The sequence below is a fragment of the Peromyscus eremicus genome, chromosome 1, assembly GCF_949786415.1.
Source record: "Peromyscus eremicus chromosome 1, PerEre_H2_v1, whole genome shotgun sequence".
Classification (NCBI taxonomy): domain Eukaryota; kingdom Metazoa; phylum Chordata; class Mammalia; order Rodentia; family Cricetidae; genus Peromyscus; species Peromyscus eremicus.
In genome coordinates, this window is record NC_081416.1 from 51,995,040 (window position 1) to 52,248,386 (window position 253,347).

General features: G+C 46.0%; 16 protein-coding genes, 1 long non-coding RNA gene and 7 other non-coding genes across 38 annotated transcripts; 6 read left to right on the forward strand and 18 right to left on the reverse strand.

Annotated features, from left to right (window-relative positions):
- Positions 1 to 24,849: 24,849 nt before the first annotated feature.
- Lrrn4cl (LRRN4 C-terminal like) lies at positions 24,850 to 26,737 on the reverse strand. Its single transcript, XM_059248521.1, has one exon. It carries the CDS (start codon positions 26,515 to 26,517, stop codon positions 25,804 to 25,806), a length of 714 nt encoding a protein of 237 aa, XP_059104504.1. The 5' UTR covers positions 26,518 to 26,737; the 3' UTR covers positions 24,850 to 25,803.
- Positions 26,738 to 29,842: 3,105 nt separating this feature from the next.
- Positions 29,843 to 42,625, reverse strand: Bscl2 (BSCL2 lipid droplet biogenesis associated, seipin). 3 transcript variants are annotated; one of them, XM_059261324.1, is made up of 12 exons: positions 42,572 to 42,625; positions 40,123 to 40,341; positions 38,428 to 38,744; positions 36,911 to 36,992; positions 33,199 to 33,342; positions 32,355 to 32,489; positions 32,081 to 32,178; positions 30,744 to 30,885; positions 30,546 to 30,612; positions 30,287 to 30,358; positions 30,107 to 30,187; positions 29,843 to 30,006 (listed from the first exon to the last, which is right to left on the reverse strand). In XM_059261324.1, exons 2-12 carry the CDS (start codon positions 40,198 to 40,200, stop codon positions 29,858 to 29,860), a joined length of 1,365 nt encoding a protein of 454 aa, XP_059117307.1. In that variant the 5' UTR covers positions 40,201 to 40,341; positions 42,572 to 42,625; the 3' UTR covers positions 29,843 to 29,857. The 3 variants fall into 3 exon arrangements, with proteins under 3 accessions (XP_059117307.1, XP_059117298.1, XP_059117316.1); XM_059261315.1 differs by lacking the exon at positions 42,572 to 42,625 and adding an exon at positions 42,062 to 42,563; XM_059261333.1 differs by lacking the exons at positions 40,123 to 40,341; positions 42,572 to 42,625 and adding an exon at positions 39,261 to 39,366.
- Gng3 (G protein subunit gamma 3) lies at positions 40,708 to 42,245 on the forward strand. Its single transcript, XM_059261343.1, has 3 exons — positions 40,708 to 40,939; positions 41,287 to 41,386; positions 41,650 to 42,245. The coding sequence occupies exons 2-3, from the start codon at positions 41,288 to 41,290 to the stop codon at positions 41,776 to 41,778; spliced, it is 228 nt and encodes a 75-aa protein (XP_059117326.1). The 5' UTR covers positions 40,708 to 40,939; position 41,287; the 3' UTR covers positions 41,779 to 42,245.
- Positions 42,626 to 48,646: 6,021 nt separating the features above from the next.
- Hnrnpul2 (heterogeneous nuclear ribonucleoprotein U like 2) lies at positions 48,647 to 62,776 on the reverse strand. Of its 2 annotated transcripts, XM_059261356.1 has the most exons (14): positions 61,797 to 62,771; positions 59,628 to 59,763; positions 59,257 to 59,333; positions 58,852 to 58,991; positions 58,355 to 58,445; positions 58,146 to 58,258; positions 57,461 to 57,724; positions 57,154 to 57,276; positions 56,679 to 56,807; positions 55,764 to 55,932; positions 50,341 to 50,541; positions 49,347 to 49,420; positions 48,974 to 49,081; positions 48,647 to 48,854 (listed from the first exon to the last, which is right to left on the reverse strand). In XM_059261356.1, exons 1-14 carry the CDS (start codon positions 62,335 to 62,337, stop codon positions 48,774 to 48,776), a joined length of 2,247 nt encoding a protein of 748 aa, XP_059117339.1. In that variant the 5' UTR covers positions 62,338 to 62,771; the 3' UTR covers positions 48,647 to 48,773. The 2 variants fall into 2 exon arrangements, 1 of the variants encoding a protein (XP_059117339.1); XR_009378890.1 differs by lacking the exon at positions 49,347 to 49,420 and having other exon boundaries at positions 48,839 to 48,854; positions 61,797 to 62,776.
- A 979-nt stretch (positions 62,777 to 63,755) lies between these two features.
- Ttc9c (tetratricopeptide repeat domain 9C) lies at positions 63,756 to 77,158 on the forward strand. The gene is made up of 3 exons (XM_059261373.1): positions 63,756 to 64,180; positions 70,904 to 71,086; positions 76,233 to 77,158. The coding sequence occupies exons 1-3, from the start codon at positions 63,943 to 63,945 to the stop codon at positions 76,325 to 76,327; spliced, it is 516 nt and encodes a 171-aa protein (XP_059117356.1). The 5' UTR covers positions 63,756 to 63,942; the 3' UTR covers positions 76,328 to 77,158.
- Positions 77,159 to 82,418: 5,260 nt separating this feature from the next.
- Zbtb3 (zinc finger and BTB domain containing 3) lies at positions 82,419 to 84,786 on the reverse strand. Its single transcript, XM_059248531.1, has 2 exons — positions 84,547 to 84,786; positions 82,419 to 84,298 (listed from the first exon to the last, which is right to left on the reverse strand). The coding sequence occupies exon 2, from the start codon at positions 84,244 to 84,246 to the stop codon at positions 82,693 to 82,695; it is 1,554 nt and encodes a 517-aa protein (XP_059104514.1). The 5' UTR covers positions 84,247 to 84,298; positions 84,547 to 84,786; the 3' UTR covers positions 82,419 to 82,692.
- Positions 84,787 to 92,243: 7,457 nt separating this feature from the next.
- Polr2g (RNA polymerase II subunit G) lies at positions 92,244 to 96,879 on the forward strand. 2 transcript variants are annotated; one of them, XM_059248545.1, is made up of 8 exons: positions 92,244 to 92,349; positions 92,563 to 92,672; positions 93,517 to 93,676; positions 95,336 to 95,386; positions 95,496 to 95,561; positions 95,647 to 95,718; positions 96,412 to 96,445; positions 96,662 to 96,879. In XM_059248545.1, the coding sequence occupies exons 1-8, from the start codon at positions 92,302 to 92,304 to the stop codon at positions 96,673 to 96,675; spliced, it is 555 nt and encodes a 184-aa protein (XP_059104528.1). In that variant the 5' UTR covers positions 92,244 to 92,301; the 3' UTR covers positions 96,676 to 96,879. The 2 variants fall into 2 exon arrangements, with proteins under 2 accessions (XP_059104528.1, XP_059104533.1); XM_059248550.1 differs by having other exon boundaries at positions 92,332 to 92,439.
- A 6,849-nt stretch (positions 96,880 to 103,728) lies between these two features.
- Positions 103,729 to 115,531, forward strand: Taf6l (TATA-box binding protein associated factor 6 like). 3 transcript variants are annotated; one of them, XM_059261386.1, is made up of 12 exons: positions 103,729 to 103,888; positions 104,942 to 104,998; positions 106,452 to 106,611; positions 107,214 to 107,300; positions 108,310 to 108,460; positions 108,591 to 108,641; positions 109,142 to 109,236; positions 111,450 to 111,524; positions 111,642 to 111,862; positions 112,157 to 112,289; positions 114,503 to 114,631; positions 114,730 to 115,531. In XM_059261386.1, the coding sequence occupies exons 2-12, from the start codon at positions 104,991 to 104,993 to the stop codon at positions 115,492 to 115,494; spliced, it is 1,875 nt and encodes a 624-aa protein (XP_059117369.1). In that variant the 5' UTR covers positions 103,729 to 103,888; positions 104,942 to 104,990; the 3' UTR covers positions 115,495 to 115,531. The 3 variants fall into 3 exon arrangements, with proteins under 3 accessions (XP_059117369.1, XP_059117377.1, XP_059117384.1); XM_059261394.1 differs by lacking the exon at positions 103,729 to 103,888 and adding an exon at positions 104,013 to 104,053; XM_059261401.1 differs by lacking the exon at positions 103,729 to 103,888 and adding an exon at positions 104,332 to 104,459.
- A 1-nt stretch (position 115,532) lies between these two features.
- Positions 115,533 to 117,627, forward strand: Tmem179b (transmembrane protein 179B). The gene is made up of 5 exons (XM_059261497.1): positions 115,533 to 115,688; positions 116,486 to 116,673; positions 116,757 to 116,891; positions 117,001 to 117,079; positions 117,278 to 117,627. Exons 1-5 carry the CDS (start codon positions 115,593 to 115,595, stop codon positions 117,437 to 117,439), a joined length of 660 nt encoding a protein of 219 aa, XP_059117480.1. The 5' UTR covers positions 115,533 to 115,592; the 3' UTR covers positions 117,440 to 117,627.
- Tmem223 (transmembrane protein 223) lies at positions 115,998 to 119,143 on the reverse strand. Its single transcript, XM_059261459.1, has 2 exons — positions 118,834 to 119,143; positions 115,998 to 118,109 (listed from the first exon to the last, which is right to left on the reverse strand). The coding sequence occupies exons 1-2, from the start codon at positions 119,135 to 119,137 to the stop codon at positions 117,817 to 117,819; spliced, it is 597 nt and encodes a 198-aa protein (XP_059117442.1). The 5' UTR covers positions 119,138 to 119,143; the 3' UTR covers positions 115,998 to 117,816.
- Positions 119,144 to 119,234: 91 nt separating this feature from the next.
- Nxf1 (nuclear RNA export factor 1) lies at positions 119,235 to 134,569 on the reverse strand. Of its 2 annotated transcripts, none has more exons than XM_059261412.1 (21): positions 134,007 to 134,569; positions 127,781 to 127,961; positions 127,437 to 127,590; positions 126,491 to 126,574; positions 126,306 to 126,410; positions 126,098 to 126,178; positions 125,951 to 126,020; positions 125,752 to 125,840; positions 125,528 to 125,635; positions 125,078 to 125,187; positions 123,258 to 123,294; positions 122,929 to 122,997; positions 122,791 to 122,846; positions 122,565 to 122,672; positions 122,405 to 122,463; positions 122,197 to 122,312; positions 122,039 to 122,081; positions 121,435 to 121,507; positions 120,927 to 121,109; positions 119,809 to 119,869; positions 119,235 to 119,570 (listed from the first exon to the last, which is right to left on the reverse strand). In XM_059261412.1, the coding sequence occupies exons 1-21, from the start codon at positions 134,032 to 134,034 to the stop codon at positions 119,532 to 119,534; spliced, it is 1,854 nt and encodes a 617-aa protein (XP_059117395.1). In that variant the 5' UTR covers positions 134,035 to 134,569; the 3' UTR covers positions 119,235 to 119,531. The 2 variants fall into 2 exon arrangements, with proteins under 2 accessions (XP_059117395.1, XP_059117404.1); XM_059261421.1 differs by lacking the exon at positions 134,007 to 134,569 and adding an exon at positions 133,718 to 133,843.
- Positions 134,570 to 135,666: 1,097 nt separating this feature from the next.
- On the reverse strand, positions 135,667 to 152,822 carry Stx5 (syntaxin 5). The gene is made up of 11 exons (XM_059261447.1): positions 152,675 to 152,822; positions 151,779 to 152,025; positions 151,349 to 151,419; positions 151,136 to 151,191; positions 150,854 to 150,924; positions 146,646 to 146,762; positions 146,505 to 146,561; positions 146,282 to 146,363; positions 144,875 to 144,981; positions 144,623 to 144,744; positions 135,667 to 136,397 (listed from the first exon to the last, which is right to left on the reverse strand). The coding sequence occupies exons 2-11, from the start codon at positions 152,001 to 152,003 to the stop codon at positions 136,238 to 136,240; spliced, it is 1,068 nt and encodes a 355-aa protein (XP_059117430.1). The 5' UTR covers positions 152,004 to 152,025; positions 152,675 to 152,822; the 3' UTR covers positions 135,667 to 136,237.
- A 221-nt stretch (positions 152,823 to 153,043) lies between these two features.
- Tex54 (testis expressed 54) lies at positions 153,044 to 153,614 on the reverse strand. Its single transcript, XM_059261485.1, has 2 exons — positions 153,462 to 153,614; positions 153,044 to 153,324 (listed from the first exon to the last, which is right to left on the reverse strand). The coding sequence occupies exons 1-2, from the start codon at positions 153,529 to 153,531 to the stop codon at positions 153,113 to 153,115; spliced, it is 282 nt and encodes a 93-aa protein (XP_059117468.1). The 5' UTR covers positions 153,532 to 153,614; the 3' UTR covers positions 153,044 to 153,112.
- A 71-nt stretch (positions 153,615 to 153,685) lies between these two features.
- Wdr74 (WD repeat domain 74) lies at positions 153,686 to 158,636 on the reverse strand. The gene is made up of 11 exons (XM_059261435.1): positions 158,525 to 158,636; positions 158,341 to 158,447; positions 158,135 to 158,256; positions 156,745 to 156,820; positions 156,472 to 156,618; positions 156,214 to 156,315; positions 154,944 to 155,044; positions 154,811 to 154,866; positions 154,374 to 154,519; positions 154,187 to 154,243; positions 153,686 to 153,900 (listed from the first exon to the last, which is right to left on the reverse strand). Exons 1-11 carry the CDS (start codon positions 158,586 to 158,588, stop codon positions 153,721 to 153,723), a joined length of 1,158 nt encoding a protein of 385 aa, XP_059117418.1. The 5' UTR covers positions 158,589 to 158,636; the 3' UTR covers positions 153,686 to 153,720.
- Positions 158,637 to 166,581: 7,945 nt separating this feature from the next.
- On the reverse strand, positions 166,582 to 170,059 carry LOC131909720 (uncharacterized). Of its 7 annotated transcripts, XR_009378923.1 has the most exons (9): positions 169,952 to 170,059; positions 169,410 to 169,462; positions 169,109 to 169,190; positions 168,556 to 168,912; positions 167,902 to 167,958; positions 167,685 to 167,719; positions 167,447 to 167,483; positions 167,141 to 167,182; positions 166,582 to 166,899 (listed from the first exon to the last, which is right to left on the reverse strand). It is a non-coding gene; the product is annotated as an uncharacterized LOC131909720 (long non-coding RNA). The 7 variants fall into 7 exon arrangements; XR_009378920.1 differs by having other exon boundaries at positions 166,582 to 167,182; XR_009378921.1 differs by having other exon boundaries at positions 167,447 to 167,719.
- Positions 166,976 to 167,101, reverse strand: LOC131902907 (small nucleolar RNA SNORD22). Its single transcript, XR_009377177.1, has one exon. It is a non-coding gene; the product is annotated as a small nucleolar RNA SNORD22 (small nucleolar RNA).
- On the reverse strand, positions 167,304 to 167,371 carry LOC131902906 (small nucleolar RNA SNORD31). The gene has a single exon (XR_009377176.1). It is a non-coding gene; the product is annotated as a small nucleolar RNA SNORD31 (small nucleolar RNA).
- Positions 167,550 to 167,618, reverse strand: LOC131902905 (small nucleolar RNA SNORD30). The gene has a single exon (XR_009377175.1). It is a non-coding gene; the product is annotated as a small nucleolar RNA SNORD30 (small nucleolar RNA).
- On the reverse strand, positions 167,787 to 167,851 carry LOC131902901 (small nucleolar RNA SNORD29). Its single transcript, XR_009377171.1, has one exon. It is a non-coding gene; the product is annotated as a small nucleolar RNA SNORD29 (small nucleolar RNA).
- LOC131902902 (small nucleolar RNA SNORD28) lies at positions 168,650 to 168,723 on the reverse strand. The gene has a single exon (XR_009377172.1). It is a non-coding gene; the product is annotated as a small nucleolar RNA SNORD28 (small nucleolar RNA).
- LOC131902903 (small nucleolar RNA SNORD27) lies at positions 168,989 to 169,057 on the reverse strand. Its single transcript, XR_009377173.1, has one exon. It is a non-coding gene; the product is annotated as a small nucleolar RNA SNORD27 (small nucleolar RNA).
- On the reverse strand, positions 169,271 to 169,347 carry LOC131902904 (small nucleolar RNA SNORD26). Its single transcript, XR_009377174.1, has one exon. It is a non-coding gene; the product is annotated as a small nucleolar RNA SNORD26 (small nucleolar RNA).
- On the forward strand, positions 169,815 to 188,082 carry Slc3a2 (solute carrier family 3 member 2). 2 transcript variants are annotated; one of them, XM_059261515.1, is made up of 10 exons: positions 169,815 to 169,906; positions 181,678 to 182,088; positions 182,484 to 182,657; positions 183,498 to 183,592; positions 185,695 to 185,763; positions 185,901 to 185,959; positions 186,113 to 186,293; positions 186,376 to 186,519; positions 187,438 to 187,521; positions 187,617 to 188,082. In XM_059261515.1, the coding sequence occupies exons 1-10, from the start codon at positions 169,834 to 169,836 to the stop codon at positions 187,986 to 187,988; spliced, it is 1,662 nt and encodes a 553-aa protein (XP_059117498.1). In that variant the 5' UTR covers positions 169,815 to 169,833; the 3' UTR covers positions 187,989 to 188,082. The 2 variants fall into 2 exon arrangements, with proteins under 2 accessions (XP_059117498.1, XP_059117490.1); XM_059261507.1 differs by lacking the exon at positions 169,815 to 169,906 and adding an exon at positions 170,102 to 170,457.
- Positions 188,083 to 204,661: 16,579 nt separating this feature from the next.
- Chrm1 (cholinergic receptor muscarinic 1) lies at positions 204,662 to 206,063 on the reverse strand. The gene has a single exon (XM_059248560.1). It carries the CDS (start codon positions 206,061 to 206,063, stop codon positions 204,681 to 204,683), a length of 1,383 nt encoding a protein of 460 aa, XP_059104543.1. The 3' UTR covers positions 204,662 to 204,680.
- Between the last annotated feature and the right edge of the window lie 47,284 nt (positions 206,064 to 253,347).

Sequence of the window (253,347 nt, forward strand, 5' to 3'; positions counted from 1 at the left end):
TAAATAAAAATAAAAACCCAGAGCCAGATATTGGGGTAAATGCTGAAAGATCATAGAAGCAGAGCAGCCAGCCACTAGAAATACTTCTGACCTCTAGGAATCCTCAGCCTGGAAGGGCTTGAGCTCCTGTCTCCTCCCGCCTTATATTCTTCTCTCCACCCACCCATATCACTTCCTTTTATACTGGATCAATCTTGTGTAGCCTAAAGTGACCTTGAACTCTCAGAGATCTGTCTGCTTCTGCCTTCCAGTGCTGGGATTAAAGGTGTGTGCCCCTGCCTGGCCTCTATGGCTAACTACTGACTTAAGTCTGCATTCTTTTTTTTCTTTTCTTTTCTTTTTTTTTTTTTTGTAAAAGGTCTATCAAAAAGATTTATTTGTTTCAAAATGCATTCATTTCCAGAGGCATTGTTAATAAAACATTAAGTCTGCATTCTGATCTTCAGGCAAGCTTTATTTGTTAGATGACAAAATATCACCACATCACCTAATTAACATACCCAATTAAAATTAGACAGCACCTCCTAATACAGGGTTTTCCATTTTACCTTTATAAACTGCCTTTTTCCTATTGTGACATCTCTTTTCTATCCAGAGGCAGTCCTTTGTCCTCCCCTCTGGGGACAAATACCTCTATCCTCTTTCCCTTGTTCTCTTCTCCTTCTCCCTCATCCTCTATCTCCAGTGTTTGTCCCTATCTCTCCCTGCCCCTGTCTCTCTGGGGTAAATAAATCTCCTTTGTGCTGAGAACTTGGTCTTGGAGTATCCTGAGCTGGTCATAGATCAAGCTGGCCTTGAACTCAGAGGTCTGCCTGCTTCTGCCTCCCAAGAGCTGGGACTAAAAGAATGTGCCAATATTTTGTACAACAGCTGTTGGAAATGATACACAAGCAATTTCATCAATCTATAGTTTACCATTATATGAATGACACTTTACTAGCTGATTCAAATGTAGATACTTTAGAGACAATGTTTGAAGAAGTAAAGAAAATTTTGCCTTGCAGAGGATTACAAATTACTCCTGAAAAAAATACAAAAAGGAGATTTTATTAATTACTTAGGATATAAAATAGGTCTACAAAAAATTCGACCCCAAAAGATGCAAATTAGGAGAGATGAATTGCAGACTCTTAATGACTTTCAAAGATTGCTGGGAGACATTGCCCATCTACGGCCCACTATTGTAGTAAAAAATACAGAACTGATTAATTTGTTTCAAACCTTAAGAGGTGACAAGGATTTAAATAGTCCAAGAGAATTATCACCTGAATAATAATCAGGTGAGAGAGAATTGGCTTTGGTGGAAAAGAAATTACAGGATGCACATGTGGATCATTTGGGTCCAGAGCTTGATTGCACTACTGATTATTTTACCCTCTACACATTCTCCTACAGGAATATTAATACAGGGGAAGATATTATCTTAGAATGGATCTTTTTTTTTACCACATAAACAGAATAAAAAATTAAACATTTGTGTAGAAAAGATTTCTGAGTTGATTCTAAAAAGAAAATTGAGATTTCATCAATTAGCAGGAATAGACCCAGCAGAAATTGTGGTACCTTTTACTAATGCTGAAATTGACTCATTATGGGCACAAAATGAATAATAGCAAAGAGCTTGCAGTAATTTTTTGGGAGAAATAAACAACAAATATCCCAAAAGCAAGAGAATTCAATTTATAAAGAGAACTAACTGGATCCTTCCTCACATTGTATGGGGAACACCAATTTCTGGAACCCCTACATTTTAAACTGGTGCAAATAAATCAGGAAAGGCAGGTTATAAATCAAAAAATTTAAGTAAAGTGGCTCAAAGCCCTTATGATTCTGTCCAAAAGTCAGAATTATATGCTATTCTGATGGTATTAATGGATTTGACAGAACCTCTTAACATAGTTACTGACTCTCAGTATGCAGAAAGACTTGTTTTACACATTGAAACTGCTGAATTTATTCCTGGTGAGTAAGAATTAACTTTGCTATTTATTCAGTTATAAGAAATAATCAGGAATAGGAATCATCCCTTATATATAACACACACCAATCCCATATGGGTCTGCCAGGCCCTCTAGCACAAGATAATGATGAAATTGATCAGCTATTTATAGGAAATGTGCTGGAGGCCTCAAAATTTCATAAAAAATATCATGTCAATAGCAAAGGTTTGAAAAAAGATTTTTCCATCACTTGGCAACAAACCAAGGAAATTATAAGGAAATGTCCTACTTGTTCTTTATACAATCAAACGCCACTACCTGCAGGAAGAAACCCAAAAGGGTAATCAAAGAAATGATATCTGGCAGACGGATGTGTTTCATTTTGTAGAATTTGGAAAATTGAAATATGTACACCACACCATTGATACTTATTCAGGATTTCAGTGGACAACTGCTTTTAGTTCTGAAAAGGCTGATTCTGTAATCACACATTTGTTAGAAATTATGACCATTATGGAAGTACCTGTACAAATGAAGACTGACAATGCTCCAGCATATCTCTAGGAAAATGAAACAGTTTTTTGCTTATTACAATATAAAGCATATTACAGGTATACCACAAATCCTACAGGGCAAGCAGTTATAGTAAGATCAAATTGAACTCTAAAGGATATGCTAAATAAACAGAAAGGGGTATAAAGACCCCCAGAAATATTGTGTAATGCTTTATTAACTTTGAATTTTCTAAATGCTAATGAGAAAGCAATAACAGCTGTAGAGAGACATTGGATAATAGAAAAGACTACAAAATTAAATCAGCCTGTATACTTTAAAGATGTTCTGACCTCAGAATGGAAACCAGGATATGTATTACATTGGGGATGAGGTTTTGCTTTTGTTTCCTCAGAAGAAGAAAAGCTATGTAATACCATCAAAATTGATAAAGGTTCGATTTGAACAAGAGAGACTCTTAATTAGAAGAGGTAATAATTCATCAATCAGCATGATCATTCAATTTAAACTAACTTATATGACTAACAAATGGTTTTCATTTGATCAGATATAACTTGCCATAAGGGAACCTCCCCAAAATTAGGGTTGGGGAAGGGTTTTTTTTTTTGTTGTTTTTTTTTTTGTTTGTTTGTTTTTTGTTGTTGTTGTTTTTTGTCTTTCCAGGAGAATGAAGGCATGCAGCTAAGGAATCTGAAGACCACTGGACAAATGAGACATGTGAAGAAAAAGGACAAACTATCCAGAAAAAAAAATGTCCCAAGAAAAAGGGTAAATGGCCTATTGATATATCACATCTCCAACAGGATAAAAGATTTTTATAAATCTTCCCAAATGTTTATTTCTGCTGTTCTCTAAAGACACATAATGCAAATTGTATTTTTATAGTCTCAGTTCATTATCTTTATTTTTTGAGACAGGATCTCACTATGTAGCATTGGCTGTCCTGGAACTTGCTAAGTAGACCAGACTTTGAGACTGATACTGAACTGAGACATCATTCTGCCTCTACCTCTGCATCCAGAGTGTTGGGATTAAAGGCATGGAACACCTTGCCCAGCTATCCTAAATTAAATGTTGATTCCAGGATAGCCTGGGTTCTATGAGACCTCAACACCAAACCTTAGGCCCATGAGATGGCTCAGTTGGTAACAGAGCTTACTCAGGATACCAGAGTTGGATCTCAATGACCCACATGGTAGGGAAGAACCAACTCCTCCAGGTTGTCCTTTTATCTCCTGACCTTCACAGATAAGGATGGCATGCAGCTCCACTTCCATAGTACATCAATAAATATGATAATAATAAAAGGAAAAGGCTGCATATGGGGGTGTACGCCTTTAATCGCATCACTTGGGAGGCAGAGGCAGGTGAATCTCTGTGAGTTCAAGGCCAGCCTGGTCTACAGAGTGAGTTCCAGGACAGCCAGGGCTGTTACAAAGTAAGAACCTGTTTCCCTTCCATTCCCTTTCTCAAAACAAATTCTGAAATCTGGGCATGCAGCTCAGTGGTGAATTTGCCTAGCAGTGTTTGTTAGGAGCCATGGATTATACATACTCTTAGACTTACACTGTTGGAGGGGTTCTAGCCACCCTCCATCCTATTGCCAAAGTGATCTTGACACACAGTTTTCATTCAAGAACTAGATCTATAAAGCTCTTGGCGAGACCGTGTGGAAATGCCAGTGTTGCTGTGCATTTCTTATTTGACCACCCTAGGGTAACCTGTACATGGAATCAAACGGGCCCTGATCCTTTGGGTTTGCAGTACCTGTTCTCTGCATGAGATGGCCTGCCTTTTCCCTCACCTTAGGTAACTCTACAGCATTTCTTTCTCATTTCTTTAGATATATCTTCTCTTTCATTTTCTTTTTTGAGACGTGGTCTCACTGTGTAGCCCTAATTGGTCTGTAACTCATAATATAGACCAGGCTAGTCTGGAACCCGTGTATCTGCCTCTGTCTGCCTCCCAGGTGTTAAGATTTAAAAACAAAGACCACCACACTTGGTTTCACTTTTCACTTTTAAATTGTACCTATTTATTGACGGGTGCTTTTTTTTTTTCTTTTTTCAGTGTTTCAAGACAAGGTTTCTCTGTGTATCCCTGACTCTCCTAGAGCTCTCTGTGTAGACCACACTGGCCTCAAACTGGCAAAGAGAGATCGCCTGCCTCTGCCTCCCAAGTACTGGGATTAATGGTGTACACCACCCCTGCCTTGCTTGACAGGTGCGTTAAAAAATTTTTTTAGATTTATTTTATGTGTATGAGTGTTTGCCTGCATGTATGTATGCACTCCACATGTGTGTCTGGTGCCTAGGCACACAGTAGGGCAACAGATCTTCTCAAACGGGTTTTTTTTTCCTTTTTTTTTTTTTTTTTTTTTTTTTTTTTTTGAGACAGGGTTTCTCTGTATAGTTTTGGTGCCTGTCCTGGATCTCACTCTGTAGACCAGGCTGGCCTCGAACTCACAGAGATCCTGGCTCTGCCTCTCGAGTGCTGGGGTTAAAGGTGTGCGCCACCACCGCCTGGCTTGGAGTTTTTATTTTTTAAATAATTTATTTTTATGTGCATTGGTGTTTTGCCTGCATGTATTTCTGTGTGAAGGTGTCAGATCTTGGAGTTACAGACAGCTGTGAACGGCCATGTGGGTGCTGAGAATCGAACCCGGGTCCTCTGGAAGAGCAACCATTGCTCTTAACCTCTGAGCCATCTCTCCAGCCCCAAACTGGAGTTTTTGACAGTTGTGAACTGAACTAGCGTCCTCTGCACTGCTAAGCCCTCTCTCCAGCCCCTACAGGCAGATCTTTGCTGTGTATACCAGACAATAAAGCTCATCTATTCTATGGTTGCAACATTCCTCCACTGATAATAGTACCAACTGCTGGGCATGCCAGTCTAGACTGAAGACCAGCTCTCCAGGAATCCTCTAGCTCCTCCTAATTGCCAGATTGGCATTGTCATGACATTAGCTTCGTGGGCTGAGCAACTACTGATTCCCATTGCTGCATTACCTGACTGCCTCCAGTAAGCCAATCTAACAACTACCCCAACTTAGAATATATATATATATATATATATATATATATATATATATTCATTCCTCTAGAGAACCTTGTCTAGCACAGGCTCTAATCTGTCCATTTTTAAAAAAATATAATGTGTCTTTATCTTAATTAGATGTACACATTTTATTTTGTGTGTTTTGCCTGCATGTACTTACGTGCAGTATGTGTGTGCTTGGTGCCTTCAGCAGTCAGAAAAGGGCATCAGATCCCATGGAACTAGAGTTTCAGGTGGTTGTGAACCCCCACGTGGGTGCTTGGAATTGAACCCAGGTCCTCTGGAAGAGCCGCATATGCTCTTATCCACTGAGTTATCTCTTCAGGCCTTACTCTTCTCATCTTTATAGCCGAAGGTCTTCACTCTACCAGAAGAAAGGCAACAGAACAGGTGCCATAGTGAACACACATGCCCTAATTCCGCTCCTTCCTACCTTCGTGACCTTCGATAAGTTATCTCTCTGCATCTGTTTCTGATGACTAACAATAACTGTATCACAGATTCTGATGCGTAAGTATGAATTAATATTATCAGTATCAACAATAACTTATCATTATACTTCCTCCTAATAATCACTTGTGTCTAGGGCTGTAACTGAGCCAAGCAGATGTCCAAGAGTTGGAGGCCAACTTGGTCTATATAACAAGTTCCAGGCCAGTTAGGGCTACACAGTGAGAAGGAAGGAAGGAACTTACTCATGACAAAAGAAAGAAATTCCTATTGGCCAGGCATGATGGCCAACACCCATAATCCCAGCACGTTGGGAGCGGACACAGGCAGGAGTATATCAGAGTGCTGTGCTTAAAGGCTTGCACCACCTTATCATGCTGAGTTCCTTAAAGCTATTGTCCCCACTACTAGAGCTGAAGTTCCAGCTGCCGTGAAGTCCATGATACCTACCCCTACCAACAGAGGGCGTGGAATAGGGATGACTGGCCACTAGCCTGGGAAGCTCAGAATCTAGATTTAAATAGGTTCTGTCCTCGTCTCCATTTCAGACAAACCCCTGGGGTATGACAAACATAAGGATGTAAAAAAGTGTGGACTCCTTCAGTGCAAACAGTTCAGAAGAAGCAAGCCAGCCAGGCAGCCTCAGGGGCCTGGAAATGCATTTGGCCACCATTTCTGGGGTTAATCTGCTGTGTGTCTCTACAGAAATCTGCACAGGGGGAACTGTGTTGGGGACATTAAGCAAGCACCCTCTCCTTGTAGGTCTCTTGGAGGGTGAGCTTAGGTTGGTCCCACTTACATCTGTTAATGTTGGAAGTGGGACCTGTTTGTTTAGTTCCAATCCCAACATAATTTGGGGTCTTGGGATCTAGGCACAGCCAGCAGTTCTGACTTATGTCCAGTTTAGAATGGTTAAGGAATCGATACATTCTTTCTAGCATCCCAAAGGAACACTGAGGGGCTGGCTTCCACTGCCTCCTGGACCTTTATCTTTGAGGTTACCAAAGGAAATCCTGGTGAAATTGGAGTTTGGGGGACTTGACACTCTAGGGGGCTTGCATTCCAGGGGTAATAAGATGGGTTGGTTTGGGCCAATGGGCCAGATGACTCCTGGCACAGGTTTCTTTTGAATAGTAAATTTGCTGCCTGGGTCTGGACCATTCAGGTATATATAACCTGACTTCCAAGGTCCAAGGTTCTACAAATATCTATGGAATATTTGTACACTGTATGAAGATATATTGCTGTGACTGGTATAATAAAGTGTTCAATGGCCAATAGCTAGGCAGTGAGAATAGGCAGGATTTTCTGGGGGGGGGGGGGAGAGAGAGAGAGAGAGAGAAAGAGAGAGGAGGGAGATGGGCACATAGGATTATACCATTGGATTTCACCAGAGTCTCTGAAGAAGCTGGATATACAGTACAGAACAGAGGTGACTGAGCCATGTGGCAGAATGAAGATAAAAAGAGATAGGTTAACTGAAGTTGTAAGACCTAGTGGGGAAAAGGCTAAGCTAAGGCCAAGCTTTTGTAATTAATAATTAGTCTCCAGGTCATTACTGGAGAGCTGGAGGTCCCATGAAACATAGTCCAACAAGAAAGTTTGATATATTGCTGGGCGGTGGTAGTGCACGACTCTAATCCCAGCACTCGGGAGGCAGAGCCAGGCAGATCTCTGTGAGTTCGAGGCCAGCCTGGTCTCCAAAGCGAGTTCCAGGAAAGGCGCAAAGCTACACAGAGAAACCCTGTCTCGAAAAACCAAAAAAAAAAAAAAAAAAAAAAAAAGAAAGTTTGATATATTAGGCTCTAACTTTTATGGGACTATGAAGGGATCAGTGTGTCCCCAGGAAAACATGCTTTCACAACCTTTGAAGCACAGCAAATGCTATTTGCCTGTCTTCTGGAAGCTCAGGAGGCCATCAGCCAAACAGGCATAATACTGGATAGATCAGAGCCCCTTCTCTTCAGTATTGGACCCACAGCCCCAGAGTCATGCTCCTCCCCAGGAGCAAGGGAACCATCCCCCAGTAGCCTCTGGATGCAATATTTTACAGAACTCTACCTGGAAGGTGGGTTAGATGTCATTGAATAGATTGCCTGTGAGCTCCTCAGTTCTGGTCTTTCTTTATACACAAAGTTGTTGTGGAGTAATCTTTTTGTACACTGTGAAGATGTGTCACTCCGATTGATTAATAAAAAGCTGAATTCCAATAGCAAGGCACGATCTTCAGGGCAGAGAAGACACTGGGAAGAAGAAAGGGAGACACCAGAAGATGCAGAGCAAGCAGGATGGGCAATGCAGAGAAGAGGTAATAAAGCCGCGAGGCAGAAAGTAAATTAATAAAAATGGGTTAAGTTATAAGAGCTAGTTAGAAACAAGCCTAAGATCTCAGCCAAACTTTCATAGTTAATAATAAGTCTCTGTGTTGTGATTTGTGAGCTGGCTGATTTTGAGAGTGGTTACACAAGGTCCTGGCTTATAAGGGTTTTGAACCTTTCCCTTGGTGAGACAAAATAGGGCAAGCATAATTATAGGGCTTGTGTCAGAGGACCTGGTGGTAACCTAATATGGGACAGAAGAAAAACAAAAATTAAGGGATTATTTTATTGTCATTAATTTCATAATCATTTGGTTTTATTTTAACTCTTTAGAGCTTTTCTTAAAGTATAATATTATCCCAAAACTTATCAGATTAATATATATACATATATTTTAAACTTTTTGTCATGATATTAATGGTCATATAGATTACTAACTAATTCTAGAAAAAGGCTTCATCTAACTCCCTGTACATGATTTCAGGTTTGAGTCTCTATCAGGTAACTAGGAACTAAGTTTTTGTACTCTGGATGTACATAACAAATATCAATCCTTCAACATCTTTGAGATCATCTGCTGAATATGACATTTAAAATGTTTAAGTTTTTGACAGTGAACCATGACCATGCCTAACAGCAATCTTTGAAGTCTCCAAAAGGATGATGGGGCTCCACAAGGACAATTCCACATGGACTATGATAACACCACTAAGTTGACAAACACCACCTAAAGATCAGCTTTGGACTACAAACTGCTCAGGATAATATTGAGGTGGCTAGCTGAGGTGATCCAGTTTCACAGAGGACGTTAGACAAGCCCTGCACTTTCCCATTACACAGAGACTGGACAACAAATGATATAGCTACCTCTCCCAGGACTTGAAAATTAACCCAAAATTTTCTTTTCAGGATCCCCTAAAGATGCCAACGCTCCCAGACAGCAGGATGTAAACTTAAGAACAGGACACTCACAATCCCAAGAGGTGGGGTGGGTGGTTTTCAGCCTTTCAGTGGGTTATGGATATTTGTCATTGTTGAGAGTGGTTGGTTACAAGTTGTGATTGGTAATAGTCAGGAAAAAAGCTGAACAAAGGAGATTAGATTCAGGGTTCTTTTTTTTTTTTTTTGGTTTTTCGAGACAGGGTTTTTCTGTGTAGCTTTGCGCCTTTCCTGGAACTCACTTGGTAGCCCAGGCTGGCCTCGAACTCACAGAGATCCGCCTGGCTCTGCCTCCCGTGTGCTGGGATTAAAGGCGTGCGCCACCACCGCCCGGCTTCAGGGTTCTTTTTTGAAAAGAAAAAAAAAGGATATAAATATGATAGGATATAAGTGTAGATTATTGAATCTACTCTGAAAAGAAATGGGGGGATATTGAAATAGGATAAAAAGGTAGATTATTGAATCTACTTTTAAACCAAAAAAAGCAACTAGTAGTTTAAATATTTTACACTGATGTGGATCTTTGTATATTGATACAAAGTTGAGATTTTTTTTTTTCAAGACAGCGTTTTTTGTAGTTTTGTAGTTCTGTGTAGTTTTGGTGCCTGTCCTGGATCTCACTCTATAGACCAGGCTGGCCTTGAACTCACAGAGATCCACCTGGCTCTGCCTCCCGAGTGCTGGGATTAAAGGTGTGAACCACCGTTGCAGGTTGAGATTATTTTTTAGAACATACTGTACATACATTACTAATCTTGTTCAAGGTATTGTACCTATACAACTCATTTAACAATGTAATGCAAATTTCTATTCCTTGAAAATTACTATTACCAACTAATTAGGATATAAAGAAATGAAAGTTAGTAATTAATCATTACAATCATACTTGTAGTTATATTAGGTATGTTTTCAAGGTCAAACAGAGATATATTTTAGATAGGTCTTTTTCAAACACTTCAGAGATCTACAGGATATGGCATTTTAGATGTTTTAATAACATAGGGTTTTTTTTTTATGACAATGAGACATGCTTGCTCCTGGCAGCACCAATCTACTTGAGAGATGATGATGGGCACTGAAGAAAATTCATACGGAGTTTACTTTCTTTATGGCAAAAGTTAACCACTGGGCAAGAAAATGCCCTTACCTCAACTGCTGAAAATATACTGTCCAAATGGACAAGCAGAACACAAAAGAAAGGACTGCCAAACCTTGCCAAGACAAGACAGTCCTTCAGAAAACCCTGCTTCACAGATAAGTCTGTCAGATATGCTAAGCCTGTTGGCTGAAGATGGATGCCCCAGTGTTACAGAGGAACTTGGGTGACTGTCCAGGCAACCAGCTGTTTCTGTCATTTCTCACATTTTTTGGAAGTCGCTTGCTTGCAATTTCTACTTACTCACGTTAATGCTGTTTTCTTCTTGGGTCTCTGAGGGAGTTGAAGACTAGATAGTTACATAGTTATAGTTTTCCTTGTTTACCAGACTCAGAAAACAAACTCACTAAAGAGGTGTAAAATGTATAAGGTTGAGAGACATCAAAAGATAGTTTTAGAAGGTAATGCAAGCCGGGCGGTGGTGGCGCACGCCTCTAATCCCAGCACTTGGGAGGCAGAGCCAGGTGGATCTCTGTGAGTTCGAGGCCAGCCTGGGCTACCAAGTGAGTTCCAGGAAAGGCGCAAAGCTACACAGAGAAACCCTGTCTCGGGAAAAAAAAAAAAAAAAAAAAGAAGGTAATGCAAGCTAGGATAGAAAGTAAATTATGTACAAGATTTTGGACTCACCAAGATAGGATAAATAATATTTTCTCTAAATTTAATGTTAGTTGTCTAGACATTTGATTTATTTATTGCCTGTATATATCATTTATAGTTACTATACTTATTGTATATATTTTTTCTTATATTAGTTGTAACCTTTTTTTATTATAGACAAAAAAGGGGAAATGTGGTGATATTTTGCTTGTGATCTAACTTATAAAGCTTGCCTGAAGATCAGAGTGTGGAGCTAAGCCCCTAGTCAACCATAGAGTCCAGGCAGTGGTGGGCATACACCTTTAACCTGAGCACTGGATCTCTGTGAGTTCAAGGCCACACTGGGCTATACAAAACTGATCCAGTCTAAAAGAGAAACAGAGCTAGGCAGTGGTGGCCCACACCTTTGATCCCAGCACTTGGGATCTCAAGCCTTAATCCCAGCATTAGGGAGGTGGAGACAAGAAGTGATATTGCTTGGTTGCAGAGAGGAATATAAGGCGGGAGGAGACAGGAGCTCAAGCCCTTTCAGGCTGAGGATTCCTAGAGGTAAGAAGTCTTTCTATGGGCTGGAGAGATGGCTCAGAGGTTAAGAGCACTAGCTGCTCTTCCAGAGGTCCTGAGTTCAATTCCCAGCAACCACATGGTGGCCTACAACCATCTGTAATGAAATCTGGTGCCCTCTTCTGGCTTGCAGGCATACATGCACGCAGAACATTGTATAAATAAAAAATAAAAATCTTTAAAAAAAAAAGGTCTTTCTAGTGGCTGGCTGCTCTGCTTCTATGATCTTTCAGCATTTACCCCAATATCTGGCTCTGGGTTTTTATTATTAAGACCAATTAGGATCCATGCAATAGTAACTCATCTATCTTCTTCATCTCCCTCCTCCTCCTCTTCCTCTGTCTCCTCCTCCAGCATCATCATCTTCTTCCAAGACAAGGTTTCTCTGTGTAGCCCTGGCCATCTGGAACTCAGAGGTCCGCCTGCCTCTGCCTCCAGAGTGCTGAGATTAAAGGGATGTGCCACTACTGTCAGGCTAATTCTTCTCCGTTCTTTTTTTTTTCTTTCTCTTTCTGTCTTTCCCTGTGTACCTTTGGCTGTCCTGCAACTCAAAAGGAAGACCAGGCTGGCCTCAAACTCACAGAGATCTGCCTGCTTCTGCTTCCTGAGTGCTGAGATTAAAGGTGTGCGCCACTAATGCTGGGCTAGTGTTATCTTCTGTAGCCTCCTTTATCTGGGTGTGGTGGGTCCCTGGGCTGGCATCAGTGAGCTTCTTCTGTAGGGGTGTTAAGGACCATAGGGTAGTGGTTTTTCCAACTTGGATCCAGGGTCTGAGTCAGGATCCTCTTTACCCATACAAGGTTATGAGGTTGGAACTTGTGATTGGGCTCAGAGATGGGTTTGGCCACAGCCTCTCAATCATCTGATGAATAGTCCTCTGGGCTTGCTGCAGGATGTGTAAGGACTTGAGGAGGGAATGGTTAGCAATTTGTCTCATGAACTTCTCAAAATTGGGTGCACCTGACCCTTAGAAGAGTAAAAGGTAGGAGGTTGACCCAATTTTCACCAGTTTCAAGGACATTTTAATAGGTTTTCATGCCCCCTACCCTGCATAATAATTTTTCACTGACACAGTAATCCAAATCAAGCTGAATTGAAAATGTATAACAACAGGTTTATTGGGAGCAACTCCCAGGCAGGTTCTCTAGTCCCTGAGGATTAAGGCCAGAGAAGTCACAAGCCTGAACTCAAGCAGGGATATTTTATAGGTTGTAGATGAGGGGTGATGACGTGTCCACCACAAGCTGGGTTTGTGCCCAAGTGTGGTTAAAAGCTGAGAGCTTAGGTGAGGACTTGGGCAGCTGGCATCTCAAGGGGAGGAACCTGTAGTCGCTGCTAAGAAGGCAGAACTAGGCTTTTTGGTGCCTTTCCTTTGTTTGGAGACTGTCTAAGAAGGTGGGTTCTGGAGAGAGACAGAGAGAGAGACAGAGAGAGAGAGAGAGAGAGAGAGAGAGAGAGAGAGAGAGAGAGAGAGAGAGAGAGGAATAGGGCTTTCTGGACCATGCAGGGGTGAGCTGGAGGCTCCAACTGAGGAGAAAGATGGAGTCTAGGTCTTGAGCCCACCTTCACTGTACTGTGTACTGCAGAGGGGATTTCACAGTCTGAGAATGAGTGTGTGTGAGTGGGATGGTACCACATTGTCCACTTCAAGTCATTGAAGTTTCTTTTTTCCAAAAATCAGAAGGGTTTGATGTTGCCTCCCCCTTCTTTTTCCTTTTAAGACCGAGTTTCTCTGTATAACAAGCCTTGGCTGTCCTAGAACTTACTTTGTAGACCAGGCTGGCCTCAAACTCAGAGAGATCTGCTTGTTTCTGCCTACCAAATGCTGGGATTAAAGGCATGTGCCACCACCACCCAGCAATGATGTTGCATTTCTTAAACCAACTGAAGTTCTGGATACTGATGCAGCATAAGAGACATGTCTTAAAAAAGAAAGAAAGAAAAAACAAAGATGCTTTTTAGGTTTGGTCAGTTTCATTTTTACTTATTCTAGGGAAAACACTGACTAAAAACTGACTGGAGCTGGTCAGAGCTCCAATCCTGAGTGCTGTGGGATGTTCTGTATGGCAAATGTGTTGCTAATTAGTCAATAAATAAAACACTGATTGGCCATTGGCTAGGCAGGAAGTGTAGGCGGGACAAGGAGGAGAATAAAGCTGGGAAGTGGAAGGCTGAGTCAGAGAGACACTGCCAGTCACCACGATGAGAAACAGCATGTGAAGATGCCGGTAAGCCACGAGCCATGTGGCAAGGTATAGATTAATAGAAATGGATTAATTGAAGCTGTAAGAACAGTTAGCAAGAAGCCTGCCACGGCCATACAGTTTGTAACCAATATAAGTCTCTGTGTTTACTTGGTCGGGTCTGAGCGGTTATGGGACTGGCAGGTGAGAGAGATTTGCCCTGACCGTGTGTCAGGCAGGAAAACTCTAGCTACACCTGATCTTTTCATCAAGGCACCTTTCCTGATAATAAGGTTCGACTATGAGTGTAGCTGTGGGGGTGGAAGGGGGAAAAGAAAACTCCAGAGTTAGAGGATACAGAATAATAACGTCACAATTGTTACAAATGAAAAATGAAGACTTCTAAGACAGAAAAAAATCACAATCTAAATGAAAATGCTTGAAAATTGGCATCTCAAATAAAAGTTCTCTCCTGACTTGCGTAGTAGCAGTCTGGATGCCCCAGAAGATTGAGCCAAAGAATTTAGAAAACAAATGTGAAATAGAAATTCCTGGCTGTGGTGGCACACACCTTTAATCCCAGCACTTAGGGGGAAGAGGCAGAGAATCTCTGTGAGTTTGAGGCCAGCCTGGTCTGCAAAGAGAGTTCCTGTTGCATTTATCTAATTATTCTTTATTGGTAAAAAATTGGGAGTCAGATACTGGGGTAAGAACCTGAATGATCAGAGAATTGGTGGAGAAACAGCCAGTGACCTCCTATCTCTTCCTTTCCTCCATCCAAAAGGACCAAGATCCTCTATAAGCTAAGCCTCACCCTGCTACTTCCTGTCTCTCTGTCCTCAGTCCTCCAAAACCTCTGTGATCAATTTTGGTCAGCTAGTAGCTAGCTCCACCCTCTGATTTAAAGCAAACTTTATTGTCAGAATGAGATTGATCAAAATATCACACAACATTTCCTCCTTTTTGTCTAAATAAAAAGGGGAGATTTTAACTCTAACATAGTAAAACTATATACAATAAGAACAATTATTAGGTAAGAATTACATTCACAATGTCCAGTCCATTTGCATTTGGTAAATTCAGAGAAAATACTCCATTAACTATCCTACCTTGGTGAGTCCAAAGTGTTGTAATTAATTCACTTTCTATCCTAACTTGCATTACCAACCCAAAACTATTTTTCATGCCTCTCAACCTTATACACTTTATACCTCTTTTGTGAGTTTCTTTTCTGAATTTGGTAACAAGGAAAACTATAATTATCTAGTCTTCAACTTGATCAGAGACCTGCAAAGGATATAATATTACCTGAGTAGCCAGGTGGTGGTGGTGCACACCTTTAATCCCAGCACTCATGAGGCAGAGGCAGGCGGATCTCTGTGAGTTCAAGGCCAGCCTGGGCTACAGAGTGAGATCCAGGAAAGGTGCAAAGCTACACAGAGAAACCCTGTCTGGAAAAAAACAAAAACAAAAAAAAATATATTACCTGAGTAAACAGGAAGTGTAGCACATACAACTTCCAAAACTAAGAACTGACAGAAACAGCTGGCTGCCTGGACAGCCACCCAAGGTTCTTCTATAACATTGGGGCATCCATCTTTGGACTATAGGCCTAGAATATCTGACAGACATTTATTTCTATGAAGCAGGAATTTTGAAGGACTGTCCTACCTTGTCTTGGCAAAGTTCAGAGGTTGCTTTCTTTTGTGTCCTGCTTGTCCAATTTGGACAGCATAACTATCAGCAGTTGAGGCAAGGGAATTTTCTTGCCTAGTAGCTAACTATGCCACAATAAAAGCAAGCTCCATATGAAGGTTCTTCAATGCCCATCATCTCATCAGATGTAGATTGGTTGGCCAGGAGCAGATGTGTCTCATCATCATAAAAATCCTTATGTTATTAAAACATCTTAAATGCCATATTCTGTAGATCTCTAAAGTGTTTGAAGACCACCTGTCCATCTAAAATATATCTCTGACCTTGAAAAAATACCTAACATGACTACAAGTTTGATTTTAATAGGTGACTAACTACTAACCTGCATTTCTTTATTAGCCTACATAGTTTGAAATAATAACTTTCAAGTCCTAGAAATTTATATTACATTGTTAAATGAGTTGCATAGGTACAATACCTTAAATAAGAGTAGAAACATATATACAGTATAAAAACCCTCAAATTTGTATCAATATACAAAAATCCATGACAGTGTAAAATATTTAAGACTAGTAGTTGCTTTTTTAGTATAAAAGTAGATTCAGTAATCTACCCTTTTACCCTATATTTATATATCCCCCCTTTTTCTCTTCAGAATGAGATCTCTGAATCTAATCTCCTTTGTTCAGATTTTTTCCTGACCATGACCAATAACAACTTGTAACCAACCCCCTTAATGACAGATACCTATAACCCACTGAATGACCAAAAACCACCCACCCCACCTCTTGGGAATGTGTGCGTTGTGTTATCTAGATTGCTTTCTGACAATGATATCTCTAGGGGACCCTGAGAAAATTGAAATAATGGTCGAGTCCTGGGAGATGTGTGATGGAGTAGTGCATGAGGCTGGACCATCTCAGCTAGTCACTTTGAAATTGTTCTGAGCAGTTTGCAGTCCAAAGCTGATCTTGGGGTAGTGTTTGTCAGCTTTAGTGGCATTACCACAATCCAGGTGGAATCATTGTTTTAGAGCCCCATTATCTTTTGGAGACTTCTAAGGTTGATGTTGGTGTAAGCCCCTCAAGCCACACAAGTGGCCAGGCCCCTCCCTCCAGGATCTCTGACTGCCAGGTTCCACTCAAAGAGTACTCTAACTGCCCTAACTGCTGGACCCTGCCCCCACCCTACAAAGCAAAAAGCCCAATCTCTGGACATGAAATCCTACCAATCTCCACCTTGGAAAACTCCAACCTGAAAAGTCCCAGCCCCTTCCCAAGAAGCTCTGTATAAGCCCTCTATCCTGTTCAGTTTGCTGCTGTTTCTCAATAGAACAGAAGCAGCCATCCTCCTGGGTTTTTTTCCTCCCAGTAAATTTCTTGTGTGAAGTTTGTTGTGTGGTATGACTTTGTGGTATTCCTTGGCTTCCGGCTGCCAGGATACCTTTCCATCTGAGCTATAATGCTTAGAGTGGGAAGAAGGCATCAATGTTCATAGAGATGGCTGCTATCTCAAGATACTATCATCTGGGGCTCAGTGGCGAATAATCTGGTCTTGCTGAAAGACGAGATTGAAATCTCCAAACAGCACAATGATAAGCTGTTGAAGTTTCTAGGGTGTATTTTGGAATATTCCTTTACACTGTGTGAAACTGTGATTGGCTTAATAAAGGGCTGAATGACCATTAGCTAGGCAGAAAGAGTTTAGGCGGGACTTTTTTTTTGTTTGTTTGTTTTTTTTGTTTTTCGAGACAGGGTTTCTCTGTGTAGCTTTGGTGCCTGTCCTGGAACTTGCTCTGTAGACCAGGCTGGCCTCGAACTCACAGAGATCCACCTGCCTCTGCCTCTCGAGTGCTGGGGTTAAAGGTGTGCACCACCACCGCCCGGCTAGGTGGACATCTGGGCAAAGAAGGATCTGAGAAGAAGAGAGAGTACCCAGCCAGATGCTGAGGAAGCAGGATGGGAAGTACAGAGTGAAAGTAACCGAGTCATGTAAAAGAACGTAGAGTAAAAGATATGGGTTAATTTAAGTTATAAGAGCTAATGGGACAAGCCTAAGCTAAGGCCCAGCTTTCCTAATTAATAATAAGTCTCTGTCATTTTGTGTGTGTGTGTGTGTGTGTGTGTGTGTGTGTGTGTGTGTGTGTGTGTGAGCTGGCGGCCCAAAGAAAAATCCATCTACAAAGGTAGAACAATATTAACTCTGGACAGGTGACACCATGGTGACATGCCAGTGTCCAGCCTATTTTGTGTAGCAAGTTTTTCTCTGTACCACCAGTTCCCAAATAATGTCATGGAGACTTCTTACTAATTTTGAAAGCTCAGCCTTAGCTTAGGCTTGTCCCGTTAGTTCTTATAACTTATATTAACCTATTTCTATTAATCTATGTTTTGCCTCATGGCTTTTTACCTTTCTTTTATCTTGCACCTCTTATTTCCTCTCTGTCTGGTTGTCGATTCTGTTTTTCTTCCTCCCCAAGACCTCTCTGTCCCCAGAAGTCCCGCCTAGCCTCTTCCTGGCTAGTTACTGCCATTCAGCTCTTTATTAGACCAATCACAGTGACACATCTTCACACAGTGTAAAGAAATATTCCATAACAATTGTTTGTGTGTGTTGTGGGGAGCACTTGTTTTGTTTTTGTTTATGTTTTGAGACAGGGCCTCTCTATGTAGCCCTGGCTGTCCTGGAATTTCCTATATAGATCAGGCTGGCCTTGAACTCACAGAGATCTGCTTTTCTCTGCCTCCTGAGTGCTCAGATTAAAGGTGTGCACCACCACACCTGGCTCTTTGGGAGAGTTTTAAGACAGAACCAAACCCTTCTTGTTAATGGGAGACGGTGATTCTGAAAAGGCACAGTCAGGTTTAGGGCTGTGTTTTTCCTGGCACTCAGTGATGGACTTGATGTAGTCTGTCCCAGTGACAGGTGAATCTTTGGCTCTAACTGCAGAGAAAGCTAGTGTAAAAGTCTTTAAAAGGCCTGAGGTGGAGGTTTATAGCCCAAGGACTCTATTTGGTGTTTTAAATGTGAAACTAGAAGCCTGGTGGTGGCACACACCTTTAATCCCAGCACTCAGGAGCCAGAGCCAGGTAGATCTCTGAGTTTGAGGCCAGCCTGGTCTACAAAGTGAGATCCAGGACTGGCAGGACTGTTACACAGTGAAACCCTTTCTTGAAAAACAAAAAGTGGCCGGGCGGTGGTAGCGCACGCCTTTAATCCCAGCACTTGGGAGGCAGAGCCAGGCGGATCTCTGTGAGTTCGAGGCCAGCCTGGACTACCAAGTGAGTTCCAGGAAAGGCGCAAAGCTACACAGAGAAACTCTGTCTCAAAAAACCAAAAAAAAAAAAAAAAAAAAAAAAAGAGAAAAAAAGAAAAACCAAAAGTGAAATTAGGGGTGGGCAATGCTGTTGAGTCTTAAGAGGAGTTTTATGGGAGATTTTTTTTGATGTTTGTGTGTACATCCACGTGGATGTATGTGTTCATATTTGTGTGGATGTGTGAGGGGTATATATAAAAAGCCTTGGGTGTTATCTCAGGAAACAGGGTATTTTATTGGCCTGGACCCTATTAATCAGGCCTGTCTTGTCTTTGAGCTCCAGGGATCCACCTGTCTGCCACTTCAGTGCTGAAATTATAAACATGCTCAGCATTGTATTATGTCTTTTTTTCAAGACAGGCTGTCTATATGTAACAGCCCTGGCTGTCCTGGAACTAGCTCTGTAGATCAGGCTGAACCCAAACTCAGAGATCCACCTGCCTTTACCTCCTGAGTGCTGAGATTAAGGGCGTGCACCAACACTTCCTGACTTAATTTTTTTCTTTCTTTCCTGTGGGAGGCCAGCTCCCACCTTTCCAAGGGTTCTTATGAGGAGGAGAGAGGGAAAGAATATGTTAGAAAGATAACAAAGAGGAGAAAGACAGATACACAGGATAGCTTTGGGAGAACCTGGGTCATTACTCAATGGCCTTTTTATAACAATGTCAAGGCAAAAGACTTCCCCCTTGCTAGATCAAAGCACACTGTACAGCCAAGTGTAGACCCTTCCAAACACCTGGTAATCATGCCCGTGGTCAAATCATCCCCTTATGCAGTTCTGCTGAGTAAAGTAAGCTCAGGCTCTCGGACCCTTAGTAAGTTCTCATTAGGAAACCACTGTGGGTCTCTACACTTTTTTTTCAGGGGGTGGGGGAGGGTTCAGCATTGTAGTTTCTAATGTTTTTTTTTTAAAGACGTATTTGTTTTATTGTTTATTTTAATGTTTAGACTTACTTGTTTTGATTTTATGTATCTGGGTGTTTTGCCGGCATGTCCATCTGTGTACCACTTTGTGCCTCATTCCCATGGGGGCAAGAAGAGGGCCTCCTATCCCTAGAACTGGAGCACAGATGGCTGTGAGTGAACACGTAGTTGTTAGGAATCTAACCCATGCTCTTAACTATGGAGCCATTGCTCCAGCCCCCCTATTTTTATTTTTCAAGGTAGCTGGAGAGATAGCTGTGGGGACTTGGGAACCAGACTCTGGTCTTTTTGGTGTGAGCCTAGCCTTTAGCTGAAGATGGACTTTCCTTTGGGCCTCCAGCTCACAAAAAGAGACAACAGATACTTATTGTTAATCGTGAAAGCTCAACCTTAGCTTGGGCTTGTTTCTATCTAGCTCTTATAACTTAATTTAACCCATTTCTATTAATTTATGTGTTGCTACCTCTCCTCCTACATGTCTGTTCCCTCTACGTCCACCGGCAATTCTGCCTTTCTTCTTCCGAAAGCTCTCTCTGTACAGAAATTCCTGCTATACCTCCTGCCTAGCTATTGGCCATTTAGCTTTTTATTAAACCAATCATTGATACATCTTCACACATTGTAAAGCAATAATCTACAACATTTAGCAAGTGAGCCATCTCTGCAGACTTTATTCATTTATTTTTACAGCAGGTGGGAGGAGGTTCTAGAAAGTTTCTTTGTGTAGCCTTGCCTGTCCTGGAATTCACTATGTAGACCAGGCTGGCCTCAGACTCACAGAGATCAGCCTGCCTCTGGCTCCCAAGTGCTGGGATTAAAGGCATGGGCCACTACTGCCCGGCCTGACTTATTTTTATATTTTATGTGTATGGGTGTTTTTGTTGTTGTTGCTTGTTTTGAGACAGGGTTTCTTTTTACATAGTCCTAGCTGTCCTGGATCTCATTATGTTGATCAGACTGGGCTTGAACTCATGAACTCACAGAAATCTCCCCACCTCTGCCCCCTGGGCGCTGAGATTGAAGGCGTATACCACACACACCCTTGGCTGTGTGTCTGTGCACCGTGTGTGCATCGCCAGGAAGGCCTGAAGAGGGTGATGGAGCCCCTGGAACTGGAGTTACAGAAGGCACTTGACTGCCTTGTTGGTGCTGAGAATTGAACTCTTGTCCTCCACAAGAACAAGATCTCTTGGCTGCTGAGCCATTTCTCCAGCCCCATTTTATTTTATTTATTTATTTTCAGAATTTGCTGAAACCTTTATTACATTTACTGAGAATATCACAAAGTATCTCTCCAAATTACAAAACATTGTTCATTAAAAGGGTTTTGGTCATCTATATATTAAACTTCGCATTATTTAAAAATCACTTACACTGGGCCAGGCATGGTGGCACAGGACTTTAATCTCAGCACTTGAGAGGCAGAGGCAGGCAGATCTCTGAGTTTGAGGCCAGGCTCATGTTCCAGGACAGACAGGGCTGTGTAGAGAGACCCTATCTCAAATAACCAAAAATAAAATAAACTAATAATAATACAAATCAATTATAAATTATGCTCTTTTAAGCACTGGCTGCTCTTCCAGAGGTCCTGAGTTCAATTCCCAGCAACCACATGGTGGCTCACAACCATCTGTAATGAGATCTGGTGCCCTCTTCTGGCCTGCAGTCATACATGCTGTATACATAATAAATAAATACATCTTTAAAAAAATAAATAAATTATGCTCTTTAAAAAGAAACAGAATTTCTCAAAACTAGGAAAATACCATATGCTGGTCAAATCCAGCGTGAGCCTTATACAACCACGTATAGTTGTACAACTATGGAGTAAGCTGGCACTGCTTTATTTTAAAAACAGTGGGAGGGGGCTGGAGAGATGGCTCAGCGGTTAAGAGCACTGGCTGCTCTTCCAGAGGTCCTGAGTTCGATTCCCAGCAACCACATGGTGGCTCACAACCATCTACAATGAGATCTAGTGCCCTCTTCTGGCCTGCAAGCATGCAGGCAGAACACTGTATCCATAATAAATAAATAAATCTTTAAAAAAAAAAAAACAGTGGGAGGAAGGAATCATACCATACTACAGGGCTCACATGGGAGGTTTTTTGAGGGGAGGGGAGAGAATGGGCAGAGAAGGGGGGCAGAGCTCGGTCCCTCGGACGAGAGCAAAAGAAGAGAAAGAGATGGGAGGTGGGCAAGCCCGGCCTTTTATAAGAAAACCTAGCAAATGCACACAGTGGGTGCGCTTAGTGGCTGCAGCTGAGGTATATCCTGTCAGGACCCTAAGGGCAGGCCAGTACAGATGCCTGAATGTTAACAGGCACCCTCTAAGAGAGAGCATGAGCTCATGTGGAACACAGTACACTTGCTGACTAAGAGAATTTGAAGCTTCAAAATACATAAAATAATTGTTTTCACCCAGATAAGCATTAAGATAAGATGGGCTGGAGAAGCTGGGTGGTGGTGGCACACAACTTTAATCCCAGCACTTGGGAGGCAGAGGCAGGAGGATCTCTGTGAGTTCAAGGCCAGCCCTTGTCTACGGAACAAGTTCCAGGACAGCCAGGGCTACACAGAGAAACTCTGGAAAAAAACAAAACAGAAAAGAAGGGTTGGAAAAATGGCTCAATGGTTAAGGACACTGGCTGCTGTTCCAGAGGACCAGGGTTCAATTCCCAGCACCCCCACGGCAGCTCCTGACTACCTGTAACTGTAGTCCTAGGGTATCCAATGTCTTCTTCTGGCCTCTTCTGGATCTAAGAACCCACATGACTCACAGACATACATGCAGTCAAAATATCCATTCATATTAAATGAATAATTTAAAAAGCAAAAACGATGTGATTGCCATATTTAAGCACTAACTAGAAGCTGTTGTTGAAGGATTTTGTGATTTAAACAATTAGCCCCCAGCCTTCCTTCCATATATAACTCATAACAGTGAAAGTTTTTCTTAATTAACTGTGAATCCAGCATACTCAGCTGGGAATGCATACTCTTTCTAATTAAAGATGATAGAGTTATTTTCTCTCTCTCCTTGGGTTTTTTTTTTTTTTTAATTTTCCTTTGAGACAGGGTTTCTTTGTGTAGCTCTGGCTGTCCTGGAACTCACTCTGTAGACCAGGCTGGTCTCGAACTCACAGAGATCCGCCTGCCTCTGCCTCCCGATCTGATCTGGGATTAAAGGTGTGAGCCACAACCGCCCAGCTTGAACAATGATAGTTTTAATGAGAATTACTTAAAAAGAAGTAATAACCAAAAAACCGAGCAAGAATAAGTAACACATTCTTGTGACAGAGCCTCACTGTGCCCCCCGTGCCTGGCCTGGAACTCCTTGTGCTGCCCAAATTGGTCTGGAACTCACAGAGATCCTATTGCCTCTGCCTGTAGAGTGCTGAGATTAAAAATTCATACCACCACATCTGGTTTGGGGGGGGCCTTTTAATACAACTTTTTTTTTCTTTTTAAAGGTTTATTTATTATGATGTATAGTGTTCTGCCTGCATATATCCATGCAGACCCGTAGAGGGCACCAGAACTCATTACAGATGGTTGTGAGCCACCATGTGGTTGCTGGGAATTGAACTGAGGACCTCTGGAAGAGCACCCAGTGTTCTTAACCTCTGAGCCATCTCTCCAGCCCAGGTAATATCAACTTTGTTCTGAGGCTAGAATAATTCAGTTCAGCATAGCTACTGTCCTGACACTAAGTCCATGACCTTGCTGGGAATATAGCTAGATAGCTCAGAGGTAGAATGCATGCCTACCATTTCCAGGGCTCTCGATGCAATTCCAGCACCTCCAAAAGTTATCATATTAGTAAAAATGAGGTTTATGCTGTGTAGCAATTTGTTTTTTTTTAAAAAAAATATTTATTTATTTATTTATTTTGTGTATAGTACTCTGTCTGCGTGTATACCTGCAGGCCAGAAGAGGGCACCAGAAGGTTGTGAGCTACCACGTGGGTGCATGTAGGTGCTGGGAATTGAACTCAGGACTTCTGGAAGAACAGCCAAAACTCTTAATTGCCGAGCCATCTCTCCAGCTCACTTTGTAACAAACTTTTCTACATCCATATAATTTCAAAAATAAATGGGGTGGGGGAGACAAAAAAAAAAAATTCAGGGACTGGCGAGATGGTTCATCAGGTAAAGGAGCTTGCTGCCAAGCTTCACAACCTGCGCTTGAGCCCTGGAACCCACATTCCAGGGAGGAATGTGACAGTACAGAAACAAGTCCTGAAAGTTGTCCTCTGACCTCCACATGTATGCCATGGCATGCATACCTGCATACAAAAAAATTAAAAAAGCTTAGAAAATTGGAAATAGTAAATACGTTTTGAAGCTGGATATGCATGCGTACTCAGAAGGTTGAGGGAGGAGGATTACCACAATTCAAAGCCATGGTGGACTGTGTGGAGAGTAGCAGACTGGTCAAGGTCTGACTCAAACATCCAAACAGCCCGTATAGTGGTGCATGTCTTTAATCTCACCACTCAGGAGGCAGAGGCAGGAAGATCTCTGTGAGTTTCAAGCCCACTGGGTCGATATAGGGAGTTCTAGGCCAGCAAGAGCTACACAGTGAGACCTTGTCTCAAACAAACACAAATTGAAAGTATACATATTACTTTGAGAAATAGTCATACACTTGATCTTAGTCAAAAGGCTAAGAAGTGATGAAAATAGGCATATATATACATACATATATGTATATACATATATATATGGAATTAAAGAGGATCATGAAAACAAAATACAATGCTTTTAATTTGCCTTTAATGTTATTACAGTGGATAAACAATTACACAAACCTGGGGGGAGTCATTGGTATAAACTGTTAATAACTAACAAAAACACTAACTTGAAGCCGGGCAGTGGTGGCACACACCTTTAATTCCAGCGCACGGGAGGCAGAGCCAGGTGGATCTCTGTGAGTCTGAGGCCAGCCTGGGCTACAGAGCGAGATCCAGGACAGGTACCAAAACTACACAGAGAAACCCTGTCTCAAAGGGAAAAAAAAAAAAAAAAAAAAAAAAATCCCAGCCGGGCGGTGGTGGCGCACGCCTTTAATCCCAGCACTCGGGAGGCAGAGCCAGGCGGATCTCTGTGAGTTCGAGGCCAGCCTGGTCTCCAAAGCGAGTTCCAGGAAAGGCGCAAAACTACACAGAGAAACCCTGTCTCGAAAAACCAAAAAAAAAAAAAAAAAAAAAAAAAAAAAAAAAAAAAAAACCCACTAACTTGTGTAGACTGCAGCTTGGGCCCTCTGTCTCCTCCAGCTCATGGTGATCCTTAATCCTCAGTTTCCCCAGACACAGTTGGACTCTGAGCAGGCTTATCCTTAGTAACAAAACAAAAGTAGGTAGGAGAAGGGCATAGCTCCAACTTCAACTCCTACCCTCCAGAAGCTTATTCTCAGAATCTATGTGGAATCCACACACGGTTGCAGAGCACTTGTGAGATTGTATAGCCTGTGTTGGCAAACCCCACCCCATAGGCTGAACCTGGCCTGCCCCTTGCCATTGAAGACCTATGAGCTATGGACAGTTTACATTATTAAATTTATTCTTATTTTATGTGTATGAGTGTTTTGCCTGCATGTATATATATGCATGTATGCGAGTGCGGACTGCTGGCAGAGGTCAGAAGTAGACATTGGATCCCCTGGAAACGGAGTTATAGATAGTTGTGAGCTGCCATGTGAGTGCTGGGAATAGAACTCTGGTCCTCTGGAAAAGTAGCCAGTGCTCTTAACTACTGAACCATCTTTCTCCCTCACCGCGCCCCCCCCCCACTTTTGTTAGTTTTTGCTTTTGTTTTATTTTAGGGTCAGTGCTGGAGATTAGAATTGTAGACCCCACCATGCAGGGCTTTAAACAGCTCGATTTTAACTGGCTATATATAAGTACCTATGTAATGTCTGCAATTTTACCCCCTCAAGCCCATAAAGCTTAAATCATTTACATCTGACCCCCAAGGAATAATTGCTACTCCTCCTAGAGCCCAGAGAACATAGTGACGGTTATTTTGGGACTAAACAAGCTCAGTCCGAGGCCAATTGCCTGGGCTTCTGCTCTGACTTGGCCGTGCTGCTGGTGCCAGGTGGCAGCAGGCCCCACACTCCTGGGAGTGGGTTGGGCTCTCCAGATGTGGCTGGAATGCACCAGACTTGTTTCCAGTTGGTAGGACTCCTATCAGAGAGCTTCTGAAGCTTGGGCGGTACCTTGCCGTCGGGGGCAACCCCACTGCTCACGAAGGCAGAAATGCCAAACCAGGGCGGCACAGCTCAGCAGAGCCAGAGCCGTGCCCACTCCCACAGCTGCATGGACCAGGATGACAGGTCTGGGCGGCATGATAAGCTTTCGACAAGGCCCAAAGGAAGAGCCAGCCCAGTTCTCAGGACCCTCAACATCTGCTTCAGGAACATGGCTCTCACCAGCGTCATTAGCAGCCACCACACAAAGGATGTAAACACCCCCAGACTTCAGTCCCTTCAGCTCTGCTCTTCGAACTGTTGCATTGAAGGGGCCACTCCTTTGTGGAGCCCCGTTGCTTTCCCAAAACAGAAGCCAGTAGTGATTGACCGGAGAGAAGGGAGCACACCAGTGGACCACCGCGCAGCCTTCCTCAGCCACAGTTTGCACTTCTCCCAGCCGCGGAGGGTCTGGCTGCTGATCTTCCCTGGAGAGCCCTGGGCACATGCAGGCTACTGGCCCAACCTTCTGCAGCTCCTTGCAGGACACCTGCAGGTGGCGGCAACGGTCATAGTCGCAAGGGACAGCCAGAGAAGGTATGGTCATCGCCTCATCATCCTCTTCCTCATAGTCTTGGGGGGTCAAGATCTGAGCTTTAGAAACCAAGGAGGCGGTCATGGCCACAAGCCACAGAAGGGAAAGAGAGCCCAGCATGGAGTCTGGAAGGGAAGGAGTGATTGGGTAAATGCTGTCAGCTGTGCCTTCCAGGACAAGACCTTTAGGAAAAGCATGAAAAGCACAACATAGGCCCAAGATGAGCAAAGGAAAGAGGTGGGACCGAGACACGCAGTTATTTGTCAACTGGCTTCTGAACACGATTTTTTGTTTTGTTTTGTTTTGGAGGCAGCTCCTGGTCCTCCTGTCTACACCTCCAAATCACTAGAATCAATAGTGTGTGTCACTAGGCCTGATTGTGCTTGGTTTGGGATAAAAATAATAAAATACAGTCCCACATATGAGAGACAGATGTTTGGACAGCACCATGCAATGCGCTAGAAGCAAGCAGCTAATGGATAATAAAGTGCTGGGGAAAGAGGAGGAGGAAACGGATTTCTTCAGTTTAGGGAAGAAAGGTGGAATGAATTGGCTGCCACCCAGAAAACTGACCTATGTAAAACAACGCTTAGTACGATGCACAAAAATCCAGAAGACAGGAGAGGGGAGAAAGAAAAGGAGTGGGGACATCTTGGGAGTCCTCACTCCCTACCTGCATTTGTGCAAATGCTGCCCAAGCAATCCAGGCTCCTCCTCCCTGTCCACCCTCTTCCCAGCCACAGCAGCCTCTCACCAGTGGGTAGGCCTTGACACAGTGAGAATCTGCCTCCAGACATCCGTGGGTATCAGGCGGAGAGGTCCCTGTCACAGGCCACTCTCAGGTTGTGTCTTCAATTCTATTTTGGCTGAGGACTTTTATACCCCTCAACTCTGATGTCACCACCTAGCCCCCGAGTGCCAAGAAGAGGGCTGGTTCCCTCAGAGGGACTGAGTCACGGGGCCAGGGATAGGGGAAGCCACACGCAGTGTTTTCAGCTGAAGGCCAGGATGCCTGGGTTCTGACAGGAATGAAATGTGGAAAGCAGCCAGGAATGGAGAATCCAAAGGCTGCAGTCATGTGAAGGGATGGGAAGAGGAGAATTATCAGAGGGAGGGAGGGCACCTGGCTGGTATCAGACAGGAAAACATCTGTGGATGGTGTGGGGCCTGAATTAGAAAATCCTGTTTTAGTGAAAATCCTACCACATTCATGGCAGTCATTTCCTGTCTTCTGCCTCCCAATAGACAGAGAAGGGAGGGGTGTAAAGGCCAGAATGATGTATCCTAACTCACCAGACCCGCCCTACCCTGTCCCCCTCCCCTCAGGGAGATGAGAATCACATGACTAGAGCAGGAAGCCTACATCTGGCCAGGATAGGGTTCTTCCCTAGATTATGGGATAGAAACAGCTGCATTGAGTGTGGTGGTACATGCCTGAATTTCTCAGCCTAGGGATGCTGAGGCAGAATCATCAGAAAACAGCCTGTGCTACATAGTGAGACCTTCTCTCAGAAAACAAAGCCATAAAATATCTGGATAGGTGGTACAAGCGTGTAATTCAGTGCTTGGGATGATGCAGCAGGAGAGTGGCTAAAAGTTTGAGGCCAGTCTCTAAGAATCTGTTTATAAATATATAAAAAGGAAAGAAAAAAGGCTGGGTGGTGGCGGCAGTGGTGCACGCCTTTAGTCCCAGCACTTGAGAGGCAGAGACAGACGATGTGAGTTACAGGCCAGCCTGGTCTTCAGAGCTAGGTCCAGGACAGCCAAGGTTACACAGAGAAACCCTGTTTCAAAAAAACAAAATAAAACAAAAAAAGCAAAGAGAGAGAGAGAGAGAGAGAGAGAGAGAGAGAGAGAGAGAGAGAGAGAGAGAAATTGTCTAGGTCGACCTTGAACCTCTGGTCACAATTCTGTCTCAGTTAAGTAACTGGAATATAGGTGTTCATCAATTCCTGACTTAGTACTTTGAGTATAATTGGGGACATTAGATCATAGACTAAATAAATCTCCTTGGAGTGTGTAATGCTCTTAGACTATCCTTTTAAAGAATAGCAATACAGAAGCTAGAGAGACGATCCAGTGGTTAAGAGTACTGGCTGCTCTTCCCGGAAGACCTGGGTTCAGTTCCTAGCACCTACGTGGTGGCTGTGCTGGCTGGTCTTATGGCAACTGGACACACAAGCTGGAGTTATCTGAAAGGAGGGAGCCTCAACTGAGCAAATGTCCCCATAAGGTCTAGCTGTAAGGCATTTTCTTCATTAGTGATTGATGGGGGAGGGCCCAGTCTTTTGTGAGTAGGCTCATTACCAGGCTAGTGGTCCCGGATTCTATAAGAAATCAGGCTGAACATGCTATGTGGAGCAGGCCAGTAAACAGCTCCCCTCCATGGCCTCTGCATCAGCTCCTGCCCTGTTTAGTTTCCTGTCCTGACTTTCTTTGATAAACAGCAATATTGAAGTGTAAGCTAAATAAACCTTTTCCTCCCCAACTTGCTTTTTGGTCATGGTGTTTCATCACAGCAACAGAAACTCTAGGTAGTGGCTCACAGCGATGAAACTCCAGCCCCCGGGGGATTCAGTGTCCTCCTCTGGCCTCCAAGGGTATCTGAACTCACATGCACATATTCATGCAGATAATTAAAAATAAAATATTTACAAAGGGAACAAACTGAGGGCTGAAGAGCTGTCTTAGCAGTTAAGAGTGCTTGCTGCTCTTGCAGACTGAAGTTCAGTTCCCAGCATTCATGGGAGGCTCACAGCTACCTGTGACTCCAGTGCTAGGGGATCTTACACCCTTTTCTGTCTCTGTGAGAATTAGCAACATACGTGTCCATACACATAGAGAAGCACACATATACACATGTAAACAAATAATAAGGCTGGACAGTGGTAGCATATGTCCTTAATCCCAGCACTCAGGAGGCAGAGGCAGGTGAATCTCTGTGAGTTTGAGGGCAACCTGGTCTACAGAGTAAATTCTAGAACAGCTAGGGCTACACAGAGAGGCCCTGCTTTGAAAAACCAAAAACAAATAATAAAAAAATGGATGCCCAGGTCTGGAATGATGGCTCAGTGGTTAAGAGAGCATCCTGCTCTTGCAGAAGACCTGGGTTTGGTTCCCAGTATCAACATAGTAGCTCACAGCTGTCTGTATCTCCAGTAACTCCAGTTACAGGGAATCCAACACCCTTTCTGACCTCATGGGCTCCTGCACACATGTGGTGCACACACAGTTATGTAGGTTCATTTACATACATACACACAAATGAAACAAAATCTTCCATGACCCAAGTTTGATTCCCCAGAACCCTTATGGTGGAAGGAGAGAAGTGACCCCTGGAATCTGTCCTCTGACCTTCACACAAGCACCTGGCACAAAATAGTTTATTAAGGGAACAACAAGGGGAGAAGGATCAGATGGGAAAGTGCTGGAATGTGAAGAATGTGAAGAATCTTTCTGTTCAGGAACTGGAGCATGTTGGACGCTGCCTGATGATGCCCACAGAAGGCTCACGGCTACCCAGAGTCTCAGGGGCAAGGGCAGAGGTAGAGGTGGAAGTAGGCAGGTTGGCCTCTGTCAGCAAAGCTGCATCTTCCCAGGAGCCTGAACCTGAGCCAGGAAGGGGTCAAACAAAACTGCAGATAAGACAGGCTACCAGGGATGGAGTGGCATCCCCACCACACTTCACTCCATTATACAGTGCCCTCACCATCACTAGCCTCCGGCTCTTGTTCCTCCTCTCCATTCCGGGGCTGCTTCTGTGGTTTCTCTTCCTCAGACAGCTGGCCCTCTTCAGTCAAAAAGAGAACAGAGGTGTGACAGAGGTGAGACCCAGGCACTGAAGGGGGTGCTTCGGAGGAGCCGGGAGGAGGAACTGACTGCATCTTACCTGTTCCTGAGGGGTCTTCAGGGTTTTCACCTTCCTCCGTCATGTCTGACTGCGGGGTAGACTCCTCCTGGCCTTCAGGTCCGGCAAAGAGAGGACAGCTAGGCTCCGTGGACAGCTTGGCTTACAGTGCCAACTGCACCTCCTTCAGCCTTTCCTCACACCCTCAGTTTCCGAGTCGGTATCCTCTCTACTAGAGGCAGGCAGTCCCTCTAACCCAACTAATCTACCTCTCAACGATACTGTCAACCAACCCCTTTACCTGGCTGATGGCGAGAGATCCGACGCTGGGCACCCTGTCGTGAGCTATCCCTTTGTCGGATATTAACCTGTGGAGGAGTCACCACTGAGCAGTGAAGCCTGACTTCCCTCTGCAGCAATCATGCCCTATCCCCAACACGCCCCTGATCACCAACGAGGGTCACCAAGGAAGAAAAACAGGGTCTCTGCCCCTTGAGACCTGCAAAGAGAGGCGGTGCTGGGGCCAGATGCCCCCCCACACCCACTGCATGTAGCTGAAGAGCACGATGACGCTGAGGAATGTGAAGTTGCTGGCGACACCCACGAAGGCGCAGGTCATAGGGAAGTTGTACAGCAGGTACCTGAGGGAGGAGACAGGGCCGAGGAAGGGGGCAGCAGTTACCAGACAGCACTAGCCTCTATCACTCCAGAAATAGTTGCAGGACAACTTGAGCGTGGCTGGAGTTGCTCTCTGCCACTATGGCACCCACTTCCTCAGCCCAATTACCAGACCACACCACACCAGGTTCTAACAAAGGCCAAGGACTTCAGGCAGCCTCAGTATCACAGGGCCACAGCATTATACTGGTTTCAACTGTGACCTCTCTTGTCACTCCAACTCTTGCTGAGCCAAAGGAACAAGGCAGTGGGATTACGCGGGGATTTTATCAGGGTGGGTGGATGGCGATGCATGTGGATCTCACTATGTTGCCCGAGTAGCAGGGACTAGACAGAGAGCACTGCACCAGCTCACGTGCTCCCTTTCCTGTCTTTTCATATTTATGTTGATAGTCTTGCTTTGTAGCTCAAGATTTCTTGCCTTAGGCCCCCCAGCGCTGTAATGATGCGGTGTGTCACCTGGTATGAGATTTTAAAAAAATGGGGCTGGAGAGTTGGCTCAGTGGTTAAGAGGACTTGTTGTTCTTGGAAAGGATCCAGGTTCAATTCCTAGCATCCACATGGAGGCTCCCACCTCCTTAGGCACAAGGCATGCATGTGGTACACATGCAGGCAAAACATTCATACACACAACATAATAAATTAAAAAAAAAATTTTTTTTTCAAGACAGGGTTTCTCTGTGTAGCCTTGGCTGTCCCAACTGACTTTGTAGACCAGGCTGGCCTTGAACTCACAGAGATATACCTGCCTCTGCCTCCTGAGTGCTAGGATTAATGTATATGAGTGTTTGCCTGAATATATGTACATGCACCACATGGATGCCTGGTCTCCCTAGAGACCAGAAGAATGTATCAGATCCCCTGGAATTGGAGTTACAGACAGTTGTGAGCTGCCATGTGGGTGCTGGGAATTGAACCGAGGTCCTCTGGAGGAGCAAGCAGTCAGTGCTCTTAATTGCTGAGCCATCTCTCCAACCCCTCACATGGGATTCTTAAGAAGCTCTTTTGAAATCCAATACACATAGTGAAACTAGAGAAGAGAGCCTCTGGCCTTTGTAAACTATGATGTGATGTTACTAGTCACTTCTGCCTGGAACTCTCCTCATTTTGGGGCAGGCCACAAGAAAGCTGCCAGGGTTTTCTTCTGTGGCTTCTTACCGGAGCCCAGTGAAGTGGGCGTGGATTCGGAGGTAAGCTCCATACATCTGGATGCGCTTGCTGTGGATCTCAATAATGGCTCCAGTTGTTGGCACATACTGCAAGGGAGGGGTGAGGGCAGAGTCAGGCTGGGCTCCTGCTGCTCTCACTCCTAGTAGCCCAGTCTGAGGTCCACTTCCAGCCTTGTGGCTACTGTAGTTGCCTACCCATGGGCTCCTCAGGTGCAGTCTTGGGCTAACTGGAGGGGTGTCTCCTACTCCATCACCCCACTTACCGAATTCTCCCTGTAGTCCGAGTAGAGTTCTACCTCCAGGAGCTGCTTCTGTTCAGCAAAGCCAAACAGCAGGAGGCTGGAGAACACTAGCGTGTCAAGCATCTGGAGCAGGTGGGAGCGGTAATGCAGCATCACCTGACAGGGCCATAAGGGAAGGTTGGGGACAGGTGTTCTTTCCAGTCTGCCCCACGCTTGAGCAGTCCATGTATGCTGCTCATTCCAAGCCCCCTGTTCCTTCCCCTTCCCCTCCTAACTTTCAGTCCCCACCCAACCGTTCCATCTGTTTCAGAAACGTCTCCCTGCTACCCGATTTCACTTCTCCATTCTAATACGGCAGAGTGCCCGTCTCTAAAACCCCAGTCTCAGGTAAGCAGTCTGCTCTCATGGACCTTCCCCTGTAGTCTGTTTTCCGGCTTGGGACCCTGTCCCAGTGCACCTCCTGAAGCTTCCCTTGAACACAGATATTCATAATGTGGTTTTAAATGGGGTCCAGTGCTGAATGTGTGTCCGATACGTGTTAATAAGAACCCTGCGTTTCTCCCTGGTCTGGTTAGGAGGAAACTACTATAAAACTCTAGCAATTAAGTCACTTGTCTCAAAGCTGGTATGTTTCTGGTGTCTGCTTATTCTGAGAGCAGTTGTACTCTTTAGACTACTCCAAAGATGGGCATGCCCATCAGATACTAGGTGTTTGGCAAATGTTTGGCTTGTTAATCGGATTCTTCACTTATCCTGGTTTGGGCCTGATCCCAAAGTCAAGGAGATCTTCTCTTGAAGTACTAGCCATATATACTGATTCTCCCATCATTGTCCACAACTTCCCAGGTTGTCCTTAAACACTTACTGAGCGTGAAGAAGTGGAGATGATTCGGCCACCTCTTGTATAGCATGAAACAGTGACTAAGAACATGCCCAAGTCTTGATTCACGGGGGATTCTGGCAGTTCAAGCTCTAAGGTGACTCGATATGGCTGTCCATACATCAGCACCTGCCCAATGTAACAACATACATCTTGTTTTAAAAAAATGTTGTGGTGTTTTTAGACAAGGTCTCACTATATAGCTCTGACTGGCCTGGAACTCACTCTGTAGACAAGGCTGGCCTCCAATTCAGAGATTCACCTGCCTCTGCCTCACCAGTGGTGGGATTAAAGGTGTGAACCACCATGCCTGGCTTGTTTTAATCATTCAAAAAAAAAAAAGTACATCCTGATTCAATGCTGCCCCCTCCTGGTCACTGGGCAACCTGGCTTTCCAGAATTCTATCTTGTTTACTGGTTTCCTTTTATTGGGGATGGGGGTTGTCAGGTAGGGAACCCTGTGTTTTAAGACAGAGTCATGTTCCGGGCAGTGGTGGCACACACCTTTAATCCCAGCACTTGGGAGGCAGAGGCAGGTAGATCTCAGTGAGTTTGAGGCTAGCCTGATCTACAAACTGAGTTCCAAGACAGCCAAAACTGTTATACAGGGAAACCCTGTCTGGGGGTGGTGGTGGTGGGGGGGTGACACATGACATGACAAGGTTCTGCTATGTATCTCTGGCTGGCCTAGCGCTCACTATATAGCCTCAAATTCATAGAACTTCTGCCTCAGCCTCTGGTGCTGAAATTTTGGGCACTCACCACACTCACCCAGTCAGCTCTTAGGTCTGAGTTCTGAAAGGGCCCTGTTGCATTTCTTCTCTAAAAGTGAACAGTCACATTGCCAACTGGGCCATCTGTGATTCAGCCTGTGTGCGGCTGGAGCTGTCCCCCTGGGCCCAGCCTCCGTCACTTACTAATTAAGCAAGCGCTGCTCTACCTCCCAGGCCGGCTCTTGCACAATCACTGTAGTGGAGATCATCTTGTTATCCAGCGTAATTTCGTTCTTTCTTTCTTTCTTTTTTAAAAATAATTTATTTAATTTTACTTTATAGACATTAGTGTGAGGGTGTCAAATCCCCTGGAACTAGAGTTACAGAGAGGTGTGAGCTGCCATGTGGGTGCTGGGAATTGAACTCAGGTCCTCTGGAAGAGCAACCCGTGCTCTTAACTGCTGAGCCAACTCTCCAGCCTCCAGCGTAATTTCTTAATTTAAGAAAAATTCAATTTATCTATTTGTGCCTGTGTGCAACACTGAATTTACTGAAAACGATACAACTGCCGGCATGGCAGTGCCGGTTTTTAATCCCAGACAGAACTCAGGAGGCCAGAGACAGGTGGATCTTTATGAATTCAAAGCCAGCCTGATCTACATAGCAAGTTAGGCCAGCCAAGGCTACCTCGTGAAACTCGATAGCAAATAAAAAAAACTCAAAGCAAATAAATAAACAAATAAGAGTGACAGAACTATATACCTTAAGAGGTAAACTATATTATAAATTTTATCTCAATAAACTTATTAAGAAAAAAAAACTAGAAAAGTGATGGTTGAAAAATATATCCAGCCGGGCGGTGGTGGCGCATGCCTTTAATCCCAGCACTCGGGAGGCAGAGCCAGGTGGATCTCTGTGAGTTCGAGGCCAGCCTGGGCTACCAAGTGAGTTCCAGGAAAGGCGCAAAGCTACATAGAGAAACCTTGTTTCGAGAAAAAAAAAAAAAAAAAAAAAAGAAAAGAAAAAAGAAAAATATATCCATGTCTGGCATTGTGGTGTATACTCACTTATAATCCCAGCACATAGGAGGCAGAGGCAACTTTGAGGTCGCCTGTTTCCAGACTGGATTGGTACTGCAGGCCTTTAATTCCAGCACATAGGAGGCTGAGACAGGGTGATCAGAACTTCAAGGCTAACCATTTTTTGTTTATTTTTCATGTAGTCCAGGCTACCTTCTTGCCTCTGCCTCTCAAGCATGGGCTCCTTTCTTTCTTTTCTTTCTTTTTTTGTTTTTGTTTTTGTGACAGGCTATCAATATGGGCTGGCCTGGAACTAACTTGCCCAGGATGCTTTTAAACTCCTAAATTCAAGACATCCTCCATAGGCAGTTGTGGTGCACGCCTTTAATCTCAGAACTCTGAAGGCAGAGGCAGGTGGATCTCTGAGTTTGAGGCAAGCCTGGTCTACAGGATGAGTTCCTGGACAGCCAGGGCTACATGTAGAAACTCTGTCTGGAAAGACAAACAAACAAACAAATACAGAAATAAACAAAAAAACACTGTGCAAGAGCTGGCACACTATCACAAAGTAAGTTTCTTCTTAAATGTTATTCCTAAAAAGTAACTTTCAAGTTATGATTGACAACTAAAATAATTCCTGTAATAAAAAGTGACACTGGGGAGCTGGAGAGATGGCTCAGAGGTTAAGAGCACTGGCTGCTCTTCCAGAGGTCCTGAGTTCAATTCCCAGCAACTACATGGTGGCTCAAAACCATCTGTAATGAGATCTGGTGCCCTCTTCTGACCTGCAAGCATACATTCTGTATACATAATAAATAAATAAATCTTTAAAAAAAAAAAAAAAAAAAAGAAGGAAATTTAAACTTTAAAAACTGACACTGATCCTCAAGGTCCTTTTAAAGTTTGGAATCCTATCTTTTATCAGAACATTCACAGCCTGCCAAGTAGAGAAGACTGTCTCCATGTACACTTGTCACTGCTTCCAGGTTTCTTTTAGGCACATTGGCATCTGGCCAGTCCTCTGGCATGGTACCCTTTGTGATAACAGGTAACACATACTTGTTAATCATTTCATAATTTTTATATACCAGCTTTTTGTCTGTTTTTGTTTTCTGAGACTGGGTTTCTCTGTATAGCCCTGCCTGTCCTGGAACTCACTATGTAGACCAGGCCTCAAAATCAGAGATCTGTCTGCCTCTGCCTCCCTAGTGCTGGGATTAAAGGTGAAAGCCACCACTGCCTGGCTCAGCTTTTTTTTTTTTTTTTGGTTTTTTTGGTTTTTTGAGACACAGATTCTTTGTATAGCCTTGCAGCTTTCCTTTTCTTTCTTTCTTTAAAAAAACAAAAACAGGGTCTCACTACGTATGTAGCACTGACTAGGATGGGACTCACAGTGTATATCAGGCCGGCCTCTGCTTCAGAAGTACCAGAATTAAAGCCATGGACCACCACACTTGGCCTTACATACTAGCTTCTAATACCTGAGTGGATGCCATGCTGTTCCAACTAGCTGATTTGTTCAATTGGACCTAAAACACAAACTTGAACAAGGAACTATGACTCAAGTGACAAGTGCAAGATGGATCATTCCTAACGCTTGCTGCATACATGTCATTTGGATTTTAACTTGACACTGGAGATTGAATCCAGGGCCTCATACATATGAGGCAAGTACTCTACCAACTGGGACTTACCCCTAACCCTCCTTTTCCTTTTTTGGGAGGATATAGGGTCTGGCTATGCAGCTGGTCTCAACCTTGGAATTAATCTTCCTGCCTTTTCCTCCTAGTGCTGGGATTACAGGTACGTGTCACAGTGACTGGGACCAACAGGCTAGACTTTCTTTTCAACTTCCGTTTGCTTCAGAGCCTTTCTCTTAAATCTCTGTTGCTCAATCCCTGCTCTCCACATCTTTCTCAAGCCATCAAAGATTTCCTGGTTCTTCTCTCTGGCTCTCATACTTACCCGATCACGTCCACTCTTAGCCAGCGAGACATTGGCAACAGGAAAGGAGCAGAGTGAGGTGGTGGAGGAGTCACAGTCTGTCCTAAGTGAGAAGGGATGAATGATACTTTGTGAAGTGACAGAGCCTCCTCTGCCTGCCTGCCCACACACCTGGTCTCTCGGCTCCCTCCTGTCTTCCATCCCTTTTCTCCATTAGGGAAACCCAGAACAAATGTGGCCAAGAGAGTCAAGATTTCAAAACAAGGCTGTCATTCTCCTCCTACTATTTCAGTTTATTTCCTTATTAGAACAGAACCTAAAAGCAGGAACCAAAGCACACTCAAGTGTTTCTAAGGCTCCCTTAAAGAGCTCAGGGCATGCAGATTCCAGGGTCCCACCCCTAGAGATTCCAATTCAGTTCTGGTCTGGGGCCTAGTTTGAAAAAAGAAAACATTCCTCCAAAAGGGTCTATGGATACATCTTTTAAGATAAATTATAGGCAAAATTACACATGACATATAGATACACAGCTCATGCCTGATATCTCCTATATGAATAAGATTCACGTTCCCTAAATGTTTAAGATCTACTTTGAAAAGGACAGCACATGATTAGGGATTAGGGACAGGGGAAAAAAAAAAGATTTAAAATTGATAATAATAAAACTGTTTTCTGGCCGGGCATTGGTGGCACATGCCTTTAATCTCTGCACTTGGGAGGCAGAGGCAGGCGGATCTCTGTGAGTTTGAGGCCAGCCTGGTCTACAAAGTGAGTTCCAGGACAGCCAAGACTGTTTCACAGAGAAACCCTGTCTCGAAAAACCAGAAACCAAACCAAACCAAAAAAGACCGTTTTCCGCGCTTGTTGACTGACTAGTCCGACAGCCACTGCTGGGACAGACAGACAGACAGTTTGGCAGCATGAGTAAAACGGAATGAACTAGAAGGTAGTTATCTGGTGTTGCTGTGCAGATTAACTGGGGGGTAAGTGGTAGTAAACGAAAAGGCAAAGGACACATTTCCTAATACCTCCTGTGCAAAAAGCCAGGCTAATTCTTAGATGCCCAAGGGGTTGAATTGGCTCAAAATTCTACAGCGGCTTAAAAGGTTTTATGCAACCTATACAGAGCAGACTTTAATTATTTGAGTCTAAAAGTAAAATTTCTTTTTCTAGTCTTTTTTTTTTTAAAAAAAAAAAAAAACTCCTTAGAGACAAGGTCTCAATCTGTAGCTGAGGCTGGCCCAGAACTCAAGATAATCCTTCCAATTCAGCCTCCCAAGTGCTGGAATTACAGATGTGACCAGGCTCTTTTTCAGGTTTTTAATCAGAATTCAGCAGCACAGGTGGATCTAGAATCCTAGAGCCCTACCAGCCCAGACCTGCTCCAGCCTTGGCTTATGAGGTGAAAAGTCCTGTTAGCACACTGGGCTAACATTTCATCCTCTGTCAATAACGGGATTTGACAGAGGATGATCCAGGAGACCTTGGAGTAATTTTCAACGTAAGATTCTTCTACTTTAAGGGAGCAATCTTCTCACCTGTAGTAGAAATGCACAGGGCTGAGGTGGCTGACAGTCGGCATGTAGGAGTAGTAGAAAGAGCCATAGAGGAACACAGACACCCAAAGCAAGAGAAGGATGGTGCAGAAGAGCACCCCAAACTGCAGCAACAGCCTGCGGGCACGGCCCGCCAAGACATGGCCTACTTCCTGGGCCCACAGTAAGGCAGGTACTGGTGGGTCATTGACCATGATGGGGACAGCAGAGGATCTGGCCCCAGCTTCAGGCTTTGAGTTCCTGGCTGGCCTTCCACAGGGACGATACCCTTGGCCATGGGATAGGGCAGCTGGAGGTTCCTGGAGAAAGAGGAGGGAAAAAATGGTTTTTTCCCCAGGGAGCTGGGGACAAAGAAGACAAGCTTATTAAACTGGCTTTGAGGAACTAGAGATAGCAGGACAAAGCAAAGCCATTGTTTCACATGCGTTTCTCTTCCAATTACTCCTTCACCTCCTCCACTGGGTTTCCTTCCAGCCCCTGCCAGTGGATCCCTTCCTTCAGTCACCGGAGCCCGAGAAAAACCTCCTTGACACATTCACAGCATTATTCCATACACAGCACGAGGACCTTAAAACTCTCTCACAGCACAGATGACATGGATACACAATGCCAGGGGTTGCAAGGCGAAGATGAGTGACTTGCCTATGGTTGCACAGCCTCCCGAGTTTCTCCCCTCCGCCTGGACCTCGCTTACCGAGGGGGCGATCCCTACCCCGCACAGCGCCCCGCCGCCCACTCGCGGAGCGACGCTGAAGCGCCCACCCCTGAAGTAACGCTGTGGACACCAGCCCGCCACCGCACTGAGGCCGACTCACCAGCCTCGGGCTGCCCAAGCAACCTGGGGAAGCGTGTTCCGGCGGCCGAGGAAGCCCCGCCCCCTCTGTCAGACGCCAGTTAAGCGCAGGGGAAGGGCTCGCGCAGGGGCGGGGCCCTTGCGCAGGGGCGGGGCCTGTGAGATGCCTTGCTCCTATTTTGTGCTCCCCCACTGTCCCTGCCAGAAGGGCATTACACTCCACTTGGGCGACCGAAGGGGCAATGCACTCCCCATCCAGACCCCACTATGATCCTGGAGGCAGGCTGAGACTCAACAGTGTCCCTTTGGTCCTCCTTTCAAGGCCGCAATCACGGCCCTCCGCTGAGACCTTCACCACCGGCCTTTTCACCCAAGAAGACAGAATCCGGGTGCAGGCGGGGTGGGTGGAGTGGAGGTGGTAAAATGGGTGCTGGTTTTATTCAGTAGAAGTCCTTGGGCCTGTAGGCGTCCAAGGGGAGTTGGGGAGGGGGGGACTCATTCGCCCTGAAAACCTTGCACGCTGCTAGAACCCAAATCTTGTGTTTTTGCGCAGATGGCTTGCTGTCTGCTAGTCAAGCGTAGCAGCATTTCAGCCCCTTTCAGTCTCCAGTTTTTACTGCATGATCGACCTTCTGTGACCCACTTGCTGCAGTGAACCTCAGAATCCCTACAAAACATCAGACTAGGTCTTTGAAGGTGGCATCTTCTAGACAATGTCCTCCAGGAGGCACATCTTTTTGAATAGTAGCAATCTACTCCGATTACATGAAAAATTTCAAATCAATTCTCTATCTCCCCAATTCCACCGCTTGCCACCCTACTCCCCACTCCAAGAAACCCACCTGTGTTCATAATATTCACACTAGCTCCCAAACCTCCCTTACCTCCTCTTTATCTGATCCTTTTTTGATCTGGTCTCTGCATGTCTCTTTTCCCCCAGCTTCTCTTCTTTGCTGTATCATTTCTTTAGATATCTTCCTGATGGTTACCTCTGCTGCCCCTGGATATCCCCACACAAGTCACTTGTAGCTAGAAAATGGTGATCTAGAAGCTGATCACCTGTAGAGCGTCACATTTTCCTGGATATGCAGAATGGAGGGTCACTGTGAAAGAAACGAAGATTCAGGTGCTGAGTGCTGTGTCAGGGTTCGGGGGAGGGGGGGCAGGAGCCCAGCTGATGTCAGATTTTCAAATGAGCAGGGTCTCCCGCAACGGATACAGACTCTACTGCAGGGGCTGTCATAGGCCCAGACCACCCCACTTAAGAGGGGAGCCTGCTTCCACCTCAGGTCCTTTGGGGAGGGCTCTAGTTCAGACTAAGGACTTCTACCATGGATAGGGGCAGGTAATGAGATAGTAACAGTGGGGGTGTGCACAGGGGATACAAATAGCAGCCAGACCCCCCCCCCCCACTGGCCAGGCAGTTGGTATGCTCCAGAATCTGAGCAGCTCCTTCTAGCATCCTTCATCCTTCAGGTACCAGGCATCTGGAGAGTGCTTGAGCTGCAGAAACTGAGACCACCCCTCCAAGGACCTCCAGTCTGAGCATCTCTAGTGACCTTCTCTGCATTAGCTGTCATTGCTACAGACATTTTTAGCTGCAAGTCCCTGCAGGGTGGGGCACCTATCTGAGGCAGGGTTTGGTCCCCCCTCCCCACTGACCCTACATCCCAGGCTGTTGCCGCCGGCCTGTCATTTCAGGTGAGTAGAGAGCAGCCTGTTTCTCCCTCATTAGGGTTTAAGGGGACAGGTGGCTGATGTGATTTCATCAGGGTGGGGCTCATTCTGACTGAGGCTTTCATTGCTGGGAACATAGTTGGCTCAAAGACTGGAAATCCTTAAAGCATTTGTATAGTTTGGGGACCAGGATCCAGGGATTTGGAGAGCATTTCACTCTTCTCCATTCTCCCCACTGGGAAAAAGAGAAAGAATGGCCACTGGAGAGTGGCGATAACATGGGGACAAAATATTGGGCACAATCCCAGACGTGTGGTTATTGAAGAGCTGAGTGCTTCAGCCGAGAGTACTGGGTCGTGTCTTTCCTCCAGGATGAAAGGAGAGACCCCTGTGAACAGCACCATGAGTATCGGCCAAGCACGCAAGATGGTGGAACAGCTTAAGATTGAGGCCAGCCTGTGCCGGATAAAGGTGCGTGCGACCCTGGCTCCCACTAGTTCTCCAGGCCTCAGCTGTAGGTTTTCAAACCCCGGGGAAAAGATGCTTCTTTTCTTGACACCCTGAGGTCAGAGGCAGAAATTGGACATTGTCAGCAAAGCTGTTCCCAAGGACTGTGGGGATGGGGGAATGGACTGTCTCAAAGGGCACTAGAAACTAAAAGAGCCTGTTTGGCGAAGGGAGCTGCTCCCTTTCAGATATTCTGGCTAACGTTTCCCCTCCTGGCTGTGCCCCAGGTGTCCAAAGCAGCAGCCGACCTGATGACTTACTGTGATGCCCATGCTTGTGAGGATCCCCTCATCACTCCTGTGCCCACTTCGGAAAACCCCTTCCGGGAGAAGAAGTTCTTCTGTGCCCTCCTCTGAAGAGTTCTGTCCTTCCTCTGAACTCATCTCCCCCTCCGAGACCCGCCCTTAGGTCGGAAATTGTAGCAGCCCCTTTCTACCCATACCTATCATGAGATTAGCTGAAGCACAAGCCCTCCTTACCCATGTCTACCCCATCTCCTCACCCTTTGAGGCCAACTGCAAGCATCTTTTACTCCATCCAGAGGGACCCCGCTAAACTGCCAGAATCCTGCCTGATTCCCTCTGTGATCCGTTCAGGCAATGGAGAGGGGGATGCCCGGGTGCTTGTTCTCAGTCTCACCTGGAGCTATTGGAAAGGTAAAGGCATTTGAAGAATAAAGTCATCCAGAGCCTCAGAGGACAGCGCCTGTGTTAGCGTTCTTGGGAAAGAGGATCCTTAGCCGATACACTTGCCATATCCAGGGAACAGGGCCAGCCGAGCCAGTTAGACATTGTAAGGGGTGGAGATCTCAGGGTGTGAGGCGCGCGAGCGCCCCCAGTCGGGGTTGTTAAGACGAGCGTTCACAAGTTGCGGACCATTTACACTGGCACGCAACGAAAGCAGAGAACTACGCAGACCGAGTAGCGTGGGTCTCCGCGGGCACAGAGACAGCAGCCCCAGGTGGAGGTGCGCTGAGGAGCGGAGGGGCGACACAGGGCGACTCAGCGCCCGGGACGGCAGTGCCCACCGCCGCTGTCCAAGATGGCGGCTGCCTGTGCGTACAGGCACGGCGGGGCGCGTCAAGGTGCCGTACAGCACTGCTCTTAAAATGGCGGCCCCCAGCGTTCCCAGTATGGAACGATCCCTTACGTGATCCTCTGGTCTTAAAATGGCTGCCCCTGTCCTCCCGAAGTCAGAGTCGGGCTCGGTGTTCCATAGAATCTGGAACTCGACATTCTTCGGAGAGCCCAAGCATAGAGGGCCCTAAAGAATAAGTCATGGGTACCCTAGTTCACTAGGATTTGAGCCCAAAAAGCACACTTGCAAAAAAGTGGACTTTGCAAGAGAATCTCATGTAGAAGTTCCCTTTGAGGGATTATTTGTAATACAAATGTAGTAATACAGCTCATCTTGGAGCGCGGTCCCTCGGCCTCTCTGGAAGCTAAATAAGCAATAAATTTCAGTTTGTGGGTTTTTTGTTTTGTTTTGTTTTTCAAGACAGGGTTTCTCTGTGTAGCCCCGGCTTTCCCGGGACTTGCTCTGTAGACCAGGCTGGCTTCGAACTCAGAAATCCGCCTACCTCTCCCTCCCAAGTGCTGGGATTAAACCCAGCCCAGTTTGTGTTTTCTTGTTGAATTGGGGCTTTTTATTTTCTCCTCAAAATGACTAAATATCTATTAAGAAAGTGTACAAGCCAGGTGGTGGTGGTGGTGCACACCTTCAATCCCAGCACTTGGGGTGGGGGGGGGGCAGAGGCAGGTGAATTTCTGTGAGTTCTAGGCCAAGCCTGGACTATAAAGTGAGTTGCAGGACAGCCAGAGCTGTTATACAGAGAAACCCTGCCTCAAAGAACCAAAGAAGTCCAAAATAACAAAACCAACAACAACAAAAAAAAGAGTACAGCCTAGCCTGGTGGTGCATGCCTTTATGCAGGCTAGAGATCACACATATCTCATGAGTGCCCAAGCAGGTTTAGGAGACCCAGAATACCTTCCAGAAGCTTTCCTGAAGGGTGAACATAGATGATATTGGATCCTGGACTACCATTAACAGTCCCGGTTGTTTTTATTCACGGATCAAGATCTAACTTGAGGGACATATCTTTAGGGGTAGGAAGGTCTAATTAGGCCAGTTAAATTTTGTTCATGTATATAACTGGGCTGCCCAGGATGACCTGCATGTTCTCAGGATAACCCATCACTCCCAAATCTTGTCCTTTCTTAAGATGACAGGGGAGAGGAATAATGAACCCAAAGTGGGGTGGGGGTAATGGCAGGCAGATTCCCTAGTGTCATGACCAAACGTCTGAACAGAGGTGACTGACTGCAGGCCTGATGACCTGAGTTCCATCCCTGGATCCAACAAGGTGGTGAGAACTCAAGAGTTGTCCTCTGACCTCCACAAGAGTATGCCTGTACACGTACATCCACCACCACCACCACCACCCCCTTCAGTGCTGAAGTTTGATTTCAGTTATTTTAGAATCTTATTTCTTGTTACTTGTGGTAATTTCAGGAAGGATCCTTGTTATAATCCTTGCTTGCTCACAATGCCTAGTATGCAATAGGTGCTTAATACAACTAATAAATAGGTTTTCTATTTGTATATGCTTAAATTGTACACAGGGAAGAGCAGAGACTAAAAACCCATTTCCTACTGTATCAGTGTTGGGCAAATACCAGGACAGCAAGAAAATCTTATCAGCTCAGATGTGGTAAAAAGCCAAAAGTAGTCAAGATGTTAATACTGATATGAGGATAACAGTCATCTCACCTTACCCTCTAAAAAACCCAGCTTACTTTCCTCAAATTGATACCTGTTCAAATTACGGGTGAGTATCTGGTTGAGTAGAAAACAGGGCTATCGGCCCTACAGACAAGGTGTGAGCTATATCCATTAAAAATAATTGGGGTGGGGCTAGAAGAGATGGTTCAGTGGTTATGAGCAGCTGTTGTTCTTGGAGAGAACCTAGGTTCAGTTCTTAGCACCTACATGGTGGCTTAGAACTGACCTTAATTCCAGTTTAAGAGAATCCAACACTGTCTTCTTGCTCTGCATGCACCAGGCACACACACAGTACATATACAAATGTACAGGCAAAACATGCATAAACATAAATCTTTTTTTTTTTTTTAAGTAGGCTGAGAGGTGGACCATTAGTGATTTTTTGAGACAAGATCTTTACTGTGACCCTCCTGCCTCCAACTCCCAAGTGCCAGGATTATACACATACACCACTATACTCAGCTGTTCTTATTTGTTTTTTTTTTGAAAGAGTATCGCTGTGTAGCCCAGGCTAATCTGGTATATACTGGCTTTGAATTCATAACAATCCTCCTGCCTTAGCCTATCTATAGTGTTAGGACAAAAGGCAAGGGCTATCATGCCCAGCTGTGCACTAATTATAATTAGCTCTAACACTAAGTTTACAATGCCCCAATAATGAGTGCCAGAAAGATGATTCAGTGGGTAGAAGTGCCTGCCACTAAGCTTGATGACCTGAGTTCAATCCTTGGGACATACATGGTGGAATAGAGAAATCCTCAAAATCACCCTGATCTTCACAGGTGTACTATGGCACATGTGTGCCCCCCCCCCCCAAATTAACAGGTAAAAACACAAAAATCCTAGTGAGCTGGGTGTGGTAGCAGCCTAGGCTACAATAGGCAATACCGTTTTAAAAGACGGAAACGAAATGAAGTTCCAGTGACACACGTGAGGCGATGAGTTTGATTGCTGCCAGCAGCAGCACATCTGTTCAGCACTAACACTGTAATGTTTTTGTAACTTTCATTCTTCCAATTCATTAGGAAAACGAAGATTTTTCTGCTTAGGTAATAATTATTTGTGCATAAACTTTAATGGCTTTCATAAATAGAACCTCTCATTTAACCTCAAACAGCCAACTGATCTTAGCAGAGCCCAAGAGTTAAATTCTCCACTCTAATGGCTCCAGATCTTAGTATGAGGGATAGAGATGGCTCAGTGGTTAGGAGTACTTGCTCACTTGCTGCTCTTGCAGAGGACTAGGATTCAGTTCCTAGCACCCCCATAGCAGCTCAGAACCATGGGTCACTCCAGTTCTAGAGGCTCCAATGCCCTCTAATAGCCTCCAAAGGCACTGCACACATGGAGTGGGTGGACTTAGATGCAGGCAAAACACTCATACTCAAAAAATGAAATTTAAAATAATAATAAAAAAAAGACGTTTCTCTTAGCACACTAGGTAGACAGACCCCTGCATAAATGGTTCCCAAGTGAAGGAATTACAGAAAAGGGCACAGCAGTCATACAACACAGAAACTATCCTTGGGTGCATCTAGTACATCTTGATAACTAAGCATTAAAAAATAGATGAAGGGGCTGCTGAGACAGCTCGGCACTTCACGTAAGTTTGGCAGTCTGCGTTTGCTCCTTGGAACCTGCATAAAGGTAGGATAAAGACTTCACAAAGTTGTCCTCTGACCTCCACGCTTGACACCCGCCCCCATCATCTACATGTACACTTGACTCCCTGTGCACTATTGTGCACACACCAAAATTTAAAATAGGTGAATAAGCTGGGTGTGGTGATGAACATGTACAAATGAAGAATTTTGGGGTTTAAGGCAGGATGATTAAGAGTTCCAGTCCAGCCTAGGCTAAAATGAGATTCTGTCTCAAAATAAACATTAAAGAGAAATGTATTACTAAACCCCCATGATCACTCCAGTCAGTGCAGCCACAGGAGATAGGAAAATTCAATCCAAATGGTTATTTATTCTAAAACTGGAACTACTGTGCCTACATTTGTTGCCAGAATGGTGTAATGAAAACAGGGTAAGTTACAGATGTAAACAATGACACAGTTACATTTTTTTTAAAATGGTAAAACCCTTTTTTTCTTTTTTTACTGGCCACTTCCAAAAATGCTTTACAGGTTGTGCAAAAACATTTACAGGCTCCATGTGTTGTTTGTTTTTCTCACAAGCTTTTCCATCTACAACTACAACAGAGGTCCATAAAAATACTAAACAAGTCTTTTAAGAAAAACAAAGCCGAGGATCCCTCCTGTTACCATAATCCACCCCCCACCCACTATAACATTTCTTTTCATAATAAAAACACAAGACAGAAACAAAATGCAGACATTCACTTTGATGCAAGAGACCTCCTGGACAGACCCAACAAGGATGTGGCAGTTTTATTCACCATTCAACTAGAAAAACAGCTTAAAAAAAAAAAAAAAAAAAAGACTTTTCTATTGTCAAATCAATAGCAAGTATACTCTCTAACCCATTGCCCCAAACTTCAGTGTTAAGTTTATGTCCCTGTCTGTGGGCCCTACTGTCCATAATCCATGTCACATACTACTATAAAAGTGTTATTTGTTGGAGGACTGAACATTTGAAGGGGCAGCTTCTGCCTCTGGAAATTAAGTTTTCTATTATAACATAATCTTGTCCTAATGGGATTTCTTTGGGCTCCAGTTTTTACCTTTTTGTCCTGACATTATAAACAAAGCTTTCTCAATTTCCCTTAATAATGCCAGTGAGTTACAAAAGATACATGCAATCATTCTACCCACTGCCACACATAGATCCATTTGTGGCACCATAAGGGACAGGTGCAATAGAAAAGACACAACATGAGCAAGCTATCTCCTTCCAGGCCCTGCTACAGCCTTTAAAGAGGTCCTTGAACAGAAGGGTGAATCCTAACAGACCAGAAAGTCAGAATGAGGGTCTGAACACCCAGAGAAGCACTGCCCAGCAAGGACATCAGGACAGGGAAGATCCAAATCTCAGCACAAGATTAAACAAAAGAACTAACTGCTCAGGTGAAGAAGTGGAAGTGAAATATGTTCTAGTAACACAATCCAGATGTTTTCTCACCAGGAAGTGCTGTAGGATGCTGTTGCTGAGTAAGCTTTTAGCTAAGCAAGATGATGATTTAAATTGAAGCTCAATATTGAAAGAGCATTGCCAATCCTGCCCACATTCTTGAACCCAGCAACCTGTAGCTGTTCTGTCAAGAACGGGGAGGGTGTTGGTAGGTAAAGTTACAAACTAAATGATCCCAAATGAAGTCTCTTGATGAGAGACCTCTCTGGGGCTCACAAGGAAGCACCCCAGAAGGAATCCTGTTTCAACAAGTTTGGAAAAGGTGCTCCCCCTGCATGCACCCACACACATTCACACAGTCTTCCCAAGTTTCTGCAGCCCCAATGAGCTGCCCCCCCCACCCCCTTCTACTCACTTTCTACCTGTGTATCAAAACAAAAACAAAAACAAAAACAGCAGCAGGGCAGAGTCCCCACACTGTAGAAAATAGTTGCTATTCTCAGCACCTGGGCCTGACAGCCCACACCACAGGATTTACCTATATACATATCCTGACGCAGTGAACATCGTCTTGCTGCGTTTCTGTGAGCTGAAACCCTGAGAATCATTCCTTCCCTCACACTGTAAGAGGCAGGCAATCTTAGCAAATGATTCTAGAGATCTCTTGCCTCTATCAACTCAGAAGACAGAGACAAGGACCTGGCAAATCACCATCTTCAGACTGAGGGCTGTGTTCCCACTCTCCTCCAGATTTTATGGGAATTCATTGAGTATAACATGGATGGGGACAAACTATTCTGATCTGCAGTCCCCAATCCCATGGCCTGGGAATCCTATATAATAGAACCACCCAACTAGCAGTCTCTGTGCCTTAGGCAGACAGCACAAAGGCACAACAAAGTGGACAATGGGACATTGTCCCATTGGACTAATAGACCAGATATCCCAAGAGGAAAAGGTTGGTAAAGAAAATACAAATGGTTAGTTGGTGCAAGTGATTGATAACAGCCAATCGTTTATTTTCACTGCCCTTGTCACAGCGCTCCTCCCTCTGACCCCACTCCTGCCTGCTATGCAGAGCCCCCTCATGGTGTCTCCTTCTCCCCACACCACTCTCCCTTACTGGGCTACCATTCCAGTTGTCTTAGAATGCTGGAGGGTGTCATTTTCAATTCTTTTCCTTTCCAGCTGCAGGGTACAGAACAGGCAGCCCTAAGTGCTGCTTTCTGTGCAAATGTTTTTTGATTACAAATAACCTAACTAGGTTTGAAATGTTTTATAGAATAAGACAATATTCTTTTCAACAAACTTTAAAAAAAAATGTACAGTTTTGTTTTGTTTCCACTTCCCCCCTCCCCCACCCCTGCTTGCAGACCCTCCCCCCAACCACCCCTCCCCGGCAGCTCAGCCCCACCCCGGCAGCTCAGCCCCACCCCGACAGCCCCTGTTTTCCTTGGTTGTGTTTTGGGGGGTGCCTGGCACCCCCAGAGACTCAGCTTCATGGCTGACAGGTGAAAACAGCAGGGGCTTCACCGATACCCTTGGTAACCGTAGTAGTTCCTGTAGTATCGGTCTCTGTCCTGTTGGTGGTGGTAGTAGTAATTCTGCCACTAGAAGAGAGGGAAACCCCATCACTTAGCACCAGAGCTGGCTGAGGATGAAGAGGCATGACACTCACCCAGCTGGTCCTGTCCCCTTCACCCTCAATCTACCCCAAGGTAATACTCACATCCCGGTTGTATTGTCTGTAATAGTCTCTGTATCTGTTGTACTCATAATCTCGTCCGTAGAATCGATCATAGTCACCCCTGTATCGATCATAGAAATTACGGTAGCCCTGAGGAAGGAGAGAGAGGAGTGGTGGTGATATATGGGTCTCCAGAAGCACAGCCCACAGTTCCCCGTTACTGAACAAGACATATTTCATCTTGATGCTATAAGCAGGGTAAATTTTTTTCCCAGGTTAAATTCTTCCAGATGAACATATTAAGTGGGCAAAACCCTAAATCCCTAAGAAAACAGCCCAAACCCCTCTGCTCCCCCAAGTCAATAGGAATGGCTTCACAGCCCAGAGGGAGGAGCAGAAGGAGAGCTGCACTCACCCCTCTGTTTCCAGACTGCCCCCAGTACTGCTGCCCGTAGGCCCGGTTGTCGTAGCCTCGGCGCTGCCCGCCCACTGGAAGAGAAATGGAGAGGGCGCTCAGACAGCTGGCATGGGGTCCTGGCTCCACATCTGAGTGGAAATCAAAAAGTTGGAGCCAAAGGCAATTCTATGGGAGGAGGAGGCTTGCTCTGGCCAGGCTCACACAATGTTAAGTAAAGCACCAGCCAGGATCTTTTATTAAAAGAGTCTGAGAGGGGAGGGCAGAAGAATAGACATAAGATAACAAAGCCACCCTGCTTTCGAAGCTCCCTTATCCTGCAAAACATCTTAGATGACAAAAGGATACATGGCAGAGTTAGAAACATGACTAAAAACTGCCATTCACAGGATCAGATTCTCAGCCCAGAAAGGGATCTGAGGTGTCAGGTAGCCTATACCCTTCACTTACTGTACACAAAGAAAACAAAATCGACACAATACTCAAGGCTAGGAACTGTTGTTCTTCCCAGTGTCTAAACACTAACCACCTATTGATTTACAGTTGCACACACATAAACATACACTTTTTAAAAGAGCAAAAATACACACTGGGGATTTAGCTGGCAAACTAGACATTCAGAGGGAAAATTAATTCCACTAATAACTAACTTGCTTTGTAATGCTCTAAAATGATGGAAGAATGCATTCACTTTTGTCTGTGCAATTGGATTGATTTGATAAAGCACCAAGAAATCTTAAAGGAACAATCAGTTTTCACTGCACACATCCTAAGACTGCAGTGAATGGGGAACCCACTTGCTCGCATGGAAGCCACGCAGATGATGAGGCACAGGACTGTGTTTGAAGGAAACATTTTTACCCCACAGTAACTCTCTTCTGACTACAGGATTATGGGGAAAGCATAGGAAGCAGGGGTAAATAAAGGACACAACAAGAAATAAGCTTCATTAGGAAAGCTGCTCACTGTGGGCAGCCAGGTCTCCAGGACTCACCATAGCCTTGGCCTCGGCTTCGGTTCTGCCGGTTTCTCTTGTTACGGTTGTTCCTGCGGTTTGTCCGCTTCTCAGAGGGGGGCAGCAGCTTCCTTGCTTCCTCCTTGTATTTAGTAACAATGGGTTGGGCTTCCTCTTTTTCCAGCTCCCCATATGTCACCTCATCCATATAGTCGCATTTCTCAGGCAGAGAGAAGTTGGCTATAAGAATAAGAGAGAAGCTTGTGGGCCTGGAAAGTGTAGATAAGGTAAGAATGCATGAAAGTCTACTACAGGAAGTATACTTTAGTTTTTGGTGGCTTTGGGGATCAAATCCAGGGCTTTGCACGTGTTAATCAAGCATTCTCTCACTGAGCTATAGCCAAGGGTTTTTGTTGGTTTGCTTTTTTGTTTTTCTCATTTTGAGACTTAGTTCTACGTAGTGAGTCTTTCTTTGTCCTGCCAGCCAGCTCCCCAAATCACGACATGGAGACATTATTAATAATGAAAACTCGGCTGACAGCTTGGGCTTGTTTTTAGCTAGCTCTTATAACTTAAATTAGCCCATTTCTATTAATCTATATGTGCTGTCCCAAGGCTTGTTATCTCCTCTACATACTGTCCATACTGCTTCCCTGCTTCTTCTGTGTCTCCTCAAATCTAATATTTCCACAGGATTCAACATTTTTCTTTTCTTTTTGTTTTTTTGAGATAGTGTTTCTCTGTGTAGTTTTGGTGCCTGTCCTGGATCTCGCTCTGTATCCCAGGCTGGCCTTGAACTCACAGAGATCTGCCTGGCTCTGCCTCCCAAGTGCTGGGATTAAAGGTGTGTGCCACTGGCCGCCTGGCAGGATCCAACATTTCTACAGGATCCAAATTAACTTCTGCATAGCCTTGATGGTGTCTATCAGATATCTGGTGGTTGTTCTTATATGGTAATTTATCCTTAAAGTTAAACTAAGGTTAGTTTTTTAATAACCTTAGGCCACTCCTCTTCAGTTGCATAATGCAATAGTGTGGTAGGTTCTGCTCTAGCTCTATATCCCAGGCTAGCCTCAAGTACCTTTGCCTCCTGCCTCAAGTGCTGGAATTATAGTTATGAGTCAACACTTGGTTTGTTGTTATTATTATTGAGACAGGAGCTCTCTACATAGCCCTAGCTGTCCTGGAACTCACTATGTAGGCCAGCTGGCTTCAAACTCAGAGATCCATCTGTCTCTGATGGGATAAAAGCTGAGCATCACCAGGCCCAATTTTGTTGTTATAGTGTATGTGTTAGTGTAAGAAGGCTAGTGCAGGATGTCAGGTGTTCTCTTGTTGTCCTTTAACTTAATTGTCACTGCCTTTTAAGTCTGAAACAGCAACTGCAACTCTGCAGCTACCAGCAGGGGTTAGGCCACAAGGGCTGTAGCTGGAGGGACTTCTGTTCCCTCCGACCTGACTCTTTCAAAGCTATGATCAGAACTTAACTAAATTTCTATCCCTCAAAAGAACTCAAGATTTAAAGGTTAAGGTGGAATTCTGCTCTTCAGAGAGGTACCAAGTAGCTGCCTCCTCTCCTTGCTAGCGTCCTCCAAAAAGTCCTCATGCTTCTCCTTGCCCCTCCTTAAAAACATTCTCCACCTGGCTCTTCCCTACCACTTCCAGTCAGCTAGTAGCTGACTCAGCCTCCTCACGGCGGGTGAATTTTATTTAATCAGACACATCTTTGCTCATTATACAAATGTTCCAGAGCATAAACAAAAGTAACACACCTTAAAATAGTATTTTACAACATTCTCTATCACACTTTATTCCTTTGGAGACATGGTCCCTCTCAGAATCTAGAGCTCACCATCCTCCTGTTGCCACCCTGCTCAGTGGTGGGACTCAGGAGTACAAAGGGTACTTGGCCTGTTATGTGGATGTGTGGATGCTGGGGTCAAAACTTCAGGCTTCATGCTTACAAACTATGCATGCCAACTATTTAAGGGCTCAGCCACCTAGCTCTTGTTGTTTTGTTTTTTTGTTTCTTTTTACGCATAAGGCCTCAATATCCCAGTCTGAGTCTTCCTGCCTCTTGCCTTCTGAAAACTGGGATTACAATTATAGTTGTTGCTACTGCCCATAGCTTCTCTTTTTATTTTACTTTTCTCTCCTTTGAGATAGTTTTGTTATGAAGCTCAGGCTGGACTTTAGCTTACTATGCAGTCTGTGCCAGCTTCAAACTCAAGATCCTGCCTTACCATCCCAAGTGAGCCAAGCCTAACACTTTCAAAGCTTAAATTAGTAATGCACTAAAATGTGCTAGGCTCATACCAATTCACCCTTAGATAATTAAACTAACTTCTTTTTTGAGTCATGGTCTCATGTAGCTCAGGCAGGCCTAGAACTCCCTTATATAGTTAAGGATGACCCTGATCCTCCCGCTTCCAATCTCATAAGTGCTGAAATTACAAGCAAGTGCTACTATGGCTTTTTTCTTTTTAAAGGCAGGGTCTGTCTATATAGCCCAGGATGGCCTATAAACTCACAGCACTCTTCTTGCCTTAGCCTTCTGAGTACTAGACATGTGTTACCATGCCAGAGGCAAATCTTCTTTTCCCTAAATTGTAACAGAACAAGAGAAAGGGCTATACGCAAACCAGGTTTACAAGTTCTCAAATAAATCAGCAGTGAGGTATCAAGACAGAAGGAACACAGGCTAAATGTAACTGAGCAAGTTTTGGTGTTGCTAAGACAAAAACTTGGTCTTAGGAGCTGGAAAGATGACTCAGTAGTTAAAAGCATCTCATTGCCCATGCACAGGACCTGGATTCAGTTCCCAGCACCCACATGGTGGCTCACAACTGTTTTTAACTGTAGTTCAGGGGCTCTGATGCCCCCTTCTGACCTCCCAAGGGCACCATGCACACATTTGATACACATTCATATGTATGCAAAACATTCATAGAAATAAAATAAACTTGAAAGGAAAAGAGAACTTGGTCTCATTATGTAACCTGCTTGGTCTGTAACTTGTTGTCTAGACCAGTCTGGTCTCAAATTCAGAGACCCACCTGTCTCTGATCTGCTGGGATTAAAGGCATGCACCACCAGGCTGGGCCAGGAAGTAATTTTCAGAGCTTCAAGCTGAGACTGAGGGTAAGGTGAGGTGCACCCCACCTGCCTGGCATGTACAAGGCCCTGGATTTCCTGAGGGTATAGTTGAGGGGTACTGCACCTACCTGCCTAGCATGTACAAGGCTCTGGGTTTTAATTCCCAGCATACCACATACATGCATGTGCACTAAAAGGATCTACTCATCTCTACTACAAGGCCTAACATTTAACAGTTATACATGATAGTCAAGTGTATTCTCTGGACATCAAGTTCATAGATTGTCCCAGTGAGTTTTATTTCAATTATGATTCTCAGATGAATCCAGTTATCCCTACTTTATAAAACTGCATTAAATTCCTCCAAGGGCCTGAATATTTGCTATGGGCTGGCATAATTCATTCTGTATAAATTCAGACACCCCAACTCACAGATGTAGGAAGTAATTCCCATAGCCAGGGATTATGAGTTTCCAGAATGTAGTGGTATTTGCTTTGCCCATGACCCTGGGCTCTAGAGTCTGAAGGAGGTGGTTACTTCCTGCAGTTGTATGTGACCTCTTATAAGGAAAGGGAGAAGAGTCACGTGTTTCCTTCTTCCTTATTTTTTTTTTTGGTCCTGGTGTGATCAGACACCTGATGGCCTGGGAATTAAACCCTGTTCCTCTGGAACATCAGTCAGTGCTCTTAACCACTGAGCCACCCAGTTATAATTATAGTCTTCCTTAGTTATGATCAAAGATAAATTAGATATGAATCTTTAGACTCACAAAAATAAAAGTATTTAATTTTTAATTTTTGTATTAATAATTTAATTTTGCTAAATAAAGAGACTAGATATTGTAACTATAATTCTTGCTGATAACTGTTTTATGTAATTTTAATATGTTAAAGTTAAAACCTTCCTTTTGATTAGACAGAAAGGGGGAAGTGCTGTGGAATGTCTTTTTGTACACTGCGAATATGTGTTGCTCTGATTGGTTGATAAATAAAGCTGTTTGGCCAATGGTGAGGCTGAATAAGGTTAGGCAGTACATTCCAGCTGGGAAGACAGGCAAGAGAAAGGTGGGATGGGAGAGATAGGAGCCCATCACCAAAGAAGCAACAAGATGCCAGCTGACTGGTAACACCACAGCCATGTGGCAACATATAGATTAATAGGAATGGGTTAGTTTAAGATGAAAGAGTTGGCTAGCAAGATGCCTGAGCCATTAGGCCATACAGTTTGTAAGTAATATAAGTCTTTGTGTGTTTACTCGGGTCCGAGTGGCTGCAGGACCGGGAGGGACACAGGAAAACTTCTGACTACACCAGAGCCAACAGGTGAGAGGTTAAATGGGATGCATAAGTGAAAGGAAACATGATGAAAATTATGATTCAAGAGAATAGTATGAAGCAAGGCCAATCAATATAGTTAACACTGCTTTGAGAGGACAGTACACTTAGGCAAATACCAAATCAAGAAAAGCAAAAAGGAAAACAAAACATAAAAACGACTATCATACCAGAAATCAAAACATAGTAAAGAGACAATTTTCTACAACTACTGTATTTTAATTTGAACCCTAACAATCATCTTTGCCATTTTTTTTCCCTTCCGAGACAGGGTTTCTCTGTGTAGCTTTGCGCCTTTCCTGGAACTCACTCTGTCGCCCAGGCTGGCCTCGAACTCACAGAGATTTGCCTGCCTCTGCCTCCCGAGTGCTGTGCCACCTCCGCCTGACTCGCCATTTTTAATGGACTATAAATATTAATTTTAAAATTTTATTTATGACTGTGAAGTTTCATTTCATATACTGATATTTTCCTATGACTAGGGAAATGATGTATAAACAGTAAACACTGTAAATACTTAATAGATAACTGACTCAATCCCCTTTCTTCACGTCTAAGTATCTTGTTTGGATTTAAACATCTTATTTCTCATTCTTCCATTTCTTGAGAGTATCATTAGCTCAGACTAGCCTCCAACTCCTTATGCTCCCTGCCTTCAACTTCCAAGCGCTGAGATTATAGGCATGCACCACCCTGCTTTTTTTCCCCACCCAAGACATGGTCCTATTTTATAATCCAGGCTGTCTCCTAATTCCTGATCTTCCTTCCTGAGCTTTTCAAGTGCTGAGATTACAGGCATGTGCTACCTACCATGCCCAGATATTTACCCTTTTTGTATTTTATCCATGAGTCAGGGGTTTACTGTTTCTCTACTCACTCTACTCATTAGTTTATCCAAAAGTACTTGCTTCCATTAAATTGTTCTTAAATTTATACTTTAGATGTGGTGAGTCACTCTTGGTTCTAAGAGATTCCAGTAGGGTTGTACTAACCAGGGACAAGATTCTCTAATCCATGTAATTTTAGCCCACCTTTCATCTCCAGCATTATAGACTCAGGCACATCATCTCCCTCCACTTCTTTCCTCAATTCCAGCCTCTTCTTCCAATCTTCTTCATTAGGGACAACTACCACCACTTTTCTGGAGAAGGTCTTGAACAGCAGTAACTTCCTTCGTTGGCCAGAATTGTAGACATTACACTAGCAATAGGAGTAATAACATGTTTAAGAACAAAAGTCACCACTCAACTTACAAAAGAAAACTTAATCTTCTACAGCTGAAGCATCAGATTAGAAGTCAATACACAATTTCCTCTAATAATCACTATTATTATTATTGTTTTGTAATAACGAGGATCAAACCTAGGGCTTTGCACATGTTAGAAAACTGCTCTGCCACTGTGCTATAACCCCAGTCTCCTTTGATTTGTCTTTTTCCAAGACAGGGTTTCTCTGTGTAGCCTTGGTTGTCCTAGAACTAGCTCCATAGATCAGGCTGGTCTTGAACTCATAGAGATGCACCTGCCTCTGCCTCCTGAGTGCTGGGATTAAAGGCATTCACTGCCACCGCTTGGCTTCTCCCTTGATTTTTTGAGACCCTACTTGATAAATATTATTTTACACATCAGGAAAACTGAAGTTAGAAAGGGAAAAGACTTGTCCAAGATTGCAAATGTAGGCAGGTCATGATAGATTCAGGAATTCAAGTGAAATAAATGAATGTCTAAATCTTCTTCTATCCCTCTATCATCTGAGCTCATACTCTTAGGTAAGAAGTATGGTAAGTTCAAGAACATTATATAACTCAGAGCAGATGGTCATTAGGTGACCTGAGTCTATTTCTTAATTCAGTCCTACATGTGTACCCCAGTCTGACTCTAAGAAATAAGCAAAATTTCATCTCTGGATCTCCTTTAAAACCAGGTTCCTCTTGAATGTTTAAATACCTGATCAAGAATGAAGTTCCTCTTTGATCGGGAAGCAATCTGGACCAGCTTACTAAGGCACTGGGAGGCTTGCTGAACTAAGAGGTCTCGGCTCTTGGGGTCCATCTCTGGTTCCTCCAGCCCCTTCATCTGATGAGTTCAAGAAGACAGGAGGAATACAAGGAGTTACACTGCAAGTTCAAGAGCCCTAAAGTCACCTGCTTTAACTACTACAAGGATAAGACCAACTCATCACACCACTGATTTCCTGTAGTAGTCACTTCCATTCTTAACCCGTATATACTCCAGATTGCACATTTTTAGAAATTTGACAATCCAGCAGGTGTGGAGCATATCTTAACACACAACAAAAAGTCACATTTCTATATGCAGGGTCCTTGGTCTCATGCACTGCAAAGACACCCTCCATGCCTGACTCAGGACAGGTTATCAAAGATTCTGAGTCTCCATCCCTCCCCTCCTCTCAGCAACTGACCCTCATTTGACTGAGCACAGTTTCAGCTCCCAGGACATTGTATCTTTTCTCAGGGTTTTCTTTTGCATATTTTAGTGCCCACTGGGTCTTTCCAGATCCAGGAAGTCCTACCATCAGAATCACCTGCAAGTAAAAAGAAAGAAGAATGCAATAAAAATGAATCATTTTTATAAAATCCAGCTTTTTTTTAGAAAATATTCTTATATTTTCCCTATTCAAGTTTGACAGTAATTTCAGAACACACGTGAAAGGACACATCCTCCACTATTCTAAAGCACTAGGCCTATACTTCTGTAATTGGGCATACCTCACACTCCTCTATGGTCTTGGGAGGAACTGCAGTCCGCACACGCTCCTCAACAGGCACAGCATGGATGAACACAAACTCTTCTGGTGGTGGGAAAAAGGGCTCCTCCTTCTGACCAAAGTTTAATTCTACGACACAATTCTTACAGAGGACATGGGGTAGAAGGGCTCGATCTGCCAGAGATTCCTTGCTGATCCGGAATGCCACACCCAGGTCTTCTCCATTCTTGGAGAAGGAAAGCTCTACTTCTTCAGTCTCAAAATTCTACAAGGATAAAAGTACAAGAGCACTTACAGGCTGACAGGTTTTAAGGACAATCATGTCTTACAGCTTACTTTTTTTTTGTAAGTTGGGAGGATGGAGAGATGGATCAGTGGATAAAGGTACTTGTCACACATATGATATGACTTTGGTCCCTAGAACCCACATGGTAGAAGAAGAAAACTGTCCTCTGACTTTCATATATACACTTTGATATGCTCCCCCCCAAATAAATGTAGAAAAAACAAATAAATGAGGCTTTAAGTAAATAAATAAATAACTGGGGCTACTGCACAGTTCAAATAACCAAGCAGTGCATCAAATGTATAATATAAAAGCATGTAGTTGTTAGGAAGCACAGCTGAATCCTCTCAGCCTTTTATATACCCTTTGCTATAAATCTACAATTTTCAGGAACACTTACAGCAAAACAGCCAATGACATCATTCTCCCCAAAAGTCTGGCCAAATTCCTCAAACTGCCCATTCTCTGCCTTGAGTCCTCTTCCATCAAAACCATAAGAAAATTCATCTTCACCTAGGATAGTTAACAATCAATTACCTATCTGCAAAGTTTCCACAGAGTAAGCAATATGGTAACAGACACAAGCAAGAAGTTAAAAAATAACCTTACCAAGCTGTGGACAGGAAAAATCAACAGACCACCCAACTCTAAGGAGAGAAACTTCTGTGCAGCCTTCTTTCATTGGGAGATTCTGTGTTACCTGGTCAAGTCAGAAAAGGAATTCTTAGGTACTTTGACCAATGCAGGTACAAAGTCTGAGTTACAAAGATAAGATTTGTATACAAACTGAAAAAAAGAAAAAAGAAAAAAAAAAAAAAAAAAAGATCACAGCTCAATATGAGAAAAACAACTTTCACTAAACTTAAACCAAAGACCAAAGTTGTAGGCCTCGGGATGTAGCTCAGAAATAAAGCACCTAATATGTACAAGGCCCCAAGTTCAGTTACCATCATATAAAACAAACAACAAAACAATGTCATACGGGTCAATTTGTTGCTCAAAGTTAAGGGTATGTTAAGTAGGGTGCCTTTTCTGAACTAATAAAATACTAGCTAGGAGTCTAACACACAGTTTAAATTAATAAACGATTTTGAAGAGTCCCTTACCTTGGCCTCAAAGCATACTTTTCCCTTTGTTACTCCATAAGTACTTCTTGCCCCAGACCAAAGGGTAGGAAATTTTTCTGAGAAAAGTGGCTGCCCTCCATATCGGTCTTTGCTTATTTGAAAATGGAGATCCGAGGTATCTGTTAAGAAAGAAAGATGTGACTGGTTTACTGCACTGCGCAACACTTGAAAAGTGCTAAGAGTACCATTATGCTGAGTTATCATGAATGGATACAAAAACTGTCCAAATACTCGAGTCATTAAGTTTTACTCTCAAAAAGTCATTTTTAGATTTCTCCAGAGACTAAGGCAGAAGGATCGCAAGTTGGAAGCTGGCCTGGGATAAACAGTTAAGGCCCCTATTCTTAAAAAAAAAAAAAAAAAAAAAAAATTGTTTATACATACACGTGTCCAGGTTCACAAGCGTCTGATCCTCCTCTTCATCTTTTGCTTCTTCTTCTGGAGGTGGTGGGGACTTCGAGCTACAGGTAGGAGAGGAGAGCAAATGCAATATAACCAAAGCTATTTTCTTTGAGGTATTTGTGCGGCACTGTCCATTTTAAAGTATCAGTGAATTATCAAATTCCAGCAGACAGCTTCTTTCAGTCAATGAGAAAAGGAAATAGGAGTTTCCATCATAGATTTATTTACTCTAAAACTTATGCCTATAAAGACCTATTCCATTTTTCAATCCACCCTCCTTCCAGACTGTCCAATCAACACCAGGAACACCAAAAGCAGAGCAGACATTCCCATCAAGGGAATGTTTCCCTCACCGGCTGTGGTAAGCCTCCTCTCGGAATTCATAGTAAGCTCGGCCATGTTCATCCTTCTCATCCCGCTGTCTCTTTACCCCCCGCCGCTCACCATCTGAGCCTGCTGGTTTTGACTTTTCACTATCCTGGTCATCTCCTACAAAAGGGAGGGAAAGAAAATCAGCAGTTTTTTATACTGGAGTATAGAATAAGCCCAGAACTAAGAGAATCTGAGTTAACCAATATGGGAAACTGAGGGTATCGGATTGAAAGTGTTCCTATTATATTCATACACTGTTTTATTTCTAATCTTTTCATTGGTTAAGACAGGGGGGACACTGAGAGCTAAATACAGTAAAAAAAAAAAAAAAAATGGAAAAGTTGGGCAATTTTTCCATTCTAAATTTATCTACTTCATTCAAGCCAACCTGGCAGATCTCCCCACTAACAGGATAGGAAAATATCCCTGAAGTCATTTAAAAACCTTCACAGATAAATTTCCATTCTCATCAGATTTGGATTTATGGCAAGTACTTAATGACTATTTCCTAACACTTTTCAGCAGCTACATGGCACAGAATCCTTACATTTTCTTTAAGAGACTACCTTTTTTGCACTAAAATACACAGCCACACAATGGCAGCTGTATTTTTAACAGGAATTTGAATTGAAAGTTACCAGAGCAAATCATTAAGTCACAAGCGAACCATAAATAACACAGCACGGAATTTGGGGCAGGAAGGTGGTAGTGTATATTTAGCAATGTTCTTTTTTTGTTTTTTTCTAGACAGGGTCTCACTATGTAGCTCTGGTTGTCCTAGAACTCACAATGTAGACCACGCTGGTCTCAAACTCATGAGATCCTCCTGCCTCTGTCTCCCAAGTACTGGGATTGAAGGCTTGTGACACTAAGCCTGGCAGCAACATTCTTTACAAGGAACATGGAGTTTTTTTCCTTAGGCTTTTATGTTTTGAAGGCTTAAAAGTCTTTGACAATTCCTCTAACGTACTCTCTTATCTGTCAATGCTTTCTATCTGCTATTTGGAATACACACAAGTTAAGGGTTATGTAATAGGAATTTTGTTCCAGGACATCAAACACAACAATCCACCCCCAAACACTATACTTCGTATACAATCATTGTAAAATAGATTCCAACTATATGACATTCACTAACATCCTTAAAAAAAAAAAAAAAAAAAAAAAAAACACTACAAAAAACAAACAAAAAACCCAAGGCAAGCTACTTGAAAGTAAGACTCTGAAGCAGCTCTCCCTCCTGACAGACACTATGGATTAGCTCTAACAAGCATTTCAAAAGAAAGGAGAAAGGTCATTGGCTCCTGGGGGAAGTCTCTACACATTTTCTACCAGGTTACTTAACTGACCCACTAGAACCCCTCAATCATTTTAGCTCAGGAAATTGGGAGCCTTAAAGGCCAGTGTAAAAAAGTCTATAAATCCGCTCATTTATTGACTTGGAAGGAGAATTATTAAAGACAATAGGGACAAGCAAAAAGCCCCATTCAAGCAACTAACATGCTACTAAAAGTTACCAGCCTAAGACTTTCTCTTTGATAGTTAATGATTAAACCCAACAGGCTCACTCTAGACACTGTCTCCTACAGCTGAAGCAGGAAGGAGCAAGGTTAGCTATCCAGAGGCTCTGTGAGGCTTAATCTCTAACGTGGGTTTGACAGAGCAACACTTCACAGACTGTTTATTGCTTAACAATTTTACGGTAAGAAATTAACTATCAGGTAGGCAGAAGGCCTAAGCTTCTAACTGATACTTGTAGTTCGCCAATTTCTCGGCATATTTTCCGCTAAAGTTATTCAGCTAAAGGGGAAGCAACAGAAGACTGATCCACAGGTAGCTTGAAAGCAGTACACAACACACACGCACGCACGCGCACACACCATACCATACACTTCCATCCACTAACACCAAGGAACCACGTTAGGCAGGAACATCCCTCCTGCAAACAGTAGAGCCACAAGGCACCCAAACACTAAAAAAGATGGGCAATGGATGAAAACCACGTTCCCTGGGGGATCCCAAACAGCCACGGGAACCGTGCCCTTTCGGGCAAGTGGAAATAAGGAATCAGATCGCACAGTGCAGGGTGGGGTGCTGGATCAGAAACGCACCCAGCAGGTTGGAGCCTGGCTCTGCTGCGAGTTCCTCACCTTGTTCCTCTGTGGCCTTGTCACCCGGTGCCTCGGATCCCGGCGTCTCATCCCCGCTCCGTTCCTCCGGCCCGTCTTCCTCCCCCTTGCCGGTGTCATGCTCTTCACCACCGTTTACCCCACCTGACCCGGCCGTGGCCTCCGCCGGTGTGTCGGAAGATTCGGGTTCGGCCTCCATGGCTGACGCCTCCGGGGGCTCCGGAGGCGGCTGCGCGGCCTGGCCCAAAGCTTGAGCGGGAGGTGGCTCCTCGTCTTCGTCCTCAAGCAGCGCCTCCTCGTCCTCCTCCTCCTCCTCCTCGTCGTCGTCCTCGTCGTCGTCGTCCCCGCCCGGGCCTCCGCCCGACGCGGCCACAGGCCGAGGCTCCGCCTTGCAGGCCCCGCCGGGCCCGGCCCCGCCAACGCCGGCCTCGTCCTCCAGCATCTCGGCATCTAGCGCCTCCTGAAGCCGCTGCGCCAGATCCATCTTGAGGCCGCGCGAATCAAGGCCCCGCCGCTGCAGCTCCGACCGCAGCTCGGTCACTTTCAGCCGCTTCACCTCCATCGCCGCCGCCGCCTCCTCCGCCTCCCGCCGCCTCCTCCCCTGCGAACTGTCGACCGAGCCCGACCGCGCAGGCGCCGCCGCCGCCCGCCTCCGCCTCCCGCGCCAGCACTGAGCCCGCGCTCGTGAGCGCACGCAGGAAGCGGCAGAGTCCGCGCTGTCCCCGCGGCGTGTCTGGGTCGCCTTGCTTCTGCCCTGCCCCTTTCGGCTCACCGAGCCCAAAGCAAGACCGTCAGGAGTAGCCGCCTAGATACTCGGTTCTCGACCGCGGGCGAGTGCGCGCCGAGGACGACGGAGTTCCCTCACTTCTCCTCCCTCCCCTCAGAGATCCGGGCCAATCACCGGAGGCGTCTTAACTGCGCAGCCGCAGGGACGCCTGAGCCGGCGAGGCTGGCTGCGACTCAAGTGCCTCGTAGCACGGAAGCGTGTGTGCGCCCGTCTTTCAGTACTTCAGTTGTAGGATCTGCGCAGTCGCACCAGAGCCCCGCCCACCTGTCAATACACTTACTTCCTGCTCGCTCTCAGTTGCCGTAGATCTTACTTGCTTATTCTCCCACTGCATCTTCTTAGAGGAATAAACGAAGACAAGCCGGAGGGTTGGATGGTGCAAAGCAGCTGTCTTCGTAGCTCGTAGGCAAAGGTCTTTTCGGTACCGAGGAAGAGCGAGCAATGCCCGGCCTCTTTTACTGTGCTTAAACTTCTACCCAGCAACTGAAGCGCCAACCCCGCCCCTCGCCTCCCTTATTGGTCATCTTGAATCGTAGTCTGTTGGTCTGATTGGTCATCCGATATCGTGCGGCTTTTTTTCCTATTGGAGAAGTGGCCGGGAATTTTTTTTTTCCGGGGTTGGTCCGCTGGGGAGGCGGGGTCGTTTCTGCGGGATTACTTTTCTGGACTTGTTTCTGATTGGGTGGTGTGACGCAATGCGCGCGCCCCATTAGATGCTAAACTGCTAGCAGGCCGGGTCTTTTCCTGTCTGTGCTCCGTCCCTTAAACTAACAACCTGGAGGAGACTTCCGGGCTTGGGCCACTGCAGTGGTGCAGTTGTTGGGCTTGCCAGTGCATACAGCCTCTTCTGCCTCCCCTGCGGACTGGAGGCTCGGGCTTCATTCACTTCGGTCCCCCGGTTAACAGCAGAGACATCGACAAATGCTTGTTGAATAAGGACAAATAAAAAGCTTGGGAAGGAAGCCTTTCTGACTTGTTTCAGTTGTTCCCGCCTACTCCATCTTCTTCCAGGTCAGGGGGTGTGTGCGCCTCAGAGAAAGAAGGAAACGAATTTTGCGGGCAGTCACACACGTCGGATGTTTGTTTAGTTGGGCCTTTGAATCTTCCTAGAGTCTATACTGGACGCCAGGATCTCTTCTTTTGGAAGTCATTTGGTCTGTGACTTCACTACCTCCACATTATTCCTTTTTTTTTTTTTTTTTGGCGGAACTTTGGGAAACTGAAAACAGGAGGATCGATAAGGCTGTAGTAAAAACATCAGAGCTCAAAGCCTCTTGAAGGAGAGTAATTTTTTGCTTACAAACTAGATTTCCCAAACCAACAATTTTGATCCCAACTCCACAGCCTCAGTTGATCTTTCATTTAACAATTCTAACAGTCATGGAGAAGCGTCTGCAGGAGGCTCAGCTATTCAAGGAGGAAGGGAACCAGCGCTACCGGGAAGGGAAGTACCGAGATGCTGTGAGTAGGTATCACCGAGCTCTTCTTCAGCTGCGGGGTCTGGATCCAAGTCTGCCTTCCCCGATACCCAATCTAGGCCCTGAGGGCCCAGCTCTCACGCCGGAGCAAGAAAACATACTGCACACCACTCAGACAGACTGCTACAACAACCTAGCTGGTAAGAGCGGGGCTGGAGGGTGGGTAGAGCAGGTAGACTTGACCCTCGAGCAAGGCAGAGGTGGCGCATGCCTTTAATCTCGGCACTCAGAGGCAGAGGCAGGTGGATCGCTGAGTTCGAGGACAACCAGGGCTACACAGAGAATCCCTCAAAAACCAAAATGAAACATACTAAGAAGACAGGACCACCGAACCCTGTGAACAGTATCTTCTTCGCTCTCATCTGGTTATTCGGCAATGAATTGAAACCTGTTTCCAATATGTAGAGAACTCTTAAGCGGGCAGGATTTTTCAAACCTCACCTGGAGAATTTGTGAAAATACAACTTCCTAGGCCCTGACTCCAGAAACTTTGATCTAGTGGATCTAGGGTGGGACTGCCATTGGACTTATCTGGAGGAGTGTTGCTAACTTTAGAACATTTTGCCTTCTGTAGAGGAAAAGCGCCTTTGTCTGAAGGGAATTTAACATTTGGGAAACAAGTTACTGGCTCTAGGTAGTGTGGATCGCTTGTGCTTGACTGTGTAACTTTTTGTAGAAATCAGGGACATTGGATAACTGTCTCCCATTTCCAGATGGCTTTTTATGAAGATAGAACAGTTCTGCTAGGATTGACCCAACTGATAGGAGACCTTTTAATCTTTTCAATGATAGACAAATCAAGCTCAGAACTAATTAAACTTAATTGACAGTATGGTAAAGACATTCTAACAGTGCAAACTGAGGCTGTATATATTGTCAGGAGCTTTTATGTCTCCTACTGGTTGCTTCTTAAAATTGTTTTTCTTTTTCTTGAGGCTCAGTACGTAGCCCATCCTGGCTTGAAACTCACTGTGTAGACCAAGCTGGTTCCAAACTCCTGGCAGTCTTTCTGCCCATGGCTCCCAAGTGCTGAGGTTACAGGTGTCAGCCACCACATCTGGCAGCGTGTTTTAAAAATATTTTTGTGAGCCGGTGGCGCACGCCTTTAATCCCAGCACTCGGGAGTGAGTTTGAGGCCAGCCTGGTGTACATAGCAAGTACCAGAACAGCCAAAGCTTCTCAGAGAGACCCTGTCTCAAATAAGCAGCAAACAAGCAAATACACACACACACACACACACACACACACACACACACACATTATAGAGCACTCTTTAAGTTTTTAATGTACAAACTTAAATATGTATATACATATATACACACACACACACATATTGCATGCACATATACATATGGTGTTGGAGTGGAGCTGTGGAACTCCGGGCCTGGCACATGCTAACCAAAAGCTGTGCCACTAACCTACAATATCAGCACTAAAAATTTTTGAAATTACAATACTCATTAGTTATGGTGAAAGTTAAAAGTATTTTTTCCAGTGTGTCCAGCAATACTTTTGGACTCAAATAATAGTAATTATGGTAGTGTTTTTGCAACAAGGTCTGTGTCGCCCTAGCTAGCTTAGCTGGCCTTGAACCTGCCTGCCTCTGCCTCCGGAGTGCTGGGACTAAATGCGTGCATAGCCCATCCCCTAACAGTAGCTGTTTTAACTTAACTCTGATCAACAGTTAAGTGCTGAGGATTAGCAGTGTAACACTACGTGATAACATGATAACAATCCCTATATTCATGAAACAAAGGAAATAACATGGTATATCAGACAGTAAGTACTGCAGAGGAGAATAAGTGAGATGGCCTGGTTCTTTACACCGATAGTCAATCCCAGCACTGGGAAGGTCCAAGTAGCAGAGTGGCTTCAAGTCTGAGGTCCAGGCTAGCCTGGGATGTATGGTAAGACCCTGTCTTAAACAAGTGAGACTACACTGGAAAATTGGTACAGTCCTGGGATGTTCCATTTAAGAAAGAAGGGCTACATAGGATTCGTATATGTTTCACTGATGACATGACGTATGTTAAGTGTCACAACAATTCTTCCAAATGAGTCTAAGGAAACTAGAACTAATCTAGCAACGAGTGGCTTTAAAATTATACCTAGTCTTAATTCCCAGAACTTAAATTCTTATTGCAAGATACTGTGCCCTATTAAAAAGTAGAAAATGTACTAAGGAATTGACCAAACTCAAAGAAACAGGAGTTTCAGAGATGGGCACTTAAATGTCTTGACTTCCCAGGTGACCAAAGGAGGCACTGTTTATTAGCACTCTCTAGAAGCTCTGGGAATGCTTCACAGGTGCCTCATAAAGACTCTGTGAAAGACTGTGTGGTCACACGTCTGTGCTCTCTGCCATTCCTCAGGAAGGAGAATCACAAATCTGAGGCCAGCATGGGGCCTTATTGTAAGACCTTATTTCAAAAAAAAAAAAAAAAGTTTTTACTGATTTAACAGTGTTCATTTATTGAATACCCATGATATATTTGGCAGTAATTTACAACTTTTCTCATCTTTACCAAAATTTTGATAGCTACTTCATAATAATCCTCATTTTTACAGATAAAGAAGTCAAAGTCCTGCCTAAAACTCTCAGTGTCTTCTTGGCACATTTAAGAGAAAAATCCACTCTGACCTTTGCCTGAAGGGCCTCACATGTTCTGACTCCTCCGTATCCGCAAATCTCACAGCACATTTCCACCTTTAAAGACTTTGAAGCTCTCTTCTCAGGAGTTAGAATGTTCTGTTCTACTGGCAAGCAGGCTGCAAGCACTCTGTTGCTTAGGTAGACCCCCAGCTTTTAAATTTTACTTTCTGAGAGCTAGGTGTAGTAGCACACACCTTTAATCCCAGCACCCGGGAGGCAGAGGCAGGCTGATCTGTGAGTTTAAGGCCAACTTGGTCTACAGAGTGATTTCCAGGACAGCCAGAGCTACACAGAGAAACCCTGTCTCAAAAAAACAAAAATTAATCAATGAAATTTACTTTCTTAGAGAAGCCCTCAGTAACCAAGCAACAGTTTAACTCCGTTCACTCTCCAGAATGTTTGGTTTTCTTCAAAGTATCTTTAAAGTTTCATTTGTTTGTGTAAACCTTCCACTTAGGGACACCCAGGCATTATTTAATCACTGCTTGATCTCAGTTGCTGTCCCGTGGAGATCCGTCAAGCCTTATATCCTAGAGTACTTTCCTTAAGCTGCTAAAGCCCTACCTCGTAGCTGGGGCCCAAAGGTAGAGTGGGACTGTAGGATTTGGTGCTTTATATCTTACCTTGTATTATTTACTAAGCTGTTAAACTCGGATCCCTCTCTAAGCTCAAAGATCTCTGCCTTCTAAAATCTATAAAAAATCCTCTGTTTTGTGGGTTGTTGCTAGGGCTCCTACCTCAACCAAACCCCCACCCCGTAATGGCCAACATTACTGAAAGGTATTTCTCTTGAAATCTGTTTCAGCACATCTCCCATCAAACTGGGGGGGTGTGTGTTATTATTTAGAATAAACAAGGCTAGAGAGATGGCCTAAGAGTTAGGAACACTGGCTACTCTAGCAGAGAATTAGAGTTTAATTCCCAGTACCCACATGGTGATTTATAGCCATCTGTAACTCCAGTCCCAAAGGATACAAAACCCCTTCTCACCTCCTCAGGCACCAGGCACATACATGGTTCACATACATAAACAGAGACAAAACACTCGTACACGTAAGAATATATATAGATATAGATATAGATAATTTTAAAACTGTCATCAAGATGCCTTCCTTTTCTTGTTACTCCTTAGTTTAATGTTTGGTCATAGTTAGTGCTAGGTAAATAGTTATCAGTTGAAGTACTGAAGTGAAAATGCTGGATTAATTGATCTGTGGTGAATACCTCATGTAAAGCCTGCTTGGTGTAGGGGTGTTATAGCAGGGATGCAAGTCTAGTCCAAGCTTGTTATTGGCTTCATTATACCTGAATCTCAGCTATCTGAGCATGATTTAACTTTAATATAATTCCAATAGCTGTGAAATAGGATATATCTTTACCTTTTTTTACTTAAAAAATCATTTATTTATTTTGGGGGGCAGGGTTTTAAGACAGGATTTCTCTGTGTAGCCCTGGCTGTCCTGGAACTCACTCTGTAGACCAGGCTGGCCTCAGACTCAGAGATCTGCCTGCCTTTGCCTCTTGAGTGCTGGGGTTAAAGGTGTGCACCACCACACCCAGCTATTTATTGATTTTATTTTTAATTGTGTGTCTCTGTGTATGTGTTTTTATGGGTATGTGTACATGTCAAGGTAGATGTCTTTGATGTCCAGAAAAAAGCATCGAATTCCCTGGAGCTGTAGTTACAGGTGGTTGTTAGCCATCCAGTGTGGGTGCTTGAAACCAAACGTGGATCCTCTGCAAGAGCAATATGTGCTCTTCTTAACCACTGAGCATCACTCCACCTACTTTACTTTTGTTTTTGGTGAACTCAAGAGACTCAAATATGCCAGGCAATCCATCAGTCTGCTGAGCTACAACCCTTCTTTAAGGCAGAACAGTGTCTTGAACATTGCTTCCTAACCAAGATTTATTCTGGGTTCCATTAATCAGCCAAGAGAATAGTGAATTAATATCATGTTGTTGGAATGAGGTTGGTATGGTGGCACAGCACTGTGATCCCACTACTTGGAAGCTTGAGGCAGGAGGAACAACAGAAGTTTGAGGCCATCCTGGGTTACAGACTGAGTTTCAGGACTGCCTGAGCTACACAGTAAGAACCTGACTGTCTTAGTCAGTGTTCTATTACTGTGAAGAGACACCATGACCACACCCACTCTCATAAAGGAAAACATTTAATTGGGGCTTGCTTAAAGTTTCAGAGGTTTAAGTTCATTGTCATCATGCTGGGGAGCATGGTGAAATGCAGGCAGACATGGTGCTGGGAAGTAGTTGAGAGTTCTATTTCTGGATTCAAAGGCAGCAGAGAGAGAGCCACTGGGCCTGGTTTGGGCTTTTGAAACCTCACACCCCACCCCCAGTGACACACTTCCTCCAACAAGGCCACACCCACTCCTTTCAAATAGTGCCCCTCCCTAAGCATTTAAATCCGTGAGCCTGTGGGAGCCAGTCTTATTCAGCCACCGTCTGACTCAACCAAACCAAACCTGGGTGTGTTGATGCGTGCCTGTAATTCTATTGGTTGGGTATGTGGAAACAAGAAGATCATCATCCTCCAGTATATCGTGAATTCAGATGAGATCCCCACCCCCATCTCAGAACATGGAGAGATAAAAAAAACAAAAATTGACAAGACTTGGTTCAGATTACATGCTCATTTCACTTAGAAGCTCTGAGATCTTGGGCAAGTTGCTTATCTGAGCCTGGATTCTTTTTATCCATTAAATGGAGACTAGCACTGATTCTGTATGTGTGTGAAAAGATGGAACATATTCAACATAGCTTGTTCTTCCCTCACATAGTGGCAGGCATTAACAGTGCTGCAGTGTAAGAACTGTGATGAGGGGGCTGGAGAGATGGCTCAGAGGTTAAGAGCACTGGCTGCTCTTGCAGAGGTCCTGAGTTCAATTCCCAGCAACCACATGGTGGTTCACAACCATCTGTAATGAGATCTGGTGCCCTCTTCTGGCCTGCGGTCATACATGCTGTATACACAATAAATAAATAAATCTTTAAAAAAAAAAAAAAAAAAAAAAAAAAAAAAAAAGAACTGTGATGAGACCAAGAAGTGAGGACACAGCACTGGGTAGAAGACACACAGTGAAGAGTTTCATTTGATCCCCAATACCAAAGAGAGGGGAGGAAGAGAGTAGGGGAGACTGTGAGAGAGTGTCTCGTATAGTAGCCTAGACTGGCCTTGAATTCCTTGTGTAGCCAAGTGTTAGTCACTGTTCTATTGCTGTGAAAAGACATCGTGCCCAAGGTAATTCTTAAAATGGGAAGCATTTGATTGGAGGCTTGCTTACAGTTTCAGAGGCTTAGTCCATTATCCTGATGGCAGCGAGCATGGTGGCCTACATGGCATTGGAGCAGTAGCTGAGAGCTACATCCTGATTGGCAGGCTGCACGGAAAGTGAGAACTGGGCCTGGCATGGGCTTTTGAAACCTCAAAGTCCACCCCCAGTGACACATTTCCTCCAACAAGGATACACCCTCCTAATCCTTCTCAAATAGTGCTACTCCCTGATGACTAAGCATTCAAATATATAGGCCTATGAAAGCCCTTTGTAGTCAAACCACCACACTGAGGGTGACCTTGGATTCCTAATCCTCCTGCCTCTACCTCCCAAGTGTTAGGATTACAGATGTGTACCACCATGCCATGCTTGAGAGAGTTTAGAATAAAAAATTTAAAGTATGGAACCTGGAGAGATAGCTTACCACTTAAAAGTGCTTACTGCTCTTGCAGAGGATTTGGATTTGGTTCAGCACCTATACAGCAGCTCACAGTCATCTGTAACTCCAGTTCCAGGGCATCTGACGCCTCTAATGACCACCTTGGGCTCCTGCATGCATATGATACAAATATATATACACACATAAAATGAAATAAACTTTATGTATTGTGTGTGCACGTGTGCTCAAGCATGACGTTGTACACATGTTGGGAATGTCAGAAGAAAACTTGTGGAAGTCAGTTCTCTCCTTCCCAGGAATCAAACACAAGTCATCAAACTTGGTGGCAAGAGCCTTTACCTACTGAGCCAGCTTGTCAGTCAAAACTTTCATAGCTCCAGTTCCCAGATGAGGCTATGGATATGGGAGACACTTCGGCATTAGTTGAATAACTAAATGTTGGGGAATGCCTGGAGCTGGCTAGTGGAATCTCCTATAAGCCCTCCTTCTCTCTCCCTTTAACTTGATCCTTTAGCCTGTCTCCTCCAGATGGAGCCAGTGAACTACGAACGAGTGAGGGAATACAGTCAGAAAGTCCTAGAACGACAACCTGAAAACGCCAAGGCCTTATATCGGGCTGGAGTAGCCTTCTTCCATCTGCAGGACTATGACCAGGCTCGGCACTACCTGCTGGCTGCTGTCAACAGGCAACCTAAAGGTGAGTGAGAGGGACATCAAGGTGGTTCTGTTGTTAATTAGTATAAAGAAATGATCAGGGGGCTGGAGAGATGGCTCAGAGATTAAGAGCACCGAGTGCTCTTCCGGAGGTCCTGAGTTCAATTCCCAGCACCCACATGGTGGCTCACAACCATCTGTAATGAGATCTGGCACCCTCTTTCGTATACATAATAAATAAATAAATCTTAAAAAGAAAAAAAAAAAGAAATGATCAGTGTTTAAGGAGATGAGAGCGCTAATTGCTGTGGTCTGACATTACACACTCTATACATCATGTATTGAATTATATGCACTATACCTGTTAATATGTACAGCTATTACAAATCAACAGAAAAATACTTCTTAAAGGAAAAGAAGAGGTGGGATGTATATAGCTTAGTTGGTAAGGCATGCACAAAGCTCTGGGTTCAATCCCCAGCATTGCATAAAAGCATCCATAGTGGTGCACATTCCTATAATCCCAGCACTTGGGGAGTAGAAGCAAGAGGATCAGAGTTCAAGGTTATCTTTAGTTACATAGCGAGTCTGAAGATGATCTGGGCTCCATGAGACTCTGTCTCAAAACAAAACTGTTTTATGCTGGGTGGTGGTAGCACACACTGTTAATCTCAGCACTCAGGTGGCAGAGGCAGGCGGATCTCTGAGTTCAAGGCCAGGCTGATCTACAGAGCAAGTTTCAGGACAACTAGGGCTACACAAAGAAACCCTGTCTTGAAAAACAAACAAAACTACCTGTCCCATTGATGTAGTACCCATAGAAAGGAAGTTATAGTTTACTTAACATTTTCAGTTTACTTTTTTAAAGACCTTTTTGTTTTTAAGTATATCAGTGTTTTACTAGATGTATATGGTTTACCTCTTTGTTGGTGATGTGAACCTGGTAAAATGGGACCTAAAAAGGAGGTGGACTAAAATCTCATGCAATAACTAACTTTATTCAGAGTATCAGACAATTTATACTCTGAGGGTTAAGAAGAATCACATGAGCAAAGTGTTCAATCACAAGGACCAGCAGAAACATGTTTTTCCATATAAAGAGGCATATAAAGAAATAACAGCAGCCAGCTGTGATGAATAATCTGAAGGAAACTCATACCTGGGAAGGGCACAAAAGCACATTCGAAACACAATTCCATGTGTTTGAAGAAACTGAGGTCACAAGACTCTTGTCTTGTTTTCTTGGAGTTTTCTCACAAGCACTGAGAATTCCCTTCACACGATTCTGTTCTTGGACTGTATTCTGATAGTGTATCTGTGCACCACACATCTGCCTGGTGCCTGTGGGCCTAAAAAAGGCAGTCATTTGATCTTCGGAAACTAGAATTACAGCCTGTAGCAAGACCCCATGTGGGTGCCAGAACTGAACGCAGGTCCTCTGCAAGAGCAACAAGTATTCTTAACAGCTGAGATGTCTCTTTAGCCCCAGTTTTTAACTTTTTTAAAAATAGATACTGCAAGCCAGATAAAAATTTCAAGAGGAAGCAGGGAAGGTGGTCATGAAATTCCTAGCTGAGGCACATGCCTTTGATCCAAGCACTTGGGAGGCAGAGGCAGGAGGATCTCTCAAAGTTCAAGGCCAGCCTGGTCTACAGAAAGAGTTCTAGGACAGCCAGGGCTACACAGAGAAACCTTGTCTTGGAAAACAAACAAAAAGAAAAGAAAAGAACTTGCTACCTGAGGAGCTGTTGGCATTTGATAGCTGTTGGGGAGAGAGAGTTAGTTTTCTTGAATGATGTGACCCCCTTGTAGGTCATCCACACTCCAGAGCAGGCCCCATTCCCAAGAGCAACCCAAACTAGACTAGATGGGGTTAAACTTGGGTGGGGAGGGAGTTGGAGAGTGGAGGGTGCAGGGTGAGTAGAAGGGTAGGTGAATATGATTAAATGCATTGTGAAACTCTCAAAGATTTAATAAAATATTATTTAAAAAAAGAGAGAACATTCATATATTGAAGAAAGTGAGCTGCGTGGTGGTGGCTCACATCTTTAATCCCAGCACTAGGGAGACAGAGGCAGGTGGATCTCTGTGAGTTCGAGGCCAGCCTGGTCTACAAGGTGAGTTCCAGGACAACACAGCCAGTACTGTTAGAAAAACCTTGTCTCAACAACAACAACAACAACAACAACAACAACAACAAAACAAACAAAAAGAATGTGTACAAAAAATGTGCACACGAACAAGTGTTCTACTTCTGTGGCATTTTTAAGGGTTTTTGTTTTTTACTTATTTTGTGTGTGGTGGGGGTGGAGGACAGCTTGTAGAAGCTGCTTCCTGCCACTGTGTGGATTCTGGGAATAGACACCCTCTGTTTGTCAGCCTGGCTGGGCAGCAAGTGCCTTTACCTACTGGGAAACTTTGCTAGTCTGTAGTTTTGATTTTTTGAGACAGGGTTCTCCTTTGTATCCCAGTGTGGCCTGCAACTGCATCCCTAGTGCCAGCCTCCCTGAGGAATGCTAGGATCATAGGAGCTTACCACCTCATCCACAGGAAAGCAACTATCAGTTCTGTCTGTATCCTTAGGACCATTTACGTTTAAACAGGCATATATGTATTCATATTCCCTGTACCAGCTCTATAAGTCAGTAGTTCATGTATATATAAGCCTGTTTCTGTTTATATTGCTGTGCTGTACAGCACACTCGGGGCCTGTGTCTGCCCTGCAGATGCTCTACCCCTGTGACATCCCAGCTTGTTTATTCTATGTATATAAAAAACCACCCTTGCTAGGCACTCGGGAGACAGAGCCAGGTGGATCTCTGTCAATTCGAGGCCAGCCTGGTCTACAGAGCCAGATCCAGGACAGGCACCAATAAAAACTACACAGAGAAACCCTGTCTTGAAAAACCAAAAAAAAAAAAAAAAAACCACTTTCCCTACTTTTGTGTTTTACTGCTGGGAACCATACTCAAGATATTGTACCTACTAGGTGCTATACCCATGTAGTTGGAATTTTCTTTGGTCTGCCAACCAGCTCTGAAATAAAGACATAGAGACTTATTATTAATTATGAATGCTCTGCCTTAGTTTAGGCTTGTTCCACTAGCTCTTTTAACTTAATTTAACCTGTTTCTATTAATTGCCGTTTTGCCTTGGGGCTTTCTTTCACTATGTCCTACTTTCCTGCTTCCTCCATTTCTGGCTGGCTGGCCCCTGGCATCTCTTTTCTTTCTTCAGAGACTAAATTCCTCCTCCTACTCTCCCTGCCCGAAGTTTCACCTATACCTTCTCCCTTGCTATTGGCCATTCAGCTTTTTATTAGACCAGTAAGGTGCCTTAGGCAGGCAAGGTAAAACAGCAACACATCTTTACATAATTAAACAAATGCAACACATCTTTGCATAGTTTAACAAATATTCCACAACATAAACAAATATAGCACGCCTTTACCACATTAAACAAATACAGCACATCTTTACATAGTTAAACAAATGCAACACATCTTTGCATAGATAAACAAATATTCTGCAACATACCCATGTCCTTGTTAACTTAATTTATTTATTTGGGGGTTTTGTGGGACAGAATTTCACTATATAGCCCTGGCCAGCCTGGAGTCTACTCCCCAGCTGGCATTGAACTTATGATTCACCTGCCTTGGCCTTCTGAGTACTGAAGTTATAGGTGTGTGTCACCATAATGGAAATTTTAGGAACTTCTTTTTCTTTTTTCTTTTTTTTTTTTTTCCCAATTTTTGGAGACAGGGTCTCATGTAGCTCATTTCAAGCTCAATTTGTAGCACAGGCTGGCCTTGAAATTCTGATTCCCTCCCCTCTATTTCCCAAGTACTGATGTTACAGATATGTGCCACAGTACCCAGTTTAGGAACTTTGTTTTAAACTCCCTACCTTTTAAAAAGTGTGTTAGTGGATCCCAGTGAATGAACGTGATCATCATCATTCAGCTGCTCTCCCGACAGGAGCTGGCCCTCGATTTAGCTATTACCTTATCTTTTAGCTCAGCTAACTGCAGGTGTGACCTAGAAAAAGAAGCCACTGACTGGGGAATTTCGGATTTGGCACTTGGTTTTCAGGACAGAAAGGAAACTGAAGCAGGTAGCAGGTTCGTTTCTGTGTTGGTTGGTTTAACATTGAATATTGTGTCTCCTTTTTATTTTTTTTCTTTTCTTTCTTTGTTTATTTATTGTTTTTTGTTTGTTTTCCAAGACAGGGTTTATCTATGTAAACCTGGCTGTCCTAGAACTTGCTCTGTAGACCAATCTGGCCTCAAACTCATTGCCTCTGCCTCCTGAGTGCCGGGATTAAAGGACTACACTACCACTGCCTGGCTTTTTTTATTTTTCTTTTTTTCATTTTTGACAGGGTCTTACTACATGGTCCTGGCTGTCCTGGAACTCACTATGTAGACCAGGATCACCTCAAACACAGATCTACCTGCTTCTCTTTTTTTTTTTTTTTGGTTTTGGTTTTTCAAGACAGGGTTTCTCAAAAAAAAAAAACCACAAAAAACAAAAAACAAAAAAACAGGGTTTCTCTGTGTAGCTTTGTGCCTTTCCTGGAACTCACTTTGTAGTCCAGGCTGGCCTCGAGCTCACAGAGATCTGTCCGCCTCTGCCTCCTGAGTGCTGGGATTAAAGGCGTGCACCACCACCGCCCGGCTTTGTTTTTGTTTCTTGACTTCAGGTATACAGATGAAATGCTACTTAAGTGGGCAGGCACAATGGCACACATCTATAGTCCCAACTATTATGAGAGGCTGAGGCAAGAGGGTCACTTACCCTGTAAGTTCAAGACCAACCTGGGCAACACAGCAGACTACATCTTTAAAAATTAAAAAATAGCCAGGTGCAGTTGGCACAAGCCTTTAGTCCCAGCATTCAGGAGGCAGAGGCTGGCAGATTTTTATGAGTTTCAGGTCAGCCTGGCCTACAGAATGAGTTTCATGACAGCCAGGGCTACACAGAGAAACCCTGTCTTGAAAACCCAGAAAAAAAAAAAAAAAAAGGAGTTCACAGTGACATATTAAGTAATAGAACTTATTATTGCATGGAGTAATTGTTATACATTCAGATTTTGGAGAATTAAAGTAACTGGGAGTGTTAACAGTGCTCTCTGGTCCATTGGATCATTATGGTCTATCTGTAATTGCCTTTTTCATTGTCTTTGAAGATGCCAATGTCCGGCGGTACCTGCAGTTGACACAGTCAGAACTCAGCAGCTACCATAGGAAAGAGAAGCAGCTGTATCTGGGCATGTTTGGTTAATGAAGTAAAAAGATGCTTCTCAACTTGAAATCACGTGGATCACTAAAGACCCATCAAGAGAAACCTGAGCCTCAGCAAGAGAAATTCACCCTTTACCTCTGACCCAGGTGGATTTCTATTGTTCCTGTTCTGCACAAGCCCTTTGCGACTTAGACTATCTGCATCCTTTATTGTCTATCCCCCAGTATGTTTGTATGGCCTGCAATCCATATTATTTGCCTTTAGAAACAGACCAGAAAGCAATCGTCCTCTGTGGGTGGCATCAACTGTATTTGTGGCGTAGATTTAATGAGATGTTATTGGAGGTGTTGAGACACAGAGGAGAGGGCCAGTGAAGGGTCCAGTAGGAAGGACAGGCAGAAAGGAATCTTTTGCTGTTTCCTCAGATGCCTTTGTTTTCCCCTCGTGGGAAATATTGTGTGTGTGTGTGTGTATGAGTGTGTATGAAACTAGATGAATATAAATTGAGCCCAAGTATATTTAAGGATTTGAAATGAATTGTTTTGGGGCTGAGGATGTAGCTCAGTGGTAGACTGCTTACCTACCATGTACAAGGCCCTGGGTTTGATTCCCCAGTGCTGCAGAAATAATGAACTAAACAACAACAAAATCAAACTGTTATTTAAATTAATCTCCGTTTTGCTTGGTTGTTTGGTTGGTTGGTTTTGGTTTTCTTCAAGACAGGGTTTCTCTGCCTAGCCTTGGCTGTCCTGGAACTGTCTCTGTAGAATAGACTGAACTCAAACTCAGGGAAATCTGTCTTCTGAGTGCTGGGATTAAAGGTGTGCACCACCACTGCCCAGCTCTTTCCTTTTTTTTTTTTTTTTTTTTTCTCTCTCTCCTGGCAATCTAGTCTTTGATATTGCTTATACTCAGATCATTAACATAGTATAACTTATTTGTCTTTAATCTATTCTGTTTTAAAACTTCTGAAGTAAATGCTTAGAATACTTGAAACCCTGTTTTTTTTTTTTTTTTTTTTTAAATCTAGAGTCAAGCACTTAAGTAGTTAAAAGTATTTAAAAACTCTCTGTCCTCATGCCAAAAAAGAACCCATGTGCTAGTGAGCTTTTTATGGTGTGTATGTATGTGTGGTACAGGATTTGAACCTGTCTTATACATGCTAGGCAAGCACCCTATCATTGAGCTACATAGTCAGCCCCAAAGTGGTTTTTTTTGTTTTGTTTTTGTATTTTGGACAAGGTTTGTGTAGCCCTGGCTGTCCATGTTTTAATTTTTAATAGATGCATTTCTAAAGTGTGTTCATTTTTCTGAAAGACATTACAATGTCTTCTTGAAAGAGTATCATAATAAAGCATGACAGAACGCAAGCCTCCTTGTCATCTGTCACTCTATTTTTGAGCTCAGGCCCTCACAGAGGAAGGAAACTACAAGCAAAGACAGTTATTGCTTAGTCTTGGAATCACCTGATAGGACCCTGGGGAAGCTGTGTTGCTCCTGGGTTCAGGGTGCAGATCTAGTGCAGTCCTGCCTCTCTGGGGTTCATCAGCCAATGGCTGCTTTGTCATTCTGTTTACTCTGTGGATTGTGTCTATGTCATGGGTGCCAATTAGTTTCTAAGACCATGTAGCAGGCCTCTACCATTATAAGTGGAGATAATAAGCATGTGTCACTCATTCGCTATCATGTAATCATAATACAACTATGTTTCTAGGGGTGGCATCGGTCTACTTTATTAATAACATCCCAAACTCTGCCAATATACTACTCTTCTTTGTTCCTCCCTATAATTTAAATAATACATTCATCAAGGTACAACAAAAGGCTTACTACCAAATAATCTAAAAAATCCAAAGACAGAACTAAGTAAAGTAGAATATTTTCTTTATCATCCAAGCTTCTTAATTTGCTAAACTTAGCTTATGCCTGTAATCTCAGCACTCAGGGTGAGGTGAGGCAGGAGGATTGCTATGAGACTATATACTGAATTTCTGACTAGATGGGCTTCCCTAACAAGATCATGTCTTAAAAACTCAAAATAGATGGAAAAAAAATTCCTATACTGGTTTGGCAAAATCTTGTCATGGTGAATGAATCCTGTCACAATTGGTTAGTCAGAGACCCCTTCTCTTTGGAGTTTCTTCTTAGTAAATTTCCATGTACAAATCTCAACACTACCTCTCAATTATAAATATCCACTTGTCTTTTTGGAATCAGGTCCAATCTGTGTCTACAAGTTAATTTAAAATCTTTGTCATCATGCATGTTTCACTTTTTGTTTTGTTTTTCAAGACAGGGTTTCTCTACACAGCCCTGGCTGTCCTGGAACTCACTCTGTAGATCAGGCTGCCCTTGAACTCACAGATTCTCCCACCTCTGCCTCCCAAATGCTCTAATCCTGGCACATGTTTCACTCCTTTGGAGCTGGTTTTGCTTTCTGGTTGTTGTGAACAAATTTGATATTCAATTAAGCTGTCTACTACATCAGTGAGGGAAAAATAAAACTGGTATTCGCAATCCATCTTAGAAATTTATTTTGCTGATCATTTTCTTAGCCTTCCTAAGAGATAACATTAACCTGGTGGTCAGACATATATGGCAACTTTTATTTTGAAGTTCAGTTCCCCACAGAGACTTTAAGGAACAAAAAAGTAGACAAAGGAAGGTAACTTGACTCAGGTCTTGAAGAGATCTGACAAGCCTACATCTTGAGTCAGCCACAGAGGATCCCTAAACATCTGTGTTCAGAAGTTTGTGGAGGGAAGATTTGAAGATTTTGAATGGAGAGAAAGCCTTTGTGATGTGTGTGAAGGATCACACATAAATGGCAGTTTGAGACTGTATCCCCCAAATTGAGACCCACCACCTTCATAGTTTTGCCTCAAATTCTATTTACATATTACCTATATTAGTGTTTAGTCAATATGTTAAGGGTGTAGCTTTGTGACAGAGCTCTTGCCTAATACTGCCCCAAAATGATTTTAATATATTTTTAAGTTTTTAATGTCTCTGTAGCCTTTGCTGCCCTTGACATCATGGGAATCCTCCTGTGTCAGTCTCCCAGGTGCTAGGATTATAGGCATGAGCCAGCACATCAGCTATATTCTTTACACACTGGTTCTTCTTCTTTTTTTTTTTTTTTTTTTTTTTGGTTTTTCGAGACAGGGTTTCTCTGTGTAGCTTTGCGCCTTTCCTGGAACTTACTCTGTAGCCCAGACTGGCCTCGAACTCACAGAGATCCGCCTGCCTCTGCCTCCCGAGTGCTGGGATTAAAGGCGTGCGCCACCACCGCCCGGCTTGGTTCTTAAGTTGCCCAGGCTAGCCCAATCTACTGAGCTCAAGTGAGCCTTCTGCCTAAGCCTTTGAGGTAGCTAGAACTATTGGCAAGTGCCAGTCATCTTTAAAATTGGAGGTGTATTTACTTATTCATGGGTTTTTTTCTTTCTCCTTCTGTTCTAAGAATGGAATCCAGGGCTTCCTACATGCTAGGCACATATTCTCCCACTGACTCTTCAGGTAAGTATTGGCCAAAGGCTGCGACCTGACTAGCCCAGTAGTGCCTGTTACTCAGGCTGTTTTAGAGAATCCACATCAGTTCCGTAAGGACAATGTTCCTTACTTTGAGGAACTTATATTCTAAGGCAACATAGTTTTGTTGTTCTTTTTTTTTTTTTTTTTTTTTTTTTTTTTTTTTTGAGACAGCGTTTCTCTGTGTAGTTTTGGAGCCCTGGCTGTCCTGGATCTTGCTCTGTAGACCAGGCTGGCCTCGAACTCACAGTGATACGCCTGCCTCTGCCTCCCAAGTACTGGGAGGCAACATACTTTTTTCAACACAGTCCCCCTTCCCCCCCACTTCTTTAAATGAGAAATCAAAAACTATAAAACTCACCCTCTTGAAGGGAACTAGTTCTTACAGGCTTTTTGCTATTTACTGTAGGAAAACTGGAAAAGGTGCTCCACTCACCTAGAATACATTTTATTATTTTTATTTTGCCCTTTCTTGGAGGAATTAAGGCAAGAATACATTTGCATAAATACAATTGGTAGACAGTTACTCTAAGGAATGTGAGCTGGACCTGGTTGGACATACAGTACTGTAAGACTAAGGCAGAAGATCTAATTTCAGGCTAGCCTGTTGTACATAGCAAGACCCTGTCTCAAAAGACCAAGGAGGTAGGCATAGTAGTACATGCCTATAACATCAGAACTTGGGGCTAAAGGCAAGTGGATCAGGAAGGAGGGCAAGTTCAGGGCCAGACTGGGCTACAAGAGACCCTGTCTCCAAAAAGGGAAGGGAGGAAGGATCCAAAGAGGAGGAAGAGGAGTGTGACAAGTATACAATTTATTCTTCATTACGGGGAAGATGGGTCTTCCTTTTCCCCTCAGATTAGCTTCCTTCACCTGCCAAGTGGCTAGGATTATCAGTAGCTGCCATTGTACTTGTACCCAGCTTTAGAATTTTCTCAACAGCAAAACAAAACAAAAAACCATCAACTCTTGCTTCCCATAATGCCTCATCAAGGGAGCTTTCTCTGGCCAGATCTTCACTGTTAAGTCTCCTTCTATCTCAAAAACAGCAGTGGCACAGCTGGAAGAGCTTAGTCCCCAGTGTGACACAGACCCCAGAGGAGGGCAAAGAAGTCAAGAAAGCCTGCTTTTATTTTGACCTTTTTCAGTTTTCCTTCCTGCTTGATTTGCATTTAGGGCTTTGTGTGCCAAGAGAGGATGTTTGTAGGGCACCTGGCTAATCCGCTCTACAGCTCCACTCTTCACAGCCTGGGAAGTTGCTTCATTTACATTGAGCTCTTTCCCATATCCTAACTCAACACTTCAAACTCTCCTTTTTTACTATCTCTATTGCCAGAAACTACCTATATAACTTTGTGAGTGCTTCAAGCTTTTTAGGCTGCTGTTATCACAACTCTACTTTCTTTTTGGAGTGCTAGGGATCAAACCCCTAGGGTCCCAGGCTAGGTGAGCAATCAGTCTCCAGTCCCACACTTTGGAAGTAAGGGTCTTAGATGACTATAAAATTCTCATGGGGTTTCCTGCCTTAGCTTTCCCAAGCAGCTGTCATTTCAGTTCCTCCTCAGGTATTGAAAATCCCATAAAAGTCCCTCTCACAGTAGAGCATACTGTTTTCTCTCACCAGTTTCTCATCTTCAGAGACCTCAATTCAAATTCACAAAAAGGCAAAAATTTCCAAGTTATCAGTACAGTGTCTGTTGTCAAAACACCCAACCAAAGATACTTCTAGGTCCAATGCAGAAGAGACAAGGTAAGGGAACAAAGCCGAGCGCTCAAAAGAATAAGAAAACAACTTCTGGGGCTGGAGAGATGGCTCAGTAGTTATGATCACCTGCTGTTCTTTAAGAGGACCCAGGTTCAATCCCCAGCACCCACATGGTGACTCATAACCATCCATAACTCCAGTTCCAGAGGATCCAATGCCCTCTTGTAGCCTCAGCAGATAACAGGCATGCATGTGCCACACAGACATACATGGAGCCAAAAACCCATACATATAAAAGAATAAATTTTGGTTTGTTTTTCAAAACAGGGTTTCTCTGTGTAGCCCTGGCCATCCTGGAACTCAGAGATCTGCCTCTGCTTCCCAGTGTTGGGATTAAAGGTATGCGCCACCACCTCATGGCAAATAAATGAATCTTTAAAAGAAAGAAGGAAAACAACTGGTTGTTGGCTAACTACCTGCTTTGAACATTATTATGAACCAGTTCGGTTCCATCACGATTATTATCTGGAGTCACTAGCCAAGTTCAAATCCTAGCTTTCTCCTTAACCAGCTCTATGACCCTAAACAAATGAATGAGTCCTCCTGAGTCTCAAGTTTCTTTGTATCTGAAAGGGGGTGGAGCTAATACTCCCCAGAAGTTGTCAAGAATTAAATGAGTACATGAAGTGCCCAGTATAGCCCAGAACACGCAAGTTCAACTACAGTAAACCATGTGTAAGATTCCCTATTTGCACTCTCTTCCTATTTCACTTTTTGCCTCATAAGCAACCAGACCCACATGCTTACCCAATGCAGGTGTCAAATAAAAGACCTAGAGGGCAGACATGAACACATGCAGACTTGTGGAAGAAACCAGCCAACACCAGTTCAAAGGGATAATTTCACTGCTAGTTTTATGTTCCAGAATGTGAAATGAGAAGCAGTTACACCTCAGGAAAAATTCCCAGTGCCCTTGGAGAATCCTGGCTGACCTGCTCTGCCCCATAATGTCCTGCTTATCTGGCTGGACAAAGAAAAGGGTAAACACCTTCAGCTTGGGAAGAACCTTCATTCTGCCACCCCGTAGGAATGATGAGATGCCTCCAACCTTCTCTGTGGCCATCTTAACAAAGTAAGAGCAGGCCTGGCATCGGTTCATGCTCCCCAGATGTTAATTTTTAGGACCAAGTACAAAATCTTTGGGTGGTCCTCCACCACCACTGCTTTGTCTCTCTGTTGTTTGGGAGCCAGAGAGGGGCTGCACCCCTAGAATGGAGCTAGCCTCTGGGTCTGGTTTGCTGCGTTTGGCCAGGTCCTCATTGTGAGCCTTTCGGATGTGGCGGTAGAGGTCCCCTGACTGTGTGTAGCTGCGTAGGCAATAGCGGCATTCATAGGGTCGTTCTCGTGTGTGCACGGTGGCGTGTCGTCGCAGTGTATAAGAACACGAGAAGGTCTTTCCACATGTCTTGCAGGTGGGAACATCCTCTGTAAAACCCCCAAAGCTCCCTGGAGCTGCTTCATACTCAGGAGGGTAAAGTGGCTCATGCAGGGCCGGTGGTGCAGGCAGGGGTGAGGTCACCAGTCCTCGATGATATTGCCCTGGACCTGGCAGCAGATGGTACGGTAGATGAGATTCTGGAGGCAGGAAGTGGTCGCTCGGCCCCATCTCCTCTAGTCCTGTTGCCCCCGGCTCCTCAAAAGTGTCTGGCTGTGAAGGCTGTCCCCCGTACATTGCACCTCCAGATGGGAACAGCCCTTCAGGTCCCTGAGGCTGTTCCTCTGACAAGTCAGTTTCCTCATCAGAGATCACAATAGCTTCTACTTTCACCTGGACCAGTTCAGCTTCAACTGGGGCTGGAGGCTGGGATAGAACTGGGGCTGGAGCTGGGGGCGGGGCCGGAGCTGGAGGATAGAAGCCTTGCAATGATCCTCCAGTATCCCTTGGTTCCACCACCCTCAGACTCTCCGGAACCACATCAAGAGGAGTCAAGGGCTCCACTGAAACTGCTGGAAGGCCAGAAGAGAAGTAGTTTACAGGAATGGTCTCTGTAGAGCTACTGGGGCTGGCAAGAGAGACAGAGACGTCAGCCACTGGTGGGGGAGGTGCTCGCAGATGTGGTGAGTCAACTTCCATGCTAGGTTGTGTAGTGTCAGCTCCACCAGACACTGGTGGCTCATCTGCCGAATGAGCAATAGGTAAGGGAGTGGCTGGACCCTTCCATTCCTCTTTGCTCCAGCGGGCTGACTGCTCAACAGATGCCAGTAAAGGCTGGGGGCCACGAGAACTGCCTGACAAAAACTCCATACTGGCAGGATTGCTTTCCTCTTCCTTCTTGGTACTGTCTGCCTCTGCCAGAGCCCGGGCTTGCAACCGTTGTTTACACACCTTAACGATGTCATTCATGTGCAAGTAGCTGGCAGCTGCCAGCACATCTTCTAGAGGGGTATCCCCCCTAAGCGCCAGCTGGCCAGCATACATGAAGTCCAGAAGCAACCCAAAGGCTGGGGCTGTGACAATCTCATTGTGAATACACACCAGATCCCTCTTGTCCAATTCCCGCTCCTTGTAGAAAAGCTGAAAGAATGGGCTGCAGGAAGCCAGCACAGCCCGATGGGCCAAGAACTGCGTGCTACCAACCATCACAGTGCAGTCACAAAGGAAACCCTGGGACCGTTGCTCCCGCAGGCTCTGAAGCAGCTGCTGACTGTGTTCTGGGAACTCCATAGCACCCCAAGAAGGGAAGGGTGCCCAAGAAAAGTTCCCCACCAAGAGCTCCCTGGTAAGAAAAGACAGTGAGTTAGGGCAGGTAACTTCCACAGCAACCTCCACGTCAGCCCTTAACTAGGGCTTGCCACCCAAGGCCTCTGGCAACACATGCCCCCCAAACCATGTTTCAGTTAACTGCCCTTCTTTCTCCCAGGTCACACCCAAAGATCTGTTGGCTCCGCCCCCCAGACCTAACCTTAGGAATCGTCCCCGCCCCTATTCGAAAAAGCCCTGCCCCCGGAAGTCCCGCCTCCTAACCAGCCTCTGCTTCCTCGGTCCCAGCCGGTGCCTTCCAGTGACTCATCCAACTAGGACTGTCTTTCGCGCCCAAGCTTTCCCGGGCGATGCCTTCACGCCCCGGTCCCGGAACTTCCTGCGCCTCTCCCTCTCGCATTCCAGGGATAAGGACTCCCAGCGTAGGAACTAGAAGAGAAAGCTGAGCCCTCACCCACGACCTAGCAGCCACCAGGAAAGCTCCGCCCCTTCCCACCTTCGCTGTCCTAATTGGCTCAAGCTTGCCCTCTCCCGTCGTGGATTGGCTCACTGTGCACTGCCCCGCCCCTCGATAACCGGCTTCTCCAAATGGGCAGTCTCTGCCATCGTTCAGGCGTCGAGGCTCACGATTGGTTGTTGCTCCTGTCCTAAACTTTTCCTCCTCGTCCCGCCTTCTTTGCCCCAGAGCCCTCAGGATTGGCTGAATTTCTTCACTTACCTGTTTCCCGTGGAAAGATTACGCGCCTGGATGGGGCGCGAGGTTAGCACCTGCGCAGTGTATGCGAGAGTAAATAACGCGTTCTTGCGGCAGAGTTCTTAGAAGGAGAGACACAATAAACTGGTGTGTAACATGTAGGCCCAGGTCTACACCAGACTGCCGAAAACAGTGGGCGGTAACTTTGTGAACTTCCTCAAAAATTCCAGCATCCCCCACTATTTCCAGGCTCAGTAGTGGTGTCAGGGAACTACCACTTCAATTTACACCGTAGGACTTATGGTGAAGATGATGGACTGTCCTCTAGGCAAGTGCCAGTAAAAAGGACAGGAGTTGGACAGAATCTAAGAATGTCTTGGTTGTTATAAATCTCTTCCCTAAGATCTCAATGATAAACCAAGGTGCTATGCCATCAAAGCTCACCCTTGGGCTCCAGTGAATTTATTGGACTTACTCATAGAGCATAGGTGAGGAATTACTTACAGGAGTGTGGATAAATCACCCCAGAAGCCCCACTGGAAAGTGTTTAGCCAGCATAGTATTAGCTTTCCGATAGCCTCATAGATGGAGCCCCCTACCCAAGTCACCCTCCACCTACATATTTTAGTGCCTCCTGGAGATCCCAGGCCAAGCGCTATTAGGGAAGAATTGTATACAACTGGTTGAGGGGAGTAGCTGGATACTCAGGTGAGGGTCCCTTGACAGTCCACAACCTCTCCTCCTATAAGGTTAAGTCAATAGTCAGCAAGCCCAGCTGAGGTGATGTTCTACCTGCAGACCCAGCCAGAGTCCTGAAAATGACGTCAGTTTGGCTCTGAGGACAGTCTTGTGCGGTCTCCTTATCCGCATGTGGTGGTGGTATTTACAATACCAGTAATTCAGAACACAGAGCATCAGAATTTCAAGGCCAGCCTGAACTACCTAGTTCCAGGACAGCCTGGACGACATAAAACCCAGATGTAGGTGGTATGCACTTCTAATCCCAGCACCTGGAAAGCAGAGGCAGGCAGAACTCTGTGAGTTAAAAGCCAGCCTAGTCAATACAGTGAGTTCCAGGCTGGCCTGAGCTGCACAGTGAGCCCTTCAAAATGAATAGTCCCAAGAATGGAGGGCTTTTTTTCTTTCTTTCTCTTTTCTTTTCTTTTTTCTTTCTTCCTTCCTTCCTTCTTTCCTTTTTTTCTTTTTCTTTCCAGTGTAGCTACTTCTTTTGTGCTTGAAATAGAATGCCCCCATATAGCCCAGTCTGACCTGGAACTTGGTATGCTCCTGCCTGTACCTCACCTTCTGGAACTGTAGGCAGGTACCATCACAGCTGTCAAAGATGGTTACTGCTGGACAATTCTCCCCCAAACCTTTTTCCTTTTTTTTTTTTTTAAGACAGGGCCTCACTTAGCACAGGCTGTCCTCACATGTGCTATTGTAGCCAAGAATGACTTTGCACTCCTGATCTTCTTTCTACTTTCCAAATCCTGGGATTACAGGTGTTCACCACCCCAAATAACTTGAAAATTTTTTGAGAGCCCCTCGATTCCCAGAGGAAAGGGTTGTAGAGCAGGGTAATCCCTGTCTCTTGTCTGCCCCTGGCAAATGTGTATTTCACAAAGTTTTCAGGAGAGTGTCAGTACCTGTCATTCCACACCAAGCATCGCTTTGTGGCATGTAGTCCCAGGACTTCAGAAGCAAAGACAGGAGATTGTCAAAAGCTCATGGCAAGCCTAGTTTATAAAGCAAATCTCAGGCCATCCATGGCTACATAATAAGACCCTGTCCCCCAAAGAGGAATGACAGTAAGCCCAATGCATGCTTACTGGCCTGGAACTTGTACTGTACACCAGGCTGGCCTTGAACTCAGAGATACATCTGCATTTGCTTCCTGAGTACTGGGATTAAGGTGTGGACCACCAACACCCCAAGAGTAATCTTAATCTCTCACTTTTGCTTTCTCTCTTGCTGGGAATTGAACACAGGGTCCTACTTGCCTTGCTCATACAAAAAATGCCCTCTATAACTATTGTGTAGTAGTTTCCTCCAAGATAAAACATACTATCTTGCCGGGCGGTGGTGGCGCACGCCTTTAATCCCAGCACTCGGGAGGCAGAGCCAGGCGGATCTCTGTGAGTTCGAGGCCAGCCTGGGCTACCAAGTGAGTTCCAGGAAAGGCGCAAAGCTACACAGAGAAACCCTGTCTCGAAAAACCAAAAAAAAAAAAACAAAACAAAACATACTATCTTGGAGAGAGGTTCGTTGAGACTTAGGATGTGCTAAAGCAGTGCTTCTCAACCTGTGGGTCGAGAGCCCTGTTGTTCAAATCTTAGATGGTCTTTTAATAAAAAACCCAGTACCACATATAGGAGTAAAAGCTGAAAGATCAGAGAAGCAGAAAAAGCCACAGCCACCACCTAGTTCCTTACCAACTCCACAAATCCTCTGACTGAAATCCTCTGAGTCTTCACCCAAAATCATCTCAGCTGAACTGCTTTAGTTCCTGTTTCCTCATGACTTACATACCTTTCTTTGCCCAGCCATGTCATTTCCTGGGATTAAAGGTGGTGTGTGCTTCCCAGTACTGGGATTAAAGGTGTGTGCCACCACTGCCTGGCTCTGTTTCCAGTGTGGCCTGCTGTGGGATGGTCTGTATGTCAAATGTGTTGCTGATTGGTCAGTAACTCACAGAGATCCAAATAGATCTCTGCCTCCTGAGTGCAAGTATTAAAGGTATGTGCCATCACTGTTTGGCCTTTATGTCTAATCTAGTGGCTGGCTCTGTCCTCTGAAACCCAGATAAGTTGTATTGGGGTGCACAATATATCACCAGACATATCAGGTATTTTCATTACAATTCTTAACAGTAGCAAATTTTTTTGTTTGTTTGTTTGTTTTGAGACGGTTTCTCTGTGTAGCTTTGCACCTTTCCTGGAACTCACTTGGTAGTCCAGGCTGGCCTTGAACTCACAGAGATCCTCCTGGCTCTGCCTCCCGAGTGCTGGGATTAAAGGCGTGTGCCACCACTAACAGTAGCAAATTTACAGTTGTAAAGTAGCAACAAAAATAACTTTATGGTTGGAGGTCACCATAACATGAGGAACTTAAAGGGTCAAAGGATTAGGGAGGTTGAGAACCACTGTCAACTAAAGGGAAATGAAGCATTCTATCCTGCAGGTAAGCTCCTAAAATTAGGAAGGAAGCAACCTGAAACTGTTTAAATGTATTCGCCCTCTCCTTCCTCAACCTTATGTAAGTAGTAAGGACTGCTGATCCACACTCTCAGGTAAGTTGAGAGGCCTAGAAGAGGCTAGCAGAGATGCTTGGAAGAGTCTCAGACCAGCTAAGGTCCCTGGAATAGATACTCTTCAAATGTTTCAAATGTGGAAAGCCATCACTGATTCTGGGGCAGGCTTTTAGCGATATAGCTGTGAGTCATTTCTGCTTCTGTAAATAGCCCAAATAAAATGTGTTTGTCTACGAAGTTGGAATTTTGATTTGTACTTGATTCCTTATCTGGGAGAAAGTAGATGTTTGTTTAGATCTCCCCCGAAATAATGTCTCACAACAGTCACTGAGCTACAGTTGCTGTAGCCACAACATCATTTGTTTATTTGTTTATTTATTTTGGATTTTTGAGACAGGGTTTCTCTTTGTAGCCCTGGATGTCCTGGAACTTAGTATGTAGGCCAGGCTGACCTCAACTCACAAAGATCACCCTAGGGCATGGCTAGGCATGGCTAACATCTTTTATTTTTTTTTATAGAAAGTAAATATATTTGTCCAAACCAAGAAATGTGTAGTGCAAATAGAACAACAAAATGGTAGACAGATTCTTGCATTTGTTTCTGAGTTATTATGGTTTATTGTTTCGACTGAAGCATATAAAGAAAACCTGATCTCGGGGCTGGAGAGATGGCTCAGAGGTTAAGAGCACTGACTGCTCTTCCAGAGGTCCTGAGTTCAATTCCCAGCAACCACATGGTGGCTCACAACCATCTGTAATGAGATCTGGCACCCTCTTCTGTATACATAATAAATAAATAAACTTCCTTAAAAAAAAAAAAAGAAAGAAAACCTTATCTCACAGATAGGCAGTTTGAAGAGGATTTCCCAATCTCATGAATATTTCTTCTCCACACCACACTTTGAGAGCTCTTCTAAGCTCTGAGGTTCCATCTACATACTTTTCAGGCAAAAATGATAGTCTCTGGCAATGCTCTGGCTTTTTTTGGTCCAGATTAAACCTGAAACAGAAGAATATATATTAGTCAAAACACAGCTTTGGAACAGGTCAGTTGTTCATAACCTGAAAACTCAACCTTTTTTTTTCTAGGCAGAGCCCCTCTATGTCTATTTCTCCCTGGCTGTCCTGTAACTAGCTCTGTAGATCATGCTGGCCTTCCACTCACAGAGATCTGCCTGCATCTGCCTCCTAAGTAGTGGGATTATACTCATGTGCCACCACAATGGCTTGGCCTCCTATACTCCTTCTTTATACAGCCCTGATGAGAAGCCAAAGTACATCCTGAAAAACCAATGAGTTGATCTGGCTTGCTCACAGAGCATGGATGGGGCTCATTACAGGAGTGTGGGACTGAACTGGAAAGTCTTCATCAGGCATTTATTATTTCACCCAATATTGACTCTGTGTGTATTAAAATTTTTTAACGTTTAGAAAAGTTTTTTAACCGTCTCTGTGTAGCCCTGGCTGTCATGGAACTTGTTCTCTTCTCTAGACTGAAGTTATAGGGGTTGGGCTGCCATGTTTGTATTGGGACTCAAACCTGGATCCTTTGAAAGAATAACCAGCCGGGCGTTGGTGGCGCACGCCTTTAATCTCAGCACTCGGGAGGCAGAGCCAGGCGGATCTCTGTGAGTTCGAGGCCAGCCTGGGCTACCAAGTGAGTTCCAGGAAAGGCACAAAGCTACACAGAGAAACCCTGTCTCGAAAAACCAAAAAAAAAAAAAAAAAAAAAAGAATAACCAGCGCTCCAGCTGTTGAGCAATCTCTCCTGCTAACTTACCTTTATTTTTACTTTATGTGCATGGGTGTTCTGCCTGCATGTATGCCTGTGCACCACTTGCATGCAGTACTGAAGGAAGCTGGAAGAGGGTATCAGATGTTCTGGAACAGGTGTTACAGAAGGTTGTGAGCCACCCTGTGGATGCTGGGAATTGAACCCTGGACCTCTACAAGAGCAGTAAGTGTTCTTAACTACTGAACCATTTCTTCAGCCACTAAAATAAAATTTAAAAGTTTAAGTTCTTTTAAATGTGTGTAAATATTTCACATGTATGTATATATATGTGCAGCATGTGGGTGCCCAAGGAACTCAAAGAAGGCATCTGATCACTTGGAATTGAACTTGCAAATGGTTGTGAGCTGGGAATCAAACCTGGGTCCTCTATAAGAGCAACAAATGGCCGGGCGGTGGTGGCACACGCCTTTAATCCCAGCACTCGGGAGGCAGAGCCAGGCGGATCTCTGTGAGTTCGAGGCCAGCCTGGGCTACCAAGTGAGTTCTAGGACAGGCACAAAGCTACACAGAGAAACCCTGTCTCAAAAAACCAAAAGAGCAACAAATGATGATAATGAGTATTCAGAGACCGGTAATGTCTGGGGGGCACTCACCTACCTAAGACAGAGTGCCTGTGTGGCCTGGGCAGGCGTCTCCATGACGGGTAAGGTGACCTGGTGACGTCCCATGCAACCTAAGTCAGAAACTCATTTATTAGTAAAAGGGGCCCTGGCCCCTATTTTGGATAACTGTTGCCTTGCTTGCTGACCTTGACCTTGATATCCTCCCTATGCTAATTCCCTCCCCGGTTTCACCCTCCTGAATGCTTAAGGGAAGTTCCTTGTCTATGTATCCTGCATAATGGGCATTAACAGCTTAGATGCTAGATTGTAAAACATCGGTAGTGAACTTCTGCCCTCCGGGGTTCTCCCATTGTGCTGTAAGCCTGTATTTAAGACCTCCTCCCTCCTTCAATAAACAACATTCAGCATTAAAAAAAAAGAGTGATTGTAAAGTATCTCTACAATATTTGTGCTGATTGTATGTCTAAATGGTAATATTTAACACACACTTTGTTGAATAAAATACATAATTGAAATTAAAAAAAAAAAGAGCAACAAATGTTCTTTTTGTTTTTGATTTTCAAGACAGGGTTTCTCTGGCTGCCCTGGAACTCACTTTGTAGACCAGGCTGTCTTTGAACTGACAGAGATCTGCCTGCCTCTGTTTCCTAAGTGCTGGGATTAAAGGCGTGCGCCACCACTGCCTAGCACAACAAATGTTCTTTCCACTGAGCTATCTCTCCAGCTCTGCAAAATCAATTTTTAAAAAAGATATTACATTTTATTAATTATTTTTGGTGGAGGGGGGGTGTGCCTGTGAAGGTCAGAGGACTTGTGGGAGTCTGTTTACCTTTTCTACCAAGTAGGTTTCAGGGATTCAACTTTTGTTGTCTCACTTGACAGGACCTTTACCCTCAGAGACATTTCCCAGATCTGCACAATTAAAATAAAATTTAAAGCCAGGTGGTAGTGGCGGCTTTAATTCCAGCACTTGGGAGCAGAGACAGGGATCTCTGGTGTTCAAGGCCAGCCTGGTCTACAAAGCAGGTTCCAGGACAGCCAGAGCTGTTACACAGAGAAACCCCTGTCTCATAAAACCAAAAATAAGCTGGGCAGTGATGGCGCATGCTTTTAGCACTTGGAGGCAGAGACAGGCAGATCTCAGTGAGTTGAAGGCCAGCCTGGTCTACAAAGAGAGTTCCAGGACAGCCAGGACTGTTATACAGAGAAACCCTGCCTGGAAAAACCAAAAATAAACAAACAAATAATAAAACAAAAACCAATAAATAACTAAGTAAATCAGTCTTCAAATATTTGCTGAATGAATATACTTTGTTTTTGCTTTTTTGAGACAGGGTTTTTCTGTGTAGCCCTGGCTGTCCTGGAACTTTTGCTTTTTTTAGCACTTTGTTTCATCTTTCTTTAATAATGAACTCTTTTTGTTGTTGTTTTATGAGACAGGGTTTACCTACACAGCCCTGGTTGTCCTGGAATTCCGTGTACAGCAGGCTAGCCTCCAATTCACAGAGAAATGTCTGCCTCTGCTGGGTTTAAGGGGGTGGGGCACCAGCCACGCCTATAATAAACTATCTTTTTGTTTGTTTGGTTGGTTGGTTTGGTTTTTCGGGACAGTGTTTCTCTGTGTAGTTCGAGCTGTCCTGGAACTTGCTCTTGGTTGGTGGGAAGTGTGAGCGCTGATGGGCAGGCTTGAGGGGCGGGGCTTCATGGATCTCCGCCCATGACGCTAAGACTCAGTAAGATCCGCGGAAGCGACTGGGAAGCAGAGGTGAGACATCTGCAAGTGCTTCCGGTGAGGTTCTTGAGCGCGGAGTGCGGGGCTCTGAGGTCCACACTTCTGCGGAAGATGTTTTACCACGTGAGCTGGACGCGGGTGGCGGCGAGGGCAGGGGCAGGAGGAGCCAGGAGACCGGGAAGGACCGACTAGTCGCCTCTTGATCTCAATGCGTTTGGCCGAGTCTCCATCCCCCTTTCTCTGCAGATTTCCCTGGAGCACGAGATCCTGCTGCATCCACGCTACTTCGGTCCCAATTTACTCAACACCGTGAAGCAGAAGCTCTTCACCGAGGTGGAGGGGACCTGCACCGGGAAGTGAGTGTCGCGCTCACCGTGTTGTCTGCTGAATACACGGACAATGACCCTAGCCGTAACCCCTACCCAACTCCTCCTCCTCTCAGGGCTTGACACTCATTCTGAGGAACCTTTTCACCCTTCCAGGCACCTGTGGCAGCCTTTGGGCCCTCTGCAAAGTTGGATAACAAAATTCCATCCCTAATGTGAGCTCAGACAGTTATTATGCAGATGTTTTTGGTTTTTGTGATATCCTCACTGTGTAGACCAGGCTGGCCTCTAACTCAGAGATCTGCCTGCCTCTCAGTGCTGGAATTATAGGCTTCTGTCGTCACCACAGCCTTGTTTGTATTTTTTTTTTTTAAAAGATTTGTTATGTAGAGTTTACATATATGCCTGCATGCCTGAAGATGGCACCAGATCTCATTGTAGATGGTTGTGAGCCACCATATGGTTGCTGAGAATTGAACTGAGGATCTCTGGGAGAGCAGCCAATGCTCTTAGCCGCTGAGCTATCTCTCCAGCCCATTGCCATTTGTAGTTTTTTGAAAGACCTGTTTCACTGTGTTGTCTCAGGCTAGCCTGCGACTCTGAACAATTCTCCTAATAGGTGTATGTCAGCACATCTGGCCCTTCTTGGACATTTCTTGTACAATTATGAGAGCATCATTTGCTTTACAGGTACTGATCTGTGTTCTGTCTTTCTCTTGGCCATTGAGCTCTTTGAACAGAGGTTCCATCACACACACACACACACACACACACAAACACACACACACAAACACACACACTCAGACTGATGTTGCTGGTGGCTTTTTAGAGGATCTTCACATACAGTAGCTGTGTTATTTCATTCTTCTTGCAGGTATGGCTTTGTAATTGCTGTCACCACCATTGACAATATTGGTGCTGGTGTGATCCAGCCAGGCCGAGGTTTTGTTCTTTATCCAGTTAAGTACAAGGCTATTGTTTTCCGGCCATTTAAAGGTGAAGTGGTGGATGCTGTGGTCACTCAGGTCAACAAGGTAAAAACATTCATTGAAAGGTTATGGGGTGGTTCCTAAGGTCATGGTACAGTCCCCAGTCCACTTACTAATTGTCTTAAGTCTTTTATTGTTGTTGTTGTTGTTGTTAAGATTTATTTATTTATAGAGACAGAGTTTCTCTATAACCCTGGCTGTCCTGGAACTCGCTCTGTAGACCAGGCTGGCCTCAAAGTCACAGAGATCCACCTGCCTCTGCCTCCCATGTGCTAGAATTAAAGGTGTAAGCCACTACGCCTGGCTGGTTGGTTTTATTTTTAATTATCTGTACTGGTGTCTTATCTGTGTGTGAATATATGCCCATGGATGCTGGCACATTCAGAGGCTGCTAGGGTTTCAGGCTCCCTTAGAGCTGGATTGTGAGTCCCTAGATATGGGTACGAGGAACTGAACTCAGGTCCTTTGCAAAAGCTTTATGCATTCTTATATTTTTTTGAGACAGGGTTTTTCCGTGTAGCTTTGTGCCTTTCCTGGAACTCACTCTGAAGCCCAGGCGGGCCTTGAACTCACAGAGATCCACCACCTCTGCCTCCCAAGTGCTGGCATTAAAGGCGTGTGCCACCACTGCCCCGGCAGTTATGAGCTTAGCCTTTAACGGTTGAGCATCTCTTCAGTCCCTCTGGTCATTGTTTGGCCCTTCAGTTTCCTTACCTATCAAGTAATATTCCTCATCTAACTTGGGGGTCTTGTGAATTAACATCAGTAATCACCCTATGATAGAAGTCTTTATTGAGTAGTTACTGTGGACTGGTAATGTGCAAACTCCACCTTGACTTTTTCTTTCTCCACTCTCCTTGTCCCCAGAACTGAGGATCAAACCCAGGGCCTTAACACTTGTTAGGCAAGCACTCTACCATTCTGCTAAGTCCTCAACCCTAAGACTTTATTATTAGCAAGCAGGCAAATACTTAAACACAAAAAATAATGAAAAATAAAATAAAAATCTAAAGATGTTATGAAATATTTGTACACTGTGAAGATGTATTGCTGTGATTGGTATAATAAAAAGCTGAATGGCCAATAGCTAGGCAGGTAGGACAGGTGGGATTTCTGGGGAAAGAGAAGGTGAGGATGATGTAGGCACATGAATTATGCCAGCAAGACACCAACAAGACAGGGAGGGAGTCAGACATATAGAATGAAAGAAAGGTAAAAAGCCACATGGTAAAACATAGATTAATAGAAATGGGTTAAGTTATAAGAGCTAGTTAAAAACAAGCCAAAGCAGCTGGGTAGTCGTGGTGCACGCCTTTAATCCCACCACTTGGGAGGCAGAGGCAGGCAGATTTCTGAGTTCAAGGCCAGCCTGGTCTATAAAGTGAGTTCCAGGGCAGCCAGGACTGTTACACAGAGAAATTCTGTCTCGAAAAACAAAAAAAACAAAACAAAAAAAAAAAGCCTAGCTAAGGCCAAGCTTTCCTAAGTTATAATAAGCCTCTGTGTCGGTATTTGGGAGCTGGCTGGTGGGACAGAAAAAGACTTCTTACATAAAGAAATGAAAGGTTACAGTGAGAAAGAAATGAAAACGAATGCTACAATTCAGACTGTTATGAAACATGAATAAAAAGATTAGAAATCAGATAAAGGTGGAAAATTAGTCCCTGAAAGCCTTTGTAGTGTGATCACTCATTTTTCTCCTAGGTTGGACTTTTCACAGAAATTGGGCCCATGTCTTGCTTCATCTCTAGACATGTAAGTCTGTACCTACTCGGTGGGGCCCAGGAGGAGACACTATTCATGGCTATCTTCTGTTGACAAAGTCTTTTGAAGTGAAGTGCTAATCCTGGCCATTTCCTTCTAGTCCATCCCATCAGAGATGGAGTTCGATCCAAATTCCAACCCACCTTGTTACAAGACAATGGATGAGGTGAGTGAGAGGGAAGAGAGGATAAGACCTACTGAGACTTGTGGGCCTGAGTATGCTTGAGTACATGCTTCTGTCCATTCCACAGGACATTGTGATTCAGCAGGATGATGAGATCCGCTTGAAGATTGTGGGGACACGTGTGGACAAGAATGACATTGTGAGTCTCTTGCCTCACTTCTTGCCTGTACTGGCCAGGTCTGAAGCTATTATATGTTTGGTTGCTTGCTTGGTTGATTTTGAGACAGGGTCTTGATGATATAGCCCAAACTGGCCTGGAACTCATGATCCTCCTACCTCAGTTTTCCAAGTGGTAAGATTATTTTTTTTTTTTCCCAAGTGGTAGGCCAGTACCATCATTCCGAGCTGAGAGCTGTTGATTTCTTCTTTTCTTTTTTTCTGTCCACCATCCCCCCCTCCCACCCCCCAAGTTGAGGACCGAACCCAGGGCCTTGCGCTTGCTAGGCAAGCGCTCTACCACTGAACTAAATCCCCAAACCCATTCTTTTTAAAAAATTTACTATTTTAGTATTTTTTTAAAGTTGTATTATTTATGTGGATGTGTGTGAACACACACACTCACCACAGTGTGACAGTCAGCTTTCAGGTTCTCTCCTGCTGCTGTAGGTTTTGGGGATGAGACTCAGGTCATCAGGCTCGTGCAGCTTTTACTATCTGAGCCATTTCACTGGCCCAAGAGTTGTTGATTTCTTGCCATCCACAGTTGTTTGGAGTTTCTGTGCTATTTTTCCATGAAAAGGGAATGGATGACAGAAGGCTTGGACCGGGGTGGGGTGGGTAGAGGATATCCTTGCTTGCCTTGACCTCACCTCCCTTCTTTCCATTCTTACAGTTTGCTATTGGCTCTCTGATGGACGATTACTTGGGTGAGTGTCTGACATGGGTGCTGGGACTCTTCTGAAGAAGGGGTGTGCAGGAGAGGGGGGTGACTGTAGGATTTAATGTTATGTTAGAGACATAAAAAGTTCTCATCCTATTCTCTTGAAAGTCCAAAACATATGTCCTTAGGGTGGGAAATCTATAGTTTTGCTGCTGCTGGAGAGCTCGGTATCTAATTGATAATGTTTTTCCTGGTTTTATAGGACTTGTGAGCTGAGTAAGGGAGCCTCCAGCCTTGTTTGGTCCTGATTAGAGAACGTGACTTTCCTACTTGGTACACTGTCTAAAAGTTCAGTCTGGCTGCTGTTAGGGAGGCAAGGAAGGTCCCTTGTCCCCAGAAGACTGCGTGTGCTTCTTCCAGCTGAGCTGTGCTCTCAGACTTTTAATCTGTGTTCTAACCATAAAAGGTTTTTGGCTCTCATGGAAATGTCGTCTTCTCTTGGTAGGAATAAGAGCTTTATTATTATCGTTGTTATTTATTTGCTTTTGAGATGGGTTCTCATATAACCCGTGCTAGCACTTGTACTACTGTGTACCCTAGGCTGGCTTTGAATTCCAAGTGTAAAGATTGTGGTTGTACAAGGTCATTCCTGGTTTATTTTAAGGGCTGTGGGGCCAGTTGCTCAAGGATTGCATCTTACATAATATGGCCCCAATGTTAATTGTGTTGAGGTTCAGAAACTAAAGAGCTGATGCTGCTGGGTGTGGTGACTCATGCCTTTAATATCAGCTCTAGGGATCTAGAGACAATCAGATCTACAAAGAGTTCCAGGTCAGCCAGGACTACACAGTGAGACCCTATCTTAATAATCACAATCATAACAACAACAATAAAAAAGCAAATAAATTAAAATGCTGAAGCGTCCAGAATGATGTCAGAACATGGTAAAGAAAGGCACTATGGGGGCTGGAGAGATGGCCCAGCGGATAAGAGCACTGGTTGCCCTTCAGAGGACCCGGGTTCAATTCCCAGCTCACAACTGTCTGTAATTGAGTCTTTTACAAAAGTTATACAGGGCCCAAAAAAGAAACCTTCACTGATTTCTTACAAAGATTGACTTCAGCAGTAAATAGAACAATAACACATTCAGAAGCTAGACAAATAATAGTTGAATCTCTGGTTTTTGAAAATGCTAATGCATAATGCAAAAGGATAATTAGGCTGTTAAAGGCAAAAGATCAGCACCCTTGGAGGAATGGATCCGAGATACAATCAATATTGACTCTCATAATCATGATCCTTGGATAGGAGAAGTGATTTCTAGAAGTTTGAAGAAAAACAGTAATGTCAAATGTTTCAATTGCTGTAAACAAGGTCATCTAAAAAGGGATTATAAACAGGGCGTGCTTAGAAACAATGTTTTCAGGGCAGGGGTGGCGCACACCTTTAATCCCAGCACTTGGGAGGCAGAGGAGGTAGATCTCAGTGAGTTTGAGGCCAGCCTGGTCTACCAAAGAGAGTTCACCAGGACAGTCAGGGCTATACAGAGAAACCCTGTCTGGAAAAACAAAACAAACAAAAAACAACAATAACAAAAAAACAAACAAAAAAACAGAAACAATGTTTTCTCAAGGTATAATCCCAAAAGAATGCCCCTCCCTTCTGGATTATGCAGGTGTGGCAAAGACAGACGTTGGACTAATGAATGTAGCTCAACAAGTGACAGACAAGGTAATCCTTTGCCTTTGCCACTGGGTAAGGCCCTGAGGGGGTCTCTGGAAGCCTTATGTCAAATTCTGTTCAGTCCAGTTGTGAGCTGCCATGTGGGTGCTGGAAATTGAACCTAGGTCTTCTGGAAGAACAGTCAGTGCTCTTAACTGCTGAGCCATCTCTCCAGCCCATTTTAAATATTTTATAATCATTATATTTATGCATGTGTGTCTGCAAGACTGCAGATGTCTGCAGAGAGGCCAAGGTGTAGGATTCCCTTGGAGCTGAAGTTGAAGGTGGTTGTGAACCACTGACATGCATGTTTGGGTAGAGTAGTAAGTGCTTTTAACTGCTCAGCCCCATGGAAGTTAGCACCTCTTGAATTGGCCCCAGGATAGTCATTAAGTGCTTTGTGCCCAAAACATACAAATTCCTTTAACACATTATGTCACAATTCCATGAAATAGACTTACAGTGCTTTACAACCTTGTGAAACTGATCAGAGAAGTGAACTACTGTGTCTAAGGGCATACAGGTAATGATATAATGGAACTGGATTTTTGGTTTTGAGATAGGACCTCACACTGTACCCCAGGCTGGCCTTGAACAGATTCTCTTGCCCCATGCTCCCAAGGTTGTAATGACATGAATGCACCAACATGCCTGTCTAGTGTCTGAAATAAAGCAATTTCTTTTTCCTTTCGTTTTTTTGAGACTGTCCTGGAATTTACTCTGTAGACCAGGCTGGCCTTAAACTCAGAGATCTGCCTGCCTCTGCCTCCCAAGTGCTGGGATTGAAGGGGTGTGCTGTCACCACCACCTGATTAAAATAAAGCATTTATTTGTTCCAGGCATTAGGTATCAGGGGAGTGAGAGGATGCTTCTGTGCTGGGGACCATGTTGGTTGCCCAGTAATGTACTGGCTGAATGAATTCACCGAAGACCAGACTGATACAAATGGAAGATTTAATGAGAGATATCACCAAAGTGGGGGTTGGGGTGATTCAAGGGTTGCACCTGACATAATGTGTCCCCAGTGTTAACTGGGGAGAGAGGGAGAGATGAAAAGCTCTTTATAGGGTTTAATGGAAATTTCTTAGGTCTCATCCAGTGGGATACCTGTGGGGGCTCTTACTTGGTTAGTTGACTTGACATATAGCCGAGGACTAACTTTTACAGTGTCGGATGCCTACTCTTGGGACTGGCCATCTGTCCAAACAGGCGTGTGTTATGAGGAGCCAAACTTGTGAAAATGTAAATCTGATCATTAAAGGGTAGAATTCTCTGTATAGTATTAAGATGCCTTAAGGTAAAGGATAACCAGGGCTTGTTAAGGTTAACTGGCTCGAGGCAACAGGGCCCTTATCCTGAGCTCAGGTCCCCTTTAGTGCCGAAGTAGCTTTGTTCTGAGGACAGAATGTCTCAGCAGTGATCCATCCCAGATGGCATCCACAGTAACCACCTTTTGTCTGTGGTAAATGTGGATCTCATTACCGCCTTCCTGAGCCCTTACCTCTATTCCAGATGGGAGCAAATAAACTCCAGGCAGATTATATACAGCCTCACTAGATCTGATATTGCCCTGACAGCCTTGGGCCTTCCTCCATCCTCTCTTGCCTTCTTCAAGTGGCCGATAGTTATCTAGACATATAAATGTGAGCAGTATCAGCCAGCATCCAGTGCCTTCGGGAATGGCTCCACTTCCAAAGATGGACGGACACGTTGGTGTTCAAGCATGGAAACCACACTGAATGTCAACATAACGGAGAGACTCAGCAGGGTCAGGATCCTCAGGTGGAGTTGCCATGGCAACCCCAGTTCCATCCATCTGGCTTTTACAGCTTAGTCCCAAAGGATTTTCTTTTCCAAGCAGCAGCAGCAGTATTGAACCCTGAAAGGAAGAGGTGTGGATGTGTACATCCCTGTTCTCATGCAGTAATCTCCCTTCTGGAATTAAAAAATAAGGGATAGAGAGATGGCTCAGTGGTTAAGAGCCTTTGCTGACCTTGCACAGGACCATGTTGGCTGGGCGGCGGTAGCACGTGCCTTTAATCCCAGCACTTGGGAGGCAGAACCAGGTGGATCTCTGAGTTCAAGGCCAGCCTGGTCTACAGAGCAAGATCCAGGACAGGCACCAAAACTACAAGGAGAAACCCTGTCTCAAAAACCAAAAAAAAAACAAAACAACAACAAAAACCCCCACCATGTTCGCTGCTTACGACCACCTGTTGTTATTCCATCTCCAGGGGATCTGACTTCTCTGGCTTCCTTAAGCACAGCCTGCACTCAAGTGCACACACATAAATAAAAACAACAGTAAATAAATCCTGGGCTTAGAGAGATGGCTTAGCTGTTAAGAGTACTTGCTCTTCCAGAGTTGTCCATTCTCAGCACCCACTGATGACACATAGCTCTAGTCCCAGGGGATCTGATGCCCTCTTCTGACTTCCTCAAGCACCAGGCACACACATGCTGCACAGTCATACATGCAGGCAAAACATATAAAACATTTAAAATTTTTTTAATTAAAGTGATTCTTTAATAGAGTGCTGAGGATGTAGTTTAGTGGTAGAACATTCGCCTAGCAGTTGCAAAGCTGTACATTTGATCACCTGAACTTCAGGCAATAAATAAAAATGTATTTTGCTTTCTTAGGGGCTCCTCTACTTCAGGTTAACTTGATATGTAGCTGAGGATAATACTGAACTTGGGATTCTCCCACTCTTACCTCACATTACAGGTGTGTATCACTTCACCCAGTTTGTGTCCTGCAAGTACTAGACAAGTACTCTACCAAGTGAAGTGTACCCAGCTTCCCACAGGACTGCTAAGATGGTGAGAACAAGGAAAAAGAGCTTGTTGCATAAGCCTGACAACCTGAGTTCAACTGCTGGTCCCTACGTGGTGGACCAACTCCTGCCAGTTGTCCCTGATTGGCAAGTGTATGCACACATACAGAATTTTTTTCTAAAACTTTTTTTGTTTGTTTGTATTTCAAGACAAGGTTTCTCTATGTAGCCTTGGCTGTCCTGGAACTAGCTTTGTAGATCAGGCTGGCCTCAAACTTACCGAGATCCACCCGCCTTTGCCATTGGAGTGCTGGGATTAAAGGCGTGCTCCACCACCACCTGGCAATTTTTTTTTTTTGTTTTTAAGAGATCGGAAACTAGAATGAGGTGTGGTGGCACACATCTCTGATCCCTGCACTCTGGAAGCAGAAACAGGCCTATGAGTTTAAGGCCAGCCTGGTTTACACAGTGAATTCTAGAGCAGACAAGTACATAGTAACACCCTGTTTTAAAAAAAAAAACAAACCTCCCCCCAATAAAAACAAAATAATAATAAAGCTGGCTGTAGGGGCTCACAGCTGAAATCCCAGCACCCTTACAGTGAGATGGGAGGTGAGACTGGACATCCAGAAGCTTGGGACCAGTTAGCTTGGACTACATTGCCCAGAAACAACAAGGTAGAAGAGAACCAACTCTGGAAAGTCAACTGACCTCCACATGCATGAAATGGCATGCATGTGCCCTCCACCTTCCATTCATATACATGATTCTTTTTTTTTTTTTTTTTTTTTTTTTTTTTTTTTTTTTGGTTTTTCGAGACAGGGTTTCTCTGTGTAGCTTTGCGCCTTTCCTGGAACTCACTTGGTAGTCCAGGCTGGCCTCGAACTCACAGAGATCCGCCTGGCTCTGCCTCCCGAGTGCTGGGATTAAAGGCGTGCGCCACCACCGCCCGGCCATATACATGATTCTTAAAAAATTCTACTGTTCGAAGATTAAAGAAAGTTTAACCTCCAACTTTGCTGGATGCTTTCTTTCATTAAAGTTTTGAGAGGAAAACACCAGGGCAGACACACTAAATCTCTGCAGCTGCTGGGAGATGATGTACAGGAGGGAAAAAGACAGCCATACCCTTTTTGGAAAAAAGCTGGCTGGCCGAGAGAGGTGGCACACCTTTAATCCCAGCAATAGGGTGGGATAGAGGCAGGTAGATTTCTGTGAGTTCAAGGCCAGCCTGGTATACAAATGGAGTTCCAGGAAAGCTAGGGCTATTACGCAGAGAATCCCTGTCTCGAAAAACCAAAAACCAAGCCCCCCCCAAAACCCCAAAACTGGCTGGTTTAGCAACAGAGGTTGGCAAGCTGCTGCAAATTTGGGGGTGGGAACATCTTCAGAAAAAGTGAGAATGTCCAGAGTGCCAGGGCAAGCATGTTTAGGATTTTGACTGTATTCAAAAAAGAGATTGGCCAGCCTGGTCTACATAGCTAATTCCAGGATAGCCAAGGCTGCTTGAAAAATGAGAGAGAGAGGAAGGGAGAGAGAGAGAGAGAGAGAGAGAGAGAGAGAGAGAGAGAGAGAGAGAGAGAGAGAGAGATTGATTGATTGGGTGTGGGGGACATTTTTGTTACTGGGCTGGCTTAGCAGTGAAGATCTGGAAGCACCTGCCAGCTGTTGAGAATGGTCTCACTATGTAGTTCAGGTTAACCACCAATTCCTCCTTTAGCTTAGTCAGGCTTGAAATTTGTAATCCTCCTGCCTCAGCACCTCCATTTCCCCTTTTACTTGGAGTGGGGTGGTATGCTGGATGAAGTTCACTTTTTATCAACTGAGACTTGCCAACAAACCAGGAATGCTGAAACAGACCCATACTTCCTGCATTTGGAGAGGCTTGTGAGGATTGCTGGAGGACAGCTTGGTCTATATAATGAGTTCCTGGCCAGGCAGAAATGTAAGATCTTTTCCCAAAAGGAAGAGGGTAAAGGGTGGGGGAATTGAAAGAACACACAGGAACTGTCCTAACAGGAGTTTAGGAAAGAGCTGTTAGTGCAGTGCATGAGTTGCAGCCTATAAGCCTGTAGTATGGACTGTAAGTCTATAGTGTAGGACACGAGTCAGGAGAATGGGGGACGTGGGCCTAAAGAGCAGAGTTCAGAGCTTATCTGAAGTGTTTGGCTTAGCCAGAAATACCTCTTCCTCCTCCTCTTCCTCGGTTTTTTTTTTTTTTTCCTTTTTTCTGTCCTGGAACTCATTCTGTAGACCAGGCTGGCCTTGAACTCACAGAGATCCGCTTGCATCTATCTTCCTAATGCTGGGATTAAGGGCAAGCACGACCATTGCCTGTCTGTACCTTCTTTGGATTTCTTTAGAGTCACTGCATACCGGGCTGGCCTCGAACTCACAAAAGTCCTTTGTGAAATGGACAAAATGTATATTTTGCATCTGCCGTCCTAGTGCTGAGATTGAAGGTGTGCACACCACACCTGGCCAGAAGTCCCTTCTGTCCAAGGGGAACAGCTCCTGGGAACCCCATCTATTCTTCTGGGAAGGGGAAGTAGCAGCTGCTGTTGGGGGCCTTATTGGAGAGAGAGGTTGAAGAGGAAAGGGAAGTCAGGCACTAAAAACTTCACTATGATCCAAAAAACGTGTTAGCTCTGCAATAGCAAGCTCAAGGGAACGAGGACTGTCTCTCTGAACAATATGTTAATTCAGTGCAGCCAGGGCCCACCACCTGCTAGCCAACCAACAAGAGCTGTTGCTTTAAGAAGCGCCACTCACGTGACCAACGACACCTCGGTGCCTTCACCGCTCTTTCACACTGACCAATCCTGACGTGGGATGCCTACTGGTGGGCGGGAAACTCAGGAGACGGCCACCGATTGGCTCCGCGCATTGAGGGCGGAGCCTGGGCTCCGAGAGAGGGAATTAGCAGAGCCGGTGAGTGGAAGCAGCCGCCGCCTCCCCGGCGGGCGCCCTCGCAACGCCGGAGTCCGCAGGTGAGCAGGCCCTACCGGGGCCCAGGCCTTCGCGTCCCGCGGTGAGCTGCTCGCCAGCCTCGGAGCCCGCGGGAACCCGCCCCCTTCACCGAGCACGTGACACAAGTTCCGTAACCCTTGACCTCCCCACTCCACCCACGCCCTCTGGATCTGGGATGAAGGAAGGTGGGTCGGAGGATGCGCAACCCGGAGGCCCTTGGAGGTCGGTTCCCACGCCTCCTGGTCAGAGAGACTTGGACCTGAGAATGTGCAGGACAGGAGACTGAGGAGTGGTAGACCCTGGTCGCAGACCTGACTTTGTGAGGTCTCAATAGGAGGACAAAAATAGAGAAACTCCCTCCTGGCTTTCCACAAGAATGGGTGCTCCCATTTCACAGATGGGAAAACTGAAGCGTACTCATCCAGTGGTAGTCTAGTGGTGGGACTCCAAATCCTTGGCTATGAAGCCAGGCCTAGTTCAAACCCAAGCCGGCTGCTCGTAAATGTAGTATCCCGAGTTAATTTACGACAAGGGTTCGAGTCCCTGCCATCTAATTACTCAGTGATTACTGGTTGGTCATGGACAATCTAGGTAACCTCTCTGAGCTATGACTTTCGTGGCTTTGTGAAATGGACAAAATGTATATTATATATCTTGTTAATGAGGGTAGGATGAGGTGATAGAGTGTTGCTAACTGGAAGCCACAGACATTTATATACTTAGAAAAATAGCTGTGCTGGAGAGATGAGTGGTTAAGAGCACTGGCTGCTCTTCTGGAGGACCCCAGGTTCAATTCCCAGCACCCACATGGCAGCTCACAACTGTCTAACTCCAGCTCAAGGAGATCTGGCACCCTCACCTAGACATACATGCAGGCAAAACACCAATGCACATAAAAATAAGTCTTTAAAGAAAAAGAAAAATAGCAGTTCTAGGCCAGGAGTTCTAGCGCACACTTTTAATCCCAGCACTCGGGAGGCAGAGGCAGGTAGATCTCTGAGTTTGAGGCCAGCCTGGTCTACAGAGTTCCAGGACTAAACAGAGGCTTTTATAACTGTTCCTTCTCTTTTCAGCAAGTGTTAATGAGGGTGTGGTATGTGCTGACGCTGCTGGACACTTGGGATGCAAAGGTGAGCGTAGAGGTTATCTTGCGCAGCTTATGGTCTTCTGGGGACCACATGCTGATTCTCAGCACCCCTTTAAAATGAGTGGGAATGATGGTAAAAAGCTGGGGGTAGTGAGCTTGTACCCAGCCCTGGGCATACCAAGAGAGGGGGTCCCTGGAGCTTGCTGAGCAGCCAGCCTAACCTAATCTGTGGACCTCAGGTTCCAGTGAGAGACCCTGTCTCAAAAAGCAAAGTAGATGCCGGGCGGTGGTGGCACACGCCTTTAATCCCAGCACTCGGGAGGCATAGCCAGGCGGATCTCTGTGAGTTAAAGGCCAGCCTGGACTACAGAGTGAGTTCCAGGAAAGGCACAAAGCTACACAGAGAAACCCTGTCTCGAAAAACAAAAAACAACAACAACAAAAAAAAAGTAGACAGCTCCTCAGGAGGAATGATACCCAAGGTTGTCTTCTGGTATGAACTCTGCAAACACATACACACAAAAGGTTTGCAGTTGTGTAGTTACAGACTGTTTGAACCTAAGGCTCACACGTGTTAGGAAAACTCTCTTTACGACTGAGCTATATATCTTCAGCTTTTTTTTTTTTTAATTTCATTTATTTAATTATTTTTATTTTTTTAATTTTATTTATTTATTTTTTTTTCTTGAGACAGGGTTTCTATGTGAACTTGGCCGTCCTAGAATTTGTTCTGTAGACCAGGCTGGCCTCAAACTCAGATCCACCTGCCTCTGCCTCCTGAATGCTGGAATTAAAGTGTGCACCATCACTTCAGCTCCGGCCTTCTTTTTACATTTTAGTTTGAGATAGTCTGAGTTGTTAGGGTAGCCTTGAATTCACTTCATAGTCCAGATGGGCTTTGAACCATCCATGCTCCTGCCTCAGAACTGCTTTAAAGACAAATGACAGGGACATTTACAAGATCTGGGAAGAGCTCCCTGAGCAGGTGACATTTGAACAGTGATCTGAAGGGGAGTAGATGATTGGTCACTGAGTCAAAGAGATTTGGGGAGGAGAGCAAGGAAGGGGGAGTGTCAAACAGAAGAAACAGTGGACTGAGGTCCTGAAATACGGAAATGGAAGGTGGCCATGGGTAGACACGCAGAACACAAGGGGAGAAGCAGACACACGGCATGTGCATAGCCTTTCCAGCTTGGGCCAGTTTTGTTCCCTTTTCCAAAAGCAACAGGGGACCACTGGGAGGAGGGTGGTGGGGGTTATATGGGTTGCCCATTGGTTTTAGAGATAAAGAATCGTGAATCCTTGCTGGAATCCTGGGAGCATGCCTGGGTGGGTCACCTTGGCATGGGCTTTGTTGAGCCTCTAAGCTCCCTGTTCGTGGATTGCAGAGCAAGAGGAGCAGGTGCGATTGGAAGGGTCTCGCTTGACCTGTGCTTGGGGGAATCTTAGAGATACTGGACAGCTTTTTCAACCCTTCCTTTTGTTTCCACTCTTAGCTCCACTGGGGCCATGTCAGAGAGAGAAGAGCGGAGGTTTGTGGAGATCCCTCGGGAGTCAGTTCGGCTCATGGCAGAGAGCACAGGGCTGGAGCTGAGTGATGAGGTGGCTGCTCTGCTCGCCGAAGATGTATGCTACCGTCTCAGAGAGGCCACACAGGTATGCTGCTCTCGGTTCTCTTCCCCTTCTCCCTCTGTTCTTCCTGTTACCTCCGTGCACGCTGACTCGTTCAACAAACGTATGTTGGGTACCTTGTGCTTTGAGGTTAGGAGACAGTCTAGGCCTTTTAAGGAGGCCTTTTCTAAGCCGGGTGGTGGCACACGCCTTTAATCTCAGCACTTGGGAGGCAGAGGCAGGTGGCTGTCTGAGTTCAAGGCCAGATCTACAGCTAGTTCCTGGACAGCTATGGCTACACAAGAGAAACCTTGTCTTGAAAAACAAAAGAAACCAAAACAAAAACAGAGTCCCTTTCTAGTCAGACATCTGGAAAAGAAAACACTAGCTGAGCACTTTCTTATGGCACTTCTTTACAGTGTCCTGCTGCCTAGGCAGCATGGATGGTGATACTCCGCACAAGAGACACTGAGGCACACAGCTGGGGCATGACATTCAGAAGTTTTACCGAGGCTGAGCGGCAAATGCAGGCTTTCTGATTGCTGGCATGGGGTCCTCTTTGTCTACTCAGTCTAACCCGTTTCCTTTGGGGGTTCCCACACCTGCTCCCTGCTTCCTCACTCCGGCTTCTGTTCCTCCCCTCCCAGAATAGCTCTCAGTTCATGAAACACACCAAACGGAGGAAGCTGACGGTAGAGGACTTCAACAGGGCTCTCCGGTGGAGCAGTGTGGAGGTAAGTGGAGTGTGGCCACCTCACCTGTTCCGATCTGGGCTGGCAGTGTGCTGCGGCATGAGACACATACACAGTGCAGCAGGTCAGGCGCTGGGCCCAGACCAAAGGAATATGAGTGTTTTTTGAGGCAGAATCTCACTATGTATAGTGGGCTGACACCCAGTTCCAATTAAGAACATTTTCAGTGGCTGGAGAGATGGCTCAGAGGTTAAGAGTACTGACTGGTCTTCCAGAGGTCCTGAGTTCAATTCCCAGCAACCACATGGTGGCTCACAACCATCTGTAATGAGATCTGGTGCCCTCTTCTGGCCTGCAGGGATATGTGCAGACAGAACACTGTATACATAATAAATAAATAAATCATTAAAAAAAAAAAAAAAAAAAGAACATTTTAAATATAAAATACGACGGGCGGTGGTGGCGCACGCCTTTAATCCCAGCACTCGGGAGGCAGAGCCAGGCAGATCTCTGTGAGTTTGAGGCCAGCCTGGACTACCAAGTGAGTCCCAGGAAAAGCGCAAAGCTACACAGAGAAACCCTGTCTCGAAAAAAGAAAAAAAAATAAATAAATAAAATAAAATAAAATAAAATACAACATGAAGCCGGGCAGTGATGGCGCACGCCTTTAATCCCAGCACTCGGGAGGCAGAGGCAGGCGGATCTTTGTGAGTTCGAGGCCAGCCTGGTCTACAGAGTGAGTTCCAGGAAAGGCACAAAGCTACACAGAGAAACTCTGTCTTGAAAACACACACACACACACACACACACACACACACACACACACACACACACAAAAAAAAAAAAAACCCAACATGAAGGATGGTAAGAAACTACAGAACCTTTGTTCAGGAGCTGTGATAGACAAAAATAAGGGAACCATATTATAGTGCCTTTCTTTACCATGTTCTGACGTCATTCTGTATGCTTCAGCTTTTTATTAATTTATTTGCTTTTTTATTGTTGTTATTATTATGTCCAGTCACCTTGCTTGCTAATCCTTTCTCCTCAGGCTGTGTGTGGCTACGGATCCCAAGAGGCACTGCCCTTGCGCCCCGCAAGGGAGGGCGAGCTCTACTTTCCGGAGGACCGAGAAGTGAACCTGGTGGAGCTGGCACTGGCCACCAACATCCCCAAGGGCTGTGCCGAGACAGCTGTCAGAGGTGGCTGCTAGGGTCCTTCTCGGTGCTGGGACAGGAACTGGGTGGTCTGAGTGGTGCCGATGGGCCAACTTTTAGGAAATTTGAAGGGGCGAAATCCCAACTGACATCCATCTCTTTCCCTTGATTTTAGTTCATGTCTCCTATCTGGATGGCAAAGGAAACCTGGCACCTCAAGGATCAGGTAAATAAATGGCAGTGTGGAAAATGGCTGTCTGGAAGAGTGAGGGCCTCTGTGCCTTTGGGTCTTCATCTGCCAAGCATTTACAGATGCCTGCTGTGTTCTAAAGGAACACATGCCTTTGTCCAGAGGCTTATGGTCAGAGGCGGAACCCAGACCCGTTACCGTTCATAATGTATGTTGGAGGCCAAGACAGAAGTATGTGCTGTAATCTGAGGTCCCCAAGAAGTACTTCCGGGGTATGCTGGGCAGAGTTTCAGAGAGCCTGAGAACTGGGAGCTTGAGAACTGAGCAGGAGTCTGTGGCAGGGGTGGGTGGGAGTAGAGGGAGCAGAGACGTGTGGAGCCTGCCTGATGAGAGTGCAGTTGGAGCAGCTTGGCCGGCATGTCCTGCTCGATCCGGTTCCGTGTGGGTGGGGGTGGTGGGTGGAGGGTGGCAGGCTGAGGGAGCCTTGAGAAGGCTATGCCTCCATCTGTGACCACTTCCTTCCTGTCTTCTCACAGTGCCCAGTGCGGTGTCTTCACTGACGGATGACCTTCTCAAATATTACCAGCAAGTGACACGGGCTGTCCTGGGGGATGATCCACAGCTGATGAAGGTGAAACAGAGCTGACTGGACACCAAGTCCAAGTTTTAAATCGTGTGGAATATTTCCAGTTGTCTAGTTCTTGCCCTCTGTAGATGAACTAGTTACTGTGGTGGAACCCATTCTCTAGTGGGGTGTGTGTGTGTTTGTGTGTGTGTGTGTTTGTGTACGCATGCACGCTCTCTGAGTAGCCCCCTACTGTACCAGTCCTGACTCCTTTATGCTCTAGTAGAAATCCTTGTTAAATGGGCAATGGGCAACACAGAAGGAACTTCTGATGATGGTGTTCTCATACCTTCATTCTGGAGACCCATTTTTTGAGGTGTCTATTGATCTGGAGCCAAATGAGGCATTTATTTTATTTATTTATTTATTTATTTATTTATTTATTTTTGTGTATGTGTTTTGTTTTTTGTTTTTGTTTTGTGGTTTTTTTTTTGTTTTTTTTTTGAGACAGGGTTTCTCTGGGTGGCTTTGGAGCCTGTCCTGGAACTCACTCTGTAGACCAGGCTGGCCTCAAACTCACAGAGATCTACCTGCCTCTGCCTCCTGAGTGCTTGGGATTAAAGGTATGAGCCCCCATGCCCATCGAGGCATTTGTTTGTCTGGACTTGGTAAGGAAAGGAGAAGTAGATGTCCAGGTCGGGTGCCCCCAGGTGCCCAGCCAGGCCCGCTCTGCAGACGTAGTTCCTGGGCTGGTTCCCGCTACTATTGCTTTAGCCTCTGGACACCACCTGAAAGACCTGAAGTCTTTCCTCTCCTGTCCACAATCAGACGAGGCTGTGGTTTGCCCAACCATGTGACTTTTCTGTATGACAATTGAGATTCCCCCACTTTCACATATCTGGCTGCTATTTCACTTAAAAACTAGGAACATTGCCAGCATATGACATTGTTCTCAAAACTTGACTGCTAGGCTGGTCATGCATTGATTAGCATGTTCAAAGGCCTGGATTGAAAGTCCCAACACTGTAAAACAAATAACACAGAAGCAGTTGTGGTGGTGTGGGCCTGTAATCTCAGCCCTGGTAGGAAGATTGCAAGTTGAGGCCGGGCTGTGGGCTACTTTATAAGACCCCCTCTCACTCAGCAGAGAACAAAAGGAAATAAAAACTTAGCTCTTGCTTTGCTTCTTAGTCACCTATGGGTGGCAGTTGTGTGCCTGGGAGCTAAGCCTCTTTGCAATTTCAGATCTTTATCTAGAGGGTTTGGCAGGTCCAGGTCATAGCAGTTTATGGATGAGGTGGTTTTCTTTGTTTGTTTGGCTTATATATTTTTGAGACAGGGTCTCTCCATGTAGCCCTGGTTGGTCTGGAATTCTCTATATAGACTCAGCTGACCATGGACTCAAATATCTGCCTTCCTACTTACCCAGAGCTCTAGGATTAAAAGTGTGAACCGCCATGCCAAGCTATTTGCTTTTTGTTTGATTGTCTGTTTTGAGACAGGGTTTCTTTGTGTAGCCTTGGTTGTCCTAGAACTAGCTCTAGAGACCAGACTGGCCTAGAACTCAGACATCCTCCTGCCTCTGCCTCTAGTGCTATGTTTAAAGGTGTGCTCCACTACTCAGTTGCTTTTTAATATTTTAAAGAATTATTTTATTTTAATTTCTATATTTATTTTGGGTTTTTCAAGACAGGGTTTCTCTGTGTAGTCTTGGCTGTTCTGGAACTCTCTCTGTAGACCAGACTGGCTTCGAACTCACAGAGATCCGCCTGCCTCTGCCTTCTGAGTGCTGGGACTAAAGGCATGCGCCACCACTGCCTGGCTAAATTACTTATTTCTTATTTTATGTGTCTAGTATTTTGCCTGCATGCACTTAAGTAAGTGGGTCATTTTTGTTTAGTGCCCATGGAGATCGGAAAAGGGCGTGTATCCCTTAGAACTGGACAGTTGTAAGCTGTTATGTGGTGCTGGGAACTGAACTCTGGTCCTCTGCAAGAACAGCAAGTGCTCTTAACTACTTAGCCATCTCTCCACCCTGACTTAAGGTTTTTAGTGTAATGTCTTCTGCTGGCTGGGTGGTGGTGGCACACACCTTTAATCCCAGCACTCAGGAGGCAGAGGCAGGCGGATCTCTGTGATTTAGAGGCTAGTGGGTTTCTATAGGTTGAAACTGATGGGATTTCTGCATCGGGGCATGGACCTTTAACATCATAACACATGGGTGCAGTGCTAACCCCCCTCCAGGATGGTGACTCTTTTCATAAAGACGTTCCTTTCAGGTCGCCCTCCAGGACCTGCAGACAAACTCCAAGATCGCGGCACTCCTGCCTTACTTTGTTTATGTGGTCAGTGGGGTAAGTGACCAACTTTGAGTGAGGGTGACCCCACAGTGTTTAGGGCTCCTAGCAGATGCTGTCAGAGTGGCAGGCCCTGTCTCTCTGTCTCCCTAAGCAGCCCACGTTTACCAACAGGTAAAATCTGTAAGCCACGACCTGGAGCAGCTGCACCGACTGCTGCAGGTGGCACGGAGCTTGATGCGGAACCCACACCTCTGCTTGGGGCCCTATGTCCGATCCCTGGTGGGCAGCGTGCTCTACTGTGTCTTGGAGCCGCTGGCCGCTTCCATCAACCCTTTGAATGACCACTGGACTCTTCGGGATGGGGCTGCTCTTCTACTCAGCCACATCTTCTGGTAGCCACTGGGCTCGAGGTGCACAGAGGGTGGCATAGCTTACACAGTCAGCCGGGCTGTGGTAGGGAACTGTCTGAAGCCTCTGGCTTTGAGATTGAATGTTGAGTGTGGAACCTTTCCTTAGCACTCCCTAGCTGGCGTGCCGTGGTACAATTGCAAATATACCAAGATACTAGTCTTTTTGTCTCTTGGATTCTGGGCCAGTCAAAACTGGCAGCCTGTCCCAGAGTGCCTTACAAATGCTCGACTCTGTGTGCAGTACCTTATTCCCTTTCCTGCCGGTTGCTTCCACAGGACTCACGGGGACCTTGTAAGTGGCCTCTATCAACAGATTCTGCTCTCCCTGCAGAAGGTCCTGACAGACCCTGTTCGGCCTCTCTGTTCTCACTATGGGGCTGTGGTAGGGCTGCATGCTGTAGGCTGGAAGGTGAGGACCCTGGCTTTTCTCACAGATCTTTTGAGAGTTGCCATGTGTGTTGGAAAAATAGCATTCATGTATATTTTATTATAAAAGTGTGTGTGTTTGATGCGGCCAGGTTTATTGTATGCCATGTCGGTCTGTATGTAAATGTGTCATCCCTTTAGAACTCCTACTTGGAGGTCTTTATAGTATGAATTCTTGCCCATTCCTTAACACCGTGTTAGGAGCTACCTCAATTTCTTTGTTCCTCCCCTTTTCTCTTTGGGTTGTTTGTTTGACATGGTGCTTGTTTTGTAGTCCATACTGGCCTTCAATTTGTGATCCTCCTGCCTCAGGCACCATGCTCGGCTTCAGTTTTTGTGTTTTTTTTTTTTTAATTGCATGTTTTATAGTGAGCAGAAGTTTAGCATCCATAGAAATCACCAGACGATTATGTGCCTAAGTTCTGTTAATATGACTGTTCACTGAACCACTCTTTGATACTTGGAATAATTCTCTGTTTCATTTTGAATTTGTATTATTTTTTAAGTTCTAGAGAAATATCAAGTAATATCTCCTTTTTTTAACGTCCTCACAATCTTTTAGGGTGCTTTCCCAACTGCCCTAAGGAACCAACACACTTTAATCTGCAGTGCTGGCTGTCAGACCCTGGGTCTCGTTCAGACTTGGTCGGTGCTGCCCCACCTCCCACCCCACCCCTTTTGTTATATTTCTTCCCAGATTCTTGCTGTGATGCTGCTGTAGTGTCTTCCGGGGGGATTGTTCCTTGTTGGTATGTGTGTGTTTTAAGCTCAAGGACAATTTTATTAGAGTTTAAAAGGAAAATATCCCAGAGCAGGCAGGCTGTAAGTATCAGAGGCTGCCCAGTTCTCTCTCTTAACTCTACCTGGGTTCAGGGTCACCAGGCTTGTACAGCAAGTGCCCTTACACAATGAACCATCATTATTATTATTATTATTATTGGCTGTGAACCCAGGTCCTCTGAAAGAGCAACCAGTTCTCTTAATTGTTGAACTATCTCTCTGGCCCCTTCTTACTGGTTTTTCTAAACAGGGTTTCCCTGGCTGCCCTGGAACTTGCTCTGTGGACCAGGCTAGCCTCATGGACTCAGAGATCCAACTGCTTTTTCTGCCCTCCCCCACTCCAACCGCCTAGGCATGAGCTGTTTTTGTTTAAAACTGGGACTTAAAGTGAAGCCCAGGCTGGCATCAAACTTGGAATTAGACTTGTGAATGCTAGGGTTACAGACCTGCACCTCAAAATCTTGCTGATTTATATGTTTGAGATCACTTTTGAGTGTATATTGATTTCTGTAAATTTTAGCAGTATGTTTTAGTGTCTTTTGTAATTACAGTTATTTAAAATGTAATCCCTATTTCTTTGTGTCAGTAACATTTTCCCTAGGAATTTGACAGGTGGTCAGCATTTTCAAATGTTCATGGTCTGTGGATGAGTGATCCAAGTCTAACTTACATGTCAGAGCCCACTGAAATATCATAGTTTTTGTTTAGTCTTTAATTGCTTCCCCGATAACTACTCAATTTAAAACTGCACAATCAAGTCGGGCAGTGGTGGCGCACGCCTTTAATCTCAGCACTGGGGAGGCAGAGCCAGGTGGATCTCTGAGTTCAAGGTCAGCTTGGTCTACAGAGTGAGATCCAGGACAGGCACCAAAACTACACAGTGAAACCCTGTCTGGAAAAAAAAAAAAAAACAAAACCAAAACTGCACAATTAAAGCCATGTGTGGTAGTACACTGCCTATAATCCCAGAACTTGGGAAGCTAAAGAAAGGGAATTCTCAGGAATTCAAGACCCAGTCTGGGCTCCCAGCAAAGTCATTTCAACAAGGTTTCTTGATTGTTTTTGTGTGTGTGGTCTGAACTCAGCTCCTGTTTCTCATTAAGAACAATACTTCCCTGCTGATTGTATTCACAAACAGTCTACAAGCAGTTTTTATGTCGTACTGATTTAATTATGTCTTATTAGCCCACTGTTTAAGTGCCAGAAATGGGTCTTTTTATATTGCCTGTGTTTGTTTTTATGCCTCATGCCTACCAAAAGCTTGCACATACAGTAGATCTCAGAGAAACGTTGGACACCTCAAGGAGGAAATTGAGGACTGGCCCCGACGACAATCCGAGTGGGTCTTTTGTGGGAAGGGTACTCAAGAGGGCATATGAACCGAGGTTGCTTACTACGTTCCTTTTTTCCTTCTAGGCAGTAGAACTAGTCCTGTACCCACATCTGCCCACTTACTGGACAAACTTGCAGGCGGTGCTGGATGACTATTCGGTATCTAATGCCCAGGTGAAAGCGGATGGGCACAAAGTCTATGGAGCTATTCTGGTGAGTGGACAGCCCCAGCTTCCCCTTATTACAGGAGCTCAGCAGGTTTACTTTGAGGTGCCTGCTGGCCCAGGTTCCTTCTAGCTCTTTGTGTACAGGTGGCCGTAGAGCGACTACTGAAGATGAAAGCCCAGGCAGCAGAGCCCAACCGCTGTGGTCTCGGCGGGAGAGGGTGCCATCGTGCCGAGGACCTGCCTTGGGACAGCCTTCTCCTGCAAGAGTCTCCTCCGGGGGGCGGTGCCGAAGCCGGCTTTGGGTCTGGTCTCTCCCTGCCGCCAGGAGGCGCCAGGCCAGAGGACCCTTCTTCCTTGACCCTGGCCGACATCTACCGAGAGTTGTACGCCTTCTTCGGTGACAGCCTGGCCACTCGCTTCGGCACTGGCCAGCCCGCGCCCACGACCCCGCGACCACCCGGAGACAAGAAGGAGCCAGTGGCCGCCCCAGACTCGGTGCGGAAAATGCCGCAGCTGACTGCTAGCGCCGTGGTGAGCCCGCAGGGGGACGAGAGCCCTCTCGGCGGGGGCCCCGCGGCCGCCGCCGCCGCCGCCTCGGAGAGCAGGCCGCTGCCGCGCGTGCACCGGGCGCGGGGCGCTCCTCGTCAGCAGGGTCCTGGCGCGGGAATGCGAGACGTCTTCCAGAAGAGCCGCTTTGCGCCCCGCGGTGCCCCTCACTTCCGTTTTATCATCGCCGGGCGTCAGGCCGGGCGGCGCTGCCGCGGGCGCCTCTTCCAGACTGCTTTTCCCGCGCCCTATGGACCCAGCCCAGCGTCCCGCTACGTGCAGAAGTTGCCCATGATCGGCCGCACCGGCCGCCCGGCTCGCCGCTGGGCGCTCTCGGACTATTCCCTGTACTTGCCACTGTGAGGCCGCCGGCCCTCCAAGAATAAAGCCGCACCAGGAAGTGACGTGTCTGTGCTCGTGGGCGGGGCTTGGGCGGTTGGCTTCCTGGTGGCCTGGGCGCCATGGCGCTGCGCTGGTTGCAGCGAGTTGAGCTCGCGCTGTTTGCTGCCGCCTTCCTGTGCGGGGCCGTGGCGGCCGCGGCACTGACTAGGACCCAGGTGCGGCTGCGGGGCGGGCTAGTCCTGGGGTCGAGCGTCAGGGACTGGCCGCGGTAGCTCCATCGGGCCTAGGGGCTGAGAAGTCGGTCCCAAAGTTGTTTCCTTTCTAAAGGAGCTGGACACGCAGAGTATCATCCAGCCGGTGTTAAGCTTACTTGGGTGCTGAGACACACAGGCCCAGTCTTTGGATCCATCTAATAGGAACATTTGTGCCCCCCAAACCCCCAAAACGTAGTGTGGTGGTGGTGATCAAGGTCCCGCATGATTGTAATGCGGTGTGTGTGAAATAAGGAAACGCATACATCTACGTACGTTTAAGGTTTACTACTGCTGGGCAGTCTTGGTAAGAGCACTTTGAGTCACTATAGGAGTGTACGACGCTCTTTTACTGACTAGGAGAGCTGCTTGTTAAAGGGCACACAAGGTCAGGGTTTACTCTGCTCACAGGGAAATGTGAAGCTAGTTATTTTTCTTGGGGTCCGTCTCCCCCTCCCACCCCCCAGGGTTTCTGTGTAGTCTTGGCACTCCCTCTGTAGGCCAGGCTACAGGACTAACAGGTCCACCTGCCTCTGCCTCCTGGGTGCTGAAGTCAAAGGAGTGCACCACCACTGCTGTGCTTCTCTTGAGTTCTTTATATTATAACCCACTGAATTTTCTGACCCCTCTGGGCCCTGCAGACTTGGCTCCCAGCAGATCCACATCAGTCTCTCCTAATTTGGGAACTAGCCCTAACATTTGGCAGTAACCTGCATCTCAGGGCACTGAACCACCAAGGATTTAACAGCTTCTCTCCACAGGGCTCCTTCGGTGGTAGCTGTCCCTTGTATGGTGTGGCTGCCCTCAATGGCTCCTCTCTGGTCTTGTCAAGTCCCTCAGCCTCTTCCCTCTGCTACTTTGTAGCTGGGGCTTCAGGCCTCTTGGCCCTCTACTGCCTTCTGCTTCTCCTCTTCTGGGTCTACAGCAGCTGCATCGAGGACTCTCACAGGTGATTGATTGCCCTACTGAGGACAAGGGACCAAGGTGAGATGAGTCCCATCTAAGCCACAAAGCGTGTTTTCTCTCCCTCAGAGGTTCTATAGGGCTCCGAATTGCTTTGGCCATCTCAGCTGTAGCCATCTTCCTGGTCTTAGTGTCTGCCTGTATACTTCGATTTGGCACCAATTCTCTCTGCAATTCCATCATCTCCTTGAACCATACAATTAGGTAATGGGAGAGGGAGGGAAGCCTGGCAGGGATTATAAGTCCCCATTGTTATCCCCATAAATGTGCTTAGAGCATGTCCCCTTTCTCACAACTCTCTTCAATCTCACAGCTGCTCTGAAGCCCAGAAAATCTCATGGACACCCCCTGGAACTGCTGTGCAGTTTTACTCCAATCTACAAAACGCCGAAGTGAGACAAAGGGATATACTAAGATTAAATATCTGTAGCTTAAGAGTGTTCACCATGTAATCCATGCTTGCCTGTAATTCAGTCAAAAGCTCAAAGTAGCCATGGGCTTGTCACCTGATTCTGAATAGAGAGGATATTGTGTGGGTAGGACTGGATTGGAGATGGCTTCCTTCCTCACACTCCTGTTTTCTCTCACAGACCTCCTCTTGGGTGAATCTGGTATTGTGGTGTCTGGTCTTGATGCTCCAGGTCATGCAGTGCAAGTCTGAAGCCGCCCCATACCGGCCTCAGGAGAGGGGTGACCCAGAGTGGAGCTCTGAGACCGATGCTCTTGTTGGGCAACGCCTGTCTCACACCTGAAGAATACTTGAGTGCTTTCTGAAGCCAGACCCTCCATGCCCAAGTGCTTTTAATTTTGCCTCACTCAATGCAGCCCTGTTTATGCTGAGAATCGGTTTTCCCTCCAGGAGGGAAACATTAGAATAGGCCCCCTCTGCCTTTTCACCTTAACATTTTTTTGTACCAAAATAATATATTACTTTTCTTCATCATGGTATAGAGTTCTTGATGTTAAAGCAAATAGATGGGAGAGGAGACAGAATGATGGCTGAAGTGCATCCGGCCCTTTAGAACACAGATTTATTGGCTATTAGTGAATCCTGGGGGCCTTTTCATTGCTCTAGGTTGTCTCTTCATCCCTAGGGTTTGCATCCTCATCTGAGAGGGCAAGTCACATTTCACAGGCTCCGGTAGGCACCCACAGTGCTGTCAAAGAGTTGAGTGTTGGGGAAATGTCCAGCTTTGTCCAAAAGGAAGTAAAAGCGTCGGCCTTTGATCTTCAGAGGCAACATGGCAGGAACTTCAGCTCTGTGGGCCATGCAGGAAACCTGGTTCAAAGGAACTGTGAAATGGGTTCCCAAGCCAAAGGGGGCATAAGTGGTAAGCGTCACCTGCTGCCCTCCTGCAAGGAGCATGACTGAACGCACAGATCGGAGAGAGTAGAGGAGACCAGCACCAAGGACCAAGGCTCCTGCAGAAGCAAAGTGGGGTAAAGGGTTATGCAGACAGACTTCCTTTAGAGCTGAGTCACATTACTGTAATGGCAGTAACAGTTTTGAGCACTTACAGAATTTTGTGTTCCTAACTGTAAACCCATCACTTTAAAAAAAAAAGGGGGTGGTGGTGGTAATTGGTGGTGGTGCACACCTTTAATCTGAGCACTACGAAGGCAGAGACAGGAGGATCTATAAGTTCCAAGGCAGCCAGAGCTACACAGAGAAACCCTGTCTTGAAAAAAGAAAAAAAAAAAAAAGGGTCTTTTAATCCATGCTGGCCACAGCTTGCTATAGGTTCAGTAACCTTGAACTTGTGAATCTGTGATCTTCCTGCCTCCACTGTATAAATGCTAATATTACATCTGGGTGCCACCATGTACCGTTTATGCAGTGTTAGGGGCTGAACCCAACGCTGCATGCTACTTAGGCAAGCACTCTACAAACTGAGCCATACCGACATTTTTATAGATGGCCAGCTCCGTGGCTTCAGTAGCCTGCTCACGGCCAGAGTGAGGGGCAGATCTTGGCCTACGGTGTGTGAGGAGGGAGTTGGGGAGCAAGGCATTCAGTGACTTAGTTGCCATCACACCTATACCGGGTATCCCACTTACATTTCTGCTCATCCAAGAGGATTGGGAACCCTTCTTCATTGAGTTTTGTGCTCACAGCCCCACGGCAACCTGGAGCCCATGCCCTTACCCATCGTGCCGCAACCAACAGCTAGCCCGTAGCGCCAGAGTGCCGAGCGCAGGTCCGTGTAGCCCCGGTTTGGAGCCTCCGCAGGAACCCGGATCAGAGGTCGGGACAAGGCTGCAACAGCCAGGGAAGTCCAGAATATGCCCTGGCCGGCGCAAAACAGTCCAAGGATGGCAAAGAAGCGGCCCCGTTCATGCTGGAAAAGCAGCACATCCCGTGGGACCCCATTTTGCAAAGGCCGGTACACAGGGTGGGACCGCAGTACAGACAACAGCCCGCTGACCCACCGCCTGCAGGGCGCCGCCATGGCCGAACACTTCCGTCTGCGGGGCGGGACTTCCTGTCACGACGCAATCTCCCACCCCTCCCGCATTGAGGAAACAAGCCAGTAATGGGACACAAACTACAATATCACTCTTTATCTTAAAAAGTAAAGGGAATCAGGGGTTAAGTACACAGAGCACCTAAGTCCTTCGGGTAGTTTAGTGTCAGCTCTACAAAGTAAGCTTTGGCTTCCTGGCACCATGAGGCTCAATCTTCCGGAAGTCTTCTGTAAGTCTTCCAGAAGGCGGGTGAGGAGGATGAGGCAGCCCTCCCTCCTCAGTCACAGTTACAGGCTGGCCTCGGGCTGGACAGGAGATGGCAGATGACAGCCAGACAATATTATCCCAGGGCTATTTACAAGGGGGCTTTTCCTGTGATCATTTCATAAATGCTACTTCTGGAATCTCTCCCTTGGCCTGCAGAAAGAGAAAAGGTGACTCAAATGACCGCTTTCCCACCTGCCCTGCCCAGCTCATGTGACCCCTCCTGGCTGTCCTGGAACTCTGTATAGACCAGGCTGGCATCAAACTCAATCGGGCTGCCTCTGCCTCCCAAGTGCTGAGATTGAAGGCACACACCACCACACCTAGCCTTCATTGGACCCTTTGAAAAGCTCAGATCCTGTTTTTTAGCCACAAAATTCCCATACCCTACCTTGAGATGAGTGAAGGCCTGAGCAGATCTAGTGTAGTCCCAGTTATTGTCTTGAAGGCACCTGGAGTGGGATTAAAATAGGAAGCCATATGAGAACCAAAATGCAGTCCTTCTGACCACACACACAACAAAAAGGCACTCTAGAATCCATCCCATGGAGAAAGTCAAAGTTTTCCAATAAGCTTATATACATTGTTGCACCACTTACAAAAATTAAACATTAAAATGTCAAAATGTACTTTTACACTGGAAGGGAAGGATTTACATGGTTTAAAAACTAAGTTGCAAGTGGATAAAATGGTGCAGGCTTTTAATCCCCAGCACTCAGGAATTGCCAAGTCTGACACAAAGTTGAGCTACAGAATGACTTCTAAGCAGCCAAGGTACACAGCGAGACCCTGTCTCAAAACAAAACTATGTTGCAGAACCACATAGAAAAGAGCTCTGGAACAAGGCATGCACCTATAGTCCCAGATCCCTTGGAATGAGGAGGATCACTAGAGTCCAGCTTTGTTAACTTAGTGAGACCTTGTCTCAAAATGACAAGTAAAAAGAGGGCTGGGGCCGGGCGGTGGTGGCGCACTTCTTTAATCCCAGCACTCAGGAGGCAGAACCAGGCGGATCTCTGTGAGTTCGAGGCCAGCCTCGTCTACAAAGTGAGTTCCAGGAAAGGCACAAACTATACTGAGAAACCCTGTCTTGAAAAACCAAAAAAAAAAAAAAAAAAAAAAAAAAAAAAGGACTGGGTAGCCAGGTGCAATGGCTCGTGCCTTTAATCACACTGGAGGAAGAGGCAGAAGGTTATCCGTGAGTTCAAGGCCAGACAAGTACATAGTGTGACCCTTTCTCAAAAGTACAACAAAAAGAGGCCCAGGAAAATTAGTTCAGTGGCAGAGTGCTTGCCTAGCATACATGAAGTCTAGGTTTAATCCCTAATTCTGCTGGGGGAGGGGGGAGCAATAGGTAGGTGGGAGGGAAACAATTCATTCTTAATTTGTGTTTTGGAATTTTATAAATAATTTATGCAGAAGTCTTAGTAGGAATCTTTTTTTTAAAGCACTATTATTCACTGTCAGGCCATCTGTTTCCTCTTGGTCCTATCCATGCTCAGCACTCACTTCTGAGACCACTCGAGGTTCATGCCAGACTGGGTAGAGAATGCTTGCAACATTTCCTGTTGTTCTGGGGAGAGCGTGGGTACTGGGCTGGAAGAAGGTGTGGGTGCAGGCATGGCGAAGGCTCTTTGGATTTCTTCAGGGCTGGCATTCCGCACAAACAATTCATCATTTACAATACATAGCCTTGGGGACAAAGAACACCTTAAATAAATGGACAAATAACTTCACCCTACTACACTGTCTGTTCTCAGATCTGGTTAACATCCACATGGTGCTCATCCCATGTTACCTTTCATCATTTATTCTCAACTACAGACTAGGTGTTTAGGAGGATTACTCCCAAACACACTACAATTACATGTTCACTCCCCAACCTACTGATAGTAGTTATTCAAGCTTCATGAACTTCCTATTGCTTTTATACAATTCTGATAACTCCCTGAGGAATAATTCTTTCCAATTATCACACTGCTAGCCTGAGACTGAACCTGATAAGCTGATCACTTACCCTGAATTGCTGGCAGGAACAGCAATGAACGTTCTCGTGAAAGCACGTAACGAATCTCGAGACTTCCCATCCACTGCAATGGGAACAGCAGCAATGGCTCCTTAGTCACTCAAGCTTGATCCTTACAAAAGGTTCTCACCCACGGTATTTGATCAAAGAACCCTAGCTTGGTCAGGTCAGGATGGTTATTTGGACATGGGAACAGAGGTGGGATGAAGGGACAGATCAGAGAGAAGAGTAACAGGAACTAAGTGAAACAACTTAGAAAGTGCTTAGCCTGTGGCTTGGCAAAGTTTCTGAAGTCACTTCACTTCCTAAAGCACCTCTGTGTAAGGCTATTATGAACCTCATCTAACAAAACAGAAAAAAGGAATGTGAGGTTCAGAGGTACTGTAACTTTCCCAAACCCACAGAATAAACACAGGGATGGAAATGGAGACCTGTCTGACTCTTCCATCTACACTGTTCGGGTCCCCAGGTTTTGGTCACACTGCATCTAAGACAGGTAGGATCTAAGATTAAACCAAGATGGTCTGGGCAGATAGAAAGGGACGAGAAGATGGCTGGGAAGCTAAAGATAAGGAGAGAGGTTCAGGATTCTTACCTTCCTTGAAGACTCCATTGACAGAAAAACACAGCAACGTGCTCTGAAAGAGGAAAAGCAATGGGGTTCCCAACCAGAGCCTGAGCCTCCTCTCCCTATGAGTGCTGGGTCCTTACCCACCCCAGGTCTGGGCTTCTGTAAGGAGAACGTGTGCTTACTGTTTGCGCACTTATGTCTACCACAAAGGAATTGATGTCATGTTGAGTTTTAGGTAACTCATTGAGGAAGGCAACAACGTTGAGACGTGTATGCTTTAATAGCCGGAATCGCAGGGCTAAAAGCACAAGGAAGAGAAACCAAGGTTAGAGCACACTGGCTAGCTCTACTGACTGTTTCCCATTTTGACTGCTCACAGGAAATACTTACTGGGATCTTTAAGCTTCTTCACGTTTCTGCTGTCTTTGAAGTATTCACCTAAGTTGCCTCTGGAAAATAGTAGGGGAAGATGGTGGTGGTCAGAACAGTGGCCTGTATCTCCCAAATAACCCTGTGTGGTTCTGGGTAGGTTCTGACATATGACACTCACCGGACAGAGTTCTGGGGGGTGGAAGGAATGCTTAGCGAACAACAGGCGCCATCATGGTAGGCATCCAGGAGACCCTGGCGGTCTCCTGAGTCATAAATTGCGTAGTACCTGTAAGGAAAGTAAAAGGTAGAATCTAAGTTCTGTGTCTGAAAGCAAGGGGACACAGTAGTGAGCTATGTACAGGCCAGTCACTATCCCCAGCCCTAAGGGCTCCTGAGATACTTACTGCTGCAAGAAGTGCAGGACCAAACTCTTTAGGTTCTCTGTTCCAAAATAGCTTCCCTGAAATCAAACAAGATATTAGGAACACAGGACCAATATGCTTCACCCTCATGAGTTTCTAACTCTATCCTCAAAGTCTGACCTTGCAGGGTGGTAGCATTGTGGGGGCTTCAACATCAAAGGCAATTGGAGGGGGTAGCTCATGGCCATCCTGTGGAAAACAGTGAATGTAACATGTGAAACAGAAGAAAGACTCCATTTGTGAGCACAAAGAAAACCTAAGTGTGAAGGGTCAGAGGTCAATCATAAAAAGGCATAGAGTGTGCAGGAATCTCATGAGAACTTTTCTAGGATGATGGCTACCACTGTTAGCAAATTCTCAAAGGGATCTACACATCCGCACTGGTGGTCATAAAACAGAAGGAAGACTTTGGCTGTGCTTGTTAGAAGAGAATGAAGTGTTAAACTTACCAGGCGTAATAACTTGGGAAATCGTTCGCGAATGGCGCTGTCAAGAACGGGACAGAAGTAAGTGACGCTTCAGAGCCATCATGCCTCCTGGGCTGCTCTAGGAGCAAATACACCAAAAACCCGAGGAACAGCCCATCCCATCCTGCTCATTGCCCACTCCTTCCCAGCCTGCACTCGGGGACAAGAACCCCCATTCCCCTCCTCACCAGGGGCACCCCTTCTGGACTGCCTTGAAGGCTGTTTCTTCTCTGATCCCGAGTGCCATAGGAAGAACACTCTCAGCCCAGGCTTTAAGCCTAGGGCGCCTTCCCCACCTTGCCCCCCTTACCTTCCACCTACTCACCTGTGCAGCCCCGGGAGGAGGGAATGGGGTGGGAGCCCAGGGGCTCCGCTGCCTCAACAGGTATCCACCAGTTCTGCCAGGTCTGGCCTTGGCCAAGACCAGAACACACCACAAGTATGGCACAGGATGTTGGGGCAGGGAGATGAGCAAGACAGGGCTCAAGAGGAAAGAAGGCAAGAACAGAGACGAAGGGAAAGGAGGAAAGAAGAGAAAGGTAGACAGGGCAGGGACAAGAGAGAGATGAGGAGATAAGGAGAGGAAGCAAATCAACAAGAGACAGAACTGAAGGCAAAGGCACTTAGAGAAGAACGGGAGAAAGAAAGACCTCCTGATACAGTCCTTTCCTTCACCTGCCCCTTTTCTGTGGTTCCAAGGTAGAAATGGAGAACAAATCCTATTATAGTGGTCTGTAGTCGCTGTTGGCCAGGTCTCTGTCTGCTCCCTGGGTCCCGGTCTGAACTGGGCGTGGGAGGTAAAGCAGCCATGGGGCCAGGAGACCTCCCTCAGAAGACATGAGGGTTCAGGCCCCTGCCGAGTTGGGGGGGTGAGGGTCTGTGCCCCACCTCAGTTGGCCCCCAAGTTTTCTCCTGATGGCCCCTCTGCGACTGTGCCTGTCTTAGGTTGTTCCTTCCCTGAGGAATCTTACCCGTCTCTGGCTAACCAGCCATCCTCCGGGGCCAAGCAGGGTGATGTGAGGAGGTGTGCAAGTGAGGGAGGGGCAGTGCCCCTGACAGAGTCACTTCTCTGTCTCCTTGGTAGCAGATGCCCCTGTGGCCTCCACGCCCAGCACCTGCCTTGGGATCCCCTCGCCTGCTGGCGGGGCCCCGGCTTTGGTCACATCTTAGGGAACCCAGGTTTCTTCTCCAGGTAGGGCCCAGCTCACAGCACTGGGCAAGAGAGACCAATAGCATGTACCAGCCTCCAAGAGGCGTCAACCTCAGCATGGGCAGGAAAGACCAGGCCACAGCCTTGGGAAAGTAGATCATGAGAAGAGTCCCTCTTGGCACAATGGCAAGAGGGACTATCAAAGGACAAAAGAGGGAAGGCCCGTCTCAGTAGGTAGTCCCAGTTAGAGAGGACTTTCTCACACTGAGTACACTAGGCTTTTGGCTGAAGACAATCATGTAGGTGGGGCATATATACATAAAGCACCCCCACATCAGAACAGAAAATGAGAGGTGCCCTTCCTGGAACAACAGGTAGGGAGATTCTAGAAAAGGCTGTGTTCAAGAAGGAAGGAGAAAGGCCAGAAAATCAGAGAACAGTAGTAGTCAGGTGAGAAGGAAAGAAAGGAGATCTGGGACAAAGCTGGGAGACACAGAGAGGCAGAAAGGAGTACGTGATCCTCCTCCCAAAGGACAGGTGGTTCCAGCTCAGGGCTGCATGTTCTCCTGTAGAGGGCACTGGTCAGGGTGCATTAACTCAGCCTCCCAGGGGGTGAAGGTCCCCAGGAGGGGAGACAGAGGCTACAACTGACCTGATATAGGTGGACTGGTCTCGGAAGTTATCACACATGGGGTTTCTGTCAAGCCACAACTCTTCCAACTTCAGCCCTTTTATCTTGTCTAATTCCCGCTCAGACTTCAACTGTGAAGGATAAGGAGAGTGCAAAAGGGAAGAAAGAGACCCCAGTAAGGACAGCAGCTGGATCTCCATACTCCCAAATGCTACCTAAGTTTTCTTTCTTGACTTCCACCATGGCCAGTCAAACTCTTCTCACCCTCCACCACTGATAATAAAGGCAGCGTCAGTGTGATGGCTCAGTGGGCAGAAAGAAACTCTTGCTGCACAAGCCTCACAACCCAAGTTCCAGCCCAAGAACCCACAGTAGAAGAAAAGAACCAACCAAAAGTTGTTCTCTGACTTCCACCCACTCATAATCAGTAACTATTAAAAATAAAAGCATCACTAGGTTATCGGTCCTCACTTCGTTTCCAGAGAGATTTAGGGTCTTTAGATTCGGTGCTTTCTGTACAATGCTGGACATATCATCTAGCTTGTATAGTCTGTTGTTGCTCAAGTTCAAAGACAGTAGCTATGAACAGAACAAAGTTTAGAAGTGTTATCATACATAGTCCAGAGGCAAGTCTGGCCCCTCATCCTACCCTATTTATCCCACTCTGCTTTCTCATGCAAAAATAGAAGCTTTACCTCGGGAATATTCTCTTCAATGATCCGCAGTGTGGCCGCCATACAGCTTCTGCGGTTTAGAACAACATCAATGTTCTGGGCCACCAAACCTTCAACGTACAGAAAGAAAAAGAAGTCTGAGAGGGCTTGCCCACACCAATGTTATAAAGACTGACTGTTCCCTGCTCCATCTAGTCAGGACCACTACTGTCAGCCATACCTGGGTCTGAGCGGAGGCCCTTGAGGTCAAGTGCTTGTTGGGAGCCATCATATCGTTCACTCATGATCAGCTAGAGGAAAGAAGACAAGAGTTTAGTGGTCACTGAGGGAGATTTAAAGACTGATGGACCACTTAAGCCAGCCTCACCTTGAGCTGCTCTACTTGTTCAGGCTTCAGTTCATTCTGTACAGTGTGAGGTGGAGCAGAGGAGTTGATGATGATAGATATCTGAAGAGAAGACAGAAAGGCAAGAGTATACTTGAGGTAAGCCTAATCCCCAGAACTAACATTTAGTCCTTTTTATTCAGTGCATTAGAGTCAACCTATGCCATACCAGGCCCTTTGTCTAACATACCCTTCTGTTTTCTCGATCGTGAATCTTATAGTTTACAGCCTTTAATGCAGAAGCAGTACTGGCATCTTCCACAAAAAACTGGGCCCGTGTGTTTTCATAGTGAAACTGGAAGAAGGAAAAAGAAGAACATTAGATTTGGAGTCTACAGGCCTTTGGCCAGCCTCCTAAGTCTGACCTCACCTTACCTCAATGGGGTTGAAGGGGACACTGCACTTGCTCTGGATCATGCTCAGAAGCCACGTTTTGTCATACTTTTTGCCATAAGGAATCTGGAAGTGAGAGAGAAGGGCAGCACATTTCAGTTCTCCTTTTGTATTTTCTTCCAAGACTGAAAAGATTTCTAGAGCTTTGGGGTAGAGCTCAGAGATAGAAGACACGCTTAACATGTCATGTATGAGGCTCAGTCATAGAAGGCACAAGGCATGCTTACATGCACAAGGCTGGTAGAGCCCTTCTGTCACAAAATTAGTGGTTTTTTTCTCCTAAAGAGAGGACCAGACGTGCCGGGAATTTTGGTGCATGCCTTTAATCCCAGCACTTAGGAGGCAAAGGCAGGTGGATCTCTGTGAGTTCCAGGCCAACCATGTCTACGAAGTGAGTTTCAGGACAGCCAGGACTGTTATACAGAGAAACCCTGTCTCGAAAATCAAAATAAATAAATAAAATAAAAAGAAAAAAAAGAAAGGACCAGATGTATGGTTTCCATTTGAGATACAAAGATTCCCTTAAAATCTTTTCCATATACTCATTATTCCTTGCAATATGGCTCAGACAACATGGCCATACATCAAATATATTAATTCTAAATCCTAAGATATTATGTGTACCTTACTGCCCCGTAGAAACTCCACAGCCACCTAGAGCCACTCTTAGCTTAAATGTTACTCTACCTCATGACCATACTTAGCAGATTCCCCTTCCACTTATCATTGTGCCTATTCTCAACTCCCTTACTTAACCCTGATCTTAGAATTATTTCTAACATTATCTTAGAAAGGGTGGATAAATGTGATACTTGATTGTTGAGTAAACATTGGAGAAAATGGATTTGAGGGGCTAGGAGCAGGTGTCAAACACCTTTACTGAGTTCAGTCCCATTTCATGAATCATGTAATCTCCGAAGGTACTCACTGTAATCTTGAACCAGTTCTTGGTAGTCCCATCTTGGCTGGTACCAGCCCCTGCTCTCTCTGGAGGAGGTCTGTCTCTCCTTACAGTAATATGAATTCGATCTCGATCATGCCAAGTATCCCCCCGACGGTTAGGCCGGTTGGCATAGGGGTTGCTGTTGGGAAACAGAATTAAATTTCCATAAACACTAGCAAAGATGAACTTGTCCTGCTACTGAAACTACAACTACTAAATTGGTTTGGTCAAGTATCACTTTACAAAGTAAGAAGAGAAACAACAAAGACAATAACAGGACTATATAATTCAGTGGGCCACCATTTAAAGCAGACCAATTAGTCACTTACTATCTTACTCGGGGGCCATCTTGGGGATCATTCATTGCCACATCTCCATCATCTTCCTCAAACCGGGAGGACCGTACACCAGAACCACCTCTTCCAGACCGACGATTCCCCTCACACTTCCATCGGAAAGGCCCTCGGCCTTTCTTTCTTCTCTGAGGGAAACTAACACGGTCATCATGCTCTGAAATTGAAAACAGATACAGAAAACAGTAATCCATCCGTGGTCTTAGTTACCTTGGTGTGATCACTCTGTATTACTGGGAAAGACAGATGCTAACTACAAAGGCTACCGCCAATAGAGACACTTAGGCTCTAGCCACAGGAAAGAACTTTCTGTAGGACACTGACATCAAGAACAAGATATTGGAAAACTGTAGAGCTATTGAAAAATAAAAGGGTCAAGAATGTACCTCAAGGAGCTGGAAAGATGACTCAGTCTTTGTTTTGATTTTTGATACAGGGCTTCTCTTTGTAGCCCTGGCTATCATCCAACTCAGAGATCCATCTACCTCTGTCTCCTGAGTGCTGAGATTAAAGGCATGCACCACCACCGCTTGGCAAGATGACTTTTTTTTTTTCTTAATTTATTCTCCTCTATCCCGACCATAGTCTCTACTCCCTCCACTCCTCCCAGTTTCCTCCACTGCCCCCCAATCCACTGCTCCTCCATTTCCCATCAAGATGCAACAAGACTAGACACAAAGCCGGGCAGTGGTGGCACATGCCTTTAATCCCAGCACTCAGGAGGCAAAGGCAAGTGGATCTCTGTGAGTTCAAGCCCTGCCTGATCTACAGAGCAAGTTCCAGGACAGGCTCCAAAGCTACCCAGAGAAATTGTCTCAAAAAAAACAAAAAAACAAAAAAAAAAAAAACAAAAAAAAAAAAAGAGTAGGCACAAACCGTCATATTAAGGCTTGACAAGGCAACCCAGGAGGAGGAAAAGGATCCCAAGCGCAGGCAAGAGAGTCAGAGATACTCTAACTCCCACTGTTAGGAGTCCCACAAAAACTCTAAGCTAAACAACAATAACATATATGCAGAGGAACTAGTGCAGACCCATGCAGGCCTCATGATTGCTGCTTCAGTCTCTGTGAGCCCCTATGAGCCCTGCTTAGTTGATTCTGTGGGCCATGTTCTGGTGGTGTCCTCAACTCCTCTGGCTCCTACAATCCTTCCTCCCCCTCTTCCATGGGGTTCTCTGAGTTCTGCCTAATGTTTGGGTGTGGGTCTTTACATCTGCTCCCACCAGCTGCTAGAGTAGTCTCTGATGATTACTGAGTGAGGCATCTCATTCTTAAGAGCACTGGCTGCTCTTCTAGAGAAGCAGCTTTGATTCCCAGCACCCACACTGCAGTGCACAACTGACTGTAACTTCATTCCAAACACAGATGTATAAGCAGGCAAAACACTCATATACATTAAAAATGAAAAAAAAGGAAAAAAAATGTAGAGTGCTTGCCTAGCACACTCAAAGACCTGGGTTTGATCGCCAGCATCGCTTCAAAACAAACAGACAAAAACAATAACAAAAAACATTTTTTCATTTGGATATGGTAGCCCATGCTTATTATTATTATTATTATTATTATTATTTTTTGGTTTTTCGAGACAGGGTTTCTCTGTGTAGCTTTGCGCCTCTCCTGGAACTCACTTGGTAGCCCAGGCTGGCCTCGAACTCACAGAGATCCGCCTGGCTCTGCCTCCCGAGTGCTGGGATTAAAGGCGTGCGCCACCACCACCCGGCTGCCCATGCTTATTATACCAGCAGCTGGGAGGTAGAGGCAGGAGAATCAGGAGTTCAAGATCATTTGTCACTACATACTAAATTTAAGACCAAACTGCCCAGCACTCGGGAGGCAGAGCCAGACGGATCTCTGTGAGTTCGAGGCCAGCCTGGGCTACAGAGTGAGTTCCAGGAAAGGCACAAAGCTACACAGAGAAACCCTGTCTCGAAAAACCAAAAAAAAAAAAGACCAATTTGGGCTGTCTTAAAAAAAATAAAGTTTAGGGCTGGAGAGATGGCTCAGAGGTTAAGAACACTGACTGCTCTTCCAGAGGTCCTGAGTTCAATTCCCAGCACCCACATGGTGGCTCACAATATCTGTAATGAGATCTGGTGCCCTCTTCTGTTTACATAATAAATAAATAAATCTTTAAAAAAAAAAATAAAATAAAGTTTAAAAGGGCGTGGGGGGGGGGTGGAGGATTCTCTCCACAAGTTCATATGAACCACCTTAGAAACCAGTGAGTTAGAGGCTGGAGAGATGGCTCAATATTTAGAGTACCTGCTGCTCTTCTAGAAGACCCAGAATTGGTTCCCAGCACCCACATGGCCGCTCACAACTGTGCTCTACAATGTGGGTGCTGGGAGTCAAAGCTGGTCCTCTTAAGTCATTTCTCCAGCCCCCTAAGGTACACTCTTGACCCTTTCGTATTTCAACATCCCTATAGTTTTCCAATAACTTGTTCCTGATGTTGATGTCCTATTAAAAAGTCCTTTTCTTTGGTCTGGGCACAGGTGTCTGTATGGAGATAGCCTTTGTAGTTAGTTCCAAGGGATCCAATACCTTCTTCTAGGCTCTGCAGGCACCAGATACACACATGCAGGCAAAATATCCAGACACAGAAAATTAAAATAAACGAATAAATCTTTAAAAGAAAGAGTAATGAAAGGTGAATATATCACAATACATTGTGTAGATGTATGAAATTGTCAAAAAATCATAAAGTTAAAGAAAGTGAAACAGAAACCAGTTCCTACATAAAAAAAAGTAAAATGTGGAAATGTAACCCCACCCCTGAAAACCACTTGAAATTTTTGATCTTTTGCCTGTACATACAAATGATGGCCACAGAGCAAGATGTGGGAAATAACTGTAATCCCAGCAATTGGGAAGTGGGGGGCCTCAATTATACATGAGTTCAAGGCCATCCTGGACTACATGAGATCCTGTCTCAAAAAATAAAAAATTCTTACAAATATGACCTATTTTAAAACTCCTAATAACAATCACCACCTCTTTGCTCTCAAACTGTTACTCTGAATTTGGGAAATGCTAGTTTCTTTGAGCAGAAATACCCTGCACTTCACGGGACTTCTAAATTTAGGGTCTGAGGCGGTGGTGGTGGTGGTGGTGGTGGTGGTGGTGGTGGTGGTGGTGGCGCACGTCTTTAATCTCAGCACTCAGGAGACAGAGGCAAGCTCAAGATCTCTGAGTTCGAGGCTAACTGGGTCTACAGCGTGAGTTCCGGACAGGCGGGTCTATACAGAAACCCTGTCTCAACCAAAACCAAAAAACCAAACCAAACAAACAAACAAAAAAAAAAGATTTAGGGTCTGGTGGCAGTTACATATCAGGGTCCTGAATGTTCTCTAATATAAAAACTGTGTTTGAAGCAGTGGGATCGAAAGTTCCAGACCAGCTAAGAACCTGCCTTAAAAAGGAAAATAAGCCGGGCGGTGGTGGCGCACGCCTTTAATCCCAGCACTCGGGAGGCAGAGCCAGGCGGATCTCTGTGAGTTCGAGGCCAGCCTGGACTACCAAGTGAGTTCCAGGAGAGGCGCAAAGCTACACAGAGAAACCCTGTCTCGAAAAAACCAAAAAAAAAAAAAAAAAAAAAAAAGGAAAATAAGGGGCTGGAGAGATGGCTCAGAGGTTAAGAACACTGCTTGTTCTTCCAAAGGTTCGGAGTTCAATTCCCAGCAACCACATGGTGGCTCACAACCATCTGTAATGAGATCTGGTGCCCTCTTCTGGCCTGCAGGGATGTGTGCAGACAGAACATTGTATACATAATAAATAAATCTTTGAAAAAAAAAAAAAAAAGAGCACTGTGATGACTGCTCTTCCAGAGGACCTGAGTTCAGTTCCCAGCACCCACATGGCAGCTTAAAACCCATGGCCAAACACTAATGCACATAAAATAAAAATTAAAAAAAAAAAAAGGAAAATAAGCTATCTACTAGATATAGATAGGGACACAACTTTAATTCCAGGAATTTACAGAGGCAGGTAGATCTCTGTGAGTTTTCAAGGCCAGCCTGGACTACACAGTGAGTTCCAAAAACAGTGCTACACACTGAGACCTTGTCTCAAAAAAAAAAAAGAAAGAAAACGGTAAATAAATAAAACCAAGTGTAGTAGCACTTGTTTTTAAGGCAAGAGGATAAGAGGCTCAAGGTCATCCTCCATATGTAGAGTTCAAGGCCAGACTCTCTCCGAATATGTGTGTATGTATATATGTGTATGTATGTGTGTATGTATATATGCTTATGTATGTATCTATGCATGTGTGTGTATACATATGTAGACACACAAAAGGAGGACTGAGGATACGGCTCAGTTGATAAAGTGCTTACCTATCCTTCACACACACAAAAAGATCACCAGGCTGAGGCTGAGGCAGGAGATTTTGAAACTTCAAGTCACTCTGGGCAATTCAGTGAGATTATCTCAAAAAAATAACAACAAAAAGGATGGGAATAGGGCCGGACGGTGGTGGCGCACGCCTTTCATCCCAGCACTTGGGAGGCAGAGGCAGGAGGATCTTTGTGAGTTCGAGGCCAGCCTGGTCTACAGAGCGAGATCCAGAAACTCCTAGCACAAAATAATTAAGTCTGTTCAACTCCTAGCACAAAATAATTAAGTCTGTGAGGCAGGCATGTGCACCAAACTTGGGATGCTGGTACAGAAAGACTGACTATGAGGCCAGCCTGGGGTACTAAGGCTGACCCTGTAAGGGAGAATTAGTCTTCCCCAGGGATGAACTCCCTAAATGGTCATCCAATCCCAAATGGTTAGCCTTAAAAACAAGTACATGCAAGCAACACTAAATGGACTCAGCAGGTTGCATGAATTTGGGGAGAGGGGAGACATGGAAGTGATTAAAGGGAGGAGATCATGTTAAAACACACACACACACAAACGCACACACACACCACACATACATACACAGTATATGTATACTGGGTTTTTGAGACAGGGTCTCTTTGTATAGCTGTCGTGGAACTCACTTTATAAACCAGGCTGGCCTTGAACTTACAGAGATCCGTCTGCCTCTGCCTCCTAAGTGCTGGAATTAAAGGCGTGTGCCGCCACCACCCAGTATATAATATCATATATATGATTTTATTTATTTATCTATTTACTTATTTTGCTTTTTTTTAATGAGACAGGGTCTCTCTGTGTAGCTTTGGAGCCTGTCCTGGAACTCACCAGGCTGGCCTCGAACTCAGAGATCCATCTGCCTCTGCCTCCCAAGTGCTGGGATTAAAGGTGTGGGCCGCCGCCGCCGCCGCCGCCAACGCCACCACCACCACCACTAACTACCACCACTAACTACCACCACCACCGCCGCTTGGCTTTATATAATTAATTATATTTTAATTAAAATAAAGGTTCACTGGGCCGAAGATTTTTCAGGCCCTGGATAAATCAGCACCACACAAACACAAAAAGGTTCATAACTTCTAAAGAAATCTACCTAACATCTAGCGTCCTGTAAACAATGACCCTCACCAAGTGACCCTTGAGAAAAGAAATACATGAAGAAACAGTGCAACTGAGGTTCACTAAAAAATCTCCCCTTCCAGTCACTGTGTTCCAGGCACTTGATAGAAATGATCTCATTGACACACACACACAAACTTGGGAAGGTTTGTCAGGTACCCACATGAAAGAGGCGGAAAACAAGGCCTGAAAGTTTAACTCACTCGGGGTTAGCACAGCCAACTCCAGATTCAAACCTCAGCTGTCATACTGTCCTAACCACCACGATGAATAAATAAGTCAGGGTAGCTGTTAGGACCAGAAAACTGGTAAACATTATAGGAGCAAGCTGCAAGACCGACTGATCGCGTTTTAAAAAAAAATACATATATATACATTTATATATATGGCACCAGAGCAACCCACGAGCAAGGGACTACTGACTCACATTTAAAGAGTCGGGCCGCCAAACTGAATTGACAGGCATCAACCACCCTCAAAGTTCAAAGGAATCTTGTCACCCCACCCCTGAGCCACAGGTCCTCCTCCAACGCCAGAATCCGGGCGACTCTGGAGCCCCCGGGTCCCGCGGCGCCCCGTGCCCCCTGCCCGCGCGGCCACCGCTGCCCACGGACGCAGAGCTCCTCGCGGCCTCCCGCCCCCGGGCTTGCGGCCTAGGCCGGGGCCGCCCACTCCGGCCCACCGCGCCGCCTCCCGGCCCGAGGCCCCGCACTAACCGTTGTATGACTTCCCTTCGTCCGCCATGGCACAGGCAGGTACGGGGGCGGGCTCAGGCGCAGAACCTGACGCCACAAAACGCCCGGAAGCCTTGGCGCTCAGTACAGAAGCTCTCCTACGACCGGCGCCACCGCATTTATCCGGCGAAGCACGTCGCGCGCCGCCGACGTCCCCAGGATGTGGGCGGTGCCGCGGGGCGGGAACGCGCTCTCTGCCTCTGCGCAGAAGCAGGGCTGCCTCGCGGGGGCGGGGCCAGGCCCTCCGAAGCCCGCCCACGGCCGGAGCTCCGGGCGCGATGACTTGTTGGCCCGCCCCACCTTCGAGCTTCTCCACTGTCCCGGCTGCTACTGGTTTTGCGCTGGAGCTGAGCGGGCGGCTGCAGCCCTGAACTCGGAGGAGCAGGGACGAGGGCCACACAGAAGAGTGGAGACCTGGACTCTAAGTGGGAGTAACGGCTCACAATCCTCGCCAGTGAGGTCCCGGCAGCTTGTAAGTCGCAGCTCAGTTCCTTGCCAGCCGCAGGTCTATGCCCTCCCAGCTTTCCTCGCCTCTACGGTGGATTATGACGAAATAGAAAATTGGAATGTAAGCTCCGTCGAAGCAGGAACCTTAACTAATGCACAGCTTTTCTTCCTCCAGCACGCCTGGCTGAATATCACGCCAAGTGTGAAACCAAGTGTGAAACCCGTGTGAATTAAACGAAATCCTGTTCCTTGTAGTCCTCCACAAATTGCTGTATCAAAAAAGAGCATCAGGCTGCGAATGATGGCGCAGGCCTTTAATCCCAGCATTTGGGTGGCAGAGGCAGGTGGATCTCTCAGTTTGAGGATAGCCTGGTCTACATAGAACTTTCCAGGACAGCCAGAGCTATGTAGAGAGATCCTGCTTAAAAACAAAACAAAAATCTCTGTCTCGACTGGGTTTGTCTATGTAGCCCTGGCTGTCCTACAACTTGCTCTGTAGGCCAAGTTGGCCTCAAACTCAGGAGATCCCTTGTCTGATTCCAGAGTACCGGGATTAAAGGCGTGAGCCACCACTGCCCCTGTGATTGAAACTTTTAAATGTCAAAACCAAGAGCTCTTATAGGAAGTGACCTTCAGTGTATGGCTAGGGCTATTATGGCCTGAGGTTCCTGGGATCCAGATGCTGCTGGGGGGAGGGGGTAGGCAAATGGGACACCCTTAGGCATGGAACAATGACTTCAATACTAATCACTTAGGACAAAACAGCTCATTAACATCCCTTCGAGGGTGGGTTAAGTGGGTCACCTCCATTTTCCAGTGGCTGGTTTGGATTTTCTAAGGGTCTTAGAAGGTGCCAAAAGCTGGGTACAAATTCTCTTCTGCTCCCAGCAACAGAAGTCTTGCTTCACTCAGTTCAAGATCAAGGCTAAGTGATAGAACACAGATGAAAACACGCCCCAACACTGCTTGAGACGGTCCTGGAAGTTACCACCCAATGATGAATTCATTTGGCTCCAGTTCAAAGGAAATTCTGCTAATGAAGTGCTGTTGTACCTGCTCCCTTTCTAGGAGGGAGTTATGGATACAAAACCCCAAAGCCACCCTGCTTATCAGTGGGGCCCTTCAGAGCCACTAACTCAACCCTTTTAGTTCTGGTATTGGGCACGATCCCACCCAGAAATGACAACATCACTAATGAGGCTGACAGTCTTGCTGTAATTGGGAGGAAACAGGCTGCAGCACATTTGGCAGATTGAGAGTCACCAGTAGCCAAGTCAGGTTTGTGCAGGCAACTGAAGGGCTCAGAGCCCCTCACCTCACATCGTGAAGAGAGGAAGGCAGTCAAGTTCTAACCCGATGGTAAAGTTGGTCCCTGGGATAGTTTTGTCTCCTTGCCTCACTCTCAAGGAGACAAGGAGGGGCAATATCTCCCCTTGCTGCCAAAGGTACCTTTGGGGGAGGCTGGTAAGGTTTTATAAAAATCTCCTGGTGGAGACAACCTCCTCCACTGGCCCCTAGCTGGCTTCTGCTCCCAGCCACTTCACAGCAGAGTCCAAATACAGAACCAGTGTGTTTCAAGGGCCCGAGGGTAGGACAGAGTGGCCAGAGATAAGGGTGGGGAATCAGGGACACTGGCCATTCTTAGCAGTTCCAAGGAAATGGCCTTTCTCCCAGCCACCCTACACAGGCTCAATGGCAGCAGTGGCCACCTGCCTTCCCAGGAGGGTCCCAAACCCTCCATGGAGTGCCTCAGAGTGAAGGAGGGTTCAGGCAAGGAAGACCACAAAGATGATGAAGAAGACGATGAGGATGAGGAAGATTTTGACCATGAGCCACCGATTGGAGGTGACTGACTGGAAGTACTTGAGGATCTCTGAATGGGCGGCCTCAACATCCAGCTGGGCTCCAAGCACATTCTCATCGATCCTGAAAACAGCCAGGAGAGAAAACAGGACATTGGATTAAAAAGAATGCTGACAACATCCATTTATTGATATGGAAAGTTGATCACAATGTGTGGAAGTAAAAAAATGTTTCATATTATGTGATCTCTTTTGTGTGCATGTATGAGTATATACAAGTTTACCAGTGTTTTAGGGTAGTAGACCATGCTTGGCTCTAGTTTCAAAACTTTCTGCCAGTTATTAGCTTATGATTGGGTAATTTAACCAAAATCTTATTTTCCACAGCTGAAAAATGAGATTGACATAAACCCTACCTCCTTTCATGAGGTTTCAATTTTCAGTGAATTAAATATGAGCCCCCCAATCCATATGAACACCCAAATACTGTAATTTTGAATTACTAGCATTTACTGATTTTTTTAGGTAATGAACATTTATTACATTGTTTTGTTTTGGCTTTTTTTTGTTGTTGGTTTTTGGGGTTTTCGAGACAGGGTTTCTCTGTGTAGCCCTGGCTGTCCTGGAACTCACCCTGTAGACCAGGCCTGCCTCTGTGTTCCAAGTGTGAAATTAAATATGTGTGCCACCACCACCGGTGCACATTGTTATAATGGAGGTAAAGTTCAGACCACTACATTAAGAAAGTTCTGGTTGAGGGATGGGGACAACTTAATCTAGACAGGAACTCAAAGAACAATATAAACCTCACATCCAGAGAGCATTATCTCTGATGGACAAGTCCTCAGAGGAAGGATGATTTTGACAACTTCCTGAGGCAAACAAAACCTTTCACAGCCAATCTACACGTACAATCCTAAAACCCAAATATTGTGGCTGGGTAGATAGCTCAATAGGAAAAGTGCTTGCTTGGCAACCAAGAGGATCTAAATTTGGATCCCAGTACCCACATAACAAGCTGGCCACGGTCTTACCTGTGTCTATAAACACAGCACAGTGGGTAGGTGGATAAAATAGGAAAAAGCTGGGTTTTGCTGGCTGCCTGAAAATACTCAAGTTTTCAAGCTAAGGGAGAGACCCTACCTCAAAAGAAGAGAGTAATGGAGGACATCTTATGCCCTCCTCCTCTGGCCTACATCATACAAAACACACACACACACACACACACACACACACACACACACACACACACACACAGAGAGAGGAGAGAGAGAGAGAGAGAGAGAGAGAGAGAGAGAGAGAGAGAGAGAGAGAGAATGAATTTAAAACCCAAATACTGTCCTATGTCACAAGATGTTTCAGACACTGTGCCTACCTGTAAGGCATGGCAATCCACTAGGATTGTACTGCCTAGTGACATAAAAGCTATTTTAGCTCGTGTAACTACATTCTGTGATTTGTAAAATCTAATGACAAAATTTTCAAAACATAATCCTATCAGTAAGCAATATATGATGAAACACACCCTAGTTTTTGCAGCGGGAAATCCTTGGCCTAGAGTCCTCTAGGAGCTGAGTATGGCCCAGGTTAAGTCCTAGCAATTTGGCTAGAAATGGAAAGAACAGCAAGCTTAAGGTCCTGAAAAGACAAGTAACAGGATTAAGCTCATCTCAGCATCCTAAATTCAGAAGCCTGACCTATGGTTCGTTTTTATGTTCAAGAGGCTGAAATATCAGGTTCATATCTTTTGGCCACAATTATTTTGTTTTTTGAGACAGGCTCTGTGCAGCCCTGGGTCCTAGAAGTTATTACATAGACCAGGCTGGTCTCAAACTCAAGAGACCCACCTCTGAGTACTTGGGATTAAAGCCATATGCCACCATGCTCAGCCTTTAATTACATTTTTTTAATGTGAGTACATTTGTTATCGCACAATGAATGAAGCTCATAATGGCAGTTATGAATGGCTTAGCTTAACAAAAATGGACAAACCTTATTAATACAATCTGTACATAAAAGATTATAGAGGAGCTGGGAAGATGGCTCAGCAATTCTGAGGACCTGACTTTGATCCCTGGGGTCTACCTGGTAGGAGAGAAACAACTCCACAGTTGCTGTGCTACGTATGCACCTAAACACACCTGCACACAAATAATTCTGGTTGGGTTTTTTTTTTTTTTTTTTTTTTTTTTTTGAGGCAAGGTCTCACTGTGTAGCCCTGGCTGACCTAGAACTCACTATATAAACACACAAAGATCTACCTGTCTCCAGAATGCTGGGATTAAAGGCCACTTAAGTGCCACCATACCTGGTAAGATGTGTCACAAATAAGATCAGGCAAGGGTGGTAGTACATGGCTTTTAATCTCAGTATTTGGGAGACAGTCACTCAGAGTTCCACAGTAGTCACGGCTACATAATGAGACTATGTCTCATTAAAAAAAAAAAGAAAAAGAAAAAGAAAAAGAAAAAGCAATGGGAAGCACAGAGCAGACTGAAAAGAACCTCACAATCAAGTACATATGACCTGTGTCCGGATGGAGCTTTAAACTATTTTCACATTTATTTTGTGTGTCTGTGTTGTATATATGTAGGTGTGCATGTGTCACGGCCCTCACGTGGAGGTCAAAGGCCAACATGATGTGAGAACCAGTTCTCTCCTTTCACTATGTGGGTTCCAGGGATCAAACTTAGGCCATCAGACTTTATAGCAAGCACCCTTACCTGCTAAGCCATCTCATAGGCCCCTGCCTGGAGTTTTTAATTCAAGAGGAAAAGATGCTAAGAATGATGACTGAGTATGTAACTCGATGATAAAACACTGACCAGCATGTATAATGTCCTGGGATTGATCCCACAACACAAAGGAGGTGGGAGAACTATATCTGACATCTGTCCTCCCTGATATAAAGGCAGTCTGACATTAAACGCTTCCTAATGCTATACAAGATATACACAGCATCTCTTTTCATGCATTCTATACAAAATAATAAAAGCAGGGGCCACTGGAACCTGTATTTGATTTTCTAAATTAACATTGGAGAACTAACGTTTGTCTGTTTTGAAAGAACAGTAACCAGGCCAGCAGACAACCAGGCTATAGGACACTGCAAGGCACACAATCTTTTTTCTTCATGAGGTAGGATAGTCAGGAAATAAAAGGAGCACCAGGCTGGAGAGACGGCTCAGTAGTTAAAAGCACTGGTTGCTCTTCCAGAGGACCTGGTTCAATTCTCAGCACCCACATTGCAGCTCACAACTGTCTGTAACTCCAGTTGCAGAGGCTCCAAAATCCTCACACAGATATACATGGAGGCAAAAGACCCATGTACATAAAAAGAAATAAATTTTAAGAATAAATTTTAAAAAGGAACAATGCGGTTTATTTAAAAAAGGAAGGAAGAAAGAAAAAGGAAGAAAGGAGCAGCAGGCAGGAAACCTCCTGTACCCTGTTCTGATGCCCATCTCTAGCTGGCTGACACCTCAGAAGTTTTCAACATAATGACCAGACCAACTTCATAACTGTAATTTCCCCTTCCTGAAAAACTTAACAAACCAGATTCTTTTAAGTCCAATATCCTTATGACTGATGGGTAAGAATCCACTTCCTCCTTTGTTGTTTTTTGAGAAAGAGGCTGGTCCAGAAGTACACAGCTGAGGCTAGCTGATGGTCCTGCCTTTGCCGCCTAGGATAGCAGGTCCATACAGAGTTCTCTTCGTTGTTTTTTTGTTTGTTTGTTTTGTTTTGTTTTTTTCGAGACAGGGTTTCTCTGTGTAGCTTTGCGCCTTTCCTGGAACTCACTTGGTAGACCAGGCTGGCCTCGAACTCACAGAGATCCTCCTGGCTCTGCCTCCCGAGTGCTGGGATTAAAGGCGTGCGCCACCACCGCCTGGCTCTCTTCGTTGTTTTAATTTGTAAGGTGCCCTTGATAAATGTTTCCGTTCTATTACTTCTCCCTCCTTTAGCTGCAAGCCTGCACAATGTACCTAGTCAGTCTCTTTAAGGTCAGAATTCTGTGGGTAAAAGAATATGCCAGCAATTATGTTCCCTAAGATCTAAACTTAACTGTCAATTGAGTAGCTTCCAAGACCTAAAGTCATTAGCTACTAACACACTTCTGTGTTCATCTAGCACCCGGTTCTTCCCAGGTTCACTGTCTTTCTGATTAGTAAACTCACTGTTTCAACTGTTTGTCCTGAGATTATTTCCTGAGTGGAGCACCTATATCCCTGAGGCTCTGCATACTTTTCTGGCTGCTGCATCACTAACACTGACATTTCCTGCTGCTGGTGACATTTAAAATCAACTTTTTAAAAAAGGTACGTGGATCACATGAACATAACATGTTTGATTTTAGATTCTTTCCTCCACTTCTCCCTTCCTTCCTCTTTCATTTTTTTCTTGTAGCACTGGTACTGAATGTAGGGCCTTGCCCATGCTACCTAAGTGCTTTATCACTGAGCTATTTGTCAGCTTTTCCTTATATACGTATGGGTGTTTTGCCTGCATATATATGTGTGTGTGTGTGTGTGTGTGTGTGTGTGTGTGTGTGTGTGTGTGTACCACACGCCTGCCTGATACTTGCAGAGGCCAAAAGATGGTGCTAGGTCCCCTGGAACTGGTGTCACAAGTGGTTGTAAGATAGATACCATGTGGGTATTCAGATTCAAACCCAGGTCCTCTGGAGGAGCAGCCAGTGCTCTTAACCACTGAGCCATCTCTCCAGCCACCATCTTTTAATTCTTTTTTTTTTTTTTTCCCCAGAGCTGAGGACCGAACCTAGGGCCTTGCGCTTGCTAGGCAAGCGCTCTACCACTGAGCTAAATCCCCAACCCCTTTTCTTTTTTTTTTTTTTTTTTTTTTTAAAAAAAAAACATTTATTTATTATGTATACAGTGTTCTGCCTGCATGTCAGAAGAAGGCACCAAATCTCATTACAGATGGTTGTGAGCCACCATGTGGTTGCTGGGAACTGAACTCAGGATCTCTGGAAGAGCAGTCACTGCTCTTAACCTTTGAGCCATCTCTCCAGCCCCCCTTTTAATTCTTTTTGAGACTGAGTCTTACGAAGTTGTCCAAGCAGGCTGGCCTCAAACTCACAATCCTTCCTAACCTCAGCCCCCCAGAATACCAGGATCATAAGTACAAGCAATGAAACATGACTTTCTTGCTGCATTCTGAAACAAAACTCCTGGAAAGTTTGTCTATTCTTTCTGCTTTCCTTTTTTCTTCTGTGGTACCAAGAACTGAATCCACAGGCCCAGTAAATCCTAGGCAAGTAAGCACTCTACTATTGTGGACATCCTTTGTTTTTTGGAACTGGGTCTTAAAATATAGCCCAGACTGGCCTTGAACTTCCTATGTAGCTGATGACCTTTAACTCCTGGTTCTCCTGCCTTCACCTCCCATGTGCACCATACCAGCCTCCTCAGATTTTTATTTAACATTTTATTTTTAATTATGTGTATGTATTTGTCTGTGGAAGTATTGGATTACCTAGAGCTACAAGTTGTTGTGAGTCACCTGATACAGATGCTAGAACTGAGCCTGGGTTACCTGGAAGAACAATGAGTGCTCTTAAACCACTGAGCAATCTCTTCAGCCTTAGATTTGTTGTGTATATGTATGTGTTTATGGGTATATGTGTTCACCCAGGTGCCTATGCACACAGATGCCAGAACAGTCAAGCAGTCTGTTCCATCATGCTCTGATTTTCTTTGTTTTTTTTTTTTTTTTTGGTTTTTCGAGACAGGGTTTCTCTGTGTAGCTTTGCGCCTTTCCTGGAACTCACTTGGTAGCCCAGGCTGGCCTCGAACTCACAGAGATCCGCCTGGCTCTGCCTCCCGAGTGCTGGGATTAAAGGCGTGCGCCACCACCGCCCGGCGCTCTGATTTTCTTGACACAAGGTCTCTCACTCAATCTGAACCTTGGTGTTTTAACTAGGCTGACTAACTAGTGAGCTCCTGTCATCTGTCTCAGCTCCCCCCACCTTGCCCATGCTGGGGTTTCAAGTACTTGAGGCCATTACCTAGCTTTCGAATGGGTGCTGGAAATTTTTTTTTTCCAGACAGGGTTTCTTTGTGTAGCCTTGGCTGTTCTGGAGGTCAGGAGGGTGGCACTTGTCTATTATTCTAACATTTAGGAGATGGAGGCAGGAGATCAGGAGTTCAAGGCCAGTCTCAGTTACACAGGAACTACTATATAGGGAATTTAAAGCTGGCCTAAGACAAGAGAGCCTATCTCAAATAAACAAACATAAAAATTCACTATTTGCAATTTCAAATTTCTTGGCTTAACAACAGAATGAAAATAACACTGAAAACATATTTCTGTTTGCTTTTTTTTTTTTTTTTTTTTTCAGACAAGATTTCACCAGTAGACCCGACTGGCCTGAAATGTGCTACATAAACCAGGCTGGCCTCAAACATCTAGGGACTAGAGAGATAGTTCAACAATTAAGAGCACTTGCTACTTTTGCAGAGGACCTGGGTTCAATTACCACTACCCACACAGTGTTTGACAATCATCTGTAACTGCACTTCCCAGGAATCTGATACCCTCTTCTGACTTCTGAGGTCACCAGACACACGTACCGCAAATACACAAATGCAGGCAAAATACTCATACACATAAAATAAAAAAAATAAATAAAACTAAAAACACCAAACCAGAACAACAAAATTCAAGAGATCTGCCTGCCTCTACTTCCGGAGTATTGGGATTAAAGTCCACAACACCCAGTTCTCATATAATTATTAAATTTTTTAAAAATTAGATTCATTTTTTTAACTTTACATGTTTGTAGATCCCTTGTACGCCTGATGCCTGTGGAGGCCAGATGAGGGCATCGGATCCCCTAGAACTAGAGTTAAAGATGGTTGTGAAACACAATGTGGGGTACTAGGAATTGAACCCAGGTCCTCTGGAAAAGGAACAAGAGCTCTTAACTGCTGAGTCATCTCTTTTAATTTTTGAAATAAAGCTTGACTACACTTGTAAAGCTGGCCTTGAACTTCTGGACTCAAACAATGCTCAAGAATAAAGGTCAAAGTCGGGCAGTGGTAGCACTCCCAGCACTCAGGAGGCAGAGGCAGAGGCAGAGGCAGAGGCAGGCGGATCTCTGTGAGTTGGAGGCCAGCCTGGTCTACAGTGAGTTCCAGGACAGCCAGGACTGTTTTCATAGAGAAACCCTGTCTCAAACAAAACAAACAAACAAATAAATAAATAAATTGATAGATAGATGAATAAACAAACAAACAAACGAATGAATAAATAAATAAAGGTGGCACAGTGTGCTCCCTTCTCAGCTGTGTTTTGTTTTGGGTTTTATTTATTTATTTATTTATTTATGTATTTATTTATTTATTTATTGCTATGGGAGAGGGAGGACACAAATGTAGCAGTCACAAGACAACTCTGCGGCATTGGTCTCTCCTTTCACCCTTACCTGATTGCAGTGATCAAGCTCATGGCACTAGGCTTGTGCAGAAAGTTCCTATACCCACTGAGCCAGCTGGCTGGTTCCACCAGATGGTTTCTTTCCTTTTTTCTATGATTCCGAAGACCAATCCTAAGCCTTCACTTACAGTTGGCAAACTCTACAAACCAAGCTGTACTTCCAGGCCCTCAGTCATTTTTCTTCTTTTTTTTTAAAAAAATGGTCTCTCGCCAGGTGGTGGTGGTACACACCTTTAATCCCAGCTCTTGGGAGGCAGAGGTAGGTGGATCTCTGAATTTGAGGCCAGTCTAGTCTACAAAAGCAAGTTCCAGCACAGCCAGGACTGTTTCACAGAGAAACCCTGTCTTGAAAAATCAAATATTTTTTTTTTTTTTTTTTTTTTTTTTTTTAGGTTTTCCGAAACAGGGTTTCTCTGTGTAGCTTTGCACCTTTCCTGGACCTCGCTCTGTAGGCCAGGCTGGCCTCGAACTCACAAAGATCCACCTGCCTCTGCCTCCCGAGTGCTGGGATTAAAGGCAAAAAATCAAAAATTAAAAAAAAAAAATTTTTTTTTAAATTAAAAAAAAAAAGAGAAAAAGAGAAAAAAGAAAAAGAAAAAAAAAGGGGGTCTCTCTATGCAGCCCTCCCTGACTGTCTTGGAACTTACTATGTACATCAGGTTGGCCTCAAACTAACAGAGATCTGCCTGCTTCTGTCTCCAGAGTTAAGGCATGCATCACCACATTAGGCCCTAAATATACTCTTATTGAGTAGAAGCAGGTGAATTAGAACTCGTGGGTGGGAAGAATTTCACTTACTCTTCCAAAGACCACCAAGCTGTCCCTGGGAACTTCAAGATGCTAATCCATGGAGAAGAGAAAGCTCCACTATATGGGGTGAGAATGCCTCACCTCTGAATAGTTTCCTCCTGTTCTTTAACCATGTGTGCCAACTGCTGAAAAATGGAGCCCAGTTCAACGATTGTAGATTCAATGTTCTGCATGGTGTCTGCCCGACTCTGGATGTAGGAATCCTTCAGAAGAAGAAAGCATCATGAACTAGGGCCTGAGTTTTTAAGACCCTTTCACCATGACACACTCCCAACACTCTGGGGGAACAGAAGACAACAGAGGAGCTGATCCTCTGGATCTGAGCCTGGTTACCTGCTCGTCAATGAGCTGAAGCTGCTGGCTTGTTCTGGAGTCCATCATGTCGATGGCCACGTCTCTAGAGGCTCGGGACTCTGCTCCCAAAACTACAGGACCACCCCCTGGGGAAGAAACAGGACAGGACACATTTTAATGATTAAAATCAGGTTCAGGGCCTGGCATGGTGGCACATGACTTTAATCTCTGTACTTCGGAGGCTAAGGCAAAAGGATCTCTGAGTTTGAGGCTGATCCACAAAGTGAGTTCCAGGAAAGCCAAGACTACATAGAGAGACACTGTCTCACAACAACAAAAACAATTCAAGCAGGCATAGTGGCACATGCCTGTAACACTAACAACAGGGATGTGGAGGTAGGAGGGTCAGGGCACTCAGTCCTTGGCTAATAACAAGGTAGAGGCCAGCCTAAGCCACATGAGACCCTAGCACTAAAAACTATTCCAAACTCACTCACTGGCACTAGGTTTATATCCAGCTCTGGACAGACTAATCTGAGTCTCAGTTTCCTTATCTCTAAAATGGAGCTAACGGCCGGGCGGTGGTGGCGCACGCCTTTAATCCCAGCACTCGGGAGGCAGAGCCAGGCGGATCTCTGTGAGTTCGAGGCCAGCCTGGGCTACCAAGTGAGTCCCAGGAAAGGCGCAAAGCTACACAGAGAAACCCTGTCTCGAAAAACCAAAAAAAAAAAAAAAAAAAAAAAAATGGAGCTAACAATAGCTGCTTTCTAAAGGAAGGCTGAGAAATTAAGAGAGAGAGTGTGACTAAGTACACAAAATGTCAGACGTGCTCATTCTTCTGAATATGTCTGTATTTACTGCCATGAGAAGACAGGAATTAAGTGTGGATCATGAAACTCCAAAACCTGATTTGTCCTGAGGTAATGCCTAGCACCATCCTGGCCCTTCCATTCTCCTACTCCATACCTGCCTTTAGACTCTATAGTCCTGTGGGATGTTCTGTATGGCAAATGTGTTGCTGATTAGTCAATAAATAAACTGATTGGCCATTGGCTAGGCAGGAAGTGTAGGCGGGACAAGGAGGAGAATAAAGCTGGGAAGTGGAAGGCTGAGTTAGAGAGACACTGCCAGCCACCACGATGACAAACAGCTTGTGAAGATGCCGGTAAGCCACGAGCCACGTGGCAAGGTATAGATTAATGGAAATGGATTAATTTAAGCTGAAAGAACAGTTAGCAAGAAGCCTGCCACGGCCATACAGTTTGTAATCAATATAAGTCTCTGTGTTTACTTGGTTGTGTCTGAGTGGCTGTGGGACTGGCAGGTGAGAGAGATTTGTCCTGACTGTGGGCCAGGCAGGAAAACTTAAGCTAAACTATAGTTTAGAGGATGCCACCACAGCCAGAGAACTTAGCTCCTAGACTTCCCACATTGCCTCTGACTTACCAAGGTGGTTGGGGGCAAGGGGCAGGGCCGACACTGGTGCCCGAGAGAACTGTTCCCGACGGTTCCTCTGCTGTTTCAGGTTCTGATGTTGGGGGGAAATGCAAAGGTCCTGAGTCTCTGGAAAGTGGGTATGTTGACCCCATGACTCTGGGTAACCCGTCCCTTCCCCTTTTCCTCTTGGGTCCATACCACAAATTCCTACCCACCCACAGATCCCACTTACCTCAGTCCTCACTTCTAAAACTGATTTGAAGTCATTGGACATGGAAGCCAGTTTTGACTACAAAAAGCAAGGACAACTGGGTCATTCAAAGAAGATACTTTGTTATCCCTTTCCTCATTCTTTCCATCCCCAGGGTCCCACCTGCAAGGAAACTACAATGGTGTTGGAATGCGTCTGCAGATGCCGGCCGCTCTGGCTGCCCTTGGCCCTCACAAAATCTTGAAGCTGAGCAATTTGTTTGTTGAGGCTATTGATGTCCTGGTAAGAGACCAGAAGAAGAGATTAAGCAGGGAGTCTTCAGTCATTGACCCTATCTGTGCTCTCTCTGGCAGGGAGGACAAGATAAAACCTCCTAGGGAAGTGTCTAGTCAGATCAGAAGGTGGCACTAGGACTGTCCATACTCTGTTCATTGCTTACAGAAAAAGGAAGCTGGTGGTCTCACCATTTGTAAATCAATGACTTATCTGCCTTCCACCTTTCTGCTATACTTTACCCTTGAGGTCATAGAACCCTTACAAAGGCCAAAATCTTCTACCTAGAGCATGCTGAAAGAGTACTTGAATAAAACCCAGGAAAAGGTAAGAATCATCCTACTTTCCTAGAAGAATCAAAGAAGCAAATTTTTGCACAGAATGTCTAATACAGCAAAAGATTTTCTGTAACTTACTCTAAGTCATATACAGTGACTTCGTATCACAGCCAATGTGTCACCCACATTCCATTCTTCCCAGTGATAGAAAAGAAAACCTGTCCCAATACACTATGACCCAGGGAGGTATCAGAAAGGTGGAGATGGAAGGCATCAAGAACAGGAGTAAGAGAGTCAGCAAGATGGCTCAGCAGGTAAAGGAGGCAACCTGAATTCAAGCCCAGGGACCCACACAAGGGAAAGAGATAACCAATTCCACATGCATGCCATGGCACTCAGGCACCACCCTCCAAAACCACAAATAAATATAATTTAAAAGTTTTTTAAATGAGTATGAGAAAGATATTAAAGATAAAATTTAAGCATTTTTAGAGGCTTTCTAAGTAGATACAACCTCACCCCTCTCCAGAACCTTGTACTCATATTCACTGATGACACATCTACTTTTCTAGAATTTCTGACCAAAATGCACTTCAGGGTTGATTTGTTTGGCATAATAGCTCCTTCCTTTGGGTTCTAGCTAGGTAAAGTACTATTTCCCATGCAGAAACTCAAGCTGAAAGCTTTTAATCACCCATTTCCTTAGCCTACCTACATGCTATCATACAACTATAGTCTGTGATACTTACTGACTGGACGGGTGCAATCACCTGATCAGAACCATAATCTACTAAGTGCTTATTGTATACTCAGTACTGTGTCAAATGTAACAAGGGGCTTGGGGGTGTGGGGCAGCAAACAAAGGCCCTACATTTCTTCCCTGCACCTAACCAAAAATTTAAACAGCAACAACAAAAAAGGCCCATTATCTGTTTTTTATTTATTTACTGTATAAGCATCTTACAACGTTCTCTCCTGTCCTCTCCTAAATTTAGCACTGAAAACTCTTCTACTTAACAACTCAATCTAACCCCTCAAAGCCACATCCCCTCCACCTCTTTTCCCATTTTAGTAAATGGCATCACCATTCACCCATTCACCAGATGCCCAGCTGGTCATGGTGTCTTAGACTTAAAATCCCACCTGAGGTAGGTGGACTGCAATAAATTTAAGGTCAGCCTAAGTTACAGAATGAGACGCTATCTTAAAATACAAATGGGCTCTTGAGTTGGCTTAGTGGGTAAGAGCAATTGCTACTCTTATAGAGGACACAGGTTCAACTTCCAACACCCATATGGTAGCTCAAAACCATCTGTAACTGCAGTTTTAGGGTATCCAAATACCCTCTTCTGGCCTCCACAGGCATCAGGCACACATGTGGCACAAACAGGTACATGTACACAAAACACTCATATACATACATTTTCAAAAAATGTTTTTAAGCAGGCCTTTAATCTCAACACTTGGGAGGTAGAAGCAGGCAGTTCTATGAGTTCAAGGCCAGTATGGTCTACATAGTGAGACCCTGTCTCAAAAAAAGAAGAAAATTAAACAACAAAACCAAAAAACACCTCTATTCCCCTTTTCCTCAAACCCACATTGAACCATCAATAGCCCACAAAGAACCCAACTGGTTGCAATATAAACTTTGTTTTGTTTTTGTTTTCCAGTATATATTCTAAATCTATCCACATTATATCCTTTTCTACCTCATACGCCCTAACCATCGTCTCTACTCAAAAAACCTCCAAGAGCCTCTTAAATGACTGCCTTCTTTCTAGTCTGCCTTCCTATCATCTGCTGCCTAAATAGTGGTCAGTGTGATCTTCAAAACCAAACGCAGGATATTCTCTCTCATCCCTCAATTTAGAATACAACCTAAATGCTTCAGCTGCTTTACACAGGCCCTCTGTCTGCCACTGCCTACTTCTAACAGTACCCTGCCCCTGTGCTTTCCACCTGTGCTATGCCCATTTTCTACATTACATTCCCACTTTCTGGAATGCACTCCCACCAGATCATCAGATGAACTGCTTTTTCTCCCTATTCAGACATAGTTCAAATATCACTTCTTCAGCCAAACCAGCTTAGATCAACCAATCCAAAGTAGTCTCAGCCCTGAAAGCCAGTGCCAGTGGCTGACAAAAGCAAACAAGTGGGGCGCACACCTTTAGTCCCACCCCGGGAGGCAGAGGCAGGGGGATCTCTGAGTTGGAGGCCAGCCTGGTCTACAGATCAAGTTCCAGGATAGCCAGGGCTATACAGAGAAAACCTGTCTTGAAAAACCAAAAACCAAAACCAAACAAACAACAAGAAAAGCTAACAAATGCTCCTCACAAAATCTGTGGAGCAGGTACTTTTATTATCGCCGCCTTACTGATAAGACATCGGCAACTCAGAAGTCAGGAGCTCACTCACACAAGGTCACAACCTAAGTGGGTGGCAAGGCAACTTCAGGTTTTTCAGAATCCAGTGGGATAGCTCTTAAGTGGCTAATAACCCCAATAGCACCCAACACTCTTCTACCAGCACACCACCCCTTAAATGGATTTGCCCTTTGACCTCTGCCACCATATTTGTACTATACAGCCACACCAGCCACTTCCTTAGCCTCTACCCCACCCCATCCATGTTCCAGATCAGACTCTACGTGTTGCCCAGACACATGACTCTACACTTGTTATCAAGGTCCACAACACTCTTTACAACTAGCCACTCAGTCAAACCACCAACTTCTTGCCAGTCACTCATTTAGGAAACCAACAGTCAGGCCAGACATTATTACAAGCACTTGTGAACAAGCAGAAAGAAAAATCCTGGGCCGGCATGGTGATACATGGTATAATCCCTGTGCTTGGAAGGCTGAGGCAGGAGAAACCACAAATTAAACACCAGCCTGTAGCCACGCATGGTATCATATGCCCTAAATTGCAGCACTCCGGAGGCAGAGACAGGCGGATCTCTAAGTTTGAGGCTAACCTAGTCTACAGAGCAATTTCCAGGACAGCGAGGGATATACAGAGAAATCCTGTCTTAAAACAAACAAAAATACCAGCCTGGGCTCTATATCTAGACAGTCTTGAAACCAAAACAAAGAACCTACTAGTGGGGTACCTGCAAATCTTTTGTCCCCTCATCTTTTTTTTTTTTTTCCTTCTCTTTGGAAAAGTACAAAGGAGGAAATGAAGAAAAGAAACCTAAGGTAATTATAGAAAATGAACTTTTTCTTTTTTTGAGATAAGGTCTTTCTGTATAACTCTAGCTGTCCTAGTGCTCACTATGTAGACCAGGCTGGCCTCCAACTCAGAGATCCACCTGCCTCTGCCTCTGCCTCCTGAGTGCTGGGAATAAAGACGTGTGCCAGCACCATCCTCCAGCTGACCTCAATTTTCTAATCAACACCTCTGCATATAAATTCCTCAGACTGGGGTAAGTCTTTCTACTACCTCTATTTAAGCTCTGAATCTAGCTCAGACTTCATACCCTCTGTCAATCTTTCCCAGCATACTGTTTCATCCATCTTTGTGTAAAACCTTTTCTATACTATCACCTATTCATTTTAAGCCTAGGCTCTTGATGCTGGGTAACTCTTAAGGACAATGAGCCCTTGAAGACAATAATCTTGCTTCACATTTGTTCCATCAGCATCTAGAACAGTGCTTTATAAATAATAGATGATCCTAAACGTCTACTGACTCAGTGGAGGAGCAGGGTGTTTGGACATGGGTCTAAATACTTACCCTGGGGATTCATGGCGATGGAAAATGATGGAAGTAATCTAATTAGAATGCTGGGCTCTCCTGATGGCTAGCAGCTCACCTGTTTGATGATGTATGTTAGCTCCTCAATTTCTACTGCTTTATCATCAAAGAGGGACTTGCGCTTTGCCACTGCAGAGACAGATGAGGTGTTACAACAGGTGAGGGCAATCACAGGCTCAAAGAACTAGGAGTGCAGTTCAGTGGTAGAGGCACTTGCTTTAAGGCACAAAGCCCTGGTTTAAAATCCCCAGCATCATAGGAAAAATAAAACCTCCATGAACCTCACTTCCTATTACTATGTTTCACTGTCCCACCTAGGAAAGATCTACCAAACACTCACAGATTGTTAGCTTCTCCAGCTTGGCAAATGTATTGCTGAGATCTTTCCCAATGCGCCTGCAAATGATCACCAGTGAGAAGGTTGTGGTAAAGGGCAGGAAATAGGCTATTCCCATAAGCTCCAACACAACCAATCCCACTCAGCCAAACCAACACAGGCAAATCAACTTCTTAGCCATTCTATCACCCCACCACAAAGCCTCTCTTAACTCACTTGGCCATAAGGGTAAATTCACTGCGCTGTCGGGCAGCACGTAGAGCTGGTTTATTTGTCTGGATTCCATTCTGGAAGGTAATGGCAAAAAGTGACTAGTTTCCTTCACTATTCATGCTCATCTTTTCATTGCTCTCTCACATACCCACTAAACACTCTATAGTGCTGTTGGCATCAGACAATCTAAGTTTATCAGTGGTTTATAGCTAAGAAAAAAAAAATTAGATGTAGGTTTAAATCTTGACTCATCGTTTTGCAGTATTTAGGACAAGTTATTTTAAACAATTCTTAATCTCTACTGAAGACAATTCCTCCACTCCTATTGACAAGATTCGATAATCTAAGAGTTGTAAAGTAAATTTAGATAACTAGCAGACAAAACTTAAGCATTAATTGGGCTCACACCTGCCTCTCCACTCCAGGTTCTTACCTGACGGCTCTGCAGCGACTTACAGGCAGACAGGAATTCCTGGGTCCGATCCCGGCAGGACATGGTGTCGGGAGGGGAAGGGACCAGGGCCACAGGGGTGGGCAAAGGAGCGATGTCGCTGCTGTTACTGATAGCAGTTTCAGGGGACAGAACCTGTGTCTTTGAGAGACCCAGGTAGACACCCTGATCCGTGTTCTTAGATCCGTAGCGTTTCCGCGGGATCATCGAGTCGCATAACCTCGGACTGCTGTGGAGAGGAGAATGTCATTCTCCAGACAGCCTCTTTTCCCAAACTCTCCCCTCAACTAGCAAATCCTCAAGCTCTTTCCCGTATTTGACAGACTTTAGAGCCCAAGGCCACCCGTAGATCCTGCAGCCTGGCCACGGCGCGAAGGGTCAGCTTCCTCAGATTCTCCTTCCAACTTGGCTCTGATGGCCCAAGAACTGGCCGGGGGCCCTAAAGTCGAGAAAACAGCCAGAGCCTGGTCCTGCGGCCCTGAGCCTCCAGCCAGACCTTTGCAGTTGGCCCAGATCCTAATCGTGTCCTCTGGTATACGTGATTTCCTTCACCCTCTCACGGAAAAACGGCAACCGACCTCCAAGGTGGACACACTTCGGTGGGCGGAGGGGCGAAAACCTTAAGTGTTTATTTGAAACAGGAAGTCCCACCTCCATCAAAGTTCCGCCTGTTGGAAGACTGCAGCCACTAATTGGACAGGGCCGACGTCTTTCTCAACAAGGCCTTTCCTGATTGGACAGCGAGGCATTCGCTTACGCGGAGCCGACAGCAGGACTTGCCCCTGGCTCGCTTCTCTCCCCCTCCCCCACCGTCAAGCCGCTGCCCCCGAGCAGAGACGACCGACAGAGACTGGACCCCTACTCGAGCGAAGCCCTACCTCCTCTGTTGCCTACCGCCGCCGCCGCCACTGCCACTCTCCCCAGGCCGTCGCCCCCTCCACGCCGGACTTGTAAGCCGCCGAAATCGGACCAAAGAGCAGGAGCCGCCACGTCACCCACACGCAATCCCACCCCCGTGACGTGCTGCCGCGCCACGCCTATCTTTTTTCTTTTTTTTTTTTGAAGCCCAGAGACAGGAAGAACACACCCCTGTCCCGGCAAGCTCAATTCCGCCCTCCTATTGGTTAGGCTGCCGCCGTGGCCCCGCCCCTGAGGAGCCGAAACAGATCCCAAGGGGTTGGGCCAAAGGAGCCTTAAAGAGCCCGTGGCGGTCCCTGAGCTTACAGAACTGGAAGCAGGGCGATGAGTGTTTTTGGCAGATCCACAATATTAATTTTATTCTCTGGATGCTGGGGAGGATGAGAACGGGGCTGGAGTCAGCCCTTTTCTGGTTCCTTGTGGCTTCCCTCACGTTTGCGCTCCTGGATCTCACTGTCCTGCTTTTGAGTCTGTTCTGAGAACCTCTTGCCTGATCGTGATGACCCCCGACGGCTGAACATGGATAGCCTGCGCCACAGCACGGTGATCAGAAGACTTTCGTTAGATCTTTGTTTGCGGCGGCCTGTGTTGTCCAAATCGACTTCGTTGCCTGCAAGGGCCAGGAGGCCACTCAGTTTAGTTCTGCTCTCTCTAGTCCAACCTCTTGGGGCAGTCCCTTTTGGGCACTTCCCTCTCCCGCTCCCGCTCCCTGTTCCCTTTTTTTGAGTCTAGTCCTACTTTTCCTACCTTCCTCGTTCCCTTCTTCCCTTGCTTGCTCATCAGAGGTCTGATGGTCCTTGTCCTGACAGCAGCCCATGGCCCCGAAAGGCGCAGGACTCTGCCACCCTCCCCAGCCTGCTTAGCTCTGGGCCCAGCTTTTGTGACGTCAGGGCTTGGGTAAGGGAACCCCTCCCACCCACAAGCCACCTCTCCTTTCTCCCATCACAAAAGGTTCAGGATCTCTGTGTGCAGTTGGGCTGTTTATTAACAAAATAAACAAGGGTCCTCAAGGACTAGTAGATCCAGGCCGCTTCTTTTTCTTTCTTCTTGTTTGGAGAGTCTCTTGTGTCTGATCCAAATCGGGAAGCTTCCGCTTGGCAGCTGCCTCCAAAGATGCCCAAAGTTCATCTGTCTCTGTGTCTTCTGGGGGTACCATGTTGGGCTCTTGAGGCTCTTGGGGCTCATCCTGATGAGTGAGAAGGACACTCAGGAATCAGGGACAAGGAAAGAGACTAGCAGAAAAATAATTCCTCTGGACAACCAGTACTTTGATCCAGAAACCAATGCCATGTTCTGGAGTACCTCATCCTTGGCAATAAGGCTATAAAGGCTTGAGCATCCCTCAGGGAAATTAAGTTTACAGTAAAGAGACAGCCCTGGTCTATGTTCTACTGTCTCCCATTCTCTCCACAGAGAATTCGTTGCCATCATGCCTTTGGCTCCCAAATTCCCACACCTAACTAGTAGCTCACCTCCCAGTTATCCCTGCCTGACAGGAGGAGGCAGTTCAGTTGAGACTTGAGATAAACCTGTTAAAATAAAATGGGTCTTGAGTCCAGACAAGCTGAGAGAGAAACTTGAACGTGGGGCACAGGGCTGGGGAGAGGCTCCAGTAAAAGATGTTAAGAGAGGGTGAATGCTGGAGGGTTGGGCTCTCACCTTATGCTCTAGCCCACGTGGATTTCGGATCCTGTGTATCCTCAAGACTCTGTCCAAGCCACAGGAGGCTAATAGGGGCTTGGAAGGGTGGCACTGCAGCCCACGGACACTGCCTGCCAGCCCCTTCAGACAGCCCAGCAGACGCCCTGGAGAAGGGTGGAGGCGTCAGTGCTAGCTACCTAGCCAATGAACATTCACTTTAGTTACTGTTCAAACCACTTATGTTTCATGACTTAATCCTCAAAATACCGTAGAAACAGGAGTTACCAGTGATATTCCAGATTACAGGTGAGGAAACAAAGACACAGGGTCCAAAGAACTAGTCCAAGGTCACAGTTTTTGGTGAGGGAATGAATGTGGCACTGCCAGGGATCGGTGACTCCCTGCACTACCTTCTCTGTCCCCTCCCCCTCTCAAGCAACCCATCATCCACTCACCTTGTCGAAAATCAATTTCTGCTAGCTGCCCATGAGTGTTCCCTACGATGACAGAACTATGGAGGAGACCAGAGAGGGGGCTCAGTACATCTGGAGTCATTCCAGAGCATTTCCCCTGCCCCTCAACACTCACTTGCCCTCAGGAGTAAGGGTCATGGCTGTCAGTGGGTACTCTCCATAGGTGGCCTCTAGGACTGGCCGGCGCTGGGGAGAGACTGGATCATAGACACGAACCTAGAGGGAAGACTGAGGTATCACAAGAGTATCCTTAACTACACTGGCCCCCAGTATCTTCATATCTATCATTATCCTTCTGAAGACTGCTTAATCTTATTTAATATCACCACCCCCCCCACCCCCCACCCCCGCCAAGACAGGGTTTCTCTGTGTAGCTCTGGCTGTCCTGGAACTTGCTTTGTAGACCAGGCTGGCCTCGAACTCACAGAGACCCACCTGCATCTGCCTTCCCAGTGCTGGGATTAAAGTGGGATTAAAGGGGTGCACCACTATGCCTGACATGACTGCCCCCTCAGAGAAACTTTCTCATTCGAGGTATGTACTTCATCTCATCTCAGGATGTTGGGGGAAGGAATGCTTAGGAGCATGAGCACAGGCTGAGGGCAGATGTCTATGTTCGAGAACATGTAAACATTTTGTTCCTCATATGCCTATCTAATGGTAGTGGAGGAACAGAAAAGCAGACTGCACCAAAGCTAGAAGGTGGTAGATTTCAAGCAGGAAAGCTTAGCCTTACCAGGGGAGGAGTGGGGAGCTCTTCATATGTTGTGAGCAAAGGCCTAGTACCCTAAATCAGACTTTAATGTGAAGGACTTTAAAAATGGCAAATAGTGACCCAACCCCGCCTGAGTCTCAGAACTTCAAATGAAATAAGCCACAAAGATCCCTAGCCAAGCCCTCACCCAAAACTGGTCGAGCTGAAACAGAAAGGGGTCCTCAAAGCAAACTAAACTACATGAGGACTACAAAGTTCTTTCTCTGACCATGCCATCCAGAATATGCCCAATCTTGTCAAATCTCATGAGCCTGGTTGGTACTAGGTGGGAAGACTATATAATTGTTTTGACAGCCAACCTGATTTCCCACCCACATCTGTTCCCTGTGGAACCTAGTGTGAAAGGAGTACTCCCTTTGCTTTCCCTTCTCGGTAGGAGACAGAGAAAGTTAGAGTTCAAGAATTTCATCCTAGAATGCAGTAAAGGAAAAGTCATTGGCTCAGCCATGGGCTTGACCAGCTGAGGGGCTTGACCAGCTGAGGAAGTATGAGCTGCTTTGAGAGCCCAGGAGAGAAGACGGTAAGACACCATGGGAACCTAGTCTGCCAGGAGACACAGGTTCTTTTCTAGGAAGCTATTTCAATCCAGGAGTAAGCAAAAGAGCCTCACCTGGTGGTACCCTGTGCATGTAACAAGCTTCTGTGACCCAGGGAGGAACTGTATATCCTGGTCCCAAATAGGAACCCGTAGATCCAGCCAATCATTCCGCACCTGGTGTGGAGGGACATATGGGACACACGGTGTTGGTAAGCTTGACCTGCTCCTTCACTCCTCCATCCCCCAAAGCCCATCTAGGCCCCAATCACAGTCAGCGGCCTCCATTTCTCCCAACCTCAGACAAAGCATCCCCTACCCCTCATCACTTACATTCTTGGCCCTGAACACAGGCTGCTCAGACCTCTGTAAGTCCCATACTTTCAAAACATTCTCTTTCCCACACGTGGCAACCACATGGGTATGTGCTGGGTCTTGGCGCATCCTACACACTCCAGGACCCACCTTCAGTTCCAAGAGCTGAAGAGAACCAGAGATGAGTCAGTTCAAGAGTCCTTAGTCCCTAATCTCTCATCTACCAAATTCCCCATTGGATCCCTACCCTGGCTCCCACCCTCTCCAACCAGTAGAGCAGGTGAACCTTACAGGGTCAGATGATGCTTCCTTGTCATTATCACACCAGACTCTAAGGATCCCAGAATCCACACATGTGATAAGGGTGCTGCAATCAAAGGAAGAAACACTAGGATTTTAAAAAGTGTAAACCAGGTTTAGTGGTTCATACCTACCTGTAAAGGGCATGGGAAGTAAAGGGGGGGACCAGGAATCCAAAGTCAGTCTGGCTATATGAGACCCTTTCTCAAAAACAAACAAACAAAACAAACCCAAACCAAACAAAAATAACATAAACCTCTTCCCAAGAAGCCCACACCTTTTCCCAGGCTCTGGATAGCCTGAACCTATGTTCTTCCTGACATCTGCCTACCTAGATTTGAGCTCTATATTGCTTGCCTGGGCAGTGGCAAACAGCATCTCTAATATTCCTCACTCTTACAGGCTCAGAGCTCAGTCCATGACACTTCCCATTGAAAACCCAATTCTCAATTATCTATGAAATCTCAACTTAGTAGAAAAGCCCTTTCCAGCCGGGTGGCAGTGACAAACACCTTTAATCCCAGCACTCAGGAGGCAGAGGCAGGCAGATCTCTGTGAGTTCAAGGCCAGCTTGGGCTACAGAGTAAGTTCCAGGACAGCCAGGACTGTTACATAAAAAAAACTTGTCTTGGAAAACAAAACAAACAAAAAAAAACCACACAAACAAAAGAACAACAACCAAAAAAAAAAAAAGAAAAAAGGCTTTTCCATTTAACCTCAATCAAATGCAAAGCCAAACTTACATGTATAATGATGCTTCCCTGACTTCAACCTCCAAATGCTATCTGTCTGTGCATAAAGCCTTTCAGTCCCTTAAACCTCAGTCTCTAATCAGCTAGTGTCTTCTTTTTAGAATGTCCTTGTCTTTTCTCTGTGAAGATTAGTATTGTACTTCAAGATCCAGTTCAAAATTCCATCTTCTGCATATCCTTTCTGGAGTTCATCTGTTGAATTACCAAAGCAGCCTTCTCTCTTCTTGGATCTAGAGAAGCTGCACCTAGGTTATTAACCTAGGTGAATCTTCCTACCTAGCCATCACTTTGGAAGCTTCATTATCTTATTGGTTTTTGTCAATCACTACCTAAAAGCATGAAATTACTTGCACAGAACTTTATAAAGGCACCAGGACAAAAACTCTTGGATGCAAACTTTATGAAGGCACATATGAAGGCACAAGTTAAACCCTTGTACTTTCCCCTGATAACTGGCATTCAGCAACTTTCCGATAAATGCATGTTAGAGGAATGAATGAAGGCAAGAACGCTGTTTGCAATCACTCATCCCAGAGGCTGTATCATCTAAGGGTTTAACTTCAGTATCCACTTCACCCAAGGGAGCCTCAACACTCTTCCTGTGACGTGAGCTAAGGTATGGTTCTTACCCATCGGCCTGGGCGAGACCTCGGAACGTGCCCTCCCCGCCTGGGCAGTATCTCTGGCTCTGGAATGTACCCTCCTCGGTGTTAAAGTGTCTTACGGTCCTGTCCGCGCAGCCCACCAAGATCTGCCAGCAGAGAAGGGGAGGATGGGAGAAAAGCAAGGCAGCCGGGCCCGTCTCCTAGCTCCGGCCGGGCCAGTGGCCACTCACCTGGGTCTCGTCACCTCCACCCCAGCACAGAGCATTCACCGCCTCCTCGCGCCGCGGCTGTCCAGATGGCGTGAAGTTTGACGCATGTTTCCGCTGAAGGTTCACCCCTGAGGGACAAGGACGTCAGTCACGCTGGGGTGACAAGCGACCCCTACACCTTCGGACGAACAACTCAGACACTCACCTTTCAGAATCCCAGTCTCGGTGCCGACCCACACATGGTTCCATCGCGCAGAGGCGGCCGCCATCGCAGACCCGCCGATGGCTCGCACTTCCGGCGCGCCACCACCTGCATCATCAGGGGACGCCGGACGCCGGATTCAAACTTGACAACACGGAACCAGTGGGTCGGTCGGTCTCTATCTCTCTGTCTTGTCTCTCTCGTTTCCCTCCCTCTCTCCCTCCTCCCCCGCCTTCAAAAGGGTCTTTCATCTGAGCACTCCGGAGGCAGAGGCAGATGCATCTCTGTGGGTTCCATGCCAGCTAGGGCTACACAGTGAGACCCTGTCTCAAAAACAAAAAAACAAACAAAAACCCACAAAAAACAAAGTTTGGAGGAGCACTGGTGTTATTAACCCTAGGATTTCGCAAGCCCTGCAGATATAACTCAGGCCCGCTTTTTTTTTTTTTTTTTTTTTTTTAACCCAGGTTAGCCATGAACCCACTTTGTAATCTAGGCGGGCTTTGACTTTATAGTCCTGACTCAGCCTCACAGTAGCTGGGAATTACAGGCTAGTTTCAAACACGCTCATCTTGGACAGCGCCATTCCTGGAAGCATGAAATGTAGTAATCACAGAAACTCTGCCAGTCCCACCTTGTTTTAGCTTTATGCAAAAACAAAACAACAGCAACAAACCACAAACAGGACAGGCTTGTAACACGATCTTTAAAAGGTCTTTTATTTTTATTTATTTTATTTTTTTGTTTTGTTTTGTTTTTCGAGACAGGGTTTCTCTGTGTAGCTTTTTTGCGCCTTTCCTGGATCTCGCTCTGTAGACCAGGCTAGCCTCGAACTCACAAAGATCCACCTGCCTCTACCTCCCGAGTGCTGGGATTAAAGGCGTGCGCCACCACCGCCCGGCTTAAAAGGTCTTTTAATAAAAAACTCGGAGTCAGATATTGGGATAAATGCTATAAAATCAGAAAGACAAAGGGACAAGCCACTGTCACGTCTTTTTTATTTATTTATTTATTTATTTATTTATTTATTTATTTATTTATTATGTATACAGTGTCCTGTCTGCAGGTATCCCTGCAGGCCATCATTACAGATGGTTGTTAGCCACCCATGTGGTTGGTGGGAATTGAACTCAGGACCTTTGGAAGAGCAAGCAGTGCTCTTAACCTCTGAGCCATCTCTCCAGCCCCATGACTCGTTATTATTATTATTATTACTATTATTTTATTATTATTTTTTTTTTCTGAGACAGGGTTTCTTTGTGTAACAGCCCAGGCTGTAGTGGATTTGCTTTGTAGACCAAGCTGGCCTCTTGAACTCACAGAGATCTACCTGTCTCTGCTCCCAGAGTACTGGAATTAAAGACGTGCGCCACCACTGCCTGGCATGACTCATTAGTGAGGTTCGTGACTTCATTCTTGACTATAAATGAAAACTAAGGATGGAAAGTGAAATTGTCAATCTATTTAGGTGTGTTTTGAAAAGTAGAGTCCAGGTTGTCATTTTTATTTGCTCAAATAGAGACTTCATAATAGAAAAAAAAAAAAAAACTCTACATTGGAAAATACAAATTTGCAAGGTTAATAGAAAACATTTCTCTAAGTCAAGTGTGGTGGCACACACCTGTAATTCCAATTCTCAAAAGATTGAGCCAGTCTGGGCTACATAGTGAGGACTGAAACTGAGACCCTGTCTCAAAAAAGTGTGTGTGTTGGGCTTGAGAGATGACTCAGGGGTTAAGAGCACTGGTTGCTCTTCCAGAGGTCCTGAGTTCAATTCCCAACAACCACATGGTGGCTCACAACCATCTATAATGAGGTCTGGTGCCTTCTTCTGGCATGCAGAATACATCTGTGTACACAATAAATCTTTTTTTAAAAAAATGTGTGTGTTAGAGGTTCTCCCAAATATATGGTGCAAAGCTTTAAAGATAGAAAAAAACCCTAACAGCCCTCTAAACAAGAAACTGGGAATCATAGACTAACTAACAATAAAACTCTGAAAAACCTAAGTCTGAGAGATAATGACAAGCTTCGCAGCAAAAGGCCTGAAGTAAAACTACATTCTAAGCCAGGCGGTGGTGGCACACGCCTTTAATCCCAGCACTCGGGAGGCAGAGCCAGGTGGATCTCTGTGAGTTCGAGGCCAGCCTGGACTACTAAGTGAGTTCCAGGATAGGCTCTAAAGCTACACAGAGAAACCCTGTCTCGAAAAACCAACCAACCAAACAAACAAACAAACAAACAACAACAACAAAAAAAACCCTACATTCTAACCAGCATCTTACTAGACTGGGAAGAGAGCTACAGTAAAAGAACAAGTTTCCAGTTTTTCAAAAACTCTTCTACTTAGTGCTTTCATTTTGAACCCATGTATCCTTCCCAGGGGAGGTCGCACCGTAACTGCAGCTTTTCTTTTGCTTCTGTAGTTGTGGTGTTTCATAAGGCCTGATGCTTTAATTATTCTCAGATATATAGTTATTTTTTAAGTCAATGTTTCAAAATTCATACTACACACCAGGAGTGTATATTTTTGGGAAATAGTGCTTTAAAAGTGTCCTCACTGTCTGTGTTGTTTGCACGCTCAGTGTGTTTGCATAATCCCACCTACCCCTCCTTAACATTCTGGAAACTGGTCCACACACTTCGTAATCGCAATGCCCTCGTGATTTCTTTTCTTTCCAGCTTGTTCCGTTAGTCTCTTTTATGAAGTTGGGGGGGGGGTCCCCAGTGGGCACCTAAATACTGAATGACTTCCTCTGTATAGCTAGAGGACATGGCACAGATTCAGGGCTCAGGTTTAGGAGTCCAAAGAACTGTGCGGTGATCCTGCTTGCCAGCTCCCGACATGGTGGACCAAAGCTTGGTTCTTAGGCTCCTGTCGCCTCTATTGTTAAAAATGGATAAACAGGCCGGAGGTGATGGCACATGCCTTTAATCCCAGCATTCGGGAGGCAGAGGCAGATGGATCTTTGAGTTCAAGGCCAGCCTGGTCTACAGAGCGAGATCCAGGACGGGCAGGGCTACACAGAGAAACAATGTCTGGGCGGAAAAAAAAATGGATAAACAGTGCAGAAGATGTGAGCATTGAGAACACTGAAGTGCCGGGCGGTGGTGGCGCACGCCTTTAATCCCAGCACTCGGGAGGCAGAGCCAGGCGGATCTCTGTGAGTTCGAGGCCAGCCTGGGCTACCAAGTGAGCTCCAGGAAAGGCGCAAAGCTACACAGAGAAACCCTGTCTCAAAAAACTAAAAAAAAAAAAAAAAAAAAAAAAAAAAAAAGAGAGAACACTGAAGTGTGGTGAATATGATAAGATAAAAAGGTCAATTTTTGAATCTACTTTTTTTTTTTTTTTTTTTTTTTTTTGTTTTTTTGAGACAGGGTTTCTCTGTGTAGCTTTAGAGCCTATCCTGGATCTCGCTCTGTAGACCAGGCTAGCCTCGAACTCACAAAGATCTGCCTGCCTCTGCCTCCCAGTGCTGGGATTAAAGGTGTGCACCACCACAGCCCAACTTGAATCTACTTTTAAAAAGGAACTACTTGTTTTAAATAGGATAAGTAATGAAATTTTTTTTGTCTGAATTTATCAAATGTTACTGGACTGGACAGTGTTATGTATTAATGGAGTTTTTTGTCTGAATCTGTCAAATGTTAATGGACTAGACATCGTTAATGTAATCTTGACTGTATATTGTACATACTTATTGGATATAATTTTTCTTGTATTAGTTATAAACTTTTTAAATTTTAGACAAAAAAACGGGGAAATGTGGTGGTATTGTGTTCCCCAAAATATTGTGCAAGCTAATAAACTTATCTAGGGTCAGAGACAGAATAGCCACAATATCAAACATAGAGGATAGGCAGTGGTAGCACACGCCTTTAATCCTAGTATTCCAGAGGCAGAAATTCTTGTGTTCAAGGATACAACCAAGCATGGTGACTCACGCCTTTAATCCCAGAAAGTGAGCCTTTAATCCCAGGGAGTGGTGGTAGAAAGCAGAAAGGTATATAAGGCGTGAGGATCAGAAACTAGAAGCATTTGGCTGGTTAAGCTTTTAGGCTTTGAGCAACTGTTCAGCTGAGATTCATTCTGGATGAGGACTCAGAGGCTTCCAGTCTGAGGAAACAGGATCAGCTGAGGAATTGGCAAGGTGAGGAAGCTGTGGCTTGTTCTGCTTCTCTGATCTTCCAGCATTCACCCCAATAACTGGCCTCAGGTTTATTTTTATTAATAAGACATTTTAAGGTTCCTGCTACAGTGTGGCATTTATGTCCAGTCAGAACCTCCTGGGAAGTTACCCTTATCATTCATTCCCCCAGCTTCCTTCTGCCCCTGCCTCCCCCCGACTTTGTTGTTATTGGTTTGATATAAGAAAGGGCTCAAGCCGGGCAGTGGTGGCGCACGCCTTTAATCCCAGCACTCGGGAGGCAGAGCCAGGCGGATCTCTGTGAGTTCGAGGCCAGCCTGGTCTACAGAGCGAGTTCCAGGACAGGCACAAAGCTACACAGAGAAACCCTGTCTCAAAAAAACCAAAAAAAAAAAAAAAAAAAAAAAAAAAAAAAAAAAAAAAAAATAAAGGGTTCATTATGTAGACCGTGCTGGGTCTTGAGGTCCTACTCCCTACTGCCTCTCCCTCTGGTGTTCTTAAGGTTCAGCATTCTTTGCAGGTACAAGTACTCTCAAGGTAGGCAAGTCCCTGCCACAGAGCTACACTCTCAATCCCAGTAGGTAAATTGAAGCGATTTTTTCCCCAACAAGTCAAAGCCTGCCTGTAAATTGAAGTGATTTTTTTCCCAATAAGTCAAAGCCTGCCTGTATTGCAAAAGCTATCAAATCCTGGCTTAGAAAAGTCTTCAGTCCCTATTTCCTCAGAAACTACATTAATATAACTGAGTTGGGAACCTAGTTCTAACTCTTAACCTGGGTTAGAAATAAAGGCTTGCCGGGCGGTGGTGGCGCACGCCTTTAATCCCAGCACTCGGGAGGCAGAGCCAGGCAGATCTCTGTGAGTTCGAGGCCAGCCTGGACTACCAAGTGAGTTCCAGGAAAGGTGCAAAGCTACACAGAGAAACCCTGTCTCGAAAAACAAACAAAAAAAAAAAAAAAAAAAAAAAGAAAAGAAATAAAGGCTTGTCTTTGTGTCAAAGCCAATTTTCTGACTAAAAGTTTTTTGTTTTGATAGGGTTTCTTTGTGTAGCCCTGGCTGTCCTGGAACTAGCTCTGTTGAGCAGGCTGGCCTTGAACTCAGAGGTCTACTTGCCTCTGCTTTCTTCAAGGCTGCCACCTGCCCAGATCCAGCTGCAAGTGCTGGGATTAAAGGCATGTGCCACCACCTGGGATGGAAGGGAAGCTCTTTAAGACTCAAAAAGTAAACAACTCTGAAACTTCAGAAGTCCCTAAAACTGACCAGATGTCCTAGTCCTCTTCCCCACCAAGCTTACATAAGCAGTAAAGACTACTGAGAGACACTTAGGCAAGTGTAACTGGCTGGAAGAGAAACTCTTCGGTTTGTTGTTTTTGTTTTTTTAATCTCAGAGCTGAGGAAGGAACCCAGGGCCTTGTGCTTGCTAGGCAAGCGCTCTACCACTGAGCTAAATCCCCAACCCTCTTCGGTTGGTTGAACTGCCTGCAAGTTGTGCAAATGATTTCCAGGGTCCCAGCTTTTGTAAGGGATCAACTGTGGTGGTGTGGGCTTTTGGTAATGTTATCTTTTAGTCATTTCTGCTTCCGTTAAGTAACCCCAATAAAAGCCAGGCAGTGGAGGCAAAGGCTTTAATCTGGTCTACAGAATGAGTTCCAAGACAGCTAGGGCTACACAGAGGAAATCCTGTATTGAGGAACAAACAAAAAAAGAATGAAATGGCTGGCATATACATGTAGTAAGGATAAGGTGACACTTTTTGCCTGCCTGCCATAGGGGACAGGATCTTCCTTATTTCTTCCCATGATGCTCTAGAAAAGCACACAAAAGTGTGTCAAGAACACAAAGTGAATTATAATGAAGCCAGAGTGCTTTTAAAAATACCACTGTTTGGGCTGGAGAGATAGCTCAGAGGTTAAGAGCACTGACTGCTCTTCTAGAGGTCCTGAGTTCAATTCCCAGCAACCACATGGTGGCTGACAACCATCTATAATGAGATCTGGTGCCCTCTTCTGGCCTGCAGTCATACATGCTGTTAAATAAATTAAAAAAAAAAAAATACCACTGTTCATTAGTGCACATGCGGCAAAATGCCCTAGTGCTTTGAGTGGGAATAACCCATGTATGAATTGTCAGATGACACAGCTAAGATACAACCACAGTTCCTTTTGTGTGCATCAGTCTTCCGTGGTTTTGGATTTGCTATGTAGCCAAAGATGATACTATCTGGGATTACAGGTGTGACACCAGATCCCACCAGTAACTTCATATCCAACTCCTTGCTACTAGAAATCAACCATTCTGGCATTTTATGCTAATTGGTTTTACCTGCATATATTTCTGTTTGAGGGTGTCAGATCTTGGAATTACAGTTGTCAGCTGCCATTCGGGTGCTGGGAATTGAACCCAGGTCCTCTGGAAGAGCAGTTAGTGCTCTTAAACGCTGAACCATCCCTCTGCTCCCCTCAACTCTTTAAGAGTAACCAGTAGCTTCCCATAGTGTATAGCCTTGCCTAATGGTTAATTTTTTTGTTAGTCTATTTCCCTTTCCTGGTGGAATGGCCAATTACTTGTCTTGTTTCATTTTGGCAGGTACCTGAGAGGATTAGTGAGTTAAGACAGCAATACGAAGTAGCTGACCTGACAAAACCTGTTCTCAGTCTCTTAGCACAGGACTTGAGATTCAAAGTTAAATTTTTTTTTTTTTTTTTTTTTTTGGTTTTTCGAGACAGGGTTTCTCTGTGTAGCTTTGCGCCTTTCCTGGATCTCGCTCTGTATCCCAGGCTGGCCTTGAACTGCCTCCTGAGTGCTGGGATTAAAGGCGTGCGCCACCACTGCCCGGCTAAAGTTAAAATTTTTGAATTATGCCTGACACACCCATGAAACCAAAATGCCTCTGATCTACAAGCCCCTCGCCCTGAAACGCTGGAGGATATTGCTTATGGCAGCTAACCAACCAGTCATTGTCACCCTAATCATTTGATTGTCTACACTACTGTGCACTATCCCGTGGGCTGGAATTTCAGACTGGAGGTAGGTCAGCAGGATGTTTGCTTGGCAGACTGGACCAAATGGGAAATGTAATTAATTATGGGTTTTCTTTAAGATGCTACAAACTGATCCTGGCCAGGGTTTAATTAAAGCTTGCTTCAAAGTTGGCTCTAACTGTGGTAGTGGTCGTTTTCTGCAGGCTCTCTACATACATGAATAGACCTACATGAACAGAACATGGCTGTTCTTTCATTTGGCAGCCAAAATTTTGGATTATCCCATCTGAGGACATAATAAAACCCAGGGATTAATACCCTCTTTAAGCAAATGGTGTTGGAAGACAAGCCTTTCATAGGCTACAGTGAGGCTAGAGTAGTCTAGGGGACTACACAACCAGCACCTGAAGTTTCCTGAGACTTGAGCAATTTCTGGGAGGGCCATGAACAAGACAGTCCTTGCAGTAGCTCTTTCTACACATACTGACTGCCCAAGTTTGTTCATTGTCAAGGACAGAGCCTGAGTCCCCAAGTCAGGCCCCCAGCCAGCTAAGTGTGAGGCTAGCCAGCCTTCATGGCAGCAAGGACAGAGCCTAGGACTTGTCCAGGCTTGCTCAAATATAACTGTAAACCCCAACCAGAAAATTCAATTGTTACATACCCTCACCCAATCATATGACAGAGACTTGTGGTACCCTGATTGTTTTTCCCTTTAAAAACCCCTCACTCAGAGGGCAAGGCTGTCATCCACTTGCTGTTTCAGGACAGCAGCTTGCTTGTTAGGGATAAACCTGTGTGGTCTTGTGATGTGGCACAGCACTGGCAAGCCTTTAGACCCTAATTCCTAGGACCCACCCAAACAAATGCAAGTAACAAACTTTAAGGACACCCAACAGCATTCACTTTCAGTACTAAACAGATGAACCACACCACAAATTCTAAAGAATTTAATTAAGAAAATGAAGACAGACAACTTCAAATTGTCAAAACTGTATGTAGAGGGAGCAGAGATGTCTTTACATCCTTGAAGATTTGGATTCCTGTAAAATAAGTTACAATTAGGCAAATGTATGTAGCATGCCCAATGCACCCACACCCTCCTGTCTTCAGTGTTAAGGCACACACGTGGTACACGACAATACAGCTTGTCTAATCACTGTTGGGTTCCTCCAGCCTGCCCCCATACTCAGTGCCAATGATCCAAAGGGGCTACCTACCATTCACATGCTCCTCATTCTTTTCCTCAGACCTGGAAATAAAGAGACAAGCTACCTTATGCTCTTTAATCAATCGACAATTCTTCCCTGTCTGTATACAGAAACTCAATCCCTCAGACAGTTCCTTCTGGAACAAATTTTCCTCTTTTCCCCCAGCCAGCCCCAGTGGGTTCACCTTTTCAGGCTCTGGTGCTAGGACAGGAAGTAAGACGTGTGAATGTTTCTTCATGGGGAAATTATAGTTAAGTACACCTTACATCTAAGTTTTCTTACCTCATTCCAGCCTGGCCTTGAGTGAAGACAGTTTTTATTTCCCTGCAAGATAGACCAGAAAGTAGGCCCATTATCCCTTTTGCTTAGAAGAAAATTATTTGTAATGGGAGCTCATTTTATAGAGATCATGTGCTAACTTTTCATAATTGATCTAGGGTGAGCTCACAACTCAGTAAATACCTTTCTTCACAGCTATCAGACTGGGGCGGTATTCAACTCATCACTGGTGAGCAAGAATTCACTAGATCAAAGCACTGCACAATGGTACCATTTACATAGCAAACAGCATTACAAAAGCATATTTACCTGGCATGGTTCCTTGTCTTTAGGCAGGACACCAAATCTGAAACAAGATGGTCAATGTTTAAATCATGCAACCAACTGTTCCCATCTAACCCATTTTTCTGAGATAATTCAGATTTCCAAGTCTCAACAGCAATCATCAGCCGAACGAGATTCTATGAAAGTCATCATATATGTTAAGTGCCTTTAGGAACTTTGAAACCCAATGTTACATGCATGGGTACACACTAGTTTTACTTACCTCTGTACCAACAGGTATGTTACTGCTAACAGAACCTGAGGGGGGAAAACAACTGTTTAATGAAAGGCTGGATGCAGGTACCCAGAGACACTCTGCTATTCTGTTTCTCAGGTGTTCATATGTTTTCACGGACAGTCATAGTGAGCTAGTTTAATTCATCATAGAAACTGCCTTCTTGAACAAACCCCATCCAAAGGGGGGGAAAAAAAAAACTAACCTCTGAATGCTGGAGATTCATGGTATACAGGAATACACGCCTCCTGAATCAAGAAAGCTAATTAGATAAAAACCCAGAAATAGTTACTACCCATCTTAGTCTTTCTTCTTGAGGCAGCATTTCCCTGGAACTCAAGAGGTCAACCTGCCTCTGCCTGCTGAGTCCTGGGATTATAGGTGTGCAGCACCACCATGTCTGGCTATCTTACTATTCTTAACAGACAGCCAGGAACTCTAAATATATGGTGTTGTTCTTTGGTTCCTATGGATCCAATTCTCTTCCACACTGTTACCCAACTGGCAAAATATTGAGCACTCTGATTTGGTTTGTGTGTACTTAAGTACCTAGGAGAAATAGGGAGGCAAATGAAATTCCAAAGAAACAGGGTGCTGGAGAGATGGCTCAGAGGTTAAGAGCAATGTTTGCTCTTCCAGAAGTCTTGATTTCAATTCCCAGCAACCACATGGTGCTCACAACCATTTGTAATGAGAGCTGGTGCCCTCTTCTGGCCAAAATAGCACTGTACACATAATAAACCTTAAAAAAGCCCAAAAAACAGAATACTGTTTAAAAGGATGGCTTGTTTGCTTTGGTGACAAACCCCATTAGTTATCTAAACAAGCTCAACTTCATTAATAAGGAAAATGACCTCACCTTTAGACAAATCATCGGGACAACCTGGGAATGAGTAACAAGCAGTTATTTTTCAACCATCAAGATGGACCAATATTCCTTCATTACCACTAACTGCCATCAGAACTCTAACATGCTATTAATTCACACCTTCACAGAGCATCAGTGCATTGATTCAAATCATCTGACAGTGACTCGGGTTTAAGAACTTAGTAAGATGGTGTTCTCTAGAAGTAAGTAGAGCACACGAGCTCTAAGGGGGCAGTGTGCTGCTTCAATGTTTTTTCCACAGATGAGAATGCCCTAGTCTCATTAGGACAATTACCTGTATTTATCCTGTGATGTAGTTTGAGTTCCTCAGAGTTGAGTTACAGGATGCTGGACACAGAAAAACCAAACCATTACTTAATTTAATCATAGCCGCCCCGGCACTCTCTCCATCCTTTTTCAGCCCACTTTTCAGTAGAAAGATGACATCACTAGAATTCAGTCATATGCTTGTCATTTACACTCATCATTAAGTGGTCATTTAAATGTGCTCCCTCTTAAGTGTGCATAAACCATGTTTACCCACCTTGACTACTAGCAAAATGTCCTCTTTGTAAGAGTAACCTAGCCTGGCTCCAAAGTGTAAAATCCGTTGAGATTAACCATATCTGAGTAAGAAAAAAAGAAAGAAAACACCTCAGTAACAGACCTTACTCCAAACCAAACCCAAATATCTGCTGTAGACTGTGCTACTCAGAGAACTTTTTTCTTTTCTCCACTACACCATCAGAAAGAGAGAGTTCAGGTTTTAAATCATCCCTGCAGCACAGTTATATACTACAGTCAGCAAAACCAAGACCAACAAAAGTAAAGCCATAAGCACTTACTCTTAAAACAAGAACACACTTCCATTCCTCCGTATGCAATCACGTTCCCAAATCTACAAAGGAATGTTATCATTCGGTTACTTCTATACCTCTTTTTAAGACATAGCTGGGCGGGGGCAGAAGGCTTTAGGTCCAGGGCCAGCCTCCTCAGAGTTACTTATCCTCATGGAAATCAGTACAGGTCTGTGAGAAGGTACTCATCATAGGGGACGGCCCTGCACCGCCGCCACCATTTTGTCCTTCACAAAGCCCTGCTGTGCCAAGGTCTTGAAGAGCCCCAAACGTAACTAACCTCCCTGCCCCAGTTACGTAAGTTAAAAAGGATCACGTCTGGGAAACGCTATGTTCATGCGGGCTCTTAAAAAAAAAAATAAGAACCACCAGAAACAATTCTTTCACGAGGAAAAGCCAGACGTGGTAGTTCATGCCTTTAATCGCAACAGGGGCAGGCAGATGCCTGTGGGACCGAAGCCCGCCGCCGATACTGCGTGAGACAGGTTGGTAAAAGACAAAACGAAACAGCCGTAGGAAACCACACTTACCAAGACCACGGAAAAATGAGACCGAAAAGAACAACGGCCGTCCCTTAAATACCATTTCGCAGAGGCCCACGGGACTTGGAGGCGGGACTAGGAGGGACGCACGCGCTTACGTAAACGACGTGCAGGCCGGGGGAATTGTGGGTACAGGATTCCGCCAAAGCGCGTTAAGAGCGCTCCGCCTTGAACTTGAGGCGCGAAAAGAGGCGCAGGCGCTGTAGGGGAGTGCGGCGGCCCTCCCTGGGCGCTGCGGCTAGGTGGTTCCAGCCCACTGCAGATGAAACGTCATCGCTTGAGGCTTGGCTTCGTAACCACTGCGGCTTGACTGTCTGGGTTACGGCCACCGGTCCCCATACCTTTACCTGGTTCCTTGCCCTCAAGCTAAAGATCCATCGCTATGGATCCCGAACCTAATGAACACTCCACCGGCGGCGTCTCGGTTCCCCGCCAGCCGCCCAGCAAGCAGACGGGGCCTGACGTCCAGGTTGTCAGCGCAGGGGGCGACTCAGGTACTGGGCCCCTGGCTGAGCTCGGTTGGAGATCCCTTGCATGGAGCCGTTTAGGGAAACAAAATCAGGCCTCGATGCCCCGCGTCATTCTGGAGACAGATTTTTTTTTTTTTTTTTTGACTCTCCGTGTTTTGCTGTCTAGTCTGTTTTCTCCATGATCTTGGCCCGAATGAAGTAGGGCCAACATTAGGTGTCATTTTTGGAGCATGTTGCATGTTTTTGTTCTTAACAGTGCTATAGATTAAACCTGAGACTATGTGCATGTATAGACAAGCGCTCTACTACTGAGTCTGATACCTCTCCACACAAATGGGCTTACCGTTTCAAGCACCCTATATTGTCCACAATACCAAGAGGTAGGGACATCGACAACCCTCATTTTATACATAGGTGGTCTTATATCTAAGAGCTCTTGGGGGGAGGTTCTTAAAATTTAACAATTGTCTAGGTCACAGTTAGCTATAGATTGGTTATTGAGACTATGCAGCAACATCACATCATTAATCATTTATAGCAAACATCTATGTGCATAAGCTTTCGTTGTAACATTTATTAGTCTCTTACTAGTGGTTCTAATGCATGACCTCATTTAATAATCCTACTATTCGAGATGGAAGGTGTTAAGGTAAAGTCATAGATGTGGAACCTGAGGCCTAAAGAGATTAAGCTGAATGTTACCCAAATAAGCAATATCAGATCCAAGGTATAAATCCAGACAGCCTGATTCCGAAATCATCACTGGTTGCTCTTGAAGCAGACCCTGGTTCATTTCACAGCTATCTGCAATTCCAGTTTCAGGAGATCTAATATCCACCTCTAGCCTCTAAGGGCACCTGGCACACATGCAGTACTCATACATGCATGTAGGCAAAACACTCAAATACCTAAAGTAAATAAATTTAAAATTTAATAAAAGAAGATGCTGTGCATTTTGATACATGCTTTTAATCCCAGCACTAGGGAGGCAGAGACAGGCAAAGTTTGAGGCCAGCATGTTCTATGTAATGAGTTCCAGGCCAGCCAGGGCTACATAGTTGAAACCTTTTGTTTGAAAAACCAAGAAATAAATAAATAAAATAGTTCAGTGAGAGAGGAGAAATGGCTCAGTGGTTAAGAGCCTGTACTCTCCTAGAGTGTCTGAGTTTCATCCTAGCACCCATGTCAAGTGACTCACAACTGCCTATAATTCCAGTATATGTCCAACTGGCCTCTGAGGGCACCTGTATTCATGTGCAGAGACTCGTGTGTACACACAATTGAAAAAAATAAATTTTTTTTGAGACAGGGTCTCTACATAGCCCTGGTTGTCCTGGAACTCACTATGCAGAACCAGCCTTGAACTTAAAGAGATTCTTCTGCTTCTCCTTCCCAAGCACTGAGATTAAAGGTGTGCACTGCCATGCCAGGCTCATAATTTTTTTTTTAAAGAACAGTTTGAGAGTACACTTCAAGTGGCAATGGGCTGGACAGAAACTACCATACCTGTGTGCATTTCATCTTGATGCTTTTGCATGTAGTTGTTTGCACGGTAATTTGGGGAGCAAGCAAATACACAATAATAAATAAATAATCTTTGGGCCTGCTTATCTTTCCTTGTGACCCTGTCCACTGGAAAAAGGATAGTCTTTTCCCTAGTTGTCACATGAAAAAATACCACAAATAAAGTATATGTCTACTAGCAGGCCAGAAGCCATTTATTTAAATTTATTATTTTTGTTTTATGAGTATGAGTGTTTTGCCTGCATGCATGTATGTGTATTACATGTGTGCCTGGTACTCACAGAGGCTAGAAGAGGGCACTGGATCCCCTGAAACTGCAGTTAGAATGGTTGTGAACTACCATGTGGGTGCTGGCAGCTGAACCCAGAGCAACAAAAACTAGTGACCTCTGAGCCATCTCTCCAATCCCCAGTAAATTTGTTTTATTTTGTTTCGGATTTATTTATTTTATGTCTGTGTTTTGCCTCTGTCTATACAAGTGTACCATATGTGTGCCCAGTGCCCAAGGAGGCTAGGGGAGGGTGGTACCGTGACATATGGCTGGAGCCCACCCCCTTCTTTCCTTTCTTTTGACCTGGCTAGGCTAGCCTTTGTTTCCCTGGCTGGAGGACTGCAAGCCACCATCACCACAAACCGTTTTATGTGTGTGTTTTGCCTGCGTGTATGTCTGTGCACCGTGTGCATGCAGTGCCCATGGAGACTAGATGAGGTACTTGGATCCTATGAGGCTGCAGTTAACCGATGGTTGTAAGCTGCTATCTAGGTGCTGTGAATTGAACCAGGGTCCTCTGGACAAGCAGTTGGTGCTCTTAACCACTGAGCAATTTCTCCAGGCTCCTTCCTTCTTTCCTCCTTCCCTCCTCTTCCTTCCTTCCTTCCTTTCTCCCTCCCTCCCTTTCTCTTTCTCTCCCTCTTCCTTCCTCCCTCCCTCACTCTCTCTTTCTCTCCCCCTTCCTTCCTTCCTTCCTTCCTTCCTTCCTTCCTTCCTTCCTTCCTTCCTTCCTTCCTTCCTTCTTCTCTTTCTCTTCCTCCCTCCCTCCCTCTCTCTCTCTTCCTTTTCCTTTTTTCTTTTGGATTTTTCAAGACAGGGTTTCTCTGTGTAGCCCTGGCTGTCCTGGATCTCCCTCTGCAGAGCAGACTGGCCTCAAACTCACAAAGATCCGCCTTCCCTGCCTCCCGAGTGCTGGGATGTGCCATCACCTCCCGGCTACTTTTTTTTTTAATGTGGGTTCTGGAGTGTTTATAACAGGGGCTAAAGTGATGGCTCAGGAGTTAAGATCAAATGCTGTTCTTGTAGAGGACCCAAGTTCAGTTCCTAACACCCATATTGTGTCACTTACAGCCACCTGTAACTCCAGCTCCAGGGAATATAGCGCCCCTCTTCTGGCCTCCTTGGGCACTTGCACATATGTGGTATATATTTACACAGACTTACATAAATTAAAGTTAAAAAGAAAACAAAAGCAAACCGAAACAAAATAATCCCATTTTCCATATGAGAAAAGTGAATATTATATTAAATTACCCCAAATCACTACCTGGCTACTGGGGCAGAGCTGTCACTTAGGTACTCTAATCTCTACTTTTGACCCATTAAGGAAAATTATCCAGATCTTGGGAATATGCAAACTTGAGTGCATTGATGAAAAGCAGGCCTACCTTCATTGGAGATTAACTATTCTAGTAATAAATATTTGTAATCTTTTTATTGTCTGCTGATTTGGGCATTTTATGATTGCTATATTTGAAAGGGACTCCCACACAGTGGGGGCTCTCTTCAGACCCCAGATTAGGCAGAGACCCACCCAAACATCTGTATTCACAGAGATCCTTTATTAAGCAGGGAAGAAAAGTTAAAGTGGCTGCTTTCTGACTCAAGCAGAAAAACAGCAGCAAATGACCTTGCAGGTGTCATTCTTAAGAAGAGAAAAAGGAGAGGTCTGTGTTAGAATGGATTAGGATGCAGATAAGGGATGAGGGAGAAGGGGAAGGGGAAAAGGGAAAGTGGGCGGGTGGTATTTGTCACAGAGGACAAAGGACTGCCTCTGGGTGGAGGGGAGACAGACATGGCACATAAGCTTATGTTGGTTTATAAAGGGAAAGGGGGAAACCCCATGTTAGGATGAGGTGTTTTATTTTAATTGGGCATGTTAATTAGGTGAATCAAAGGGGGTTTTGAGTGCTGGATTTTGGTGGTCAGCCTCAGGAGGAGGAAGTGGCCAAATAAGGGAATAGACCTTGGTGGCCAGCTTTAGAAATGTAATCTACCGGTTTTTAGCAAGGCAGAGGGAATGGGGGAGAAGGGCAAGGCCTGCCAGAGCCATGCTTGAGTGGGCTGGTGTCCCTTCAATATTACCTTGTCAATTCTTAGCCTCTACCCTCTAAGTACTGGGATTACAGGTGTGTGCCAGGACACCAGTTTTATGAGGTGGTGAGGTTCAAACCCATGACTTTTTTTATTTTTTTTTTTGAGACAGGGTTTCTCTATGTAACAGCTCTGGCTGTCCTGGAACATGCTTTGTAGAGCAGCCTGGCCTCAAACTCACAGACATCCATCTGCCTCTGCCTCCTGAATGCTGGGATTATAGGCATATACCACCACCACCTGTCCAAAACCAGGATTTTTGTAAACTAGCAAGCCTTCTACTAATTGATCTACATCCCTAGCCTTACCCCTAGTTGGTTGTTTCTTTCAACCATAAACGGCCACACTGCAGTTTCTTCCCTTCTAGTTCATTTTTTTACTTTGTAGCTAGGGTGTTCAATTCCCAGCACTCATATGGAAGCTAACAACCATCTGTAATTTCAGTTCCAGGGGATCTGACACACTTCTGGTCTCCAAGGACACTAGACATGTACATGGTGCACAAACATACATGCAAACAAAATACCCTTACACATAAAATAAAACCTGTTTAAAAAATTGCTTAAGTTCACTTCTCAACTCCCAGTCCTCAGTGCTTCTCCACTGCCCTTGGGCTACAGTCCAGTTTGACTAGTACTGCTGGAAAGAAGCCCTGCTCCCTTACCAGTGTGTTCTGCCCTAGTTTCCTGTCTGTTGCTGTGACAAAGTACCCCGACCAAAGGCAACTTAGGAGAGAGAGTGGTTTATTATAGCTTACAGTTTCAGGTTACAGTCCATCATTGTCAGGAAGTCAAGACAAACCTCAAGAGGCCAAGAACAAAAATGAACGAATGCATTCACGGGCACCTGTTTGCTTGCTTGTGCTCAGCTCAACTTCTCTACTCTGAGACAACTGGGGACCCCGTATGGAATGAGGAATGAAGGATGCCATATGCATGAGTTTTGTCTTCCTACATCAGTTAATTTAAGTAAGACAGTCCCCCACAGACATGGCTACAGGTCAAACCAATGTGGATAATCCCTCATTGGGATTCTCTTCCCAGGTGATTCTGGGTTATGTCAAGTTGTTAATTAAAATTGACCGTTTATGGCCGGGAGGTGGTGGCGCACGCCTTTAATCCCAGCACTTGGGAGGCAAAGGCAGGCGGATCTCTGTGAGTTCGAGGCCAGCCTGGTCTCCAAAGCGAGTGCCAGGAAAGGCGCAAAGCTACACAGAGAAACACTGTTTTGAAAAAAACGAAAAAAAAAAAAAAAGTTGACCATTTTATTTATTTATTTATTTATTTATTTATTTATTTATTTTGGTGTTTTGAGACAGGGTTTTTCTGTGAAGTTTTGCGCCTTTCCTGGAACTCACTCTGTAGACCAGGCTGGCCTTGAACTCACAGAGATCCACTTGCCTCTGCCTCCCGAGTGCTGGGATTAAAGGCGTGCGCCATCACTGCCCGGCTATTTTATTTATTTATTTATTTATTTTCTGCCCCTCCCCCTATTTTATTATTATTTTTTAAAGATTTATTTATTATGTTGTATACAGTGTTCTGTCTGCATGTATGCCTGCCGGCCAGAAGAAAACACCAGATCTCATTACAGATGGTTGTGAGCCACCATGTGGTTGTTGGGAATTGAACTCAGGACCTCTGGAAGAATAGTCAGTCTTCTTAACCTCTGAGCCATCTCTCCAGCCCCCATTTTTTTTTTTTAAAGAAATCTTTATTGCAAGTATTTGTGTGTGTGTGAGCCCACATGTGCAGGTAAGCCACAGTACACATGTAGAGGTCAGAAGGCAACTTTCAGGAGTTGTTTCTCTCTTACTATATGAGTCCCAGAGATACAACACAGGTTATGTGAGTCCCAGGGACTAACCACCAGGCTTCAAAGCAAGTGCCTTTACTTGCTATCTCACCAGTTCCCTCCCCAGAGCCTGACACACCACTCCTACCAGCCACAAAATTCCTGATTTGATCTTTTTTTTTTTTTTTTTTTTTTTTTTTTGGTTTTTCGAGACAGGGTTTCTCTGTGTAGCTTTGTGCCTTTCCTGGGACTCACTTGGTAGCCCAGGCTGGCCTCGAACTCACAGAGATCCACCTGGCTCTGCCTCCCGAGTGCTGGGATTAAAGGCGTGCGCCACCACCGCCCGGCTTCCCATTTGATCTTATGCAGGTGAATCATCTCCCTATTACCTAGCAGGGTATAAGACACAAATGGAAATCAATATGTAATTACTAGTTTATTGTTTCAGATGCATAGATGGTAGATGATAGAGATAGACAGATGATGGATAAGTTAGTATGTGCTAGGTGGCACTCTAACCACTAAGTTATACAGATATATACACATATTTTGTTTTTGAGAGCTTGGACTGCTTTTGAACTCTTACTCCTCATGCCTCAATCTCCCTCTATATTTTTTACTGATCTTTTTCCAGTCCAATTGGTCCTCCATCACTGGTTGTTAATCAAATGAGCTTGCTGTTAGAGTGCTACCAAATAAATGTTTGGCCAAAGAACAACCCTGCCCCCACCTGGTAGCAAGAGGCACTGCCTCCTTGTAGTGGAAAAAGGAAATGTGCAAATGTGGAGAGCTTCACCAGGAACTGGGAGACCCAGGGGGGAAGTTCTGTCTGTCAGTCTTAGTTTGTTTTAGGGATCCAACACAGGAACTTGAACATGCTAAACACACACTGTACCACTAAGCTATGCTCCTAACACTATGCATTTATTTATTTTATATTTTTGATTTTTTGAGACAGGGTTTTGTAGCTAAAGAGTTTCTCTCTGGGTCCTGCCAAGCCCGTAGCCCACTTATAAAATAAACACACAGACGCTTAGATTATTTAAACTGCTCTGCCATTAACTCAGGCCTACCATTATCTAGCTCTTACTTACACTTAAACTCAGCCCATTTCTGTTAATCTATGTGTCGCCATGTGTTCCCTGGCTTTACCTGCTGCTCCCTGGACGGCCCGGCGGGCTGGTGTCTCCTCCAGACTTCCACCTCCCAGCCTCTCTTCTCTGTTTGTCCTGCTTATCCTATACTTCCTGCCTGGCTACTGGCCAATCAGCGTTTTATTTATTCACAACATACAGGACATCTCACAGCAGGGTTTCTCTGTGTAACCCTGGCTTTCCTGGAACTTGCTTTGTAGACCAAGCTAGCCTTGAACTCACAAAGATCTGCCTCCCTCTGCCTCCCTCTGCCTCCCTAGTGCTGGGATTAAAGGCATGTGCTAGCTGCATTTATTTATTTAACAATATATTTTTGTTTATTTACTTATTTGTGTGAGCAGGTGCCATGTAGCAAGTGTGGAGTTCAGAAGACCATTTTCAAGAGGCATTTCTCTCCTCCCACCATGTGAGTTCCAGGAATCAAACTCAGGTCATACTTGACAGCAGGGACTTAGCCATCTTCCCAGCCCCTGAGTTAATTTTATCAGTATTTTTATGGTTCTGAGGATTGGACACAGGCCTTGTATGTGCTTGGCAAGTGCTCCTACTATTGAGCTACACCCCCGGTCTAATTAATAGGCAGAAAAATTAATCAAAAAATATTTATTTATGAGTATGGGTGTTTTTTGCCTGCATGTACGTTTCTGTACACCATGTGTGTGCAGTGCCCTTGGAGGCCAGGAGAGGGCATAGGAGCCCCTGGAACTGGAATTACAGACTGTTTTTAGCTGCCATGTGGGTACTGGGAATTGAACTCTGGTTCTGTGGAAGAGCAGTTATTGCTCTTAACCACTGAGCCATCTCTCCACCCCACACTGTTATTTTATTTTTGAGATCATGTTTCCCTCTGTAGCCCAGGCTGGTTTGGAACTTGTGATCTTCCTGCTTCAGGCTTCCAAAGTGCTAGGATTCCAGGTGTTTCTCATACCAAGCTTCCTCCTACTTAGTTTTTCAAGGCTGTTTCAGAATATGACTGGCACCCACAAGTCCTTTCATTTCTTCTTTTGTGTAGTCTATTCAAGACACCCTCTATAGTGCTTTTTTGCATGATGCATAAACAATGGTGGTTCCAGTCGGGGGTGGTCTAGGCTGCCAGCTTGTATTACTTCCAGTGTTTGGTTTGCTTCAGGCTGGAAGAACCGTTTCATGTTATCAAAGACCTGCGAGGTCTGTGTGACCTTAGGACTTGATAGGCTCAGATAGTATTCAGCTCCCGGTAGGCTGTTCTGTATGTGCCTTGGGTACCTGTGATGGATGTGGTGGTTCATTCCCACTCGTCTTGGTAGGCTGTTCTGTATGTGCCTTGGGTACCTGTGATGGATGTGGTGGTTCATTCCCACTCGTCTTTGCATCTTCAGTGACTCAGCTATTTCTCTTCTTTCTCATTGTCAGCTCTAGACAGTAGTGGAGCTACCACTTAGCTTCTAAAGGAGGAGGAGGCCCCTCTCGCCAGTGCTCTGCTGCTGACTTCGGGATGTGCCTCCTCTGGGCCTCTTCTTGGACTTAGTTCTCACTATGGCCTCACATAATCTACTTCTCCCAGCATTATCTATTGCATTTACTTTGTTTTTGTCTTTGCTGTTGCTTGTTTCTGAGTCGGGGTTTCAGGTAGCCCAGGCTGGCCTCAAAGTTGCTGTGTAGTTGATGGTACTTTGAACTTTTCCTGCCTCCCCTTTGAGTGCTAAGGTTATAGGCCTGTGCCTCCTCTGCGCCTGGTTTATGTGGTGGTCGGGACAGAACCCAGAACCCACTTTTCAAGTGTTAAGCAAGCACTTTACCAACCGAGCTGCATCCGTAGCCCTTCACCCTTCAGTGCCTGTGGTGCTGCAGATTGAACCCTGGATCTTGCACATGGTAGGTAATTCCCCTCCTTTGAACTGCATTCCTAGCTCTAAGTTTATTTTAGTCAACACACACTAGCAGGATATGAAGCTCTCTGTTTACCTCTGGAGTCTTGAACTCCTTCTTCCCTTTCCTCTTTCTCTCCTCTCTGTCATGTCAGAGTCTCCTGTAGCCCAGACTTGCCTCACTGTGCTTCTGAGGCTGGCCTTGAACTCCTAATCCTATCTCCAATTCCCAAATGCTTGGATTGTATGCATATGCCACCATGCCTGGTACCTCTGGCCTCTTTCTCTATAGTTTTTTTTTTCCTGTCCTCCATTGCTACCATTTTGTTTTAGTTTGAACAGTAACAAGACTTGGTTTGCTTCTACACTAACCACTTCATCTTGATATAGTAGTGCTTAACTTTGTTTAGTTGCTTCTAAGAAGGGCAGAGTGGGTTTGAGTCCTACACTTCATCCACTCATTTACCAAACACGTATGAAGGGCTTAGAGTATAGTATCTGAGAAGACAAACTGATTGACAGATAGCACAAGGCTCTCACCACTCTCTTCAAGGGCAGACACTTAGACAAGGAAGCAGAGACAAATGGTAGGCCCTGGATTGTAGCAGTGACAAGTGACAGGTGGAGGGAAAGTAATTCCAGGTGAGCGCTCTCTCACAGCAGGGCAACAGCATATACGAGAGGCATAAGACTGGAGATACCCTGTGTCTTATGAGATTGGCAGGTGCTGGAAAGTTGATGTGGCTGGACAGTAGTGATTGGGAAGCTGTGCTGGGTGAAAAGACTGAGCAGGTGAGTTCACTTCTCTAAGACGGTTAGGAATTGATTTCTGCCACCTGAGCTGTGGGGGCTGGGAGATGCTATGCTACCTTAAAATTTTATTTTATTTTGTGGGGGCAGTGAGCATGTGGAGGCCAGAGGACAACTTTTGGGAGTCAGTTCTCTTTCCACCATGTGGATCGAACTTAGATTGTCAGGCTTGGTGGGCAAGCACATTTACCAGATGAACATGCTGTGTTTCTAGGAGCATTACACTGAAACATCTCAAGGAGTGCTTCTGCTTGCACAGTCCTCAAACCTGGAGCTTTCGTGCTGGGTATAAGTCTGTCCTGAACCTTTCTTATCTGGCATGCCCAGGGCAAGGTAGACCTCTTATCATCTGTGAACACTGGCATGAAACTTAACCTTTACTCACTTTGCCTCTTCCTAGGAGCTGGTATGTAGGCTTTTCTCTAGAGAGGCTGGGGAGGACCTTTGGTAATTTGAAAGGCAGGTAACGAGACGTTTCATACCCCTGTCTACTGTTCAGATCTTGGCTTCTGCTTTCTTCCAAATATATAGCAATCTTGGCTGCCAGCCTAGGTGGGAGCGGGAGAAAAGACCTGTTTTCTTAAGCTCCTCTCTGAAAACAACTCAACTGGCTGTAAAGAACAAGACGTTCCTGAGAGTGTTGGCACCTCCTGGTGTTGATGTCCAGTTGTCCCTGCTGTGAACCCAGTCTGCCCCATTCACCTTTCCTCTTGGAGGGAATTTGGGAAGCTTCCAAAGTGTGAGGGAACTAAGCTGCTTCCAGGGCCTAGCATAGTCAAGTGATGTAGAAAGCCTGGCATACTGGAGGGTTTGAGAAGTACTGGAAGGTGGGTAAGAGTCAGAACATCGTGTATATTCAAAATGCCTGAATGCCTTTGGAATGTTTATCACAGCCCCATTAGTCTCTTCTGGATGTCCGATTCCCAGTTGCCCAGCATTCTCTCACTAGTAGCTAAGGTAGGATAAGAAGGGTAGTGTCCACTTCAACTGCAGTTCTTGCCTGCAGATTAATCTTAAATCAGGGAGAAGAACGGATTAGAGTTAATTCTATGCAGTTGATGAACAAGATTGGAGTGGGTGCTCAGTAAATAGTTGCTGCCTGAGGAATTAAATTCAGAGTCTTGAAAGGTGCGTGGGAGTAAGCCCCGAGGGAGAATCCAGGACCTGAGCTAAGACTCTGTCCGTTGTCTCAGGAGACAAGACCTCGTGTGGGGAAAGCAGAAGTGGGATGTAGTTGCCTCAGTGTGCAAGGGTCTGTGTGAAGTTGGAGAGATCGGGTGTTAGCCAGAGCCCTGCCTGGGGCGAAGGCATGATAGGTGTGAATGGAGATTGGTGCCATCCTGCTGAGAGGATAGAGGCCTTGCAGGGAGTGGTGCCTGACGTTCGGAGGAGGGGCTTTGGAACTTGATCAGGACAAATTGTTTGTTTGTTATCCTATAAGTGACTGACTCCGTGTTCAGTTTCCCAGACTCTGACTGGAAGAAGCATTAGGGACAGAGGTTCAAGCAGCGAGGCTGCACACTGTGTAGCTGCTGGAGTCGAGAAACTATTTCACGGCATCCCTTTAAGGGGCGGACTGGGGCGGAGCTCCCGGGTCACTTCCCCGCCGCGACGCCCGCCGGGCGGCAGAAGCAGTTAGGGAAGCTGAGCCTGCCTCACGATCGTGGGACAGCTCTCTGTTCTCGGAGGTCCAGGCAGGATTCGAGCCGCCCCACTGACCACAAGCCGTGTCGTGTCACTGGTTCCGCAGGCACCATGAGCCAGGACACCGAAGTGGACATGAAGGAGGTGGAGCTGAACGAGATAGAACCCGAGAAGCAGCCTATGAACGCAGCGGCCGGGGCGGCGGCAGGGGAGAAGAACGGCCTGGTGAAGATCAAGGTGGCCGAAGACGAGGCGGAGGCCGGGGCCAAGTTCACAGGCTTGTCCAAGGAGGAGCTGTTGAAGGTAGCCGGCAGCCCGGGCTGGGTGCGCACCCGCTGGGTGCTGCTGCTGCTCTTCTGGCTCGGCTGGCTCGGCATGCTGGCGGGCGCCGTGGTCATCATCGTTCGGGCGCCGCGCTGCCGCGAGCTGCCGGTTCAGAGGTGGTGGCACAAGGGCGCCCTCTATCGCGTCGGCAACCTTCAGGCCTTCGTAGGCCCGAACGAGGGAGGCATAGCTGGTGAGTGGGCGGCACACCCTCGTCCCTTTCTCCGTGTGCCCCTCATTTAACCGGGCCCTCTGCTGCTCTGCTTCCTCCTCTCCCTCTCCAGACGAACTCAGATGGTTCTCCACTGCTCCCTGGCAAACAATCACTCCTTCCTTTCTTTAAAAAACAAACTCTACCCCTACCCCTGCTTCTTCCTGAGGGTGGCTGACTCAGCACTTTCTCCTCCCCAACCACGAGGCGCCTGAGCTAGTTCAAACCAGTTTCTGAAGTAAAGTGCGAGGCTCCTTGCGTCAGCCACTTTGTCTCGTGATCCAGCCCCCTGAGGGGAGTGGGGAAAGTGGTGGAGAGAATGGAGGCCTGAGGCTTGTCATGCCTCACTGGTTAACTCGTCCTTCTCCTCACTGTAGGTCTGAAGAAGCATCTGGATTACTTGAGCACCCTGAAGGTGAAGGGCCTAGTGTTGGGCCCGATTCACAAGAACGAGAAGGATGAAATCAATGGAACCGACTTGAGACAGATCGACTCCACTTTAGGCTCCCAGGAAGATTTTAAAGACCTTCTGCAATCTGCCAAGAAAAAGAGTAGGTCTTTCCAAGGAAGCAGAAAGGTTTGGCATTCTGGCCAAGAAGCAGGACAGGAGTTTTTTGGTTTTTTTTTTTTAATCTTGTTTACTCCTGACTGGTTCAGAGTGTTTCTAGGGCAGGCACAGGAGAGATCTGTTAGGATTCACACTAAACAGTCTGCTTCCTGAGTTCTCTTCTTGGCTGGGTGATTTTTATTTATCTATTTTTGTTTTGGTTTTGAGGTAGAATCTCAACATGTAACTCTGGTTGGTTGGCCCGTACCTTACTATGTAGACCAGGCTGGATGCAAGTTGACAGAGCTCTACTGGTCTCCAGTGCTAGGCTTAAGTGTGCCAGCATAGCTGGCCGAAATCAATGGTTTTTAAGTTTATAAGGTGGATCCTTCGTGTGTAAGAGATTCAACTATTGTTTTATAGCTCAATAAGGAGGGCTGAGAATGTTGGTAAGAGTGCTTGCCTAGTACCCGTGAAGCACGAGTTTGATTCCCCCCCCCCCCACAATGTAAACATAGAGAAGCGTATACCTATAATCTCAACACTTGGGAGGTAGATGCAGGAGCCTATCCTCAGCCCATACACATAAAACTCTGTCTCAAGGGAAAAAAGAAAGAAACCAAAACCTCAATATTGAAACATGTTGAAAGACTTCTTGAGGGGGGACCCAGGTCTTGTAGCTCAAACTTAATTGTGCCATTGTAAAATTGACTGAGGGATTTGATGGGATTCATTCAGGTCCAGGATACAAACCGTACATAGGTGCACTTGGTAGCCTTCTGTTGAGGTTCCTTGCTTCTCCTTCTCACCCCAAAGGATTCCTCTCAACTGGTTGTTGTTCTAGGCATTCACATTATTTTGGACCTCACTCCCAACTACCGGGGCCAGAATGCATGGTTCCTCCCTGCTCAGGCTGACATTGTAGCCACCAAAGTGAAGGTGAGTTTTATGGTTGGTGGCAGACTGTGGATTAATTCACAGCAATCCTTGTGTGCACTTAGCAAGGTTCTCATAATCAGGAATACCTCCTCCCATAGCCTGAAGGATAGGCCCACGGTGCACAGTGTTTTTTCTTGTTTCTTTTCTGACTGCTCTTTTTGTGTGTGTGTTTCCTTTACTCTAGAAGCCAAGCCATGCCAGGAAGGGAATTTCTCAGATGTTAGTCTGGAAGTTTGATTTTTCTTTTTGTGATAGGAAGTCTTTTCTTTCTCTGTGGGAATCCTGATCTGACTGGTTTCCCAGTTTTTGTTTGTTATGTTTGGAATGGAGCCCAGTCTGGAATTATAAGTACTGGGGTCTTACTATGTATCTGGGATTATGCCAAGTATTTTATTATTTAAAAAATTTTTTAACTGCACTATGAATTTTTTTTAAACAGACATGTTTATTTTTTAATTATTTATTTTTATTTTACGTACATTGGTGTTTTGCTTGCATATATGTCTGTTTGAGAGCATCAGATCCCCTGGATCAGAAGTTACAGACAGCTGTGATCTGCCATGTGTGTGCTGGGAATTGAACCCGGGTCCTCTGGAAGAGCAGTCAGTACTCTTAATTGATGAGCCATCTCCAGCCCCACTATGAATTTTTTAAATAAGATTTGTTTTTCATGTGTATGAGTGTTTTGCCTGCATGTATGTATGTGCACCATGTGCATGTCTGGTAGCCCAGGAAGCCAGAAGAGGGTGATGGATCCCCCTGGAGCTGAAGTTAGAAGCAGTTGTGAGCTGGCCTATGGGTGCTAAGAACTGAACCTGGGTCCTCGTAACCACTGAGCCATCTCTCTAGACCCCATCCCAAGTATTTTATAGCTTTTTAAAAATTTGTTTTGTAATGCCACAAAATACCTGTTACTGTTAATCTGTGAATGAGGAATGAGACTTCATGTGCTCCAAATTTGAAGTTTCAATGATCTTTTCTAATCTGCCTTTCCTTGTAGTGGTTTAAACTGTATAGCCACCAGGCGGGGGTAAAGCTTCCAGGGTCCCCCTAGCTTCTGATGCCTAGGTTTCAGGACACTGGCACCGCCAGGAGGGACATAACAAAAGAAGAGGCAGATGCTGACACTTTGCTGTTAGCTGTGATTCTGAGGGAGGATTTTGGATTCTCAGCACGTGGGTCAGACTCCTGTAATCATCTAGTTTGGCTCTTGCCAGTTGCTTGGAGATTTGTGTTTTAGACCTCTGTTGCTGAGGATGACCTTGAACTCCTGATCCTCTTGCCTTCCAAGTGCTGGGATCTTATGATCATAGGAAGTTCAAAGTACTGAGAAAGCCTGAGAGTTGGAGGCTGGAGCATCAGAAGTTAAAAGACAGCCTCAGTTATGTAGTGAGTTGGAGACAGGTCTTAAGCCAAAAAGAAAAGCTACTGGTAATGTTTTCAGGTGGGAGCCTCAGCTGAAGATGGAGAGCGGATGAGAAGGGAAGAAAGCGGGTGTGGGGGCGTGGTTCTGTGCTTAGTGCCAGTTGAAACCAGGGCTTAAGCCTTCAGGCCTGGGCTTGCTCTGCAGAGTTGGCCTCTTTTTGGATGTCTCAACAGCCCCCAGGCTGTGTTTTGAATTTCAAACTTTTCATTCTTGGCCGTGCTCCCACCAGCTCTTGTGGGAGAGCACACACTCTCCAGGCCTCGGGAAACTGGGAGAGGATAAGTACATTTGCCTCAGGGTCTTGATGGGCATTTTAGGTCCTGTCTCTGCTGTTCCCTGATTATGATCTTGGCCATGACATCTTGCTTCTCTGAGCTTGTTTCTTCATCTCTAATTTGAGGGAATTTTCATTCTACATACCAAGTGTTAGGTGCTAGAGCTGTGCAAACATGTTTTCTCTTGGGCCATTTCTGTAGCTGTTAAAAGCGAAGCTATGTGATTTGCCAAAGGCAAAAATAGAGAATAGAAAAATGCTATTATACACTAAGAGCATACCAAGGGCTAACCTTTGAAGAGAGAGAGTGAAACCTGTTTTGTAGAAGTCTCAGGGAAATTTGAGGTAGGTGAGGGCTTACTTATGTGTTGATCTTTTTCCTCTATTCTTTTGTCCCTGCAGGAAGCTCTGACTTCTTGGTTGCAGGATGGTGTGGATGGGTTCCAAGTTCGGGATGTGGGAAAACTGATGGTGAGTGCCTTTTTGGTGAGGCAAAGCTTTGGTGAGAAGAGGGGGTGGGTCTCAGCCAGGGCTCGGTGATGTTCTCTGTTCTGATTCTGCTTTTTCTTTCTTTTTCTTTTTTTTCTTTTTTTTTTCTTTTTTGCTAGGATGCATCCTTATACTTGGCTGAGTGGCAGAATATCACCAAGAACTTCAGTGAGGATAGGTAGGTACCCAACACCCTTGCCTGGCTGAGCCCGTTGTGAGAGCCCCTTGGAGCGCTAAGCCCTCAGTGGGAGTTTCCTGGTCTTGAAAACTGTTCACTTTTATTCTTCTCTCTGCCTTGTGCTAATGACACTCCTGCCCTTGCTTTGTGCAGGCTCTTGATTGCAGGGACCGACTCCTCTGACCTGCAGCAAATCGTGAGCATACTTGACTCCACCAGCGACCTGCTGTTGACTAGCTCCTATCTGTCCAATTCCAGTTTTACTGGGGAGCACACAGAGTTGCTAGTCACTCGGTATTTGAATGCCACTGGCAGTCACTGGTGCAGCTGGAGTGTAAGTACCATGCTGGTTGGGTGTAGGGGAGATGGAAGGTGGTGGTTGTGGGGTGGAGGTGCTCACAGGCATCTTCCTCCAGGTGTCTCAGGCAGGACTCCTGACAGCCTCTGTACCAGCTCAGCTCCTCCGACTCTACCAGCTGCTGCTCTTCACTCTGCCAGGGACCCCTGTTTTCAGCTATGGGGATGAGATTGGCCTGCAGGCAGCTGTCCTTCCTGGACAGGTACCACTTGTTTTCTGCCCAGCACAGTGTGGAAAGAGTGTTTATGTATCACATCTTGGCATCTTGTGGATAGCAGCAGACAGACAACAGCCCCGAGGTGGAACTTTGTTAAAATCCTTGTCAGTCATCCTGTGGGCTGTGTGGCAAGTGTATATGTTTTAAACAGGGTTTTCCTGTTGTCATATTCACTGTATATCCTGGGCTGGCCTCAGACATCATGTAGCATATTCTCCTGGAGTAGAACTCAGCTGGAGATACATCTGTGCATGCATGTGCGTGTGTATGGTGTAGGTACATGCACAGAGATCAGCGTACAGCTTGGTGGAGTAAGTTCTTGCCTTCAGCCTTTATGTGGGTTCTGGGGATCAAACTCAGGTTGTCAGGCTTGCATGGCAGGTGCTTTTCTCTTGAGCCATCTTGCCAGACCAAAGGACTTATTTTTAAAGGTAATGCCTGTTGTTTTGTAATATGTTCAGAACAGTAGCCAATGTTTTGTTGGACAGTGGTATTCTGCACCCATTTGATAGGCTCTGAGCCCTCTGGAAACTCAAGGTTTAGTGAGAGTCCACACAAGCAGAGAGGTACAAGGTGAGGGTGCCATGATGAGGTGTTGCCACAAAGACCTCTACCAGCAGGAAAAAATTTACAAAATGATGAAATGAAAATAAGGGATGGGCCGGGCGGTGGTGGTGCACGCCTTTAATCCCAGCACTCGGGAGGCAGAGCCAGGTGGATCTCTGTGAGTTCGAGGCCAACCTGGGCTACCAAGTGAGTCCCAGGAAAGGCGCAAAGCTACACAGAGAAACCCTGTCTCGAAAAACCAAAAAAAAAAAAAAAAAAAAAAAAAAGAAAATAAGGAATGGGAAGAAAGGGAGTGGACCCATCCCTTTTTAAAGTCCCCCACTTTCTGTTTGTTAGCCTGTGGAGGCCCCATTCATGCCATGGGATGAATCCATCCTTTCCCGAATCCCAGGACTCGTAAGCGCCAACATGACAGTGAAGGTACGCAGTTTGGGCCTGACCCTCATGGCGGGCAGGTGGCTTACAGATGTCCAGTAGACCCTCACTCCGTCCTTCTGTGTGTCCTTCATTTTCAGGGCCAGAGTGAAGACCGTGGCTCCCTCCTTACTCAGTTCCGGTGGCTGAGTGACCGTCGGGGTAAAGAACGCTCTCTGTTGCATGGTGACTTCCATGCACTGGCCTCCCCATCTGGCCTCTTCTCCTACATCCGCCACTGGGACCAGAATGAGCGTTACTTGGTGGTGCTCAACTTTCAGGATGTGGGCCTGTCAGCCAGGCTAGGGGCCTATCACCTCCCTGCTGGCATAAGTCTGCCAGCCAGCGCTAACCTGTTACTTAGTACCAACAGTACCCGGCTAGGCCAAGAGGAGGGCACCTCTCTGAATCTGGAAAACCTGAGGCTGAATCCTCATGAGGGCTTGCTGTTACATTTCCCCTATGTGGCTTGACCCTACCTGTCTAGGGCCTACCACCCTCCTCTCCTCTCCCCAGGCCTTTTGAATTCTGGGTTCTCTCTCTCTCTCTCTCTCTCTCTCTCTCTCTCTCTCTTTTTAAAAAAAAAAAAAACTTGCAGATTACATATGAATTCTCACACTGGGTGTTTTTGTCTTCAAATAAAAATAACCCCTGCCTGATGAGGTTGTGTCTTCCCTTCGTCTCTCATCAAAGCAGCACTTTCTCCCCCTGTTCTCTTTGGCATACCCCCAGTAGTCCCAGTTCTATACAGCTGCTCCAGCTCCTAATTTTTTATTTTTTGTTTGGAGGGGGCGGTTTTGAGACAAGGTTTCTCTGTGTAACCCTAGTGGTCCTGGAACTCGCTCTCTAGACCAGGCTGGTCTCAAACTCGGAGATCTGCCTGCCTCTGCCTTGCTAGTGTGTAGCTCTTAAATTAATCATTCAGGGACCAAGGCAGAGAGGGGCCCTTCCAAAGTTAGCAGCAAGGTGTCTGGGCTGGAGCAGCAGGCACACCTCCTCCCCCTGGCCTAGGTGTCCTGAGGTCTTAGGTATCACCCGCTTTGCCTTACCTTCCTTAGCTCAGGTCTGCAGCCCTGCTGTCAGTTCTCATTTTTGCCAAATTTGTCTCTTCAAGGAGGAAGAGTGGGGGTGGGATGACCTGAAGACTACCACTGCCAGGGCCTGGGGCTTCTAGCAGAGAACAGAAGACAAAAGACAAAAAAAGCCCCTTTATTCGGTGGTGAGGCATTTACCCAGTATGCACTGCACTCTTTGATCCCTCACACCAAAACCCACTACAGAAAAAAGCCAACAAGACAAAACCTTTGCTTCTTTAGGGTATGTAGTCTCTTGTGTGGAGATGGAGAAGAAATAAGGAATGAACATTTTTGTATGATAGATACTGTGAGTGATCAAAAAGGAAAAAGTGGGGCTGGGGAGACGGCTCAGAGGTTAAGAGCACTGGCTGCTTTTGCAGAGGACCCAGGTTCAGTTCCCAGAACCCACATGGCAGCTCATAGCCATCATTTACTGCAGTTCCAGGGAATCAGCACCCATTTCTGGTTTTGCAGGCACCAGTCTTGCCTGTGATTTACATACATATATGCAGGCAAAGCACACAAATAAGAAGGAAAAGTGAAACTGTAAAGAGCAAGAGGTTTGGGGTTGGGTTTGGAGGAAGTCCATCCCACCAAGCAGGCGAACTTCTAACCCATGGCCTACCAAGGTATGAATGTGGCCCAGTACAAAGTCATAAACAGTTGATTACACTTGTTACATTACAGTGTCAAAGGTTAGACATAGCTGGCAGATCTGGGGGAGCTGTCGGGTGTCTGAATGGGAACGTGATTGGTGCCTGTGTGGCAGGGGTAAAGGAGTAAGAAATGAAGGTTATTCGGCAAGGGGGTGGGCAGATCACAGAGGGTACAAAGTTAGGTGGACTGCAGGGCCGTGGTCCTCAGCCCTTGGGACTGCTCTTTAACAGCAGCTGTAAGCCAGTGGTTCCACGAGATCCCTCAGGTGGGCTGAACGAGGGATGAGTCACAGCATTGTTTTATTAGCAAAAGGGTAGACAACCAGGGAAAAGAAGAGGTGCATGGGCAGAGCCTCAGAGCGTGGGAAGGTTTTCTATATTTTCTCTTGAGGATTATCTCCTAGCCACAAATCGTAACAAGGAAGCAGGAAACTCACTTGAGCCTTTGGTGACCAGAGTTTTGGATTGTCTCAGAGTTTCAGTGGAGCCAAGAATGACCTTGAACTCCTGGTCCTCCCACCTCTACCCGGTAAAATTGCTTGCAGGCTCCACCTTGACTTGTTTCTGCTTTTTTGAGGCAGTATCTAGCAATGTAGTCCAGACTGTCTTCAAACTATAGTAGTTCTGCCTTGGTCTTCTGAGTGCTGGTGTTACAGACATGTATCACCATGCCCCGTTTCCTGTTTCCCTGGAGCAGAATCACAGATTGACTTCAGTCTCCCAGCCCCTCCCAAGGCTCTGGACAAATACTTTTCCCCATATGTTAAACTTGGGCAGCCTGGCTGATATCCCCAAAGACAACTCCCAAGACAGGACATTCCAGAGGCCTAGACATTACTTACCTTGAAGCTGAGGACAAAGGCCAGGCTTGAGAACAAGAGTCGTTTGGAACTGTAGGTAGGGTCAGAGGGAGTGGAATAGGGGTTGGAGAGCCTGGAGCAGAGTGACTTCTAACTGGTTTTAACAGGCTTGATGTTGTATGATTAGTTGGGGAGCAGGGAGGTTGGGGAAGCTGGTTTGGAACTGTAACCAAGGATATATGATGGAGGGGGTAGTCAAAAGTGGTTGCATCTTGTATTGATTTTACAGGTCAGTCCACAGATTTAGTCTCGGTCTCTTTTTGTCAAACAGTGATTTTTAGGTGGGCCCCATAGGCCTTGGTGTTAACTTTGGCCTTCAAAATCTTAGGAACAAGAACACAGTAGATACTTGACTTTCCTAGCCTTGGGGAAAAGAACATGTTGGACACTGCAGGCATCCTTTACAGCAGCCTGGAACTTGGGGTGGCCTGGGCCTCTGAGGGTGCTCTGGTGTAGAGGACAGATCCAAGAGATTAAAAGAACTAATTAAGACCCAGCCCTTGTCTCTTCATCTTGCTCAGTGACAGAGCCTGAGGCCTTTGAGAGAAGGAGTCCACACTGACTCCTGCCCCTAAGACATACCAACCTTCCTTCCAGCCCCCATTCCCTGCCAGCTCTTGTCTATTCTGGACTCTTCCTGAGCTCCCCACCCCTTCCCTCTGCCCTCTTTCCCAGGGTCCTCCAGGCCTTCCATTTCCCTTTCCCCTCTTTCTTGACTAGCTGTTTTATTCTGAGATAAGGTCTCACTCCGTAGCCCTGGCTGGCTGGCCTGGAACTCACAGAGATCCTCCTGCCTCTATCTCCCAAGTGGAACCACCAAGCCCAGCCCTCATGGGCTCTCTTTTGACTCAATTTTTCCTGTGAAGTATTATGGTATGTGCTAGGACAGTGTACTGGCTGGTTTTGTGTGTCAACTTGACACAAGCTAGAGTCATCAGAGAGGAAGGAGCCTCAGTTGAGGAAATGCCTCCATGAGATCCAGTTGTAAGACATTTTTTTTGATTAGTGATCAATTGGGGAGGGCCCAGCCCATGGTGGGTGGTGCCATCCCTGGGCTGGTAGTCCTGGGTTCTATAAGAAAGCAGGCTGAGCAAGCCATGGGAAGCAAGCCAGTAAGCAGCACCCCTCCATGGCCTCTGCATCAGCTCCTGCCTCCGGGATCCTGCCCTCTTTGAGTTCCTGTTCTGACTCCTTTAATATGAACAACAATATGGATGTGTAAGCCAAATAAACCCTTTCCTTCCCAATTTGCTTTTTGGTCATGGTGTTTGGTTGCAGCAATAGAAACCACAAACTAAGACAGTTTACTGTGGATTTTCTGCTTATTTTAAATTTTTCTAAATGTGTGTACTTTATGGGCTGGAGAGATGGCTTAGCAAGTAAGAGCACTCTCTGTTCTTGAAGAGGATTGGGTTTTAGCATCCAAATGGTGGCTTACCCATAGTTCCAGGTCCAGGCGATCCAGTGCTCTCTTCTGACCTCTGCAGGCACCAGACACACATGCAGTGCATAATACATACATGTAGGTAAAACAATTATACACGTAACAAAAATAAATCTTAAAAGTTTATGTTCTTTGGGATTGGTGAGATCATTCATCAGTTAAGGGCTAGCTACTATTCTAGAGGATCCAGGTTTGATTCCAGCACCCACATGGCAGCTCACAATCATCTGTAACTCTAGTTCCAGGAGATCCAATGCCTCTTCTGGCTTTCGTGTGTACCAGGCACACATGTGGTGCATAGATACACATACAACCAAAAACAACATACACATAAAAAATAATAAAAACTTAATAAATAACAGATACTAAACAAAACAAAATGAGACCTAGTTTTGCTCCTTACAGCTACCATGCAGGGAAGCCTCAGAAACTTGAGTTTGTCTGGCAGGGTCCCGTAACATTCTGCCTCCAGACCTCTGTGTTGTGGGGAAACAAGTGGAAACGCGATCTCTTGAAATCTGCAAGCTCTGGACCCTGACATAAGCAGGGTCTGGCTTGGTTACTGTTGTCTGGGAGACCACCTGGGAATAGCAAGTACTATAAGTACTATAAGTGTGGAAAATGAAAAAAGGAGCTGTGTGTGATGGCTCATGCTTTTAATGCCAGCATTCCAGAGGCAGGGGCAGGTGGATCTACATAGGTCAGAGGACAACTTTCAAGAGTCAATTCTTTCCACCATGTGGGTTTCAGGTATTAAACTCAGGTCATCAGGATGGGTAGCAAGCACCTTTACCTAAGATTAAAAATAAATTACCTTGTAGGGCTTTATGTATCAGACAAATGCTCTACCACTGGGCTACATCCTCAGTCTTTGGATAGAAAATCTTAAGACTTTTATGACTGCCTAAGTGGGATGATCAGGCATAAGGGGAGCTGGGCAGGCTGGACCATCAAGTTGATTAGGGGAGGCAAGAGAATGAGAGGCAGGAAAGTGATTAGTGCCTTTGTGTATTAGGTTCTCTAGGACCTGCAGGTGGAGATTTCCATCAGGGGAGAGTCCACAGCTCAGTATAGGGCAAGATCCAGGAACACTTGGGGTGGAAGTGGGGACACGGCACTATCGTGAGGGAAGTATTGCTGAGTGATGAGAAAGGAAAAGGTTGGAGCCAAGGGCTGACCATACTTATAGGATGGACAGTGGAAGGCACCTTGATGGAGGAAGCATAGAAGCAAACTGAGCCCCAGATGTGGAGATAAGGAGGCAAGAAGGCACCAGGTCAGTGTCAGAGCAGGTGGACTTCAGGTTGGTGCAAGGGTATTACTGTTGGTCGAGAGGGCATCTTCTCTGGAGCCTCCAGGGGAGAGTGGAAAAGTGGAGTTTTCTCATTGTACATGTTTCTAGACAGTATCAGTTGGAGTACCTGGTTGTCCTAAGGACCAAAAGAACTTATTGGAAGGCTATCAGGAAATGCCAGAGGAAAGCAGGATCAGAGTCAGGAAATGGGCAGGAAGCAAGCACCAAGAAGCAGGAAGTTTGATTGTCTTTTAACTGGAACTGCCTGGGATGCTGCCACAAGGGACACACTGCCAAGATGCATGTGGCTGGGCACAAAAGCACAAGGCACAAAGGCATAGCCCCCCTGGGTGGGGTGTGGGTGGTGCTGGAATTCACAATGTGTTCTGCTTGAATGGCCCTGGTATGTCCTGAGTCTCAGGACTAAGAGGGTTATTATGTTTTAAGTGTTCTTTTTTAAAACAGGGGCTGGAGAGATGACTCAGCCATGAAACAAGCCAGGCATCTTGCACATGCCTGTAACTCCAGCTTCAAGGAGAGAGCAGTGATTACTGGGGCTTGCTGGCAAGAAAGCATGAGCCCCAGGTTCAGGGAATAGTTCTGCTTCAAAAGAATAGTTGGAGAGTGATAGAGGAGGGTACCCAAAGCCCTCTTTCAGCCTGCATACACAAGCACACAGCCCCTACCCCCACATATTCACAGGTAAGTAATTTTTTTTCTTTTTCTTTTTCTTTTTCTTTCTTTTTTTTTTTTTTTTTTTTGTGACAGGGTTTCTCTGTGGAACATTGTAACATTCCTGGCTGGCCTCGAACTCACTGAGATCCGCTTGCCTCTGCCTACCAAGTACTGGGATTAGGTGTTGCGGCCCCCCCCCCCCCCGCCCCCCCGCCCAGCTGTAAATATTTTTAAAAGTTAGATCAGGGCTAGTGAGCTGGCTCAGTAGGTAAAGGTGCCTGCTGCTGAGCCTGGTGACCTGCATTTGATCCACAGGACCCGCAGAATGGAAGGAAAGAACGGACTTCTGCAAGTTGTCCTTTGGCCTCCATGCATACACCTTTGCATGTGCACTGTATTCCCCCACAAGTAAATGTAAAAAGAAGTAAAACAAAAACAAAAACAAAAATAACTTTGTTGGTTTTTTTCCTGACAGGGTTTCTCTGTGTAACAGCTCTGGCTGTCCTGGAACTTGTTTTGTAGACCAGGCTGGCCTCAAACTCACAGAGATCCGCCTGCCTCTGCCTCCTAAGTGCTGGGATTAAAGGTGTGTACCACCACTGCCAATCCAACCCAGCTGTGCAACAAATACTCTTACGTGCTAAGCCATTTTTCTATTCCCTTGTTTTTCCCAGACAAACCTCATGTGGCTTAGGATGGCTAACTTCAGATTTGCTGTATAGTCCAGCCTGGATTTGAATTTTTTTCTTCCTCTTTCAGTGTGTGTGTTGGTGTAGGCAGATGTTGGTTCTGTCCTTCCACCAGTGGGTCCTGGGGATTGAACTCAACTCAGGTCATTAGATTTGGCAGCAAGGACCTTGACCTGACAAGCCATCTTGATCCTCCCCCCCGACCAAAAACAAAACAAAACAAAAAGATTTATGTAGGGACTGGAGACATGGCTCAGCAGTTAAGAGCACTTGTTGCTCTTGCAGGGGACCTGGGTTCGGTTCTCAGCACCTATATGGTGGCTCAGAACCTTCCGTGACTCCAGTTCCACAGGATCCAACACCTTGTTGCCTCTGTTGGCATCAGACGGGCTGGGCTTGCTTAGCTCCCCTTCCCCCCTTTTTCTCCTCTCCTCCCCCCTTTTCTCTACTCCCTCCCTTCTTCCCCTCTGAGGTCAGTCTTTCAGACCTTGATTATTCTTCTCCCTCTTCCTCCCTCCTTCTCTTGTCCTCCTCTCCTTTCTAGATGTGAGGATCAAAACTAGGGCCAGTTGGTGCTGGACAAACGCTTTACCTCTAAACTGTGCCCACAGCCCTGACCTGCCTTTGTTTATCTGGCTCTGCCTTGAAAACTTCAGGTCCCTTTAACTGTCGATAACAAACCAAAACAACAAACTCCAACAAAAATCTCATAGCCCCCTCCCCCCCAAGAAAACTCCCCAAATAACTAAACCTGTCAATGTATAACCTTTGTACTTGGGAGACTGAGACAGAGGGGCTGCCACAAGTTCCAGTCCAGTCTGGATTACACAGTGAGACGCTGTTTTAGAAAACCAAAACCCCAAACTGAAATGGAACCAAACGAAACACCTTAGCCTGAGTAGGAAGGCATGCTCCCTTGTTCTGTAGCAGAAATAAAAGCAGGTTCTTTTCTGCAGCATATAGCGTCCTCTGTGGACGTTGTTTCTAATAGGAGTCTTGTCAGGCAGCCAGATTAAGAGCTGTGCTTTGTCCCGAGAAAGTAACCTTTAACTTAAAAAGCTTGTGATGCTGAATGCCTGTCTTATTTAATAATGCGTTGCCTTGGCAATACTATTTAAATTCTCATCTCTGTTTTCTAGAAGGTATAAATACCTGTGAATTTTCTTTGTTAAGCCGGAGGAGGAGCATCGGTACATCCCTCCTTCCCCAAGTGCATGAAGTAAGATAAGCTCAAGGTCTGAAAGATCTTCCCTCCCTCCTTCTTTCCCTCCTTCCTTCCCTTCTTCCCTCTCTTTTTCTTTTTTGGTGTTTTGAGTCAGAGTCTTATTATGTATCCGTAGCTGCCCTCAAACTCACAGAGATCCACCTGCCTCTGCCTCCCAAGTTCTGGGATTAAAGGCATGTGCTACCCATGCCTGGCTTCTGGAAACTTCTTAACCAAATAAGTGGTTTGAAAATCTGATGTTTTTCTTCTCGTTGTTCGTTTGTTTGGACATGGGATTGTCCTAGACTGTTTAGGGTGTTGTTCAGGTTACATAACTTTTCTGGGAGGCTCTTTCTAGTCACCTTAGCTGGAGCAGCAACAACAGACTAAAGAAGCAGTTTCTACCCAAGGCTAGCTTGCTTAGTGAGCAGTGAGCCCACCGGTGCTGTGGAACCCAGGTCCTCTGAAAGGACCACCCAGTGCTCTTAGCCACCAAGCTGTCTCTACAGCCCTGGTGGTGCAGCATTTTGCCAGGTGACTATTCTGCACTGGGTAGCAAGAAGAAGAAACTGGAGGTCCTGGTGGTTAGGTACTCTGCCTGTGGACCACCCTGACTAAAAGCCCTGGACTGCAGGATTTCGAGTGTCTCCGTATTCCCAGCCAGCTCTCTGTGGGGAGCATCGTTAAAGACTGTGCCAAATGTGCCAACACCTTGACTTTAGACTTCTGACCTCCAGATCCGTGGACAATCTGCCCATTAGTCTGAGTCACCCAGTATGTGGCACTTAAAGAAGTCACCTCATCTCATGTCATCTTCTCAGCAATTTCTTATCAAAGGGCTTTTCAGACTTCTTGTACCGTATTCGCCATTAAAAAGAGTGTACATTATGACCTGGCAGATGTGTATAGGTGTGTGTGTCTTCTCTTTGTAAGTTCAAAAAGAGGTGCGGCAGGTAAAGGTAAAAGTGCTTGCCACTCAGCTCAGTAACACGAATTTGGTCCCCAGGACGAGAGAACTGATTCCCCAAGATTGTCTTCTGATGTCTGCACATGCTCAGTGGCACCCATGTACACGCGGCATGGACACACACATACTAAATAAATATAATAAAAAAACCCTCAAACAAAAGCTTCAAAGAGTACTCTTTACTCCCATATGTGACACTGTCCAAATGCATCCTAAACTACTGCATTTAGAAAATTCTGGAGTCTCATGGGCAGATCAGTGGCGAAGTGCTTGCCTAGCATGCACAAGATCATGGACTAGAGGGATGGCTCAGTGGTGCAAAGCACTGGCTGCTCTTCCAGAGGACCTGGGTTTGATTCGCAGCATCCACATGGTGGCTCACAACCGTCTGTAACTCCAGTTCCAGGGAATTCAATGCCCTCTTCTGGCCTCTGTGGACACCAGGCACATGCACATACATGCAGACAAAACACCCGTTCAAATAAAATAATTTAAAAACATTGCTGATCATGGCTTACAAACGGGCTCCAATCCACGTTTTGAAGTTTGTCTTAAGACTGAACCTCTCAAGGGTGGAGGCCCTGTTGTCACTTCTTCAGCTGTAACAGCTCTTTCCTGGGAAGGAAGTGAAAGCTCAGAGACATGCAGAAGGTCATCCAGCTCAGAAGAGGAGTCAGTGTTGAGACAAAACCTTAGTTAGCTTCTACATTCCTGGCATGATTCTGCCATGACAGATCTGGTTCCAAGAAAGCACCACTCTGTGGGCTGGAGAGATGGCTCAGTAGTTAAGAGTACTTGCTATGCAGTTATGAGGACCAGATTTCAGACCCCAGCTCTCAGGTAATAGACCAGGTGTTCCACAAATGCCTGTAATTCCAGCCCCGAGGGATCTGACATCCTCTTCTGGCCTCTGTGAACACACACACACACACACACACACACACACACACACACACACTGGGACATACATGTGTAGAGGCACAAAGACACACACACACACACACACACACACACACATACACACACAAATTAAATAAATCTTAAAAAAAGAAAGCATCATCTTATCCAAGGGTGACACCTATGCACCAGAAAGTGGGGCCTGGTTGGAGCAAGTATTCATTGGGTGTCTTTGAAGATGTGCCTTGCGTGGTCCTTTCTTAGTGAGCATCTTTGCCTATCATGCCCTCTCTGCCAAACAGTCTGCCTCACTAGAGGCACAGAAGTGTGCAGCCAAGTGACATGGACTGAAGCCACTGACACTGTCCTCTGTCTTGTAAATTGTTTCTTGCAGTGACAATCGAGGTATCAGGTAACCAGGCTCCTTCAAGGCTGAGGTTGTCTGCAGTGGGCGTGGTGGAATGGTACTAGGGGTGAGGTTAGTGTAGAGAGCTACAGAAAGACAAGATCCATGCTCTCTAGGACTCAAACATATAAACCCACTTGGGACAGATTTTCAGGGAGGACCAGGGAGGAGGAGGAGGAGGGATGCACGTGTGCATGTATTTGTATGTGTATACATGTGCATGTGTGTGTCTTAGTTACTTTCCCTATTGCTGTGAAGAGACACCATGACCAAAGCTACTTATAAGAGGACATGTTTATTGTGGGTCATGGTTTCAGGGGGTTAGAGTCCATGACTATCATGGCAGGGAGCATGGCAGCAGGCAGGCAGGCAGTCATAGCACTAGAGCATAGCTGAAAGCTTACATCCTAATCTACAGGCACTAGGTAGAGAGAGATAACTGGGAATGGCATGGGCTTTTGAAACCTCAAAGCCTACCCCCAGTAACACACCTCCTCCCAAAGGCCACACCTCCTAAACCTTCTGAAACAGTTCCACCAAATATGGACCAAGCATCCAAATATATGAGCCTATGGGGTGGGGTGGGGGGCATTCTCATTTAAACCATCACCGTGTATATGCATTCATGTGTGCACATGTACATGGAGGGCAAAGGTTGACATGGAATATCTCCCTTTATCACTCTCCACCTTGATTTAATTTTTTTGAAGACAGGGTCTTACTGTGTAGTCCTGGCTGGTCTGGAACTTGCGTTGTAGATCAGGGTGGCCTCAAACTCACAGAGATCAGCCTGCACCTGCCTGAGTGCTGGGGTTAAAGGCAGCCACCATGATGCTGGGCTTCTGCCTTATTTTTTGTGACAGTGTCTCTCACTGAACCTAGCTCTTGCCATTTTGGCTAGACTGGCTGCTTAGAGAGTTCTCCCATCCCCCAGGACCTCTGCCCTCCAGCACTGGGGTTACAGGTGTGCCAAGCTTTTTTGCAGGTGCTAGGAATCCAAACTGTGATCCTCACAGTTGTATAGCAAGCACTTTGCCCGCTGAACCATCTCCCCAACCCTCTCGTTCTTCCTTAATTGCCATGTTCCTGTTTATCCCGACACATCTCCTTCCTTCCCTGCCAGGCCCTTTCTCCCAGCCCATCTCCTCAGTGTCTTCCACTGATCCTGCACTCCACTTCCTCTCCCTCCTCCAGGCTGGCTGAAGCCCGTTGTCTCCTGAGGGGCCCTGAGCCCCAATGTGTGAGTAAGTGAGGCTTTTTCTTTCTGGATTCTGAAGGAAGCATAGGCGAACTTGAAGCAAAGCAGGATAAGAGTCCAAGCAGAGGAACTGGAAAGAGGAAAGACATGAAGGAGTGAGTCTAGAGCCTGTTCAAAGACCAAGAGAATTCCAGGATCTGTAGGAGGGCTCATTCACCCAAGAAGCTGAATGTGAAGGCCTTTGGCTAAGGGGCTTGCTTTGGTTTTTGGAGATAAGGTCTCATTTTGCATCCTGGGTTAGCCTGGAACTCCTAGCCCAAGTTGGCCTCAAACTTGAGATCCTCCTGTCTCAGCTTCCCAACTTGAGATTGAGATTACACGTACCTAGCTTTGGGTTTGCTTTTTTTTTTTTTTTTTTTTTTTTGACAGAGTCTTATATATAGCTCAAGTTGGCCTATAAACTCATGATCCTCCTACTTCTACATATTGAATGCTGGGATTATCCTAGGAAAGTACAAGTGCGTGTGTGTGTGTGTGTGTGTGTGTGTGTGTGTGTGTGTGTAAGTTTTTTTAAAGGTGTATTTACTTTTTATTTCATTTGGATGAGTTTTGTCAGCATATATGTATATGTATGTATGTGCCCTCTTTGTGCCTGGTGCCCATGGAGGTCAAAAGAAGGAATCAGATCTCCTGGAGCTGCTGTTATGGATGGTTGTGAGCCACCATGCAGGTGCTTGGAATTGAACCTGGGTCCCCTGCAAGAGCAACAAATGCTTTTAACCACCGAACCATCTCTTCAACCCCTGGTTTTTAAAAGGCCTAAAACTGATGGTTGAGGCTTTAGAGACAACTCAGAGGCTTATAGCACTGGCTGCCCTTGCAGAGGACCCAGGTTCAGTTCCCAGCATCCACTCATAACTCCAGTTCCAGGGGAATCCAATAGCTCTCTTCTGACCTCCAGGGACAAAGATGGTATACACATACATATGCATACATGCAGGCAAATATTCATACACATAAATAAATAAATCTTAAAAAAAATAAAGGCCGAAAACGACAAAAGCAATAGTATTTTGTGACACATGAAAATTATGTTATATTCAAATAAAGTTTTATTACTATATAGCCATTCTTATTTGCTCTAGCATATTATTTATGGCTACCTTCAACTGCAGTGAGAGAGACTATGTAGTACACTAGTGCTGATGTGTATCCTTCACTTTGTCTCTTGGCTTGTAGAGTCAAAAAATGTCTGCTCTCTGGCCTTTTACAGAATGAGTTTGATACTTCTGAATTGAGGGATTGTTTTAGCACTTTATGCAAGAGTCCTGCAGTGTGATGGAGAAAACAGGATTCATTTGAGAGCTGTTTCGAGGTAGACTGGGTACAGGGAGTACAAAGGAGTCTAGGCTGACTTCCAACTCTCTGGCTTGAGTAACCGTGTGAATGGTGGTTCCAGGAAGGCAGAAATACCAAATACCAGGGCCAGGAGGACAAGGGCTGGGGGGACAAAGGGAGAGCTGGACCTTTTTAATGGAATAGTCAGACTGTTGGGCTTCCCTGGCTTGTCACGAAAGCAAAGGCCTCAGAAGCAATACCATCTAGTTCTTTAGAGCCCAAGGCTGGCAAGGGCATCCGTGTTGAAAGAGCACTCTTGCTCTGAAGGTAAGCAGGTTCTAAATGCAATTTCAGTTGGGAGTCAGTTCTGAGCCCTGTGAATCCTGAGCTAGGCTGAGAATGAAACCAAGGACTCTACAGGCCTTGGGAGACTCGGCAAGGGTAGGTCACCCTAAAGGAAGAATACGAGGGCTTCAGGCTAAGGGGCTTTGCTTTCGTTTGTTTGTTTTTGAGACTTGGATGGAGCTAGTCCCAAATGTCAAGGCACCTTGCATTCGTGGCCTCACTGGTGGTATACTAGTCAGAGAGGGAAGGGCCTGTTTCTGAATGTTTATAGGGCCTTGTGAGCCTTCTGTGGCTTTGGAGTCTCCTGAAGTTTGGGGGTAGTTGCTGGGGTGACCAAGATCAAGTACTGTATCATTTTATGTTGTGGTATGTTGTCTGGGGAACCTGGTCCAAGGCAAGTATCAGCTTTCTTGGGAAGTCTATTTCCTGTGTTACCAGCAGGTGGCGCTAAAGTGACATGGTGGAAATGGAGATGGGGTGGGGCTTTGAGTGTAGGAGGGATTCTAACTTGTTCCTCTTTAGGCAGGCTCCAGTCTAGTGGTACTGCTGGAAGAGGTGGTATTTACAAAGCTTACGAAAAGGTCTTTGTTCCTGGGGTGAAGAGACTTCCCTCAGGGCAGGAGTGGGTGCAGTGTTTGGGATGGATGGATGCCCATGCAATCGCTCTCTCCATTCTGGCTCATATGTTCCTTGGTTTGCACAGCTCTTTCTTCAGAGGCTTGCAGGACCCAGATTCCACCTGGAGTTTACACCCCTTCCTGCCCAGCTGCTCCTGGACACTCTTCAAACCCAGTCATGTTAGGATGTGAGACTTCTTCTTCCTGGCCTGTGGGATAGGACTCTAGATTCTGTAAAGCCAGGAGAGAGTACAGGGTAAGCCCTGGCTCAGAAACTAGACCTAGTCTGGCCTTTAACTGTGTCAGCCTCTTCTGTGGTGTCACTGATGGTGCAGACACTAAGTGCTTTTTACCAGTTTGCCTCATCCCTCTGACACCTGCAAGGGGGCTCGTTCCTCTTTTAGAGATGAAGACACTGGAGACAGGAGCCATGCCTAAGGTTACTTGGTGGGATCATGGAAGGACCATGGTGAGGTCCCCAGGACAGGGAACAAGTGTCAAGTGTGAGATGCTACTCCTATTTCTGATCCGGATGCTAGTCTCACTCCCTCCTTCCTTGTCTTCAGTAGAGGCAAGTTCCACTGACCCCAAAGCTTCCAATGCTGTTCGGCTTCCTCGGTCCCTCCACCTCCATGCCTTTGACATAGGCAGGAAATTCATCCCTAACGGGGACTTAGGGCTACAAGGGAGCATTGGCAAGCCAGCAGCCTTCAGAGGGTCTCAGCTGAGGCTGCTCTGCTGGGGGTACAGGGGTACAGGACTTATATCTGAGGGTCATTCCCACACTGCTGTATCTCCTGTGGCTTCTGGCCAGCTTCTCCTTGTCTACCTCTTTAGTGGGCTATCCTTTGCCCATGGTGTTGGAAGATTCCATGTTTCTGCTCTGTCTGCTTCCCAACTAGGTATTGCCAGAAAAGGATGGCTGGGGCCCAGAGGATGAAGGAAACCAACCACGCCAGATGTCTTCTTCCTCTTTTACCTCTCCATGTTAATCCTGTCCAAAGTTGTAGGCTCAGCTGAAGAGGATGACCTTCCCAGATAGAGGAGGACCCTTTTTGGGTTCAGGGTATTACAGGAGATGCACTCTCCAGCTAGACCCTCCAAGTTAGCTTCTTTTTTTTAATCCCACCTAGGACCTCAGCCCTCTAGCATAGTTTTTTTTTTTTTTTCTCTCTCTCAAACTTTAGCCTGTACCAGAATCACCTTGAGGCTGCTGGTTACGGACAGCTGGTTTCCATCTTCAGAATTCCCATTTTAGTAAATCCGTGGTGACCCCAGGAATTTACCTATTATAAGTTCTCAGGTGATAGCGGCGCTCCAGGTCTGGGTCACTGTTAGCTCAGCAGGCCTTGTCTGGCTCCTGGGAATCATGGCAAACCACTGGACTATCCAACCTAGAAGAAAATCTTTGCTCATATGTGTACCCTGGACCACACCAGATGATCTAAAATAAAAATATGATTTGTGGTGGAGGTCTTGGATCACATTCTATCATTAAACATCTAGAGGGGCTGGCTCTAACTGAGGTCAGCCCTATGGACAGTCAGCCATGTCCCTATGCTTAGCCTCTAGTAAAAACACCAGACACCAAGGTTCTGGTTGGCAGTATGTTATGTAGGCTGTCCTACATCACTGCTGGAGAATTAAGTATTCTGTGACTCCCTGGAAAGGGAATTGGCATCTTATGCCTGGTTACTCTGGGACTCTGCTCTGGTCATTTTCTTCTGTTGCCATTTTCCTCTGAGTTCTTTCATTATGACAGTGACTCCAGCGGCTTTGTAGAGTTCTATATGTTTTCCCAGCAAATCACTGACATTCAGGTTGGTCCTGGGACGCCTAGCCACTACTAATTTTGATATCACTGGTCAGGGCTGTGACGTTAATCTCTTTAGGTTCATTTTCATTAGACTTTGGGAACCACCATTACCAATACAATGTTTTATATTGTGGCCTGAGGGTTATCTTGATGGACCTCTTTGGTCTAGAGTGTCCTAGGTCTGTCATCTCCACAGTCTAGGGGTCCGGAGGTTGTAGACTACCTGGAAGTCTGGGTGTTGCTTTGTGAGATAATCCTAAGTAATCCTCCTGGGTCTCTGGGCCTTAGTTTCCCCATCTACAAATGGGAGTTTGGAAGAATTCTGTTCTCTCTGATATGATAAGGTCCTAGAGCAGCCATGTATGGAATACACAGGGGTGATTCATCTAGCCACCTCATTTCCAGAGGCCAGGCCTGACTACTTTACCACCACTCACCTGAGCCATGGGCCCCAGGGTGCTGGGGCCCACAGGCTTTAGCTGATCTAGCCATTCAATGCTGTCCTTCCTGGACTCACCTTAAATGCTGTAGCCCACATTCTGCATGTAATACTTGCGCCTTCCCTGCCCCATCCAGTCCTGGCCTTGGGGCCAGGGCCTCGAGCCAAAACAGGGAGGAATTCTTCGTAGTGCCCGCTGGTTACGTGGCTTTTATTCACAGACTCAGCATATGCTGAGGATGGAAGGAGAGAACATCTGGAGCCAGGCAGGGCCTGGAGATTAGGGTGGCAGGGAGGCCATGCATGGGTTGGACTGGGAGTTTACAGAAGAGAACCTGCTGGCTGGGCTAGGCCTGTGTGGGGCAAGGCTGGAGGCAGGCAGCATGCGGGAGGCCTGGTTAGATCCACCCAGAGCAGATCCACCCAGGTGATGGCTGTGAGCCAAGAGGGATGGACCGAGGTTACTTTGGGGCAGGGAAAGAGGAGGATGGGTGTAGGACTGGATAGCAGGCACCTTATCTCCCCCCCCCCGCCCCACCCCCCTGAGAGAGGCATAGTGGGCCAGTTAGGACACCTGACATCTGGTCCTGCTGCAGCTTCGGGACTTGGTATGTTTAGCCAAGCTGGTCTCCTCTGGTATCATTGTCCTGCTCACGCTTGGACATTTGCCTTGGAGGTTACTCACATCGGGATGACCTGGGGACATTTGTAGGGAGACTGGACAATCCTGGAGTGTGTGCCTAGGGCCTACCTGGATGGGCTATGCCTGTGCAAGGAGGGGATCTCCAACCAGAGGTCACCAGCTCCCTCTGCCCCAAACTTGGTGTCAGTTCCCACCTGTAGGTCCAGGGGGCGCTATTTCTCATGGCAATCTGGGCCCCTGCCGGGCCAAGAAAGACTGCACCGTTAAACTACTGGCCCGCCCTGCTGGCTCCTGACTTCCTGCTTAAACGCAAACAGAGTCCAAAGCCCGGATCCTCCTCCTGGGCCTTCTTCCTGGTGAATAGTCTATTCCCACACAGCAGGGAACAGAAAAACCAGTTCCCCGGGTTTCGCTCCCTGTCTGGGAATAGCAAAGTTTGGAAAGCTAACAGTCTCTCTGGGCTGACCAGGAAGGTGACCCAGGGCCCTGGGAAGCCAGGGGAGGCCTGAGCAGGCCTTGGAGCTGAAGATACAGCCCCTGGACACTTTCCACTGGCCTCTCCCTGGAGCTGGGGTGGAAGGATGCAGGAGACAGGGGGCCATTAGCATTGGCGGGAAGGGGTGCGGTGCACAGAGCCCGGGCGCTTGGGGATCTTGCGCCAGCGCCTCTTGTCCCAGCGGCAGAGCAACAGCAGGCGGAAAGTGTCCCGGAAGGCTTTGTTGCAGAGTGCATAGCACATGGGGTTGATGGTGCTGTTGACGTAGCATAGCCAGTAGCCCAGCTCCCACAGGGTCTCGGGAACACAGTTCTTGCAGAAGGTAGACACCAGCACCATGATGTTATATGGTGTCCAGGTGAGGATGAAGGCCAGCAGGATGGCACTCAGGGTCCGAGCCGCCTTCTTCTCCTTGACCAGTGAGAAGGTCTTTCGCTTGGCCAGTTGTTCCTTCCCTCGGGGTTTTTGGCTCTTGCCACCTCGGTCTCGGCCTTTCTTGGTGGGCCTCTTGACTGTATTTGGGGAGCTTTTAGGGGGCTGCTTGGTTGGTGCCTGTGCCTCAGGGTCTACCATGGGCATCTTGATCACCACTTCTGAGCCTGGTTCCTCGCCCTCAGAGGATGTGAGGGACTCCATGGAGCCTTCATCCTCTTCCTCTTCCTCTTTCCAGCTGTAGGCCTGCAGAAGCCTGGGTGTCCGGCAACAGCGGCAGCAGCGGCCCGGAGGTGACTCCGGTGAGCCCTCAGCCCCTGGCTGTGACCTCTCCGAGCTGCTGCTGCTGCCACCGCCTTTGCCTGGTGTCTCAGAGCCCTGGAGGGCTGCCAGCTCCCGGGCTCGGTTTTCTGTCTCCCGGTAGATGCGCCAGTACAGCGTACACATGACCGTGACAGGGAGGTAGAAGGCAGCCATGGCTGTGCCGAAAGTGATGATGGGTTGGGAGAGGAACTGGATGTAGCACTGCCCGGCCTGCACTGTCCGCTCCCCAACTAGGTATTGCCAGAAGAGGATGGCTGGGGCCCAGAGGACGAAGGAAACCAACCATGCCAGGCCAATCATCAGAGCTGCCCTGCGGGGAGTGCGCTTGGCTCGGTAGCTCAGGGGTCGGGTCACTGAGAAGTAACGGTCAAAGCTGATGAGCAGAAGATTCATGACGGAGGCGTTGCTGGCCACATAGTCCAGGGCCAGCCAGAGGTCACAGGCCAGTGTGCCCAGAGCCCAGTGGCCCATGAGCAGGTATGTGGTATAGAGGTTCATGGAGAAGGTGCCAATGATGAGGTCAGCACAGGCCAAGCTCAGCAGGAAGTAGTTGTTGACTGTCTTGAGCTCTGTGTTGACCTTGAAGGAGATGAGTACCAGCAGGTTACCTGTCACTGTAGCCAGAGACAGGAGGCCTGTGGTGATCCCGATGAAGGCCACTTGCCAGGGACCCTTTCCTGGTGCAAGGACAGTGATGTTGGGGCTGACAGCAGGGGGCGCTGAGGTGTTCATTTCAGCCAGGTGGGATGAAGGGGCAGCCCCTTCCTCCAGTCACAGATTTTCCTCAGAGAAAGGACATCACCTGAAAAGAGAGGACATGAGCTTTGGCTGGGCGGCTGGGCATCTCTGGCAATTCTGAGTGGAAGAGTAACAGGATACAGCCCCTGGCCTCTCAGAGCTCCAGGCCAGACAACATCACCTCCAGGCAACACACACACACACACACACACACACACACACACACACACACACACAGTGGCTAACAATGTGCTTTCCAGCCACAAGGAGATTTGCCAGCAGCATGGGGTGGCCTTGAAAGCTAGGGATCTGAGTCTTCATTTCAGCTTCACATTCAGACTTTGAACCTTAATTTTCTCCTTGGGAAATTGCTACTAATTCCTGTCTTCAAAATAACAAAATGAAACAAAACATTCATTTATTTTTATTTTATGTGTATGAGTATTTTGTCTGCATGGATATCTGTGCACCATGTGTAAGCAGTGCCCGAGGAGCCCAGAAGAGGGGCATCAGATCCCTTGGAACTGGAATTATAGACGTTGTAAACTGCCTTGTGGGTGCTGGGAATTAAACCTGAGTCCTCTGGAAGAGCAGCCAGTGCTCTTAACTGCCAAGCCATCTCTTCAGTCCCTAAATCCTGTTTTCCTTAAATTTCATGCAGCAGGAATGAATTGGGAGAGTTACTTTGTATACAGTCCTGCGAATTTTTCCAAGTATTTCACTCCACCTTATTAAAGCCTTCATTTAAGAAGGGCTTGCTACATGCCAGACACAGTGCTAAGCACCTAATCAAGTTATCTAATTTAACTGTCCTGCTCATCCTTAGCAGGAAGGCCCTTGTCATCCCTTTCTTGCAGGGGGCCATGGTGACTGAGCGGCTTCAGCCTTGGCCGCAGTGACAAGATGCTGAGTGGGGTTAGAGCCCAGTTCCTCCATTTGCCATGCATGGGCTGCTCCACTGTGATCCTTTCATTAAATAAAGAGTGATGGAAAGACGGAGAGGACTCCAGAGGAAAGAGGAGGGTTAGGAGTGGTGGTGCACACCTGTGATCCCTGCACTTGGGAGGTGGAGGCAGAAGGTCAGAGGCTTAAAGTCATCCCCTGCTACACAGTGAGTTTGAGGACAGCCTGAGCTACAGGAGACTGGAGAGGGGGCAGGAGAACGGGAGTGGGATATATGGGAATGCATGTATGTGTGTTTATGCCTGCACACTCTTCCATGGATTGTATGTGAAGCAGGCCTCAGCTCCCAGTTAGGTGAGGGTCTGGCCCCAGATGGGATGTGGGAGGCTCCCCTCCCTCTCTGCTCTGTTCCTGGCCCCGGCTAGAAGAGGGCAGCATGGGGAACGGGAAGATCCCTCAGACTTTTCTGGGATCTGGAGTCTGGCCAGGCACTAAGGTTGCGCAAAATGGAAGGCCAGGAGGCAGGGGACCCACAGCCAAAGCAAAGGCAGATGGAAGAGTGAAGGTCCCACTCAGCTAGAGCCCAGCTGCTGTGTGACTTGGTGGGTCCTTCTTTATTCCCCCCATCTGTCCACTGAAGAAATGTAGGGTCTTCCTAGAGCAAAGCTGTGGCTTTTAGGATTATACTGTTGGGATCCTAAGAGAGAAACGTTGAGCAAAAGCCTCCTAAGCCCTGGTGTCGCTTGGGGACTTGGTCTGTGACAGAGAGACTGCTGTGTTGTGTCTGTGACCATGCATGACCTGGAGTGTGTGTGGCTGAAGCCATCTCCATGGCTCTTGGTGAACTGGCATTGTGATGGAGCTCCCAGCACAGGGAACGAGATCAGTGTGTGACAACATGAGCAATAAGGCCTGTGGCTGCCTGTGTGTGCACATGTGTGTGAGACACTTACACTTGAGGGAGTATGTGTGACACCTCAGTTAAAGAACCCAGACTCCAGAGCTAGGCCACCTGCATTTAATACCACACTTGATATTAGCCAAAAGGCTGTGGGAGAAGTCGTAACAAACAAGAGGGTGTTGGTATTGCTGTGTTTTGCTTTTTTTTTTTTTTTTGAGACAGGGTCTCAAAATTTCTATGTAATCAAGGATGACTTTGAACTCCAGTTCCTCCTTGCCTTCTCATCCCAAATACCAGGATGGCAGGTGAGGCCTGTCTGGATTTGAATCCATGCTTCACCATTTACTGAGTATGTGATAGTACTAGTGATAAAACTTACAAAAAAAAAAAAAATCACCCATAGGAGCTGGAGAGACGGCTCAGCAGTTAAGAGTGCTTACAGTTCTTCCAGAGGGCCTAGGTTCAGGTCCCAGTACCCACATGGCAGCTTACAAATGTCTATAACTCCAGTTCCTGAGGATCCCACACCCTCTTCTGGCTTCTGTGGGCATTGAACACAAGTGGTGCATGAACATACATGCAGGAAAACATATTCATAAAATAAAAATAAGTAAATCTTAAAAAAATCAGTACAGTAAAACTCCACACCTAAGGCTCAGGGGAGGAACAGAAAGATTGTATAAGCTAGAGAATCTGGGAGCTTGCCGTGAGATGGTGTCTTCTGGAATGTCAGAAGCTACACCCATAAAGTTTCACCAGCACGACTGTCTAGACCTGAGCTGGACAAGGATAATAGCAACGGACATGCTGAAGTGAATGTGGAAGGCCCCCCCAGGCTTCAACCCTACACAGAGACCTACAGGCAACCAAGGAACGCTGAGAGCGGGAGACACAGTCTTCCCCGGGAAGAGCACACCAGGGGTTGTCCTGCACCAAATGGTCAGCCTTGCAAACATACATACAGGTGACATTATACAGACTGAGCAAGTTGCATTTACATATTTAGGTGTACACACACACACACACACACACACACACACACACATAATGACAATTAGAGAAAAAGAGGCCATGAATTTGCAAGGGAGCAAGGAGGAGTATGTGGGAGGTTTTGGAGAGAGGAAAGGGAAGGGAGGAGAAATGATATATTATGATCTCAAAAATGAAAGAAATATTTAAAAATAAATCATTCATTCATTTGTGACAGGGTCTCATGTAGCAGAGGTGTGCTCTGTATGGCAGAGGGGGAGATGACTTTGAACCTTTGATCCCACTTCTACCTCCCAGGTGATGGGATTAAAGCCTTGCACCATTATATCTTATTTTATTGATTAATAATTTATTATTATTTATTAAGTGATGTAATGTCTAGAACCATAAATTCTCAACTGAGATATAGGGATTAGCTAAGACCTTTAAGTTAATACCTCAAGAAATTAAGAGGATTAAATGAGTTTTTGAACATTGAGTGCTTAAAATGGCTCTTGATGTACAGTGAGCATTGGGTCCCCATTAATTTAGTCAGTGTAGGAATGAGGGCTCCCTTCTGCTTAGGAGTGGAGTCAGAGTAATAGTCTGTCCCAGGGATGAGCCCCTAATTGGTTATCAATATCAAGGGATCAGCCCTGGCATCATATACACACAAGTAACACTAACTGGACTGAACAGGTTGTATTTATATATTTAGGTGTATATACATACATACACACACATACATACATACATATATGTAGCAATAACAATGAAAGAAAAAGAGGCCATGAGTTCGAGAGGGAGAAAATTCTGGGGGTATACGGAAAGGACTGGAGGGAAGAGAGGGAAGGGGGAAAATGATGTAATTGTATTTTAATTAAAAAAAAAGTCTCTCCTAAGGTTGGATGTGGTGGCACACACCTTTAATCCCAGCACTCAAGAGGCAGAGGCAGTCAGATCTCTGTGAGTTCGAGATTGGCCTTGTCTGCAGAGTGAGTTCCAGGACAGCCAGAGCTACAGTGAGAAACCTTGTTTCAAAACAAACAAACAAACAAACAAACAAGTCTAGAGGATTCTGGTACAGGTTTCAGTAAATCACTAAATATTTCTATACATTCATGCATTATCTTATTTAATCTGTGTGTGTGTGTGTGTGTGTGTGTGTGTGTGTGTGTGTGGTGGAAGGACTCAAACATGGGGCCTTATACATACTCAGCAAGCACTCTACTAATGATCTGCAGCCATGTTTAATCTCTCTGCCACACCTCCTTTTTTTTTTTTCTTCTTTTAAGACAGAGGCTCATCTCATGTAGTCTGGGCTAGGCTGGAACTCACTGTGTAGCCAAAAAAGAGCTTAAACTTTTGATCCTCCACCTCCAGAATGCTGGGATGAGAGGCACAGGGTGCCACGCCAGTTTTACATGATGTGGAGGATGGAACCCCATGCAGGTAAGCACTCTACAAATTGAGCTGCGTCTCCGACCCCCACACTGAATCTCAGCAGGAACCTGCAACCTAGGCACACGTGTACAGATGTGAGGCTCAAATGAAACAGCAAGAGAACCTGCAGAAGACCGCACAGGAAATGTACCATCAAGACCGGACCCTGGTCATTTTTTTTCCAGTGAAACTTCATTTGCAAGAACCTATGACTAAACAGAAAAAAAACCCAACCAAACAAAAAATGCACAAAACACAACAAAAGAACTGAACATCATTGAAGAATAACTCACCAATTTGAATTTTAAAAGCATTGCACTAAAACACAATTTGTATTCCACCTTCGCCCCCATCAGCATCATGATTCAAACCCAGGACCTTGGGCAGCTAGGCAAGCACTCTGCCACTGAGCTACAGCCCCAGCCCCTGAGACAGAGTCTTGCTATGTGTATCCAGGTTGGTCTTGGACTTGCTATGTAACCTAGGTTGGCCTTGAACTCATGATTGAGCCTCTTTCCTTAGCTTCCTGAATGCTGGGGTTAGAGACATGAGCCACCACATCTTGCAAAATATGATTTATCTTTTTTGCCGAGTTTTGTCATACCCTTTCTGAACTAAAGTCAGGTAGTGAGTTAGAGGCTGGAATCAGGCTGGGGCCTTCTCTGGTGAGATTGCTGGTGGCCACTGTCTTGGGAATTTGCCCTGCACAGCAACTGTCTGTGATTTTCTAAACTCAGGGCCGTTTAACACCCATTTCACAAAGGGAATAACTGAGGCCTGGCAACAGGGGATAGAAGGCATTACCAAGGTCTCCTTGCTCTTAGACTGAATACAGTCCCCCATGTGCTACCTCCATGTGCTTTGGAGCAGCAGAGACCTGTAAAGGAACTAGACTAGAACTCCTGGCTGGCAGATAGGCTGCACCCTCCCAGCTGCAGAGGCCTCCTCAGGATTAGGGGGAGGGTGGTGTGTATCTTGGCCACAAAATTTAAAGGAGCCCACAAACCTGGTAGTAAATAAACTAATATTTTATGTAATATAAAAAAAATCAATGCAAATACAATCTAGGATGATTAAAATGTCAAAGGCAGGATCCAGCCCTACACTTGTGCAATCCTGTCTCATTAGCTTTACTCCAAACCCGGCCCTAGTTCCCATGGAACTTTATTTACAAAAAGAGCTATCCTGTTGTAGCATTGATTGATTGACTGATTGATTGATTGAGACAAAGTCTCACTGTGTAGCCCAATGTAGCCCAGAATGGCCTCAGACTCAGAATTATTTTACCTTAGCTGTCCAAATGCTGGGATTACATGCAAATCTGGTTTGTTATTTGATTTTTTTCAGAAGTTCCAGACTGGGTGTGGTGGCATACTCCTGTAATCCTGGCACCCTAGAGGTAGAGGCAGGAGGATGTGGAGTTCAAGGCCAACCTTGTTTACACAGCAAATTTGATGCTAGCCTGAGCTACTTGAGACTCTTAAGAACCAAAAACAAAGCTGGATGGTGGTGGCGCACCCTTTTAATCCTAGCACTTAGGAAGCAGAGACAGGTGGATCTCTGAGTTCAAAGCCAGCCTGGTCTACAGAGTTCCAGGACAGCTAGGGCTACAGAGAGAAACCCTGTCTGGGGTTGGGAGTAGCAGACAATCAAAACAAACAAACAAATCAACAACAAAGTTGCAATTTTATGAGTTATGAAGTCTCCCCACCACCCAGTGGTACTGGAGCACCACCCAAGACCTTGTGCATACTAAGCATGTGTTTTACCATTGAGTCACATCTCCTGTACTCCACTGGCCCCTCAACTTTTGCTCCAAGGTTGGCCTTGGGACCCTTGGCTCTGGAATGAAGCTTAGTGCCATCCCTTCCTCCATGTGTTACTGGCACAATCTCCCGGCCCTTCATTCTCTTCTTGCCCCTCACTCCACAGCTGATGTGTGGGGGACCAAAGCAGACACACAATGAACGACCTCTCCTTCCAGACTCCCTGTCCTGATCCACTTGTCACAGTGTCCTGTCTCTCCAGCACCCATCCCCAGCTCTTCCCTGGTTCATAATCTGCTCTGTTGTACAAAGGAGGATTTGGACCATTCTAGCATCTCTGTGAAATGTTCAGGGTCTTAAATGCAACATCTCCAGATGCTGCATAGAGAAGACCCAAGTCCCTGAGGTGAAGCTGAAGGCTCACTCAGGTCCATTTCCTGGGAGCTGCAGGGACATCGACTCTGGGCGGGAACATGGTGACCTGTTGCCCATCACAAATTTCTCTAAGAGGCTAGTAGTGATGGCTATGAATAATGCAAGTGCTTTAATTTAATTTTTCTTTTGAGACAGGGTCTCACTATATAGCCCTGACTAGCCTGGAACTTACTTTGTAAACCAGGCTAGTCTTAAACTCATAGAAATCTACCTGCCTCTCTACCTCTGGGTGCTGGGATTATAGATGTGAACCATCATGCTTGCTTAAAGCAAATACTTTTAGTACAGGACTCCCGTGAGAAATGATCCAAATATCCTTGGAGGTGAGGAGGCTGGCAGTCTTGCTTGGATGGCTAGAAATCCTTGCCAAATCTTTTTTAATGGTCAGATTGATAGCCACCATACTTAGGTTACACCAGGCACTTGATATACGCTGTTCCCCTTCGTTTGCAGAACACACCTATCTCTGTAGTATAGGTGAGGGAGCGGAGGCTCAGAGGACTAAGTGGCTTTCTGATGGTCCCACAGGAGGCAGTAGCATTGGGATTGTGACACTAACTTTTCGGCTTCAAGGCCTATGTTTGCTCTCCTTGGCTAACTGCCCTGTGTCCCTCTAATGTTTGCTTCCCACTGGGAATGTCTGAGGAGAAAGGGCAGAGGTTCTAGGGAACGAGAGTCAGAGTCTCACCACCCTCTGGACCTTTCATTCTCCCCGGGGATGCAGCTCCAGGTGATCATGACCCTGCTTTCCCATTACAATGAGTCCTGTACTAAAAGTATTTGCTTTAATCAGGCATGATGGTTCGCATTGGAGTTTCACCATGACCTACTGTTGTCCTTTCCATGCAGTCTTGGCAAGTCTTTGTCACCTTAGCCTCTCCGGTGTTGAGATGATACCATCTATGTTATTATCCTTGATCAATTTGTTTTGTTTCTTTTTCTTCCTCTTCCTCCTCCTCCTCCTCCTCCTCCTCCTCCTTTCCTACTTCTTCTCTTTTCTGTCCTGGCCATTGAAACCAGGGCCTTGCATGTACTAGATCTCTAGCAGTCATCCTTAATTTATTATCTATCTATCTGTCTATCTATCTATCTATCTATCTATCTATCTATCTATCTATCTATCTTCTATCTAGATATCTATTTTTAGAACAGGGTCTCATACAATCCCGGCTAGCTTTGAGCTCCCTATGTGCTGAGAATGACTTTGAATTTCTAATGATTTATTTATTTTTATTCTATATGCATTGGTGTTTTGCCTGCATGCATGTCTGTGTGAGGGTGTCCCCTGGAGCTGGAGTTCCAGACAGTTGCGAGCTGCCATGTGGGTGCTGGGCATTGAACCCGGGTCCTCTGGAAGTGCAGATAGTGCTCCTGGCTGATGAGCCGTCATCTTTCCAGCCTGACTTTGAATTTTCGATCTTCCTGTTGCTACTTCCCAAGTGCTGGGATTGCAGGTATGTGCCACCACACCCAATTTATGGGGTGTTAGGGATTAAACCCAGGGACTCTTGCTTGCTAGGTGAGCAGGCTACCAATGGAATTACATTTTTAGCCAGTTTTTCATTTTACTCTTTAAAAAGTTTAAATTTATGTGTAAGTGTGTCTGTGTGAGTGAAAGCTCCATGTGCCAGTGCTGTAGAGGCCAGAAGAGGGTGTCTGATCCCCTGGAACTGGAGTTACAGGTGGTTGTGGGCCACCTGCTGCAGGTGCTTATCAGTTATTTAGTTTGAGGTCTCAGTATTTAGCCTAAGATGGTCTTGAACTCACAGCAATTCTTCTGCTTCAGGCTTCTGAGTGCTGGGAGTATAGGTGTGCAGCATCATGCCTGGCCTTAACTTTTTTTTTTTTTTTAAAATATTTATTTATTATGTATACAGTGTTCCGCCTGCATGTGTCCCTGCAGGACAGAAGAGGGCACCAGATCTCATTACAGCTTGTGAGCCACCTTGGTTGCTGGGAATTGAACCTGGGTCCTTTGGAAGAATAATCAGTGCTCTTAACCGCATCTCTCCAGCCCCTGGCCTTACCTTTCGTGTGTGTGTGTGTGTGTGTGTGTGTGTGTGTGTGTGTGTACTACGATGAGTTGTTTTCTTACTGCCTGTGCCAGGCTAACAGGCCTGTAAACTTCCAGGGATTCTCCTGTCTCTCTCCCAGTGCCGTGTAGGAGCAACAGGATTACAGATGCTTACCTTTATGCAGGTCCTGGGGGTTTGAACTCAGGCCCTCACACTTGCAAGACAAGCATGTTTACTCACTGAGCCACCTGTAACTCTTGACTGGGGGAAGTTCACCGTGTGTTGATGGCTACTGGAGGATGGCAGTCATGAGTTAACTTGGTTTCCCATGACTGTAATCATCCTGCAGCTGAGAGACGGGGTGCTGGGGTTCAGCGGTGGCTCCAGAAGTTTTATGAACTAGGGGCTCAGGGTTACCTCTCTGGTTGAAAGGGGAACTTGATGCTATATTCACAGAGCACATTCTTTCAAAACACTCATGGACAGGCCGGAGAGGTGGTTCAGTGGTTAAGAGCACTGGCTGTTCTTACAGAGGACTAGGGTTCAAGTCCCAGCACCCACATGGTGGCTGACCAGTCTGTAATGCCAGTTTCTAGAATATCCAATGCCCTCTTCTCACCTCCAGGGGCACCAGGTAGGAATGTGATGCACAGACATACATACAGGCAAAACACCCATACATAGAAAATAAAAATAAATACACCTTTTTTTTTTTTCTTTTTCTGAGACAGGGTTTCTCTGTGTAGCCCTGGCTTTTCTGGAACTAGCTCTGTAGACTAGGCTGCCCTTGAACTCACAGAGATCTGTCTGCCTTTGCTTCCTGAGTGCTGGAATTAAAAGGCATTCGCCACCACCACCCAGCAAAAATAAATAAATATTAAATAAAACAGAAACAAACATTCATGGAAAGAGCTGTGGTATGGATTGCAGGGTGGGTCAGGCAGAGCCCCCTTAAGACAATCCTTAGCTTCAAGCTATTGTTTCACTGACCTTAGGCAAGTCACTATCCTGACTTAAGAGCCCTTTTGTGGGATGGGGCTGAGTTTCTAGTATGAGTGTTTGTGTGTGAGGGTAAGTGCATTGCTGAATAAGACTAGGGGATGGTAGGGGTGAGCTCATAGCTTTGTGGGGATGGGCGGGATCTTGGAGCCTTTCGTGTTTTGGGTACAAGAAGGTGTTAAGAAATGTGGAGAGTGCTTTTCTGCCCAGGACTGTGGCCTCCTGATGAAGACTATTGGGAGCCTTTAATAATATTACTATTATTATCATAGCAACTGATATTTACTGGCTGCTTGAGTATACCAGACATGGCTCTACGCATTATATGCATAATTTAATTTACTTGTTATAACTCCTTGAGAATAGATTCTATTATCTCCGATTTGCAAAAAGAGGTGACCTTAAAGCTTGTCAGTGATGCACTCAGCTGCCTCTGAGACTCATCTCTGAGAGCCTCTGCTCTAAACTGTTCCTGATGGGATGTGCCGAGGAGTTTCAATAGTTTCTCCACCTATCTCCACTAGCTTGGCCAAACCCTAGTTTGAATCAGCCAACAGCCCTTGCTTTAGATTCTGGCCTGTGTATGTGTCATTTATCCGTGTGATGAATAATGGCAGTGTGGGGGAGGGGAAGATCTAGCTGTAACTCTGATGGAGAGGCAAGGTAGGGGCTCTGCTCGCTTCATTTACTGCTTTATCTTCGGGCTTGCTACATAGTAACTGCTCAACAAATATCTGTGGAAGAAATACATGAATGTATACGTGGAGGCGGGGTCCTCCTCAATGACTTCAGGCTCCGGAGGTTGAGGATGAGCCTGTGGGGATCAAGACCAGCTCCAGAGCAGGGTTGTTTAGGGGCCCTTCTGCTTCTCCACCAGTTCTCCTGGGTAAAGGACTGCCTGGCCTGAGAGCATAGGAGAATAATAACAGAGAGCCTCTGCATCTGTGCAATGTTCAAGAGAATCCTGTCTTATTGAGAGGTGAAGGGAGGCTAAGTGAGGTTCAGGAATAGATGTGGGGTGGTGGTGGTGTGTTTGTGTGTGTAAGTTAATGTGGGTGGTAGCGGTGGTGATGGTGGTAGTGTATGTGTATGTTTAAGCTAATGTGGTGGTGGTGGTGGTGGTGGTGGTGGTGGTGGTGGTGGTGGTGGTGGTGTGTGTGTTTAAGTCAATGTGGGCTCCAAGAATTAAGAGATGAGGTCAGAGTCGCTAACACAAGGCAGGCCAGACTGATGACCGCCAGTGCCCTGGACCAAATCCCAAGGGACTGGGGATCTGGCTGGTGAAAGGAAGGGCTACTGGAAGAAGCCGCTGGGGGAGGATAGGAGGCTGGGGAAAAGGATTCCTAAACACTAGACTTTCCCTAGCCTGGTCAAAGAGTGAGAAAGGGAGGTGGGGATTGGCGGCAGGCTGGGGGAGAGTTAAAGGAAGTGTGGAGCCATCTTGTTATTCTGGGGCTGGAAGCTGCTAGAAAACCTGGCTGGGGAAGACATAATAGGGAAGAGGTGGTCTGCAGAGAGGGCTGAGGCGTGGGGAACTCGGGACCTCACATACGGAGTAAGGAGGCGGTCCTGATCAAGGCTCTTGACTACCCCCTTCCTCAGGGACCACAGCCCAGAAGCCAGCCTTCTGGGTGGCTCCCCTTGGGTTAACTCTTCTCTTCAGGTGGCTCTTGATTCGTTAGAGGCTCACAAAACTTCCACCCCTGATCCCCTGGCCTTGGACACTAGGAAGTAAATAAGTGGAATTAATCTAATTTTTTAAGGCTCAAGCCACCACTGGAGTACCAGCTAACCTAGTGGACCAGTGGCCACCCGTTAAATGCTTCGTCAATACACTGCTGATCTGAAAGAGGAGCATCCGTCCCAAAAGCGTGGCCAAATTTGCTCACTGGTGATGGACCTTGACTACTGGACCATCTTTAACCAGGCTGGGAAGGGCCCAGCTGTTAGCAGGCTGCACCCTAGACCCTGTTCTGCAAGTGTGGCATCAGCAATGCTGGGTCCCCTCATCCTCCTCCCTGCATGTCCCCAGATCCTTACTCCATGCACTCCCCCCTTCCTTTCTTCTCTCTCTTTCCCTCCCCCAGTCTTCTAGGCATCACCATGGCATCACAGCAGAGCAGAGACTCAGCGAGATTCACCCACCTCTTCCCTGCTTGCCTGCCTGGGAGCCCAAGCTCCTGCCTCACAAAGCTCGCTACGCCCTTCCCTTCCCCACTCTATCCTGTCTTCTTGCTCACAGAGGTGGTAGCACAGTGTTGTGCTGAGGGTGAGAAGAATGGGGTTCAAGTACCAGTGGGACTGCTGTGTCTCCCTTCTATGGCCATGAGCATTCCAGTCTCCTTTTCAGCCTCATTCTCTCTGACTGTACATTAGGACAGCTCTGCCTAGACCTTTCTGGACACTTAGGGCTTCCCATTGCTCTTCAAGATCCTCTAAAGCCACAGCCACCAGCCCAGCAGGGAAGTCAAGGATGGTAGATGCCCTCTGCAGCCTTGTTCCATCATCTCCTCCTTTTGCATATCTTAGCAGCTATCATGTTTGCCTAGTAGCTGAGATCTAGGGGTAGTGATCTTTCCTTAGACAGCTCATGGAGCAACTGGTTACCCTGGGACAGGAGACTGGCTGGCTGCTGGAGACTGCCTGAGTCCTTCCAGCCAGTGAGATGGGGGCATTGGGCCAATGGGCTGGAGCTGCAGAGAGATGAGCACTGTAGGAAGAAGGGAACCCCTCTCCACTGGCACTAAGAACCCCTAAGGTGTACAGGTCTTCATGATCCAACTGCCCCCTCTCCAGACACCCGTCTTAGAACTGGCAACCGCACGAAACAGAGCCCCTGGCTTTAACTCATCCTTACTGGAGTCGGAGGGCACACATGTGTGCATTAGTGCCCTTGTATTGCCTGAGACCCTTGTATTGGCTGTGACCTGCCTCCCAAAAGCCAAAGATACTAAAAACACAGGGAGGGCCCTCTTGGTCCCCTGCATGCCAGGGCCACATTCTCTGGGTGATGTGGCTGTCCATGTGCTTATTTGTCTCCAAAAAGCAATGGGGCTCTTTGCCTGGTCTCCTGCTGGATTCTGGCCCAACACCCACCTTGGCATTCAGCTTGTCCATCTGGCCAGCAGCCTCCTTCAATCCATCTTGGGGGGCTGAAGGTGGATCGGGGAGGTGGGATTCAGGGTGCCCTGAAGGAGGAGAGAAGGAGGTGTCCCCAAAAGTATGTACAGGGGGTCGTCCTTCAATGGGGTGCTGGTGACAAGGGCTGCCTCCTGCCCTTGCCTATCTGCTCTAGGGTGCTGTCGGATCTGCTAACTACATGGCCATCTAATCTCTTCTGAACTCTAGTTTGAGTTTCCTAAGAGGGTCTCCATCTCTTCTGCCAACTGAAGCCCAGAAAAACATCAGATGACTCCACTGAAAACCAGCAGGCAGGATGTTTGGAGCAGCCAATGCCCACTGCTACAGGGCCCTCTTGGCCTCTAGACCCCTCCCTGGCCACCTCCCCTCTCCAGAGTCCACCCCCATTTCCATCTCATCCTTGTCCCTGCCCTGTCCCAGAGGACTCTGCTGCTTCTGCACCCAGCTCAACACAGCCCCTCCCAAACCTTCCCAAATGTACTCACCATGGGACCGGAGAGGGGTCTGTGGGGTCCTCAGCTTCACTGTTTCTCCGGGGGCCTGCAGCGTCTCCTGGGACCCAAACACCTGGCTCCCGGGGGGAGCTGCGCCCTGTGCTGGCAGCGGGAGAGGCACAGCCAGTGATTGGCATGTCCCACCCCCTGGCACGCCAGCCTTGGGGGGGAGGGAGGAAGGGAAAGAGAGGGAGGGAGGATAGGGAGGAAAGAAAGGGAGGGGGAGCAGGAGGGAAGCCTCAGGCAGCATCTGGGGTTGGACTAAGTCCTGGAGTGTGCCCCCCTCGTCCACAAGGGCATCCACTTTGAGCCTTCAGAGGGAGGAGGCAGGACATGAGGAAAGGAGAGCCCAGGAAGGCTAAAAGTCCAGGAGGAGAGAGAAGGCGGATACAGGGAGACAAACACCCACACCCACTGCACACAGACTGGCGGCACACACACACACACACACCCTCACAAAGGCACACTCTGTTTCCCGGGCTCCTTCCCCCACCCAACCGGAAAGCCCCCAACCGGAAAGCCCCCAACTCGTGTGCACCATGTCCCAACACACATGCCCTGTTATTCACATGCCTGCTTTCTTTGCACACATGCCCTCCCCCCTCGAACATGCCCACGCGCCCACCCACCCACCCAGCCACACACCCTGCTCTTCCTCCCTGCTGTGAGGGAGCTAGATTCCTTCTGTTTGAAAATGACACATTGGGCCTCACGTGAGAGGTTCCAACTTGGAACAGACCCAGAGGGCTGGCGCACCCGCCCTGGGGCTGAGTGACATGCCCACATGCTGGGCAGTGTGCTCTGGTGTCTGCAGAGCCCCGGGGGTGAGGATATATGGGTGTCTGGTTTGTGGCGAGTGGGGGGCTGTGTGTTTAGTGTCCGGCATGTGTGCATCCCTGTGTGCTCATGTCATCATGCAGCCTATGTAAACACAGGTGTGACCCTGCCAGTCGAGCCAGAACGCATGTGCGTGCGTGTGTCTGTACTCAGTGTGTGTCTGAGTGTTGCCCAACTGTGGAATTGGCTAATTTTGACAAGCGAGGCAGCATCTACCTCCTTGCCTGCTCCACCCCCAGCTTCCCCTTGGAAGACAGACAGACAGGCAGACAGACAGCTCTCCTCCCAGCTTGTCAAACTCTGTCTCCCCTGACTCCCACTCTAGGTTCACAGGTGTGTACCTGGGGAGTGTGAGCCTTTCCTCTCTTCTCAGTCTACAGTTTGGCCAGCAGCCTTCTCCCAGTCCGGTTTGGATTTCTGTGTTGAGTTTCCTCGGAGATAGGGACCCTCCCCCCGGCCCCCAGGGGGTGCCCTTTGTCATAGAGACCTGGGTCCAGCAAAACCCCCATAGAGACCTACCTCCTGGAGAGGTGACCGCGGGGGAGAATTGGGAAAGCTACAAACTCCCGTGTTCTTTGCCGGATGGGCTGTGATGAATGAAGCCCTGGGTGGGAGGTGGGAGCGACTGAAACCAAGATCACCTTTACTTAGGAGAGAAATGAGAAAGCTGAAGCGTGTGGTAGGAGGTGAGCCACTGTTTGAAGTCAGGTCCTGGGGGCTCTAAGCTCAAGAGTTTTGGAGTCTGGGGCACCACCCTCCCCCTCCCTCCTCATTTATTTTCCCACCAAGCACCCTACCCCGGTTTTGAGCTTGGAGCCCATTTGCTTAAGGAGACAGGGAAAGAAGACATTGGCGTCTGTCTCTGGGGCTTGGGCCAGCAACCACCGGGCACAGGTGGCAGGTACATGCGGGGACATCAATACTTTTGAGGAGCCAGGGTGCCAAGAGGCACCCAGTGTGCTTTCTTTCTGTTTGTTCAGATACTGCAGCTGGGGGTCGGGGATCGGGATCCGTGCAGCTCCTTCTCCTACCCTGGGGTCATTAAACCTTCAGGATTAGGTCAGAACCCAAAGAGTCCATGCGGTGGGCTGCCCCCTGCTGGGCCATCCTTAGGTTGCGGGCTGCAGGTTGGGAGAACAGTGGGGGTGCGTGTACTTGTGCGTGTACACGTGGTTTCGAGTGGGGGAGTTAGGCCTCCACATCCATTTCCGAGTCTGATTCAAGCTTCCTCTTTGCCCCCTTCCCCCAGTCTTCTTGGTCTCCCTTTTCTCCCACCGCCTCTGCACATGTCCCTTTAGAAATAAAAACACTTATTTTGTGGGCGGGAGGGGAGGGTGTCCAGCTTTCCCCTGCCTCCTCCTGGGTGGCCCCCACCTTTGGCCCACGCAGCTTTCTTGGGTCTGTGCAGCTTCAGAAGAAGGGGGCTATAGCCTCGTCCCTCCCGTTGTTGTATCATGCTTTTTGGCGCTCCTGCCTAGCTTGGCTAGGTCTCCCCTTACCAGTTGGGGAAACTGAGGCACAAGGGAAGACGGGAAGCAGCGCGGGGAGAAGCGCTCCCGCCCGGCTCGCTCACCACCCCCGCACTCGAGCCGGATTTAGCCGCAGGGAGGCTGGGAACATTGTCTTTATTTTAAGCCGCCGAGTGCGGCACGAACGCGGCTGCTCCCGACAAAGGGCTTCGCAAAGCGGCTGCAGCCGGCGCACGTGGGGGTCCGGCCCCGCCCCCGCGTGACCCCCCTCTCCAGCTGCCCCGACCCTCTTCAGCTTTCCTTTCTCCGTTCAGGTGGGGGCGGGGCCGACGCAGGACTCCGGGTCTGCGCTCCTGCTGGTTGCTATTTTTGATCAGCATTGGATGAGTCGGCCCAATCATAAATGCTTTTAAGTAGAAAAAAAAAAAAAAAAGAGCGAAGTTGTCCTGGGTTCGAATCCAACTTTAGGTTGGTTCATTCGAACTGCCCGACAAATTAGAGCTTGTCTCTAGGTCTGTTTAATCAGTGGCATGGGAATAGAGCGACCTCCCTCGATGGGGCAGTTACATCAACCGGTGGCCCCTACAGCGTCTAAAAGAGAAAGCCATTACTGTTATTTATGATAGGCATTGAGCGCTTACGCCCTCCAGGCGCTGCTAACCGCTTTGCATGAATCAACCTGTCGCATACTGCACCGTGTGGTAGGCTTTATTACTCCCATTTTACAGATTCACAGAACGGCACGTGCCTCGGGCTGTGTGGCGGGTTCTGTGTGCCTGAACAATCCTGGGGGTGGGAACCGGGTGGCAGTTCGCCCGCTGTAGTTTGACGGAAGGAAGGACTAGACATCTCCTTAAAAAAAATTTAAAATTCTATTTATTGTGTATGGTGTGGACGCATGTGTGTGTAACACAGAGCCCAGGTGCAGGTCAGAGGATATGCTTGCAGGAGTCGGTTCTCTCCTTCCGCCGTGTGGGTCCTGAGGATTCAATTCAGCTGTGCCAGGTTGGAGGCTAGCGCCTCCCATCCTTGAGCTACCTACCCCTCGGGTCAGGATAATTTTTTCAAAGGCCTCCATGGTGCGGGGAGTGTTCACGCAGAGAACTCGGACCTGCTCTTTCCTTAAATTCTCACCTCCGCTTTAGTCCAGCACAGAGTCTCAAACCTCGCTAAACCTTTCTCTTCAGGGCGCCTCTTCCACCGTGCTGAAGGACGGAGGCCTCGGAAGGGAGGTCCATTTTTCCTGTTTCCTGTTTTACCCGGCCTGTGATGTGCAGGTGGTTCTGAGGGCCCTTGCGGAGGGCGGCAGGTCAGAGGCGCCACCACTCAGGGAGGCAGCCAGACGACCCGACGACCCGACAGCCAGCCTTTTCACTTTTTCGGTTGCCTGAAGTCTTTAGTCTGAATCTTCCTGGACCTTCCCCTCCACCCCAACAGACTACTTTATAGATTTAAAAGGCAAAGATACACTCCAGGGTTCGGCTGCAGATGGGCCAGGGCAGACGCAGCCCTCAAAATTATGACTCAAAATTATGAGTCAAGAAATCGAGGTTTTACAGGCTGGTTCTTAAGAAGAACCAACGTAGACACAGTTCTACTCAACCAATGTTTCCCCTTCCCGGCCAGTTTAGTCCGGCTCCCGGCAACGGGATGACGGGCAAGCAGTGCGGGTCTGTCCCTCGCCTTACAGCGGGGAGCCGTCTGAGACCTGGGTCCGGCAGAGCACTCCCTGACCCTACTGGGGCCCCTCGGACCCCCCGTTGCAGAGTTTAGGTGGCACTAGGGGTCTGGCCTGGGATTCGAGCCCTGGGAATTAAGTTGATCTCAGCGTTTCTGAACAACCCCCATTTCTCCCTACGGAGTTGACCGCACGCTGGAAGCGCGGTCCAGATCCAGGGAAGAGGCAGTCGGCCTGCGCCGAGTCTTCTGCTCAACTCTGTAGTCCAAACCAGCTCGGAAACTGATTAATATTCGCTCGGTTACTGGACACAGGGCCTCAAAGCTCCCACCACAGGGTAGGCGCATCTGGCTCAGATCTAGCTCCACGTGAAACCGCTGCTTTGGAGCATGACGGTCTAGAGACCGGACGTCAGGATCTTCAAAAAACTCGCTTTGTGTGTGTAGGGGGGTTCCTCTGCCCTGCTCCTGCTGTTCCCTCCCTTTCCGCGCGTTTCTCCTAACAATCCAATGGGTAGATTAAATCCCATGTGTGGTTTAAAACTCAAAATCCAAGACAGTGAGGGCTGGGAAGGACCCAAAGGGTCGGCAAGAATCTTGGTCCTTGCTCAGGCTGATCAAGTACATCAGCGAAGGGGGTGGAGTGCTGTGTAGGGTTGGACAGCCGCTTCATAGGAGCGCTACCGGTCCTCCATCCAATGTCAGGTGCACCCAGAGTGCCTGGGTGGGTGCCTGGGGTTGGGTGCTAGGCATCCATTTCCCCCCCTCCTTGGAAGGAAAACAGTGACACTTTTCCTTGACGGAGGTGCATAAGAAGTGGTACATCACTACTACCGAGAAGGTGAGCGGACCTGCAAGTGTACTTACTGGCTATACAGTTCATACTCTAACTTCGTGTGTGTGTGTGTGTGTGTGTGTGTGTGTGTGTGCGTGCGTGCGTGCGTGCGTGCGTGCGTGCGCAAGATGCAGGCCCACTGGAGCCAGGGCACCCGTGTGCAGGTCAGAGAACAACTTGTGAGTACCAGAGATGGAACTTAGGCTGTAAGGCGTGGCCACGAGCACCATGGAGTCCCGTCTCTCGCTCCACATTCATAAACTCCTCATTGTATTTTCTCACTTAATCATCACAACAGCCCCATGACGAAGGGCAGTCTGGTTCCTATTTTGCTGATAGAAAACAGACCTGGAGAGGCTAGGTTAATTCAATCTGCTGTCTTTACCCCTTCACAGTTTGTGGTTTTTGTCCCCAGCTTGTAGCCTGACTAGCTGAAAGCCCTCTTCACCATTTGCAAGAAGAAAGGACATTCCAGGAAACTTAAGGCCAAGTTCCTACTGTCCATCATTCTGCAGCAATAATAATGGCAGCAGCAGCAGCAGCAACAACAACAACAACTATTATTATTATTTTGAGACAAGATCTCATGTATCCCAGGCTGGTGTAAAACTTGCTTTGTAGTTGAGAATGACCTTGAACTTCTCATCCTTTTGCCTGAATCAGTCACAAGAGTACAGTCACCACGCTAGTTTTGTGTAGTGCTTGAGGTAGCACCCAGGTCTCTTGAGTACCAATAAGTACTGAGCTCTGCAGGCCCAGTCCGCACTCCTACTCTTTAATAAAGACTTTTGTGCACCACGTATGTGGTGGCCTGGTTTTCAGAGTTTTACACATTTTTAACTAATTAAAAAATGTATTTTTTCGGCTTGGCAGTGGTGGTGGCACACACCCCTTTAATCCCAGCACCCAGGAGGCAGAGGCAGGCGGATCTCTGTGAGTTTGAGGCCAGCCTGGTCTACAGAGCAAGTTCCAGGACAGCCAGGGTTACACAGGGAAACTCTGTTTGGAAAAATAAAAAACAAAACCAACCAACCAAACAAACAAAAAACAAAGACAAAAAACAAGGGTCTCACTATGTAGTCCTTGGAACTTATAACTTGGAACTCACAGAGGTCTACCGGTCCCTGCCTCTGGAGTGAGTACTGGGATTAAAGGTCTACATCACCACATCTGGCTCATTTCATTATTTTAAAAAAACTTGCTTTATTTTTTGTGTACGGATATTTTGCCTGCATGTATGCCTGCGCACTACATTTGTGCATTACCAGGAAGGTCAGAAGAGGGTGTTGGATCCCCTGGGACTGGAGTTACGAATGGTTGTGAATCATCATGTGGGTATTGAGAACTGAACCCTGGACCTCTGGGGTAGGACCTAAGAGTAGTCAGTACTCTTAACCTCTGAGCCAGCTCTTCAGCCCTTAATTTTTATAGTAATTTGATTAAATAAAATTTTACCTGTTTTGTAAGTGAGCAAACTGAGTTCCTGAGAGGTTCAGGAACCTGTCTGAACTCACACAACTGGGAGGTGCAGAACCAGGCCACTTAACTTCTAATTATTGCTTTTGCCTTTATCATGAGGGTTCCCAGATGTCAATGTGTCCACATCATCTGCTCCCTCCCTTTCTCTCTATCGCGTCTGTGGGCATCTGCGTTTGTGCTAAGGCCTACAGATCCTGGTCCATCCGCATGCCCCTTTTCGCCCCCACCCCTGGCGCTTCCTGTCAGCTTCAGCACTGACGGAGGCCTGACCCGGGCAGAGATTGATGAGATGAGAGAATCTCAGGCTGCCTGTTCACTCAGTCCCCCGAACACTCGGTGATTAACTCTGCGGAATTGAATTAGGGTAGAAGCTCCTGGACTGGGCCAGGGGAGGGGGAGGGGCGCGCGGAAGTGGGGCGGGCATGAGCGGCCCCCCTTTGGTGCTGGTTCAGGTTTGTAAGAGCCTGGAGTCGTGTAAGCCCAAAGGGCTTAGCTGCAGGGGAGGAAACTTGTGGAACCCCAAGGGTGTGGTAGCAACCTTCCTTGCCTTTCCTATCCCCCTTTCCACAGAGGCTGGGCATGTTTCAGCTCCAGGGCTTGACCAAGAAAGGAAGGAAGCCCTTTCCCCAGGGAGACCACCCAACAGGACAGGGCAGCAAGGCAGGGAGGAGGTAGGGAGCCGCTTTGTCTGTTTGGGTTTTGGATTGTGAGAGGCCAGTGTATTTGGGCCCCAAGCCTCCTCAACTCTTGGGTGGCTTTGTGTTTCCATGTCCTTCAGATCTGTGAAGGACTTTTCTCTTCAGCACATGTCCAGCCTGATCTGGATTTCTTTGTTTTGTTTTGTTTTGTTTTGGATTTTCGAGACAGGGTTTCTCTGTGTAGCTTTGGAGCCTGTCCTGGAACTCACTTGGTAGCCCAGGCTGGCCTTGAACTCACAGAGATCCGCCTTGCTCTGCCTCCCGAGTGCCGGGATTAAAGGCGTGCACCACCACCGCCTGGCCTGATCTGGCTTTCTTAACCACAACAGCTAGTGGAGTGGTTCTACAACTGCCTGAATATGGTCGCAGGCTCAGGGGTCTTCATGAGGATTCTTTGTTAATTGGGGGAATAGGCCTCCAGAGTGTCACCAACTTAAAAACCACACAGAACTGCCCGTAGCATGTCCTACATACTCCAGACTGGTAATGAAGCTCTATCTAAGAGAACAGGTTATACCCAGTACTGTGGTCAATACTGGGAAGGGAACAGAAGCCAGAGATAGATGTCATGCAGTTTCCTGAGCTAGGTGGGAAGAGATAGTCTTGGGAATGCTCTCAGGAGCAGCAGAGCCCACAAATTTCCTGGGAATAGGAGTCAGGGAGAGGTGAAGAAAGGCAGAGGGATGCCAGGTGGTGGTGGCACACATCTTTAATCCCAGCACCCAGGAGGCAACAGGCAGATCTCTGTGAATTCGAGGCCAGCCTAGTCTACAGAGTAAGTTACAGGAGAGGCAGGACTACACAGAGAAACCCTGTCTGGAAAAACCAAAAAAAAAAAAAAAAAAAAAAAAAAAAAGGCAGAGGGGTGGGTGGTCAGTAGAAATTGGGCCCAGTGAGGAGGAGGATGGAGGCCTGGTAGAGGAGGAAGACCTGGTTTAAGAAGTTGTATAACTCATTGGGGCACCAGACTGGGCCAAACTGGGGCCCACAGAGAACCCTGTGAAAGGGGAGTCATGGCCTCCTGTGAGGCTCGGTTAGTCTGTTAGGCCTCCCAGCCTCTGTGGTCTATCCGTACACTTGATACACACGGAGGCAGTGAGACACTAGCTGTGCCAAGGTATTCCACCCTCTCTCTCGGTCTCGGAAGACAGAGTTCTGTCTCTCTGAGTTCTGTCTCTCTCCTCAGACCCCTCTTCTTAGAACTTCAGTTTCCAAGGAAGTAGAATTGGAGGCTCAGCCAGCAAAGTCTACTTATTTGGATGTTGGTAGGTGTTATACACAGGAGGGAAAGCCTGTATGATTTTCCTCACAGGAGACTGTACTAGTTAGATGGTGTAGTTGTTCAAGAAGTTTGCCTAGCAAGCCTGGAGAGCTGAGTTTGATCCCTGGAGCCCACGGAAACGATGAAAGGAGATAGCTGATTCCATAAAGTTGACTCTGAGTGCCACGTGCATGCTGTGATATGTGTGCCCTCCTCCATCCTGTACACACACACAGACAGACAATAATTAAAAATAAAAACAGCCGGGCGGTGGTGGCGCATGCCTTTAATCCCAGCACTCGGGAGGCAGAGCCAGGCGGATCTCTGTGAGTTCAAGGCCAGCCTGGGCTACAGAGTGAGTTCCAGGAAAGGCGCAAAGCTACACAGAGAAACCCTGTCTCGAAAAAGCAAAACCAAATAAATAAATAAATAAATAAATAAAATAAAATAAAATTAAATTAAAATAAATAAATAAATAAAAACAAACCAGGGCCTGCAAAATGATTTAGTGAGTCAAGGCGATTGCTATCAAGCCTGATGACCTGAGTTCGATCCCCAGAACCCAGACAGTAGAAAGAGGAAACCAACTCCTACACGTTGTTCTTAGACCTCCACACATGCACTGTGGCATGTCCCCCAACAGATGTAACTAAAACCCCTCGAAGCAAAACAAAAAGAATCAACTTGAGAAACTAATAGGATTTTCTTTCCAGTTCCAGATCCCAGCAGATCCTTTCAATGTCAAATGTGTATTAACTTTTGTTTTGAGACAGGGTCCCAGAGGGTCTTGAACTTCATTAGCAGCTAAGGATGACCTGGGTGTTCTGATCTTCCTGCTTCCACCTCCTGTGAGTTCGGATCACAGATGTGGGACACCAGGCCCTCCTTTCTGCAGGATCTTTTTGATGTGGAGTGTTTCACTGTCCTGGCTGCTGAGGATCACGACTGGGTCACCCCTGACTAGTGCACAGAGAAACTCTCCAGCTCTGACACAGGATGGTTTTAGGCCTGTTTCCTGTCCCTTCAAGGGCTTCCTTCCCAGGCCTCCACCTTTCCTGGATGCTTCCTACCTCTGGGTTGTTTCCTCTGCTCTCCTGAGGGTGCTCTGTTTTGTGTGCCAGGCTTCCTGTGGCCTTGTTTAGCCGCCTAGAGGACTCAGACTTCAGTCCCTGTTGTTCCTTCCTTGAGCCTTTTCAGTGTCCTGAGGGCCACTATTTGAGGTCACCTGGCAGGGGTAAGCATGACGGCCACCCTCACAACCGGACTGTAGTTTCATTGTCCTTAAACCCAAGCCCTAGCCCCAGATTCCATAGGCTGAGTCTCAAGTCCCAGGCCCAGTCCTCAACCGGCCTCTTGCATGAGAGTCTCTGGTTCCCAGCTCTGAACGGTAGTTTAACCCATACCTCCAAGACCCTCTTGCTCCTGTCCGTGGCATCTGGCTTTCCTCTCCAAAGTGGCTTCTGAGATTCTGGCTCTTAAGGGTTAAGAGGCAGTCCCTTTCTCTCCCCAGCTGCAGCTGCACCCTACTTGGCTTTTGGGCCTGGGCCAGATGAGGACAAGTATTTGGAGTAATCATATCCCATCCCTAGCCTGGTTCGAGGTGAGGGAACCCTCTGTAGTCGAAAAAACAAAAAACAAAGAAACAAACAGATTACAAACAGGAACAGTTTAGGCAGGTAAGTGTGATGTCAGAGTGAGGAGTTGGGTTGTTGTAGTAGATTTTCAGTTGCCAGTAACACAATACCATAGACTGGATGAATTATAAAGAACTTTATTGTGGCTTATGATTCTGGAGGTCTGAGGTTAAGGGGCTGCAGCTGGTGATGGCCCTAGACAGTCCAGAGTGTCACATGGCAGGAGACACAGAGTACTCAGCTTATGCATGTGTGTGTCTATTAGCCTCCATTTTCTTATTAAGATGCCAATATTAAATCATGGGGGAGGGGCTCCACACTGATGACATTATCTAACCTATTGTTTAATTTTTAATTAAATTTTATGTGTGTGTGTGTGTGTGTGTGTGTGTGTGTGTGTGGAAACCACTTGTAGGATTTGTGAGTCCCAGGGATCGAACTCAGGTCATCTGGTTTGGGTACAAGCTGAGCCATCTCAACAGCCCAGCACTATCTAATCCTGATCGCTTCCCAAAGTTTGCATCTCTAAGCATTAGAGTGAGATTGTTTTCGTCCTTTTAATACCTCACAGTGGGGGTTCAATTTCAACTTGAATTTGGGAGGGACAAACCATATTGAAACCATAGCATCTGTCCTAGGTCCCCTGTAATGCTGTGGACTTGACAGGATCTAGAATTACTGGAGAGACAAATCTGTGGATGCTTCTGTGAGGGATTATCTAGATTAGGTTAATGAGCTGGGAAGACCTGCCTACGTGTGGGAGGCACCATCCCGTGGGGTGGCATTCTAGACCGCACGAAAATGTGGAAGCTAGCTGAAGGCCAGCCTTCATCTCCCTCTGCTTCCTGGCTGTGGGTGTGATGTGACCAGTTGCCTACCCTCTTTCTGCCATGATTTCTCTGCTGCGATGTGCTGTGCTCTGTACCCCTAAACCCTAATTGTGAGCCAGAATGAACCCTTCTCTCTTCAAGTTGATTTTGTCAGAGACTGTGTCATAGTGATGAGAAAAAAACCCATCTCATTCCTAATACTCTTTCTAATAAATATGGTAGTTGTTTCACCAAATAGCCCCCAATTCTTAAATTGTTCTAGCATCAGCTAAGGAGTCCATAGTTCAAGGTCATCTGAGACTCAAAGCAAATGCTTTTTAGTTCTGAACCTGTAAAATCAAACCAGTTTATTTATCTCCAATTGTAGCAGAAGTTTCTCTGGTCCCACCTGACCGCCCCCCCCCCCCCAGTCCCATAGCCACTTATAAAATAATCACTCATAGGCTTATATTATTTACAAACTGTATGGTCTATGGCAGGCTTCTTGCTAGTCAGCTCTTTCATTTTAAATTAACCCATTTCTATTTATGTATGTATTACCATGTGTTCTATGGCTTTACCAGCATCCCATTACATGTTGCTCCTTGTATGGCAGTTCAATGTCTCCCCCAACTCTCCTTTCTCCTCTCATTATCTCTCTTGGATTTTCCCACCTGGCTCCATCCTGCCCTGCCGTAGACCAATGCAGCTTTATTTACTAACCAATGGGAACAGCATATATTCATAGCATATAGAAAGACATCCCACAGCATCCAGTACACAGTGGTAAGACAGACACAAGATACATACACTCTGTGATGGCTGACCTTGGTTGTCAACTTGACACACCTAGGAATAGGGAGCCTCAGTTAAGGAATTGCCTCAGTCATACTGGCCTGTGGGAGTGTCTGTGGGACAGTTTCTTGATTGCTAATTGATGTAGGAGGGTCCAGATCACTGTGGATGTGCTACCCCTGAGCAGATAGGCCTGGGCTGTACAGGAAAAGTATTTGAGCAAGTCAGAAGGAACAAGCCAGTAAGCAGTGTTACTCCATGGTCTGCTTCAGTTCCTGTCTCCAGATTCCTGCCTTGAGTTCCTGTCCTGCCTTCCCTCAGTGATGGACTGCAAGTCAAATAAACCTTTTCCTCCCTAGGTTGCTTGTGGTCAGTGTTTTATCACCACAACAGAAAGCCAACTAAGACAGGCTCCCCGTAAACAACGATCATCTTAATGCAAGACTGAAATCCAGCAGGGCAGACATAGCATCCTTAATCCCCGACTCTGTTACCTTATGCACACTATATGAGGGGGTTGGCCCCCAAGGCACTGAGCTGAACTTCCTCTGGCTTTGCTGGTGACTGTCTAAATCACAACTGTCTGGGGGAGGGACCTGTTGTGTGTTGTCAACAGTAGCTTTCCTGGATGGATGTGCCTGGAAGTGCTCCCTTTCTGGGGTCGTCATCATGGTTCCATTCCCATGGTTCTGCTAGATATCACCCCACTGGTCATTCTTCAAGCCAACACCGTGGCACACTTCTGCTTGGCCTCCCCAGTTTTCCTGTGAAACCTGAGTGGGAGTCACCACTTGTACATTTTGTGTGCCCACAAAACATGGTTACTGAGGTTTGCTGTCTATAGAAACTCATCTGGGCTTGTTTGATGGAGCAATTGGCTGGAGAGCTGAGTTCTGGAGGCAGCCTTGGGCAGTGCACCTGGGGGAGTAGCCTTCAGTCCTTGAAGCAAATGTGGGCTTTTAGGCCTGTTGGTGCATGAGGAGAGGGGAGGCCTTGAAGAGTTCTGAGACACCTTGAGGCCTTTCCTGCTATTTCACCAGTCGGCCCATGCATCCTCTTACCTGTGCCAATCTCTACTTTGAAATCTCTCCTGAACATGCTTTTTGCTTTTTGCCCTGGCCAAGCTGTGAATCTTCTGAATCTTTTCACTCTGCTTTTCATTTCATTGGAAATCTAAGAATAGCCAGTAATACTCATGCCACAGTCTGAGTGTTCTCTTAGGAAGTTTCCACTCAGTGACCTACTGTGGTATCTCTAAGTTTAGCTTTCCACAAAGTCTTCTTTTTTATTGTTCCATTTTTTTTTTTGTTTTTTGTTTTTTGAGACTCTCTATGAAGTCCTGACTATCCTGGAGGTTGCCATGTAGATGGGGCTGGTCTTGAACTCACAGAGATCCTCCTGCCACTGACTCACCAGTGCTGGGATATGACGTGGACATGATGCACTCACATTGTTTTCCGAGGTATAACACGGAAAAGTTCAATTTCCGGTGGAACCTCATTTATATATGAGACTAGGTCCCTACTCTGTCTCCTGAGCCCTCACTAGAATCACCCAGGATGCTCCGTGCATTGTGCAGTTTTTATAGCGTTCTCTAATGTCTTCTCCTGTTCCTTGGAGGTTGTTCTTATTTTCTCCCTTGTTGGTGTTCCTTATCTCCCGACTCTCTAAACTTTGGAGAATCTGGCCTCAGCCTGTGGTCCTTCACACCCACTGCCAGATGAGTTTATGCCACCCACAGACTGATGTTTATATCGCTGTACAGGCTCTCCACTGAACACCGGACTTGTAGATTTCCTCATCTGTGAAAGGGGATAATGACAGTTCCACATCATAGGAATGTTATGAGAATTAAGTGATTCAGACTTGTGAAGTGTTGGGAAAGTGCCTGGCTCTCAGTGAATATGATGGCTTTACATTTTTCTATTATTATTATTATTATTATTATTATTATTATTATTATTATTGTGGTGGTGGTGGGGATGAAGCTCAGGGCTCTACTCCTGCTGGGCAAGCACCCCACTACTGCACTGCCCCCCAACCCAGAGCTCGCTTCGTGTGCAGCTGTGATTACTGTTATCACTGTCACTGTTCCTGCCAGCCGGCTCCATTTGGACGTCTAGAATCATCTCTGACATGACTCATCTCAACCCCCAAACTTGCGCTATCTGTAGCATTGTCTCTGTCAGAAGATGACAACCGGGTCCTCCCAGAAACTCAGGACGAAATCTCGGAGCAGACGTCTTTTCTTCCTTCTTTCTCTCACACCCAAATCGAATTCATCAGGAAGCCCATCGTCTCTTCCTGGAGTATGTGCAGAGTGTGGCCACTGTGGCCTCTCCCGTGTCATCCCAAGTTATTGCCTCCACACCGTCTTCTTGCTTCTATCCAGACTGATCTGTGCTTTGATTTCAACACAGCGTCTAGAAGGTTCCTTTTGATATGTGAGCTAAGTCATGTCCTCGGACTCTGTGACAGCCCATCTTTTCCTGCGTGGTTTGTGAGCTGCCTCGACTTCCTTCTGCCTGCCTTTCCACACTGTTCCTCTGCTCTGCTCCGCCACGTTTGTTCTCCGATGTGTCAAACACTTTCCTGCGTGAAGGACTTTCTACTACTTCCTTTTGCCATAGCAGAAACGGATCAGTAAATTTCTTTCTCTTTGAAAAAAATTAAATAATAAATTTCTGTCCTGTTCTCCCCCCACCTTTAAATTTTATTTTATGTGTATGGTATTTGTCTGCATGTATGTCTGTGCACCATGTGCATGAAGTGCCTGTGGAAGCCAGAAGAGAGCGTCAGAGCCCCAGACTGGAATTACAGGTAGTTGTGAGTTGGGAATGAAACCCTGGTCCTCTAAAAGAGCAATCAGTGCTCTTAGGTGTTGAGCTCTCTCTCCAGGCAATGAGTCATATGAGAGTCCTAGAGACCGTGTTAGGACCCAGATTACAAAAGTCCTTGAGGACTGGGGAGCTGGTGCAATGGGTAAGTTCTTGCCATGAAAGTGTGAAGACCTGAGTTTGAATCCTCAGAACGTCTGTAAAAATCCAGAGGCAGAAGCACACATCTGTAATCCCAGTGTTGCTATGGGAAATTGGGAGATGGAGGCAGGAAAACCCTTGGAAGAAGCTCGTGGGCTAGCCAGCCTGGCGTACACAGCGTTGAACAAGAGACTCTCCCTCAAACAAGATGGAAGACTGACACCCAGACTTGCCTTCTCTCCTCCATATGTGCTCTTGGCACATGCCTGCCTCCACTCACATGTGTGAGCGTGGGCACACACACACACTCACACAGATTAAAAAGCAAACAAAAAGTCCTTGGATGTCCTTGACCTGCAGGAAAGTGTGTGAGTACAGGGAAGGACTGAGAGCAGAGTAAAACGAGGGGCCGAAAGCAATCATCACAACATTAATGCAATATTAAAACATAAAAATGAATGCTCAAAACTATGATAAAATATGAAAATTTTAACTAATGGCCTATCTGGGCTAGGATTAGGATGGAGCAAGAGAGTTTAGTTCAACTGTCTCACCCACTTTACACTAGTCTGGGCCTCTGCCTGCAGGCCTCAAGGTTCTTCCTGGATTGGGATGGGAGGCAGGCTGGGGGTCTGGAAGGGACTGGCTAGACAGGGACACTATGCAGTTGTTTAGGGAAAAATAAGGAGTAGTGGTGGCATCCATCTGGACAGGAGCTCCTGGCCTGTGAAATGAGTTGGAGAATCTTGCCTCAGAGGAACTAGAAAGCCCTTTATGGATTGGCTGGATAAAGAACAGGGAGAGGTGTGGTGTTGGGTCCAGGCAGGGATGCACGGACAATGAGGCCCCACCTGGGGCTTGGTCACTGCTAGGGCTCCTCATAGCTTCTACCCTCGGGTCCTTCCTGAAGTGAAAGTCACAGCTGGCACAGGGACCAGAACCCTGTGTTCTGCTCTGAGCTGCAGATCACGGCCGTCCTTCATCCCTCTGTTACTTCTTCTCTCCAAGGCCATCAGTACTGGCTCCTACCAGCCCAGAAAGGGCAGGGAAGGATGGATGGGGTCAATCTCAGTGACTCTCCTATGATCTTCCTGGTGTGTCACCCTTACCAGCTCAGAGCTCTCCAGATACAAATTACAGAAAGCCCAGAAATGGATGAGGAAAACAAGTTAGCTGTGTGCCTGAACTGTGACAAGAGCTGGCCGAGGTATAAGGTAACAAACTGCTCTTTAAGGCAGGACCTGGCCTGGAGGGGAGGTCCTGTCCCCACCCTCTGTTATTCTTCTTTTCCTCTTGGTTCTCGGACATTTGCACCTGCTTCAGGGAGGGGAAGGAGCTTTTAACAAAAGCCCTGATTGGCTGCCTTAATTTTAACCCTGCTTTCGTGGTCTGTTTTTTATTTTTGACTCCAAGTACAAAGGGCTGAGTTAATCGTCTTAGGACCCTCTTATTTGCCCCGACAGCAGTCTCTTCCAGGCGTTTATAAACTAATTATTTTATTTTATTTTTTTATGTATATTGGTTTTATGTGTTTTGTCTGTGAGGGTGTAGGATGCCCTGGAACTGGAGTTACAGACAGTTGTAAGCGGCCATGTGGGTGCTGGGAATTGAACCTGGGTGCTTTGGAAGAGCAGCCAGTGCTCTTAACCTCTGAGCCATCTTTCCAGGCCCTATGATTTCATGTTTATACTGCCTTTTCATAATGCCCAACTCCCAGTTCCTTTCCTGCTAAGTCAACAGTTGCATTAAATGTGCACTTTCATTTGTTTGCTTCTGCACTTTCTGTGTCTTCCTGTGCACGATTGTTTTAATGCACTCAAATGGTATAGGTGACAGAACTCAACCCACTCACTTCTCATTCCACTTAGCACTGTTTTAAAGCTATTTCTAGGACAGCGTGTTTATAGGTGGCTGCATCGTGGGATACCTTAGGATGCTTCTCTCTGCATTTTACCTAAACACTGCTAGTGATGGAAGCAAGATGACCACTTGCACCCACAACTTCACACACACCAGAGTGAATGTCCCTGTAGATATCTCCATAGACGTATCTGTCTCTCTGTCTCTCTCTATGTGAGTGTGAGTGAGTGCAATACTGACTATTGCTTTCTAGAATGATGACACCAACTCCCACCAGTCATGCAAGTGGGCTATGTGGAGTTACAGGGCTCTTAATCCTAAGTGGTCATGGGCTCTCAGCTGATAACGTGCATTGAAGGAAGTGGGAAGTAAATGGTTTCGAAACTAGGAAATCTGGGTCCATTCCTAGTTGGAGCTTGCTGTACAATTGCTTGGTGGGGGTCCTGTGCCATTGGAGTCATCGTATGGTTAGCCTTTTGGATTTCCTCATTGGTGAGGAGATTTTCCTTTTCTCCGCTCATGTTGTACTGGAGTTCCTTTTATTTGAGGCAGGGTCTCATGTAGCCCAGGCTGGCTTTCAACTTGCTTTGTAGCCAGTGATAGTGTTGAACTTCTGGTCTGCCTGACTCCACCTCCTGAGTGCTGGGATTAAGTTTGTGCCACCAGGGAACCTCCTGCCTCAGCTTTAGGACGACTGGGATTCCAAGTGTATGCCATCACACATGCCACCATAGTGCATTTGCCCCCGTGTTCTCCCACATTTCCTTTTCCTCATTTCTCTCTTCTTTGGTCCTGTTCTTACCCTCCTTTGTCTTTTGAGATAGAGTCTTGTTAACAGCCTAGGCTGCCGTTGAATTAAGACTCCCGTGTCTCTGCCTCCTGAGTGCTAGGATTACAGGTGTTTGCTACCATGTCTGGCACAATATGATACTCTCAGTAGCACTTTTATTTATTTTTATTATAGACATCTGAATTAGTAATACTTTTATTTTAATTTAATTATTTTGAGATAGAGTCTCTCTATGTATCCCTCACTGTCCTGGAACTCACCATATAAACCAGGCTGGCCTCAAACTCGCAGAGATCCACCTGCCTCTGTCTCCCAAGTGCTGGGATTAAAGGCGTGCACCACCACCACCTGGCTGTAGTAATTTTGAATAGCTCTCTCTCTCTCTCTCTCTCTCTCTCTCTCTCTCTCTGTGTGTGTGTGTGTGTGTGTGTGTGTGTGTGTGTGTGTGTGTGTGCGTGCTGGATATTGGAATCAGGACTTCAGATATGTTAGACACTGACCTATATCCACTGGGCTAGACCTCTAGTCTTAGCCCATCTTTTAAAAGACAGCAGAGTTGGGACTGGAGAGAGAGCTCTGTAGTAAGAGCTCTTACTGCTTTTCCAGAGGACCCAAGTTTGGTTCTCAGCAACTGTATCAGGTGGCTTACAACCTGATATAGTTCCAAGGGATCCATCATCTCTGGCTCCATGGGCTTCTCTGCACTTACACTCAGACCCCCACACATACACATAATTAAAAATAATAAAAGTAAACCTTTAATATTGTCTTTTAATTAACTAATTAACTAACTAACTAATCAATTAATCAATTATTTGTTTAGCTTTGTTGAGACAAGGAATAGCCCAGGATGGCCTTGAATTTACTGTGGCCCTACCTGGTCTTGAAACTCAGTTAACCCCTACTCCCCATCTCCCATCCCCCAAGTTCTAGGATAGTGAGCATAAAAACCACAGCACCTGGACATCCGGCTGCTTTTTTACTGTCTTGCTCAAAATTGACTCCATGATCTTGGTTCCTTATTCTTCAATGTAAAATTTAAATTTTAGTGTAAAAGTTTCAGAGTTCCTAAAAATAATCCCAGGTAAAATTCTGATGATAGCACATTAAATTTCTATAAATTAATTTGAGGAGTAAGCCATTGCAAAGAGTATAAAAGAATCTTAAAGTTTTTTCTCTCTGGATGGCTTGGGTATCCTTGATTGCCTTAATAGCATTGAGCTTCGGGTACTGCTCTGAGTAGCATCTTAATTTTCTTTTTTTTTTTTTTTTTTTTTTTTTTTTCGAGACAGGGTTTCTCTATGTAGCTTTGCGCCTTTCCTGGAACTCACTTGGTAGCCCAGGCTGGCCTCGAACTCACAGAGATCCACCTGGCTCTGCCTCCCAAGTGCTGGGATTAAAGGCGTGCGCCACCACCGCCCGGCCGCATCTTAATTTTCAAAACTATTTTTTAGACAGTAGTTTCTAACTTACTGCTATTGCTATTTTGATAATTTGATTTTTCAATCCAATATCCTTGTGTGGCTCTTTCATTATTTTTAATTGTTTATTGATTTTGTTGGCTTAAGTAGGTAAGTGGTCAGTCACATTCCTTCTAAGTAATGGCATTTTGAAGTCCTCTGTTTTAATTCTTAATTTTCTTGAATTTTTCTGTTTTAGTAGAGTATGCACTAAGCTCCTAGCCTCACGTCAAACAACTGACTCTGCTGTTGAGGATGCTGCTCCTCCCAGGCAGCCTCATTCCCACTTTCTTCCTGTGCTGAACTGATTGGCTCACCCATCTGGGCACCCGCTCTTCAGATGATTGACCCAGTTTTCCCATACTACCTTTTTTAGAAAAAAATTACTTTTTGAGACAGGGTCTTACTTCATGTAGCTCTTGTTGGCCTGACACTCTCTATGTAGACCAAACTGGCCTCAAACTCATAGAGATCCACTTGCCTCCCAAGCTCCAGGATTAATGGTGTGCTCCATCATGTCCAGTCTGCTAACTTATTTTTATTTTTTAATGTGTATGAGTGTTTTGCCTGTGTGTGTGTGTGTGTGTGTGTGTGTGTGTGTGTGTGTGTACCATGTGCATACCTGGTGCCCTGGGAGGCCAGAAGAGGATGTCAGATCCCCTGGAACTGAAGTTATAGAAGATTGTGAGCCATCATGTGGGTGCTAGAAACATACCTTGCCATCCAATGCCATCTCTCCAGGTCCCTCCTTACTATTTTTTGAGTTCTTTGGTGGTTTTTGTGAGTGCATGAGTGCATTTGTGTGTGTGTGTGTGTGTGTGTGTGTGCCTCCTTCTAGGGTACTCAAGTAACAATTGGTGAATTCTAACAAAGATTTCATTTGTAATAGGATGTTTGAGTTTCCAAATCATATTTGTAAATTTATAGCTACTTGGATTTTTCGGCAATGGAGGAGACTTGAGAGGTTACTGAGGGAGAGGACAGAGAGGAGGAGAAGGACCCATGGCTGTTTTCCAAGGATGGCTCTGAAGGAGAACACAAATGTCTGCTCAGCGTTTTTCCGCTGTGCCGTGTGTGCTGTACACATTTCCTTTGTCTCCCTGTGAGTTCTGGCAAAGTCAATGATGTTTAGTGACACTTGTGGGACAGATTTGCTCCTTTGTGACAAGAGCAAGGGCTGTTCTTTGCCTCAGGGTTGGTGGAGGGTACAGCAAAAAGCCCTGTGCAGGAAGACAGTCTTATATAAACCATGTTCCTCTCCAGATAAACATGACTTTACCAAAGTGTGTGAGGCATCCTCATCCCTGCCAAGTGCCCATGCCCTTTCACAAGAAGAATCCATCGGAGGGCTGCATGGCTCTGCAATAGACACATTGCTCAGTGGGGCTGAATTTTAGAAACAGTGTGCTGTAGGCAGCATTTTTATGCCAGCCAGGAAACATGGGGCTATTCCGTAAATGGATTGGGAGAAAATGGCTAATTGAGACACAAACAAAGCCAAAACAAGTAAACAAAAAAGAAATAAAGAAAAAAGATATTTTTCACTTTGTGTTAAATTTCATATATATAATGATAAAATCTCAAACCTCAGACAAGTGTAACTGCTTTTGAAGAGAGTTTGGGTAAATAGTTTTGAATTCAAGGGGAGAGGAATTTCTTTCTGTTTTTTTTTTTGGGGGGGGTGCTAGGACTCAAACCCAGGGCCTCACATAAGTGTACTACCATGTTGCCAACCCTGGGAAGGCCTTTCTGAACGTAATCTGAAACATTGAAGGTGAATTTTAAAAAAAGGAGCTGAGCATGACAGTATGAGGGTCTGGGAAAGGTCTTGGGTTTAACATTCAGCAGAGAGAGGATGAGAAGGAGGAGGAAGAGGAGGGGGAGAAGGAAGAAGAAACAAGTTAGAGTAGGAGGTTGGAGATGCAGCCTGGTGACAGTTCACTTGTTAGCATGCACGAGGCCTTGGGTTTGCTTCCCAGAATCAGAAAAAAAAGATGATGAGCTTCTGTCTTCAAGAGAAACTGTATTTAAGGGATTATTTCAGCTGAACATGGTGGCGCACACCTGTCGTTCCAGCACTCGAGGATGATGAGGGCCGCGAGGAGCTGCAGGTGTTGCAAGCTTCCTGACATGGGTAGGTGGGTCCTCTGGAAGAGGTACGGGCTCTTAACTTCTGCGCCGTCTCTCCTGCCCCTCTGATTCTTAGGTCTGTGCTTGTTTTTGTGACATATAGCTAAGACATATGCCACAAAAGTGGAGAGTGACTTTGGGTGTTAGGAATCCTGGATTCCTCTCCTGCTCTTCTCATTTATTAGTGACATGATTGTACTTTACTCCTGTCCCAATCAGCATTAAATGCTTGAAATGATAAAACTAATTCATGTGAATGATTAAGAAACAAGTTCAAAGAGTCCAGTCAGAACAGCCTTTGCTCCTTAATTCAGCCTTGTCCATCACTCACATGTTGGCCAGACTCCCAGGCATCAATCTTCCCATCACAGCCCAACCGTGGAAATGATTTAATTCAGCAGGGGAAGGTGGTGTGCACACACAAGAGTCTCCTGTCAGGAAGGAAGAACTGGGGTCACGAAGACCGACATGGTTGCGGGGAAAACCCCACTCCCTCTCCCCTGGCAGGGCTGAGGGTCTTGCTTTAAAGATAACATATGAGGAGCTCCTCCTACCTTCTCACTGCCACAGATGTTTCTTCTCATCTGTTTGAGGAAAACGCCGTTGGGATGTCTGCTCAGCCTGTTTGCCGTTCCTGAGCTCTAGCCGCTGACTCTCCTGGGGCATCTGCAGTGTTCTTACACCAATGCACCTGCCTCTCCTTAGACACGACTACAGACATCTGACTCCAGGGTTGGGCTGAGCGAATCACATTCTTATGAATTTGCTAATATGACTCAGACAAGCAGGACTCGTAAGGACATCTAAAGTTGGAGCTGCATGGCTGAAATTGTGCCAGTGTAAAAGTACAGTGGAGAAAACTAGAGCGAGGGATGGGGAGGGGAGAGAGAGCTAGCTGGGGGGGGGTGAAGGGAGAAGGGAGAGAGAGAGAGAGAGAGAGAGAGAGAGAGAGAGAGAGAGAGAGAGAGAGAGAGAGAGAGGAATGAAATACTAAGATCAGGGGGAGAAAAGGAGTCAGGGAGAGGATGAGGGAGAGAAGATGAAGGACTATGATCCAGTCAGGGAAGTCAGGACAAGAAATATGTTCACACTTGGCAGAGGGATGGAGCATCTAGCTGCCTGGCCCTCAGGCCCCTGTGAGGCTACACTCAAGTTCTGGGTCAAGGGCTTGATGGACCTTTCTTCCATCCTCCCACTAACTTTCCAGTTTTGTAAACTGCATTTGAGAGGGTTGTGGTCCTTTGCAGCCTGAAATTAATAGTAACTGGGTACCACAGCTAACACTTAAAGTGTTGTTCTTATGGAAAGCGCCTTTTGGGGTTCCTGCTCACTTTATTTTGAATAATTGATTTTATTATTTAAAACAGTTTTATGTGCCTGGCGTTGTAGTTCATGTAATCTCAGAACTTGAGAGGCAGAGGCAAGAGTTCAAGGTTGTTTTTAATGCATAGCAAGTTTCGAGTCAGTCTGGACTACGTGGAACCCTGTCTCAAAAAACTGAAACCAGTGGCTGGGGAAATGGCCCACTGGGTAAGAACACTTGCTATGCAAGTGTGAGGACTTGAGTTCAACTCCCATGTCCACATAAAAAGGCGGACGTGGCTGTGTATCCCTAATATCCCAGCACTGGAAAGGTAGACCGATGCTGGGACTTCCTGGCCAGCCTGTGAAGCAGCTTTGGGTTCTTTAAATGACTCCTGCCTTGAAGGAGTAAGGTGGGAAGTGACAGAGGAAGACACTTGAGACCATTCTCTGGCCTTCGTACATGCCCTCACACCATGCACCATACTGCACAGATACACACATACCACAAATAAAATAGAAGGGGGCTGAAAGACGACTCAGTGGTTGAGATGATGGACTGCTCTTCCAGAGGACCTGGGTTCGATTCTCAGCACCCACACGGTGGCTCACAACCATCTGTAACTCCAGTTCCAGGGGATCCCACACCTTCTTCTGGCCTCTATTGTCACGCACTGGCGTATGTACAGTACACAGCCATATATGCAGGTAGAACATATCAGTACACATAAAATAGTAAATCTTAAACAAAAAATGAAAAAGAATAAAGCAAAACAACAAACCAGCCACCCAGACAACAGAACAGGTTCTAGGTTCCCAGAAGGTGTAGAGATTTGCTGTCCACTCTTGTCACATACGTGCAGCTTCTACTGCCGTGAGCATTCCACACCAGAGTGGGTTTCCTTAGTTACAAGTAGTGGACCTCAATTAACACATCGTCATCACCAGAGCCCATAGTGTACTTTACAGCCCGTGCTTAGCATTTTACGTTCTGTAAATTCTGACAAATGTGGAATGGATGTACTCACCAGTAGAGTACTAGAAACCTAGACTCGTGGTCCCCCAATTCTCTGTGTCTGTCTGATCCTTCCTCCTCCTCAAGCCCTGGTGATCACTGATCCTTTTATTGTCTTCACCATTTTGCCTTAAAAAAAAAAAAGAATATAATATAATCAGGCATGGCAATTGCATCTCTGTGAATTCCAGACCAGCACCAGGGCTACATGGTGAGACACTGTCTCAAATATATAACTATACAGTACGTAGCTTTTCCAGATTGGTTTTTTAAAGATTTATTTATTATGTATACAGTGTTTTGCCTGCATGAATGCCTGCACACCACACCAGAAGAGGGCACCAGATCTCATTACAGATGGTTGTGAGCCACCATGTGGGTGCTGGGAATTGAACTCAGGACCTCTGGAAGAGTAGCCAGTGCTCTTAACCACTGAGCCATCTCTCTACCTCTCAGATTGGTTCTTTTGCTGAGTAATATGCTGTGGAATAATTCTTTTGTACACCGTGAAGATTTGTCACTGTGATTGGTTTAATAAAGAAGCTGACTGGCCAATAGCTGAACAGGATAAAGTTAGACAGGACAGCCAAATTGAGAATGCTAGGAAGGAGAAGGGTGGGTGAGGAGTCGCCAGCCAGATGGAGAATGAGTCAGATGTGCAAAATTGGGTATAGGTAAAGGCCATGAGCCTAGGGCAGCACATAGATTAACAGAAATGGGTTAAGTTGTAGGAGTTAGTTAGTAAGAAGTCTGAGTTATTGGCTGAGTATTTATAAGTAATATTAAACCTCTCTGTCAGTTATTTGGGAGCAGGTGGTCGGGACAGGAAAACTCCGCCTACAGTAATATGCATGTAAGCTTCCTCCATGGTTCTTCATGATTTGGTAGCTCAGTTCTTTTTATCACTGAATAATTTTGTTGTTCTTTTAAATCAAGATAAGAAAAGAATTCTCCTTCTGAAATTATTTCCTCTCTAGGTGCAATCAAACAGCTCCACAGCCTACAGAAAATTATACTGCCAAAGGATGTACCATTACTTTTAAATTGAAATGGTGAAGAGACATGCCATTTTTTTCTAAAATTAAGAACTCACTTTTGTGTCCTTTTGGATGGATTGTAAAACTGGCATTTTCTTTTTTTTTTTTTTTTCTGGTTTTTCGAGACAAGGTTTCTCTGTGTAGCTTTGTGCCTTTCCTGGGACTCGCTTGGTAGCCCAGGCTGGCCTCGAACTCACAGAGATCCGCCTGGCTCTGCCTCCCGAGTGCTGGGATTAAAGGCGTGCGCCACCACCGCCCAGCCATTTTCTTTGTTAATAGAAAAAAGGACAAGGCTCCCAGTACTCGGGAGGCAGAGACAAGTGGATCTCTATCAGCCAGGACTGCATAGTGAGGCCCTGTCTCAAAGAAACAACAAAAGTCCACAAAGAATGAAAAGAAAGGAAAGGATCTGGAATGACCAGGACAGCCAGAGAGTCCCCATTAGATGGCTATTATATGTCCAAATGAATGTACCTTTCAAGCAAAGTTACTTGACGTCTTAGGGCTTATATTGCTGGGAAGAGATACCATGACCACGGCAGCTCTTACAAAGGAGAACATTTAATTGAGGTGGTGGCTTACAGTTTCAGAGGTTTAATCCGTTATCATCATGGCAGGAGCATGTTGGCTGTGAGTATGGCGGCACACAGGCAGACATGTTGCTGAAGAAGGAGCTGAGGATTCTACATCTTGATCCAAAGGCAACAGGAAGTGAACTGAGATACTTGGCATGGCTTGAACATATATTAGACCTCAAAGCCCACCTCCACAGTGACATGCTTCCTCCAACAAAGCCATATTCACTCCAACAAGGCCACACCTCCTAATAGTGCCATTCTCTTTGGGGGTCATTTTCTTTTAAACCACCACACTTGATGAACTTGATACAGTTGGAGAGAAATCCTTGCTTGTTATTGTGAAATTTGATTAATTAATTGCTTGTGTGGTGTACACACTTACTGTGTGTTTTATATGTGTGTGAATATGTGTATGTGTAGCTAGAGTTTTCCTGCCTGGCCCACAGTCAGGACAAATCTCTCACCCGCCAGCCCCACAGCCGCTCAGACCCGACCAAAACACAGAGACTTATATTGCTTACAAACTGTATGGCCGTGGCAGGCTTCTTGCTAACTGTTCTTACAGCTTAAATTAATCCATTTCTATTAATCTATACCTTGCCACATGGCTCGTGGCTTACGGGCATCTTCACATGTGGCTTGTCATGGTGGCGGCTGGCAGTATCTCCTTCACCCAGCTTCCTGTTCTCTCAATTCTCCTCTGTTAGTCCCGCCTATACTTCCTGCCTGGCCACTGGCCAATCAGTGATTTATTTATTGACCAATCAGCAACACATTTGACATACAGACCATCCCACAGCATGTATGTGTGTCCATGCATGCATATCTGGAGGTAGGGGAAGGATGCTGGTTACCCTGCTCTATGACTTTCCACCTTGTCCTTTGAATCATGGTCTCTCTTTCTCTGAACCTGGAGTTTGCTCTTTTGTTTTTTCAGCTACGATGACTAGCCAGCAAACCTCAGTCAGCTTCCCATTTCTGCTCTCTACCACCCTAGTAGTGGGGTTACACATGTGCTAGGCCACACCCAGTGTATACATGGGTGCTAGGGATCTGAACTCAGATTTTCATGGTATGTAGCAAGAGCTCTTGCACACTCACCAGCCCCACTTGTGGGTTTTTAGTATCCTGTGGATGCAAAAATCACATGATGTAGAATTTGGGATATTGGTGCTTGTGTGCTTTGTTCAAAGAACAATGGGATTGTCTTACTACTTTTCTGTTGCTGTGATAAAACATCACCACAAAAAGCAACTTGAGGAAGAAAGTGTTTATTTGGCTTCTGATTCCCAAGAGACAGAACCCATAATTGTGGGGAAGGCATGGGAGCAGGAGCAAGCAGCAGAGAGATCACATTTCATCCTCACACGGGAAGCAACGGAGAAAGAATGGGAAGTGAGACAAAGCTTTAAACCTTCAAAGGCTAACCCCCATGAGGGACTTCATCAGGGATACACCCCTAAAAGGTCCACATCCTCTCTGAACAGTGCCACCAACTGGGAACCAGGAACCTACGGGAGACAGTTTTCATTCAAACCACAACTGGAATTTTTTTTTCTGTTTTATTCAAATAGCTGCTGCTATGTAAGTCCACATGTTGTCTGATACAGCTTTTATTTAAAATATGTTGTGGTGGTGTGTCAGAGAAGACTGATAATTAATTTCAACAACACTTGGACGGGGCACGACTGTGGAGATCCATGTAGGAACATACTGTGGGAACCAGGTTAATGATATTTTGGACAGGAGCAGAGTAACAAAAGGATAAGAAACAGAGGACAGAGACAAGAAGTCACAGGGGTGCAATGAGAAGAAAATCTGGGGTGGAAAATGACTCATAGGGAAAGGTGTTTGCTGTCTAGTCTGACAATCTGAGTTTGATCTCCAGACGCCACAGGGTTGAAGAGGAGAACCAACTTCTGCAAGTTGTCCTCTGATCTCCTCATGTGTGTCATGGTACACACATGCTCACACATGCACATGTAATAAGGCTACCACACAAAGCACTTGTGTACAGTAGATGTTCCAGGCATGCAAGACAAGCAGAGAGGAAGGCCAATAAGAATGCTGATAACATCCACACCCTTGTCCTCATTGTCTCTAGGGCAGCTTCAGCTCTGTCCATCTTGTGGTTTGGTTACAAGAGCCATCATACAATCTGTTTATGCTCAAAGTAGCAAGAACTGTCATTGAACCACAAGCAAACAAGACTCCAGTGCACGTGTGTGTGTGTGTGTGTGTGTGTGTGTGTGTGTAAATGTGGAGGCCAGAGATTGATATCGGATATTTTTCTGGAATTCTCCATCTTATTTGTTTTTAAATTAAGATTTATTTTAATTTTTAAAAATTATGGGGGTTGGGGATTTAGCTCAGTGGTAGGGTGCTTGCCTAGCAAGTGCAAGGCCCTGGGTTCAATCCTCAGCTCCGGAAATAAAAAAAAAATTATGTTTGTGTGTGTATGTGTGTGTGTGTGTGTGTGTGTGTGTGTGTGTGTGTGTGTGTGTGTGAAGGTACCTGTGGAGTCTAGCAGAGGATGATGGATCCTCTAGAGCTGGAGTTCCAGGCAGTTGTGAGCCACCTGATGTGGATGCTGGTCCTCTGGAAGAGCAGTTGAGCCCTTAGAGCCAGCTCTCCAGTCTCTCCATCTTATTTTTTGAATTGGGTTCAACTTGATAGCCAGTGAGCTCCAGGGATACTACAGTCTCCACACCTCTTCCAGCACTTGGAGTTACAGATGTGTGTTGCCACGTCTGGCTTTTGTTGGGATCCAAGTTCTGGTCCCCATGTTTGTGTAGCAAACGCTTCGTTGACTGAGCCATCTCCCGAGTCTCTTGTCTAGCTTTTTTGTTTGTTCGTTTGTTTTGGTTTTGGATTTTTGAGAGAGTTTTCTCTGTGTAACCCTGGCTGTCCTAGAACTTGCTCTGTAGACCAGGTTGGCCTCCAACTCAGAGATCCACCTGCCTCTGGGGTTAAAGGTGTGCACCATCACCACCTGGCTTGTCTAGCTTTTCTTTCTTTCTTTCTTTCTTTCTTTCTTTTTTTTTTTTTTGAGACAGGGTTTCTCTGTGTTATTTTGGTGCCTGTCTTGGATCTCACTCTGTAGACCAGGCTGGCCTTGAACTCACAGAGATCTGCCTGCATCTGCCTCCCGAGTGCTGGGATTAAAGGCACGTGCCACCACTGCCCGGCTTGTCTAGCATTTTTAATTTACAAGAATAATTGAAGTTGGGTTAAGATTTTCTTACATTTATTGATTGTGTGTGTGTGAGTGTGCATGTACCATGGCATGCGTGTAAGTTGTCAGAAAACAGCTTGCAGGAATTGGTTCTCTCTCTTCACCATGTGGCTTCCAGAGATCAAACATGGGTCATCAGTCTTGGCAGCAGGCATCTTGACTCACTGAACCATCTCCATGGCCCCAGTGCTGCTTTTGTTTTTTGGTTTTTTTTTTTTTTTTTTTTTTTTTTTTTTTTTATAAATAACCTATAACCAGCGACCTTTTCTTGTAGTTATCTATTTCATGGCGTGTAGACTGCTGAGTCCTCCCTGTCAGATCATGGCACCTTTAGTTCCTCTCAAGGGGCCTTCCGAGACTTGTCTTTCTCAGATGACCACCTGGTTTGTTGTGCTCTCCAGACACAGCCGTGTGGTCCTGGGGGAACGTCTTCATTGCAATTCTGTCTCTTGCTTAAGTAGTCCCTGCTGGTTTGTCAGCCATTTCATTTGCTTAACGTCGCGGAAGGTCCGGCTTCACATTGGGTTATGCACGTTAGCTGCCTATTAGCTTAATGAGACGGTTTTGGGAGGCAGCCACAGGCTTTGATATGGTTGACCCAAGGAAAAAGTATGGTGGTATTTTGTTTGTACTGAAATGTGATTTTAATTGTATGTTAATAAATAAAGTTGCCCGGGGGTCAGAGCTATTAGAGCCATAGCAAAAGCTGGGTGTTGGCGGTGCACACCTTTAATCCCAGCACACCTTTAGGTAGGCAGAGCTAGGTAGATCTCTGTGTGTTCAAGGATACAGCCAACAGACAGTGACAAGGCAGTCATGTGGTTGGTTTTACAACCAATGAGAAGGCAGAACAGAAAGTCTATATAAAGACAAACAGACAGGAAATAGGTCTCTTTCAGAGAGGTCTCTTGGCTGAAGAGGCTAGCTGCAGCAGGCGGGTAAGGCTCTTAGCTCTGATCTCTTGGCTTTCTTCTTTGCATTGGTTCTGTGTTTCTTATTTAATAAGATGGTCGGTTACATCTACAAAAAAAGAGTTGTGACTGTGCTTACAAAACAGACTTTCTGGTGGTCCACACCTGCATGTGGTGGTGGTGATTGATAGCCCCATCCATGGTGTCCATTGGAAGAGGACTGGACCATTCCTGGCATCCATACAGACATGTCTGGAATTGTCTCAGAGAATGTGTGTCATATTAAATCTGAAAAAAAAGTGGTGAGGAGATTAGTATCAAGTCTTCATTTATAAGGGAATCCAGGATGCTCACTTATTCAGATTCTTCAGATGGTAAGAAATCTGAGTTTTCAATCAAACTGCCTGCTGTTTGGACAGAAGAGCAGCAGGTGGATTGACAGATCAGGGAGTATAGACAGCCTTGGAAAGCAGAAAGTGGAATTTTTTCTGTCTCTCCCCCACTCCCACCCGACAGGGTTTCTCTATGTAACAGCCTTGGCTGTCCCGGAACTTGCTTTGTAGACCAGGCTGGCCTTGAACTTACAGAGTTCAAGGTGGTGTGCACCACCATGCCCAGCTTACAGAGTTTTAAGAGTGGCTGGTCTTGCCTAGGCTCAGTGTGCTGGGCTCTGCTGACTCCCCATGGGAGACCTCGATTTGGGGGATGTGGGGAGGTGGGGTGGCTTAGGAAAGAGGGCTGGAGGGTGGGAGGAGGGAGGAGGGGGGTTTGTGGATAGCATGTGGAGTGAGTAGAAAATTTCTTAATAAAGAAAAATGAAAAAAAAAAAAAGAGTGGCTGGTCATGGTGGTGCACACCTTTAATCCTAGCACTCAGGAGGCAGAGGCAGCAGATCTCTGAATTCTAAGGCAGCCTGGTCTATAAAGCAAGTTCTAGGACAGCCAGGACTACACAGAGAAACTCTGTCTCAAAAACCCAAAAAACAAAACAAAACAAACCTCCAAATAAAAAACCAGAACCAAAAGAAAGTAGAGGTTTAAGAAGTGAAAAGGGGGGTGGTGGTGGAGAAATGGCCCAGTGGTTAAGAGCACTGGGTGCTCCTCCAAATGACCTGGGTTCAATTCCCAGCATCTAGATGGCAGCTCACAACTGAAACTACAGTTTCAGGGGATCCATGGCACCAGCTACAGACGTGGTGCACATATATATGTATGCACGAAAAATACTTATACCTGTAAAATAAAATAAACAAATCTTAAAAAAAAAAAAGAAGCGAAAAGGGGCCAGGTATGTTGTGTTCACTTTTAATCCCAGCACTCTGCAGGCAGAGGCAGAGGCAAGCAGATCTGAGTTTGAGGCCAGCCTCATCTACATAGTGAATTACAGGACAGCCAGAGCTGTTACACAGAGAATAGTGAGGAGTGGGGAGTGGATGGGTGGGTGGGGGAGTGCAAGGAGGGGCTGGCAAGTGAACTCAGGAGGTAAAAGCATTTGCCAGGATAATCTGGGTTCAATCTGTAGAATCCACATAATCCACATAAAGGTAGAAAGAGAGAAACAACTCTATAGAGTTGTCCTATGACCTCCACACACCTTTCCTCTTCCCCTGCATATCTCTCTCTCTCTCTCTCTCTCTCTCTCTCTCTCTCTCTCTCTCTCTCTCTCTCTCTCTCTCTTCTCTCTCACAAGAAAATTAAAAAAATTTAAAAAGCAAGAGACAAAGGAAAGCAGATTTGGGAAGGTTGATAAGATATGTTGAAGTGAGTAGACACTATCACTATCTACTATCTTAGGCCAGAAAATAAAGAAGAAATCCCCAGGCTGGAGAGATGGCTCAGCATTAAGAGCACTTGCTGCCCTCCCTGGGCACCCAGTGGAGGCTCACAACTCCAGTTCTAGAGGCTCTGACATCATCTTTTGACCTCTGAGTACACTTCATGCATATAGTGTACATACATACACACAGGCAAAACACCCATACACATAAAATAAAAATAAATAAATCTTTAAGAAAAGAAGAAAGTCTTTATAACTGTGTCTGGAGGGACTTCTACAGGACATCTGTGTGTAACAGGGAGGAGGGACTAGCCATGCCATACTTAGTTACCTGATGCTTCTGTGTTGGGTCTTTCCATTAGTAATATAATTTACCTTTTACCAGTTTCAGACAGATGCTGTATGAGAAAAGACTGGGTCTATGCTTGACCATTGCTCTTTCTTAGGACATCTTCTCTGCTTAGTACAAACTGAGGTGCATGTGATGGTTAAATTGATTATCTGACGATGTTTAGAATTAGCATGAAAACAAATCTCTGGGCCTGTCTGTAAGGTGGTATCTAGATTAGGCTAATTGAGCTGGGAGACCCACCCCAAATTTAGGCAGCATCATTCTGTGGGCTGGGGTCCCAGACAGAATAAAAAGGAGGAAGTAAGCTAAGTGCAACATATATCTCTGCTCCTTGATCATGGATGCAATGTGACCAACCATCTCAAGCTCCTGCTACCATGGCTTCCCCGCCAGAAAGGACTTTATCCTTAAACTGTTTGCCAAAAACACCCTCTTTCCTTATATAACATTTGTCAGGCATTATCACAGTAATAAAAATGCGATAAGGTGCATTTATTAGAGGAAGTATGGCCATGAGCCAAATGCAGATGGGGAAGCTTATCAGTATGTTGCCTTAAGCCAATCAGAACTTTTCCTGAGAATTTGAGTTAAGCACACAGAAATGTTCTTAGTGTTGAGCCCTAAGCCTGAGAGGTAGTGGATCAGAGCTAGGACTGGTGATCATTTTGCAAGATGAGCCCACAGATGAAAGGGGCTGAGGAGGAAGAGGAGCAGAAAGAGAATGCAGAAACACTTTCAGTGTTCCAGTTCTTGGTTCCAGTTTCCATGAACCCTGGATACGCTTTATTTACTGTTCCTGAAGTCTTAAAAAATCTATTTTTAGTATTTTGCATTATGTGTAGGTATGTCTGCATGTGGGTACAATGTAAGACAATTCCTGTACATGAGTGCTGATGCTTGCAGAGGCCAGAGACAGTAGTAGATCCCCAGCAGCTGGAGTAACAGATGGTTGAGAGCTGCCTGACTTGGGTACTGGGAACCAAGTTTGGGTCGTCTGGAAGAAGAGCAGGTGCTCTTAACTGCTAAGCAATCTCACCAGCCTCCTTGAATTCTTTTGTGTACCCAAAACTATGTCTCCTTTCCCACGGGCTGATTTGAGGGGGCTATTCTTGCCAACCATTGACTGGAACAGAGGTGAAGAACACGATCCATGTTACAGCTGTGACATTCAGAATGTAGCCCAATGAGTCACTCAGCAGGCTAGCATGATCCTCTCTCTCTTTGTGTGTGTGTGTGTGTGTGTGTGTGTGTGTGTGTGTGTGTATTTGAGGGAGAGTCACTGTTATATTTTTAAAAACGGAGGGAGTCACACCATACAACAGGGCCCACGTGGGAGGTTTATTGAGGGGAGAGAAGGGACAAAGACCGACTCCTGGGGACAACAGCAAAGAAAGAGAAAGAGACTGGAGGTGGTCAAGGACTGCCTTTTATAAGAAAACGTAGCGAATGCTCACAGGGGGTGGTGGTGGTGCTCCTAGTGGCTGCAGCTGAGGATGTATCCTGTCAGGACCCTAAGGGCAGGCCAGTACAGATACCTAACTGCTAACATTTCTCTCTTTTGTTTATTATAAAAAGGTGAAGAGTTAGAAAGGGGTAGCAGGTGAGGTAGGGATGAGGTCGCCATATTCTCAAGACTGCTTCCTGCTGACCTGGGAGGCATCGATCATCTTTGGGGGATCTGTGAGAGCTGGGGTGCTGGACACGTCCCGGGGTAGCTGGCTGTTTCACTTCCCTGTCCAGGTCTGTGGAACCATCTGGTGCTGCTTGGACCTGGCAAGATGCTGTTTGAGGTGAATCCAAGTCCACTCCCTGAAGCTCACAAGAAATCCTGATGAGGTCACCAGCCAAGATGGAGGAGAGCCTCGTGGTTGCTGTTAATAGTTACATGCACATACACACAGAATTAAACAGGAGTTGAGTAAATAGAAAGGGAAAACCTGTGTGTGCTGAGCAAGACGAAGCTGGCTTCTCCGACTCTGATTCGCACATTGCAGCAAACAGGACATTAGAGAGGGAGAGCAGACAGACACAAGCAGATCTTGGAGCAAAGAAAAAGAAAATGAAAAATTCTTTCTCAGTTCCCCAACTGCCTGGTACAAAAAATGGTCAGCGGGTCTCCAAAAGACATCCCAGTGGGAGGGAGGAGGTGTATGACACAGTTCCTAAGGATGAGGCAGAGAGAAGAAGATGAATGTTCTGGCGTCCCAGGGGTCGAGGGAGGATCAGATTAAGTGGGCACAAGCTGCTCAGTGCGTTGTCACGCAGGACAGGGGCCGAGGGCTAAGAGCCCGAGCGGGACACAGCCGCCTGGTGCCAGGACTTTGAGAAAAGCCAGAAGACGAAGACGGTGCTCAAGAAATGAAGCCTCACTGGGGGCGACGTGTCCAGCACCCCAGCTCTCACAGATCCCCCAAAGATGATCGATGCCTCCCAGGTCAGCAGGAAGCAGTCTTGAGAATATGGCGACCTCATCCCTACCTCACCTGCTACCCCTTTCTAACTCTTCACCTTTTTATAATAAACAAAAGAGAGAAGTGAATAAGGGGGCGTACCAATCGTCGGTGTTGGACGGAGAGTCCCAGTGATCCGTTGGTGGGAAAATAGGGCTGTCACGCGCGGACCAGGTTCCAGGGTCCCCACATGTCTCAGACTGCCGGGAGAGCCTATCCCAGTCAGGGAACCAAATGTTGTATTTTAAAAACGTCGGGAAGGAGTCCCACCATACAACAGGGCTCACCTGGGAGGTTTATTGCAGGGAGAGAAGGGGCAGAGAAGGGGGCAGAGACTGGTCCCTGGGGACCAGAGCAAAGAAAGAGAAAGAGGTGGGCAAGGACTGCCTTTTTATAAGGAAACAGTGAATGCACACCGAGGGCGCTCTTAGTGGCTTCAGCTGAGGATGTCCTGTCAGGACCCTAAGGGCAGGCCAGTACGTAAATGCTAACAGGCACTAAATTACCAAGATGAAAGGAACCCCACAGCCGTTCGTTCGTTCGTTCGTTCGTTCGCCCCACAGCCCTGCCGTCTGTGCCTCTTAGCTCCTTGGCTGTGCTCCATCTCCTAGTCTCAGCTACTGAGAGCAATTTGTAGATGAAGTCAGGAAATTGCTTCTGTCTCTAAAACTCTGAGCTCAGAATCTTCAGCCTCCTTTTTCCTCCCTCTGCATCCACCTACCCACCTTGCGGACCCGTCTGATTCCCCAGGGTCTTTTGGCATTCTGAGGCGAAGGTGAGCATTCGGCTCCTATTGCAGTATCTTCTCTGCGGTGGGCTGGGTGGAGAGCTGCTTCCTGCAGGG

Bases quoted from the DNA above. Each gene is read 5' to 3' on its own strand.
- Tmem179b (XM_059261497.1), top strand. From the start codon at position 115,593: ATGGCGCTGCGCTGGTTGCAGCGAGTTGAGCTCGCGCTGTTTGCTGCC. The intron at 115,689-116,485 runs GTGCGGCTGCGG...TTCTCTCCACAG, and splicing joins CGGCACTGACTAGGACCCAG to GGCTCCTTCGGTGGTAGCTG. The intron at 117,080-117,277 runs GTGAGACAAAGG...TTTCTCTCACAG, and splicing joins CCAATCTACAAAACGCCGAA to ACCTCCTCTTGGGTGAATCT.
- Gng3 (XM_059261343.1), top strand. From the start codon at position 41,288: ATGAAAGGAGAGACCCCTGTGAACAGCACCATGAGTATCGGCCAAGCA. The intron at 41,387-41,649 runs GTGCGTGCGACC...GCTGTGCCCCAG, and splicing joins CCAGCCTGTGCCGGATAAAG to GTGTCCAAAGCAGCAGCCGA.
- Bscl2 (XM_059261324.1), bottom strand. From the start codon at position 40,200: ATGATACAGCAAAGAAGAGAAGCTGGGGGAAAAGAGACATGCAGAGAC. The intron at 36,993-38,427 runs GTGAGAAGATTG...CTTCTCACTTAG, and splicing joins CCTGTGCATTTCTACTACAG to GACAGACTGTGACTCCTCCA. The intron at 32,179-32,354 runs GTAAGTGGGGTG...CCTCCCTTGCAG, and splicing joins CGGACTACAGGGAGAATTCG to TATGTGCCAACAACTGGAGC.
- Chrm1 (XM_059248560.1), bottom strand. From the start codon at position 206,063: ATGAACACCTCAGCGCCCCCTGCTGTCAGCCCCAACATCACTGTCCTT.
- Tex54 (XM_059261485.1), bottom strand. From the start codon at position 153,531: ATGGGCTGCTGTCAGGACAAGGACCATCAGACCTCTGATGAGCAAGCA. The intron at 153,325-153,461 runs GTAGGAAAAGTA...TGGCCCTTGCAG, and splicing joins GGAAGAAGGGAACGAGGAAG to GCAACGAAGTCGATTTGGAC.
- Hnrnpul2 (XM_059261356.1), bottom strand. From the start codon at position 62,337: ATGGAGGTGAAGCGGCTGAAAGTGACCGAGCTGCGGTCGGAGCTGCAG. The intron at 57,277-57,460 runs GTATGCCCAATT...TTTTACTTGCAG, and splicing joins AGACCATAGAGGAGTGTGAG to GTGATTCTGATGGTAGGACT. The intron at 50,542-55,763 runs GTGGGCTAAAAT...TTATTCTTATAG, and splicing joins TATAATGCTGGAGATGAAAG to CCAACTTCTCTCTGCCTGAG.
- Polr2g (XM_059248545.1), top strand. From the start codon at position 92,302: ATGACGCTAAGACTCAGTAAGATCCGCGGAAGCGACTGGGAAGCAGAG. The intron at 92,350-92,562 runs GTGAGACATCTG...CTTTCTCTGCAG, and splicing joins GAAGCGACTGGGAAGCAGAG to ATTTCCCTGGAGCACGAGAT. The intron at 95,562-95,646 runs GTGAGTGAGAGG...TCCATTCCACAG, and splicing joins GTTACAAGACAATGGATGAG to GACATTGTGATTCAGCAGGA.
- Lrrn4cl (XM_059248521.1), bottom strand. From the start codon at position 26,517: ATGCTGGGCTCTCTTTCCCTTCTGTGGCTTGTGGCCATGACCGCCTCC.
- Taf6l (XM_059261386.1), top strand. The intron at 106,612-107,213 runs GTATGCTGCTCT...CTCCCCTCCCAG, and splicing joins GTCTCAGAGAGGCCACACAG to AATAGCTCTCAGTTCATGAA. The intron at 107,301-108,309 runs GTAAGTGGAGTG...CTTTCTCCTCAG, and splicing joins TCCGGTGGAGCAGTGTGGAG to GCTGTGTGTGGCTACGGATC.
- Stx5 (XM_059261447.1), bottom strand. From the start codon at position 152,003: ATGATCCCGCGGAAACGCTACGGATCTAAGAACACGGATCAGGGTGTC. The intron at 151,192-151,348 runs GTGAGTTAAGAG...GATCATTTGCAG, and splicing joins GAATTTACCCTTATGGCCAA to GCGCATTGGGAAAGATCTCA. The intron at 144,745-144,874 runs GTAACCAGGCTC...CTTCTTCTGAAG, and splicing joins TTCAGCTCATTGACGAGCAG to GATTCCTACATCCAGAGTCG.
- Ttc9c (XM_059261373.1), top strand. From the start codon at position 63,943: ATGGAGAAGCGTCTGCAGGAGGCTCAGCTATTCAAGGAGGAAGGGAAC. The intron at 64,181-70,903 runs GTAAGAGCGGGG...TTGATCCTTTAG, and splicing joins CTGCTACAACAACCTAGCTG to CCTGTCTCCTCCAGATGGAG. The intron at 71,087-76,232 runs GTGAGTGAGAGG...TTGTCTTTGAAG, and splicing joins TGTCAACAGGCAACCTAAAG to ATGCCAATGTCCGGCGGTAC.
- Slc3a2 (XM_059261507.1), top strand. From the start codon at position 170,346: ATGGATCCCGAACCTAATGAACACTCCACCGGCGGCGTCTCGGTTCCC. The intron at 170,458-181,677 runs GTACTGGGCCCC...CTGGTTCCGCAG, and splicing joins CAGCGCAGGGGGCGACTCAG to GCACCATGAGCCAGGACACC. The intron at 183,593-185,694 runs GTGAGTTTTATG...TTGTCCCTGCAG, and splicing joins TTGTAGCCACCAAAGTGAAG to GAAGCTCTGACTTCTTGGTT.
- Zbtb3 (XM_059248531.1), bottom strand. From the start codon at position 84,246: ATGGAGTTCCCAGAACACAGTCAGCAGCTGCTTCAGAGCCTGCGGGAG.
- Nxf1 (XM_059261412.1), bottom strand. From the start codon at position 134,034: ATGGCGGACGAAGGGAAGTCATACAACG. The intron at 126,411-126,490 runs GTAAGGTGAGGT...TCCTTCTTCCAG, and splicing joins TCCCCTTCAACCCCATTGAG to TTTCACTATGAAAACACACG. The intron at 119,571-119,808 runs GTAGGGTATGGG...CTCTTTCTGCAG, and splicing joins AGGCCTTCACTCATCTCAAG to GCCAAGGGAGAGATTCCAGA.
- Tmem223 (XM_059261459.1), bottom strand. From the start codon at position 119,137: ATGGCGGCGCCCTGCAGGCGGTGGGTCAGCGGGCTGTTGTCTGTACTG. The intron at 118,110-118,833 runs GTAAGGGCATGG...TTGCTTCTGCAG, and splicing joins TGTTGGTTGCGGCACGATGG to GAGCCTTGGTCCTTGGTGCT.
- Wdr74 (XM_059261435.1), bottom strand. From the start codon at position 158,588: ATGGCGGCCGCCTCTGCGCGATGGAACCATGTGTGGGTCGGCACCGAG. The intron at 155,045-156,213 runs GTGAGGCTCTTT...TCTTCCCTCTAG, and splicing joins CATGCACAGGGTACCACCAG to GTTCGTGTCTATGATCCAGT. The intron at 154,867-154,943 runs GTGAGTGTTGAG...TCTCCTCCATAG, and splicing joins ACCCTTACTCCTGAGGGCAA to TTCTGTCATCGTAGGGAACA.